General features: G+C 38.1%; 5 protein-coding genes and 1 long non-coding RNA gene across 13 annotated transcripts; 4 read left to right on the forward strand and 2 right to left on the reverse strand.

The window, feature by feature from the left end:
- Positions 1 to 7,056: 7,056 nt before the first annotated feature.
- Positions 7,057 to 10,054, reverse strand: CCN1 (cellular communication network factor 1). Its single transcript, XM_007444711.3, has 5 exons — positions 9,722 to 10,054; positions 9,122 to 9,338; positions 8,412 to 8,759; positions 8,062 to 8,264; positions 7,057 to 7,959 (listed from the first exon to the last, which is right to left on the reverse strand). The coding sequence occupies exons 1-5, from the start codon at positions 9,782 to 9,784 to the stop codon at positions 7,660 to 7,662; spliced, it is 1,131 nt and encodes a 376-aa protein (XP_007444773.2). The 5' UTR covers positions 9,785 to 10,054; the 3' UTR covers positions 7,057 to 7,659.
- A 1,793-nt stretch (positions 10,055 to 11,847) lies between these two features.
- On the forward strand, positions 11,848 to 164,864 carry DDAH1 (dimethylarginine dimethylaminohydrolase 1). Of its 2 annotated transcripts, XM_088153284.1 has the most exons (9): positions 11,848 to 12,270; positions 34,468 to 34,571; positions 58,990 to 59,044; positions 94,682 to 95,016; positions 138,930 to 139,029; positions 140,225 to 140,298; positions 141,382 to 141,501; positions 157,430 to 157,573; positions 159,721 to 164,864. In XM_088153284.1, the coding sequence occupies exons 3-9, from the start codon at positions 59,020 to 59,022 to the stop codon at positions 159,835 to 159,837; spliced, it is 915 nt and encodes a 304-aa protein (XP_088009410.1). In that variant the 5' UTR covers positions 11,848 to 12,270; positions 34,468 to 34,571; positions 58,990 to 59,019; the 3' UTR covers positions 159,838 to 164,864. The 2 variants fall into 2 exon arrangements, with proteins under 2 accessions (XP_088009410.1, XP_088009411.1); XM_088153285.1 differs by lacking the exon at positions 34,468 to 34,571.
- Positions 164,865 to 184,074: 19,210 nt separating this feature from the next.
- On the forward strand, positions 184,075 to 195,555 carry BCL10 (BCL10 immune signaling adaptor). 2 transcript variants are annotated; one of them, XM_088153714.1, is made up of 3 exons: positions 184,075 to 184,201; positions 190,048 to 190,336; positions 192,759 to 195,555. In XM_088153714.1, the coding sequence occupies exons 1-3, from the start codon at positions 184,142 to 184,144 to the stop codon at positions 193,109 to 193,111; spliced, it is 702 nt and encodes a 233-aa protein (XP_088009840.1). In that variant the 5' UTR covers positions 184,075 to 184,141; the 3' UTR covers positions 193,112 to 195,555. The 2 variants fall into 2 exon arrangements, with proteins under 2 accessions (XP_088009840.1, XP_088009839.1); XM_088153713.1 differs by having other exon boundaries at positions 184,081 to 184,213.
- Positions 195,556 to 198,558: 3,003 nt separating this feature from the next.
- Positions 198,559 to 203,076, forward strand: CUNH1orf52 (chromosome unknown C1orf52 homolog). Its single transcript, XM_007437563.3, has 3 exons — positions 198,559 to 198,909; positions 201,118 to 201,331; positions 202,478 to 203,076. The coding sequence occupies exons 1-3, from the start codon at positions 198,634 to 198,636 to the stop codon at positions 202,555 to 202,557; spliced, it is 570 nt and encodes a 189-aa protein (XP_007437625.1). The 5' UTR covers positions 198,559 to 198,633; the 3' UTR covers positions 202,558 to 203,076.
- A 12,080-nt stretch (positions 203,077 to 215,156) lies between these two features.
- On the reverse strand, positions 215,157 to 227,134 carry LOC112541793 (uncharacterized). 5 transcript variants are annotated; one of them, XR_015798351.1, is made up of 4 exons: positions 227,065 to 227,134; positions 220,092 to 220,243; positions 219,419 to 219,569; positions 215,157 to 215,604 (listed from the first exon to the last, which is right to left on the reverse strand). It is a non-coding gene; the product is annotated as an uncharacterized LOC112541793 (long non-coding RNA). The 5 variants fall into 5 exon arrangements; XR_003085737.2 differs by lacking the exon at positions 227,065 to 227,134 and adding an exon at positions 226,136 to 226,609; XR_003085736.2 differs by lacking the exon at positions 227,065 to 227,134 and adding an exon at positions 226,116 to 226,609 and having other exon boundaries at positions 215,158 to 215,604.
- SYDE2 (synapse defective Rho GTPase homolog 2) lies at positions 226,655 to 273,457 on the forward strand. 2 transcript variants are annotated; one of them, XM_088153328.1, is made up of 8 exons: positions 226,655 to 228,487; positions 236,481 to 237,185; positions 249,131 to 250,227; positions 252,931 to 253,057; positions 261,798 to 261,979; positions 265,154 to 265,385; positions 267,725 to 267,781; positions 268,195 to 268,328. In XM_088153328.1, exons 1-7 carry the CDS (start codon positions 226,897 to 226,899, stop codon positions 267,733 to 267,735), a joined length of 3,945 nt encoding a protein of 1,314 aa, XP_088009454.1. In that variant the 5' UTR covers positions 226,655 to 226,896; the 3' UTR covers positions 267,736 to 267,781; positions 268,195 to 268,328. The 2 variants fall into 2 exon arrangements, with proteins under 2 accessions (XP_088009454.1, XP_007437624.2); XM_007437562.3 differs by lacking the exon at positions 267,725 to 267,781 and having other exon boundaries at positions 268,195 to 273,457.
- Positions 273,458 to 275,273: the final 1,816 nt, after the last annotated feature.

Genomic DNA, 275,273 nt, shown 5'->3' on the forward strand with positions numbered 1-275,273 from the left:
CTCCATATCTGCTTTAATGTGTACAGGGGCATCTTGGTTCTAAATGAGAAATAGTTCTGTTGCTGGAACCCCATTCCCTTTTTCTCAATAAATCTTGCTAAAGAGAACTCTGTGTGAATCATGCTTGGAACAAATCACTTTCAGCTTTAGGCTGTGGCCAAGAAGCCTGACATCTTTTAACCTGTGTTTTACAAAGTGATCCCAACAAGATTTCTGCATTCCTCACAGATAAGCAGAGTGCCTAGTGTGAAGATATCATAGCCTTCCCTTCCCCAACCTTGGTATCCTGCAGATGTGTGAACTTAGAATTCTTATCCATAGCCATGCTGGCTAGGGGCTCCTGGGAGTTGTAGTATGCATGTCTGGTTGGCATCTGGATTGGGAAAGATAACCAAGGCAGCCATTTCATGACACTGTCCGTTACATGCCATGATATTTTCCTATGACAAGCTTTCTTACTGCCAGATTGAAGTAAGGTTTATCTACCAGTGCAGTTTCCTTTCTGTATGGATTAGGGGCAAGACTGCCTCTTATTCTTGGCCTCAGATGGCCAAATGATTTGGGGCAGCCTTGGATAACATTAGGCCATTGCTTCTAAATGGTTATACACTTAAATGATTGTGTGAATATATAATCCAGTTCAATTTCTATTTGTTAGATTTATATTCCACCTTCCCTTTAGTTGCTCAGAGTGGTTAATACAGGGATCTTTCCTCATTTATTTTATTCCCATAAAAACAACTTAGTGAAGTAGGCTGGACAGATAGAGATTAGCTCAAAGTTACCCAGTGAACTTCCCTGGTGAATTAAACCTAGGTCTCCTCCTTTGTAGTCTAACACCTGAACTACTACTGAGTTTAGGTCCTGGCTACGTAGAGTTATTGTTGCTGCCTTTGCCTCAACCTCAAGACAAAGATTCTGGAGATGAGCTTGGCCTGCGCAGACCCTCAGCTACCTCTTGCAGCTAGATCGTTTTAGCTCTTAGTTGTTCAAGGTGGGGAGGGGATATTGAATTGCCAAAAATTGTTCCTCACCAGCCTCTCCCTCTGAGACAATTTTACATAAATCAATACTCTTGCCCTATTAACTAATCTGAACAATTCAACCCTACCTGGTGTTTTATTTTCTTGAAAGCATGTCAAAAGGTGAAGTGTACCGCAGTGTTTTAATATGCTCACATTGAGAGATTTATTCTGTTGTGGCTAAAATGTTGGAGACAGTGCAAGCAACATGGATGGATATGATTGTTTTATTGAATGGATGAAACAACTGAGTGGGTGAAGGCTTGGGTGTTCTAATATTGTGTGTTTTTTCCTGTTTAGCCTCTACAATGACAGCATAAAATTCTTCATGTAATTTGTAATCTTGGGAGGAAAGAACGGAGGGAGGAGGGAAGTCCCTACTATTTAATGATATCACATTAACACCCAGTAGTAAATCACTGTGTTGCTTCAACTGACACGATCTAGCACATTGCCTTAATGAAGGCTTCTCTACTCGCTTGCTTTCTTGCAGAACAAGGGTGGCCCCTTGTGGCTCCCAGCCAACTCAATATATTGAATAGAAGCCCACAAGAAAACTGTTATTTCTCATTTAGCCTTACAGCCAAAATCCAGATCCACTCTTACTCCCAGTGTTTCAATCAGCCACACATATGGGAACTAAATAGGCCCCACCCAATGTTACAAGTTACATCAAATATTTAATAACTGAAATTGCTTTCCCTCTAAAGACTCTTGGGAATTGCAATTTGGTGAGGATAGTGATAATTTTATTACCTTAATCTCTCATAGAACTACAATTCCCAATCTTCTCTGAAGTTAGGAAGTGATGGTTAAAATATTTCCAAAGTAAATACATAAGAGAAAGAGCAAACCATGCTTGCTAAAATTCTGGGAGAGGTTAATCTATGGAGTCTATATAGAAACAGAAGAACACCTGAAATAAAAATAACTCTTGCCCAGCTAAAGCTAGCTGATATTAGCAAATGGCTCTTCGTGACCTGCCACCACCCAGTAGGATAATAAAGATAGTCATTTGGTATACCGCAGTTGAAGAGGCACTGGGTTATTTCTGAAAACTCAAGAGGATGGCCTCTGCCCTTGTGAACCTTGTCTCACATGGGTGTGGAAAAGGGATACTCTATACCTCCAGACTTTTTGGGCTGCAGCTTCTACTTCTTACATTCACTTTAGGGTAGACAAATGATGATCAACCCCCTTGGCCTAACTATTGCATGAAAGCATAGTTACATAGCTAAGAGAGGGAAGGAAAGTTAAAGCCTCTTTCCTCCATCCCTCCATCTCCCCACTGGGCGGTCCCTCCTGATTTACCAATGTTAGAACTGTATCTGATTTTTCTTGACGCCCTTGTTTCTTCAAGCGCCAGTAGCCTTAGGATCAATGCAGAGGCAAGAGGACTCTATGGGTATCAGCCTTTCAGGAAGAGCAGTTTTTTGAAAGATCATGGTCCTTGCAAACCCCAGTTATGTGCTCTCTCAGTATAGAAGCCAAGATGTTGGATCTTTGCATTCTGCACAAATACTGTTGCTTGGCATTGTATAAATTGTTTTTCAAGAAATGAGAAATGGCTGAAATGTTGGAGGGTCAGTTAAGTGTGGAAATAGTTGTAGATACACACGACAGTCTTCATCAAATGCTCTGGTGACTTCAGGTTACCTACTCCAATGCAGAGGAAGAGTTGCAAGTGTAAAAGTTCTCCAGTTCCTCATACAGTTGCTAATAAACAAAAGGATGGACAAGGGAAAGAGTCTGTAAAATATTTTTTTGACTAGGCCAGCAAGATAGCTTGAGCCAGCCTACTTTCAAACTTTATAATCTTGGAAAATCTGGCTGTAATATTAAACATTCAAGAAAAAGATGTAGTGTGTTTTTTTTAAATGATCATATTTTTTATCTTGTTCTTCTGCCACATTCCACAGTGTGTCATTATATTGTCACAATGCCTGCGAAAGCAGATTAAGTTGAGAAAATGTGGGAGTTTTCAGGAGTATGCAATGGGTTGGTTTTGGTTTTCTGTCCTATTCTCTGTGTTATGCTGGATCTTTTGTAAACTGATTTTGTGTATTTTGTTACAGGGCCTGGGAGGGTGTCATTACAATCCTGCATACTGTATACACTTAAGTATATACTACTGTATGCAAGATTAATTAGAGATATCAGAACAGAATTCTGCAAAATGCCAATGCTTATGATGAAACAGTCTGTGACCTCGGACAGGTCATTATTTTTCAGTCCCCCCAATAATATGGCAAAAATAATGTTGTTAAATGTAATGCATTTTTAAAGGTGCTGTTACAACTCAGGGTGGACTTTGTTGCTGTATTCTTTGCCAATTTAATGTGAGCAATAGGATTTTACAGTGGGTTCTCCCTGTTGGATGGAAAATTAATCGGGGCTGCTTTGCCCAGCAGAGAGCATTTCTTTCAGTTCTTTCTATCACGGGTTGCTTTGCTAGGATTGCAGAGATACTGTGATGTGACATGAATTTTATCGAAGCATGAAAGAAAGGAAAATGCATATTTTAACTGTGTTACTTGAGATTTGCAACCTACCTTTTTGCCTGTGGGAGGCACTGAGAGCACTGGAATTATTAGGACTTTGGCTTTGTCTAAAAGGACATCAAAAACAGTATAATAATTTTTCTGACAGAGTGGTTACAAAAGCCCAGCAAGGTTAAACAATCACATTCCAACAGAATGAATCTCTATACTGAAAATCCCGGCTTATCCCCAAGCATGCTGCCTTTTTTAATATATTGTTTTTAGAACAATCCCTATGGTGAGATCTGAAAAATGTATCATCCATACAGATCTTTCAGAAGACAGTCTCATCAAATGGGAGAATCCATAGTCCAGCAGAAGATCCGTGAATACTTTAGGTTTAGCCTCTCACACCTCAGGTTTAATAACCTTGCAGGTAGCAGATCCAGGAAATGCCTCTGCTGAAAACCTTGGGGAGCCATTTGCAGTCTAAATCAGCATATTGGGCTATAGACTATCTGATGGTCTAAATAAGCAGAAGATCACTGTGGCCCTTAAAATGTGCAGAAGGATTCCAAATCCAGCCTCCTGTACATAATAGTGTGCTCTTTATTAATGATACATTAACTGCCGATAACATTGTTATGGAACAGGAGGACAAAGATCATTGCTGCCAGGTATGCCTGAATGAGAAGATGTTTAATTTAATCTGAAATATGACTCGGGGATTAAGTGTGGACCAGAAATTCACAGTGAAGTTCTGTGAATTAACAAACCGAGCCAACAAATGCATCCATGCGGTCACAGGAAACCAACTCACAGATAGATCAAAATGCAGACAAGTTGTCTTCTCATTCTCAGGATTAAATGAAAACCCAGCATAATATGCTCCAGTGAATTTCATACTTACCTTGTTAACAAAATGTTGTATAGACAGTTTCGGATGCAATTAAGACTCAGGGCCAGATTATTTTAAACTTCAGAATTGCTCAAACTTTTAATGCCTTGCAACTTTTAACCTTGATAACAGAATTAAATTTCGTTGTGGAAGTGAGGTAACAGTTGACTTATGGGCACCTTGGTTTGTAGTTTGATTATAAGGTATCGTATCTATTAGGTTAGCATATACCAGGAATGCATACATCTTAAAAGAAAATCACTGTAAATATTATGTGCAGTATTACAAAAGATAGCTGATGTCTTATGACAATAACATTCTGAATCGGTAGCAATATATCATTCCCCTCCTACAGAAACCAATATGCAGATCATAACTGGTGCTATGCAGAATGTTAGATTGGATGAGTTTAAATACCTATTGAGCCATGCAGAGCATTGGGGAAAGGGGGCTTAAACAAGCTCTATTGTTCAGTCCAAGTTTGTCACACTGGGGTGGTTTTTTAAAAAGTGTATGCTGCACAAAGTTTCATGGGAATGCTTTTTTTTTTTTTTTAAGGTTGGAATGAATTATACTTACTTGCTTTCCTGTAAGAATTATTCCCACCATGGGAGGTGCATTCATTGTTTTTAAAAGAGGCATACTTTCAGTGATTATCCTAGGTTTGCGGATTCTTAGACAATATGTTGTCAGTGAGCCCCCTCTCTGAATGTGACTACATTCTCCTAATTCATGTTATTCCTGCTGCCCATATTGTATCTTACTCTGGGGATGAGCTTAATCCACTGCCCAGGAGAAAGAACAAGGCAAGCACAGTGATTGTAGCTCCTCCTCGCTCTTCTTGAGAGAAGGCAGTGAATAGGCAGCATCAACAAGAATGTAGAAGATGGAAAGGGCTGGGCAAGAGATCTATATTTTCAAATGCCCAATAAAACCTCCTGCTTCTCTTCAAACGTGTGTAGTTTGTTGCTTTTTGACTTAGTGGTATGACTGTACTGTCATTTACGCTTATTTAATAAACCAGGCTTAGCATAACCTTTCACTGTTCGTAGCCTGGCTTCCAACAGAGGCCAGTCAAAAGCAACTAAAGGCCATAAAGTAGGTATCCTTCTTGGTTGCCTTAAAAACTAATTATTCAGAAGTGCACTGCCACTAATCAGGGAGGATCCCCTTAACTAACATGGTGGTTAACCATAATAGATTTATTTCCATGGATTTGCCTAATCCTTCTTAAAAGCCATTAAAGCTTACCACTAAAGGTTATTGGCTCCCACATTTCCACTCCATGTTAACAATGGAATAATGGGCATTTGGTGGGTCCATCTCTTAATCTTAAACCTGGCTGCTTTCCCACAGGTGTCTTGGGAATCAACTTTATCTGTGTCCTCTGTAACAATATTTGTGGATAGAATCTGAAGAAAATACTGTAGGGTGAGGTAGAATTCTGCATTCCATTCAGCTAGCTATGTCAGATATTTTGTATTCCATTCCAGCTCTCATCTGGTTTTTCCCACTGGGCTACCAGCAATCTATTACCAGCAAGCATACCCAGTTTCCATTGGGTTGTGGGGAGAGAAGTACCTCCCAGGGTTCTTTTGAAATACTAAACTGTTTATATTTTCACTGATCTCCAACCTCCCTCGAGCTGACTGGTGCCAACGCTCTCTGCATGATTGGCCACACAAGCCTTTTTGTAAAATAAAACACTGATAATACCGCCATATCAGAATTAGAATAAATGAGGCAAGTAGCTAGTGTGCTCCAGTTTAGATTGGGTGGCTTCTAGATTTTGCGTAGCTTATTCAGCAAGCCATTAAACCCCATTAGATAATGGAGAAGAAATCCATCAATCCTAATCCTTCTCAAACTTAAATATTAATGAGATTTGCTGCTCAATTATTATGGAAATTAATGAGAGAAGAACAACTTTGCACAGCATAAATGGAACAGAAATGGTTAAAATTAATAGTTCCTTCTGCACCGTTTTGTCTGATCAAAGGTTCATATTTATGCAGGTAAAGGGAAAATCAAAGGCGAAAGGATAGGTTAGCTTTTTGCCTGCAGGAAAAAGTGTGATGAATTCCTGGCATTCTTTTCTTTAATAACATGTTTACTTTTAGTAAGACCAGTAATTGCTTCAACCTCATTTAAATTTGAATTTAGTGAAACCACCTCCTGCAGACTGTAGGAAAACACACAAAGAGCTCATTCACTTGCAGGAAGTAAGAGTAGAAATCATTTGAAACACTGTTCTGATTAGCTGCTGCCGTCTACTTCACTGAATCATGAGTAGAACACATTTTAAGTTAACAGTGTCTCTACTGAAAAGCATTAGTTGATCTTGATTGTTTTCTTGAGAAGGCATACCTGATTCAGGATCAAGAATTGATCTGGGCAACAAGAGTGGGGTACTTAAAGATTACAGGTAAAGGCAGTTTGTTATTATGAAGATTTCCTAACTCTTTCCCTCAACATTTCAGTTCTGAAAGAATAATTAGCTCCAGGACCCTGGTAAAATGGCAGAGCTTTTAAATTTATCATGAGCATGTTTATTTGAAAGCAAGACTCATTTATGTTTGTATGTTAAAAGTGCTACACAGTAGAGATACAGTTGTGGTCCTGCTACCCCAGTCAGTTTGAATCATATTAAATGAAATTAGGTAAATATTTCTTTATTAAATGATTAATTCTATAAATAAATTTCTTAATTCATTGAATATAAAATTAAATTATTTACAACTTATTCCAGTATTAAAGTTTTTTTCCTCAAAAAACAAAGCTACATTTTGATAAATAAAATATTCAGCTTTAAAAACAACCAATTTCTGTTTGTAAATATGAAATATGTAGCTGGTACTTATAGCTGCCATAGATGGGAACTCCAAAGTGCCCATCTTGGGAAGGAGCGTAACTTCCAACATGACTTTGAAATAACAAAAATATGACGTTACGTTGAATGGTAGAAATGGGTTTTCACTGCCGAAACAGACAAAACTTTGTATAAACAGATACAAACAGAAATCAGTAATCATGAGAGTGCTCCAAATTGAAGCAATAAGTTTGCTCCAGTACTATGAAGCTTTAAGTATGCTCAAACTGTTGCAATAGTATCCAGTCACACAGTGCATTCTTGTGTCTGTGTTGCCCTCCACTGGGTAAAGGCATCACTTCGATAAGAGTTCATTTTTTCCACTGGTACTTCAAAAACAAGCCATATATTAATTACAAGCTGCTTTCTCAAGCCTGCACACATCACAACTTAGTCCCTAAATTTGTGGATGTCATTGAATAGCTGGTAATTAGGATACACCTCGTTTCCATAGGGGCAAGTGTAGCTGCATCTGCAAGACTGGATCATCATGACGTTCTTAGTGAAGGTTTCTCCATCATCACAGTGGAACCGGACCTTGACAGTCCTGGTCTGTTGAGGAGTGCAGCATCGGCCATCCACACAGGAGCCACAGTACTTGGGGCGATACTTCTTCACACTAGAGCATCCTGCATAAGTGAACTTGACTGGAGTTTGGGACTTTTTGGTCTTTGTGCATTTCTTTCCCTTCTGGAAGAAAGAGATTATGTGGTTAGCCAAAACTATGACTAAAAGTACTATCCACCTAGAAATGACACAAGAACAGTGTGAAGATAAGGAAGTCTCATTTACCTTTAAGGAGTCGTAACTAGGCTGCCCACAGGGCCTCACTTCACATATCCTGGTCTCTTTAAGTAGTCTACAGTCTTGATTATCATTTGTGACTCGAGTTGAGACCCCAGTTCCACAGGTCTTTGAACATTGAGACCATGAAGTTGTCTGAACAATGCATTTTGGATTCTCAAATGAGTGGCTGCGAATCTCAGTTTCAAAGACTAAAAAAATAGAAGGAAGAAAATAATGTAAGTTTCTTATACTTATGAACTCTTTGTCTTATAAGCATGCATAGCAAAATCCTGTAGACAGCAACAGATAACCCCCCTTGCTAGCACAGGAAAATGCGACCAATATTTGTAACTCACCAGGTAACATTTTCAGCTTTCCTTTTACAATGGATATTAACTCATTGTTTCTGGTCAATTCTCTTTCAGAAGCATCCACATGAAACTCTTTGCCAAAGAATCCTTCCAGCTCTTCCAAGGTATCTTTGGAATCATCACAGACCCATTCCTCACAGCACTGGCCAGGGACTTTCACTAGTCTTGGGTTAGGACAGCCCAAATTTGGAAGGGAGAGTTCTTGAGGGCAGAGTGGGATACAGCCAACAGCTCCATCAATGCATGTACACTGGTGTTTGCAATTGGGCTGAAAACTTTCTCCATTCTGATAAATTTTGGAGTTGTATTCACAGGGTCTTCCTTCTGATTGTGCTGCAAAAGTTAGAAAAGAGGGAGAAAACTGTAAGTTGGGCTCAAGTCTACTCTAGCAGAGTAGTTTCCCCCCTTGCTCTGTTAAATCCAGTTTATGGTAAAGTGTCCTACAATCCCCCAGAGCTCTAGACTAGAACAATAAGTTAGTCAGGAATCACTTTTCCTTATGTGCTGTTACTGCAGTCCAGACATAGTGAATTGCATTCCAGACTGCTGAAGTAATATGCCCTTCTGCCAATCTACCAACAACAAAGCATAACCATACATGGACTGAAAATTGCTAAACTTCACCACTACGAGAACGGGTTAGTATGTATATACATGAATGAGACATTAAAAGAGCTAAGCTGCAAGCGTCTTACCTCTGCAGATCCCCTTCAGAGCTGTGGAACTGGCGCCAAAGTTGCATTCCAGCCCCTTAGTATGATCACAAGGCTGTGTCTTGCTGCAGTCCTCATTGAGCTGTTTAGCACAGACTTTACAGCATCCACAACCATCCAGAACCAGACCAACTCCTGGAGCACATCTGGGAACCTCCAGAGGACAATCACAAGTGGCTGGGCAGGAAGAAGAAAACACCTGAGGAGGAGAAACAAATGAACGCGTCTATGAGATATAACTGCTACTGTAAACAAGATAGCAAAACAGCAGCTTTCCTGCCACAGATTAAGCAAAACATTCAGGAAGTTTGCTCAGTTACAGCCATTCAACACATTCTTTATCTGGAAAGAAGTGCTAATTTACTGAATAGGCTTACTTTGGAGTTGTTTCTTAATTCTGTTTCCCTGTTCTTTCTAACACTCATTCACACAGGCTGTATGTTAAGTTTTCTTGCTTAACATATGCCACAAAACGTTATACAACATGCAACCTTATTTAAAAGAGAGGGGCATCTTTCTCACTGAAAACGAACAAGGGAAAAGAAAACACCATACCAATTTAAAATTAAAATCCACACATACCTTGCTTACTAACTGAAGGACAGCAAAAGCCAAGATCAAACAGCTGGTTGTCTGCGGGCTCATCTTCGCTTGTTTTCAGGCGCAGGATATACGGGTCCTTTTTCTTAGCTCAAACCGAAGGGGGGAAAAACCGAGCAAAATAGCAGGACTCGGGTTTGTTCTGCTCTGGCGGTGTTTTTCAAAGGCAGCTGAGTCTTGAAGGAATGCTAAGTGCCTCGCGGCTGCTCTAGTTCCTTTTTCTGAGAAAGCCAAAGAGAAGGCACCGGCTCTCTTCTCGGCTGTCTGCTCTTCCGCCTGACGTTTCTCAAAACCCTGTGCCTGTCTGAGCATACGCGGAGCGGGAGCAGCCTTATATATTGTGCCGCCGCCGCCGCGTGCTGCAGCTCCGCTGACGTCGGGCCAGAATTCTAAAGCATCAGGAATTCTAAAGCATTTCAGGAATGTTTCCTTGGCGCGGTTTGCATCCAAGCTCCTCCCTGTCTAAGTGCTTTATGCATTTGGGAGATGGGGGGGGCGGAGGGAGGAAGAATTTACAGCAAGCCTTTCTTTTCTTTCTTTTTTTCCTCCTTAGTTTCAACGTATTAAACAATCATATACATCAATTTGATTTTCCTCCCCTCCGCGTTATACTTCCGTCCGCTTGCAGCCTGGGAAACAGTGTCTTTAGCAGATTGTCCCGCTGGCGTGTTGGATAAATTGTTGATATGCTATGGAAGGTTTGAGGGAAAAAGTGCAGGCGGGGGGGGGGGGGACGGGAGATGGGAAGGGTACGGGGCAGAACAGGCATGCAAATCTGTTCGCCGTTCGGGTGTGATCCGGAGCTGGAACGAAAGCGTGTATCCAAACCCAGGTGGCGTAGTGTAAGCTTTATAAATGGGGTTGTGCGGGGAAACTCTCTGCTGGTCGGCCCGTTTTTCTTAGGCATTTGAAGAGAGGTGGGAAATATTTGTTTCCCTCCCCCGCATGTTTGTAGGTATAGTTACAATCCAGTCGCTCTCCTCGTGAAAGCTCTGTTCCCGCTATTCCGGGTCGTCTCAAGGAGCATGTAAACATTTATTCTCATCCTGTCTCCCCATTTTGGCGGGTTACCAAGCACACATTCTGAGGTGCTCTAACGGACTGAGTGTCTTCCGATATGAATGTATTTCATCTTTGCATTCGTGCCTAGAAAAGGTGAAAATGTTTTCAGTTAGCTTTCCCCTTTGATTATAATGCATTTTGGAAATAAAAGTTTAAAAAGACCGCTTTCTTGTTTCTTGATATGTTTGAAGGGTTCAAATTATTGGGGGGGGGGAGGAACGATAATATGCTTCAATAAAAGCAAATGTAAAAGATTAAAAGTTGTGCAAAGGGAACCTTTGAACTCGCAATGACCTTTTCTCCAACCCTAAGTAATTAAAATAAACAGCACCTAAACTGCATGCTCCAATTTAGACATTAGTAATCCAAAGCCATGGTTTTAAAATTATGACATAAATTGTTTAACTATACCTACTTTAAAAACTTGATATCTTGGTGCTTTAACACATGTCTATATTGCATTACATTCAAAATGCATAACACTCCAAAGCTGCTCTATTTAAAATTCTTCAGAATCCTACATTTTGTGGAGGGCATGAACAGTTTTTTAGGCCTGTCGGTAATGTAAAGCAAGAGTAGGTCTTCAGAATATTTATCCTCTTAATACTTAATAATATTAATATTTACTTATAATTAATGCTCTTTGCTAACAATTCTTGTTTGAGGTGGGGGTGGGGGGATGGAGGGGGTTCCTAGCTTTTGTTATTACCATTTGACTTCATGGCTGTAAGTATTTCCAGATGGTGATTCAGACACTAGACGTAACAATATTTCCATATTTGGTAGAGCAGTAGCCTGCATTTTGCACATTTTTCTACTCTGTTATCCAACCACAAAGCATTCCTGACAGCTTCAAATGCTGTTAAATATAGACTTCACTTTTGTTCCCAGGGCAGGAAATTCTTTGGAATTCCTGATGGGGTGTATTTCCACCTCCCACCCCCCTTCTTCAGCAGTCTGCCTATTATGGTTTAGGAGGAACAGCATTGGAAATAACCATTGTGGTTTGCTTATTTGGGGGCTGGGGGGACCTGGTCCTTCTTTTATGTGAAATATAGGAATCCCAATAGAGTTTGTAGCTATGTACAATTTTATTTCAATAGACTTCAAATGAAGAACCTACAGAGGTCTTATGAGATGTTTATTTTCAACAATTAACAGACCACAGCAACACGCAGAAAGCCGCCACTTGTAAAAAGCAAGTGATTAACGGGAGGGGGAAGAGGGAGGCGATGTGAAGGGGAAGCAATGGGATCGACCTGGCTGTCTAGCCTTGCCATACAGTCTGTATCTTACATGTGCTACTCAGTCACAGGGGGGTGGCCATTGAGGGGAGGGGAGCTCACCCCTCGCCAGCCCTGCTGCTGCTCTGGAGGAGGAAAACCCAAGTCGCCTGATCCTTCCCAGAGCTGAAGGAGGTATAGTGCATCGAAGGAGACATGCTACAGGGACGGTGAACGTGTATTGGGGTAAGTGTTGCTCCTGAGTCCTAATTCGAAGGGGTGGAAAGATACTGTACTGTATGTGTCTTTTAGATATTGTGGGGAAGGAAGGAGGGAGGGAGGGAAGGAAGGAAGGAGAGCAGTTTTGCTGAATGTTAGAATTGCTCGAATTTTCTTTGGGGAAAGGGTTGGATGCCTCTGCAGCAGGGAGGTAGGAGCAGTATAATAGAGCCAGTGTGTGGAGGCTTGGAGCCTATCTGAATTCAGTTTGACGCGAATCCAGTGGCGTTTCCACAAACAGACTAGGTTTGGTCTCAGACAGAAGCATATTTTCAAGTTGGTTCTAGTCATCTCTCTGTCCCCCGTCCCCCCTCCCCCCGCACACATCTCCTTTCCTCTGCCAAAGAGCAGACATGAGGCTGATGGATAAGGGTCCATCTTCGGGAGGAAATTCCCCACTCTCCACCTCTTTCTGCCCTCGCTGAAGGCAACATGAGGAAACCATCTGGTCCACGAGGCTGCCAAAAAAGGAGCGGGGCTCAGGATAAAATAACAGTTTTTGCCCACAATTCCTGCCCCCCCCCCCCGTTCCAGAACGAATACCCTCCCCAAGGGAAAAAGCTGTTTCAGCTCCCCCAGACATTAGCTGCGAAAAGACTTCCTAGCGCAGGCGCTGGCCGAGAAATGGCCGCTCTGCTAAGCCGCCCCTTCAGCTGCCCGCGTTGGTGCGGCTGCCCCCTGCCGATGGGGGGAGGGGAAGAGCGAATCTGCTTCCCCCTCCCTCCTCTCTGGTCTGGCTCCGGGAATCCGAGGAGAAGGTGGGGAGTGGGATGCAGAACGGAGGGCGACGCTGCGGCCAAAGTGATTTCCGGCTTCGGCTGAACAAACTCCAGAGGTTTCCAACCCCCAGCCATATTTGGTGAACGCTTAGAGGACCTCGTCATCGGCACTCGACTAAGATGATGTCGTAGATGAATGGAGTTCAGCCAGAAGAGCGCATAAGGGTCTTGGATTGCATACCAAAGATACATGTCACTTGAGAATCCCTAGGAACATGTTTAATCTCTCCCTGGAGCGTTAGGAACTGGAAGGGATTTTGCTTCCTTTCCTGGCGGAAGAGAATGCTCCGAGGCAGTCATTTCCTGCCTTGAATGGCCTAATGAATCCTATCTAGATTGTCTTAGGACTCGGGCATTAAACCAAGCCAAGAAGTGGGAAATGGGGGAAGTTTTGTGGGAGAAACAAGGTGGGTATTTGGCAGCACTGATCAGTTTATTTATTTGTTCGTTTGTTAGACTTTTATCCCATCTTCCCTTCAGGAGCTCAAGGCAGTTTACACAACACTCTTTCATCCATTTTCCTCACACAACAACAATCCTGGGTGCTATGTTGTCTGAAAGAAAGTGACTGGGCAAAGTCACCCAGCAAGCTTTCATGGCTCTGGGTGGGCTTGAGCTGGCTCCAGGTCCCCTCTGTGAAGCAGTGCCATTTGGTGGGGTCCAGAAAGTGTGCCTTCTCTGTCATGGCATCTGCCTTATGGAACACTCTCTTCCTGGAGATTCAGATGGTCCTGACCTTGTTGGCCTTCTGAAAGGCTGTGAGGACCTAGGTTTCCCCCCAAGTCCTGGGGCAAGGGTACTAATGGAACCCAGCAATAGGGTGTGAGATATGGGGATGAGGTGCCTTGACATGGTTTTTTAAATCTATTTTTGTATCATGCTTTTATTCTTTTGTTCACTACCCAGAGTTCCATTGGTAGATGGGCGGCCGTTTACATTTGCTGAATAAATAAACCAACAAACCTGGGCTGCTCTGTGCCAGTCCAACAGCTTAAGTTCTGAAGAATGTTGCATTTGACTATAGCCATCTCTGTCCTAGTTGACCAAGTAATCAGAGTTTGACTGGGAACATCACTGTAGAATCACCAGTCAAGCACTAAGAAATCTGAGAAGTGCACCTAAATTATTCCTGAAATAATGCAAAAACTTGACTCATTCTCTGTCTCTATGAAAATACTTCAGAGCCAGCTCCAAACCTCAGGAACATCTGACAGAAGCAATTCCTACATGAAGTATGGATGCATTTTGACACCCTGACACATTTATATAACTCATTACATACCTTTCTTAATGGTCCAGTTTATCATCCTCTCATCCTGGATGATACATGCTCTATATTGTATACGGACAATGCAGGCATCCTCTCTGTGACATGAGGGGGAATGAAAGCGCCATAGTTACTGCAAGGTTGATATCTAGATGTAAATTGTCAGAAGCAAAGTAATTCTTTTCCACAAAGAAAATCTATTAGGTGGCAATTATATTGTAATCTAATCAAACAAATAAGCTACTTTAGGTACTTGGGGGTATTCTTCAAGCATCAACCAAGTGGGAGAGTTAGATGCCATCTAATCAGCCCGGCTCCTGATGACTGTATGGGCAAATGCTCTCTTTCTTCAGTGACGAGCTGTAACTTTTCCAGGGCATTCCACAACCCTATCCATCAGTCTAATTCGTTGTCTTTTTCTTCTCCTTTCTTTAATCATGCCAAGCATAACCATTTTTTTTCTTAGTTCATCCACTCACATCATTTGTCCAAAATATGTAACTTTTTATTGCCTAAACATTGCTTCAAAGGAGCAGTCAGTGTTTACTTCCTTCAGGACTAATTGATTGGTTCTTTTTGTAACCCATATAATCTTAATACTTATCTCCAAATCAATAATTCAGAAGTGTTATTTTTCCCACTAATATTCTCAATAGTCAGTTTTCACATCTATACATTATGATTGGGGAAACCATTGCTTTAACTATTTTATATTTGTTGTCATAGACATTTCCTTAACATTTATGATTTTATCTAAGCTTGACATTGCCTTCTAGCCTTTTCATTGTTACCTATGCTTGACCCAATATGCACTGGGGGTGGTTAGTGGCTTGAGAATGTTCTCTCCACCTTTTAATTTTGTATATTTTGTAATGGTTTTATTGTTTTTATTTGTGAGCCGCCTAGAGTCAGTTATATAGTGAGATGGGCAACATATAAATCTGATTTATAAAATAAAATAAATAAAATAAATTTAAATACCATCTACATTTCTTTACCATCAATTCTCAGTGTCAAACATGCTGGTTTACATTACTGTATTTTTGTCTTTTAAAATTTTTAACATTTTCAGATTGTTCGTATTCTAGTTTTACTTTCTTGATGAGTTTTTCTAAGTCTTCTTTACTTCTAATTAATAGAGTGAAATCATGTAGTGTATTGAAACCTTTGAACTTTGGTATTGGAGAAGATTCCTGAGAATACCGTGGACAGCCGAGAAAACTAAAAAAATTGATCATTGAACAAATCAATCCAGAGTTCTCACTCAAGGAACACATGACCAGGCTCAAATTTCTGTATCCTACTTTGGACACATTATGCAAAGACCCAGCTCTCTGAAGAAGGCTCTAATGCTGGGAAAGGTGGAAGGAGAAAAGAAGAAGGAAGAAAAAAGAAGAACAGCTAGCAGCAAGGTGGATGAACTCAGTTACAGTGGCCACAGGTGCACCATTGGAAGACTTAAAAGACCAGGGTAGGGACAGATCATTATGGAGAAATCTATCTACTATATGTGGTTGCTAAGAGTCAACACTGTCTTGATATAACATAATCAGTCAATCAATCTGGTAATCTGCACATTCTCTTTTATCTTGTTTCTTTTATACAGGAACAAGCTGAATATACCTATGTCTTCCAAACTCTATGTTACATAGTTTCATTCCATATTTGTTGACATTGTGTTGTTAGCACTTTAACTACTTTTTCTGCATTTTGAAACATTTCAAAAGCTATTTCATTTTTTATGCTTTTACAGTTGATGTCTGGTTTATGTCTTCTCAAATAATGTTGTCCACAGCAAACTGCAATGATACCAAAATGATGACATGTAAGCAATGACATCATTGCACAAATGCTGGCATTACATACTTGCGTTCTGATGTCTGATGTAGTTGTATAAATTGTGGCCTTTGTGTAATGGTACTGTCTTGCACATGTTGTCATTTGATTCCCTTGCCCTTCCCTCCAGATGTCCATATGTCTCATGCCTTCCTTTCTAGTAAGTCAGTTTGTGAATGCATTATCTCTCTAGAAATATTTATATCATTTCATAATCCTTCATAATCTTCTTAAAACAACCTTATTTTCCTACTCTCTTTACAGTAATTTTCTACATTTAACACCTGTATTTCATATCAATAATTCATAGATTGTTCTACCATCTATACACAGGAGTGTCCTGGCTAACTAGATTTCACTTCTCTATATTCTTTCTCCTATTATATAGTCAATTTGATTGGATGTTGTCCACCTGATGTTGTTCAAATGTACAATCTGCATTTATGTTGCTTGAAACAGGTGTTAAGAAATAACAATGAATTTTCTTCACAAAATTCTACTGAGCAATCTCCAGCATTATTGCATTTACCCAATCCAAATCTGTTCTGTAATTTTAGGTTCCTTTATTTTTCCAAGTTTAGCATTCCAATAATCTATTAGTGGGACTGTTTCCTTTGTAGATGTCATATTTATCAGCTCTTGCAATTTGCCATACAATTTTTTCATTGTCTTACATCATTGAGTTTGTAGTAGGGGCAGAAACTTGTATAACCTTGATGTTTACTAGATAATCACTAATTCTAATAGATAGAATCATTTATTAGATTATAGCCAAGCACATACTTAGCTCTATCCATTTTCAGTATCTCTGCCACTCTGTTCTTTCATTTGATGTCATTTCTTGAATAGTATGTCACATAATCTGAATTAAAGTGGTCTATTCTGGTCCCTTTCAGTTCACTTATTCTTAAAATATCTAATTTATGGAGTTTCATTTCTACTTTGACAAGTTTTCCTTAGTTCATATTTCTTGTATTCCATGTTCCTGTTGTGTCTTTATAAAACAAGGAATTCATTGGTGACTAGATTCCCTTGTGGCTTTGGTTGACTATGTCGTCACTTTTAGATTTACTCATGGAACCAGCCTTCTAACCTGGGAAATCTCATGATCTGGCATTTCAAAATTGTCTAAATGTTTGAGGAATGTCCACATCTGAGCATCTCCAGTGTAGTGTGTCTACCATTACAAAAAACGTTAAACCAGCTGGGGTTGCTATATCTGTGCTTAAAGGCCTGTAAGGAAAAGATGCTTCTCCAGCTGCGGTATAGAGTCTAAATACACTCCTATAGAGAGCATGGGTGATTGGATATGGGGCAGCCTAACTTCCTGCATCCTATTTTGCAGTTTCCAGATATATGTCAAGTATAGTACTGTACTGCACTTAGTGATAGAATTAGTTTTGATAGAAGTATGGATTTTGAAATTTTCTTCCTCCTTCTATATCTGGCTGTGTTTTTTTCCCCATGTTGGCTGGCTTGGCTCCTTTAATTCTAGAAGACAAATTTAAAACTACAGTATATGGAACAGAACACTGAAGGGAAAATTCCAGCTTTACGATTTATCCCCAGAATTTGTTACTGTATTGGGTCCTGAAAATGTTAGAAAAATAATGAGTCCCATACCTGGGACTCTGATTTATAAAAGATTGTCTGTCTGTCTGTCTGTGTATCTATCTAATTTATATCTTATTTGTTTAACTGAATCTTATTTATATAAGATCTTATTTATCTTATTTATATAAGATTTAGTTATCAATCATTTATAATCAGAGTTAGATAATAACAGCTTTGGCTCTGCCATTACCACTGCTGAAGCAGCATAGGACTTTTATACTAGCTCAATTTAATGTCCCTTTCTCAGAACTGTATTTAGTCTTCCACCCTGCTATATCACCTGAGGTTCTTCTCTTTTCACTAATTCTGTGGAGTCTCTTTCAGAGCATATGTTTTATTCTGCATGAACATCCTGAAAGTATATCCAGAATACAGATGGCAAGCAACAGACAAACATGTTGTTAGAAAATATTTATTTAAAACAAAGAAACAAAAATGTTCTCAATGGCCTAATATTCTATTTTCTCCTTTTTCATTCCCCCTCCCCCCTTTTCAATTTTTCTGTACATAACTTTTTGCTTACCTTAGAATAGGCCTCTCCTTCTGCTTTTGCCAGACCACTGGTTCCTGCAGCCTTAAATCATTCCTTTAGTAAAAAATGTCTTGGTTCCATGACTCACTGGGGAGGTGAAAAGCTGGGAAGAAAGATGGTTAAACATGGAAATGCATAGGAAAGACAGTGGAACTAAAGTATGACCTCAGTGTTTAATGTTAAAGTGGTTTCAGGTTTTTACTTCTTTGATCTGCATAAAGCTAATACAGTATTCTTTTGGACCAAATATATAAATCTATATTCCCTGTACAACAACTGTATAAACAGAACTCATTAAGAACAGCTTAGAGGTTCTTTTTGGTTGTTCTTATAGGTCATCCCTACATTAAACTTCTATCCTTTGCAAAACTTTCTCTGCTGTTCTAGAATCATAAGAATGGAACTAGAGAATAATAATAATATAACAACAACAACAACAACAACACCCCAGATTTAACAATTGTTGATAACAAAGATAACAAAATCTGGATAGTGGACATTGCAATACCTGCAGACAGCAGAAGAGAAGAGAAAGAATTGGAGAAAATCACAAAATATAAAGACCTGCAAATAGAAGTAGAACGACTATGGCAAAAGAAAGCAAAGATAGTACTAATAGTTACAGGTGCCTTAGGTGCAATCCCAAAACATCTGGAGCACCACTTGAACACCATCAGGATTGACAAAATTACCATCAGTCAATTGTGAAAGGCAGCTTTACTTGGAAAAGCTTATATCCTGCAATGATACCTTTAACACCATCAAACCAGATCTGCCTATCACAGGTTCCTGGGAAGGACTTGATAGGTGGATAAAAATCCCAAATCCAGTCTAAATATCTGTCTGACTGTGTGACCAACCATCATAATAATAAGTTTTGACTGGACAAATGTGCCACCCTGACCATCAACAGGGGAAAATAGTGAAAAGTGAAGGAATCAAGATGCCCAATGGAAATAATATCAAGAGTCTGGATGAAGAAGATCACTACAAATACATGGGCATCCTTCAGGCTGACAACATCAAGTACACTGAAGTCAAGAAGAAGGTTAGTAGTGAATACATCAGAAGAGTGAAGAAGATCTTAAAATCCAAACTCAGTGGCAGAAATACCATCAAGGCAATTAACACCTGGGCAATTCCAGTCCATCATGAAGGCTTACTGAATGCCAAAGAAACCAGACTGGCCTATAAGAAAGACCAAATGAAGAATAGAAAAGAGACATGGCAAGGCAAAGTATTACATGCCAAAAAACATGCACAAAAAAACTAGCAGGCAAGGCAGATAACAAGACCTGGCAATGGTTAAGAGCAGGAAAGTGGAAGAAAGAGACGGGCTAATTCTGTGTGCACAAGACCAGATCTTAAGAACAAATGCATACAAAGCCAGAACTGAGAAGACAGCAACAGACAGCAAATGCCCCCTCTGCAAAGAAGCTGAAGAAACAGTGGACCACCTAGTTAGTTGCTGCAAGAAGATCACACAGACTGACTACAAATACAACATGACAAAGTAACAACAATGGTGCATTGGAATATCTGCAAGAAATACCAATTGCCTGCAAGGAAGTACTGGTGGGGCCACAAAACAGACAAAATAATAGAAAATGAAGAAGCTAAAGTGCTCTGGGACTTTAGAATTCAAACAGACAAGTACCTGCCACACAATACCTCAGACTTAACAATTGTTGATAAGAAAGACAAAAAAGTCTGGATACTGGACATTGCAATACTGGAGAAAGCAGAATAGAAGAGAAAGAACTGGAGAAAATCATAAAATACGAAGACCTGTAAATAAAAGTAGAACAATTGGTGAAAGAAAGCAAAGATAGTACCAATAGTAATAGGTGCCTTGGGTGCAATCCCAAAACATCTGGAGCACCACTTAAAGACCATTGGCATTGACAAAATCACCACCGGTCAATTGCAAAGGCAGCTTTACTTGGAACAGCTTACATCCTGCAGTGATACCTTTAACACCATCAAGCAACATCTGTCTATCCCAGTTAGGGGATAGGTGGGAAGGACTTGGGAAGGACTTGATAGGTGAATAAAAATGCCAATTCCATCTAAACATCTGGCTGCCTGTGTGACCAACAATAATAATAATTTATTAAACTTGTATGCCACCTGACTCTCAGCAACTCTGGGTGACTTACAACAATCAAAGAAATTACAATAAAATCAATAAAAAATAAAAATAAAAAGTGTTAAGTGTGATGAAGTGAAAGGTCTCCCTCTTCCTCTCCAAAGGCCTGGGCGAAGGGCCAGTCTTCAAAGCTCTTCTCAACAACAGCAGACTGGGGACATCCAGATCTTGGGAGGAACCACCGAGATCATTTAATAATTTAAATTTATTAAATATTTGAATGAAAAATTAATCATTTAATAATAATTACAGGATCTCTGAGCAATTACATTTGTTTTATTTTTCTAGAAAGCTCCACCATATTTCTTATTGGCATTTATTACTAATGGAACCTAGCAGTCAGTTCATTAGAGCTATTTTCTTTCCTCAAACTGTAGTTAAATTGTTATACAGAAAAAAGCAACAACAACCAAGCTGTTCCACACCAGCAATCTCTTTCATGCATACCTTGACTTGCTCTTTGCAATACTGACTTTGGTTATGAAGTAAACTTCATTCCCAGGTTTTGACTGCTGAATATACAAATTCCTCTTGTCATACCTCATGCCCACCAGCTATGCTGTTAATTCTCAGATTTACATCTACAACACATCTGGGAAGACCTCACATTAATAGAGACTATTTTGACTAATCAGTTTGTGTTGGGTTGTATATGTACTTATTTTCAGATTACAAAGTGACCTGGAAGTCCCTCAGTCATTTGAGATACACCTTGAGTCCTCCAGTTTGAGGGAGAGTGTAATTCTCCCCCTTCAGACTTTATGAGACATAAATGCATCTTGGACTATGTGAGTAAGAAATTTAGGACTTGAGGCAGGGGGGGAGGGATACTTGTAAAAATTTCAACAGCTCTGCAAGTGTGTGAGGTTTATTTAGTAGCATAGATTCAGATAGGTTCATCGTTAGATAGAAATATCATCATCAAAATGCCCTGGCAACCCAATATTCTCTCTACTTCCTTGAATCTTGCCTTGTCTCATCCTGAGCCTGTGGTTTATGTAGCCTTATCCTACTGTTCTTTGCTGCAAAACACCTGTTCTCGGCAAAATATATGGAACAATGGAAAGAGTTAGGACAATATGTCATTATGCCAATGGTTCTTTCTATTATCACAGTAAGGGTTGGGTTAGGGTAAAGATAGCTAGTGAGGAAAAGCTCAAAGTCTACATGGTACAAAAATAAATAAATTTTCCAGACTATTATGGAATTGAACACTCCTCAAATCGAAGTTTAAAGAAGCAACACAACCTCAAACCACAACTTTCCACTCTGCAACTTGGTTTCTGGCACATTGGCCTCTGTTTGCAGTTTGAGTTCATGCATTTTTTCCTTGGGGTTCTAATCATATGTGTTGTAAGTGTATATGTATGTGTGTGTGTGTGTGTGTGTGTGAGAGAGAGAGAGAGAGAGAGAAAGAGAGAGAGAGAGAACTTCAGCTCTCTTAGAGTCACATTAGCAATGTGGCGTATTCTCCAGACCCGCTTTCTAAGCTAACATTATAAAGTTCTCCATGTCAAACCTTCTGAGTTCCAACATTTCAGCTCTTCAGTTGTCAGTATCAACCATTTTGGAATGAACTTTCCATCCTGTACTTTCTATGACAGATACACAAATGTCCAGTTTTCAGATTATTCTAGGTTGGGAGTCTTTCAGACTGTAGGTATTCCAATGTCAAAGCTTATTGGAGATTGGAAATTTAATATCTCCATCAGACATTCAGTCAGGGAAGCCTAGAAATAAGCATTTGTGAGTTAGTCATAAGTATTAGTTGAGATAAGAATGGAGTGTAAGGAAAGGTAAACTAGACGCGGTATGAATATATATTATATTTATTAAATTTTAATAATGAACTTAGTACAATTTACTTTAAAATTAACTGCAGTGTTAAAATAGCAAGCTGCTATGAAGGAGATGGAGAGAGACATTGTATATTACTATGAGTAACAGATATTTCTGTAACAATTGCATTATCATAAGAGCTTATTCCCTTTTCTGCAAGCCATCTTCTATAACAGGGGTCCCCAAACTCTTCAGCTCATTTAGCCCTTCATGAAGTTTCAGATTGTTCAGAAACCCCCAAACATTTATTATATGAAAATAATGTAATAAATACTATTATACTATGACTAATAGTCCTATGAATAACAACAACAATAACAACAACAATGGATAGTCCCATTGACCCTTGAGGATTGATGTTGACCACTTTGGAAAACGTTGTTCTATAATCTAACTTCCATCCCTTTTGCCCAAATATGTCAATATACTTGAACATAGTTCTGTAATTTGGACCTGAGGCTGCTTTTGCCTGAGTCAAAGGCCTTCCTGTTCCCACAGTTTTTATTGATTGTCCTCTCTTACCACAATCCAATGTACCACATACCTATCCCAGTCCTTAAGAGAAACTTTTGGAAAGCTTGGCTGGGCATGTCCAATTATGCACACAGAGTTCTGGCTATGTTGTTTGGATGGAAGCCAGTATTTGCACAGCTTTAAGAGCAATATCTATAGTATGAGATATATTTTAATGGGAAGTGGTATACAAATGTTTTAAATAAATAAATAAATATTAGAAGAAATATGAACTTATGTCAATGCTTATTTTCCCAGTTTAATGTTCATACATCATTGAATATAGCAATTCTATAAACCTTTCCATGAATAAGGAAAGTGAAATCTTTAAATAAAAATTATAACATTTAGGCAGAATTATATAATTATTTTCTAGCTTTTGGTTTTAAAATATGGAAATTGTTTAAAATATGTAAATCATTCATATTCGCTATTAAGAATTTATTCAGCACAAGGAAATGTTATTATTACTTTGGGTGTGTATGTGAAGGAACAGTCACCTAAGTTACATGGTGATATTATGTGCTTTGAAAGGATGATTGAAGTTTACCTAATGTGCTCTATTTTGGTCCTTTTTCATTTTATCTCTCCTATTATTTGTCCTAGCCTTGTCATGTAGGGGTATAGCATTGCTAGAAAAGGCAAGTAATGGACTATGAATATGTTCATGACATTTTGAATTAATCCATGGCATTTTCTGTAGAAATCCACTATTTTGAACTGAAGGAAATACTCAGTTGCTATAGTCCGTTTAGTCTTTACTGACAAGCATTTATTTTACTAGTTTCAATTCTCTTTTGAGAGTATTTTTCCTTGAGGATTCCTTCATTGTAATATATTTAAATACCTTTTCTTCATTTCCTGTAGTATATAACATTTATGTTAATAATTTTCCTACATAATCCAGAATCATTTGAGGTCTTTTGAGAATAAAAGAAAAAGGTGCTGTTCTTTCTCCATGGAGCGGAGAATCTAATTTTACACATGACAGGATTGCAAGGCCAGGGCAAATAATAGGAGAGATAAAATGAAAAAGGACCAAAATAGAGCACATTAAGTAAACTTCAATCATCCTTTCAAAGCACATAATATCACCATGTAACTTAGGTGACTGTTCCTTCACATACACACCAAAAGTAATATTAACATTTCCTTGTGCTGAATAAATTCTTAATAGTGAATATGAACAATTTACATATTTTAAAACCGAAAGCTAGAAAATAATTATATAATTCTGCCTAAATTCTATAATTTTTATTTAAAGATTTCACTTTCCTTATTCATGGAAAGGTTTATAGAATCTACGAGTTATTGTTTATAATATAAATATAAAAATAATAGTAGTAATTATTTGTAGCATGTGTAAAATAGTGCATGTTCTAACATAAAACAGCCCATAAAACTTTTTTAAAAAATGGAGTAATATTATCATGTTTGCATTACAAAGTGTAATTAAATGAATATATAATGAAAGTATGCTAAACTATTACGGGTTCAGCTGTCAAGCTGGCCACTGCTCATGTCAAAACTATGTCTCAGACTGTATTATACTACTCAAAAAGTTGAAGAAAGTTCAAATTAGAACCAAGAAAATGTACAAGAGCCATAGCTAAATGACAACAATGTGTATGGATCCCCCTAAAATGTGAAGGACTAAGATTGTTGGTAATTCCACAATAAATACCTTTCTGGAAAGCAACACAATGGTTAACTTCCACAGAGTCTCTGGTAATGGAGTAGTATATAAGTTTAAGAAATAAATAAATCCATTACCCTTTTTCCTACAAAGATGGAAAGTGGAGCACTGAGGCCACAGTCTTCAACTGTTGTTGCTCTCCAGAATTTTCCAAGTCATGGTGCTTCTTAATATGGAGGGACATATATCTTTAGAGAAGATTTTTTTTACTAACCTCTGCTCTAGAATTTAGTTCCTAATCAAGCCCTGTGAGTTCCGTTGGGGAATAAAAAAAAAAAAATTCCACTGACACAGTTGTCACCTAAACAGCATAGCTTTCACTGTCATACTTTGACTATGAATAGAGTTTGGTCATACAGGGAGGGACTGAACAAACATAGTCTATGAGTAAGTTTCTTCTGTCAAACTTCAGAAAAAAATCTGCTAGCACCATAGGGCTTGGCCAATTTGTGAATAGGGCTTGAGTGAAGAGATGCGTCACTATTAACATATATGGAATAATTTCATTTCAGAAGCCATGGGCTTGTGCTTGTTGACAAGAGGCTTTTATAAATAGGTTTAAGAATACAAATAAATAAACTCTGGGCATTTCAACTCTGCCTTTTAATTTTATTTAACTGGAAATATTACCCATGTACACATAACCTATATAGGTCATTTTTGTTGCATTGTTGGATATAAGGACTGTAGTGCTGCACTTTGCTACATAATTGTAGTTTTTATGGCACTCTGGTATAGGGATAGGTGATGGTGTTGCATAAATAATAATAAGCATGTAGAACATTTAACAAAGCAATTCATCCTCATTTTTTAGTAAGCATGCTGCTGTTCAGACATCTAGGTAATAATCAACACTGTCCTCCTCCTAGATTCAATAATAAGGCTTAATCTGTAAAAAGCACAAGCAAAGCATTCAACATTCTCTCTCTTCTATCCCCTTTCTTTTTTCCAACTGATGCTCAACATTCCATAGCTTCTCAGTCCTTACTAAACTTTTTTTTAAATCTCCCCACCCCTTTTTCAGATTTGTTCTATCTCTTGTAAGTACGCCTTTATATTCTGCTTCTTTTTTACTAGCTCTTTTTCAACTACAATTTGCCACCCACCATCTGATTTCACTATTAGAAAGTGGTGCAGTAGCAATAAACAAGGTAGAGAAAAGGCTCCAAACAAATGACAATATATTTTTCAACATTTGTTAGTTTTCCTCTCTTAGTTTTTGTGCCCATTGCTATAAGCCAGTTAAATAGAATTTCTAGGAACTGGTTCATAGGACTCTGTGGTTTGTTCAATGGTAAATTCTTGAGTGAGAGGGAGAGAGAGAGAGAGAAGATCTTATTGCATGCATTAGGAAGAAAGGTATCTCTGTTTCTTTAGTTTTACAGCCTATTTTCTAGAGTTTGAAAGAATTCTTTCCACTGTTTCTTATTTCTAAGTCCCACTGAGATTAGTGGTACTTTTTCTGAAGTAAGTGTGCACAGTTCTTATGTTTTCCTTCCCAGAATGCATGAAATAATTTTCATATTCACTTCTACAAATATTTGCTTTATATGCCAGGGCAAGCAAGAATCTGTGTTTAACCACCTCTTCTATGCTTTGCTATTACTTGAAAGTTACACATGTTGTTGCTAGCATCTATGGTTGGATTTTAAAAGTTTCCTCCAAGCACTTCTGAATCTAATATTTACAGGGATGTATAATGCCAAGCTCTTGTACTTTGGTGTAAATTCAAGAGAAACAACAATAGAATATATAGAGGATAGTTTCATATTGTTTTATTTGCATATAGTGGTTTGTTTTAGATCAGGCATTTAAAAACTGGTTGAGATAATAAATATACACATTTAACGTAGGAGTGGGGAACCTTCCTTTGGCCTGAATACTGACTAGATTCTTAGCAAGTGTGCTGGGGATTGCATGCCGGCAGTGGCCATGGCCACAGACCAAAATGGACAGAAGCATCCCACAGTGGGCTGAGCAGACAGCCCCAACATTATTTTCTACACATACTGTTTTTTCACTGACAGACACACATGCATACCATTCATTCATATGTACATAATATTTTCCTGCATGGCAGTAGTGTTTTAAAATAGCCTCCTTTGATATCAATGAAAGCTATATTTAAGCCTCTTTGCAATATGGGGGTGGGGTGGGGTGGGGTGGGGGCAAGAAACTTCTTGTTTAAGAAGAAGTTAGTTTTAGAATAGGTCCCATGAACTGAAACTGAAGCTATTTTAAAGCTTGTGGGGTTAAGAACATGATTGGCACATATTAAGTAGAAGTGTAGACATGGTTTTGGTGTGAGATGAACGCTCTACAACCAGGCAACATCATGACTAGTGATCTGCAATTGTGCAAGATTTTGATATGCCCCTGTTATTTCTGTGGATGGGGAACTTCAGTTTTGCAGTTATTTGTACTAAGTTGACCAGTCTTTTTCTCTCTAGGCCATTCCAAAGAAATAGACATTTCTTGCTGTCTATTGCTAATTAACTGTGGTCAATTTTACTCCTGCTTGCTTCAGCTTAGCAGGCACAGGAAGAGATGGAAGGAAGTCTCTTTCGGTGCATGCTAAGGTGAAGATAATTCAGCTTTTATCAAGTCAGGTGCATTTTGCACTGCTGGAATTAGAAGGCTTGAGAGATAGAGAGGCTGGAAATGCTCATTATTTTTATCAGCTGCTGTTTATAGATAAGAGGTTTCCCTTCTTCTGAATAGGGCGTGAATGTTGGGGACCAGGTTTAGAGGGTCAGGGCCCTGGGGACTGCAGAAGAGAGGTCAGAGGTCTGTAAAATCTGGGCTGCATAGAACTATATGGGAAATTGAGGACTGCATGGGAAAAGGCCATGGCCAGAGGTTCTCCATGCTTGGTTAAGCATATTTCTTTTGATATGGTCAGTGATGCCAAAGATAGTTTAGAAGAGATAGTTACAGTGGTACCTCAGGTTACGAATGCCTCTGTTAACGAACTTTTCGGGTTACGACCAGCTCCGGCCGCAAAAATTTACCTCGGTTTGCGAACTCCGCCCCGGGGTACGAACAGGATACGCGGCCATTTTCCCTCCTGTGACACGGTCCGCGGCCATTTTTCTGCCCCTGACACGTGGTCCGCAGCCATTTTTCCGCCCCGACACGTGGTCCGCGGCCATTTTCCGCCCCGACACGTGGTCCGCGGCCATTTTTCCGCCCCTGACACGTGGTCCGCAGCCATTTTTCCGCCCCTGACACGTGGTCTGTGGCCATTTTCCACCCCTGACACGTGGTCCGCGGCCATTTTTCCGCCCCTGACATGTGGTCCGCAGCCATTTTTCCGCCCCTGACACGTGGTCTGCGGCCATTTTCCACCCCTGACACATGGTCGTAGGGAGGGGGACTCTCCCTCCAAGCAATAGCTGCCTCCCTGTCCTCCACGCCAGAACGGATTAACGGTAATTACATTGAACCTTATGGGAAAATTTGCTTTGGGTTGCGACCAATTCAGGGTGCGACCAGAGTCACAGAACGAATTAAGTTCGTAAACCGAGGTTCCACTGTATATCGCTACATTTTATTTTGGGTGACTGTATTTCAAAAAAGAGCATGATTTTTCCCTTATAGTGTCCAAAAGTTCTTTAGGTGCAGCTTCTTGTACCATGGATAGAGGAAAACATTTATTACTAAGAACATAAAAAGAAGCGAGCTAGATCAGACCAAGAGTTTTTTAGTCTTAGGATCTTGCTTCTTACCATGTTCAACCAAATTCATATCAGAATTCTACAAGCAATGACTGAATGGAATAACATCTTCTGGCTATTGTTTCCCAATAACTGATATTCAGTGGCAATATTCCTGAAGCTTCCAAAAACCCTTATAGCTAGACTTAATTTGCATGGATTTATTTAATCTGCTTTTAGGAATACAAAACCTAATCTGATTCTATTCTAAATTGATCTGATTATTTTATATTGTTCATGTAGTTTTTATAAGGAGGTAGAAAATGTACTCCTTGACTGTTGTTAAATACATTGCCAATAGTTGCAGCTGGTGATCAGTCTGTGTATTACATTGTGGGAGATAATGAAATGAAGATATGGATATTAGTTGCATATCAGCTTTTCTTTGTAGATAATAACATGCAAAGCAAACCTTGCACATACAACTGTTGATTTCTCCTCATGTATAAATTGCAGCTAAACTGAGACCACTGAAAAGCATGGAAAATTATCATTTATCCCACTGTTTTTATAATCTAAAAGTACTTTGGGTAGGGAAGTTTTCTATTTCCATTCACTGTACTTTTTCTTTGAGCAAAACCAGCAACTAGTCATGGGGCATCTTAAAGACTTATATTTTGCTATAGTAGAAGCTTTCATTTTATGCCTTAATATGTTTATTAGATTTTAAGGTGCCACAAAGCCTTTGGTTCTTTGCTGCATCAGATTTATTTTCTGGAAGTTGATTTGAGGAATCCTATCATGGTGTTCCCCTTGGAAATACTGTAAGGCCTTCTTGTGAAAGAATGAGTATTTGAAATGTCAATGGTCTTCAGCTTTAGATGGGTTTGTGTTCTTGGGAAGGAACTTGACAGTTTCTCAAGGGGAGAAATGTAAACTGACACCATCTTACCCCCTCCAGTAAGATAGGGAAGACATGCTGGCAGTCAAAAAATAATATGTGCTTTAAGAACAGGTGTTCTGTTCAGGAATGCACATACAACTGCTCTTTCTAGTATTATTTATCTATAATTTAAATGAGTGGTAACCTGTTAGGCTAACCTCTTAGCTTGACTCGTTTCCAAATCTCAATGATATTTCATACCTAAGGGAAGTCTTTTGGCTTAACTAAATATAGTTGAAATTAGAAAGTTGAGTTTTGGGGGGTTGGGGAGAAAGGAAATTTTATAATTTTCTTTGAGATTAAAACAGGGTATAGGAAAGAGATTGTCAAACTATGAAATGGTGTTTTATCTTTCAAATTAAAGTATCTGACTATACAGGGCAAAATCTTCACTTTGATACATTCATTTAATAATCTAATCCAGTTTGCTTTAATTGGTGTCCTTCAGATGTGTTGTGACTCTCAGAATTCCAAGCACACTGTAATTCCAATACATCTGGGGGGTGTCAGATTGGGAAAGACCACGGCCTAGTCAACTTCAGTAGAAAAATACGTGTGTGCAAAAGATGTCCCTTTGAATTAGCCAATATTTTAAAAGGCTGAATATATGTATTTTCTTTGCTTCTTGAAACATTAAATATAATATTAATTGTGGCAATTCTATTTTAGTGTATTATGGTAGTTATTTAGCAGTACATTCCAATATATTTATTCCAAAGGGAGTCCCACTAAGTTTAATAAACCTTCCATCCAGATAAATAGATATAGGATTGTCATGTACATAATTATTTTTATTTTATGGTAGTAAGTGATGCCTTTTTTTTTTCTTTGAAGATGTTCTATTCACAGCCGAGTTCCTACATGGTTCCCTAAAGCCTTAGGCATTCCCCAGAACCACAGCAAGGAGACTGAATGTTATGTATTTGAACAAGTCTAGACATTTTTATACCTGCTCCAAGAGCCACAGGCAGGAAATATGATTGTGGTTGAAATATTTGTAGATATATACACCATCATGGCTAGTAATTGGAAGAAAATATGGTAATACTCCACTGGCATTTTATACATAATGTATTATAAAATCATAGCCTTGTGGAATTGGAAGGGATGACAAGGATCATCTAGTTCAACTCTGCAATATGCAGGAAAACAAATAAAGCATACTTGAGAGGTAACTGTCCAGCCTCTTCTTAAAAACTTTCAGAAATGGAGAACCCGCTATCTCAGGTAGACTCTTCCACTATTGTACAGCTCTGGCAATCAGGAAATTTATCCTTACTTTTAAGCAAAATCTAAGTACAGTAGCTACAGCTTGTAACTATTATATCTAGTCCTGGTTTCTATGGCAATGAAATACTGACCATCTTCTCTATGGGATCCTTCTATGTACCGGAACACTGACATCACGTCTCCTTTCAATCTTCTTTTCTCCATACCGAACAACCTAATCTCTTGCAGCTCTTACTCACAGGGCATTCCTCATCTAGTTTGCCTTCCCCTAAACCTATTTTAACCTATCAATATACTTCTGGAAATGAGGTGCACAGATTTGTACACAGTGCAGAGTAGAATAAAGACTTCATGCAATGCTTCTAATACAGCCCGGAACTGCATTAGATCTAGCAGTTTTCTCACAAGCTGGCTCATGTATAATATCTTACATATCTTCTATTGAAAGACATTTTCTTCCTCATAGCCCAACTTGCCTAGACACATTCCAATTTTGTGTTATCCACAAATTTTACAAGCCATTAGCTGGGTCATTAATAAAAATATTGAACGTACAGCCATCAATACTGACTGAATGCAGTTAGCTAGCAAATTATGAACCACCTTACTGTAGTGCCATTCAAATGACACATTAACAGCTTGCCAATGAGAATGTCATGTGAAACCCTACCAGAAGCTTTCCTCTTCATTAATATTCCTCTGTTTTAAATAAGTGGTGAGCCACTCCCTCTTTTGTTTTCTTCTTGCTTTTGACGTATTTGAAGAAACCCTTGATGTATGTTGTCTTTTTTTGCAATCCTTAGCTCATTTTCCACCTTTGTCTTCCTGGTATTACATTTCTGAGCTGAAGCTTTATAGACTTCCTTGGTAATTATTCCTTCCATTTCCAGTAAGCATCTTTTTTGTTTGCTTGTTTCAACTTCCTATGTTAGAATAATGTTGTTTTATTAGAGATGTTGTGTTATTCCTATTTATTGTCAAAGCATAAAGAAAGAGTGTACCTGAAGCATTTTTCAATATTATATTTTCAATATAGTTAGCTCATACAGTTAGAGATGGGATCCTACATGAGTTATTAACATTGTGCTATAATATTAAATTACTATGGTGGCAATTTTTTCCAACAGATATGAAAGATGTGTCTCCTGCATATAAATAAAAACATTAATTGGCTCAAAGCTATCAGTCTTCAAAGCAATTCACTTTTATATGCCATTACACTTTTGACCTTTCTTTTTGCTAGGTAACAGTGTCCTTTCTATTTAGTACATAGGAGTATTGCTTTGACTGCTGGGAACCTATTTTACTCTTGATCTAGCAGCAGTCTGTATTCACGCACAGACTTTTTGATAATTCAGTAAGTAAGTATGGAGAACATAAAGTTTTCTGAAGAAAAAAAAGCAACTTTTGTGCCATTTGTATTTTAAGTTGATCAACATAGTTGCATGTTCAGTATATATGTGCATGTGTATATATATGTGTGTGTATAATAATAAGATAGGATAAGATAGGATAGGATAATATATTAACTTTGTACTGGAAAGGGAATAATCTCACATTTTAAAATGTAGTTTCCTTATTTTATTGGTAACATTTTTAAATTTTGAATCTGGGTATTTTTTTTAAAATTCTGAATGTAGAATATATACATTTATTTCTCCATATTTATGCTGATTTTTCTTTGCAATGAAGGTAGACAGTCTGTTTACAATCACCTCCATGTACTAGCACAATGCTATACTGTTGGCTTGTGGTCTCAAATGAGAATGTTCTAAAAATATTAAAAAGTTCCATTGACTTGTTCTTCTTTAGATCAGGAAAATGTGCTGTAAATATTAGCTGGTGGAAAAGCTTCCTTCTAAGAAAAACAACAACACAGAACTATATTTGAGTTGTGTCCTGTTGACATAAGAGAAGGGACTAGCATGTTTCTAGATTTGGTATCATAGTATTCATAGGAAAGGAAATATAAAAACAGAAAAAATGGCTCTACCAGGCTCTGTCCAGGAAGTAGTTAGATTAGTAACCCTTAAATAAGTAGACTACAAACATAAAGCATGCTTTAGGAGAACAGGAAAAAGGAGAAAGCAAGATAGTAACTTTGATTGATGTTTAGCTGTGTCTGGAAAACCCTGTGTGTTATCTGCTGCTCCCATACAATAGGGTTGTCTCTCCTTAAAGAGGAAGTATTAGCCTTTCATTGTTCCATTACTTTAAAGTTTCTGTTATTCTTCTCTAAATTAATTGAAAGCAACATCTACAAGTTAGATCCCTTGCGGTTTCTTTACACCAAGTAACCAACAAGGAGTATCACCTAAATTTGTTCTTTTTTATGATAACCAGACATATATTATTTTAGTTGTCACATTCAAATTACCCTGACCATACCCTGACCATTCTGACTTCTGAAAGTCTTGAATATTCTTCCATTTCCATCCTGTCATCATCATGACCATAATAATTTCATCGTCATTGTGTTTGCAAGCCGATTTTCCATGGCAAACTATGCTCAAAGTTGCTATATAATAAAGCAATACAAATAATAATGTTCAACAAAATCAAAGTAATAAATATACAGTTATGTTTAACAAGCTAGTAATGATTCATATGAACCTACATAATAAAAATACTCCAAACAGTAGCAAAAATGCAACTTAAGAAAAACTAAGTTACTTCCCACCATAATCCCCAGTAAGATTCCATTCTGTTAGCTCTAGCCACCTTGCTAAAGGCCAGGTATATATAAGTAGAGTACTGTTGGTAAGGGTACCAAAAGATCAGTTACGTTAAATACCTAGGTGTAGTATTTCATGCCTCATGAAGAAAGAAGATTCAGGTCAATCATGCTATCTTGTTGGCCTGAAGGACTGCAACAACTATTCTGAGTTTTCTTACTCTATACAAGGAGATTTTGTACCTACAGCTATGTGCATCAAAGTCACTGAGGCTCAGCTAGAGTCATATTTTAGTTTTATCACACTCAGAAGTATGGAATCTACATTTCTGAAATCCCTCTTTTAAGCCCCTAGATGGTGTCCAATATAACTCTTCTCTTGGTGGCTGGATTGCTGAAGGTTGGCAAACTTTGATTAAACTTAGCTACCAGTCTGGCTATTTAGTGACAATTTTCAGTTGTGCTAGAAACTGTCATATGAAAGCTGTCATATGAACTTTCACTAGTGCAATTCCTAACTTTGGGCTGTGACTGAGTTAGTGAGATTCTTTGGGCTTATCCACACTGTCTGGTTGGCCCTTCACCAGAAACAGACAACATCACTCTCTATTAATCCTTCAATCACTATCAAACTGACCTCAAGGTGTGTTTTTCTTCCGAAGTACACTTTTCCATCCTATGTTACCTCAGTTGTTCCTGTCAGTTTCAGAAAGCATGGTTCAGTTACTAGGCCAATCCCCTGTAGTTTATTGGCTACTTCACAGGGGTAGGAATGCCTAGTAAAGTCTCAAATACTTTTTAGAACTTCTTTTTCAAATGATGAAATAGACTGAATCAAAACTATTGGCAGGTTTGTTTTAACCCTCTCTCTGTTTTGTGACAGTTTGTTGCTTCTTCGTTACCTAATAAGGAAGATGTTACAATTAGAACATGCAAAAAGCTATAACAATTATATAAGGAATTTACTGAGTCTTCTGAATATCCTGTGCTATTTTTTTGGTTACATCTTGTGCTATTATCTTATCAATGACCCTCTGACTTCAGACTCCTCCTCCTCCTCCTCCTCCTCCTCCTCCTCCTCCTCCTCCTCCTCCTCCTCCTCCTCTTCTTCTTCTTCTTCTTCTTCTTCTTCTTCTTCTTCTTCTTCTTCTTCTTCTTCTTCTTCTTCTTCTTCTTCTTCTTCTTCTTCTTCTTCTTCTTCTTCTTCTTCTTCTTCTTCAGACATAGCTGCAGCTGCATTTTGTAGACACTGTATGATCTGTAACCAACTCACAAAGGTGGTATGCCCAGAGACCAGAACTTCATCCCTGCCTTCCATTTAGGAGCTTAAATAAATATTTAACTTGCTGCTACAAATAGGACTCATTCTTTTTCTTAGACAAATTGGAAGTCCCATGAGATAGCTAACAGCTTTTTTATTCAATCCTCTACCTCAGTTGAAAATTCTGCCTTCCCCTGGTGCCACTTCTATCACATTGAGGAACTGAGTTCTTAACCCTCACTAAGGGTTGGCAACATCTTGTCCGGTCCAGGAGCTGTGGTAAGTACACCTATGCTATCCTTGGTTTTGAATTTAAGCAGGATAAAATTTTATTATGTCAGAAAGAAACAGGTATCAATCCTCAAGACAGTATGAGGAATAAGTAGAAATCTGTGCTTCCATTTCTGGAATTTTGAACTGTTTTGTTTGTTGAAGTCACCTGTGACTATGCTAACCATCCAGGCCAATTAAATGGAACCAATTCTTGAGTTTGTGTTCCCCCCATGACAGCATTTCCTTGACTATTCAGGCCTGATCTATTTGATGACACTTCGTTAATTATACGGCTGACAATGTCTTTAATCAGATTGTATCTTACAATGCTGCTTCTAAAATTTCCAAGATTTGTTTCCTTTCTGAATATCTCTGATTATAATAGTTGCAGATCCAACTGGACCAGCATGAAACTTAGTTTCCTGACTCTTGCTTCAAACTCAGAATGTTTCCATCCATGTGACCTCACATTCTCAAAATTATGCTTTTTCCATTAATGGTAATTATGGGTATTATAAATATTCACACGACAGATGGCAAATGTCAAGGAGTCTCTAAATTAGTGTGCCTAGGAAATTACTAAGTTTCTTACTAAAAAACTGAACTAGCACTTGTTATCTAGGTCAAGTGTATCCTTGGGCTACCATTCACACTTGCCCCATTCAAGTAAAAAGAGTATGGTGGATTATTCTTTGACTGTCTAGTCCAAGGGTCCCAAAACTCATCAGCTTATCAACCCCTTCATGATGTTTCAGATTGTTTATCAACCCTCAAAGATTTATTATATGAAAATAATTTAATAAATATTACTTTAATAGTACTACAAATAATAATAATAGACAACTCAAGGCCACTTTTGCTGGCAGCTGACCATCCAACCCTGGCAGTTGACCATCGAACCCTATCTCACCACTAGCCATCTCATCTTCAAGACTAGGGACCCCAAAAGAGTAATTGACCCCAACTGATCTTCCATCATTTATCTACCATCTATTTTATCCCCAGACATTTACTGACCCCTTTTTGACCCCCAACAATTTATCGATTCCTTACATAGTCCCATCGATCTTGAGGATCGTTATTGACCACTTTGGGGAATCCTGTCTAGTCCAACAGGAGATTCTCTTTCTACTGCTCATGAAATCAATCAGCTTACTCATTTATTAGAACAGCTGGCCAACAAAACTAAATAAACAGGTCTTGGGAATGGATCCAGAGATCTCTGGTGTTTAGGCTCTAAGCTTTTCCAATGTTATTATTACGACTGGCTATTTTATGTGGACTCTTTGTCTTTATTGCATGTGTGCTCCTTATTTCCAAAGCTGCACTTGGATTATAAACACACACACTTGTATTGCTTTGTATGATATGTGATCATAGTCAATGTGCTTTGTAAACCATTATCATAGCTTAGTATGTTGTGCGATTATTACCCAATTGTGATTTATTTAATAACCCACGGTTAAACAAAATCATTGGTTCCCATGCACTCAGGCAAAAAAAAAAAAAAAGTCTTGCCTTTATTTTCCTTTTAAGAAACCTCTCTGTTTGTGGTAAGAATTAAAATAAACTGGGTGTATTTCTCCCTCTCTCTTGGTATACATGTGTATGTTCTTTTTTAATAGTAATTTTATTAAAAATTACAATTAAAAAAATAAAAACTAATAAACCTAAAAAAGAATAAAAAGAAAAAATAGAAAGTGCAGAAAGAAAAAATAGAAAAGAAAGAAAAAATATGAATATAGTAAAGAAAAAAAGAAAAAATATATAAAGAAACAACTTTCCCCTTCATCAAACAAGTATAAACAATTTTAGTAACTTATTACTTTCTCTTAAAATACAACAAATTATCTCTTCTTCTCATATCCCATCTCTTATCTGTAAACAAATCCTTAAAGCCTCATCGCTCAGTCCTGATCAGCAAAAGTCCATTAAGGGTTACTAGAGATAACAACATATTTATTTTAACCTTGATCAAATAAACCAACTTTATATTCCTTCCTTTTGCTTTTAACAATTTTGATCTGTAGTCCCTTCAAATAATGTCCTAGAATTTTATTTCTTTTCATTTTTTCTTTGTCCTCTCACAAAATTCTTCAAAACTTTAACAACTCTCTTTTGTAAATACAATATAGGAAAGTTATCCAGGTCACTCTCCTGGTTTGTTATTTGTATATCCTTTTAATTATTAAGACATCAGCCGGTTTCTTTTGTACATCCAGTGTAGCATCTTTTTCCATATCATTCTTGTAGCTTGTCATTTTTAAATCCACTTTCAGATCAGTCTCAGTCTTGTCCAGTAAAACTTGTTCCTCTTCCATAACGTCTTTTAAACACAGTCTATCTATAGAGGCAGACACTCATAAAATTAACTTCTGGTTCCATTGTTCAAAAAAACCCTTCAGTATGTTCAATGTTAAAATATTTTGCTCCATTCTGTATTAGGAAGTCAAATTTAAAAGTTCTTCTCCTTTAATTATAATTTTTTAGTTCCTTCTAGTTCCCTCTAGTGTCCAATGGGATGATAGTCCCATCCTATCATGTTTTTTTAAGAGAATTCAAAACAAAAGCATTTTCCCATGAGAAAGATTCTTATAATTAATTCCAAAGTCTTATTTCAAATCCATCTGGACCCTTAATCCATTTATAACTTTCTAAAATCAAAGTTCTAATCACTCTTTTGCTGTTTATTCTGAAAGAATTTTTTTAAAGTCTTTAAACTTGTATTTAAAACTTTTTTCACTAAGGATTGAAGGAAATTTACCCGGTGCTATAAAACTTCTCAATCCAAAGGTTCCTAATAGCTGAAAAGCAGTTAACAAGCAATTTCCAAAAGTGATTAGAAAAGGAAGAATGCAAACCCAGTGTCCTTTTTGAAGGCGCTGGCCACAGTTGGAGCAAAAAGATAGCTATTCCATCATCTCATAGAGCTCTAAATCCACCAAAGACTGCTGCCTTGCAGTCTCCTCACAAGGAGCAACTATGTGGAGCATTTGTGGGCGATCTCAAGTCCTCTCCTTGTCCAGAGAGGAATTACAAAGAGCTGGTCTCCTTGCCAACTCTTCATTCCACTGCAGTCGTCAGCTCTGTTTTGGCGAGCCATCTTCAGTTCACCATTTCTTCCCTGGAAGTCCATATATGTGTATGTTTGTGTGTGTGTAAAATGGATGGAGAGGAAATATGATAGTTGTATGGTAAGCATTGCATTGATGAAGACAGCAAGGATAGATATTAGGACATGGTCTACTGAAACAGCAAAACAAATTAAACATTGCTATCTCACATCATCTTCAATGCTAGCAATTTTCTCTTTCCTGAATCCTTGCTGTATTTTGAAAGCTCTGTACTTCACTGAAGTCAGAGACAGTTGGCACATTGACAGAAGATGTAAAAATGAGTGCTTTTTCAGCCTCTGTCTGGATGTTACCATGATTTTAATGGTAATGTGGTTTCTCTTCAGTCTTTTTCCTATCTGAATGTAGGGAACTAAAGCCTCCTGATATTTATGGGATTTTACTAGATTAACTAGAAACTTTTAAATCAAAGAGACAGTTAATCCAGGAGAGGGGGTGTGTTAAAAGTGCCACCTCGGATAAAAAACTATAGGAGTTAAATAAGTTTGAATAAGACCCTTGAGTATGAAATGGTTTCTTATGTGCACTTGGGAATAAGGCCAAGAGTATGTCTAGGTTTTAGGGAAATTATTAGTTGAGGTCAACTGTATTTCTAGGACTCGGAAGTTGGGATGGCAAAGAATTTGGCAGCTGGAGTCAGGCGCTTCCTCAATCCCCTGTTTTCCTTTTAGCTGAGAGTTCACACCTTTTCTCTTACTGCCAGAAATTGCATCTAAACAATTACACTATTGGCCATCTTATTTAACCCATAACACAGCATTTGCTTATTCATTTAATTTTATATTGAGTCAGGCCATGGTTTCTTTAAAAGAAGCAAAAGACTAGATACTTCTCCTCCAAACTGCTATTTGGTTTTGCATTGAATTTCTCATACATATTTTAATAGGATTTTAAACAAACCACAGGAAGGATTCTTATAATTAGTTTCAAAATCTTATTTCCAGTCAATTTAGCCCCTTGGTCTGTTTGTAACTTTCCAAAATCAACATACTTTTGCTGCTTATTTCCAAATAATGGAAACTTCCTATGTCTTCCTATGAGTTCTGCTAAAATCCAGTAAATCACAAATGTTAGGGTGGCAAGGGAAGGGCCAAGCTTTTAAAACCTCCCCCTATTAGATTGTACATAAAAGGAACAAAGAAATAGAAGTCATTATTGCTTTGGCTTTTCAGCAATTTGTACCATCCTGGCGCCACTGTACTATTCTCCATTTCCGAACTGTCAATCTTTTGCTTGAGATTTCCCAGTATTTGTCTTTCTCACTGTAATTCTCTTTCTTTCTGTCTGTTCATGTTTCTGATTTATTTCACTCACATTTTCCGGATATATCTTGTTGATGCCTTGCTCTGGGTGATTATATTCCTATTTAACAAAAGAGAACAAAATGTTTACAAGTGGATTTCTACTATGGGACATCAACAAATAACAAGATATTTAACATCTCATCAGGGAAACATGCCAGATGGGAAAGATACTTTTTTCTACTCTTTCTTCTTCTCTCTTCCAGAAAGTCTTAAGCCATAGTGCCACTCATTTTTGGAAAACACCTATTAAAGATCTTTACTGATCTACGATAAGCCTTAAGGTGCTGCCTAACAGTTCTGGGAAGGATGCTTTTAATTTTTAGCATGCCTTTTCCTCACTTCTGATCAGTTAATTAGGTATGGGTATTCTTCTCTGTTCAAAGCTAATTGACCTGCTATTTTTGCCACTTTTAAAATAGTGTCTGGAGCAATTGAGTAAAACTGGTTTAGCCTTACCAATTCTATCATATTTTCTGGGAAATTTATCTTAGTCCCTTCTATTTGTTTCCTGAACAGCCGACTGAGCTGTTAGGGTTAGTCTCAGTCTCTCTCGCTTGCTCGCTCGCTCACTTTTGGTTGTAAAGTTTTAAATTTACTTTTTAAAAAATCCTAGCCTACTTGAAAGTTTGTCTGAATTCTTTATAAGAGCCAGCCTGTTCTTCTGTACATTTATTACAGATATCTGCTAACTCTTCTTGTATAATTCTAGGAATAAATTTCATAAACTCCTCTTCTTGAACTTTCCATTCCTTGGCAGCCCTTCAAAATTATTCAGAAAACCATAGGAGTCCTCATGAGGAATATGTGAATTAAAGAGTTAAAGGAGTGACTTTAATATGTTGTTCCTTAATCAGAGCATTTCCTGCTCTTTATCCCAAACGTTTCAAATTCCAGCTGTCAGAATCTCTCCTCACTCTACAGTTTTTCTTTCAAATATTCTAAGTACTCCTTACTTGGTTGAATCTGTTCACCTGCCTCTTTCTCTATACTTTTCTGCCATATAAAGTAGTCTGTTCTGTGAGGAGAAGCCTCATCTACACTCATACTTTTATAAGCAAAATCTTTCTCCTCAGATTCATTTACTGTACTGGAGCTATCTTGTTCATTGACCAAAATTTGGCATACCTAGTTGCTGGTTTGTTAGCTTTTATAACAAAAACCTGTTCTGTACTCTTCCCTTTTGCACTTTCAGTTGCCAGTTAAGCACTTTCTGAGAACTTTAACCTCACATACTTTATGATATCGTTCTACCTGTCCACTGAACTATCCTTCTTGCTCACTAATGTCTAGTATATCAATTTGAATGCCAGCACTGCTAGGACATATCATGCATTGTTGTTGTTTGGTGGGGGGAGGGGGTCTTTTCCTTTATTATCTTTTTGCTTTGTTAATCTCCTTTTCTGCATTAGAAATTCTTTAGGTCTCTAAGGTAACATGGTTGGGTTAACATGGGGAAGATATGCAATACCACGAACACTTGGTTAACACAGAAACAAAGGACTAAATTGACTTTTGTTAAATTACTAAAATGTTTTTTAAACTGGTTCAACTTACTTCTATAATCTATATCTGGTCAATACTTACCCAAATCCCTCTTCCCAGTTCTGTCCTCCTGCTGGAATATAACCTGTGAGGAAGTGCCCAGTGTTGCCATGCATTGATTGGCAGTTCTACCATCCAATCATCACAGGGCATGCCATTTCCAATCCACTGATGTATGCATAGATAAAGGTTCATTGAGACTTCCTTGATGATGCACTAAGTATGGGAAAAGTCCTTTAAACTGAACATTTTTTTCTTACACTGAATCCTGAAATATTTCCTTTATTTGGACACAGCTCCCTTTTTTGTTCACAATTCTTTGCTCTAGCATGTGTCAAATGTATTTCATTAAAGTAATAGTTCATTTATAATTAAAAGGCAGACAGAACAAACAAAGAACATTAAGTGTCAGGCTCTGTAATTTCTTCATTTCAGTTCAGAGAAGCTGCAGAGATTTAGGGCTTTAGTTCGAATTGTGTGAGCATGAATAAGCTATTTTGATTTTTAATGAATTAGATAGCATTTGTAAGGCCGTGTTTTCTTCTGAGGATGAATTGATATTGGTGTTCATGTCTATGTGGCACACGCTACCACAGTGGAAACAAACATGGGTTTCCAAGTCAGAGGGTCTATATTTCAGTCTCAACTGACTGCTTCCAAATGCCATTACAATTACAGCTTATGTGAGGCAAGTGTTTTGCTTTTTTTCCCCCTAAGTCATGGATATCTTGAACATCAAATTTCAAAATCAAAACATTACATTTCAAGAACACATATTTTAGCCAGTCTTTAGGAATACAGTAATGTTATCAACATAACTGAATCACACATAATGTTTGCAGTTAAAGATCTGTCCCTTTTAAACGGGCATAAATCTATGTAATTGTTCTTAACAATTATCTGGCAGGTTGACAGTCAAGAGGTGATGTCTACAGAATAACCTCTGTTCATCTAAAGCAGAGAGATATAATTATTTTGGTCCTGGGGGAGACATTCTAAAGGCAAGAGCAGAACATAAAGTTTAATAAATAAATAGAGTTAATATTATTCCCTATGTATTTAATTATATTCTATCACATTAACATTACATATTTATATATTAGTACCAACTTTTGGAAAGACTCTGGAGGCTACACCCAAAGTTGTACAAGTGCCTGCCAAAATTTTTGGATTCTTAGTACCATAATCCCTAACCATCAGTGATGCTATCTAGGAATTAAGAAATTTGTAAACATTTAGAGGGTATCACCTTACCTACTGATGTATAAAGCTGATATGTGTATTTATAAGGATCTTGCTACCCAAGCTTTGGTACTACTGGCTCTATTTCATAATCAGAGCATAGATAATTATTTACACACAGAGGAACCAAACCACATAAAGAATGTATTACATAAGCAAGAAATTAAGCACCAAGAAAAGTGTATAGGAAATATTTGTACATTTTAGAGCTAGGGAATATGCCTTCAAGGGAAGACAACACATGTACAGTTATCTCTGTTTCTCAAATGCTCACTGACACAGCACATTTAACTACATACACACACTATAAACATGCATGCATAGAAACATCCCTCTTCCTCTGCAAGCACCAAATGCTACAAAGAAGGAATGCAAAATGCAGTTGTACATTTCCATAGTAATTTAGCTGGGTACTTTTGCAAATTGTACTGGACTAAGAAAGCATAACTGATGAGCCCCATGCTTTGGTGCTACAGCATTGACTACCTTGCCATGGCATAATTGCTAGTATAAGCTCAGATCCATTACTAACTTATTCCTTGTCTTCTAAAATTCAACAAATTTGCATCTTTTTGCCACGCGGACAGCCAGGGGGGTAAAACAGAGATACAATTCAATTACCTTCCGTATTAATTTCTTGGTAACTTTACTAATCACTAATATAGAAGTCATAAATACTTTTAACACTGAAATCAAATGAATAAATAAATAAATGCTAAGAACGTGCATCTAAATTGTGGTGAGCATTTCCCTAGCTTGCTGAGTTCAATCAACCATGGGAATAATATGTGGCTTCTTCATTTGCCAGCTGCATGCATTCTCATATTGGAAAACATCTAGGAAGACCTTCGTAGGAGATATGCAAGATGACCTCTGTAAGTTATTTATAAGAGTGAAACCTGAAGACCCCATTATTTGGAGAAAGCTCTGCTTTCCATTTCTCTTTCCTCTGCTTAAAGCTTTAATCTTCTCATAAACTATGCATGTATGAGAAGAGAAAATTACATATACTTAATAATATAACTTAATTAGGGTAAAAACAATCAGCATCTGATCTAATCTTCAGCTACTCTAGTAAAATGCTATAAATACATACACTCCTATATTAATATGGAAAGGGGCTGCGCGCCCAGAAAGTCTTTTGGCAGCTTCCGCTGTCTGGTTAGAAAAGGAAGCAAGCAACAACATTTGAACATTCAGTTCTGAGACTTGAAAAATCTCTGGATTTTATTATGGACTCAACAGGGTTTTCATTATGCATTCGCCCAAGTGGAGAAGGTTATGCAAGAGGCATACAGTGCCATTGAACATGTTTGTAATTTTACACATTGTTAAATAATTAAAATAAATAGATACTTTCAGATGGTACCCAGAAAACAAATGCCAAGTGGTCATGTTGGGATTAATTGACAGGAAGAACAATGTTGCATCCTGAAGTCAGATCTTAATCTGTTTAATTGTTCCAGCAAGCTTTATGGCAGGTTAGATATTTAAATAGATGTCAGGCCTTGTGGGCGTTGCAACCACTTCTCCAAGCAATTCCATCCTCTGCTCCTCTTACCCATATCATATTCTTAAGAGCCTTATAAACTGCTGATAGAGTAAGGTAGAAATGAAAGGTGGGGAAGCATTGTATACAATCCTTTCCAGATAGTGACTTATAATAGAATTCTGCTATATCAAAAAGCATCAAAATACGGTAATAACAATAATAAAAATATCTGCATTCAGTATCAAAATGGCTTCACTGGTAATAGCTCTGGAGGGTAAAATGCATAATCTTGTAGCCTTTCCCAACCTAATGAGTAATTATGGCTTGATATCATGAAAATGGTAAGCAATAATATCTGGAGGAAGGTTATATTACAATATCTATTATAACTTATTAAACAACTAGCTAATCCTACAGACCATTTAAAATGGTCAATGCTACGCTCAAACTTGTAACAGTATAAGGGAACTGCAATTTTATATGTTCCCAGAAATATAGTTGAAAATGAAATAACACCAACAATAATAGAATAAGCAGTGCCATGCCAGCTGTGTTATCATCTGCCAATCACTAAACTGCTCTGACAACATCTCCCCACCAGCTTTACAGAAGGCAGCAATAAGTTTAGGGCAATAGTGGTTTTGCACATAATAAAGTGTGTATATAAATCCATATACTGTGTATTACTCTGCAATCTTTCCTAGTAGAGCTAAACTCATCCTAAAGACCTCCCAATCTTTCAAAACTTTTAGTAGGAAAAAACGTTTGTGGTTTTTTTCCAGAAATATCATCAACTATTTGCTTCAGTCTTAGCCAATTCATATGAGGCTAAAGTGTATTGCATGATCTGGCTTGAAATAATTTTCAAGGGTTACAGGGTTTTCTGTTCATGTTGCTTGCAAATGGCTTGTCTTGCATCACCCTGGTCTTTAGTGTACTAATATATGCAAATGTAACCAATAATACACACTGGTGATGATGAAAAGAAAATGATATCAAATTGTAAATAGCACACTAAGATTTGTAAAAACATGATGCAATAACCATTCCTGCCTGCAAAAATAAAATCTAAACTGAAACTTTCAAATGATGAGACAAGCAGCTTGCAGAGTACCAATATAATTTTAAGGACTGCTGATAGCTTCTGGCATTCCTTCCTTCTGCCTAACTAGTTTCTCCGCTGACTGACAGCCTAAATGCTGTAGGCTCTCACATGCCAGTGCAGCCATGAACCCTGGGAGCTGAGGACAACTGAAATTCTATATCCCTGAGCAGCTGATACAAAGGCTTAAGGACTTAATTATTATTCAAGAAACATGGAAAGAGTTAATATTTTTGCAGCAGCATTAGTTATTTCCTGATGTTTAGCTGCAGGCGCATGTAATATCCTGCACAGTAGGTTCCTATTCTACAATCTTTCTACTCCACAACCTATTTTACCTATTTCCCCTCCTGGTGGTTTAGATCACTATTCTCATCCCCACTTCCGGCACACCCAGTTTCCATGCTGGCTGGAGTAAGATTGGCTCCAAAAATTTTGTGCTTGAGATGAAGAACAAGGTGGTATCATCTCCCATTCCAATAAAAAATGGGATTGGCAGTAATGTTGTCTTAGTCACTGGAGACCCCTTTCATTGCCCCTGAAGGGAATGAGCCATTATAGGGATGCAAGATAGGCCATGTAGTACTCAGTTCTTCTTTTCAATTCAATGCTGTTCCCTTCCAGAATCTGCTCTCTGTAGCAATATTCTCGCTTTTCCTAATGATAGGGCTAGTCCCTGGTGATTGCAGTGGGTGTCTCTTACCATATATTTTGAAAAACTGCAGCAGCCCAGGATGATTAGAAGCATGGGGGAGCAATTCTGTGTCGCTCATATTCTGTTCATATTCAAGTATACCTAATAGAAATGTATACATTCTTCCCATATTTGTATAATTTATTCCTAATATCCTTGTCATACAGTATAGAAATTCAGGTATATGTGCAAACATTTCCAGTTTCAGAGATCTTATCTAGCAATGCTGACTTATTTTCAAGCCAAGCTTTAAAAAGCAAGAATACAAGCAAAGCTTCCTAGGATTATGACACTGATGTCTTGTATCAAATTCTAAACTTTTTCTGTAATTTATGTGCCATCTTAAAATACACACAGAAGTGATCATATTATGCACATTTCCAAATAGTGCAATTACATAAGTAGTAAGCCATATTAGTGAGGCTTGATTTAAGTTATTCACTGCAGCAATCACAAGAAGGAATTTGACAACTCCCTAATGTTACAGACAGGATACTTTTGGCTTGAATCATTCTTTGAGTTTCTTCAGACAATCATGTTCAACCTGATTCCCACCTTCTGTTAACTACTAAGGAGTATCAGTGGAGCATTTTTCCCCCCTAAAGATCTTTATTGGATAGAGGGCCACTATAAAGTAGCCTTTTTAAAAATAAAACTTTGTCTTAAAATCTTTTTCAGTGGGGCTGAAAGCATGCTTAGTAAACAGGAACTTTCATAAGCAAACTGTTTTCAAAATCAGTTTTCATATCTCTGTAATGGAGTAGCATTCGTCTTTTCAAATGACAAAGCTTGGGAGCTTTTTATTTGTTTTTTGACAGGTACATTAATATTATACAATAAGAAATACCCTGAAATACCAATAGAAGAGGAAAATGAAAGACAAACAGAAAGGAAAAAGAACAAAAAAGGATGAAAAAGGCAGCAGTGTGAACTCAGTATTTGGAATTGGGCCAAATACAGATAAAGCAGTTTTTTTCCCATAGTTATTTTAACTGCTACATACCTGTGGCCTATATAGGTTAAGCAGTAAGTAAACAATGGCAATTAAACATATTTCTCAAGATGTAAAGAATGTAACCAAATCAATAACAGCTGGGAATACCTTTAGGCCATATTTTCCCGTATGAACTTGTTTGTCAGTTGCTGTGTCTGCATTCCTATCCTTGTCTTTTATAAAATTTAACTCCCAAAAAAGAAAAAAAGAGTTCATCAAATTTCATGAATTTGCCTCATTTTGAGCCATCTTGGGTTCCTGCTAAATCTTCCCCATAGTAATCATGCCCATGCTTTAAGTAGTCATTAGAATTTGCACATTACAAGAACAAGTAACTGTTCAAATGCTCTGATTTGGGGAAAAATTACAGATCTGGCAAGTCCTATATATGGATGGTAGCAGTGACAGACCTCACAAAGAGAAAATATTGGACCCAAACCAAATTGTGGCCTATTTCATGCAAAGAAATGATGCCATAGGATTAGTGAGGCCTTGGCTGGAATATAGGTCATGGATCGAACAATTCTGACATTTGGTTACTAGTAATATGTCTATGTATTTTTATTCCTGTCATCAAAAGGAAGCCAATTTGTTTCTAAAAAGAGAAATTTTGAGATTTGGTTCATCTCTAAACTACATATGACTTTAGAATCAGATTGGAACCATGGCTGGGGATTAGTTAGTGCTGAGTGTGAATTAGTGATGAAGCAAAGGTGTCCTTTATATGCTAGAACAATAAGATTTTTCAGGGATTACCTATATTTTATGTTGTGATCCTTAAACCCTCTTTCCTAGGCCTCAAAGCCCACTCTGATTCCTGCAACTTTGAGGTGGTAGTATTTAGAAGAGTGGGAAATTGCTCCAGTAAAAAAAAATTAAACAGGACAAAATCTTTAAAAAAGCCTAAAATTAAGGATACAGTCATTCATATCTGTATAAATGTTCCATATAGAAATATTGAATATAAATATATAGATCCTTAAAATCCAAGTGTGTTTTGTTTATTTACTTTCTTGCTTTTGTTCTTGCATCATTTTTCCCCAAGTGAATTATGTCTTCTACAATAAGCTAACAATTTTTGTACCAAAATAAGAGTAATGAGGTCAGCTTTATATCATTTCACTGATAGCTGGGTGAGGCTATAAAGATGCTTTAATACACTAATTTATTTTCCTTTCTGCTCTGTAGCTATAGTTTTGGTCTTTTTTATTATTCAGTTTTAAAAAGACACAGGGAGGGCAGTAGCTGGGAAAATGTGAACAATTGTAGTGTAAGCCCTCAGATAGGCAAACTGTGATTAGGAAAGCAAGGAAAACTTCAAAACTCTTCTTACAAACTCTGCTCTACTACCATATCTGACTGTACTTTACCCAATATGTGGCACTCAGCCTCTCCAAAAAAACCCCTAAAGGTTGTCTTTCTGTGCTTTATATATTATACAAGTTGCAGAGTTATAGTGAGACTCATTTGTTCTTATAACTGAGCCATAAACTCAGTAAGGGGGGCCGTATCTCAAAGTAAGTACTTCCATCTGCATTATGGGAGATAAAAATATTGACTTCCTTTATGGGATTATTGTAAAGATCATGGCTATATTTATGAATGTGAACTGCTTTCAGAATGTGAATGATGACGATGATGATGATGATGATGATGATGATGATGATGATGGTGGTAATAATAATAATAATAATAATAATAGCAGCAGCAGCAGCAGCAGCAGCAGTAAACACTTACAAAGAGAAGATTTAATTCTTTGTTTGACATTTCTGCCTCCAAATCCCTTTTCCCCACTTCATACATGTATTGTGAGGTTCAAAGTGTGCTTAGTCCTAAAACCCACAGGAGATTCTTTTGAACAGAGAAATGATGGCAAAAGAAATGTTGAACATCTCCTCTCATGTGCTAATTTTCCATTCAATATTATTTCTGCCTGAAGCGCACACACACAAATAGAAAAAGTGTTTAAACACATTACAGTAGTCTATAATATGTATTTAATCCCACTTTTTTTTTTTTTGGTATTCAGAAGGAATTCTGATACTAAGTATGATTCATATTTAGTTTCAGTGAACATAATGTTGGTGCAATCTGAGATGGTGGCCTCTTCAAAGTAGAAGAGCTGATATGATCTTTGTCTCAAAACTGTTCCTTTCTAATGATTTCATTTGTGTTTTTTAAACTTCTATCCTGACCATGCAGAACAAGTTACTCTTTGTCACCTGAGATGGACTAAGAGAAAAGGGTTAATTCCTCTTCTTCCAGCTCAAAGGCAGGCCTTAAGACTTCTTCCTATTCCACTGAAGACTCCCCTGCATTCCATCTTAGGGCATTATGCCTGAAATGTCTGTGGGAAATATCACTGGTCAGCCACAGTGCTTCTCCGTTCATGTGATCTCTTTGGAGATAAAAGAAACCCATATGTAATTGCAATTTTGAGAGGATGAGAACTGCAATAAAACAGTGTTGAAATTCCAAGTAGCAGCTGGAGGGTGCCAAAGAACAGATCAAATGGCTTGTTGTGCTGATTGCAGGCTTCTAAAAATGCTTGTCAAGGACAAAGCTGTAAACAAATATGAGATTTCTAGAACACTTTGGGTCAAACACTGATATCTGACAGGGAAAAAAAACAGTAACAGAGAGGTGTTTTTGTTTTTTAAAGGAAATACTTCTCATACCTTTGGGGAAAATGTTAGACATTTCTCATGTTTAGAACTCATAAATGTTCATAGCAGTTCCAATAGAAGAGAATATATATAGCTCAGGATTGAACTGTGGAGTCCTTGGTGTCCTCTGAGCTTGGTTCTTTGCTTGCTGACGTTTTATTACCTGACTGGGTGACATCATCCGTGCTAGTGGGTGTGGGGTTTGCCCCCTGTTTATATACAGGAGCTTATTATTATTAATATTATTAATAGGGTATTACCTATTCATACTAATGTTAATAATATATTAATAATATTAATCAAGGAACTACCAAGGAGAAAACCACGCCCCCACCAACACTGGCAGGGCAAGCTCCTGTATATAAACGGGCAAACCCCACACTCACTAGCACAGATGATATCACCCAGTCAGGTAATGAAACATCAGCAAGCAAAGAACCAAGCTCAGAGGACACCAAGGACTCCACAGTTCAAAACAGTGACAAGCAGAATAGTTTTTTCAGATAATACTCCAGGACTATTCCTGATTGATCATTCAGAAGCGTGTAAAGAGATGTTTTAGCAGCAACAATTAACATTAAAATTAATCAATGACATTAAGTCCCTTTTTTAAAAAAACTGAGTAGCCTTTGATGGTCAGCATTAAAAGAGTATCTGGGTGAAGGTATAGTATGCTTACTTTGGTTTGGGTTTGACTGAATAATTCATATGCTTATCCTGAGCCTGCAGGATAGTTAGACAAAATATAAGAGAAGGGGTGGACTTTTTGTCAGTACCAGGAATGTTTAAGAGTGCTACCACACCATACCTGTCCTATTCCTCAGCCTTTCATAAAGTAGTTTGAAGCCAGCTTGTTTCATATTCATTTCCACTAACCTTGAATATGAAGGGAACACCATGAGTGAATCAGTGTTTACCTCTAGCTAACCAATATGAAAGTGCAAAAAACATAATCCGACCAGCATCCTGCTCCCTGAGCTACTGCAGACACCAGAGCACAAAAATCTTTTTATTTTCACCGCATTTTCAGTTACACTGTGTATATTTCTCTTGGCCTACGCATACAGCTTGAGCATGCAATATAAGAAAGAGCTGCATAGCTGCCAAACTTCGTTTCATCTTGTATTTAAATCCTGTGGCAAACTGTGATCGTGAAATGATAGCATAGTTACATATTTGCAACCAGAGACTTTTCCCAGTAACTCCCAGTAACTCTAATCATGACTTCATGTTGCTGTGGTAGCTGGAGTCAAGGCGAAACAGTCTAAACAATGTATACGCACTGACATTGTGCAGGGCTAGGAGGTGGTGTAAGGCTAGGGTTCCTGAAATACCCACAGAGTCAACTTTAAGCTGAGACTGGTAGCTACTGGTCTAGGGTGCCAAAGCTTAGGAGGAGTCAACACCGCCTCTCCTTCTGAATCATTTTAAAAATGCAAATCTTTGCATTGGTGGGAGGTAGCACCATATACCCTTGAGCTGGCATTACCCACAAGCTTTGCAGGGCTCTGGTATTGAAAAATAAAAGGTCAGATTTGATCCAATTTCAAATAAACTGGAACAGAACCAGAAGAAAAAGACCAGTTCTTAAATATCAATGACCATTGAGGTTCCCACAGTGCACTTAAGACATTTAGGTTCTCCTCTCTAATATTCAAGATCATATGAGATTATTCCTTAGAAGTACTTTATTACTGTGTGGTTTGAAACTGTTCTTAAATACACACTATTTTACTCCCCAGTTAATCTCAAATAGATGATACGAGAAGTCTAAGAACAATACTGTCAGTCTTTGTTGATAGTTTCAGTCGTTTTGTGGATTCGATAAGTTATTTTTCCATCCTTTAGCATATTATATGAAAGCTAAAATAAAGCTTTCTCTTTCTTTAATTATGCATAAAATATGCAGACAAAAAACAACAACCCAGAATTGATAATGTCATGTTATCTAGAGAAGAAAATTGTCACCACAAATTGAGGCATGTTAAAGGAGGGGAAATAGTCCTGGCACATACTGACTCCATTTCTTCCTGTGGAACAGGAAATAAAACCCCTTTCGTTTACAGCTGAAGCTTTTCACATACTGAGCATTTCATGGCTAGAGCAAAAGTAGCTAACTTGTCTGCGATCTTTCCCCTTTACACCTTCACCTCCCATCCGATGAAATCAGCCAAGAACAGCATCTTTTCAAGTAACACAAGAACTTGACTCAATGTCTTGAAAGGAATTTTCACTATATCGGGTGTATCTCTTGGCTAAGGCCTTGGTTCAAGTACTGCAAGCTGTAATAATAAAACCTGGTTAAGAATGGTTACCCTGACCCACAGTTGCTGCTGTCACCATAAATTTTTAAATTGCTTAAAATACTGAAAAGATGAAGTGAGGCTTTATTAGTCATTTGTGTGTGTGTGACTATTAATAGAACATAACTGACTAAAATGTTCTGAATGCTTGTTCAGGGCTTCTGCTGGGGAACTCTGTGAGGAAGGTGATGAAATGCTCCAGTTAGATTCTGCTGCTACCAGTTGAAACCATACATCTCATAGCTTGCCTCTGGGAATCTTTTGGAAACTGGGCACTGAGCCCTTAGGCCCCTAAGCCCTCTTGAGTGTAGAATGGGATGGAAGATGTAACATTTGTCCTTGTGATAGGCTGGTAGTAGAAGGCCTCAGGATTGACAAAATCTTATATAAACGTTCTTGATATTAGGGGGAAAAAATGGTTTGCCTATGACTTTTGCATCATCTGCTGACTGTATCGCTTAATTTGAAAAGATATTTGCAAATTGCTAGTAATCTGCTCTGATCCCTGCATAGATCATTGCCTATGATCTTGTAGGACAAGAGCAGAAAGGGTAATTTCACTCTCACAGAGATTTCATTCTCACAGTAAGTTTGATGGGTAGCAATCATGGAGAAAGGTCAAAACAGGGAAGATACTGGATGTTGCATTGCAATCCAAGCCCCATGCTTCAGTTGTGACGCTCCATACACTCATCCCTGTGGATGCCACCTTGTTTAATATAAACTTCCTCTCCAATCTGCATTTTTTACTCCATCTTTTGTTCTCTTAACTCCATCTTCACTAAACTGTTCATAAATTTTATTAAAAATTGTTTACCATTCCATGTACCTGTGGTTTTGAAAACAGATTGTGGAGGTGGTAGGGTAATCTCACTAATATTAAATATGTTACATGCTAACTTGAATTTTTTGGGGGGGCTATCAACCAATGCAGGGGAACCAAGTAGGAAACTCAGAGCTGGCCTAATGTCTTGCATTTGTATTTTATTTTGAAATGTAGTGAAAAGTTCATGCTATCTGTAGATTGTAAATGTTATCTTTAAATACTGCTTGAACTTCGGACAGTTAATTTTTTATGAGTGATCGGAGATAATTTTTTCCAGTTATTCATTTCTACAAGCTAATGGTATTTTAATAAATAAGAGGAAATTGAAACAGCAGCCTGGTTCTTTCACAAGAATCTTCCTGGATCTTCAGTCAGAAAAGCTCTTCCCAGTAATGTCTTTTTGTGACAACTCAGAAAGTTAATTGGAGAAAGAAATGTTTATATGTATAAAGTAACATCTTAGGAATGTTTAGAAAGCCTTTGAAAGTTTTTTCTTGTTCCTTTCATTATGATTTTTTTTTTTTTTGTAGAAATGTTATCTCATCTCATATTTGGTTGAACTGCAAATATGGTTTGATTTTTTTTTTAAAACCGAAATACTGACTTTTTATGAAGAACATTTTTCATTGTAAAATTTAAAAAAAAAATCACTATCCATACTAATATCAAATCCAGAGTGCAGAGGTTAATTAAGCAGTGAAAAGGAGGGTGCTGTTGCCTTGATGTCTTCCTTGGGACTTCATGATAAGAATGTAGAGAAATTTCTCTTTGATTTTTCTCCCCAGCAGAAATAGTGTGATCTGCTAAAACAATCCATTGTGGCATTTTCAGGGTTCATTATGTCCATAATTTATGGAATCCACTGGTGTCAAACTGACATATCCTCATTAGCACAAGTGATGTATATTTTGTTTAGCAGCCATTTAACTTCTTATTGGTTTGGTCTATTGGGTTGTAATATTATATAAGAATTTTTGCCACCCCCTTTCCCCCTCTTAAGTAAATGAATCCCTCTCTTTTTGTTTTGTCATAAATACCTATTTTATTTATCTAAACCAATAGTAATTATATTAATCATGGCTTAAGTCCCATTGATTTCAAGGGGCTTTGAACCCTCTCTTGCTCTGTCATGATTAATGCTTCCTGAGGCTGCAGAGCTTCAACTTCAGAAATCACCGAAAGGAGGAATTACAGTGGCTGGGCAGGGGTGTGGAAGGGAGAACTCTCAGCCAAGTTCTCAGTGCAAGAAAGATTTAGACCAGGTGTTTGTATTGCAACAGACATTATTTTCAGCCTGTGTTGTGCAGGGTTTGAAGAAATCAGTATCAGAATGTTCTTATTTATAGGGAGCATTGTTTTATTCATATGCCTAAGTCTGGATCCAATTCATTGAAATATTTCAGTAGCATCTGAAAAATACATTGATATGGAACATATCAGATATATAGAAAAATATTATGACAGATACTTTTGAAAAACAACTGCAAATGGGATTAAGCAAATGTTGCTTAAAACTCAGGTATCATGGCAACATGTGGCATCCGTGGTAACAAGACACCCAGTATGTTTTCCTGATTAGGATTAATTTATTCATTACGGTATTGAGATTTACAGCTGACCAGAATCGGATTATGCTTGCAAAGATACCCAGATGACAAATGCTTGTTTAACAACATTACTGACCACTAACTCAAAATGCATGATGCAATGTTTTAATCTTTTCACTGTGGCTTATCCTGGCCTGTTACTTGTGTTCTTAAAATAGGAATCATCTCAGCAAGCAAAAGCACTGTGCATTAAAGTTTCCAAAAATAGGCACAATTGTTTCAGGAACTGATTTTTTTTTTTAAAGAACTTTAGCTTAAGGATATTTTCTGGCCTAGACTTACTTGTACTTCATTTCACTTGAACCACGGATTCAAAGCAGAGATCGCACCCTTCATAATTGGGTTTGAGAGGGAATACAAAGGGAGATGAAATTTAGGAGTTCTGGGTGCTAATTCTAAATACCAGGGGTAGTTAGGTTAAAAGGAGCAGAGGATCATAGGTACTGCTAATTATATCAGGTTCTGCCCCTTTCATACCCGCTCCCCAGTGGATTCCAATGCAGGGGGTAGTAGAATGAGAGAAGCTTATAGGGAGCAGTTTAACGAAAAAGCATTGCTAGAGAATCAGAGATGGTATCCCTCTCAATACCAGTGAAAGAATGGAGGGAAATGTATGGAATCCACTGGTGTCAACCTGACCTATTTTTCAGATCAAACATTGTGTTCAAAATGTGGATATTTGAAAAACGTTGAACAGAAATGCATATATTTAGGAAATAGTAAAAATTCATATGTTACAGGAAATTGTTTGAAAAAAAATACAGATTTTCTTACTAACTAATCTTTTGGCCTGGTCCAGCTGTTCTTAGAAAACCATCTCAGGAAAAACATGATATGACATTTATTTAATCATAGCTACTGTGTAGTTTCAACATTCTCTTACCACCGATTAATGCCAACTAAATATGATATCAAGCAAGTGAGGAAAAGAAATGCATGTCTTGAATACATTTCCAAACCAGGCATCAAGTTACAGCCACCTACCATTTCTTATTTCTTAGAATGCTTATGTGGGATCCAAAGATATTGTTGTAAATAAAGATTATGCATTATTTTCCACCGTACTAGTTTCTTGTTTTAGAATGTTTAATTAAAAAAATCTAATTAAAATTATGTAGGGAGTTTGGCGGCCGCAATGAAAGGCCTTGTAATGGGCCGTGAGAATAACCTTGGAAGGCAGGAGGAAGGGCCACAGCCTAGACAATGGTCTGATAAGAGGGATGGGGGTGGAGAAAACATCTCAGAAGGGACACTCCCTAGTTCTCTGGAAAGTAAAGGCAAGGGAGGCAGGAAGTGCTTTCAGATTTGCAAGATTCTGTTCCTATAGCCTTACAATAAAGGTAGTATTAGTAGTCATTTTTTTGGTTTCCTGTCTGGGCTACCTCAAAGGGCTGACAGGCCTCCACTGATTCCTTGGGATTCACAAGCACCAAATTGCCTATCCCTGGATTAGAGCAAAGAAAGTTCAGGTAATTGCGCACCAAATTATTAGATAATGTTATGATTAGGAATACAAGTACAATGATCAAGAACAAAAGATAAGTATATAAACAAACCAGATAACTATGTAATAAGTTTAGATTAGACTCATTGAAAAGACCTTGTTTACATTAAATATAGAAATAGATTTTTCAAGCTATTGTATGTGTGTCAAGTTTCAATTTTGATTTTTTTAGTTGAGCTATGCTAAAAGTTCATTGATGTTACATGCCTGGAAAAAGTTTACTTCTGGTACAATTTAGTTTATACTGTTTCACAATTTGCCTGCCATTTCTTGATTGAGACAATCTGTTCTTTTATAAAGTACACAAAAGTTCTTGTACAATTTTTTTGCTACTTTTGTACATAATATGTTTTCCTATAACACACCATTTCAGAACATAGTGTGCTGAAATGGTGTGTTATAGCATAATAACACACCAATAAAGGTTTATTAGCATATTTCATTGGTATTTTTAGCACTAATGCACTTTTAGATGCTGTCTCCCAGAATGGAATAGTAATTTTTCATCAGTTGTTATTTCCCATTTCTTTGTCACCATTACATTAATTATTGACCTCCAGAGTGATGCCTTCCTATTACAATTGGAGCATGAGGTATATACAGACATATGGATACTATAAACATGGTGGGAGAAGTCAGGATAATGCCCACTGGTCCCACCTTCTTGCTGTATCCACATTTGAATATGCATGCAATTTGAATCCTACAATTGATATCCTACAACTGAATATACATGCAATTTTGAATCCTACAAAAAGGGAAAATACAAATTGTTCATATGGAACCTACACATTTGTATTCATATAGGAGAGAATGGACCTCAAATGCATGTCAGTTGGGCATAAAGAATCATGGTCAGTTGGTATATCATATATGTCTTCACAGATCAAATATCTGAACAGGGCCTAGGGTGATATCTAATCTGTATTCTCAGAATCAAGGAATGTAGGCTGAAACCTAAACTTCAGAAGAGGAGGACCAGCAGTTTTTGGACACTTCTGGCCCTGTTCCTCCTTGTGCTAGTGTCTGATCACCTGCCCTCTTTAAGTAAGAGAGCTCTGAGAAAGGGGTGACAGTCTCCAGATATCTTGTCTTCCTGTACAACATTCTGCCCATTGATGTCAGAGAGAGAGGCAAGCAAATGGGCAATGGTAAGGAGAAGATGCACTCAAGAATAGGGCCCATTGTGAGCATCTTTTCCTAGGGTTTCACAAAACCTGAAATAAATACTTACGGTTTGATATTTATTTGTTTTGTCACAATCATTTAAAAATAGGTCTTCAACTCAGTAGCAGATACCATGATGTCTCAGGCATATTCTGCTGCTTCTGATATTAGTAATATTGACGAAATTAATATTAGAGGTATAAATCTGAAAAGATACTCTTTTTCATTTGCCTCCTAAGGTTTGTGGTTGTCAGCTATGTTATTGAGATGGAGAAGAATGGAATTCTTTAGATTTCAGAATCTATTTAATGGATTTCATTCATGACTCAGAAGCCACCTCTTGTTTCACTGTGCCTCTATGGCTCCATTACTTACAGCACTACCCTAGACTTCTTCAATCTGGTGCTCTCTGTTTAAGGTGGACTCTAATTCCCATAATTCCTAGGAAAAAAATGACTAAAGCTAAGTAGGAGTTATGTAAGTTACATTTTAACTGTTTCACAAATATATGGCCTGGACATATAGGCTATACTTGCAACAACCTGTCACAGTAAGTGCATGCTCTTTTTCCACTTAGCTTCTAGGACTGGAGAATATATGTAATGGATACTCATTGTATAGGTGCACATAGTGATAGCAGAAACAATGTGTGGTCCGTACATTAGCTCTCTCCTCTATAATGAAGACTGTAGAACTACAAATGTCTTCTAGATCTCCAGTTAAACAGGATCTCCAGCAATAAGGCTGCCTCAAACTTTGAAGAACCACTACTCGTCAGTGTGAAAACATTGGCTGAACCAATCTTCTGGCTCAATAAAAGGCTGATTCATTTCACTGTTTATACATACAGTGCTGTGCAATGGAGGAGAATATGTCAGTCCAAACATTCCGGTGGCCTGCCACACACATAACCAAAGTGCTCGTACTGTGCCTCTACATGAAATTCCGACAACTTCACTGCAAAGGAACTATATGCAGCTTGAAAGCAGAAGTACTCCTACCTTGAATTTGCTTTATGGTAAAGGGAAATGCCAAGGCTCATACAGAATAAGAGTTTACATAATAGAACTTCATTGGGATAGTTCACACTGATACTGAATTGGACCTTGTACAGATACTGAGATATTTAATGTAGTACTTGCTTATTTCTATTACATGTACAATATAGCATGTTGTGAAGCAGATACACACATAGTTTTGTACATATTCGCCTAATTCCTCTGATTGTTTCATCCCTGTACTGAAGTACTGCAGGAATGAATTGCAATTGCATGTGGATGTATTCATCTGCAGATGGGAGGGTCATTTGGCCTGGACTTCAGTGTCAAAGAGATTTTCAAATTTAGACACTTGGCTTTTTAACTTTAGAATCAGATACAAATTATTGTTCCTCACAGCCTAAATTCAAGGTGTATTTTGTTTTCAAGTGTCTCATTTTAATTTTTATTAGGGGCCGTAACAAAACAGCTGTCTTTGGGCCTCTAACATGTTTTTGTCATTGTGCAATGTGCATCTCTGATGTCACCATACAATAAAATTGATTTCCAAGTATGTGAAAGTCAGAGCTTATATGCCTGAGGACCATTCTGATGCCAATGTGTTATACCGCATAGCTGATCAGCCAGAAGTTACTGTATTTTCCCGTCAATAAGACGCCCCCATGTATAAGACGCCCCCCACTTTTCCAACCCAAAATTAAGAAATCAATATTTTAAAGATAGTGCAGAACACATTTTTATTTAGTAATTAGTTAACATTTACCTGATACACTCGGTGGGAGGAGGTCCAAACCGTCTCTCTGCAGCTCTATTTCTATGCTCTTTTGCATAACCGATTACATTCAATCACGAGTGAAACTGCCGATAGCTTGTCTCTGCAAACAGACTTCCTCTAATTGGTTTGTTCAGCATCAGCTGACATCAGTTACATAAGGCTCGTGATTGGAGGAAGTCTGTTTGCAGACTCAAGCTATTTCACTCGTGATTGGAGGCTAGCAATAGGAGGAAGCCTCTTTGCAGAGACAAAATATGGGCAGTTTTGCAACCGTGTGGTTCTCTCCTTGGCTGACTTCCTTGAATAAGACGCCCTTCAATTTTTAGCATAAGGATTTTAGAAAAAAATATTGTCTTATAGTCGGAAAAATACGGTACTTGCCATTTATGTTGTCTAATTCTAGTACTATAGGTTGTAACTAATTATTGGGAGAATAGTTAGCCAACACTGGGTGTTCTATGTGAAACTTTTATTGTTTAGCAGCCTGTCTCATTCTAGATGATATAATCTATTTGTAAGACTTTTGAATTTTATTATTTCTGCTTCTATATTTTTTTACATACCTATAATAATTGTTTAAGAAGGGAAAGACAGTATAGCTATGCAACATATTTTTGTTGGAAGAGGTAGAAAGCATTCATCTGGAAGCCCATACTTTTTTTAGTTTGACTCTTCTATCTTGTCCCAAAAAATGTTTGAAGAGCCAGAGAAAATAAACACTAAAAAGTAGACTACAGATATATCCTTAGATGGGGAAGTAGCAGACTGAAGGAAATGCCTCATTTTAAAAATGTATTTAGCAGAGGTAGTCTAAATATACAGATCCTTCCTTACCCATTCTAAATTTCTTTAAGACAAAATTTATTTTTGAGGTGTTGGCCTTGAAGGTAATTAGTGGAAAAAGAAGTCATGATGATCTGTTGGTTGGAAAAATACATTTCAAACTACTTAGAAATCAACATTTAGTCTTATGTGTGGCTTTTGTTAAATAAGTTGTCCATATGACATGGTAAGTGGTGGGATGTTATGGTAACTGGTAATGATCCTTGAATATTTTGGTTTACCACAATACAGAATACCAAATGCAGGAGCTTTTCCAGGAAGATGATACCCATCCTCAGGATTAACTGTAAGTATCTTGTTTCAGCAACTTTTCAATTATTTCAGTCCCAACTTTTGGAGTTTTCACTCTGGGGGGAAAAAAGCCTTTTTGACATTTGACTCTTTTTCAAGGGAGAGGGTGTTTTGTATGTTATATTCTTTGTAATGGATTATGAAATTATACAGTGAGATAGATTGGAGGGAAATCATTCACTTGTTCTAAAAAAAAATTCCCCTCTCACCCCTATGGATGAGACCCCTATGTGTCTTCCTCAATCTCAGGTCCTCTACCAGAGGCCTGGGAGTTTGAGGGTTCTGCGCAGTATCTTAGCTGTTCCTAGCACTGCACTCTTCTGCACAGAGAGCTCTGATGTTGTTCCTGGGATCTGTTGGAGCCACTCTCTCAGCTTAGGAGTCATGGCCCCGAGTGCTCCTACCACCACTGGGACCTCTTTGGCCTTTACTTTCCACATCCTCTCTAGTTCTTCCTTCAGGGCCTGGTGCTTCTCCAGCTTTTCATACTCCTTCTTCCTGATGTTGCTGTCACTTGGCACTGCTACATCTATCACCACTGCTGTCTTCTGGTCCTTTTCTACTACCACAATGTCTGATTAATTGGCCAGTACCTGCCTGTTGGTCTGGATCTGGAAGTCCCACAGGATCTTAGCCTTGTTATTCTCCATGACCTTCTGTGGAATCTCCCATCTGGACTTGGGAGGGTCTAGCCCATACACTGCACAGATGTTCCTGTACACAATGCCAGCTACCTGGTTGTGCTGTTCAGTATATGCTGTTCCTGCCTGCATCTTACACCCTGCCACTATGTGTTGGACTGTCTCTGAGGCCTCTTTGTACAACCTGCACCTTGGGTCCTGTCTAGTGTGGTAGACCCCTGCTTCTATGGATCTGGTGCTTAGTGCCTGTTCTTGTGCTGCTATGATTAGTGCCTCAGTGCTGTCTTTTAGTCCAGCCTTTTCCAGCCACTGATAGGATTTCCCAATGTCAGCCACCTCAGCTATCTGTCGATGGTACATCCCATGCAGGGGCTTGTCTTGCCATGGTTCTTCCTCCACTTGAACTTCCTCCCATGTCTGCTGCTGCCTGAGGCATTCTCTCAGCAGCTCATCTTTGGGTGCCATCTTACTGATGTACTCCTGGATACTCTGGGTTTCGTCCAGGACAGTGGCTTTGACACTCATCAGACCCTGCTCACCCTCTTTGCAGCTGGTGTACAATCTCTGGGTGATGGACTTGGCGTGGAAACCTCCGTACATTGTGAGGAGCTTCTGGGTCTTCACATCAGCAGTCTCCATATCCTCCTTTGGCCAGCTCACTATACCAGCAGGGTATCTGATGACTGGCAGGGCGTATGTGTTGATGGTGTGGATCTTGTTCTTCCCATTGAGCTGGCTCTTCAGGACCTGTCTTATCCTTTGGTGGTACTTGGATGTTGCTGTCTTCCTTGCCTCCTCATCGTGGTTCCCATGTGACTGTGGGATACCAAGGTACTTGTAGCTGGTCTCTATGTCTGCTATGTGGCCCACTGGTAGTTCCACTCCATCGGTCTTAACTACCTTCCCTCTCTTTACTATCATCCGGCCACACTTTTCCAGTCCGAATGACATTCCAATGTCCTCACTGTAGATCCATGTCAGGTGGATTAGCGAGTCAATGTCTTGTTCACTCTTAGCATACAGCTTGATGTCATCCATGTAGAGGAGGTGGCTGATGGTGATTCCACTCATGAACTTGTACCCGTATCCGGTTCTTGTGATTATCTGGCTGAGGGGGTTTAAGCCTATGTAGAACAGTGGGGATAGTGTGCGTGGCATTGAGTCGTAGGCTTTCCTGTAGTCAATTCAGGCTGTGCTCAGACTGGTCTGCCTAGACCTTGAGTCTCAGCCAACTGCTCTATCTATAAGCAACTGGTGTTTTGAGCCTCTGGTATTGTTCCCAATGCCCTTCTGAGCTGTGCTCATGTACTGGCCCATATGGTATTGTAGCTTGGCAGCTAGGATGCCACATAGGACTTTCCATGTACAATCTCTCACTGGGAATTCTTAGAATTGTAAAACCCATCTGGAGGGAAGTTGGTGAAGTCTGTTCTTGATTAATAACGGTGTGATTTTGTGTAAATTATCCAGTACATTTTGGTGGAGTAATTGGCAATCCTGAGCTACATGTCTATGAAAAACAAAGAGACTTTCCTGAAGTTATTCTATATCTAGTTAGAATATGGCTTTTTAAAAATTGTCAGGTGGCCTTCAGAAGAGGATTTTGGAAAAAAAATGTGGCTGCCTGCTGTATTCTCTTTATCCCTCAATAAGGGTATCTTCTGCTGATTTCTTGCCCAGGAGCCTTCAGAATCCAGTTTTGGTCCCATTGCTAAACTCTGCATTGTTCAGAAGAGGAATAAAAATCTATACCTCTGCTTTTATTCCTTTCATAAGGAAAGGCAAATCTGTAAGTGAAATAACACATATTACATTGCTTTTCAGATATAAATCATACCCAGTTTAAAATAAAGCCTTACCTCATCTATCCACAGTGGGAAGTTTAAGAAAATGCCAGTTGTAAATTTAGGCATTCTCTTCTGAAAAAAATGGAATCTGGATGTAGTTTTCTCAAAATGACTTGAATTACTAACAGAATATATAAGCCACTCAGGCCAGAAGCGGAAGTTATAACTAGCCTTGATGACATTTGCACTGTGGCACCTCCTCTCATGAACACAAAACAAAATGATTGAATTAACTCTGTTTCCTCCCATCTGGCATAGTAAAAAGAAAGCAGTGTAAATCGGCAAACACTTAAGAGATTTATTGTCATTTGTTTTCTTTGGAGCCCCATAATTATGATAATTATTCACCTGTAGTGCACTGCTCTTACATTCAATAAGGCTTTGGGAGTGGGACTGTGAGTCATCGAGTTGAAATGGCATATTATAGAATGTGCGCTAAGCAGCCAATAACAGTGATCAGTAATCCTCAGAAAAGCTATAATTTCTCCTCCATGTTCATAAACTTGTACGGTATTTTAAAAGTAGCACTGATTGTTATTTTTAAAACAACAAAAAGGGACAAACATAAATAAGGAAGATAAAACAGCAGCTTTGCTCTTTTCCCACCTGCCCTCTGCCAAATAACCCTGTCTTGCTGAGAGTTAAAACACATCACAGATCTGCACATCCCCAGCTCAGGAAAGCTGTCTGAAAGCTGGAATTTGGAATGACAGCCAAATCAATAGCAATCTGATGAGCAGAGAAGTAATACAATTTCAAATCATACATGAATTTATGCTTGATTATACTGCATATTTGATATTGCAGTCCTACACAGGTAATGCCATTGTGATGATCGTTTAGTGCTAACATTTTGTGGCAGGAGCAGAAATCAAAGTGGTCAACCATAAGCAAACTCTTAGTGGCCTCACCTGACATCTCTATAGAGATGACATTATTTCTATAGCTATATTGATTGTTAGTAAACAAGCCATCTGCTAGCTCACTTTCCTTTTCTTGCCCAGCAACCTAGCAGCATTGAGAAAAAGCAGCTAGAGAAAATCCTGTCCTTTCTGTGAAAGGGTAGGATGATAGTCATTCATGGGCACAGCAGTTGGCACAACATCTTAAGGATTTAGAAACCAAAGCCTCTTTCTTGCTTTCTGTTTGTTGCTTGGACCAGTCTAGCTTTTGAGTAACTTATAATAGATTTATTGCTGCTTTTTTTGTCTGATGTGCTAAGTGGAAAATATCCAAAAAGTACAAATCACCATCACAGTGGGCACCAAACTACTTCCTTCTGGAAAACTGCATAACCAAAACAGAAGCCTAAGGGGTTTGCAGGATATTTTTTTTTTCTTTTACAGACACCCTTTAGTGGAAAGAGCTACTGAGGTTATTTGTATAAAAGTGTGTTAAATTGTGTCCTGCACATTTTCAAGAACAAATCTGAGAATTAATGGAAATCTTCAGGTTCTTTAAATACACTTTTCACAAAGCACTTCAAAATGACCTAACTGCATAATGGAAATACAGGGATTTTATGTATGAAAATAGCAAAATATTGTGTTTTCAAGCAGTTACATTCTAAACAGGAACAAAATTGGCCCAATATTGTCTTATATTTATATTCTGAATGCTATCCATATACAGCCACCAGTTAAGTTTCATTTGTTGTCTTGATAAGTATATTTAGATAGATAAAACTTTACAACAGACTAAAATATGAGGAAGCAACTAAATGGCACTCCTAATTTATTGTCAATAAAAGGACATATAAGTATGAGGCTTTAATATGTGGTTATTAATTATGTATAATCTGCAACCAAAACCCTGCCTGACTGTTAATCTCTATCAGTCTGTGCTTTAGTGGCATGAAAACTATAATTCTGCTTGGGGCATTCTGAGCATCCTAGGTGATAAAGCTTTACATGTACCTAGTGAATAAAATCACTCAATATTTAAAGCTTGCACTGTTTATTAACTATCTAGGTAAGTTTTTTTTTAACCTTTTAGAGAACATTAAAATCTCCAGTTATTATTCTCTATATAAAGAATTAAAATCTGTTATGCCTTCCTTAGCCCTGCCAGTAACTGAGAAAGAGTTATTGCATCATCAACATCTAACTGTAACATTATGTGCCCAATGTGCAATTTTAGGTGAAGTTTCATTTTTGGTAAAACATTCAACCATCAAGTTAATATCAAAGTTAAACAGAGGTAGACTAAGGATACATCCTTGTTTAACCCATTTCATATAGGGCATGTTTAATGACACATGACTTGTGTGTAAATGAGAGTGAATAAATGGCAATCAATTGTTAATTTTATTCCATATTTTGTATCTGAGAATGAGATAAAAGTCATACTTAAAAGTAGCATATAGATCTGAGTTTGGCTTTTTGATATATTTCTCCATTATTTGAATTAAATATACTGGAACTGATTAGTATTGCAACAGGCTACAATTTTGATTTGTTCCTCTGCCAGTATGTTTACTGATGAGTCCAACCAGTCTCACAGCTTTAAATAGAGATGTCTACTACAGATATTATTGATTGTACTTAATAGCCTGATTGATTATACTTCATAGGGCAGTCTCAGTTACCTTCTTAAAAATAGAAATTATTGTTAATACCCAAAAATTTGGAATTCAGGCTGAACTTGTCAATGCAAAGCCAGAATTATAGTCCACCAATCAAGATAGCTTTTTTTAATCAACAAGAGTGTCAGAATCTGCTTTGGATACCTTAGTAAGTTTCAGCTGGCTGACCAGTTAAGCCATCTTGAAACTGGCTGGAGCTATAGACTCTTTACTGGGCAGGCAAAGTTTCTCTTACGCACATATAGATTATAGAAGTTCATCTCCCACATTACTGCTGGCACATGGCTTTCTAATAAGATGGTTCAGTGTCTAATGAGAAAGAAGAAGGTAGAATCATTGGATTTGGCAGCTAAAATTAATTGCTTCCTTGCTTCATTAAATGCACTCCTCTTTTTTTGTTGCTATCGGTTGTTTATATTGCTTTTTATTTTGTATGACCTTCTGATGGGGAAAGATTTAATGCACTCATGGTCAAAGCAGAGTTTTGAATTATAAAAGGGGGTGCAACTTGCAGTATAGTTATTTAAAGATTGCTTGTCAATACTCAGAGTAACCTAACTTGGCTGGTTTGCAATAATGGATGTTCTAAATTGCAAAACACAGTTGGAATTCACAGTTTCTATAAGAGAAAAATCGATTTTTTTCCTTGACCACTTTACAGAAGAGGATCTAATATCTGTGCCTAAACTGAACTGGAATAGATTCTCCACAAATAGCTCCCAAGACAAAAAAGATGAAGATTTAAAACTACTGGGAGATTATCACTATCAGAACAGTAATCAGTCTTGAAGCTGCCAAAGAACTGTAGCAAGCTAGAAGGGAATGCTCAGTGTTGATGGTACTCAGAGTAGCTTCCAACCAGTTTATAAATTCTCCAGGATAGCTCCTACTGATTGCCCCATTTAGAATATTTAAATCTGAATTACTGCAAGACTGCTAAATTATTACAGTGGTACCTCGGGTTATGAACTTAATCCGTTCCGTGACTCTGGTCGCAACCTGAATTGGTCGCAACCCGAAGCAAATTTCCCCGTAAGGTTCAATGTATGAACCTTATGACAAGCACACCAAAAACCTTCCAAAACGCCACAAAACACACCACAAGCCTCACCGAATGTCTCCTTGCTACTGCGATCTCGCCCACAGGAAGCCGCGACCGCGTGGCAGCAGGGAAAATGGCCGTGGATCCGGTTCGTAACCCGAGGTACCACTGTATGTGCATCCTTAGCTTGGTGCACAACTATAGAAGGTGGCTCTCTTTTCTCAGGTTGCTGCTAGAATTTAAGGGAAAAAGACATATTGTTGGGTCTTATTATGGTGTTAAAGTTACCTCTTGGAATCACCCTATGGTTCTGTGTTATTTTCTCACTGCAATAATTATTTCTTCTAGGGTAAAGCTGTATTGGAATCTCTTAATATCAGATAGAGCAAGCAGGCTGATTTCATTCTGTTTTGAAAATCAAGGTTGAAATTAGTGTTGAGAGTGGACTTACCTTGTTTTCTAATTTGTTTATCCTGGTTTCAAATAATTTAGGACAAGATATAATTGCTGGTCTTCTTTGCTAGCCTTTTGTCTTCAAAAGCAAAAGCAATCTCCTCCTCTTCCAGACAGGAACAATGTTTGCCTATTCTGTCTTGGTGAAGGTCACACAGTAGACTCTTGCAGATAATGTCAAAAGAGTATTGAATAAGCCAGTTGCAATTGTTTATCCTATTTCTGAAACACTTTTTGAAGTAAGCTCTTAGGGAGACAGATTCTGAACTACCCTAGTTTCTTTGTTTTCCTCCAATCCCCCCAATGTTCTGGGGACAAAAAGCATCAGAATATATAGGTTTAATGACTGACAGTGCAGAAGATGAGTAAGGGCCATGCAAGGCTGGAAATGGACCCCTCAGGTCAGATGCCGCTCAACATGGTTTTGAAGAAGAATTGAAGATCTCTCAGAGTATTAATAGTGTTTATGACATGGTTAGATTAAATTTGGTCATGTATTTGACCAGGGTTAAAATATATGTTGTGGTTTCTGTTAGTTATTAAAGGGACTTTTTTTGACCAGGACTGAATGATGAGGTTTTAAGGATCTGTTTAAAACCTTAAATTTCTTTGATTAAGGTTAAAATATATATGTTATCATTTCTGGTAGCTCTTAGTAGACTTTTGCTGATTAGGATTGAAAGATGAGTTTTTAGTTTGATTATGATAAGGGATGGGATATGGGAAGAAGATTTTTTTTTTAATTGAAATACTAGAGAAGGTGTTAAATTACTGAAATTATTTATACTTGTCTGGAGGGAGGGGGAGTAATATTTTATACATTTTCTTTTTTTTTTTCCTTTTTCCTATCTTTTTACCCTTCTCTTTATTTATTTATTTTTTATATTTTCCTTAGTTTGTATTAGTCTTTTATCTTTGTACTTGTAAACTCTAATAAAATTATATTAAAAAAAAAAAAAACATTCACACCACATGCTGAGCTTCACTGATTTTAAGCCTTCATGTGTTGTGGGGATGCATTTAGTCAGGAAAAAAAAGGATGTGAAAACTGATGAAAGAACAATGTTGCTTTTATAGTTAGGAAGGGTACAGCAAGAACAGTACCTGGCTACAATGCAATCAATGACTTTGATATCAGTTAGACTTTGTGGACAACCTTTTAATATAATGGTCATTCAAGTTTATCCTCCAACCACCGATGCAGAAGAAGAGGTTAATGAGTTTTATCATCAAGTTCAATTTGAAATTGACAGAACATGCAAGCAAGATGTGCTGCTTGTGACTGGAGACTGGAATGCCAAAGTTGGATGGTATGGCTTAGGACACAGAAATGAAATAGGAGAATCGCTTAGCAATTTCTTCCACTCCAACTGCTCATGCACAATCTCTAAGTTAAGCTAAAGAAGAAGATAGCCAATCAGTTTCTACAACATAATCTTGGGCATATACCTATTTTCAAAGAGAACATCAGGAATCACTTTGAAGCCCTGAACATCATTGACAGAGAACCAGAGGAACTGTGGAATGAACTTAAAGAAGTCATTAAGAATGAATGTGAAAAGAGACTGCCAAAGATGAAGAAAGAGAAGAAAGCAAGCTGGATGTCAGAGCAAATTGTGGAAATTGCCGAGAAGAGAAGAGAAGCCAAAGCCCAGAAAGACAAAAATGTCAGGAAGGAATTTAATGAGAGTTTCAGAGAGCTATAGAAGAGACAAGAAGCAGTATTGCAACAACATTTGTAAAGACACTGAAGATGGAAACAGACATAGAAAAACAAGGGAAATCTTTCAGAAGAACTCTGAACTCAGAAAGATTCCAGCTTTGAATTGATATGCTAAAGGGTGGACAGATAGTAACTTATATAGAAGATCAGACAAAGATGGAAGGAGTATACTTAAATACTATACGGTAGAAATGTCAACATCCAAGATACCTTAGAAGATGTTCCTTACTTACAAGAACATCTAATACTAGAATATGAAGTTAGAGCAGCTCTCTGGTCATTACCAAGTCAGAAGGCTATAGGAACCGATGAAATAGCCACAGAAATGTTGCAAGCAACAGAAGAAGAATTAGTAAAGGTTCTAATCAACCTATGCCAGCAAATCTGGAGAATGCCACAGTGGCCACCAGATTGGAAGAGGTCAATCTACATTCAAATACCAAAAAAAGAACATTTAACCAAGTATGCAAACTATCTTACAATATTATTAATTTCACATGCTAGCAAAATACTGCTTAAGATCATCCAATGGGATTAGAGCTCTATGTGGAAAAGGAGATTCCAGATGTTCAAGTGGGCTTTAGAAAAGGCTGAGGAATATGAGACATTATTGCTGATGCACGCTGGATAATTGAGAAAACCAAAGAATACCAAAAAGAAGTCAGTATGTGCTTCCTTGATTATAGAAAAACCTTTGATTATGTCAATCACATCAAGCTGTGGAATGTGCTTAGAAAAATGGGAATCCCAGAACATCTTATTCTCCTCATGCAAAACCCATATACAGGTCATGAAGCCACAGTACCAACAGAACATGTAACTTTTGGAATTAATTACAGATATATTTTTCAACTCCCTAAATATTTGAATCGCTTATATTTAAGTAAACACAGAATAGCCTTTTCAAAAGCCAGATTAAATGTATTGCCATCAAATATGCTATTTGGTAGATTTTAAAAATTTCCCATCTCTCAAAGATTTGTTCCTGTAATGGTACTGATCCTGAAAGAGTTGATCATATTTTATTGTATTGTGAATTTTATAAGAGTCTTTGGCAGGAAGTTATCTAGCCTATTTTAAAATCTAAAGCAGGAAGGAATACTTCTGAGTATGTAAAAATTTTACTTGCAGATGAAAATCCTTATTTATTCAACATATATGCTAAATATATATATAAAGGGAAGCTTGGTTGGAAGAAGACGAGTGTGGTTTTAAAATTAGAAAAAGATAACACCAATAACCTGTGCTCTGCTGATGACACTACTCTGATAGCTGAAAATGCAAAGAATCTGCAAGCTCTAGTAATAAAATCACAGTGAAAAAAATGGGACTAAAATTAAATATAAAGAAGATCATACTAATGGCAACAGGTAGAACAACCAGCTTTAGAATTGGCAGTGAAGATATTGAAGTGGTGAATAGCTTCTGCCTTTTAGGATCAATAATCAACAATAAAGGAACAAGTAGTCAAGAAATATGCCACAGACTAGCACTTGGTAGGTTGGAAGACCTGAAGGACCAGGTTAGGAAGAGATTGTCTATCTATGTGGCCACTAAGAGTTGAGGCTGACTTGATGGCACATAATCAATCAATCAATCAATCAATCGTTTTTACAGAAAGTTGCTTAGTTTTAAAGTTGAAGGACAGTCAATCATAAGTTTAGATTTATGAGTAATGAGTAAAATGAATAGTTTTCCTGTAATAAATTTTCTGTACCTCACACCAATTCAACCCAGTTATTTCATATTAGGCTTTCCTACTGCTGTAAGTTGTTTTATACAAGAGTTGATCTGTATTTGAATACCAATATCTTTATATTGACATTTTTTGCACTGGTAAATGTATACATAGATTTTCAATTTAGAATCTATCAACAAAGAATAAGATGAGGATCAGAACAGCTTTGAAAATTTGGGAATTGTAAGAATCTTTACTGTATAGGAAGTCCTAGAAACCTACTTTCCTCTGGCTCCTCAAGATGATAATTCTTTAACATTCCTACTATATCCTGCAAATAAATTGTTTGATCTGTTTTTTCTTTCAATAATATATTTAAAATTCTGGAAATTTCCTCAGCATTCTTAACTAAAGACTTAAATCTTGGATTTAGATAATTCAGTGTATGCTGCTTATTTGCAACAGCTCAACCAACACAGAATAAGAAGATGATGTCTTTATTTTCAGCTACTGTACATATACAACAAAATTAGGTGACAAGATTGGGACGCGGTGGCGCAGCGGCTTAATGACGCTGAAAGTTGCCGGCCAGAAATGGTCGACACTTCAGCGGTTCGAGTCCAGCCTTCGCGTTAGCAGGGTGAGCTCCTGTTTCCTCCCCAGTTCCTGTCAACCCAGCAGTTCGAAAACTCATGTGAGTAAATAAATGGGGACTCTCACTCCGGTGGGAGGAAAAATGCTGGTGGCGCCTTGCAAAAGGAGTCGGGAGCAGTTTCCAGTAAGCGCAAAAAAACGTGTGCGCCCAAAAAGGGCGCAAAGCAACCGAAGCCCCGCCTCCTGTGCTTGCCAGCTGGGCTCTGCTCTAGGAAGGAGGCTCTGGCAAACCACTTCCGAAACACCTTGCCTTGAAAACTGCAAGGACTCGTCCAAGCAGTCACTGCAGAGTCGGTAACGACTGAGCACAGATAAAAAAAAAAAAAAGAAAACAAATTCTGCCTTAACCTGCTTTTTATGATATTTAGTTTTCTATTTGCAGGGTGTATGGTGGGAAAATTTCCTGGCCCTAAGAGAACTTATGAGCTGCAGAAGTTTTTTTTTTTTTTTTTTTCCTAATATGAGTATAGAATTTGCACTGAACTGATGTTTATGTCCTGATTTAACAGGGCTTATCTGAGCAGTTATCTTTATGATGGTGCTGGGAAAATAGCAGTAAATCAAGCCAGAAACAAATGAACAAATATGCCTAAATAAATTTAGAGAATTTTTGTCTGTCCTTTAATACAATTATAAAACAGTATTATTTAATTCAATGTTCAGTAATATTTAATTCAGTTGTCTAGCAGCTATATTGTACTGTATAATTATATCTGTAGAATTCCAGTGATTCTAACTACCCAGTAGAAGCACTGAAAAATTTCATGGAATGGTGGGCTCCAATGTTAGCATCCCTCTTTACTTATGTTGATAAGACGGGACGAATCGCAGAGGATTGGGGCGTGGCCATTATAGTCCCAATCTTTAAAAAAGGCAGGAGGGATGACCCTACAAACTATAGGCCGATTAGCTTGCTAAATACAATCAGCAAATTATATGCTAGACACCTACAGGAAAAACTCAAGGACTGGATGGTCCAGAAGAACCTGATAGCAGATGAGCAAGCAGGATTCAGAGAGGGAAAAGATACCATCAAGCAATGCCAAGTCCTCCAACATCTGATAGAAAAATATTCCACCAATAAGATAACATGATTGTATGCTGCCTTTATAGACCTCAAGGCAGCCTTCGACTCTGTTTCTAGGACCAAGCTTTGGGAGAAGCTGGAAGCTGCATCAATAGACAGTAGGCTTCTCTATTTAATTCGGGCACTACATACTAACACAACCCTTAAGGTTAAATATAATAGGCAAGGGTTTCTTTCAAAACCAATTAAAGTACAAAAGGGGGTGAAACAGGGTTGTATCTTGGCCCCTTTACTTTTTAACTTTTACATCAATGATATGGTGAGATGCCTAAATCACCTGGACTTTCGCCCACCTAAATTAGGGGTTCGTAATATTGCCCTGCTGCTTTATGCAGATGATGCAGTTGTCCTTTCTAGGACACCGATAGGTCTAAAAAGAGCCCTGAGAACTTTGGTCCAATATTGTGCAGATAGAAATAAACTATCAGAAAACAAAGATTATGGCCTTTTCTAAAAGACCAAAACAGTACTCTTGGACTATTAACGGTCATAGAATAGAACAAGTGAATAGTTTTAAATATTTAGGTATAATCATGCATGCCTCCGGATCAAGGAGAGCTCATTGTGAATATGCGGCCGATTTAGGATTCCCTTCTTCCAAAGGCAATTTAAATTTTTTTTCGAAGTAAAGAGGGGTATTTTGTCCCAGCAGCTCTCAGACTTTTCCAGACACAGTCACTAGCCCAACTTCTCTATGGGTTTATTGTCGGCTCCCCAGCTTCAAGTATGATATACCTGGAAAGAGTACAAGCTAAATTCATAAGGGCGATTCTGCAAGTGCCCAGATGTGTCTCCAATGCGCAACTACGCTTGGAAACAGGCACGATAAAGGTTGAGTTGAAAGTGTGCCTAGCCTCGCTGAATTTCTGGCTAAAAATAAAATATTATCTACAGGGCCTAGCTCCACTTATTTTTCAAGATAAATTTCAATCCTCGTGGAAAAAGGACATTGAGCTCAACCTCTCTAAGTTAGGCTATTCTACAGCTGGGATTCTAGCGATGGAATATGAGCAGGCAAGAATGGCCATAAAGCAAAGGAGAGAGGATATAGAACGACAAGCAGATTTAGGGAAGGTTCCATCCTTTTTATCCCCGCCGTGCTGCAAGTTTACGGTCACCGCTGCCAGCTATCTAGCACAGCTCGAGCTCCCCAGTCATCGGAAAGCATTCTTAGCTTGTTGTCACGCTCTTCCTTCAGCGGTGCTGGACGGCAAATATAAAAAAATTCCATTAGCTGCAAGACTTTGTCTTTGTGATGCCAAGGAAGTAGAAGATATGGGTCATTTCCTCCTCCGTTGTATCTTCTACCAAGTTCCATGGAGTAAATTGCTTGCTCCCCTGATCAGTAAGCAGCCTGGCTGTCAAGAATCAGATCACCTTCAAATCTTCTCATGGATGATCGGCCTTATGTTACAGCGCAGGTAGCCAGGTTCTGCGTAGCAGCAATAAAGATCCGCCAACATTGGATAGGAAGCTAGCTGAAAGATTCTGCAGTAATGGATTATAGTCAATTAGTATTTTAGTTTGCATTATCAGGTACCTTCAGAATGTGTCTCAAAAGTATGATAAATTTTATCAGAATTTGTAATATTTTATTACTGTTATTTGACAGCTACCAGTTTAAATAAGGTCCTTATATAGATTTTTGTTTGTGTTGGTCACCGTATTAAATTCTACCATTGGATCTGCTAGTCCTTAATAGGGCAAGCTCCTGCTATATAGATGTATTTTATATAAGTCTAGATATTATTAAATTCCATTTAATTTTAGATATTATGATTACATTTTAGATGTCATCAAATTTTTAACTTTAGATGTTATTATAGTGTAGGTAAATTTCAGATACTACCTTACTTATATCTTAGAGACAGAGTGCTTCGTCTGAATTCTACTTATGGTTTTGTGCCAGGTTGCTTTATATATGTATTCTAAATATGCATTAGATGTTATCTAAAGATTTCTCAGTTTTATAAGTGATCACAGGTCACTTATGAACAGACTTCTTGTACTGGTCTAAGACTGTAATAAACTGAAACTGAACTGAACAGTGATTCTAACTGTATGGCATGAGGCCAGGTTATTTGAGCAACCAACTCTTCCTGAGGGTATCTGTCTGCACCACCAGGTCAGATAGAGTGGGCTTGCTCCAGGTCCTCTCTATGAAATGTTGTCATCTAGCAGGACCTAGGAAGCAAACATTTTCCATAGCTGCGCCTACCCAGTGGAGCAACCTTTTCCCTGAGTTACAGAGGACCCCTACTTTCCTTGTCTTCTGGAAGGCTGTTGAGACTGGCTCTTCCCTCATGAATTGGGTTGGGATGGGAGGTGAGCCCACCATTTTTAGTGTTTTTTGAGAGGCTGCTGTTACAGCACTGCTGGGGTGTTGGAGTTGTTATTGTGTTGTATATGCGTTGTTATTATTTGTGTGTTTGTTAGTTGCCTAGGATTGTTTTACATAATATAGGTAGCCATATACATTTTTCAAATAAATAAAACAAAATAAACTGCTATAGTCATAAACAGAACAGGTTTATACAAGCTTCCTATCTTATCTCAAATTCACAAAAATATAATGCAGAAAGGAATTTCACTGAAATCAAGATATTGTATAAACTCTTGAACTACCAAGTATACTCAGTATCTGTCAGTACATTGCATATGTCTTCTAGATGATGGGAATGTAGGCAAAAATACATCCACTTATAGGAGAAACTTAAAGTTGAATTCAGTGAGAACGGCTTACCTAAGAAGTATGTGGAGTAAAGCAAGAAAAGAAGGAATAGTTGATAAATGAATGTAGAGGAAAGTCTGAAAGAAGAAAGTTGGGGTGGCTTGGTCATATAGAGAGAATAAATAAATAAATGAAAACTGAATTGCAAAAGTAACATACAAAGTAAGAGGGAATGGCTTGAGAAGAAAGGAAAAATGCGAAAGCCATAGTTGGGTGGATTTGGGAGGATTCTGAAAAAGAGAGGTGCGAGACATTTAAAGAGCAAAAGACAATGTATGAATTAATGCACAGATGTGGTAGAATCAATGAAGTTTATAAGGGCAGAAAAGTACAGAAAGATACCGTAAGTTGTGTAAACCAGATTTAGTTATATTTTCTTTTAACTTACTTATACTTTTATTTTTGTACATTAGTTCATACTCCTTTCCTGCACTTTGCTTGACCCTGAAACAGAATAGTATGAAAGACATGTTTGTCCCACAGATTTTTTTGTGCAGAAAAAGAATATAAAGTATGGTATCTGTCAGTTGTTGTTAATCACTTCCACTATTATAATTATTTTGGCCAAACAGGAAATGCCATTTTGAATAGCTCTGTGCCTTTTGCAAAGTAGTTAATTTGCCAAACCTCTTTGAAGATGAAGACTACTGAAAGATCAGAATTATTTAAATATCATGGAGATTAGAATCATGGGGGAAAAAACACTATGTACAAAAAAAAAAAAAAAAAACATTTTTTAAAAAGGAAGACTTCAGATTTATATTTCAGAAAAGCACCCTTGCATTTAATATCACACTGCTCCAGGTGCCCTGTGATATACGATTTTAAAAAACTTAAAATTAATAAAAAATTAATCTTTACAAAAATTAAAATCATTTCCACATACCACTCAGCTGAAAATGTGTGGTATTACTATTCAAACAATTTCTGATATATACATTTCTAAAAGATAGATTTTAAGGAAGCCATTTCAAGAATATACTATATTAGTGCAGAATTTGTAGAATTGGGGATTTTAATAATTGATTTGGGCCATTTATATTTATATACTGCACACAAATATCATAAATATGCTGCTACTGTTTACATTTCATGACCTTTGAATTTCACTGTTTACATTTTTTCTATGGATGCATAAATGCATCCATACAATTTGATATACAATATACCAATTCAAGATGAAACTTAATCTATGGATAATAGCTTATGCTGCGACCCCCCCTTCCCCTGCAGCCTGCTTTTTCTTCAAGAGGACCCAGGAAAATTATATGTTTATTTAAGCTAGCTAAGAGCCCATTGTCATGTTAGTAGATGAAGAAGTTCATTTAGCTTCCTTTCTAGTAGAGAAACTATTTTATATAGGAATATATCATGAACAACCTGGGGTATATATCTTAATATTTCATTTTCCTAAAACAATGCATTTCTGCTTTGTAAGTTTTGCTAGAATAATATGCTTTTGGCTGCTTCTCAAGTATTGTATTTAGAGGGCACAGCACTCAATCTATTTCAGGGAATGTTGCCAAAATGAAAGCTTCACGTAATGGAATAAGCAATAGTCTGTGTATAAGAGGTCCAGATCCAGACTATAAAATGCAGAAGAGTTATTTTTTATGCTAAAAAATGGCCAATAAGTCTGCAAAGCAAAACACAACACATTTATTGATGAATAATTTAAAGCACACAGCCATGCAAATTTGATAGCTCATTACAATTCTAAAAACTCTTTATTTTCCTTTTCATGAATTGTCTGATTTTCAGACATAAGTTGTGATATGCATTAAGGAATATGAATATAATAGGAACAAAATGATCAGAAACAAGGAAGGTGAGGGAAAAAATCCAGCTAACAAAACTGCTTTTTCTAATTGCAGAAAGCCTCAGAGTGAGCCATTCTATCTGGTGGAACAAATCCAAACATAAAATATTCACAGAATATGTATAGCATGTCTGGCAACCTTGGCTTAGCTTTTACTTTATTTGTAAAACTATACAAATTATGGAAAGCACAGAAATAAAACACACATCTTAACTACATTGACAACCTATGTTTTCAGTTTAGTACAGATTGGATATGAGCAAGTACATATTTTAGAAGATTTCTATACTACTATTTAGCACAAACTACCCCAGTAGCTTTTAAGAGTATGTAAAATTCATTGATTAACACAAAAGCCAGCCTTGTATATAACAACGACCCTAGTACCCATAGGTATAATAGGAATGGTTGTTGTTGTTGTTTAGTCGTTAAGTCATGTCCGACTCTTCGTGACCCCATGAACCATATTGCGCCAGGCCTTCCTGTCCTTCACTGCCTCCCTGAGTTTGCTCAGTTTCATGCTCATTGCTTCAGTGATGCTATCTAACCATCTCATCCTCTGCCGTCCTCTTCTCCTTTTGCCTTCAATCTTTCCCAGCATCAGGGTCTTCTCCAAAGAGATCTCTCTTCGCATTAGGTGACCAAAATATCTGAGCTTGAGCTTCATTATCGATCCTTCCAATGAGCAATCAGGGTTGATTTCCTTTAAGATTGACTGGTTTGACCTCCTAGCAGTCCAGGGGACTCTCAAGAGTCTTCTCCAGCACCACAGTTCAAAGGCATCAATTCTTCGGCGCTCGGCCTTTTTTATGGTCCAGCTCTCACAGCCATACATTACTACTGGAAAAACCATAGCTTTGACTATGCGGATCTTTGTCGGCAAGGTGACGTCTCTGCTTTTTAATATGCTATCTAGGCTTGCCATAGCTTTCCTCCCAAGGAGCAAGCGTCTTTTAATTTCATGGCTGCAGTCTCCGTCTGCGGTGATCTTGGAGCCCAAATAAATGAAGTCTGTTACTGCTTCCATTTCTACCCCTTCTATTTGCCAGGAAATAGGAATGGTATGCTAGGCCAATAGGGGAGGAATGGAATTCTCTGTCCATCTTCTGCATCAGCATTGAAACCAGCTAGATGAAGGAACCTACATCTTTCTTATGGGGTATAAAAATGCAGCTCTCCAACCCTTATTTTCCAGTCCTCAGACAGTATTTATTTATTTATTTATTTGTCTGTCTGTCTGTCTGTCTAATCCGGGTCTTTGCTGAGGAGAAGCAACTGAGGCAACTGTCCCAACTTCTGCCCATGGAAGATGGGTCATTATTCAAATAGTCAGATTAGTACTTTTCATTCATGGAGATAAAACTAATCAGTAAAAATATAATCAAAGTATTAACTGATGTTTTAAAAATGGAAGAATATTGTACTGTGATATGGTACAGTAAGAAGAAACTGGATGTGGTCATAATGGAACACTACTCTCCTTGGTTCTTAGAGCCTTGAAAAGACCCCATGATGTGAGAAACTTTATTAAAGGAGATGACTGGAGAGATAAGGGATTCTCCTTAAGCAAGAGAAATGAGGAGACTATGAGGGAAAAAAAAGTGAATTCCACAAAATCCTGTTGTGGGGAATTAGCTAGTGAGTTGACTGGTTGCTGCTTCTATAGTTGAGTTAAATTATTAGAATGTCAACTGTGGCAAAAATCCTGTTTCTTGAAACTAATCAGAAGTTGAATAGAGCTGATAGATGCGTTAAAAACTATTAGTTTGGAATAACTTAACCATTTTTTTCTATGTCCTTTTTGATACTGGAAAGCAAAAATCTCTAGGGCTGGCATCTGAAGTTTTAAAATGTCAAAGGAAAAAAAATCAGGCTGAAAAAAAAAGAGATGATGACCTTCTGTACTAAATGTACAGTTTTGCTTTGAGTGCTAAGTAGGGAACCTAAGATAAGTACCTATTTTCCTGAACTGGAATTAAGCCTCTTTCCCCCCCTAAGTCTAGTAGGAATTCAAGAATATAAGAGTATTTGGTAACACATAGTTTTAAACCAAGCTTCCTTAGCCACCTTGTAATTATCTTTACAAGTTTTTCTATCATACAGTTTTTCCTCTTGATCTTGTTTCATGTGCAAGATCTTGATCCTATTTACAGTGGGTTTATGCAATCATACTCAAAACACAGTGCAAAGCCTTGCACAGGAGTTTATTTCACTTCATTCCTAGTGAATTAGGAAGCCTATATAAACTTTCCAGGCATCACCTCACTTCTTGGTTTTTTGAAGACTGGGAGACCGATACAAGTCACAGGTGCTTGCAGGGAATAAGGAATAATCAAAGAGGATCTGTTGAAACAAATGAGTGGTAACTTGAATGTTCAGACTATTTCCTTAAACTAAATTCTGATGATCTTTTAGGTAAATGTGCTAGACAAGCACTCAAAGTTCTCCAAATAGTGCTAAAAGGTTGTTACTTAAAATCAAGATATTTTTCTCAGGCCAAACAACTTTATGGACAATCAGATGATTATATTTTCTATCTATAAGACTAAGATGTTTAATCATACATGAAATATCTTCTTTCTGAAATATAGGGCAAAACATTCTAGAAAGGAACATGGAAATACTTCAGCAATCCCCCCAACCATGGTATATCTTTGTAACCAGAATTTCCTTTTGCATTTCCGATAACTGATGGGCATTTTCTTTATATCATCAGAACCCAAGGAGGTTAGAAATACCAGGTCTGAAGAAACTCTAACTTTTCATCTATGGAAGCATAACACCAAAACCCATAAAATGGGAAACATTTCCCTCTGTTTTATTTCCTATTCGTATGTTAATGTATGGCAGCCAGTATATTAATCCCCTACTTCCATATTCTCCAATACAGCTGATAATATATCATCCAGGAAACTGAGCCCAGACAAGTGCAGATCTCACCTGTGCAGTCTCAAATATCAAAACATACCTAAAGAATGGAAAAAGCAAAGGGCAGATAAAGATGGAGATACGGCAGTGAGAAGAACCAACAGCCCATAGACATAGAAAGAGGGCTCAAATTGGTTCATAAGTTGCTATTCAATCCAAAATCTAAAATGACCCCATTTCATATGATAGAAAAATAAACATTACTAAAGAGGATGTAACAAGGAGAAACATATAAGCTATCCTTTTCATTTTTATTCAGAACAAGTTTATTTTAGTGAAATAAATAATAACTTTGTATTATTTAAGTACCTGAACCTTAATCAGCTTGTCCACCTATGCAAGTTTTGCAAACCTGCAACAACTGGCATAATTTATTACAAGGATTTACTCTGCATTCTTCCCACAGTAGGAAATCACTTTTAACATAAGAGCCAAACTTACTTGCTTTTAACGCAAGAATATCCCCACCTACTTAAAGGCATTGGATCTGATCCAAACTTAATGGGTTATGATTCCATGCAGCTTTTAAACCTGATTTTTGATTGATTGCATACCATCAAGTCAGTGTCAACTCTTAGCAATTGCGTTTTTCTCCACAATGATCTGTCTTTAACTTGGTCCCTCAAGTCTTTCAATGGCACCCCCATTGCCACTGTAACTGAATCCGTCCACCTTGCTCTTGGTCATCCTCTAGCATACCAATTCAAGGTTAGAATCTCCTGAATTAAGAGATGTTTTGGAAGACTTTCTTTGTTTTTCCATGTCTGTTTACATCTTCAGTGTCTATAGATGTTGTTGTAATACTGTTTCTTTTCTCTTCTAACAGCTCCCTGAAACTCTTTCTTAAGTTTCTTCTTGACATTTTTGTCTTTCTTGGCTTTGACTTCTCTTCATGGTAATTTCCACAGTATGTTCTGACATCCAGTTTGATTCTGTCTGTTTCTTCATCTTTGGCAGTCTCTTTTCACATTCATCCTTAATGTGAAATCCTTCTTTAAGTTCATTCCACAGTTCTTCTGGTTCTCTTTCAATGAGGTTGAGGATTTCAGAGTGATTCCTGAGGCTCTCCCTGAATTGTCAAAACATACCAAGAGAACCTCAGCAGTGCTAGAGGGGAGATATAAAAAAACACCCTGTTCAGAAGGATTGTGTTGTCCTTGTGGGGATGGGGTGATACAGTAGAAACAACTGAGCAAGTGTTACTGGTTTGTTAATATTATAGCCAGGTCCGCAGCATTTATATTATACTCTTGGTAGTAGATTTTCCAGGTTGACCCAGACACTTCTAAGTGGTACTTCTATTGTCTTATAAGACTCCTACTATAACATACAACGTAGCAAAATTCCGTGTGGCAGCATTTAAGACCAAGAAGATTCTGGTGTCTATGACAAGTTAGCAAAATAGTTTCTCTCCTCAGTTTTTGTTCTTCATTTCCTTTTGTGTTTGCTTCCTTGCACCTTCAGCAACTTTTATACTTTCTTGTTTTATGTATTTATATTTCCTTGCCTTATGTACTACCTTTCCTATCTATCTATCTATCTATCTATCTATCTATCTATCTATCTATCTATCTATCTAGAATTTTTGTAAAAATGGAAATTTTAACTATATTTTATTCTTATTTGGGCCTGGATTCCCTACGATGGGTCCTGGGTGCCTGTTTCCCCCACATTTTACCATCCTTTGCTTTTCATATTATAGTTTTATAGTTCTATACCCATTTTATATTGCATTGTTTTATGCTGGTCTTTGGCCATTATAAAATTTTTGCTTGTTAACCAAAAGAAAAACATGGTGTCATTTTCACTAAAGAAGGGATTCAGTTGTAATAGGTTAATTGGTCCAATTAATAGAAACTAGGCTTTTTAAAAACTAATCAGAAAAAGTCATTTTCCTAATAAAGCAGAAACATTTTGTCTTTCAAAAAACTTATCCTGTAGGAATATGGAACCAAACACAGAAAATGCTATGTATCTCAAGCATGTCAGAAACATGGCAAAGTGTTCCACAATAGCAGAAAAACATGCTAATATGTCAGATGTTTCATACTGCAATTAAAGAACAAAGCTACTGTTACTGTTATCTTTAATTATCTCACAAACTATTAATTACATTTAAGGAGGTAAGACATTTTTCTCCTTTCTTTCCATAGAGACACAGAGGAACAGCTACTTTCACTCCAGATCTTTCAGAATTATTCTTATCCAATGATGTTTAATCACATGATGTTTGCAAAATATTATTCAAGGCTTTGATTAAAATACATGCCTACTTTTTGTTGTTGTTGTTGTTGTTAAACACTATTTTATAGAAGAACAGATAGGGCCAATAGAGTGATTTTAGAAAATTAATGAACTGATCCTCTTCTCAAATTTTGCATTCCCCTCTGACTTCTTGTTTGGTGTGGCACAAGGATAAGTTTGAACATTTTCACTTCTGCTTTTGGTTAATAACAATTTATTGCCTTCAATGGATAGGAAAAACTACATGATCTTGAAAAAGCTAAGCAGTATCAAACCTAGTTAATACTTGGATGGGAGATCACTTGAGAATTCCAGGATTGTTGGCTAGACTGGAAAAGGAAAAAAAAAACCCTCAGAAGAAGGGAGTGGCAAATCACTTCCATCATGCTGCCATAAAAACTGCATAGCGGAGTCCCAATAATCCTGAACAGCTGAGCTAAACCTGTATGGTTACACATCATCCAAGCCCATTAAGTCATGGCTAACATGAACTGAGTACGATGAATTTCAGAACAGCAAGCTTCAAACTGTAGTTTCTGAAACAGGCATATTTAAAGTAACCACAGCTGATTTTAACCAAACTTCTGAATACAGACATGTTATCAAATTTCAGTCAGAGGTTTGTTCACACCATTGCAGCCACCATCTTGACTTTATTGATCACACCCTGCTGACACTCCAGTTTGTTATTTTGTTTTTATTAATAGTAGTTGCTATGATTTTAATGACTAACTTCAAGCAGATAGATAGATAGATAGATAGATAGATAGATAGATAGATAGATAGATAGATAGACAGACAGACAGACAGACAGACAGACAGACAGACAGACAGACAGACAGAGCTTTGATTCTACATCTTACCTGGTAATCAAACCTGCTTATACCATTAGACATTCCTATTTGTCATGGCAGGCAAACAGACAAAGCAGTGTTCAGAACTGGCTGTCATACTGTAATCTAGTTAATTAGGGCTTTCCCACTTGTATCACTTGAAGAAAAGCTTAGTTTTACTGAGTAGTATATTTTGCTGGGATTAGTCATTGGAAAAGTACAGGAAATCAACTTTTTCCATGGTGAGCATTTCAAATAAGTAAATACTACTTTTTCCTCAAATATCAGTTGAACTATTTTAAAACAGTCATAGCAGAAAGCCCACCCATAGCACCAAGTCAGGCAAGTCAAATGGCAAATTCTAAGACACTGAAAATACAAGCTCGTATGTATGTATGTACATATGTATGTATTCATCTTGTAACTGTTGTGATTTGCTAGGACACCTGGTGGTTGACAAGCAAATGTACATCACATAAAATGTCCCTGGTAAATATAAATAGAATCCCAATAAATAAATAAGAATTCCCCAATCAAACCCCAAATCCAACAACAATACAAAAAACAGAAGAGCTGAGTGAATCCACCAAAACTCTTCAGACAAGCTCTGTCTTCAGCATCTTCTGAAGTCAGCAGATTGAGGGACCAGCTTGATTTCAACCAAGAGCAAGTGCTGCCAGAGAAAGGCAGTGCATCAAACCTCCCCCCTCCACTTCTATTAAGTGGGGTGCTATCAGCAACTTTTCTTAGGACAGCTGAGTTGATGGGGCAAATTATTGTGCCATTAAAGAAATGTCTGGAAATATTTACAAAGTTTTTGCCAAAATTACATTTACAACATTTGGAAATGTTGGAAGCAATACTGAAAACAAAATTACCAAAATTAAAAGAACTATCTTCTGAAGACAGATTTTGAAAGTAGAGAGGGAGCAGTTAAGCAGATATAAAAAGGTTGTTGTGAGATTGAATTAAACTTTTTAAAAAACTATGAACAGTGGAGAAGGAGTGAATAAAGATAAATTGTTTTATCTTTAAAACAGTAGAATTCTAGTTGTTAAATGAAGCTGAAATACTTTCTGGTAGCTTTGTGAACAACCACCTCCACTGAGGCACTATCTTGACATGGTTGTGGGGCTTGCGTGCTCCAAGGAGGATGAGAGGTATGCGAGAGGTTCAACCATACCGGACAGGTCTCATCAGAGGAGCCAGATGAAGAGTGTCTCTCCCATAAACACTATGGTGAGACATAATTTACAGAAACCCATACAGGATTGGTCGTGGCTCAGGTTAACAAAGACCGTGCTAGGGGTTCTAGTTTCTGGACATCTAGTGACAAGCAGAACTACTAGAAGAAAAGTTGTTTACTGGTTGCATGTATACAAAGACTGAAAACAAAGAAATAATGATCTGCTATTACAAATCAAGTCCAACAAGAAGAGATTATCTGAAAAGAATGCACCACTTCTGGAAAAAACAACATCCAGAATCAGAAATAAAACAGAGGCTAGCAGATCAACGTCGATTTATAACATGAAATAAAGTATCCACAGAAGTAGAATTGAAAGAAATGCAAAGGTCTACCCAAGGCAAAAAAATTGAAGCCTTGCCAGAAGCAGCTCAGATAGTAGAGCCTTCTCTTCAGAAAAAACAAAGCCCTCTAACTAAAAAACAAAAGGAATTGAAAAAAAAAGAGAAAAGAATAACTGAGCATCTAGAACAGCACAAAAACAACAGAATAAGGTTGCCTGCATTGCTTGTTACAAAGAAACAGCTAGCACAAATATTAAATGATTCCAATACGGTAATATCAAATATAAGCACCAGCTTACTGCAAGAAACAAACCAACTAATGTATAGCGCAGCTGCAGTTATAACCGAATACCTTGGATGCAAAATCAACAAACAAGAAAAAAAGCCAAATAGTGCACCACCAAAATGGAAGATCAAGTTGGAAAATAAGATCAGCATGCTAAGATCAGATGCAAGCAAGCTAGAACAGATGAAAGAAAAAAAGCTGAAGAACAAAAAGACCAAAGAATACCTGATCAAGAAATATCACTTAGAAACAAGGAAGATCAAGGAACCACTGGAAATAATAAAACAGCAAATAACAGCCATAGCCAAGAAGATCAGCAGATGTGAAGCTTAAATTGCACACTACAGGTAGAATCTCCAATTTCAGTCAAATCAGAAATGTTTCTACCAATCCATCAATGGAGAGACTTCAATGAAGCAGTCAACAACTGACAAAGTAGAAACAGTGCAGTTCTGGGCGCAGCTATGGGACAACCCAAAAAAATACAACAAAATGCAGCTTGGATAAAGGAAGTAGATAAGAATAAAAAAGAAGCTGAAATGAAAGAACTTGTAATAACAGCAGAAATGGTGGAGAAAAGGGCAAGGAAGATCAAGAATTGGTCAGCACCAGGTGAAGATGAACTGCATGGTTTTTGGTTGAAACATCTGACTGCTCTGCACCCACTCATTGCCAAGCAGTTTAACAGTATACTGCAAGGAGGTGAAACTGAAGATTGGTTAACATCTGACAAAACCTACCTGATAATGAAAAATCCAGCAAAAGGGGCAGGACCAGGCAACTACAGGCCAATTACCTGCTTGCCAACAATGTTCAAATTGCAAACCGATGTGGTAGCTGATGCAGTCCAATAGCATCTAGTTGAAAACAAGTTCTTTCCATCTGAGCAGAAAGGAAACCGCCCAAACAGCAAAGGGACAAAAGATCAGCTCCTAACTGACAAGATGATTTTGAAAAACTGTAAGAGAAGGAAGACCAACTTGAATTTAGCTTGGATTGATTACAAGAAGGCATTCAGCTGCAGAACTGCACTGTTTCTACCCTGCCACATGACTGGATAATCAAGTGCCTAGAAATAACAGGAGTCAGTAGAAACATCAGAAGCTTTGTGCAAAGATCAATGGCACAATGGAAGACACAGTTGCTGGTCGATGGTGATAGACTGGGAGAGGTTAACATCAAGAGAGGAATCTTTCAAGGACACTCACTATCAACACTACTATTAGTCATTGCATTGATTCCTCTGTCAACAATACTGAACAAGTCAGGACATGGCTATCAAACATCAAAAACATCTGCCAGACTATCCCACCTTCTTTACATGGACGATTTGAAGCTGTATGAAAAAACACCATCTAAAATGGAATCACTGCTCAATGTTGTCCAAATATACAGCCAAGTTATTGCAATGGAGTTTGGACTGGACAAATGTGCCACCCTGACCATCAACAGGGGAAAAATAGTGAAAACCGAAGGAATCAAGATGCCCAGTAGAAATGACATCAAGAGTCTGGGTGAAGAAGATCACTACAAATACATGGGCATCCTTCAGGCTGACAACATCAAGCACACTGAAGTCAAGAAGAAGGTTAGTAGTCATCATGAGAGTGAAGAAGATCTAAAAGTCAAAACTAAATGGCGGAAATACCTTCAAGGCAATTAACCCCTGGACAATTCCAGATATTAGATATACAGCTGGAATAGTGGACTGGACTCAAGCTGAACTAAAAGCCCTGAATAGGAAGACCAGAAAAATAATGACAATGAATCATGTCCTTCATCCCTGCAGCGACGTTGACAGACTCTACTTACCAAGGAGCAAAAGCAGACATGGAATGTTGCAAGTACATCAGACAGTTGAAGAAGTAAAAAGGGCATTGGAAGAATATCTGAAGGACAGTGAAGATGATGCACTGAAGCTAGTACACATGAAGGTTTACTGAATACCAAAGAAACCAAACTGGCCTATAAGAAAGACCAAATGAAGAATAGAAAAGAGACATGGCAGGGCAAAGTATTACATGGCCAGTACACAAAAAAACTAGCAGATAACAACAAGACCTGGCAATGGTTAAGAGCAGGAAAGTAGAAGAAGGAGACAGAGAAGTCAAGCCATATACACGAAAGAAGCATGACTCCACATTAGTCAAGCTGGTAGTGAAGGCTATACATATAAAGGACACTGCAGCTTGACTAGAACTTTATGATAATCAGCCTTTCACACACACACGTGCCTGTGACCCTATCTGTATTCTGTTTTCAAATTCTTGGATTACCTGGCTGAATTTTGGACTGAAACTTCACCAATATTGGATCATTTCTGAAGTGGTGTTTTGTCACTCTGGCTTATTGAAAAGTATGCTTTCATGTTTTCATTTCCTAAATAGAAATTTTGCAGTTTGCAATGTGTTGATGTTAAGGATTTATGACTGCAATAAATACCTTGAGTTTGTATCAGGAGCTGGCCACGTGTGTTTAATTGGCAGCACAAAACAGGTAGATGCTTCCAAGCCTCAAGTGGTTCAGCTTTCACAGAAATCAGCAACACACAATGAGAAACTGTACCTTTGTAAGAAAGAATTATGGGTACAATATACATTAACATTACACACACAAAAAGAAAAGAAATTGATATCTGATTGCTTCAATTAAAAACTGCTCATGCTTTCATCCTTCAAAGAAAAAGAATAAGGTGTATTGTAAAATATATTAGGCAAACACTAATATTAGATCCAGTTCAGTTACTGATTAATTTCATGATGACTTTTAGGCAGTTGCCTCTCTTTGTCCCACTCTGACCCTGTAGAAGTAATTGCTTATATAGTTAATTGAATGGTGAGTGATTTATGCTCAAACTTTCTCAGCTTGTCTTAAATAACTTGAATATAATGCTTTCTATGATATGCCTCATTGAATGAAGAAGTTGGCTCCTCTTCAGACATCTTGATCCAAGGAGAAAGGCTGGATGAACTTACTCTATTGAGATCCCGGACAGAGAGCAAGGAGCAACAGATTAGACAGAGCTCTATTAACTTCTGAGGTATTGCTATCTCAGCAAGACCAAACAACAAGAGTTGAATTAATGGTCAAACTTCAGTCCATTTCTAAGCAGTTGGATAATACATTTACAAGTATGAAAACTGGCATACATGGACTCCATGGAGAACTTTAAAAAGCATGGAAGTTCAAGTTCTTACATTTGGCAAAGATTTCAAATTTTTCAAAGATTATGGTGCATAAACATTGTTATTTTGCATGAAACTGGAACTGATAATCTCTTGATAAAACTCATAACAAATTTACATGCTGAATTACTTAAAGTACAGGGAGACTCACCAGGAATAATTTAAAAATAATTAACCTACATGGTATGCAGAAAGCAGAAGCATTTTTTAAAGTACATGAAATAATACATTCAGGAAATCTTCTCATTGCCAGCTGATTTTAAACTTGAAAAACGGATGCTTACAGATTAACAGCAAGAGGCAATCTCCCACAGAGATCTGCACCTATCATTGTTAAATTTCTGAAGTCTAGTATTAGAGATCATCTTTTACAACCTTCGAGACAAGCTACCTCATTGAAACTGTATGAACATAAAATTATGATCCACCCATATCTTCCTTTAGAAAAGCTTCATTCATGGGAAGATTTTGATTTGGCACCTATACTTGCAGAAATTAGACAAGTGTCTAGATATATCTTCTGCCTCACTCTTGAAGATAAGATCAAAAGATTTAGAAACCTTTCGCTGCTATGGAATTTTTACACGCTTTGTGCTTTTCTGAAGAATAACAGTGATGAGTTTAGAAGCTACTTTCATACACTTTCTTCCCAGGGTTTGAGAGGTGAGGGGTGAGTAGACAATAACCTAAGCCAAAAAGTAGTAGTAGTTCTCCTTCTCCTTCTTGTCAGCACAGTTGAGGTGGGTACATTTTCCATCTTATTTTTTGTGGTATGATTTTTTTCTCAACTTAGATCCATATTTACCCTTTATATTTTTCCCTTTATGTATTTGCCATTTAATATGCTTACCACAGTACAAGATGTCTCTCATGCTGGGAAACTGACCTTGAAATATTTTGTCTACACAAAAATCTGGTACTTCAGATAGTCAGTTGGAATGTAAATGGACTTAAATAAAAATAAAAGAAGGGACAAATTTGCAAAATTACAGATATCATTATGTTGCAAACAATATACATTCTATCTTTGAGGCCTAGAATAGAGGAAATCTATATTAGTGAATTCTCAAATACAGCATGTGGAATAGCCATTATGTGCATCAACAATTTTAAAATTGATGTGGAATTGTCAACCCTTTGAGGTAGACCAGACTAGGAAACGAAATTTATGAATACTAATACTACTTTTATTATAAGATTACAGAAACAGAATCTTGCATGTCTGAAAGTGCTCCCCCCCCCTTTATTGTCAAGAGAACAAGGGAGGGTGAAGCCTGAGGCGCTTTCTCAAATTACATTTCTGCCTCAGACTCAATTTTTTTTTTATCTGACTGTTGTCTTGGTTGTGATTCTTTCTCCTGCTCCTCAAGGTTATTCCTACAGCCCATTACAAGAATATGAATACTGCAACAAGGAAGGACATACTATTTTTTTGATAATAAAGATAGCTACTGTCACTATAGTGCTAATTAACTTTTATGGCCTCATTAAGAACATTCCTGAAATATTTCATAGCTGTTTCCCTAAACTATATTCTGCAGACCATCAACACATAATCTGTACTAGAAATTTTAACTTAATTCAAGATTTTCAATTAGATAGGAGTGCTTCAAAAAACTGTTTTACTTTTTCTAAAAAATGGAAGGAACTACAATTATATATACTGGACACCAACTATTAAATGTTACAAGGAATTAAAAGGAAAAGGAAAGTTGGTATTAGTTATATATCTCAATTTTGGAATGAAGAATTAGAATATCCAGTTTTGGGGAGTCAATAGGTCCTTCTAATTTGAAAATAAAATTCATCCATCAGAAAATACCACTTGTTAACTGGACCCCTCAAGGAATGTTTTAAAAAGGATGGACATTATATTTTTTTAATGTTGGCATCATAATAAGTAGGTTATTTAACTCATATGATCTGGCCTTGTCCAGTTATAGCTTGTTTTGGTTTCAAATCACTACATACAGTATCAATACAACTTTTGAAGAAATATTATAGTTAAGAAGAAGGAGAAGGAGAAGGAGAAGATTATTATTATGGTCACAGAATTACAGATAAAAGCACATTAAAAATAAATAAATAAAAACAGGATAAAAATATATATTATAATTGGTGGTGGGTTCATCAATGAGCAATCAAAGTCTGTCTGATTTTACAAGCAGTATAACAAAATTTGTCTGTGTTCAAGAAGACTGAATCATACTGATCTGATAACAATAATATATATAACAACTATATACAAAGCAGATCAGAATTTCCCAGGTGTTTTACCAGGTAAGGAGTTACAGGGTCCTACGATCCTTATAGAGGGTACAGCATAACGGAACATGAGCTGTAGTTGCAATAGCCCCTTGTCCACAGGGGCATGGTCTTAGTTGATAAGGGACTTTTTTGTATTAGCTGTCCAAAACTGCTCTGGGAAGAGCATTGAAGTGTGCTAAAGTTAGTGCTCTTTGGAATCTGGCAACAGTTATATGACATAAGTATCTTGCTAGTTTGTAAAGGGGGCTTGACTGCTCAGAAAAATGTTCTTAGGTAGAACAGACTGATCCTTTTGAGCTAATGCAATACTGAGCTTTTTCTAAAACGTGAAATTTGTCATTACTTGAAAAGCGTTAGTTCTATTGAGCCTGGAGCACAGCAAAGATGATGACTTTATGTAATTGGAAAGAAACTTAATCTCCTGATTTTAAGGAATGGATGCAGAAATTGGGTTTGTTATCTATTTTTGAAAAGTTTTTGTATTCTAAAAATAAGATAATATAATATGCTTCTATGTGGTCTAGATAATTTCTGTTAATTAGGGTTTTTTGTCATCTTCAATTTCTCTTAATCACTATAATGTATTTAGGTTTTCTTTCATCATTGCATAAATACTATACTTTTTTGGTATTATTGTTTTTTGTATTGTACTATATTAATTTTAAAAACTTATTGTTTTGTAACAATATGAAATTGCAAAGTGATATAACTCTAGCAAAAAGCACATTAAAGCAAGATTTCTTACAAAAAAGGTTGAAATAATACTTTTGTTCAACCTAACCTTATCAAAATTACTTAATCAAATTTCTTTGAACTTGGAACCAAGTTGTAAAATATAACAATTAGTAATTTATATATTTCTCCATGCTAATTCAAAAGTTTGCTAATCCACCCAATTTGATTAGACAGCCAGTAATACATTGTTCAGAAGACCAGCATTAGTTGTAGAATGGTATTTCGGCATCGAAGAAGAAATACATCACCAAACCCAACCACCAAATAAAAGATGCATATTTGCATAAAATGTGCATATTCTTATTTTTTTGTTTAGATTCACATTTATAAATAATTATAATTTCAAAGAGAAATTATATTTTCTCTTATAAGTTAAACATGTTCCTGAATAGGAATCTTATTTGTGCTATTTTATGTGCTATTTTATTTATTTATTTATTTATTTACTATTTATTTATTTGTCAAATTTATACGCTGCCCATCTCACTACACCAGTGACTCTAGGTGGCTTACACATAAAAAATGATAAAAACAATAAAAAATCTTTACAAAAATATATAAATATGGGGTTAAAAGACAAGGGAAGCGACATCAAACCACCAACCACCCCCAGTGCTGTGAGCCCCCATTAGATCCCCATGCTAGGTAGTAGAGCCAGGTCTTCATGCTCTTCTGGAAAGCCAGGAGAGTGGGGGCCAGCCTCACCTCAAGGGGCAAGATGTTCCACGGGGTGGGGGCAACGGCAGAGAAGGCTCTCCTCATTGACCCTGCCAGTCAGAATTCTTTAGCTGATGGAGTCTGCAACATGTCCTTCCTGCCAGATTGGGTGGGACAGGCGGATTTAACCAGGATGAGACGGTTCCTCAGGTATCCTGGGCCCATGCCATGCAAGGCTTTATTCTATCCTAGAATGTTACTATCACTTCTGATCTAATATCATCTGTGTTGTAATTTCAGTATTGGTTGGGAAAGCTGGAAGAGGAAAATAACGGTGTTTACTGAAAAACTGCCAGGTACAAGGCTGAGTACTATAATGGGCAAATCTCTTCTGGGCCCAGGTACTGCTAATTGCCTTAATCTTACAAGATCACTGTCTTAAGGTTTAACTAAGCCTTGTCTCCTCTACCCTCAAGTATCCATGTTCTGGGGAGTGGGGAGGAAAGACCAGGCAGCATCCAGCAGGCCCATATAAATTTGAGGGGGGATAGGAACAATGTTATATTATACTTGTTCAAGTATAATAGATACAATTTTTTGGTAGAATGATTGCTTTTAAAATTTGCTAAGTTTGAAAGGAAAGCCAACAATGACACTATTTTGAACCTGTTGGTCTGATGAAGTGGACAGGGTCCTTAGGACTGTGAGCTCAGCTGCTGCTCTTTAGACTCATGCCCCTCCTGGGTGGTTAAGGTGTTGTGTGAGTAGGTTCCAGCAGTGGTAAATTCTTCTTTGAGTGAGGAGGTTGTTCCATTGCCTCTTAAGGAGGTTTTGGTTTGGCCCCTCCTCAAGAAGCCATCTCTGGACCCCACTATACAGGACAATTTTCATCCAGTATTGAGCCTCCTCTTTATGGGGAAGGTGACTTGAGAAGGTGGTTGTGCAACAGCTTCAGAGGACCCTAGATGAAGCGGATTATCTAAATCCTTTTCAGTTGGGATTCAGACCCACATATGGGATAGAATCAGTATCAGTCATGCTTTCAGATGATCTCAGGTGTGGACGGGATGGGGTTTGTGCATCCATCCTCACCCTGCTTGACCTCTTGGTGGCTTTCAATATCATCAGCCATGGTATCCTTCTGGACTGACTCAGAGGATTGGGAGTGGGCAGCATGGTGATGTGCTGGTTCGCCCCCTTTCTTAGGGGTCCATTCCAGCCAGCAGTGATTGGGGGAGGAGAGATCCTGCCCTCGGCCCCTAGTGTGTGGGGTGCTACAGGGGTCGGTGCTGTCTGCGCTCCTATTTAACATCTACATGAGGCCACTGGGTGAGCTCATCTGTTGCCATGGGGTGAGGTATCAGTGCAATTATATCTCTGCCCCTGGTGAACTAAGCGATGCTATGGGCATCTTACCCTGGTGCCTGGAGGTTGTGAGGGTCTGGATGGAGAACAACAGGCTTCAACTGAACCCTGACAAGACTGAGTGGCTTTGGGTTTTGGGGTCTGCTGGTTCTAGGACTATACCATCTTTGGTTCTGGATGGGGTTGCACTGCCCCAAACAGAGCCCGTGCACAATCTGGGGGTTCTCCTAGACTCACAACTCCTGCTCAACAAGCAGGTGGCAGTCATGGCTAGGAGGGCCTTTGCTCAACTTCATATTATGCCTCAGTTGTGCCTATTCCTAGATCAGGAGGCTCTAATCATAGCTTCTCATGTCTTAGTCACCTCCTGGTTGGACTACTATAATGCCCTCTACATGGGGCTGTCCTGTATCTGGAAGCTTCAGCTGGTGCTTAATGTAGCAGCCCAGGCAGTTATGTGTACTGTATATCTAGCAGAACACACGGGACACCTGTTCCGTGGGTTGTGTTGGTTACCAGTCTGTTTCTGGGTCCAATTCAAGGTGCTGTTTTTGACCTTTAAAGCCCTATATGGCACAGGATTAGGTTACTGAGGGACCACCTCTCCCTGATTACATCTACCGGTCCCACCAGATCCAGCAAAGAGGGCATGCTGTGGGTCCCATCAGCTAGGGAGCTTCATTTGGTGGGTCCTAGGCAGTGGGCCTTTTCTGCTGTGGCCCCCACTTTATGGAACATCCTTCCCCTGAAAGTGAGGCTGGCCTGACCCCTTTTAACTTTCTGGAGGTCCCTCAAGACTGGTTGTGTCCCCAGAGGACTGGCCAAATATTGAGATGCCTCATGTATAATTAACATCTGCTCTTCACCCAATCTCTTTTTGTATTCTGTTTTAGTTTTGTGCTTTTTATAATTTTAAAGTTTTTAATATTAATAATATTAATATTAATTTATATGTATTGTTTTTAACTTTGTTGTATGCCACCCAGAGTCACTTGATTGTGAGATCAGCAACTATATAAATATGATGGATTAATAAATAAATAAATATTTTAGAAATAAGAATGCATCAATAAGTGTTTTTACTACCATTTGAGGTGGATATGTATTGCTTAAAATAGATGTGATGTGCTCCTTTATAGACTCTTGCCTCTGTATTTCTTACCACAACACAAAACCTTCTCAATTTCTATTTGTGGAGCCAAGATAAATTTAGCAGCTATGTATCTTTGCAGTCAATGAAGCTGAACAACATTGCTGACTGTGCTGTTGTACCTCAGAACTCACCCAGAAAGAAAGAAATTACAATTCCTTCTTAGTTCTGTCCTTGTCTTAGGCCAGGTGACAATCTAAGTTCTGTAACTTAAGTCCTTTATATCTAACCTTGCAATGAAAGAATGCATGTTCCTCCTTAGTCTTTTCTTGAGAAGATCAAAATCATGCGGCTTTCATGCATCACATTTGTTATAAACAAGGAATGGTCAATCTTTTGATGGGAGGACGGCAATTAATGTGGGGTGTGTGTGTGTTGAAGAACATGGTTTGAGTGGTAACATAGTCTGTAGAGCTGCATCATCTTGTGGGTGAGACCCATATTTTCTCTCCTTCTTTCTTGTGACAGGAATGTTTAAACCATGTTACATCTATTTTAGGGTTTACACTCCACTTTTTATGTGTTTCCTGACATTGTTAAGGAATCTGCCATATGGAGACATCTTTATTTGCTAGCTAAGTGATTCTTCTCCAACTGCTGCAATTACAGATAAGTAATAGGAGGCTGTGATAGGATAGATTTTTCAATATCTGTCCTTTGAAAATAGTTTGGTTTTATGTTAATTAGGTTTGCATTATACAAGAAAAGCAACTCAATTCAATTACTAGTTGAAACACACTAATACAATGGCCTAATCCCCAACATGTCATCCAGAGATATACCCCTTGGTGCCCTGCAGGCTAACTGACTACTTGATTTCATTCATTTTTAGATTTCTTCCAACATTAAGCATCAGTTTTACTTCCATGTATTATTCTGGGCTTCACTTTTACTGTGGAGACATTCCAAGAAATCCAAATAATTATGGGGTGTGGGTGGGGAGTTAACCTCATGTTTTCTTTTGAAGTATGTCCAAGTGTCCCCGGAAAAGACAGAATTAACTTGAAGAGGTAGAGAGTATTCTGGCAATAAGAAATAACCTGACCATTTCACCTTCCAGTAAATGGAAGCAGGGAAGGGCAAAACTCTATGGTCTATTTTTCTCTAGGACATACTGATCTAGAAGTGAACATGTTCTATATTCATTTCCATAAAACTATAGAATAACAAACCTGTTTGGAATGGCAGTTTTCAACTTTCAAAATTTAAATCTAAAATCCAGAATTTCCAAACCCAGATTAAAGCTAAAATTCTACACTTAATTATTTGGAAATTGAACTATTGAATTTAATGGGTCTTATGTGTGAATATATATATGTACAAGACTGAATTGTTACAGTGCTAGGAAAGGAAAGAAAATCTTTAAACAACATTCTATTGACTTATAAGTGACTTCAGTGCAGAACAGTGTATAACAATATATTAATAAAAAATAAAATGAAAACCTAGCATGTGCCCCAGGCTTAAATATCTGCAGCATTGGTTAAGTTGATTAAAAGGCTGCTTTCACCCATTCTATACCCAAATGTACCAGATGTTAAATTATTTTTATTCTTCACAAGTTCTTAAGACAACCTGTACAAATTTAGGTTCACTTTTAGCACCTTTTAGCAAGTTTTTTTTTCCAGTTAAAAAAAAATCCACAAACCACAATCTGTAAAGTGTGATTACCAAAAGGAAAAGTGTGATATTTGTACACCAGCTCTCCTTCAAACTGTCCTCAGTGCTAGGGAGGAAGGAGAGTAAGCAATCTCTTTTTAGCCTAAAATGTTATTCTGATGAAGAACTTAAATGTATTTGAAAGCTATACTTCGTGTATATCCATCAGGTTCAGCCCCCATCGCACCTGCCATTGAGGTGCAGATGGACTACTGAACGGGATGCAGTTAGCGCGTTTTCCAAAGGTTTCCCAAGGCTAAAACTCGGTGCAAGGCAATTTCGGCCAGTTTGAACCAACCCGGTATCTTAACCCAAACAACCGGCCAATGGGCACTTCTTTGAATAGGGAGCATGATGTAGATAGTGTAGCGAGGCGTGGCCAATCCACAGCTGCTCCGGCTTCTAGCGCGCTGGCGTCCACCTCCTATTGGGAGGGAAGGAGGCCATTTCAGCTGGCTCTGGGAGGAGGGGGGAAAGCTTGGCAGCAGCTGCGCAACCAGACACGAAGGCGGGCTGTGGTTTCTCCTCTTCGGCTCCTGTTCCTCGCTACCCTTGTGTGAACATGGCAGGGCTGAGCGGCGGCACCTTCAGCTTCGGGCGGTGCAGCCACGCCGTGGTGCGGGCGCTACCGGAGTCGCTGTGCCAGCAGGCGCTGAGACGGGAGAAGGCGAAAGAGGTGGACTTCGCGCGCGCCGAACGGGAGCACCAGCTCTACGTGGGGGTGCTAAAGAACAAGCTGGGGCTGCAGGTGTTAGAGCTGCCCGGCGACGAGAGCTTGCCCGACTCTGTCTTTGTGGAAGATGTGGTCGTCGTGTGCGAAGAGACCGCTCTCCTCACGCGCCCGGGGGCGCCCAGCAGGAGGAAAGAGGTAGCGCCGGGCAGGCGGTGGTATGGAGCGGGTGGGCGCCTCTGAGGAGGTTGGTTGACGGGAGGAGGGGTCCTCCCTTCTGCCTGCCTGCCGCCCTCCCTCACGCAATTGGGGAAGGTGTACTGAGCAACTTCCCGCCGTAGCAGAAGGGTATGCGGGGGGCGAAGGGGGGGCCGGGTGCAGGTTGGATGGGGGAACGCCGCGGTAGCAGCACCTCCTGCTGCATCTTGGGACGGGTCGGTGACCTGGCAGAACAAGCCCGCCTGCTCTATTTCCTCCACTGAGACGGGTGGTTTGGATGGAAGGCTGGAACTGCGAAAACACGCGAAGGTAGGAATTGAAAGCACGGCACGCCCAACATTGTGGGGATGCGTAGCCTTGAGGCCACTGTCTCTTGAAAGCCGACTTCGCTGGGTGTGGAGTGCGGTACTGTAAGGCGTGGCAGCCTGTGCTAGAAGGCGGTGGAAGGAGGCGCGAGAGGAGAGCAGACGGAGAAGATGATGGGGAGCGAAGATGCTCAGAGAAAATGCAATCTCTCCGCCTTGAACTCGGCAGCAGCCCCCCATTACCCATCCTTCATCAAGTTAGCACACTCTGGGCAAATTGGGATCAATAGAAAAAGTCTGTCTGCATTAGCCTTTTCTTTACCTGAACCAGATTTCAACCGTGGAGAGAATGCTGAGCCTAGATGAATTGAGTCTGTTTTAGAAATTTTCTGCCTAGTCGGTCTAACTCCTCTCTTGTTTACATCCTATTATCCGTATTAATTTGCAGGCTCAGTTATGCGTTTAGAAAGAAGTTAATTCAAATTAAAGTCCAGTAAATTCTTTTTTTAATGAAGCGGGATCAGACATTATAAACTCTAGGAATCTTTACAAGAATAGTAAGCAAATACACTAAATGCACACAATGAGAAAACTAGGCATGGATATTGTTGAAATCATATTTCAAATTCTGAGTATGTCCTTTAAAATACACGTGCATATGCCTTTGAAAGAATAGTGGATACTACACAGGCATGGTCTTCATGAAGGAATAAATTGTAGACCAAATACCTTTGAAAAAAGTATCTGCATTCAGGTAGATGATTCTTATGAGGCATGGATGTATATTTATTATATAAAAGTTATAAGTTTTAATGGTGCTTAGCCTAACAATATTCAGACTTACAGATTTCCTTTTAGGATTTTGTCAAACAATTTGTAGCATATTAAACTGCTTTTACATTACTGCAATTAAAGAGACTTAGGTCAAATTAATGTATGAATGCTCAGACGTTATGCTCAAGGGAGTTATTCTCAGGTAAGTGTTTGTAGAATTGCAAACCTAACATGTCAAGCCTTGCACAATTTCAAAAGCTTTTGCAAACCTTTTTTGTTACAACAGAAGTAGATTTTACCCATCATGATCAACTGTGCATTCCAAATGTAAACATTAATAATGGTTGATTTACTTAATTGAATCATAATTAGCTGTGCATAGTTGATGTCCTTGCTTTACTGCGTATACAGGAGGTTCTTTCATTTCTTATTCCATTGATTATCTTACATAAATTGAGACTTCTGTTGATTTATTTTTGTAAGCAGGAAGATACACGGTGAGAATTCACTCCTTCCCATTCAGTATTTTTGTAGAAATCATGTATATTTTCCTTTATCGCTGTTTGTGATACATTGAAATGGGCGACAACGTGAGCACTTCAATCTTCATGTGTGTTGTAATACATGTTTCAAAATTTACTTTTGCAGTCAATAGTATTTTGTTAATATTTTATTTCTAAATACAAGTTTCATTTTGTTTCACCTATTTCAGCTTGCTGATATACTGAATGGGCTATAACTGCTTTTAAGACAAAAGATGGCCATGTCAGAACCCACTCTATAATTGGTTGAGACATACAAGGATAAGCTCAGTGAGCTGGAAAATGAAATAAAAGCAGTCAGCACTGTCTGATTTTTGGACATAGCTAAAACAAATTAATAGTTAAGTAAAAATAAGCTGCCTAATAATTCAACAGCAAATATAAATGAAATACAATTGGACATCAGAACAAGAAAAACAAGCTTATAAATACAACTTAGAAAAGTTAAATGGACTTAAGTCTCACTGAATTGTCATGATTTCAAATATTAGTTGAAATGACTTTGAATTCTTTATGGTATGCTGCTTCTGTTGGTTGCTTTGAATGTGATAGTGTGTTACAAGAGGCTTGGATGCTAAAAGAAACGTATTAAAGACTCTTGAGTCCGAAATGTGCTTGTGTGTAGACATATATACATACTCAACTTATTCATTTTCACATGCATAGTAAATTCAGTTAGCTTCAAGATCTCTAATCAATATCCATGGTGAGAATTTTGTCATTTTTTAAAATAAAAATTGGGTTAATTTTTGGTCATAATTTTGGCAATTATAGCAAATGCTGTAATTTATCCATTCATTCACTTCAGATACAGAGTTGGGGCTGCATCTTGAACAGAACTAATGTTCTGATTTGGCTTCCACTCAGGTATACATAGAACAATGTTTCAGTGTCTGTACTCAGAATGGGAAATGTTTACTTACAATGATGCTAAAAGTAAACAGTTTCTGCTTCAAGAATGAATTAAATGCATCTATTTTAGGCCAGAATGTTGGTCTCAGTTATAAAAACAGAAAACTTGGGGTAAATACCTGTTATACTTCTAGATCGGATCTAATTTCTAAAACTGGAAAAGCCCAACCTGAGATCATGGGCAAAATCTTCCGAAGTGGCCACCGAATTGCATTTTTATTGAAATAAAAAGGGGAGAAGATTGTTCTTGATATTTTTTTTCTTCATATTACTTGTATTTAAAAAGAGTTAAGTAGCAACCCAGTTTTGTGATTTAGAGTCTTCCCAGGTAGCACATAAAGCACCTGTCGGGATCACTTAAAGCAGCTGTATCTTTTCTTGGGTTTGCTGTATAATCCTGAAAAAAACATATATTTGATTTAAAGTGTTCCCAGCAAGTGCTACATTTGTACCTATACAAACTCTGAATCATATTTTGCCCTTTGAACCTAGATCTCTGCACAATGTTATAATTTAATTTCAAAGCAGATGTGACTTTCTATCAGTTTTTGGCAGTGCCTGTCTTCAAAGCTGGTGGAGATTCATAGCACAGAGCTTGTCAGTGGGTTCTGTCAGCAGCCTCAGCTACTAGTTCCCTTGGCTAGATATCAGAGTGGCATAGCATTTCTTTCACAGCATCTTTGTAGCGTTTGCGTGGTTGACCTCGTCCTTCCTGGACTCCATTACATTACAAATCAACTGGCGAGGCATACGGTGACCATCCAGTCTGATGACGTGTCCCACCCACTGCATCTGGGCTCTGATAATCAGGGACTTAATGCTAGTGGGCTCTGTGCAATCCAAGATTTCCACGTTGGAGACATGGTCTTGCCAATGCATGCCAAGGACGGAGTGGAGAGCACGTATATAAAATTTCTCCCTTTGATTGATGTGCCTTTGGTACAGAATCCAGGACTAACATCCATATAGGAGAGAAGGGATAACCACAGCTCTGTAGACTTTCAGCTTTGTGAAGATATGGATGCTGTGTTGATTGAGCAGTCTGTATGCAGCCACCCCAGTGCCTGGCTGGCCTGGCTGGCCTGGCTGATCCTGGAGTCAGTTTCTTTGTCGAAAGACCCTTTGCTCAAGATTATGCTTTCCAAGTATTTGAAGCTGTTTACATTTGTCAGCTAGGGGCATTGATAGTGATATTTGGTTCTACAGGGTTGGTATTTGGCATGGGCTGGTAAAGTACTTCAGTCTTGTTCAGGCTGATAATCAGGCCAAAGAGCATAGTAGTATCTGAGAATTTGTTCAGCATCAACTGTAGATCACTGTCGTTGTGTGCCAGGAGCACACAGTCATCAGGAAAGAGGGTTTCTTGGATGGCTGTATGGAGGCATTTCGTCCATGCATTCAAGCAGTGAAGATCAACGAGACAGTCTTCCAATCGGTACTAATGTACACTCCCTCCTTCAGACCCTGGGTAGCATATGACAACATGCAAGCAAAGAATAGATTGAACAGGACTGGGGATAGTGCATAACCCTGCTTTACCCCATTTGGGGTAATTGCATTTGGAAATCGCAAATGCAACTGATATATAACCGTTGTAAAGAACCTGTCCTGTTATTTCATCATGGAGTAGCTGAATCAACTTCACAAATTTCCTTGGGTATCCATAATGATCCAGAGAGCCTCCCTGTTTACAGTGTCAAATTCCTTTGTCAGATCGATGAAGACATTATAAAGAGACTTGCACTGCTCAATGCACTTCTTCTGGACTTGCCTCACAGCAAATATCATGTCTGCTGAACTCCATTCTGGCTGAAAGCCACATTGTACCTCTGGGAGGTTTCTTTCTGAGACAATGACAAGTCTGTTCAGGAGAATGCGGGCAAAAATCTTGCCTGCAATGGACAGCAGTGAGATACCCCTATAGTCATCAGAACTAATTAGAACATATACAAATATCATCTTATAAACTCCAAGCATAAGCCTAAATATCTGTAGTTGACATTCTATGCTTTTTGCACATGTCAAATTGTTGCACAATGTAACCTACCAAGATTTTTTCAAATGCCTAAGGAATGTAGACCAGTAGTTAATAAATAGTTATAAGTGACTACAGTAGTTTATTTCTAGAAATCCACATGTTCAGAATGTGCTGGGTTTTGCTGAAACTCTAAATAATGCAAGATCTTTCACGAAACGTGCTGCGCAGTAACTTATCTCTGATCTTTCATATGCCACTTGAATGTTTCCATTTGCTCTTCTCGATGCCAGAGGTGAGATGGAGAAAGAGATGGTGAGGAATTAGCATAAATTACATAGTTACAATGTGCAGTACAGCCTTATTCAAAGTGTTTTTTTTTTAAAGACTAACTTTGGGTAATGCATTAATGGAATAATACTGCTGACTAAGTATTCATTGGAAAAAGAGATGGACCTAGAAGGACTTTGCTCCAATTCCTGTTAAGATTTGTTTTGAAACAAGGAAACTTGGCAAAATCATTATCTCCTTTTTGCTTTCTTTTCTGTAAAATGCATAATAACAATTTGCTGTATAAGAAGTTGTTGAATTTCAATTTGTGCTTGTATTACAATTGAGCTTAGCCAGCAGCCAAGATACATGTAGTGCAATAATAACAACTTTGTCATATATTCAAAGAAAAAGGAAGATCCCAACTTTATTCCTTTAGGCTACTTAAACAATTTATTATATCATGTGGTACTATGCAGAGTGATTCAGATGTAACTAGATTACATCCAGTTGACTGGTGAAACCTACTTTGGAAAGGTTTAGAACAGTATGTGTGGAGAATACAGGGTTGGTAATAGGACTTTTTCTCATTCAGCTCAGTAATTCAGTTGGATGGAGATGTTGCTCCACTGGATTGTTACAAGATAAAATGCATTCCTTGGTATTCACTCTTACCTTTAAGAAGAAGAGTGGAATATAAACATTGTCAGTAAAATACTTGAATGTTGTGTATTATATTTAGGGATTCAGGAGTGAAGTACTCAGAAACGTTAATCTCTGTGGCAGTTCTAGGAAAGCTAGATACTGAATGAGTCAGACCATTTATTTATGAAGCCATATTGAATGTAAGGATGTGTAAGCATGCATGAAATTGTATGAGAAATATTTGTCTCTGGCTGAAGTAAACCAGATTTTTTTTTTTTTTTTGCAATTTAGTACTGGCATAACAATGACAGTGTAATTGGTCACTCGGCTGTAAAAATAAATATCCAGCTATACTTCTGTTCCCTTATTATATGCATATCTAGAGATGTAATTCATTTGAGCAGTGGATGTACAGAAAATTAAAGCAGCCTTAAGGAAAATAAATAGTTACATCAGGTCATGGAAGCAAAAGGTACACCATTTAGACCTTACATGATGATAATCTGCTCCTAGGCTCCTAGGCAATGTAAATTAAATGGTTGGATTATATATTTAAAATACTGTTTCCCATTAAACTTATTTCTTTTCATTTGTCGCCATCTTGGTTGATCAAAAGGCAGGATGTAGATATTTAAAATAAATAAGTAATGAGGAATAATTCTTGTGTTACATCAGATAATTGTTTGATTAGATTTGAATAGCAATGAACCCCAATTCAGATTAATTTTATGTAGCTCTAATGATCATATCAGTAGATTCAGTAAGTGATCAATTAATTTTAAATACATTTCAATCTTTTAAGAAATTGGTGAACTCTTAATGAATTATGTCTCTGTCAGTCTTAGGGTATGTATAAGGCGCTGTCAGTTCAATATCACATAAGTCCAGTAAAATGTAGGATAAATTACTGACATCATGCACATGTATGTCAGTCTTATGAGGTAGACCAGACAGGAAACATGACCAGATGAGCTAATTCTACTTTATTGTAAGGTTACATTAACAGAATCTTGCAAGTCTGAAAGTACTTCTCTCCCCTCTCTCCCCTCTCCTTTATAGACAAAGAAACTAGGGAGGGTCTCTTCTGAGCCTCTTGCCCCACCCACATTCCTGCTGAGGGCTAAACTGCCTTTTATCTGACTGTTCTCTTGGCTGTGTCTTGGTGCCCTCTCTCCCAAGGTAATTCCCACATAACATTACAACATACCACAAAAAATATCAGATTCCCCTCCATTGTTGTTGTTGTTTAGTCGTTAAGTCGTGTCCGACTCTTCGTGACCCCATGAACCATATTGCGCCAGGCCTTCCTGTCCTTCACTGCCTCCCTGAGTTTGCTCAGTTTCATGCTCATTGCTTCAGTGATGCTATCTAACCATCTCATCCTCTGCCGTCCTCTTCTCCTTTTGCCTTCAATCTTTCCCAGCATCAGGGTCTTCTCCAAAGAGATCTCTCTTCCCCTCCATAATTACCTGTAATTGGGAGAAAAGAGGAGTCATCTTACATTCCCCGAGAAAAATAGAAGACATGATAGAAATGGGTAGTCATCACCGATGGATAAATTTGAAGATTAGCCTTTTAATTTAAACCTTTCTGTAACATTAAAGGTGCCTCCTGCCAAATGCTAAGTGATGCAGTCTCGTGATGTCATGCTTTATGACCACATTGCTTAGTGATGGTAATTCTGGTCCCAGTTGTCATTGTAACTTGAGGACTAGCTGTAGTTAAACTGTAGCTGTTCATGAGTTAAACAGTTAAAGCAGTTACTATATTGTTTGTTGCAAGTGTATTTATTTAGCTGTCCTAGACTTCTTAAAAAATGTAGTTTTTTGCCCCTCTACTTATTTATTTTAAAATTTTATTTGTCCACCCATCTCAAAGCAAAGATTCTGCACAGTGTACAAGAATTAAACAATAAAAATTAAACCAATGATCCAGATAACATATATCCAAGCCCCCCCCCTCTCCAACTTACAACAGAAAAACAACAACAATAAAGCCAATGAACCAGCAAAACTTGCTTAACCTCCCAGCCCAAATGCCTAGGGGAACAGCCAGATCTTTATTGCCTTGCAAAAGACTTAACAGGGTTATCATGGCCTGGGTTATTTGAAATGCCAGAGGAAGGAGTTCATTATATTCCCTAAAAGCTCCATGCTAAAAGCTGATTAATAATATAGTTAATAAGAAAAACTAATGAAAATGTTGACCATATGCTATTTCCCTGTCATTAATGAAAATAATGGCCTTTTAAAGTATTACATTATGTCTCTCATTACACTTGCTGATGATTTGAAATAGACTTTCTGTGTACTATGCATTTCAATGGAGAATTATAACTTGGATTAGGAAAGTAGAGATGCAAAATAAGGTTGAAGATTATTGTTTTACTGTTATTATATATAGGTAGTCCTCATTTAGCAATCACAATTGGAGCCAGCAATTTGGTTGTTAAACAAACCAGTTGCTAAGTGAAACTGCCACTGTGCTTACGATCTTACTTCAGCTTTCCTTTGCTTTGCCAACATATGAAGGTTGTAAATGTGAGGACTGATTCCAAAGTTACCCTTTCATCACCATCATAACTGCGAACAGTTACAATCTGAAGCAGTTGCAAAATGAGGACTACCTATAGTACTATCAGTACTAAATTCATCTTCAGAATGAAGCTATAAACAATGTTTTTCCATTCTCAGAAGTTAATTTTAAAAATAGTTACTAGTACATTTTCACATTCACATTTTCTGTGAAAAGAAAAACAAGAAAAAAAAGGAAAACAACTCAGTTCCAAGTCTAATATGAATCTTGTTGAACTTTTACTAATATCATCAGACTGCAGTGGTTCTTTTTTTTTTTTTACATCTAATTCACCACATTATTTACATAAAATGCAGATTTGGATAGCACCTACTCAGAAGTTGTCTCCTCCTCTCTCCATTGAACTCCATATTCAACGCCCCCCATCACCCACTTCTATCTTGCTTTCTGGTTTAGTAGCAGCAGAATGGAGAAAATGTAGCATGTATCCATTTTTTGATTTTCGGAAACACTTGGGGTGGGTGAGAATGGGGAGGCAAGAAGTGGGTGTTCAGATTTTTCTTCTTAACAGAGTCACCTTGGAAATGACTTTTCCAAATAATTCTGAAATTGAAACTCAACTTTGAAACTGAAAAATTATTGAGTTAGAGTAAATCAGCCCCGAGATTTATTTTCAGAGTTATGTACAGGTAGTCCTCGGTTAAGAACCACTTATTCAGTGACTGAAGTTACAGTGGTGCTGAACGAGTGGTGGTTATGACTGATCCTTGAAATTCTGGCTGTCCCAGCTCCCCTGCAATCACGTGATCATGTTCTGGGTGCTTGGCAACTGGCTCACATTTACGATGGTTGCAGCATCCCACTGTCACATGATCATCATTTGCAACCTTCCCTGCTGGCTTCCCACAAGCAAAGTCAAGGGGGAAGCTGCCAGGGAAGGTTGCAAATTGCTTGGGTAAGTCCCCCCCACCTGTGCACCCTCCCCCAGGCCCTCTGTGCTTGCATCTCGCTGACCACCTCCAGACCCTTGCGTACCTTCTCCGGCCACCCGCACACCCCCTTGCTCCCTCTCCCACCTGGCAGCAGCCACTTACCTGCCTGTCAGCCTGCTTGCAAGCTGCCTGGGATTTGCAACTTCCTGTCAGCTTCCCCACTGACTTTGGTTGTGGGAAGCTGGCAGGAAGTTGTGAGGAGGTGCTTGCTTAATGACCCATGATCGTCACTTAATGATGGCAACAGGGACTGCAGGGATTGCCATTGCTAAGTAATGCAGTCTCATGACATCATGCTTTACGACCACATCACTTAGCGATGGTAACTCCAGTCCCAGTTGTCATTGTAACTCAAGGACTAGCTGTAGTTAAACTGTAGCTGTTCATGAATTAGACAATTAAAGCAGTTGTTGCAGTGTATTTATTTAGCTGTCCTTAGACTTCTTAGAAATGCAGGATATAATATTTTACACTCCCTACAAATGCCCCTTGCATTCATATCTAAGCAAATAACATTAGGTGGTTCTGCCCTGAACAATTTTTAGTTTTGTTACCTCCTTTCAGTGGGCTTATGAGGGCCATTCATTATGTACAGTATGTGTGGATTGGAGTGGCATTCATTTATGTCAAGGGAGAGAAAGATAAAACATTAAAATTGTAGCATCCTTTACATATATTACAATGTCTAATTCATATCTTCAGCCCCCTTGAAATGTTATCTTCAAGCTGTAGTGTATTAGGTTATTGTTGTTGTTGTTGTTGTTGTTCAGTCGTTAAGTCGTGTCCGACTCTTCGTGACCCCATGAACCATATTGCGCCAGGCCTTCCTGTCCTTCACTGCCTCCCTGAGTTTGCTCAGTTTCATGCTCATTGCTTCAGTGATGCTATCTAACCATCTCATCCTCTGCCGTCCTCTTCTCCTTTTGCCTTCAATCTTTCCCAGCATCAGGGTCTTCTCCAAAGAGATCTCTCTTCGCATTAGGTGACCAAAGTATCTGAGCTTGAGCTTCATTATCGATTTATATATTATAAATAATATATTTATTATTTATTATTTTATTATTTTATTTATTCATTATCGATATTGTTGTTACTGATTGATTAATCATGCCTGTGATCTTGTATTGTTACTCAGCTTGGCAGGCCAATATACACTGTAATTCTTGCAGAGTCAATGGAGTTAGTTCTTCTGGAAATTTCAGTAAAGCAAGTAGCAGAAAAATCTACTCCTGACTCCAGGTTTACCTGCTGGATGAGTAGAGAAGACACAACAATGGTGACAAAGGCAGGATTGTGTTAAAAAAAAAAAAAAGAGGGCCTTGCCTTATCTCTCAATGGGAAGGAAAGGCAATAAAGCAAATCAAAAGAAGAAGAATAAATAATTGGTCATGGTGAGTAAGGGCAATGTGAGAAAGAGCACAACAGGGTAGCTGCTTTTATTGGAAAGATTAATACTAATCTAAAGCCATCAGAAATACAGTTAAAAACTAACATAGGAAAAAGCATTCCTATTGGAGTGATATCTTTAACTGTAAAACTACAATAACTAGCGAGATATGTTGGACTTACATGTAGTAAACACAGGCGTGTCTGCACTTTGGATTCATGATTGACTGAAGAAGTTGCCATTAGATTGCAATTCCATCAACATCAGCAGAAGCTGAACTAGATGTGATGAATGCTGAATTTTTTTTTTCCAAAAGTATATTGGACCCCATAGGCTAAACCTGTGGTACCTTTTGCTAAAAAGAATGAGCTATCAGGGTTGTGTGGTGATTTTAACATTATCCTTAATCCAGTATTACAGGCTGAGCAATACCTTTTGCCTAGATTCAAGGATATTTTTGTATCCTCTCCTAGGCAGAGGCTTGCTTATGGGTGGAAATTCCAAAATGTTCCATACCAAAATTCATTAAAAGGGTTATATCTTTATAACTTGTTTCTGGAGTAGTTTCTGCACCAGTGCTTGGCAGAGAGCTATGGACCAAGTGCTGTAAAGTTGTCTAAGCACCCAGTACTGTTTGGATAACATCCTTGGCAGTGAAGAAAATGAGGTGCATCTACAAAACCTCAAGAAAGTGTGGCAGAGATTGCTGGATTACATATTGTAGTAACAGTGCCTACAGTGGGGCAAAAAAGTATTTAGTCAGCCACCAATTGTGCAAGTTCTCCCACTTAAAAAGATGAGAGAGGCCTGTAATTTTCATCATAGGTATACCTCAACTATGAGAGACAAAATGAGAAAAAAAATCCAGAAAATCACATTGTCTGATTTTTAAAGAATTTATTTGCAAATCATGGTGGAAAATAAGTATTTGGTCAATATCAAAAGTTCATCTCAATACTTTGTTATATATCCTTTGTTGGCAATGACAGAGGTCAAACGTGTTCTGTAAGTCTTCACAAGGTTTTCACACACTGTTGCTGGTATTTTGGCCCATTCCTCCATGCAGATCTCCTCTAGAGCAGTGATGTTTTGGGGCTGTCGCTGGGCAACACGGACTTTCAACTCCCTCCAAAGGTTTTCCATGGGGTTGAGATCTGGAGACTGGCTAGGCCACTCCAGGACCTTGAAATGCTTCTTACGAAGCCACTCCCTCGTTGCCCGGGCGGTGTGTTTGGGATCATTGTCATGCTGAAAGACCCAGCCACGTTTCATCTTCAATGCCCTTGCTGATGGAAGGAAGTGTTCACTCAAAATCTCACGATACATGGCCCCATTCATTCTTTCCTTTACACGGATCAGTCGTCCTGGTCCCTTTGCAGAAAAACAGCCCCAAAGCATGATGTTTCCACCCCCATGCTTCACAGTAGGTATGGTGTTCTTTGGATACAACTCAGCATTCTCTCTCCTCCAAACACCACGAGTTGAATTTAGACCAAAACGTTCTACTTTGGTTTCATCTGACCATATGACATTCTCCCAATCCTCTTCTGGATCATCCAAATGCTCTCTAGCAAACTTCAGACAGGCCCGGGCATGTACTGGCTTAAGCAGAGGGACACATCTGGCACTGCAGGATTTGAGTCCCTGGCAGCATAGTGTGTTACTGATGGTAGCCTTTGTTACTTTGGTCCCAGCTCTCTGCAGGTCATTCACTAAGTCCCCCCATGTGGTTCTGGGATTTTTGCTCACCGTTCTTGTGATCATTTTGACCCCACGGGGTGAGATCTTGCATGGAGCCCCAGATTGAGGGAGATTATCAGTGGTCTTGTATGTCTTCCATTTTCTAATTCTTGCTCCCACAGTTGATTTCTTCACACCAAGCTGCTTGCCTATTGCAGATTCAGTCTTCCCAGCCTGGTGCAGGTCTACAATTTTGTTTCTGGTGTCCTTCAACAGCTCTTTGGTCTTGGCCATAGTGGAGTTTGGAGTGTGACTGTTTGAGGTTGTGGACAGGTGTCTTTTATACTGATAACAAGGTCAAACAGGTGCCATTACTACAGGTAATGAGTGGAGGACAGAGGAGCCTCTTAAAGAGGTAGTTACAGGTCTGTGAGAGCCAGACATCTTGCTTGTTTGTAGGTGACCAAATACTTATTTTCCACCATGATTTGCAAATAAATTCTTTAAAAATCAGACAATGTGATTTTCTGGATTTTTTTTCTCATTTTGTCTCTCATAGTTGAGGTATACCTATGATGAAAATTACAGGCCTCTCTCATCTTTTTAAGTGGGAGAACTTGCACAATTGGTGGGTGACTAAATACTTTTTTGCCCCACTGTACATAAGTGTGCAGAATATTCAAGCAATTGTAGATGTCTCAAGATCAAAAGACATGTCACAATTAAATACCGTTTTTTGGATTTGTTAATAACTATACAAGACTCCTGCCAAATTTAGCCTCTGTGCTGTACTCCTTGAGCACTTTATTATAAGTGAAGAGAGTGTAGCAGTCACAGAAACAGAATGGTGACATCCAGCATAGCATTCACCCATCATAACCGGTACTTTCCATTGAAATTGGCACGTGATGCTTCACAGTAGAGTATCAGCAGGGTTATGTCAAAGATGAAAGACAGCCGTGAACTCACTATAGCTTTTGCATCACAGTCTCACAGTAGCATAAAAGAATCATGCACAAATGGATAGGGGAACATTGAGTTTGGTTTAGGGAGCCAAACATTTCAACCAGTATTTGTACAGAAGGGAGTTTACACTCGTTCCTGATCATCAGATATTGCTGTCAGTGGGATTTAGTAACAGTAGCTGCTGGAATGCAGCATTGAAATTTGTTCCTTCAAGGGCACAGATGCGAAATAGATTTTATTTTGGGTTTATTTACTTGCTTTAACAAAGTTTATAGAAACAAAGTTTATAGAAACAGATACAAAAAGAAAAGAAAAACCAAAAAATGAACTATATGGAAAAGAACCAAAAAACAACCAGTTTAACAAAAACAACAAAAAAGGAGAGAACTATCCAAATAAATATCACATATTCATCAAATATTAAGCCAGCTTCTAAATCTATATTTTTTTAAAAGATGGCTTTCCAACAACGCAAAATGTCACAAAATCTGTACCAAAGAACATACTGAGTCATTTTTTTATTTGTGGATAAAGTTGCCTTTTTGAAAACAGATAAGTTATACATCTCTTGAATTTAATCCTTAATGTCGGGAATACTACTACTTTTCCAATTTCTCAAAATAATTCTCTTGGTAACACCCCAGGCCCAATATAACCATAACTCCTAAAAACCAGTCAGATTCTAAAATTTTGGGACACATTTTTACATAACATTAACATCTTCAACATTAAAAAAATTCTCCATAAACCTGCTTATTTACATTGAAATATTATTTCAAAAAGGTGTCAGTGATTCACAAGACCAAATCATATGAGTCAAGGAGCCTTCAAATTTCTTACATTGTCCTCATCAACATCCTTTGAAATACATTCTTTGGGGTGTCTAGTAGACTCAATATAAGATGTTTGGATGAATCAGTTTTATTTTTAAAGCAAATATAACATTTTTTAAAGACCTATGTCCAGTAATGTTCTCTTATCAGGTGTTCCAATTCTTTACTCCATGAATCATAAATGTCCTTAATGCCAACTTTAAAATTATTCTTTAATTTTTGATACAAAAATAATGTGGGTTTAGTTTCAGAGGCTGACTCCATCACATGTTTAGGTTTCTCAGATATAGCCAAATTATCCAGTTCCTACCGAGCTGTTAAAATCTGCTTGATTATATTGCCACAGTTGTCTATTATGGAGACAACATTCTATTTGAAGTCAAGAAAAAAATCTTTAAAATAATAATTACAAAATAATTGATTTAAAGTATGTATTCCAGATTCTGCCCACAGTTTCCAATAGTATAACTTTTTTTTTTTTTTGGTAACATGGTTGTTACAAAGTTCAAACAGCTAGCTACTTTGTATTTCATTAATTGCCAGGGTTGGTAAAATCAAGCTTCTGAGATTGCACATAATTAACAGAAGTTTGCAAGATGCAGGACAGTGATTTCACATTTGCAATAACAATAAAAAACAAGCACCAGTAAGCAATAAAACGATCATGTTTGTATAATTACTATTATTAAGTTCTATGGCAACACTAGTGCAGATGGTATCTTTCAAAGTTATATTCTGTAGTCAACAAAAAGATAGAATAATACATGTAAGAAAATAATTCATTATAATTAGATCAAAACTTCTGGAAAAAAAAATAGAACCCCACCCCCATAAAACTGTTGTAATCACTTTGTACAAATCCATGATGCAACCATATTTGGAAGGCTTCTGATTGCCGCACCTCAAGAAATAATGCTATACAGCTGGAAATAATGCTGGAAGGAAAAGTCAAAAGATCAAATAGTTGGAACAAATCCTAAAAAGGCCTTTGGTTTGTCACAGTAAAGCTCTTTTGTTCTCCTAATGAAATTCTATCCTTCCTATCTAAATAATTAGATCTGCATAGATGCCACACCCTAAATATTGTTGCTGATTATATTTAGCTGCATTATTTCAATTTAACAAATCATGAGCAAATTTAGTCTTTTTTTGTCACAGCTTTGTGTTGGCTTCAAATTTATATGTATGTTAATATAATTTAGGGAAGAAATAGAAGAGCCAGTCTGGTGTAGTAATTACGGTGCTGGACTGGAAACCAGGAGACCAGAAGTTCTAGTTCTTCCTTAGGCAAGGAAACTGGCTGAGTGACTTGGAATCAGTCTGTCTGTCAGCCCAATCCACCTTGCATGGTTATTGCTATGCAAATAGTAGAAGAAAGATTATGTACACCATCTAGAGTTGTACAATATAAAGGCAAGATATAAATCAAAGAAATACATTATTTAAAGATCTAAATGTGATGTTGAATTCTATTCCTAAAATAAAGAATAAGGAGCGTTGACTTTATTGAGCTTGAGGTATAGCAAAGAAGATAATTTTATATAACTGGAAAGAGTCATTCTCCTGATTTTTAGGAATGGATCCAGGATATGAATTCATTATCTATTTTTGAAAAGTCTCTGTGCTCTAAAAATGAGAAGATGACATATTAGATTTTTATATGGTCCACATTTAATAAGTTTAACAATTGAATTAATTTTATATAAATATTTATACTTATTCTATGGATTTTTACTCTGTTTTTGTTATGTTTAGTTTATTTAACATTACAATATATTTAGTTTTTTTTCTTTTTTAAATTATCACTGTTCAATGTACATTTTTCTTTTGTATTTCACATTTTTAACAAGAGAAATAGTTTAAAAAATCCTCTAAATTAAACAAATGTTTTTGCTTCAAATTTCTATTCTAGCTCTACCAACACTTCCTGTGTGAGAGTTTCCCTCTCTTAAAACAAAAGAGCCTAAAACATTACTAAATAGGAGGGTCAGTTCTCTTCCTCTTCCTGAAATGGTAAACAACTTATTGAGAACATATCTCGTACAGCCCTCTTACCTGGAACAAAAATGGTGAAATCTCTGATTGTATTGCATCCAAAATTATCTGCAGGCTTTGCTTCATCCTAATGATTAATGGATGTATGGCTTTCTCTATGAATAAATCAGTAGCTGATTAACAAAATCAACTGGATGATTTTGAGATATCAAAGTATAATCTCACAGTGCCTCATCTGGCTTTGTAGCAATATTTTAAGCAAGGGGGTTGTTTTAAGTAGCACATAATTATATACAGAATTTGTTATAGAAAATGCTGCTACATAAATGTGCTAGAGAAACTTGTCTGCCATTGCCCCTACCCTCTGGGTTTTCCAGAAAGGACTTAAGACCTGGCTCTGCCAGCTTGCATGGGGTGATAGGAATTGTAATCAATCCTGGGGGTGGCTGACACCCTGATGACACTCCTTGAGTTATTCACCAATTCCATTGTTTCTTAGAATTTATTTATTATTTATTTAAGACTGTTTTTATATTGTATTTTAATTGATTTTATCTCCTCTGTAAACCGCCCAGAGTCGCTTTTTAATGAGATGGGCAGTGACAAATTTGATATATAAATAAATAAAATAAATAAATATTGTTTTTATCCAGTTCATATTATTTCCTGCTAGACTGTTGGATTCAAATATAGTAATGCAAGTGATGATAACTTCACTACTGCATTTGAAATAGGCAACACTTTTTATAGCTTGATACTAGCAGAGTGTTTTCAAATATTACAGACCATAAAATATCAGATTGCTGAGTCTGTGGCTTGAGCAGAAGCCCAGCATGTGAAAGGAATGGAACATAATGTTGCTTTTCTGTTGACAAGTCTCCCTTCCCCTAAGCTGCTTCAGTGCCTGCAAATGAAAACATAAATTAATGTTCTTTGGCATTGTATAAAAACAAGAATCAGAAGAAAGGATTGAGAAGCTACACATTTTGTAGAATTCTGCCACAGCTAAGACCTGTAATTATACAAGTTCTATTATGAAGCATGATCAGGACTTAAGGCCAGATCTCTGAAGCCCTGTGACCCTGTATCTTGGCCTAAGGAGAAGTCAGATAAATTCCAGTTGTGGTAAACAAGTGGAATCATGGAGCCAGGTTGCCAGAATTACCTGAGCCAGTCAATATGAACTTAAAAACAGGGTTGGAGGGAGACATGAACAAAGGGACTCTGCCCCCCACCCACCATTTGTGTCCAGCTGATACTAGAACTAGAAGCCTCCCTGGCAATAATTCAGGGACACAACTCTTTAATGTATGTTTGTTGCAAGAACTAGAAAAGCCATTAAAGAAGAAATCCAGCAACTACCATGCGTAAGAGATAAGCCCTATTTAGCAGAAGCAAAGTTCAATTTTTGTGTCTCTCTTTCTGACCAAGATGGCATAACAGGTTGAGTGTCATGCTTTTGGATGGGAGGAGCTGTGAAGGTCTGCATTGTTATTATCACAAAATAGTTTGATTTCAAGCTGTTTGCTTGCCGTATGTCACAATTAAATTGGTGGATCTGCCCAAGATTATTTGGCAGGAGTGGCTGTAGCAGCATTACTAGGTGGGCTTGGAATTGCCATGATTAATTAGGTAGATGCCATCAAGTATGGCTTGACTCTTGATGGTTGCCCATGTCTACCAATATCTTGTACTCTAATCTCTTCAGTCACATCCATCTGCCACTATGATTTCCTACAGTCCTCTGCAATACTTAATTCAGAGACATGAGACAAATTAAAATGAACTACAGTACAGCTTCTATCCTCACTAGCCAGCAGGGATTATCAGAGCTATCCAACCAGTCTGGAGTATATTATGATGTCTTTATTTAACGCATTTATGTCCTACTTTTTTTTTTTTTTTTTTAGAACAAAGGAGTTTACATGGGGGCAGGGGGCTTCCCTAATTTTATTCCCAAAAGTTTGCAAGCAGAGCCCACTTTTGAAACTAATGAAAACCCTATGGAAAAATATTTGATTAATGTATATTTACTTTAACTTTTCTTCCCCTTCTTGGTGATGTTTTTTGCACTGATTCCTATATTGTAAGGCTCTGGGACATAGCTTCTGTAAAGATTGATATATACAGATCATGAGTGGGCAAATCATGGCCCAAAAAAGTCCCCTTACTGTTTTGCTTCCAGATAGGAGACAAATCATTGCCAATGGTCTCAGACTGCCTCTTTCTCCCCTTCTTTTTCACATTTAAGACTAATTATTCAAAAAAGAGTAGGGTTAAGAGAGAAAAGCCAACAAGTAAAAATAATCAACAATGGATGAATTGAAAGTACAGTGGTGTCTTGGGTCACAAACGCTTCTGTTCACGACCAATTCGGGTCACGAACAGCTCCGGTCGCAAAATTTTGCCTCCGTTTGCGAATGCCAGATCAGGTCACGAACAGGATCCACGGCCATTTTCCCTCCCGTGACACGGTCTGCAGCCATTATCCTGCCCGTGACACGTGGTCCGCGGCCATTTTTCCGCCCCTGACACGTGGTCCGTGGCCATTTTTCCGCCCCTGACACGTGGTCCGTGGCCATTTTTCCGCCCCTGACACGTGGTCCGTGGCCATTTTCCGCCCCTGACACGTGGTCGTAGGGAGGGGGACTCTCCCTCCAAGCAATAGCCGCCTCCCTGTCCTCCATGCCAGAATGGATTAACGGTAATTACATTGAACCTTATGGGAAAATTTGCTTCGGATCGCGACCAATTCGGGTCGCGACCAGAGTCGCAGAACGAAGTAAGTTCATGAACCGAGGTTCCACTGTATATAGGTTAAAGTTAAACTTTAGAAATACTTTTCAGTTAATTTGCTTATGTTTTATGTTGCAGTTTTTAATCTTCGCAAATGCTTGACTTAATTACAAAATAGATTGTGTGCCTCTCATGCCTTTAATTTATTTTGCTTGCTAATTTTTACTTTTTTTTCTGCACTTTTCATAGTCTGCTTACCTGAAAGGGAATAGTGTGATGGATTTGTATGAATGATGGGGCCATTAGTTGTTGGCTGGAAGTGGGGTAAGCAATGAAGGTATGCATGTTACAGATTCAAAGGCACAAAGGTACAAAGGCACAAAGGTACATACCTTTCAGTATGAGGGAAAGCATACACTTACCACCTGTCTGCAACTTTTTAAACCAGATGCATCTTTTTTCAGGGTTGTGCTGAACCTGTGAAGGGCAGATTTTTTGAGCCTGGGAAAAGCTGTTTTAAGGAGACACAGACAGATGCGAAATGAGTACCCGGTGAACTCTGAAGCTTCTTTTTGCCTTCAAATCCAAAGTGCTGGACAGCCTTAATATGTGTATAGTATATTTTGAAATAATCTAATATTTAGATGTGCTGAACTTTATTAGTCTATTGGATAGGTCAATAACTCAAAGGTTAAGCTAGTCTCCAAGGATGATTGGTGAATGCTTGCCACAGAACTCTAATGTAATAAACTACTTTAATAACAGATTACATATTAAATCACAATACGCAGTATATAGTTTAGGAACCAAATACCTTGAAGGAAAATAATCACATATGTATTTTCCTGTTCATCCAAATGTGCAGAGAAATGCTCTTTTTTAACCTTTCATGCACACATATGACCCCATGCTTGAAGCTCTAAAAGGATCCAATTTGTGGTGCGCTGCATTGTATCTGTTTTAGAGGAAGGTAGTTATGGCATTGGGGACGCAGTGGCGCAGCGGCTTAATGACACTGAAAGTTGCCGGCCAGAAATGGTCGACGCTTCAGCGGTTCAAGTCCAGCCTTCGCGCTAAACAGGGTGAGCTCCTGTTTCCTCCCCAGTTCCTGTCAACCCAACAGTTTGAAAACTCACATGAGTAGATAAATGGGGACTCTCACTCCGGTGGGAGGAAAAATGCTGGCGGCGCCTTGCAAAAAGGAGTCGGGAGCAGTTGCCGGTAGCGTGGAAGCCACGCTCGCCCGAAAAGGGCACGAAGCAATGGAAACCCCGCCTTCTGCGTTCGCCAGCTGGGCTCTGCTCTAGGAAGAACGCACTGGCAAACCACTTCTGAAAAAAAAACACCTTGCCTTGAAAACTGCAAGGACTCATCCAAAGCAGTCACTGCAGAGTCAGTAACAACTGAGTGCAGATTAAAAAAAAAAAAGTTATGGCATTGCTTTCACACATCCATGGGTATGAAAGGTTCTGAATGCATGCTGTCCCTTGTCCAGGAAGAGTTGTAGGCATTGTAAATAAATGTGTTAGTAACTGTGGTTTTGGTTGTTAACTAATGTCCTGGTTGCCTCCAAAAATATAAATATGTACAGAGCCTCTTTCTTGCCTGTAAAAAGTACGTTGCGCTTTTCTGAAACAATCTCATTATCCATTCTATGTATGATACTAATACATTAGTCTCTGTCTAATTAAAAATAGTCACTGTTCCATTGAAGATGATGGGAGTTAACTCTGTAATGGCTAAATAATTGAAATGGGATATAAGTTTAACTTAAGCTGCATGCTAAGGAATCTAGAATTTAAAGATCATAGTGCTAGAGAAGCTTCATTGTGAATAAGGGTTATGAAACACACTGTTGAACTCCTTTCTGGATGACACACCCCCTTAGTCTTTAATAATAAACAGAAACCATAAATTTCACAACACAGCTTCACAACACAGTAGCTTTTAATAAAATTGTAAACCAATAAATAGGGCAAAAAGGAAATTCTAATATCATAAATTAAGTTATTTAATTTTCCATTGAAAAGCTTTGGCGTGAACAAATAAGGGCAGAACAAGCTTTGGCCTGAACAAATAAGGGCAGAACAAAAGTGCCAAAATACCACAAGAGTGTCTGCTGTTGTCTGGCCCAACCAGAAGCAGGAAATTCTTGTGAGATCCTGTCTTTCTGATATTGCCAGCTAGCTCTGAGGCTTGCCTGTTATTGGTTATTAGAGAGCAAAGAATGTGGTTGAATGCAGCATTTCTGGAAATGTAAAAAGCAGTGGGTAACAGGGCATTGTATTATTTTTGCATTTTTAAGGAAATGGCCCTTGTGCTTTTGCTTTGCCATATAGCATGTGCCACAGCTTGCTCATGTTGAGCCATCTACTTTGCTTCGCTAAGCTTGCCTCTACTTATCTTCTGAGTACTTTATTCCTGTTGCATTATGATTCTTCCTGCTCTGTTCTCTTTTAGCACATTCTAATCTGGATGGTCTGTGTAATAAAGTACTACTCAAAAGCAGTGGTGATTAAAATCCCAATGGGATGGGCGGTGACCTAATTTGAAAAATAAATAAATAAATAAATAAATAAATAAATAAAATCTTATTTCTGGCTTCAGAAGGATTAGATTACTATTGTCAACAATTATACATAGATATGTAAGACTGTGATAGTATTGTCCAAGGAGACAAATTAAGTTATCACTGTATCATAACTACAAGGAAAGGAAAACTTCCTAGACTTTCCATCAAAGGAAAGGAAGATTATGATTTGTGACACACATCCCCCTTCAGTGATGTGTAGAAAATGTTAGTGGAGCTCAGGCAGTTACATGATTTCTTCAGGAATATATGGGAAAGAATTTGTTAATAGCCACCTGCTTTGGCATCAAAAGAAAATAACATTTAATGCCTTGCAGCTGGGGCTATGTGAAAGAGTGAGATTATGTATGCAACTTCTATAGTGATGGAGAATTCTGCACATTTTCAACATGTGTATAGATCCTGTTATGTAAACCACACATTGTTACTGTATGCATGCTCCTGACTAAATCACACTCTCCCCTCTCTTTTCATTAAATCAATAACATGTGAACATGAATTTATGCACATTCCCTATATTTGTACTTTCATTTGTCAGATGGAGGTTTTGTGCAAATAAGAAAATACTCTGTAGTTCATGTAAATCTAAACATTTATCCAGGTCTCAGTTTTCAAAACTTATCTTACATTTCTCTATATTGGTTCATTCTACATATTAACTTGGAGTATGTACTGAATTTGGATGAATTCCAGGTTGAATTGACCTGCTTCAGTTTTATTAAAACCAGGAGCAGTATATAAATTCCTTTGAAATTAATGAGACTCATTAATCACAATTAACTGTATTGATCCAAGAGAATGTTTTTTAGATCAGTTTATATTCAAGCCCTATTTGTTACGGTAATTCAGACAGAGCTCAGTAAGGAAATATCTATCTTGTACTATGCTTGCAGCAATGAATTCTAGTTGACACTAGTTGTATTGGCCTAAAAGGCTCATCAACATATTAACTAGCCAATCATTTGAATGCCAACTTCTAGTATAAAAGAAATGTCTGAAGAAATGAGATTGAGCTATGCATGCAGAAAATAAGATTTCCATTGGTGACTATGATTCAGATTATTAAACAGGACTTGAACTCCCATGTTGCATAGTTTATTTTAATTGAAACATTTCAACATCTGTATATATACAGCTCTGGTTTTCTCCTTCAAAATTAATTATATTAATTAGACTAGAAGTTACTGCAGGAGAAAATGTTCTGTGCTTTTCAAGCCTCAGCTTCCATGAAATATGTTGATTCCAGATGTTAAACTTGGGGGTTTTTTTGCAGAAGCTTTGTTATAGAATGCCAGACTATTTTGAATTTGTTGAAGGATTTTCCAAACCCCAGCTGATCATCACAGTATGTTGCAATTCGTATTCAGAATTTAGTTATGAAGTAATCTCTATAGCTGCAAAAAATAGAGAGGAAGAGACTGGTTCATAAAATTATCCTCCAGTGCTTCTTAAAAGGAAGGAAGGAGAGCTGCTTTTTCAGGCCCCATTTCTGCTTTTCCATCAGAATTTATGTGAACCATTTTGACAGAATAAGTAAAAAGGTCAGTATATCAGCAGCATGAAAATTGTAATTGTTAAGAATGTTTCAACTTCTTTCTTACTTTCTGTCTTAAGTATGACTTGTTCATATTGTAGATGATCTGTGAAAAGTTGAGTTTTGGTCAAGAGTGCAGTTTAGATGTAATGTTGCTATTTACCATGGTTTATGAAGTCAGAAACAAATAATGCATACTGTTTATCTCTTCTGTGACTGTCTTATGTGTTGATATAGATGCAGAGATCCAGAGTTGTTTTTAAACCTGATTTTAAAAAAAAAAATTAATTTGGGAGTTCAGCTGTAGCATTGGGTTTTAGGTTCCTTGTCATCAGGGGCACTCTGTTGTCAAACTCTGATTTAGTAATTTGAGTAATCCCAGCCAATTTGTGGGTGGTTCAGTAAATTGTGGTTCAACACACCAAGATTACCACAATGTATGAACTAAGTTACATACACACATGTAAACTCTATTCTGCTAGATTTTCTCATTTTCTCTTCTGCTCTCTGTTCTCCTTTCTCTTTATGCTTTTATTTCTCTATCTTTCCTGCATCTTCTTTTTTCCTGCAATGCATGTGACAAAGCAGAGTAGGCATTCCTTTTCTTTTAATATTTGGACAGAAATAATATTCCTTCTTTTATTCACTTTTCCTTTCCCCCCAGGCAGGTATGAAGCTGCTTGCCAGAGCCAAAAATGCAGTCACATACTATCTATCTATCTATCTATCTATCTATCTATCTATCTATCTATCTATCTATCTATCTATGCTCCACCTTCCATTCAGGAGTCAAGGCAGAATATGTTGTGTGGTAGGTTGAACTAAAAGAGAATGAGTGGCCCAAGTCACTTAGTGAGTTTCTGTGGCTGAGTATGGACTAGAACAGGCCTGCACAACTTGTCAAGGGGGAAGGACCACATTGATAAATTAAAAATTCTAGTGGTCCACAAATATTTGGAGAGCTGATCAGCTGTTCTGCAGTTAGCAGAGCAGGGGAAGCACTGGAGCTGGCAGTGGTGGCTCTAAATTTACTAATTTTTAAAAAAACATTGGTGGGCTGCATGTTGCACAGGGAATCTGGGTCTCCCCACTCCTAGTTCAACACATTAAGCACTACACAACTCTGAACAAGCAGTACACTCAGTAAGTTGAGTAGTACCTTTTGAGACGCATGGTCACTGGAGCACTGAGAGGATAGGTGATGGGGACATCCAGTCCTCTCATTGGTCATAAAATACAAAGGCTGGTTTCTGAGGTTGTAATGTCATTCTCACTCTTGGGAAAATTATGTTGCACAGTATTTCTCCTTTTAATACACTGTGGCACATTATTTGGCAGGTCTCCAGATTATCACCAAGCAGTGAGGTCCCAGACTTCATTGAGAAGAGTGCGCACACTATTCAGCTTTTACTTATTTCTTAAGCTTTCTGTGATACTTCAGTCAAATACAACTTTTTCACTCCATTCATACAAAAATAATAAACTACAATCATGTAACAGTCCAAACAATTACCAAGTGCCACTTCCTCAGGAGCAAATAAAATTCACATCATCCCCCAAATCAGTCCAGAACATCCAGATTTGAATCACCATCCAGAATGCTAGCAAGGTAGAGACTGCCCTTATTTCCAGGTGTATGAAGATGAGCGGATGTCTATGCAAAAGACTTATCCATGGGGTTCTGGTAGCAATACTCCTTAGTGTTGGGACCCACAGCAAGCCTTCTCTCCTAGATCTTATTGGATAGGCAAATTCTGCTCTGGGTAGACTGTCTCAAAGGTACCCAGATCCTAAGCCACACAGGGCTTTAACAAGCACATTGAATTGCACCCAGAAGCTTTCTGGTTACCAGCACAGCTCTTGAAACAAAGGTGTCACATGGACAAATTGAATTAAGTCTATTGTTATTCATGTGGTTGCATTCTGGACCTGTGGTAGCTTCTCAGTGGCTGTCAAGGGCAGGCCCATGTAGAGTGAATTGTAGCCTAGACAAACTCATGAATGACCATCAACAAGGACTCCCAATCCAGAAACAGCCACAACTGATGCATAAAAGCTTTCCCAGCTACAACCTCTACCTGTACTTGCAGCAGGAGCTATGAGTCCAAAAGGACCCCCAATTGAAAGCCTGCTGTGCTTAGGAAGTGTGGTCCCCTCTAGAAGCAAAGATGGAACTCTACTAGTATTGGCTGGCTTTTATACCTGCTAGCTGTTTGGTTTTGTAGGCGTTAGCCTGTTTCTCTCTATTCAGTTCCTGTTGGCCTGCAGACATTGGGAAAGAGCCTCAGCTACCTTTCCTGTTTTCACAGGATTGAAACTTATAGCTGGGTATAATCAGCATATGAATGTTACCCAACACCATGCTGGTGGGCTTCTCCCAGTGACTTTATGTAGATATGGAATAGGAGAGAGCGAGAGTAGCATCCCACAATGGGAGAGTGTGAAGAATCAACCTCTCCCCATCATCTCCAGACCAACTAAAACCACTCAATTAAGAAGGAAGATGGCTACTGCAGGACAGTGCCACACACTTTCAATCCTCAAGAAATGGTCCAGAATGATACCGTGATTGATGGAATTGATGGTAGCCAAGAGGTCACTATGAATGATTTTATCCTCCATATTCCTAGCAATCCAAAATATTATTTAAAAACAATTTTAACAGTAAGATTTCTCCCTAGAACTAGACCCATTCTATATGTGCATTGCAGTGGCTTGAGTTTGGCACCATGCTGATGTGTCCCACCACACTGTGAGGCTTCTTCTTTAGCTCTACAGTTCTGCATCATTTAGTCCAGAGCTGGAGGGTAGGTGGTTTTCTCCTTGCAAAAACTTCTGCTTCATTTTGCCTTCCATGTCCTGAGATTTTCCAATCTCTTCTCTGCCAGAAGCATCATGATTTTTACCACCATTGCTGCTATCTAGCCCAATAACTCCAGAAGTCAGTGGCCACTTCTCAAATATAGCACCTGATTCCCTCCCTCCCCCCCCCATCTCTCCACAATGAGACCCAGTGAGGAAAGTATGAGGGAGGGCGATGGACTGACTTTGTGCCCTTCTGTTGGACAGCTGGAGGAGCCATTGACTAGTCCCATGGGAAAATAAAGTACACGGATAGTGACACAACAGCTGAAAATACTGCAAAGGGTTTGAAGAGCAAGGCTTATGGCTATGTGGAAACATCAATGGAAGGGAAAATCTACCCAAAGGAGACTTGGGTAAAGAAGGAAAGGAAGAGCTAGTTAAACATTGCCCCCAATCAAAACAGGTGGTCAAATAGTTCACTTCATTTTAGATCTTTTATGATCTTGTTACAAAATGCTTTAGTTTCCTCTTAGACTACTAAGTATGGAGTTGTGAGAAACTGCTCACAAATCTGTAAGTGTTCCACAAGATTTAATCCCCCAGCCTACATTTCCTCTGTTAATATTTAGACAAGATCAACTGCATTTTCCACAAATGGTATAAACTGCAGATATTTCAACAATATCTAGTACGCCATAAATTCCCTGTCTCTGTTTTATCAATACATGAACAATGACTTGTTACTGACTTGAAAATATGCATCTTCCACGAATTCCAGGAAGATCATATGTATTTAGGGAGAATTCATCCTGAGATCTGATGTGATAGCCCGTTTGCGAAATACGTTGGGGACCCTTTTATACTTGCAGCCCTCTTAAAATGTACCAGCCCATTTTAAGTGCTTGTAGATTCAGATGCCAAGCATGGAGGTTCTCATGTTCATGCTGGTGCCGTTGACAAAGCAAGGCAAGCTTCAGCTTTCTAAATGCTTCTTCAAGAACTCTTTTTACACACGCTCACCATGGCATGCAGAAAAGAAAAGAAAAGAATTGTTGAGTTTACATTTGGTATCAGCATTGACCTGGCAATCTCATTGTATGTTTGCTGTAGTTTTGTCTTCCTCATGATTCAGTGTTATGTAAGCAGGGCCATAGAACTGCCTCTCTGGAATTTCTCTACTTTTAATCTATTTTCAAAACTTTTCCTTTCTCTACAGTTTGCAGAGAGTAGTTCAGAGATATTCTGAGATAGAAATGCAGTTATTCAAAGGAATAGAAATTTATTATCACCAAAAACAGTACTTTTCATAAAATCAAGATTTAGAGATGAATTGCATTTTCTGGCATTGACTGAGGTGCTGAAGTGTTTTCACATAAGACATAAGTGAGTTCAGCTTTTTTCTATTGCATAAGAGTTTAAAGGAATTAAGGGCACATTTTACCATTAAGTGTAGCAATATGAGTTCATCAAGATCATTTGGCCCAGAATTCTGCGCATTTTAAGCTAAAATTATAAATCATCCATTGTCATTTGACTCCATTCTAATGGCTAATTGCTAAGACATTATAAAATACTCACAGAAGTTTTAATTCTGCCCTCCTTTGGGAAGAAAAAAAAAATTAATTTGAAACAACATGTTATCTATTTTCTAAGTGAAGAATGACATTTTGGTTGTGAGGTAAACTTCTGAGAAAGGAATTAATGATTGAAATAGATAAATTGGCGTGATGGCTTATTTTATTGTGTTAATTTCCTAGGGAGAATTTAGCAACATTTTACCTGCACACAAACAGCCTGGAACTGTCCTTGGACATGCATCAGTAGGGACAAATCACTGCAAATCATGTTTGCCGAAATGCAACTAAAAACAAATATTCCATTTAGGACAGCACTTTTTTCTAGTTTTCTATTGGAATAGGTAAGGATGCCTATGGATATATAATTTAAAAAAATGAAGTTGACATGTGGCAAAAACACCATCTGCTAGCACTTTTTTATAAGAAATGTCTCCAAGAATTATAATAAATAAAATGGGGTGGCTTTAACCCAGTCCCTTGTATGAGAGTTTCTCTACCCACCCAGAAAAAGACAAACTGTGATGATAAAGAGCATCCTGTGGGGGATAGGGAAGAGATGGAGAGAGTACAACTTTATCAGTTTGCCTTCTGGAGAATCAGTGTTTTCTGCCTGGCTAGGCCCAGCATTGCAGCTTTTCTTTAGATTGATAGACATTTCCTCCCTACCTTCAAAGCCAGTTTGTAGATTGAAAATGACATTTTATTAATAATTGCAAATGCGCATATTGGCTTAGAAAATCTGCACCTGAATTAGGTTTTCCTTAGAAAGATGGCTCGATGCTGTTCTTCTATAGGAAAACATTTGGGTATTAAGTTTATCATAGAAGAAAAGAAATAGAAAATCTGGTTTTTAATCTAATTTTTAAAGTTTCTTTTAGTGCTACTAAAAACACCTTAAAATAATTACCTCCTTAAAACCAACAAACCAATAGGCTTGTTCTTTTTTCCTTTCATTGAGCCCTCTTTGTTTGACTGATTCTGATCCAGGAGAATCCTTCTCTCAGGGGCTGGTTTCATTTACCTCCATTTATTGTGAGCAGTTTCATGGCTCTTCCGCACACAGCATTTACCCCATCTGGCCTGAGTGTGTATTGCTCTGTTCCCATGATGTCATTTACCTTGGGCACCTAAGCCTGTTCCTGTTTTGCTGCAACACATCTCCCATCCCATCACTTTGATGCTTCAGTCTGGGATGCTGGAGGTCCATATGACTTGGGGGTAGGCTGCTTCCCCTTTCACGAATGCTTTTACCTCACTGCATTTTCCGCCACCTGAACTTGGAGATTTCACAGGCAACCTTGTCTTTGAATCCAATCTTAATTCTTCTAGTCAATTTTACTCAATTTTACAATCCCTGTTAAAAAATTAAAATAGCTGAACTTGATTCTTCTGCTTATATAAGCAGCATGCATGAAATCTTGCTTCACCATTTCTCCCAGGCTGTAACCTTAAGGAAACCATCAGTGTGCTTCCCTTGCTGCATACTTCATATATAGAGATTCTACACCACAATTACAAAGATTGTTACGATGCAATAGTATCCTTCCATTTGCATAGCTTTCAGTGGAAACTTAAATATAGAAGTAGGACCAGGTAGTTTGTTTTTATTTTTTTATTTTTAGGAAAAAGGCAAGAGTATATGCTGGAGGTGGGGGCTAGTATGCAGTAAAATGAGAGATTATTGTGATTCCAAGAGGGAGTGTACTGACTGAATGCTTATTTATTCACTTTCTGCTGGTTGGCTGTGCATAGTTACAGGGCAGGCAACAAAGATATGTATTGTTGATGTCATGATTTGACCAACTGTAACAAATGGCTATGAAATGTAGGTCATCAAAAAGTCTGAATGAAGACAAACTGATGCCTTTGTGTTATACTGTGAAAACTGTTGAGAATATATTGGATTGAAAAAAAAAAGAAGAAGAAATAGTAGATAAAGAAGAATTAGATAGCTCACTAAAAATACTAATAATGAAACTAAAGCTTTAATATTTTGAATAGATAATGCAAAGACAAGAGTCATTGGAGAAGATTCTGATGATTGGAAAAATTGGATACAGTTGAAAAAGAGTCCACTAGAAGAAAAGGTGGCAAGATACTTTGATTACACAAGCCTGTGCTTAAAAGAACTTAGTTCTGGTGAAATTACCTTCATTGGGTTACAAAGAATTAGAAACAGCTAACAATATTGGTTAGGGTTATATTACATTATTATTATACTGTCACCCTGCTTATTTAACCTATAGGCAGAGTACATCATGAGAAATGCCAGGCTGGAAGAATCACAAGCCGGAATTAGGATTGCAGGGAGAAACATCAACAACCTCAGATATGCAGATGATACCACCCTAATGGCAGAAAATGAAGAAGAACTAAAGAGCCTCTTGATGAGGGTGAAAGAGGGGAGTGCGAAAGCTGGCTTGAAACTCAACATTAAAAAAACTAAGATCATGACATCTGGACCCATCAATTCCTGGCAAATAGAAGGGGTAGAAATGGAAGCAGTAACAGACTTCATTTATTTGGGCTCCAAGATCACCGCAGACGGAGACTGCAGCCATGAAATTAAAAGTCGCTTGCTCCTTGGGAGGAAAGCTATGGCAAGCCTAGATAGCATATTAAAAAGCAGAGACATCACCTTGCCGACAAAGATCTGCATAGTCAAAGCTATGGTTTTTCCAGTAGTATGGCTGTGAGAGTTGGACCATAAAGAAGGCTGAGCGCCAAAAAATTGATGCCTTTGAACTGTGGTGCTGGAGAAGACTCTTAAGAGTCCCCTGGACTGCTAGGAGGTCAAACCAGTCAATCCTAAAGGAAATCAACCCTGACTGCTCATTGGAAGGATTGATAATGAAGCTCAAGCTCAGATACTTTGGTCACCTAATGCGAAGAGACGACTCCTTGGAAAAGACCCTGATGCTGGGAAAGATTGAAGGCAAAAGGAGAAGAGGATGGCAGAGGATGAGATGGTTAGATAGCATCACTGAAGCAATGAGCATGAAACTGAGTAAACTCAGGGAGGCAGTGAAGGACAGGAAGGCCTGGCGTGGTATGGTTCATGGGGTCACGAAAAGTTGGACACGACTTAGCGACTGAACAACAACAACAATATTGGTTGGCTGGATTTGATTCATAGTCTTCACTACCTATTTTTAAACCTTGGAATGAGCTGAAGATTATTATATAGCCAGTTTCAAAGTACTTAGGAGGGATTGAGGATTTGAAAACAGTGGTGTAGTTGAAGTACCCATAGACAAAGGAGGCATGTATTCCATAAATATATAGTGGGAATCATGGCAGCATTTATCCTAACTTGTTCCAAATACCCCTTCCACCCTGTTATTTAAAAAAGAAAGAAAGAAACATTGAAGAATAAATAAAAGCATGTACAAATTTTACAATAATTAGGAAAATCCTCTGTAGCAACACATACACATAGAAAATTAATTTGTAATTCTAATCACACTACCAGACAAGTTTCACTTAATTCAGTAAGATTTACTGTTGAATAAATGTGTAGAATTGCACTGTTAAAACCTCTAGCCCATAATAGACACAAATTCTTTCTACAGTCTATATAATGTGCCCTATATTCTTTAATAAGGATTAAAAGAAATATACTGCTTTGCACTTATATCGCTTGGAAAGAAAAAGTGCTCGATTTTATGCTGTTTTTCCTTCCTTCCTGTCTTGAGCCACATTTTGGCAGTTGGTGCTCTTACATATTTAAACTAGCAAGAAGCTATTTGAGCCTGAACTTGGCTTTCATTAATTAAAATCAAGACGGTCGCCACAATCCCAGAGAAAAATCTACTAAGGCTTACTATATGAGATTTACACATGGTAGCAAGAGCTACTTTCTAATATGTTTTGTTTTGGGGGTGAGTGGGATCAAATTCTGCTCCTAAACAAGTGGTTGAAATATATTAATAGGAAATATATCCACCATAATACTAATTCATTACACTTGTATGCCGCCCTACTCCCAGTGACTCTCTCTGTCTCTCTCTGTCTCTCTGTCTCTCTGTATGTATATATGTATATATGTATATATGTATATATATGTGTGTGTGTGTGTATGCGCATGCGCATACAGTATGTTGGATTTTGCACTGGCTTTTATCTGTGCTGAATTAAGGATGCTGTTCATTCAACATTCCAAGTAAACTTCAGAATATTTTGTTCTACTAATATGCAGAATTCAGTGAACCTAAGGATTCTGTGGAAATACTGTCCTTGTTAATATTAAATAATATTAATCCTAAGTACTGTACTTACTAATCTTCTGATAATCTTATTCTTGGCTAGTCATTAATTTTATAGAAAATCTTCTACATTATTTTTATTTTTTATTTTGCCTTCAGAGTCAGAGAAGGAGAATGATAGGAACAATCAGAATTTCAAAGGTCAAAGAAGGGGGGAAAACACCAGAGAAAGAAATCCACCATAGCCTCTTAATTAGCTCTAATATTCTATTGTCATCCCCCACTCCCCTAATCTGAGAGGCCTGCAGCTGATCCACTGGGTACGGGAGCTATACAATAAAGTAGAAGGGGCTTTCTGTTTTGTTGACAGTTCACATCACACCCCATAAATCAGGTACTGGGCAGGCAATAGGAAGGTAAGTTCAGATGACTCAGCCTGTGTTGCTCTGTGCAAGCAAAGGGAAGACAAGATTTGAAAGATAAGTAAATCCATGTTTGCCCAGGCAAAGGGGAAAGATGGTTTTAATCATTTGCAGTACTGCCCTTTGGATCCATTGGCAAAGGGAGGGCCAAACCTCCTCTCCCCCTGTAATGGTATGTGAGAATGACCTTGGGAGACAGGGGCAAGAACCGTAGCCAGGGCAATGGTCGGATAAGAGGCAGCTTAGCCTGCAGAAGGAATGAAGGTGTGGCAAATGTCTCAGAAGGGACCCTCCCTAGTTTCTTGGATTGTAAAGGTGAGGAGAGGGGGGAGAAATGTACTTTCAGACTTGCAAGATTCTGTTAATGTAACCTTACAATAAAGTAGAGCTAGTACTTCTGGATGTGCTTCTTTTCTGGACTACCTCACAAGGTTGACACCTCCAGGCAGACAGGATGGCTACACTTGCACTTCTCCAGACAGTGGTGAAACACAGATTTAGCATTTAAACTTAGCTTCCTTTGTCTGAGTAAGGGAGAAGTGAGTTTGACAGATGTTTAAGCCTGCAGGTCTAGTTATATATCAAAAACAGTCACAACACTGTTTTGATTGGTAGATTGTTCCTCACTAGCTGGTGACTCCAGAAAGGGGAAGGGTAACAAGGCCAGAGAACTTAATAAATGGTCTGCATAACATGCCCTGCGTGCATACCCCAGATCAGGACTCCTTTATTTGGCGGCAAGCCAGAACAGAGGCTATAGAGGCAAAACAGGGGGATTGTCAGTGGGAACCCCAAATGTTATGCCAGTATAGTTTTCTGCTGGCTTAAGAATGGGTGGATAGCACTTCAACTGAGACATGGGAAAGGCGCTCAAATAAGGTATGTTTCATACTATAATTGTCCCTCATTTGTCTAGATACTCATAAAATTCCTTTCTACTATTTTCATCTATTTCCCCCTGCTAAAAATCCATTGAATACAGTACACTATAAGCCCTTTGTATAGAAAAAACATATCATTCAGTCAGTATTACGCATGTTCAAGATTCCTATTTAAAAGTCAGATAGCTGGGAAAGTAAGGCAAATATGGATAAGGTCAGAACCATGTTTCTTTTAATCAGACCAGTATCATACGTCATGCTGTTACACTGATGCTACAGAAATGTTTTAGTAGATTTAGTTCAGGCCCATTTAGATAGACAACCAGATGATACAGTAAATGTATGCTGATGCTGGAAAAGCAAGCCCAGCACAGACCGGACCTTCCATGTACATATATTCTGAAGTCATTGGGAACTATAGTCCAATGTGCATCTGGAAGACAGCTAATTAGGAAAGGCTGTCTGAGTACATTTTCCATAGTATTTGCATATATCCAGTTCAAATATACAGGTGAAACTCGAAAAATTAGAATATCGTGCAAATGTTCATTTATGTCAGTAAGGCAACTCAAAAGGTGAAACCAATATATGAGATAGACGCATTACATGCAAAGTGAGATATGTCAAGCCTTACTTTGGTATAATTGTGATGATTATGGTGTACAGCTTATGAAAACCCCAAATTCACAATCTCAGAAAATTAGAATAGTGTGAAAAGGTTCAATATTCTAGGTTCAAAGTGTCCCACTCTAATCAGCTAATGAATCCATAACACCTGCAAAGGGTTCCTGAGCCTTTAAATGGTCTCTCAGGCTGGTTCAGTAGGAATCACAAGCATGGGAAAGACTGCTGACTTGACAGTTGTTCAGAAAACCATCTTTGACACCCTCCATAAGGAGGGAAAGCCCCAAAAGGTAATTGCAAAAGAAGTTGGATGTTCCCAAAGTGCTGTATCAAAGCACATCACTAGAAGGTTATGTGGAAGGGAAAAGTGTGGTAGAAAAAGGTGCACAAGCAGCAGGGATGACCGCAGCCTGGAGAGGATTGTCAGGAAAAGGCCATTCAAAAGTGTGTTGGGGACTTTCACAAGGAGTGGACTGAGGCTGGAGTTAGTGCATCAAGAGCCACCACACACAGACGGATCCTGGACATGGGCTTCAAATGTCGTATTCCTCTTGTCAAGCTGTTCCTGAACAACAAACAACGTCAGAAGCGTCTTACCTGGGCTACAGAAAAAAGAACTGGTCTGTTGCCCAGTGGATCCAAAGTCCTCTTTTCTGATGAGAGCAACTTTTGCATCTCATTTGGGAACCAAGGACCCAGAGTCTGGAGGAAGAATGGAGAGGCACACAATGCACGATGCTTGAAGTCCAGTGTGAAGTTTCCACAGTCTGTTGATTTGGGGAGCCATGTCATCTGCTGGTGTTGGTCCACTGTGCTTCATTAAGTCCAGGGTCAACGCAGCCATCTACCAGGAGATTTTGGAGCACTTCATGCTTCCTTCCGCAGACGAGCTTTATGGGGATGCTGACTTCATTTTCCAGCAGGACTTGGCACCTGCCCACACTGCCAAAAGTACCAAAACCTGGTTCAATGACCATGGGATTACTGTGCTTGATTGGCCAGCAAACTCGCCTGACCTGAACCCCATAGAGAATCTATGGGGCATTGCCAAGAGAAAGATGAGGGACATGAGACCGAACAATGCAGCGGAGCTGAAGGCCGCTATTGAAGCATCCTGGTCTTCCATAACACCTCAGCAGTGCCACAGGCTGATAGCATCCATGCCACGCCGCACTGCGGCAGTCATTGCTGCAAAAGGGGCCCAAACCAAGTACTGAGTACATATGCATGCTTATACTTTGCAGAGGTCCGATATTGTTCTATTTCCAATCCTTGTGTTATTGATGCAATGTAATATTCTAATTTTCTGAGATTGTGAATTTGGGGTTTTCATAAGCTGTATGCCATAATCATCACAATTATACCAAAGTAAGGCTTGACATATCTCGCTTTGCATGTAATGCGTCTATCTCATATATTGGTTTCACCTTTTGAGTTGCCTTACTGACATAAATGAACATTTGCATGATATTCTAATTTTTCAAGTTTCACCTGTATGTAACTGCCAACTTGGTAGTTTTTGATACCAAAAGTTAATTCTGTTCAACTTTCATCAGAGTAGAAGAGTTATTTAACATAGATTTTCCTTTTCTGTCTTTGACAACTATTAATTATCATTTGGTCAGTCAACATGAATCGTTCTCATGACCTCAGGCAGTAATCCAGTGGTAAGAGTTAAATCACCGTTTAATTAACGTAGGGAATTTATTCAATTTTACACAGTTATGCATTTCTATGAATCATAACTTGGACATGAAATACAGATCACAGAAGTAGCCCTTTGAAACCTTTAAGATGTGAGGAATATTTTTGGACCATATTCTCCCATTTTAACCCCAGATTCAGGCAATACATTGATTTTGTTGTTGTTGTTGTTGTTAAATTGTTAAAAAAAGTTTTCCTTTTGATAAATGTCCGTACTAGATGCCTACTGTTTGGCTTTACATATAAGAATTCTTATTTATTATTTATTTTATAAAGGTTCTTTTATAAATAAGAATGATAATTAAAAGGGAAGACTCAACACTAAAGAGTTACTAGCAGGAATAGCAAACAGTTCAGCCCGTTTATAATAGAGTCGCTAGTGCTCTCTGAAATGGAGTAAGTTTTCTGAATACTTTATGTCAAGCTCTGAACAAATAACACAGAAATGACAGAACCGTAGAACATCTTGATGTTAGGAAAAGGAATGTTCTTACATGGCTTGATTGTTATCAACATCTTCAAGCGGGTCTATTAGCAATTTAATGGAATATTGGTTATTCATGGACAATAATAGCTCCAGTTGAAATGTCCATTATGCTTTCTCTTTCCCATGCACTTTGGAATGAGTAGAATGTGATAGCTGAGCTTTCAGCAAGCTTCATGAATTTTAAATACTTTTCAGTGCCCAAAAAGGGGGAGACGCATGGCATGTGGTCAATGGTGGACTTGGAACTAGCAGTCACTCTAGTCTTATGGGATATTAGGTGTCTCAAAGATAATGAATGCTTGGCTTATGCAGGTGCATTCTTGGCCTGCCGTGCATGTCCAGGCAAAATAGATTATGCCTCTCTAGTTCGACATCCTACAAAATAGCCAATTGTTACTGTGGGCAGAGAAAGGTATTCAAATACTGCTTTATCAGCATACACACATCTCCATTATTTTTATCCAATCAATTTTTTTACTGGTGTTTTTGCAGCATGATAATTAACTCTCATGAATTGTTTCTATACTTCCATTATTTATCTCCATAACTTATCTTGATTCTCTTTGACTAGAGTTTTAACTTTCTTATTCTTCTACATCATTCGTTTTTAAAAAGAATTTTCTCTCTCACTGCAAACACACATATATGGCTACAGACTTAGGCACATCACACACAAAAAAGAAGAAAATATGCATAAAATATCTATATGCTAAATTATATGTTAAGATGTAAATTTTAAAATAAACACTATAATTTAAATAGAAATGGAGTATAATTCACCATAAGAGAGCCAGTTTGGTGTAGTGGTTAAGGTGCTAGCCTAGAAATCAGGACACTGTGAGTTCTAGGTCTCCCTTAGGCATGAAAGGCAGCTGGGTGACTTTGGACCAGTCACTCTTTCTCAACCCAACCCATCTCACAGGGTTGTTGTGGTGGGGAAAATAGAAGGCAGGGGTATTAGGTATGTCTGCCATCTTGAGTTATATATATAAAAGGTGGGATAAAATGAGGATGATGATGATCATGATGATGATCATGAAGGAAATATTATTACTAGTTTATCTGCATGCCTAACTCAAATTGCTGCCTTAACTAACAGCTTCAAGGCTCTGGTTGTCCTCTTTTTAGCTTCTTTTTCTTCAAATTGGATTTGGAAGATCAGTCCTTCAAATAGAGAACCTCTTCAGACAGAGCAATGCCTTCTGACAGTCATTCAAATACAGGCTAGGCCTATACATGTTTACGCCTGCAGTCCATCACTGCAGTATGCGCTCAAATTAATGACAGCATGTAATGCAATTGAGTGCTCTTTTTTAAAGATCAGATCACTGTTTTACAACTCTTGTAACAATACTTTGTAGTTTGGAAGAAATTTAGGAATGACTAAAGAAGAAGTAAATAAAACAGTTGAAAATAAAATGACATTACTTGCTTAGCTATGATCTGTGGACCCTTTGACTTCATTCTCATTACTTGGATAGTGTCTTCTTTGAGGTATGTCAAGGCTATGGCAGTATTTGTTCCAAATTCAACTGCTGCTCAAGGACATATGACAAGAAACACAGTGCAATATCACACATTAGTGTGTTAGGAATATGTTATAACTGCATATACAATATAGCATTGCAGGTCACAATTGTTAGCATTTTATGTGGCTTTGAAAAATGCCTTTGTTAATTGCACCTGTGTCTCTGTGTCTCTAGTTCACAACTTTGGCTCTTTACAAGCTTTTTTTTTTTTTTAAAGGTACTAATTTATAGTATCCTGGACCCTTTCAAAGAGCCTTTTAGCAACCTTTATGTTAGATATTAACTCATTACTGGCACTATTGCTAAATGAAAAAAATATTTCCTTTTCTTTTTGTTTTTTTTCCCTCTTAGTAATGATGCATTCTTCTTTGATGCTGCTTCATCCCTTCAAACAGAGAGGCAGACTTTCTTTTTTCACTTTTCTGTACTGCTGGACCTTGAAATTATTCCCATCAGTAAGAATGATAATACAGGTAGTCCTCACTTAATGACCATTCGTTTAGCGACTGTTTGAAATTACAGTGGTGCTGAAAAAAGTGACTTATGATCGGTCCTCACACTTATGACTGTCATAGCATCCCCACAGTCATGTGATTGCGATTCAGGCACTTGGCAACAATCACGCATTTATGACGGTCACAGCATATCACAGTCATGAGTTCGCCATTTGCGACTTTCCCAGCCGGTTTCTGGCAAGCAAAGTCAATGGAGAAGCCTGCAGGAAGTTGGAGTTGTGTTCACATGATGTCTTGCTTAATGACTCTAGGTGATTCACTTAATGACTGCAACTGGGACTGCTGGGACTACTGGAACTGCCATTGCTAGGCAGAGTGGTCATGTGATGTTTCACTTAACAACTGCTCTGCTTAGTGATGGAGTTGTCAGTCCCAGTTAGGGTCATGGATTACTGAAGAAATGTAGCTCCAGGAGGACTGATTTGGCACGTGTTATGTGCCTTCTGAATGAGTCAGATGGCACAGTTCCACCTGTCTATATTGGTTTCTTGGAAAAGCGAGTGTGTAATAGTGCAGCACTTTAGATTTTATTCCAGAAAGTTGTTTCAGTACACACAGCTGTTCAAGGATTTATGGACAGATGGCTATGTTGTGTGCATACATGCTCTGAAACATCTTTTTGTAACTGAGTCCAGAGTGCTGCATTGTATACTGTGTGATACTTTAAATTAGATGGCATATCTGGGTAATATTCAGACCCATGTTTATGCATGGATATATATGCATAAATACCGAAAATGAATTAATTATAAATGAGAAGATTCAGAACACCAAAAATATAGAGAGCTTAAATTCATAACCTATAGATCTGTTCTGATATCCATTTGAATAAGAGCACTGAGGAAGGAGCATACTTGGGGGTAGTGATAAAATTTTAGAATATAATGATAAAATAAATAGAGATACTGTCTTTTAAAACTTGTATGTCTGTTTGCTTTATCAGTCATCTCAGATTTTTTTGTTTTTAACTTGTTAATAGGCTAGCTTGCATTGTCACTTGTTGGAAAAGGGTTTGGGGGTTTAGGGTGATTTTTACATACTTTGCCCAAGTCTGCAGTGCATCAGTATCTATCAGACAAAGGATTTATGTGCTGAAAAATTCAGTCCCCATTGCATGGCATCTCAGATTTTTTATGAGTTTAGGTTATTGTGCTTACCATTTCAAAGAATGCCTATAACGTAAAGTAGAATATCTCGATTATAGATCCAGATTTTCATAAATATATTTATAGTCATTACTAGCTACAAGCCTGTTTTGTAAATTGTTGCATTCTATTTGCAATGAAGAGCTACCTCTGTATTAGTTCTTCTCTCCTTTTGCTTATCAACCTGTCATATTTCCAGTTGAAAAACATTTGTTTAGTTGCCAGAGCTGTGATAAGTGAGCACCGGGGAATAACTTCTAAGAAATGTATTGCATTTAAAGTATGTTGGCACAAAAATAGAGGAGATAGGTATTTTACATGCAGCAGTTGAAGTAATCAGTGAACTGCATCAGTGTAATGACTAATGAGCTCCATTTTTAAAGTACAGGGGTTGAGGAAACCAGATTCTTATACATGCCATCAAATACATTTAATATTCTTTCCCTTCAAACAGAGTTCAGCTGGCTTAAACCCAGAGTCTCTCAACCAGATTCATTATGGATTAGATACATTCCATCTCACAACAGGAATGTGCTTATTAGAAAGGGGGGAAAAATAGGGAACAAAGCAATAAAGGCTTAACCATTCAAGTGCTTGGTATATCAGTGGATAATGTTTATAATAAAATATTTGTATTTTTTGTACTAAAACTAAAGTTGAGACTATATACAGCTTTCATATAAAGGATAAGTATATATGTGTGTGTGTGTGTGTGTATATCTGTGTGTGTGTGTGTGTGTGTGTGTGTGTGTAGATACACTTAGAGAATGGTAGACACAGTTTCTCTGCTCTTATAAATGTGCATTTTTGTTTCCAAGGGAGGACTCTAAAAAGATGGGAGGGAGTTTGACATGGTGATATTTCAGTGGGAAAAGTCCACCAAGTGAAAATCATCTGTTTTTTGAAATGCAATGTTATAGACCTATCCATACTTAATGAAACATAGAGTCAAGCTATTGGTGTCAATGGAACAAGCAATTCACAACTAACTTAAGTTTCAATGATTTCATTTAATCAATGGCAGAGTTTGCATCCAAACCGTAATGTTTATCTTATCTGTGTGTGTGTCAAATATAGACATAGGTAGCTTATATTTTGCAAGACAAAAGCCTAATTGTACTCTAACCAAGGATGATTTTTAAACACAAGAAAATGAGATGAACAGTAAAGAATGCATTTTTATCTAGGATGCCTACAATGTATATAGAGGTCATAATATGGGCACTGAATCCATTGATAACAGACCAAACAGTACTTTCCACTGAAACATCATTCCGTTGTCTTGCACGTGTAAAGCTTTAATTGTCAAAACTAAAAAAGGAATTTGTTTTCTTAACATTTCATTGTTCAGCATTTCCTGACATGAAGTATGGATAAGAATTAATCAAAAATTTCAACTGCGATTCTCATAATATTGTTTAGAAGCCTAATCAAATGAATAGCAATCCATTTTTGTGCAAGGACATCTGAGAAGGAAAAGTTTCAAAGTTAGATTTGGAGATACATAATCAGGTTTCCTTAAAAATTCCTTATTCCTTAAATAAATATGTTTTTATTTTAAAAAATAAAACTTGGAATAGGATTGATTGAATTGAGGATGTTGGAAGTGATGAGCTAACCTATCCTACCATCCCTGTTTCCTACACAGTCTTGCCAGGGCACACTCCACCATTAGATGCCAGCATCACAAGACAGAGAGGAGGTAAATTCAATCACTTATTGAGATTCCAAGAAATAAAGACATGCCCCAACTACAGCACACTTACAACTTTAACTTCCCCAACCTCTACAGAGTAACTTTTCAGTTTAGCCATTTTATATTTCCTGGGCCTGATTACTCCTTTCAGACTCTACCAGTTTGCTGACAAGGCACTGCATTAAAAGGGTAGCCCTATGGTATGAAACCTGGCATATAATCACTCCTCATGATTTCTGAGCAGATATAGTGATTGTGCTGGTGATGGATGGGTGCAATTAGGCTTGAGGATTTCAGTCTTGAAGGGGTAGTAGTTTGTTATGTATCACCAATAAAGATTTTTGAAAACTTATGCCATGTGTTCAATGCTCATATCTATGTTTCTAGGATTACATAGCCATTTAATTTCCTTCTCCTGGGACTGGGAGTGGAAAAATATATTTACACTATCCTTCTATTTACATTGAAAATCCTAGACCTTAGGATTTTCCATCTATACTCTTGAGTGGGGTAGCACTACCCCATTTAAGAATGAGGGGCACTCTGTGGGTCGTCTTGGACTCACACTTCCTGCTTGAAGAGCAGGTGGCAGCTGTGACCAAGGGGTTCTTTAAACAGCTCCATCTGGTGCAGCAGTTATATCCCTCCCTGGATCAGGAGGCCCTTCATACTCAAGGCTTGACTATTGCAATGCACTCTATATTGGGTTGCCCATGAAAACCTCTCAGAAGCTTCAATTGGTCCAGAATGCACTGGAGTAGGCAGTGATGGCATGCCTTGGTATGCCAATAGACACCAAGGTTTCATGAGCTACACTGACTGCCAGTATTTTTCTGGGTGTAATTCAAGGTGCTGATCATGTCAGGCCTAGCCCAAGGAACTCCAAGAGACAATGCCAATTCAGTCCAGCTATGTTTATTAGCTACAACCTCTAGCAAGAATCTTCCCAGACTAAAACCCCATCTCCCAAAGTCATCCAGCCACAACAGTGTGAATTCCTCAGGGAGGTGCCAGTTTCATCCTCTTGTTCCTCCCATGCTGTTCTGGCGAGCTAAGAAAATGTTTATCTCTCTGAGCCTGGCTTTCATAATTCCATTCCATCACAGATCATCACCTATAAAGCCCTAAATGACATAGGGCCAGGTTATTTGAGGGACCACCTATCTCCCATGGTTTCTGCTCATCTGGTAGGAGCTGACACATTTAGCATGCTCCAGATTCCCTTGATTAAACAATGCCATCTGTCAGGACCCAGGAAATTTGCTTTCTTTGTGGCAGCACCTGCCTTCTGGAATGAGATCCCTTTCCTAAATCTATGTGATTGCTACCCTGTTGTCATTCTTGAAGGCCTTGAAGGTTGTTGTCCCAGGCCTTAGGTTAAGATGAGTGAAGCTGTGATGGAATGGACTTATGAAGGCCAGGCTCAGGAAGATAAGCATGTTCTTAGCCCCCAGCAGGAGCATGGGAAGTTCAAGAAGATGAGGCTGGCACCTCCCTAAGGAATTCACGGTGTTGTGGCTAGCTGACTTGGGAACTAGGGTTCAGTCTGGGGAGATTGATGTCAGGTTCAGCCCAAAGAACTCCAAGAGACAATGCAAACACAGTTCGGTTGCGTTTATTAGCTTCAACCTCCAGACAGAAATCTCCCCAGACTGAACCCTAGTTCCCAAGCCAGCCAGCCACAACACCGTGAATTGCTTAGGGAGGTGCAAGCCTCATCTTCTTGAACTTCCCACGCTCCTGCTGGGGGCTAAGAACATCCTTATTTCCCTGAACATGGCCTTCATAAGTCCATTCCATCACAGAAGCCCCTTGCTGGAAATCTTTGGACTATGTCTTTGTATAGGCCAACCAAATCCCATCTTGCTTTGTTTTGTATTGTGGTTTTGTGGTTTATTATATTGTGAGCTGCCCAGAGTGGGTTTGGAATCAGGCAAACACCTACATTGAAACAAACAAACAAATAAACAAGTTTTAATGGAGCTGATTATTTTGATCAGGAAACAGTGTCGGTGGGGGAAGGTTTAATCCTTTTTACCAAGGCTGTATTCATGGCTTCCCACTATTGCTACTGAGTTTTAGGAAAAGGTTACTAGATCTGATATCAAATCAAATCAAAACCTTTATTATGGCCTTTAGGCCAGAGAACATTGCAATAAAAATACATAAGCCTATAATTAATAAAACTAAAAGGTAGACATAAAATACAATAAAATTACATAAATTAATAAAGTAACATATCTGTTTGATAATACATCTAGTTTAGCCCAGGAAAAGATAGAAAAAGGCTTGAAATGTGTACAGTACATCTATGATATTGTTGATAGACATCAAACTGATATCTGATCATTGTTTTTAATATAAATTTAATGCTTTTTACCCTGTTTGCTTAACATATTGGTTAATATAGTAACATCCATCCATCCATACAGATAGGCGGACAGACAGACATAAAGCATTAATTTAAAATGTTAGCAATGACTCCATATTTGAGCTTTGATAGCATTAGGAAATTATTTTTTTAAAAAAATGCCATCCATCTTCTTATTCCTTCTCTCTTCTTTTTTCTGTACCAAGAGAATAAACTAACCTGCTCTCAGCCTTGGCCAGTTCTCTTGGCATTGCTTTCCACCAGAAGACATTGCAGTCTTTGTACCAGCATAAGTGTTGATATTTCCAAGCATTTGTCTCTAACTTTGCTTTCATCCATTTTATGTTAGTCCTATTTCCTAAGCTTATGAGTTTAGTATGCTGGATGCAATCCAGAGAAAGAAACAGAATTTGGATACCATTTCTCATGTTACCTTTCAGTTCGTATGAACCGTGAAATCTATATAATACAGCTGCAACAACATCCATGATCACTGAAGAATATTGCACAGTTGAAAAACATTTAATCTTTGTCAAGTGAATTGATACTATTTTACAGTCCTAGGCAATCACACCAAAGCATCTAATAATTGGCTTGATGTGATACAAAAATTATAGCAAAGCAGTTCTGTGTTTATTGATGAGTGGGCAGGTTGAAATACTTTAGTTACTTATTGCATGTACTGCTCTTGTTTATATCTCCATACATTAACATAGCTGGCATTTTTTAACAGCAAGTTCAAAGATGACTTGGCATAGAAATATTCTAGTTTAAAACTGGGGTAAAGGTATAACTGAGTAAGAATATCTGCTGTGCTTTAATGTGGATACCAAGGATATTGTGCTGGATATGTTTTACATTTTCTCTGGAAACTTAAATTGTCAAGCTACATATGACAGATATGCAGGGAAAGTATTGTCATCAAAATATGTTATGATCATTTTTCTTCAAGACACTATTCTAATTCAGACAAAGTCATTGTAAGTTTTACTGTGAATCCTGTTTTTTTTTTTTTAATTAGTTTTCCTAAACAATGTATTAGACTTGTCTTTCCAATGAATCTACCGTAACCAAAATAAATGAAGTAGAATTTTGGATTAGCAGCAGTGGCAAGACTCATTTTAAAGTTTAATAAAGCTGCCTTATGGAAGAGGTCTGGTTCAGTTAGAGTAGAAGTCCAGCAGTGTGCAGATATTCTAGGTTTGCATCATTAAATCAAATTCTAAGTTTTGTTTTATTTTGTTTTGTTTTTCCAAACAGGTTGAAGCAATGAAGACAGCACTTGACAGTCTTAGCCTGAATATTGTAGAGATGACAGATGAGCAGGCAACCTTAGATGGAGGAGATGTTTTATTTACAGGTATAGTAAGTAGTATTTATTATACATAAATCTTTTTAATGTTTGAATTCCACAGACAGGTTGCTTACAGCATACTGATGACTAACTACAGTATGTGCAAATTCTCCTAATATGACATTAGTAAAGTTGCTTTACTATTAGTGATATTAGACTTTCAATATAGGAAATCTTTTTCTAAGGTAAAATTCTTCATGTTATAATAACAAGCAAAGGAGAACAAATATAGTATTACTGGTATTATGTTATGTTAAGTATTAAAAATTTTCCTCTGACATTAACTTTCTTAGTTGTAACATACATTGTAATTACAGTCACTTTTCTTTGTACAGTATAGATAAATTTTAGGCCTTATGTAGTTTACAGTGTAACCGCATGATGTATCCTGAGAGAGCAAGCATGGAAATGACAAAATCAATTGCATTTTAAATAATTGTAAAATGTTTAAAAAGTGTTAAAATCATAGCTTGAACGGGAAAGTGGTGGTAAAAGCATAGCTTGAGCAGGATAGTGGTGGTGATAAAGTATCATGAAAGAATGTTTGCCAATAGCCCCATTATACATTATTTATATGTGAATTGAGTTTAACATCACATCATTAATACATATAAAGGCTAAGTTATGAATTTCCCAGTTGACTGGTATTTCCAACAATAGCATCAGAAACTCCCCAAAACTGGAAGTAATCTTAGGTGTTACATATGCTAACATATCTGTGTAAATGAAAATAAAGTTAAGGACATATGTCAAAAACTGTCAGATTTACCATATACAGTAGTTGCTAGCAAGAATATTTTAGGTAATGTTAGAAGCTGTATTGTTGAGCAACTACCAAGATTTACTACTTAGTGGAAAACTTGATAATTCTTGGATCTTCCAGTCCATGCTGCTTTTTCTCTTTACTGTTGCTGTAATCTATTTAAGTGGAGGCTGCTATAGAATTTTGAAAGAAAATCATCACTGTTGTTCTATTTATAAGATATTCTAAAAATCTGAAGATATCTATGAAACTCGATTTGTGTATATGAATCTGAGTTTCAAGTGACATCTCTTAATTATTCTAGGTTTATTATCTTCAGCTAAGTTGAAAAGAATTGATAGATAGATAGATAGATAGATAGATAGATAGATAGATAGATAGATAGATAGATAGATATCATATGAGCATAAACATGAATGCATCTTTTCTGCTTTTAAGGTCGGGAATTTTTTGTGGGTCTTTCAAAACGGACCAACCATCGTGGTGCAGAAATTCTGGCAGACACCTTTAAGGTTAGTAGATTACACATGTACTCTCTGAGGATGGAAATGCAAATACAAGGCATGAAATTTGTACAAATGCAAATAAAGAGCCCCAAATAAGCTAGCAATTAGAGGTGTTTTGCAGTAATGTCAAGACAGCAACACATTGCACAGAACTGAGACAAATGAAAGTTCTTATTATAATAATGGGTGCTTATCAGACTTAATCTGTTGTGGTATCATCATTTTGAAAACAAGAAAGATCTAGGGTGAGATGGGGAGGAAGAGTTGATCACTTGTAATTATGAATCTATAGAGGACTGATTCACACATGACAATAAGCATATACCATGGTTACAAACCATAGTGACTGGGGTCCCATTAAGCCAAAGCCAGCAAAACACATTAGGAATTACGGTGATGTGTGAACCAGGCCAGTGTTCCATCCTAAGACTTATCAGGAGGATAAAAGATGAGGAAAGTGATATATGATAACTTAAGCTAGTATGATTTTTGCATAAGATACCATTACAGATGTAGATATAGATATCTGGGAGCCATACTGTATGCTAAGCACTCTTTTAAAAATAAGTGTAATAAATAATAATCCAAAATTACCAAAGAATCTTTAGCATATTATCATTCTAAATTCATTCTAACAATATAACTTACTGAATTTAGCATAGCTTATTTTCACAGGATGTTCATAGGATGAAGAGTGTACCAAAAAAAAAAAAAAGGTTTTAACTTACAGAGAATCAATAAGTTTATTTTACATATCATGCTGATTTCTATATTTTCCAGTCCCTGTCCATAAGAATAGTTGCTTCCAATGCTTCCCAATATTGTGCTGTACTTATTTTAGCTGATTGTTGGTAAAATTAACATAAATTGTACAGTTTCTTTCTTTGAAAAACTGTTCATTTTGTACTTGTTTTCTGAAATAATGATAGTATACAAAGGGAAATCAAAACTGTCCAGTGAAATGTGCTGTGTTTATCTCCAAAAGATATGCAGATAATTCAGACACTGAAAAATATAATTTATAATTGGCTTAATTTATAAAATGATTAATCTAAATAATTCCTTTGCAAATACCTCATTTATATACAGGATTATGCTGTTTCTACCGTCCCTGTTGCTGACTCCTTGCATTTGAAAAGTTTTTGCAGCATGGCTGGACCAAACCTCATTGCTATTGGTTCAAGTGAAGTTGCGCAGAAAGCCCTCAAGGTAAACATGATGAACATTGAGTGTGGCTTTTAGAGATAGTATTTTCCATTTAAAAAAAATCAGTCTACACAGGCTGCAAGTATAAACAATCTGGTCTCCCCAAACTGAAATGAAGGGCCAAATTCAGCCTAATGTGATATGGTTAAATGCCTGCTTATATTAACATGCAGGTTTCTAAAGATATAAATAAAGTCATCAAAATGGGGGTAGAGAGTTGTTCGTTATTAGAATAGCAGCAGACATAGAGAGTGAATCTAATCTCCCTGGTTGCAGTTATGAGGAAAAAAATTTCCTCTGACACTACAGTATTGCTTTGTGGTGAAATCAATGGAATGCTGATTTACTTACTTACAAAATTTATATAACTGCCGAAATTGAACATTGCAACTCCAGGTGGTGTACAATAAATAAAAAAACAAAGCAAAATAAAGAAGTTCAGTTAAAATCCAAAGCATCAATAGGTGACCAGAAAATCACATTCATATCCCTCTACAGTCGGGGAGGTCCACTAATCCCAGCCCCAAAGCCTAAGGAAACAGCCAGGGCTTTACTGCCTTTCTGAAGGCCATCAGGATTGGACCAGGCAGGCTCCACAACAGAAAAGATACACCTCCCAAATCCCATCAAATGGCATTATTTCAGGGAAGAGATCCCAGATGTGTCTACCGTATTATGTTCTGGCATGCAGTAGAAAAAGCATGAGAAGGGAATAACATAGTTGGCTTCTCATTGCAACAAAATATTGTATATCCCATGTTTGTTAGTAGTGGAGCAGAAATTAGGTATAGGAAGTGATAACTGAAAAATTACATTTTGTACTGTACATAGTTTTGCTCAACTTCTTATTTGAACTGCAGAATCTCTGTTCATCTGCCTGTTCTGCACATTCTGATAGGGTTAGGGATTAATGGAGACGTACCTAGAACTTGGATGAACTATAAGATGTACCCATTAGGAAATCCCCCTAAGTATCTGTCAGGATGTTGTTATCACTTTTGAAGGTCAACAAAAAGGATATTAGCCTCCTTGTCAGGAATCTTTGGAATGTTACTGTTGTTCAAATGAATTAGCTTTTTCCTGTTTTATGAAGTCATGCAGTATATTCCATGGACTAAGGCCAACAATATGAACATATTGGTTACAAAAGCATCCTTTCCTACTTTTTTTTCCCCAGAGAATAGGCCCCCTCCATGTTCAGGGATGGTGCTGATTTGAGATTGATGCCACCCTCCTATCCACCTATGGTGCCATATGACTTGGTGTTGGAAAGCTGAGTCAGTTAACTCCAGAGGAAGCAATATACAGGCACTGTTGTAACATTTCCTCTGGAGCTGCAGTGTTGTTTCTCATTGTCAAGAACTCTTGTTTGTCACCTATTAGAATTTCTGCCAAGTGTCAAAGCACTGTAGCTGGTACCTTGCCACCAACTCCCTATTTTGCATACACAATTGCAAGGTGGCTTTCTGTCCCACAGTCACCATTTTTTTTTTCTTTTGCTATAAAAGGAAATACAGTGAGGGGGGTTGAAGTACTTGTTGGAGTGCCAATATTCTTACTCCCATTTTGGCTGTCTGGGTAGCTCTTTGTCCTTCCCTCCTAAGTCTGATGAATTCCTGGGGTATAATTTCAGTCCCTAATCTCAGTGCATCTTCTTCAGAAGACTAGTTCAATAAAGAGATTGTGACAGTGTAGAGAAGGTTGCTTTCTATTCTTTGGATGCTTTTCATGTTTTTATCAATCTTGCCTCAGACTTTTAGTGACAGAGGGCAATACTGGTGAAGGAGCAAGAGAGTTTATATTAAAACATGAACACATCTTAGTGCTTGAATAGCCATGACTCAAGTTCAGTCACCACCAAGAATCCCTAGAGAAATTCCCAGTCCTCTGATACTGGCCTGTGAACTTGAAGGAGGGTAAGGCTGATTATGACCAAAGCTTCTATTGATGTTGGGAGACCACAGACTAATCCAACCTTTTTGAAAATGGATGTTCTCAGAACTGCTGGTTTGATGTATAGATCCCCACTGTGAATATTATGTTTATTTATGTGTTCTAAAATATAAATTGTTTAAAAGTTCAGCTACTCTGTGAAAAGTCTTTGAAAGAATTGTAAACATTGGGCTTGGTCCATTGTTTTATGTTGCTGCTATAAAAATTGGAGTTTGCTCACAATGCACCTGCTGGTGGAAAGGGAAAGCAATGATCTTCACAAATGTCCCACCTTTCTTTCTCATTGTTCTCTCATTGTTCTGGGGTCTTTCAGCTAGGTTTCTGTGCACATCAAAATTTATTTGGAAGAAGTGTTCTGGGCCTTATGGAAGGTCAAGCGCACTATGTCTCTTCTGTTCTTCATTAAGGTAGCATTTTTTTCAGGCTTAGATTTGTATGCTGTAATGAATAGCAGAGAGGTGCTGTACTTGCATGAGGTCTGAAAAATGTCTTCTGAATAATTTTCGAAGCATGCACAATCTACTCCCATCAGACCAACATATGCAACATATGAGACTGCAAAAGGAAGAATCGACAAAAACAGTTCTTTAAACAGTATCTACAGATTTGACTGCAGAAACGATTGCCTTAATTAAATATGTTCTTAAACGTCTTGTAATTCAGTATGAGCACACTAGGCTAGACAATTCTCAAAAGAATGTTGATGAACTGTTTCCTGGCTATACTTCTCTTTGTTGCTTATCAAGACTGACATTTAAAGACATTTGGAGTTAATACAATAGCTTGTTTTACTGAAATAACAGTGATGCCTATAGGATTACATATGTACAAGTGCAAAAACTATTATTATTATTATTATTATTATTATTATTATTATTATTATTATTAATGGTCGCATAGTCAGTCAGTTGTTTAGACTGGGTTTGCTATTTTTGTCCTCCTCTCGAATCCCTGGGATAGGCAGATGTTGTTGTTTACTAATATGAAAGGTATCATTGCAGGATGTAAGCTGTTCAAGTAAAGCTACCTTTTGCAATTGACTGATGGTGATTTTGTCAGTGCCGATGGTGTTCAAGTGGTGCTCCAGATGTTGTTGTTGTTATTTTTTTTCCTTCCTGCAGAATTAGTTTCATAAACTAGTGTTGAGAGATTTCTCCCTCCCTTATGGCATCTGAGTTTATGGAATCTCACAAGCTTCTGTGTTATCTCCCATGGTTTTTTAATTTACATATGAAGCTGCTGTGTGAAACCCTCTTGGAGTCTGGAGTCAAATGACATCCAGCTTTATATTTCATCATCATCATCAGAGTGTAGAGCTGCCTGGATTCAATAATAAGTTGGATGAAATCCCATTAAATCAACACTGCATCCTGGCAGATGCACAGGTACAAGATAGGTGGTACTTGGCTTAGCAATAGTACTTGCACCCACAACTTCAGGAACATTTGCAGAGTGGTTTACTCCTCGATCCTGCATCATCACTAGAACTTCAAACAGCCTTAGTGCCATTAGGTACTCAGCATCAGTCTTTCCTGGAAAAATCTCCAAATTGGATTACCATAATGCATTTCATGCAAGATGTCTTAAAATTGTTTAGAAAGTACATCAAATACAGGAATTAACTAGCCTATTACAGTTGGAGTCATGTCTTACCAGTTCTGAAGGAATTTCATTGGCTGCCAGTTCACCACTGAGGCCATTTCAAAGTATGATGCTTATTTTTAGAGCTCTAAATGACTTGAAATTGAAATATTTGAAATAATGCATCCTCTATCATCAGTCTGCATTTATCCGGATATGAGATGAAAGCCTTCTCCATATTACAGATGGAACAGAAGTAATCTTTTCATCAACAGAAAGAAGAGGACTGTTCCCTGAAGCAACATCTCAACTTGAAATACCTTCCTAAGGAAAGCATGCCTGGCATCAACATTTTATTGTTTGTTAGGGGCATACTATTAAATATACTGCCCTGTGGTGGTGGTGGTGGTGGTGGTGGTGGTGGTAGTGATGATTTTTGGATGAAAGTGCCATCTACAAAATGTGGAAACAAATTGTGTGGCAGGAATAGTGCCTTAAGGGTCTGAATAATGCCTCATTTGACTGAAAAGAATTTAGATCTAAGAATGCAAAGACTGCATTCAGACTTCACAAGACTAAGAACTAATATGTATGGCTCCATCTAGTGACTTAAAGTGTTTTTCTGTTAAGTTGAACAAATGGTCCTAAACATGAAGGACTGAATAAAGTTATTCTGAATAGTGACTCTTACCCTGATGCACACATACACACAAGCATTTTCTTTGCCTTTTCCTTCTGTTTATAATCAATGAAATGTTCCATAATTCATATGTTTATTCCTTGATATGGTACTCTAGAACAGGCTTACTGTGTAGCAAGGCAGAGCATTAAAATATGACATTCACCTGCAATTCAAAGTTGTAATGTTCAGAATTCTCTGTAAGGCACCCTTTCCCCAACTTGAACTCCTCCAAATAGGTTGGCTTTTAGTGGGCAGTACTGGGAGCTGTGGGTCCAACCATATACAGGGAGTGCTAGGTTAGGGAAGGATGTAGAAGAATTCTTTAAAATGTTTTAGCCTCATTTAATGTTCAGCCTTCATGGTGCTATTTCTGCTCAGTTGTGAACTGAGACAATTGCCCATACTATTTTTAGTTAAGGAAGAAGGATGGAATGGAGAGAGAAAGGATATCCAGTCTATATCTGCCGAGACTATAAAGGAGAGATTTTGATTCCAGATCAATTATAGTTCCCTGACTGCTTGTGTTCTATTGGCATTGTGGGGAAAAAAATGAAGTAACGTGCATTCTTTTATTTGAGTATAAAATAATCTTTTTACTCCTGAAGACCCTGTGTTATAGTGGGACTAATAATCTCTTCACACTGCTCTCTCTTTTGCACACAAGCACTGAGTCGTCTTCACTCTAATTTACAATTCCCTCAACCTCTCCCCCCACCAAAGTAAGGGGGGAGGTTTTTATGCTCGTCAGTAGATCTCTGCATCAGCCTTATGTTTTAACAGGGTCACACTATCCTCTCTTTTGCTCCTAGAGCAGCTTGTAGAGCCTGCTGAGGCAATAGTTGAAATTCTGCCTATTTCTGATATCATTCAGTTTAATTAGTCCTGGGGACACTGGCTAGACGAAATCACCACCAACAATAACTGAAAGAACAAAACTCCACTTTATTTCCTTTATGCGTTCCTTCTCATCTCTTCCTTCCCTTGTAAATCCTTCCCTTGTAAAGATTTTCTTGCTTACTTGGTTGGCTGGACACACACAAATGTAAACCTGCTAGGTTCAGTATAATCCTGAAGAGCTTGTATCAATATTAGGCAACATATGTCTGTGCTGCTTGTTACAGGCTTATTCAACACTGAGTCCATCAGCTAAAGAATCAACTCTTATCTATACTGCAAGCTGTCATTTTCAGATGCTTAGGGTTTTACGTATGGCAATCTATGTTTCCAATAAGGCTTACTGTAAGTACTATTGTATATATGCCAGCAAATAAAATTAACATCTTCATGTCTCTTTGTTAGAATACTTTCTAGCAGACATGTTTAAGTACAGTGGCACCTTTTACACCTGAAATGTTTGGCTGGTGTGGATCGTTAGGTTTTCTGCTATTGAACAGTTCTTCTGTGTTTACTTACTTTCCATATTTTTGCCACCTCATCAAACATCTCTAGGCAGCCCACAACAAAATAAATACATATAATACATATAATAAAACTATTGTAACAGAGAATATATTATATTGGGCACAACTTGAGTATTATTCCACAGAAGTGTTCATTACCTCCTTTATAGACCTTTATGCAGGATTCAGATACTGTAACATTGTCTTCCATTTATCATCAGTCTTGTGTTTAGGTATTTGGCAGGAGAGATGGAATAGAATTTAAGTACAGACTTGTTAATGGGTAGAAATTGAGCCAATATAAGAAGTGTTTTGAACAGTAGAGGTAGGACAGGATAAAGATGGATATGATCTGGAAACATCTGAATAGATTGTATAATAGCCGTCCTTGGGGCTGCTTAAACATGGTTAAGGTGTTGGCCTGGCACAAGGGAGACCAGGTTCAAGACCTCCTTAACTATGAAGCACATGGGCAACTTTGTGCTAGTCGCTATCTCTCAGACCAATCTGCCTGATACATTTGTTGTTGGGATAAAATGAGACTCCATGTAAGATGGGATATTAATATAATAAAAAATAATAAATGGGGTTAGCTAAATGGGCTTGACAAGTTTTTTATTATGGGAGTATGTAAGATGTTTATCCATAGTGTGGTGAGTGTTGATCACTGCTATTTTGATATGTCTTAAACAGACTGTTGCCAAGGGATGCTACTAATTTCAGTAATACTGTTTCTAAATTTGTAGGACCCATAATTTTCCACAGGGTGTATTTACAATAGAAGAATAAGGTGGCCATGTAGAATGGAACATAAATAAGAGATGCAAGAACCAAATAAACAAAAAGTATCATGGACAATTCCTTCCATGACTAGGGTTAAACTGGTAATGAGGCAGAGTTGCAAATCTTGGAACTAGAGTTAAAATGTGTCACTTCTTTAAAATGTATGACTCCAGGCAGACCTGAATCAATTTAAACTCATACAGGCACAATATATGTAAGTGACTATTTAAAAAAATGTATACACTGTACACACAAAGTCTATACTGCTACCATAGAGGTATCCATATCATAGAGTCATTCAAGAGTGAGAATAATCCATTGTCTATTTATCTATTTGATAGTGCTTTTCCCTCTTCTTCTCTCTTATACTCACAACTGAATGTTTGTCTAACTGGTAATAGGAATTCATAATCCTTAATAAATTATTGTGATTCTTCTCACTCCTTGCCTAAAGTTCTGACGTTTAATTTAAAACGTCATGATAGCTTGTTGTGGCATTGTATAGGTACTATATTATCAAGGTAAAAGGAAAAATAAACAGGAAATAAACAGAAAGTGCAGGAAATTACTAATGTCTCCTAAAACCTAATTATGAAGAATGAGGTAAAAGTGTAAAATACATGACTAATTGCTTTTGAATAGGAGTTTTCCATGAAGCAGCTGTTTCTTTCTCCCCTTCCTGAACTTTTTCTCAGAACTGTTGTTTTTGTCCAACACATTAATTGCTCTATACAATTGTTCTTTAACTGGACTCAGTCTTGGTTGTAACTGACTTTATTTATATAATAAAGCTTGATAAAAGTAAACAATGCACGGGGAACAAGGGATATGGCCTTGATGACTCAGGGTTACCTCTGAGCTGCGGATAGCACACTTTCAACTACGAATTGCACAGGGACAATAGTGGGAGAAGTGTATGTCTACATTGCCTACTTGTGAGCATTCTGGAACAACTTGGATGGCTACTGTGGAAACCAAAATCTTGGACTAAGATAAGCCTTGGCCTGATCCAACAGTGCTATTTTTACGATTTTGATGCAAGGTTGTTAAATTCTGGGGATATGTACACAATTTAGGTTTCAGACTTGCAAAGAAACATTTGGCCAGCTACACATATGAGTTATCTGAAGTGAAAATTACTGTGATTAAGCTTATATCTGATGTTGTGAAAGTTCTGGAAGGGTTGACACCCATCATGCTATAATTTATGAATGCTGAATATTTTTTATTACTATGTAGCACAATCAAAATATGTACTGTATATTTTTGGACATATCTGTTATTATGGGTATTGGGATTGAGGTGCTCTGTCTTAAGCAGCCATTTAAAATTCTAATAGACTCAAATAATGAGTAAGAGAAGTAATGGTTGTGTTTGCACAACGTATTTAATTCAGTCATTGAGTTAACCCATTTTCTTTGCACATATAAGCTATAGAATTGTAAACCAACACCCCAAATATGGTAATTAATATAGGCATTCCATTCATTGGATGATGACCTGTGTTTGGGGCTCAATTTTATAAACTAGAGTTAATGAGCATCCAGTTTGCCATAGTATATTATAGTGTTTTGTAACTTGATATAGTTTTCCACATACTAACTTTTTATGCTCCCCTACACCCATCTAGTGCTCTTGTCCCTTCTTTTAGATTCCTTTAGATTCTCACTTTTTATATATACTTGTAGTTTTTAATTTATCTTTTATATCATTCATATAGATATATAATATATTATTGATGTATCCTTTATGCTTTTTTAATAAATTCATCCCACCCTCCTTATGCTGATCTATGACCATAATAAAGATTTGATCTGATATAGGCATTCCCTCCTCCAAAGTAAAACTATTGTGGGAATGTAAAGAATTTGGGAACCCTTTTAATTATGCAATTTTAAGCATCTAGAGCAAGAGAGGAGGAAGCTTTCAGCTTGACTTACGTAAATAGGAATTTTGTTTCTCTTGTTCTTGTTCGCTTTCCTTTGCTTTTCTGAGGATCAGTTTCCTATTTCTTCCCTTGTGCATGTTCCAAGAGACAGGATGTTCATTCTCAAAAATTTTGCTGGCACACAACAGTTTTAGCCATTTCCTCGAGCCTTTTCCTGGATAGGCTTTTTCTCTTTGCAGGACTTCTAAAGAAGTGGGTAATGCTGAGTTATCACTGTGACCTTGGCTCAAGGTTATTTAAATGAGGTAGAACAGCTCAGCGCACATTAAGAACTATTTAATGTGCCACCAGAAAAATGGCTATTTCTGCAAATCTAAGGAAAGTAGGAAGGAGATAAGGGGTTTATACTTTTAAAAAAATATAGTATCCTTGTTAACACCCTGTCTGAAGAGATGCTCTGGGCAAAAGAGAACAAAAGCATATTTCCTGGAGAACTCTTCATTTTGGAATACATATTTTCAGCTTCAGAGTGTGAAAATGGGCAGCAGTTTATCTATTACTCTGGTAGAAGTCAAACCCAGCAATCCTGATGTATGTTTTGAAGAAGAAACTCTTCCTATATATAGAACTTAATGAAAAGTATTTAAATATTATGCACAGGGGTCCAATATAAAGAAAGGACTATGGGCTAAAGGGTCACCAGCTAGTTTTGACTGTGGAGCAGGGTGCCATCCATCATGTGAAGCTGCCTTTGTTCCTACTCTATCTTCTACCATTTAAACAAAAGTCAGAAAGTGAAGATGGTGCTTTGCAGATCCCAAATTTAAGATACCCAGGATTGAATAGTAATCTCCCTCCTTCATGTTCTGGAATTGGCTATTCCAGTAAAGGGAGATTGCCAATCTCCCTACAGATGAGTTGGGAAAGCATATCAGAAATATAGTTAATGCTGTTGAAAATCATTGGAAAGACCCAAAGGAATCGGCAGGAATGCAGTTTTCTGGCTTCTCCCAGAATCTTGTTCCCCATTTTCTTCCTGGAGTCAGGAGTCTCTTTCAATGCTCCAGACTGTTCTGTTTCTGAGTGCTGAGGGGGGAAACCCCTCAGTGTTCAAAAACTCAGCCATCCCAAGTCCTAAGAGGGAAGATGCTATGAGAGAGAGCTGGCAGGAAAGAGGGTCAGGTTGATGCTGGCTTATAGGCTAAAACTTCATTAACCTGCCTTAATGCATCAGGATCTTTGCCTTAACAGATTCTTTTTGGTCCAGACTGTCATTCATTTGAATATCCAGTTTTCTTTTTCTTCTTTTCCTCTCTCATAGGATGTGGATAGTGCTTAGTGATTGCATCCCATCCTGGTTTATTTGGTGCTTGGTGCCTGAGATTGAATAGTAACAAAAACAGCAGACAAACAAGGCTTTTTGAGCACCAGACCAAATCTTTTGGTTTTCTCTGGTTTCATAAGATTTGCATTTTAATGCACCTAGTTTGTTATGTCAGCTTTTCATTCTTTGTATTCTGTGATGCAATTTGTTTTATGCTGATTTAGATCTGCCAATTTTTAAAAACAGTGATGATTTTGAATTTTTGGTGTAGTTAGCTAAGTCCAAATTGTCATTTAGTGATTCATATCCATTTTTAATTTTTTTTTTATAATACAGACATGTCCCAAGCAATACATCCTTGATTCTACCTTTCATATTAATGAAAAGATGATTTAATTGATCTGTCCAAGCTTGGAGCCTTATCAAGTTGTAAAATTGCCCCATATTTTTCATATGGCAAATTGGTCATATGCATTGCTCCTTTTGTTGGAAAAAAAGTAGTTTAAATAAGATTTTTTGTGGTTGTATTTCATTTCTCAATTAAAATATTGCACAGTAATCTTACTGATATGGGTCTCAATTCATAATGGAAGCTGGGATGACAAACAATCTGATATGCTTGTTTGAGGGACTTTCCTAATCCCATTTTAATGCATTCACTTGTTACCCAAGACCTTTGCTGGCAAAATATACTACATAAAACACAATAGGAAAAATTAGATTGGGGAGTTTGCAGATTAATTTACTTGACATCAGAAAAGTATGACTCGGGCTTTAGGGAATGTAAAGCAAAATTATTCTTTATAGAAAGATAGAATTCCCAGAAAGAATCGGTTTGCAGGAAATGCCAGGCTGCTAGTATAACCAGTCATGCAAAGATTTTTCTGGCCAGGAAACCAGACTCACATAAAATGAATTTGTTATTCTTATAATCTTTACAAACAAGGAAGTTCTCCCCATAGCACTGCTTACAAACAGCATGATCTGGCAAAATGAATGTTCATTGTTTCTGTTCTGTTGACATTTGCATTGAATTAAGCACTTGTGATCAACATTTTCTATCCCAAGGCATTTCTGTAACAAGATTCCAATCTGTCACAACTATTCTTTACTTGGTGGTTGAAAGAAAGATTTGGGGAGAGATGGATTACGTTTCCTGTTGGAATTTGGTATTATAAGGAAAATTGGTTTGTCCCCACAATGGCAAAAGAAGACCTTATGGACCATAATAGCTCTAGAAAGAAATCTTACTTGTTTGCAGTTTTAGGGCATTACAGGACTACGTTTTCACCCAATAGCTCCCATAATTACTTGCATAAGTGTGTGCAAGTGCATTTGCACTTTTGATAATATAAACTTTATATGCCAAGTTTGTATGTCATCTTTATGCATTTGAGTATGCCAGGTATTCAAAATCTGCAGTGTTGTTGTACATGCTTGAAATTTACATAGTCTTATAGACTCATATTTCTGATGTGTTGCTACAGTATTTGGTCATTCTAATCCCTTCCTTCCTTCCTTCCTTCCTTCCTTCCTTCCTTCCTTCCTTCCTTCCTTCCTTCGACCCCAGTAGATACTTTTGTCTTCCATCGCCAACTGAATAGCTTTTGCAGACACAGAATGTACTCTCCCAAAAGGATGTATAGAGAAATCCCTTTACCCACATCACATGGCCATTATAATTACATAATATTATAGATACCATATTATTACATAGTATTATAAATAGCATGTAATAATTAAAAGATGCATGTCTCATCAAAGATGAGGCATTGAAACAACCACAGTTAGATATGAGATCTTGAAGGAGTATAAGGGATGGGTATTTTATTTGAGAAAGTTTTGCCTTCATGCTTAAGACTAATTTAAACCTTTGCCTAAAGAGATTCTTCCATAGCCCTAATGAAAAAAGGAAATGTGAATGTGAAACCTCACCAAAACATGTGATGCAACTTGATTTTCATAGTATTTCCCACTCATGTTTAGCTCCTGTGCAGTCACAGGTGTGTCAAAGGCAAATCTGTAGTCAGTACTAGCAGAATTTGTCAGTTTTGAAATGGGTGGGTAGATTTGGCCTAGAAACTCATATAACTGTTAGCTTGTATTACTTATCTACTGTACTGTATATAAGGAAGCTTTCTTGAATACTGAGTCCTATTTTTTTCAGTAGCTATTTCCTTTGTCGAGATCTAAGTGGTGCTACTGATGCTAAACATCTGCTCAGCAATGATAGAGGATGTTTCCATACAGAAAGTTCTGTGGTCAATTACTGCCATGCATCTCAGTTAAAATGACCAACTAGCAGATGAAGGAAAAGAGCTCTGGCTTAAATTTTGTACAACAGGACTGCTTATCTACATTACAGGATTAGAACAAAAAAAAAAACAACAACAACAAAACTGCCTTGGGCTCATACTAATAATTTGTGTCAGGTTTAATTTTTTTAAAAAACTGAAATAATTCGAGATAGATCAGAACAGCCTTCTCCTTGATTTAAAAAAATGCATGAAATATCCTGTTGGCAATTATTATTCCATTGCCCAATCTTGATTTAATTTGCTGCTGCCCTTAAGAAGGCTTATATATCAGCTGCAAAAAGTATTGTCAACATAAGATGACATTTTCTAAAGAAGGACTGTATACTATAAACAAAAGCAAAATGCACTTTATTTTTATGCCTTCTGTTTAAGCAATCAAGTTATAGCTGAATCAAAACACATTCCTCAAAGATGTCATGAAGCTTTCATAAAAGAAATCAATTGTGAGTTAGTTATTTACTGTATTTATTTATTACTTAATAATAAATTTATTATAAATTTAATTTCATTCATTCATTTGCAACAAAGACAACCTATTGGTTCAGATCAAATCCAGTCTTATTTTTTCTGCATTGATACATCAGTATGATGCTACCATAAATTATAAGTAAATAGCTGGAGTTATGGACAGAGCTAACAGTCCTGTATGAATTCTTAAGCAAGCCAGTTCAGATTCCAAGAATAAAAATTTGGAATATTTGTATATATTATGTGAAGAAATTACATTTCTGTATATTTGCAAGCCTTGCATAATTTATCCTCCTAGTTGCATCATTCTTGGATTTATCTACTTCACTGGTGTAAATGTTAGTATATATAAGGGCATGAAACTGGCGTAATGATCATTTATGTATTTGACTTGTTTTTTTATCCAAAAAGATGTTCAAAATGGTCACTAATACGATATAATACAAACCACATTAAGAACAATTAAAACCTAATTGTAATTATTACAAATATGCATCCTAAATTTAATGATATCACAAAATATTAAACATAATTCAAATGTTTAAAAAAGGAGGGTGGTAAACCATAGTGGTCAGCCACATTCCATTTTCCCTGTAGTTTGTCCTTATCATTAAATAATTAGAACATATTTAGAAGTTATATTAGTATAATTGAAGAATATATATTTTCAGGACCTGCAACTTGATCTTATATATACATATTCAGATGCAAATCCCAGTGAGTTCAATTGAATTTATTCCAAATTTATCATTATACATAGTATCACATTTATCATTTTGTATTTGAATTATTTCTTCATTGCTAAGAAACCAAAGTGCACAGCAGGCCAAAGACCGCAATATGCAATGCCTTTGTTCTTCTTCAGTACTGAAAATCAACTTTACCACCAACCTCAAGACTAGGAAACTTAACTATTGCTTCTCTAATGCAGAGAATTAGAGGCAACATTGAAGCAATAAATCCTTCGCTTGCGTGCCAGTTTTTTGCTTGGATAGCCTTCTTGCTCTGTTCCCTATCTCAAAGATCAAATATGTTTAAAGCTGAGGAGTAGAATTGCAAGAGGAAAATCTGAAAAAAGATTATGCTGGTTTGCTTTCTCTAAATTTGAAAAGGAGCACAGTGCTATTGAGACTGAAAGCCTGCTCTGTTTTAATGATAGTCATTGTACCAGTAGTTATCTATCTACAGCATTGGCACAATGTAAAGGAATGTGTGAATGTTACATTGGAAAAATTATCTCTTACAATTTTTCTGCCTGGGAATAAAATGGGTTGTTTATATGTTTAAGGTTAACACATATGAACAATCTGAGGTTTCCAGGACATGCCATTTGGGGAAGTCAGTGTAAAAGAGAGGTTTATAATTTTTATGTTTATATTACTTAAGATAGATATTACCAAAATGCAATGGTAGGACAATCACACATTAGCATTTTTGCTAGTGAAGAAACATGAAATTCTATTACAATGATGACATTTCCTTAGGAATGTAAGACATTGCTTAAGATTCACCACAGGATATTTATGAATCAGCCTGCAATGTGGCTAATGAGAGTCTTGTATTTAGAAATGTCATGGAACTGTCAAAAGAGGTATGTCCTATTTTTCATTCTGTTACAGATATTTCCAGTGTCCTATTGTGTGATATATACACATATACACCCACACAGACATGTACACACAAATATACACACAGTATGCAAAAGGCATACATATTAAACAGTCTCATCCAGTGAATTAAGCTGCACATCATTATCATATATTTGTTATTAAATTTGTATATGGCCTTTATGCAAAAAAATACAAACAGAATTAGCCTTACCATTCGGCAGAGTGAGGCACCTACTTCAGATAGCAAATGTTGAGTGTCATTAAAGGCAGCAAATTATTATTTGTGATAGTCCTCTCTGAAAATATTTCCTGCACTTAAATACCCCTTCCCTATAAATGGAATATGAAATACGAGGGTTTTCTTGGCGCAGGATTAGTTGCACCAAGCCTCTTGCACCTAAGGATCTGTCCATGGTACTGCAAATTTTCTTTCTGGCATTTTTTGTCTTTTGCCTGAATTCTTGACATGTATTGTTAGTTTGTCTCTCCCTTTAAATATTGCACTGGAGGTTTAGGCTTTTTTTTTCTTTTTTAGTTTTATTGATTTATGGTTAAAAATAAAAAAACAAACCAACAAAAACAAACACTTAACCAAAATGCTGTATACTGAGAGAATGCACTAAAAATACAAATCTTTTAGTACAATTAACAGAATTACTACACTATTACATTTTGAATAACAATGGAAATTGAGCAATAATTAAGCTTGATATCTCAGATAACCTGTCAGCTGAGAGAAGAAAGTGCATTCTCCACCTCACCAAACTATATACAAAAGGCAACGGGCAAGCATGCAGGAAGCTGATTTTGTTTCTCCCAGTGGGCAGTGTAAATTTACTGTTGCATGAGAATGTTGTTAAATCTTCCAACAGCAAGGACAGAGAAATATTAAATTATGTGTAAGGGCTCTCCTGTGAGTTGGACAAAGAATATTAGCTAGATATTTGGTGTGGGAGATGTGCCTTCCAAACAGGCCCAACCTATACAAGATGGAGGATTGTACTGAATATCATTATCAAGGGCCTGTTGCTTTAGCTTTAACCAAGCTGCCTCAGGATCAAGTGAAATCAAGTGTTGAGATGATAAGCCACAGAATTTTAAATCTAGGTCAGTGCCTGCCTTCCATGAGGACAGAGTTTTTCTGTAAGGTCAAGGCAGCTAATTAGCTGTAGTATTTAGTTTTAATGAAAACTAACCTGAGCCAAAATTTCAACCTGATAGGTATTTTGTTTCAGTACTATATTCTTTAAAACTTCAATTAGGAAGTAAAGCTAGAAAGAAATTGTATGGATTCCTTTATTTCATATCAGACTTTTTCCTGAGGGGATATATTCCTGAAATCTCAGGCATGACAAATGTAGTATATCTTAAAATGTTTAAAAGTAACTTTATGACCTCCCCAAAGAACAAATTAGGACAAAACAAAAACATTTGTTAGGGACAGATATGATGTCCTTCATAAATGAAGAAAAATGGAATTTATTAGTAGCATTGCTATTTGGTTGTGTTAGCAACTGGGGCTACATAAAGCAGAATACTGCGAATTATTCACAATGACTGATGTTATGTACCTTAATTTTATAGATAAATATTTCAAAGAAAGCACAAATTTATATTAGTTGCAACAACTAATGAATTTGAATACATGCTTAATATATTCCAGATAGTTACATGTTTGCCTTTCAGAAATGTTGAGCATCCTGGAATTTGTGTTAAGAAGCCCTTCTGTATATATCACTGGTTTCTTTTTATCATCCAACAAAACTCTTTTAAACTTGTATAAACTGAATTTCTTACTGGGAACTGTCAGGCTATACTGTAACATTTTGTGATTATTTAAATGATTTTTTAAATAATTTCTCTCCCCCATTTCTGAAGAGTAATGAATGCTTTTATATGATCCTGACTTATCTTTTTATAACAGACTATGCAGCAGATGAGTGACCATCGCTATGACAAACTTACAGTCCCTGATGATGCAGCAGCAAACTGTGTATATTTAAACATTCCTGGCAAAGGTCATATTTTGTTGCATCGAGCCCCTGAGGAGTATCCAGAAAGCGCAAAGGTAATGGCAAAAAGAATAGACCTGTTCTTATAAAATGCTGATCAGTTGTAAGTTAAGATTGCTTGAGAGAGAAGCAATTGAATCTTTAGTTTGGTCTCCAAGGACTTTTTTTTCCCCAAACACTGCTTTCACCAATAAAAGGGAAAGAGCAAAAAATACTGGTGGACTTTGAGGATGCATAGTACTAAATAGAATTTGATAAGTAGAAACCAGCAGTGTCAGGTGCTGGCAATGTCAAAAAAGGTAAGGTGGTCGAAGTATTGCACTTAAAAAATGGGTGGGGCTTCCACCATCTTACCTTTTTTTTTTTTTTTTTTTGCTGCCTCACCCCTCCCCTTTGTTCACTGTGGGCACTGCTGTTAGGAACGTATGCTGCAAATCCAGACTTTTATATAGTCTGGATAAAGATACAAAAATAGCTATTCTCAATAAGGTTGTGGTACAAAATATATTTGTATATTTTATTTCTTTTCACACACAGGGGTGCAGGAGAACTGAACAAGTCCTTGCTCCTTGCTAGACCACTTGCAATTATTTAAGCCATCTATCACTTTGGTCTTTTACCTGGGATAAGGGATTCATATTGGAAATTGCAACTCTTCATTGCTCATATCAGATTCTGGATTGATCTACAATTAAGAACAATTCCATTTCTCCTACCCAGATTTTTGTTAGTTATTTATTTGCAACCTGGCCCCTCACTCTTTGGCTTCCCAAATTATTTCTCATTTTGCTGTTTTGATTTTGAGTGTCTTGAGATGAAAAAGACTTTTCTGGACATTCAACAAATTATTCCAAGGAGACATCTGTGTGGGCATGCATGGTATTCTTAGCACAGGAATGCCATGCACCCCAGTAGTCGGTTGGTCTGGATGTGATGCTGTGGCATATCAGAGGAATCACTCTCTCTGAGTTTTAGGTATATTATTTGAAACAGACCAGAACATAGTTTTAAGCTGAACATGCTCTTGTTCCTTATTCATTATTAATCCATTGAGTATTATTGAAATGAAGGTAATGTCAGTTTCTAGGGGGCATTTCTTTGGGTATCTGGATAAATTGTACAGATAGCCAAAATCTTACTACAAGGTCTCATATCAAGTTATATATTTATATCTCTCTCTACTCCATATGTATAGATAGCATTGACTTAGTTGTATTTTACTGACACTCTTTAGGACCCCAACAAACATTATGATAAATGTGAATCTGTGACTTCTCTTCTGAGCTTTGGCTTTATAATTTGGGCTGACTCACAACTTACTTTGAGGTGCATATCCACAGGTCTTTATTGATTTGTACTTAATCTGGCTATTACTGAAAATGCAACTTTATGCTTGACAATATTTATTGCCCAACATGTTGGGTCTGAAGCAATGCTGCAGCTCATAGAATACACAGTTGTGGAGTGACCACATAAAGCACTCTGTTCCCCATCTCCACTAATAATACCTTAAGCAGGTAAGCACTGGATGAACTTTATGCAGACTGTTATTACACATTAAATCATGAAACTAGTTTGTCACACATTTCCCATCACTTGGGGCATAATTTTATTAAAAATCAAAATCAGCATTACTCATTGCATATGACATATCCATGGCTCATGAACTAAAATATGGCATAATAGCACATTTATCAGTCTTTTGCTCCCTTTCCCCTAAAGGATGTTACTTCCTGGGATCCATATCAAAAATGTTATGGGTCAGTGCATTAACATGCTAACTTGACTGCCAAGTGTTATAATTTCGATCCAGAGTATCCAATTTGAGGCTGAGCTGTTCTACTAAGGTAAAAAAGTAAAGTTTCTTTCAACTTGAGTTTGACTCCTACTGATTGCATGGACACATTCATATAGTCGTCTTAGCAATAGAACGGGAGTGGTTTCCCGTTGCCTTCTTCCAAGATGTTTTTCTAGCTTCTTAGTCTGACGGCCCTGGGATTCCCTGGTGCTATTACATCCAAAGACTGTTCAAGCCTAGTCTTGTTTAGTTTCCAAGCCCAAAGAAGGTCAGCCAGATGCCACCACTTGCTGAGGGGTTTTCTACTAAGAAATAAAAAATTCTGATTGAAATTTTTTAAACCAGTGATAAAGATTCAGAAAAGAGGTATAAATGTAACAACTTCTTATTTTTTTTTCCTAATAGGTGTTTGAAAAACTGAAGGACCACATGTTGATCCCTATAGCTAACACCGAGCTAGAAAAAGTAGATGGGGCACTCACTTGTTGTTCTGTCCTTATTAATAAATCTTCACAATTATGAATTTACAGACTTCCTTCCTTGTATCTGGCAATAATGTACAAGCAAGGCAGATGAATCTGTATTTCACTTGTATTGATTTTTCTTGACAATCTACTGTACCACTGTGCTACTGACCTTTGTTTACAATGGTGCCCCTTCACTCGTAATTAAGGTGTGTGTATATGCTTTTTTCTGACATATAAAGACTTTGCAGCATGTTTGTCTGGATTATCCCAAAAAATGTTATGAAAATTAATGGTTTATGTAGTTGATGTAAAATGATCTCAGAAGCAGAAGTAGGGGTCACTTCTAGCATCACTTTTGACTGAGGCAAAATAACAACAATTAGATGCATTGAACTACTTTGTTGAACTTTCCTATAACTTACCTTAAGTTCCTAGGACTGGAGTCTGAAAGCAGGTCATTGAAGACATATGGCCGAATGCCATATGAAATGTAACACTGGGCCTCCTCACAGCCAGTTTTGTGAATTTGTCATCAACAAATACTTTCCACCCCAATGTAAAGAGTAAAACACTTGTTTTTCTGTTCGTAGTGGTTTTGTCACAGGAACTTTATAATGCTCTCAGGAGGGTTTATCCACTCTTTTTCCACTGATCTACCTACCTTCCAGGACTGATATTGATAAGTCATCAAATATTTACCATCTGCAAGAGGCATAAAAGTGGAAAATTACAAGTGGTTACAATAACAAAGTAGTTAGCCTTCAAATATGGACTGTTAGGAAGATAAGGGCTCAGATACATACATTTATTCTTGTCATCTCAAGTCATTTCTTTTCTTTGTCTTGAGGAAATTCACTATAATTAGATTGTAACATGAGAGGCAAATCTGCACTGGACAGAATAATGCCTGTATTTTATATATTTTTCTTTAATAACAATTAGGCTTCTATTTAAATAGAACAGCCTCGTATATGAAAATGTTGTTGAAATTAGCTTGAGTAGTTAACATTGACCCAAAATATGTCTTACTAAATACTGAAGGATTTTAGAAATAATTCTGGAATTGGCCCAGTTTTAATCCAGTCTGCCTTTTTGTCACCTTTCTCTTTAGTTATGCAATCTGCTTTTTGGGGAGGGAGCAGAGGGCTCTCTCCCAGAGTTCCAAGTTATGGATAACCAAAAGGAAATTCAGTAGGCTTTCCTTCAGTACCAGCTGTGGTGTAAAACAAATTCTGCTTATTATCCTAGAAAATCATTTTCCTGTTTGTGCCTTGGAAGATATATTTGAAGAAAACTGTGAATGAAATTCATTACAAACTGTAGGTGGATTACTGTGAGGGTTCGAAGCACTTGTGTGTCCAAAAAGCTGGTTTGTTTATTTGCACATTTTTATTTCAGTAGATATTCCGGTGTTCACAAGTTAAAACTTTTACATATTCTAAAATTTTGATTCACAAAGTTTTAACAAATGAATAAAACATTTTATTTTAACTGACACCTCTCATACTTTACTTTCAGGCAAGTATTTTTTATTGTTATGGTTTTAAATACTAATTTGATTAGCAGAGTTCTTTTCAAACTCAATGCCGAACTTTCTGAAAAACATAAATAGTGAACAAGACATGGCAGGGGATCTTAGATTCTCCCAGATAAAGATTTTATTGTGCAATGCTCTGTCTCATTCATAACATTTAATGTGGGGCAGGAGGATCCTGATGATTTTGCCTTTTACTTGTAATTCTCCTATGTTTTCCTGCTGCTAATTTCATTTATTTTGTTTCTCGGAAAAAATAAGAAAAGATAGAAAAACTACAAAATGTATTTTGTCTGGTAGCATTCTTGGTCCTGTTATTGTTTCCTGTAATATATACAGTATTCCTGTCTTCCAAGAGACTCCCATTGCTATTATGGTATTTAGGTTGTGCCTGGAAATGGATATCTTTATTTAGATTGTAAGTCAGTTGAAAGAAATGATTGTTTTAGCAAATTCTGCAACATACTTAAGCATTCAGCTGTAGTTTTTTCACAATATATATATAATATATATATATATATATAATATAAAGTAGTATTCTTGGGAAACCTGTTGAGTCATTTGAAACAATGATGAGGTTAAATATAGTAAATTTTCTTCAAGGCTTGCCATTGCCTTTATCAGCTTCCTGTTTATGCCACGTTTTTGGGTACAGTAGTCCCTGGGTTAAGATACCCGGTTTAAGGATGACCCATAGTTAAGAACGGAGCCTATTGTAGCAAGATTCAAGTTAAGTACACAATTATTCGAGTTAAATACACAGTTATTCAAGTTAATTACACAATACTACTTATACAGTATCATACAATAATACTGTTCCAACTTACATACAAATTCGACTTAAAGACAGATCTTGGAATGGAACTCGTTCTTAAAGTGGGGACTACCTGTACTAATTCTGGTAACTGGTTAATATACAATATCACAAAGTTCAACTACACAACTAAATTAAAAGTATGGCTGAAATTATTTATATGTAACAAATATGGGGAAACATATATGGAATCCAGGAAATGCAGCATATGGAATGCCATATGTAACATTTGATTATCTTTTAGCTGGATTAATTATACTTAAAAACTCCCTGATTAATTATTCTTCTGACCCTTCCTGCCTTTAATAAGAATATTTTCTCCTGATATGAAAGATTACTTATTTTCTTGTCATATTCTGATTTTATTCCACTAACTCAAAAACTGCTTAATCAATTTACATAAAATTTGCATAGTGAAATAAGAAAACATTAATAGAAGAAGCGCTACTGATTCTTACTGGGTAGTTTGGGAATTTTTAAAAAATGCAGTAGGGATTTAATTGGAAAATGAGGGTTTTGTTTCAACATGTGGAATTCAATTCGTAACAGTAAATAATAGAAATATTTTAGAGATGTTTGAAAAGACTTGCAAAATAACAATAATGGTTGTGTTAACTCACTTGTTAAATCTTCAGTAGTTGCTCATTTCTTTTAGCTAACTTCACAGCCCAAAGAATACAGGTTCTGTTTTGTTTTTACATCATTAATATCAGCCATCAGGAATATTAAACAAATTTCAGTTAGCCACCTTTTCATGAAATAAAGCCAGAAAATACTTGATAAAAATGGTTTACATTTTGCTTCTTTTTGTGTCTGCTGCGACAACTGCATTGTCAGTAGACTTAAACCAAGCATATCTTTCTAACTGGAATATTGTAAATTGTGTCATCTGTTAGTGCATAGTACGGTTTGCTATGTCAGACAAGAATCTTTTCATTAACTAATTTTATGTGCTAATGGATTCTATACCATTCCAAATATCCAGGATAGCTTATAGTTTATATTTATGCATAAAATATATGCAATGTCTATTAAGTTTCTAGTTTTCCTGATGTTTGTCACAGTGGTCTGGAAAAATCACGGTTATTGTACTGATGTACATAATACAAGTCTGTATAACATGTCTACAGCTGGTGAATCTTTATTAGGCTTGAATTTTGTGCCCCTTTCTGATCTGTTCTCATGCAGTCTATACTTTTGAATTAATATTTACAATTCAACTTCAGCATACCAAAATTCTGTATTGTGTTTGAACGATACAGTTGATAATGCAGAATTGTTTTAAAGCCAGAAGTCCTGTTCTTGTCTGGAAGACCTTAAAATTACCAGGAAATATCATCAGGTTAAGTATCCTTAGATGTTTTGGTGTGGTTGGGGCATGAAAAAAAGCTACGAGTAATGCCCCAAATTCTATCAGATTTCAGGCTTAGACACTAAGCCTCTGCCTAAACAATTATGTTTACATTTGTGTTGGCATAGACACCAAAGGCAAGTTATATGATCAGTTCAATGAAGTTGTAAAGCCTTTTCTAAATCACACTACCTCAGTAGCGCAGCGACTCTGCATTTAAAAAACAGCATGTTATCAGAAGGGATCAGCTTGTTCTTCTTGCATAATATAATATGTTCTTCAGTGTGCAGAGAATTTGGGAGTGAGGAGTAAAGAAATATTCAAAAACAGTAATTCACAACAATTCAGTGATTGCATAGACTGGTCCTGAATTTACTGACATATTAAAATTGTTTCCTTCATATTACCCAGTTCCATATTTAAAATAATAAAGAGAAAAGTTGGCAAAGCTTTCACTGATGTATTCTACAATCTGCATTGTCCCACTTCTTTTGGTCCTGAATCTTAAAAGTTGGAAGCCTGAGGTTGATTCCCCTATTTGATCCCTAGCTGTTTAGATTGTTTTGACTTTTATGGGGGGGGGGGGTGTGAACAAAGTGATGCAATATGTGGGTTTCCTTGTTGGACAAAATGTAATCAGTGTCAGCTAAAGTTCCTTTCCATGTGCCAGTGAGAAGTATTTATACATGCTGTACCTTATATTGCTACACTTGGCATTCTTCCACTCCCACCCACACAACGAAGAATACACTCAGTTCAGTCTTTCACAGATGCCATGTTTTAGAAGTATAGTGTGGATTTTAAGGACATATGGAACATACCAGTCTCTGTGAGATTTGATCATAATTCATGTAGAACACCATGTTCAGCTTGGCACAGAACTGTCCCAAATGCCCCTCTCTTCTCCCTTAACAGCAACAACAAAATATGTTAACTCTTGTTTATTGAAACATAAGAGCAGAATTAATCTGAGTAAGAATCAAATGTTTCTAAGGAGCTGGTACATATCCATAATGACGAAAGGCAGTTCTTAAAGAGTATTTTTAATCTGTAGTGTGGCTGGGAACAAAATATCAGGCACCTCACTTGAACTCCCAGAAAGATTTCTTGTGGATGTGTGATCATGTAATTTCAAGTCACATGTGAAATATGTCTAGCCTTGTTTTGCAACATGCAACTACTAACCACAGAATTCAAATGTGTTATCTTTAAAATACCCATATCACAATACAGTGTGTGGTTGTCTACTTTTTTGTGTGCCAAAAATTTTGATAAATTCCATAATCTGTTAACACTGGAACATGTGCTGTTTTTATTTAATTTTGTCTTTTGCATTTTCAACATTATGTACACCCATCACTATTGAATAAAGTGTCAGCTGAAGCTAAACTGTATGAATTTTATTTAGCATAAGATTTGAAGCAACTTATCCCTCTTTTTCATAAAATGTTGCTTTTTGATCCAAGTTCATTTTCCTTACTGTAGCATATTTTTAGAAATGAGATTTTATTACTACTGCTGCTGCTTTTAAAAGAAGTGAATTTAGACTAAGGGCTCTTCTACATGGCAACCCTAAACTACTTGTCTCACATGCTGAAACTGCTGTCCACATTTCAATCCATTCTTCAGATTTGACAACAATGCCAATCAGGTGTTCTGTCCATACAGTGGTTACTGTGGCCTCTGATGGGGGAAGTCCTACTTCTTTACCCTCCACTTCCTCCTGTGCCGAGAAAGCAAGCACTGGACATTTTCCATGAGCAGGTCTTGGCGGATATGGTAGCCACTGATAGACCTTTTGTAGCCCTCTGTTGACTCTCCCTTGAACTAGACCCCTTCCTATCTAGCACATTCACCAGTGGACTGGTGAAAAAAAATCCCTTAGTGTTAATCTTCTTTCATTAGGGCTAGAAGTGGAAACTGGCAGAACTCTTGTCAATTTCATTTGTTAAAAACAAAAAGCACTGTTTCACTGATTCTCTGATCAACCTTTAAAAAACCTAGTGATAGCTGGTCCTCTTTAACCAGCTATCACTTGCCCTAGATGTTGGTTCACAGGTTGCATATGCAGATAGGTACAGGTGACTTGGTGTTTCAGAGCACTACTTATCAGAGCTACAAAAAGAGCCCATATGCCTGAAACCTGCTTCAAAGCAGAGCAGGGTTTCAAGCTTTACAATGGCACATTGCTATCCTTGGATGCAGACATGCCAAAAAATGGCTGTGGAAAGTACACCCAGTGACCAGAAGGGAAGGGGGGGCATGCTGGCAGCTTTGTACAATGTCCAATAGAAGCACAGATATTTAGATCAAATTAAAGCACAGCAGAGAAACCAACATGTCAGAAAACACTGTTTTTAATCAGGAAGCATGACTGCAAGCTGTCTCCATGCCAGGATGGGGTGAACCGAAGGTTTTGTCCATTCAAGCCCTCTCAGTGTTATTGTTGAAGCATTGCCTGCCCACAGTTATCTGGCTGGTGACATGTACTTAGGTCCCAAAGAAATCAGTTGGGGGATGGGAAGTAGAAGCTGCTAATTTACTGAACCACCTAAAGAGATGGGGAGTGAAGTGCTAGAAAAGCCATCACTACCAAAGGGGCACTGGCTATTTCAGGGACTTTTTAAAATTGCTCTCTATGATTTTCTTAGTACTGAATCAATTTATCAGCTTTAGATCACCACCTGAGATCCACTACCCTCTTCTCTCTCTCTCATCGCCTCTCTGGGGATAGCAGTTCTTCAGTAGCCATAGAGTTTTCCATAAATCTACTGGAGGTATCCTGCTCAAATGGTAGGAATCCTCTCTGCTGGCCCAAGGACACTTCCACCCTGTCTTCACTTCCCTCTAATAGCTATCCAAGACAGGTAAGACTGCTCTGCCCATCTGGATTCAATCCATGATTAAAAGAATCAATGTAGCTTAATAGTTCCAAGTCTCAAACTATTTTAAATAATTCAAGTTAATATGAATAATATGTATATAACATGTGGAAATGTTCATAATGATTTATATTTATTATATTAGTACACTCCTTACAAACTTCCTGTCAAAATAGGGGTCATTATTTCCATATTCCTACAACAACTTATTTTATTACAGCCATTGGCCAATCTACAGATACAATAAAATCTATTATCCCCATATTGTCTTAGGATGGTGGTGACCGAGGCTAAGAGCTTCCCAAAGATCATTTAGTAAATGCCAAAGATGAATTTCAAATCAGAAATTTACTGATGAGCCATCCAGAAGTGATAAAAGTATAAATGCATTTCATATACATGGCAGGTAGGAAACAAGCTGGGCTGGAATTGCAACAGCAGGAATTTTCTCATGTAATCAGTCAAACAAAAATTGGAACTCCATCCCAACCCCCAAGACACATATGACACTCCCCGGCTGGAAACCTGCTATTGAAGCTAAGAACAAAGCTAGCATTGCTTGTAGAGCAAAAGGTCTACAAGCAAAACTCTCCTCAAGGAATACTCTGGTTTTGAATCTAATCAGGCTCCATAGTTGTTATTTCAAAGACACATGAAATACCTTCATTCATATCTATTGCAATTTATGCTTTATTTATATTTATAAATATGTGTGTGTGTGTATGTGTATGTTAGATAATTATGGCTTGTTCATCAAACTCAAGATTAAACCTAATACCATAATGTAATGTATGAACCAGGCATTGCTTCATTTGACCCTCCATCTCCAAATGATGAGTGCCAAACTATCATCTTAGTACCTAAAGATGTTTACTCATAATTCACTCCCATTGCTAACACAGAGGCTTACTGCCTGCAGCCTACTTCAGTGCTTTACAGACTTCTTACTTCAATAGGGAAAGACTGAATTAGGAGGACTTAACTGAAGATGCACAACGTATGAAGAATTTCACTATGGTTTCATGTCTGGATCTTCCTTTTAGTCCACATTCGTTGCTAATTTTTGTGACCCAAAGGAAGGTTAAAACAACAACAAAGCCCACCACCACTTTTCTGTGATAAGTATGGATAGAATCAGGCCAATTATAAGATCGTGATGAGCTGCAATTTCCCTTACATACAAGGAAGCTGCCCCTTTGATGGTAAGTTTGCATCCATATTCTCAGCAGTGATCAAACATTTTCCAGTGCAAATGGAGCTTTTGAGAAACACAGGAAGTTAGAATAGAAAGAAAGATTGTTATTTGGGATTGTTGAGAAAAAAATTCTATGTACAAAAAGAACCAAAGGACTTACTGTGTATATCAGTGTTGTCCAAACTTGGCCACTTTAAGATGAGTGGACTTCAACTCCCAGAATTCCCCAGCCAGCCATGCTGGCTGGGGAATTCTGGGAGTTGAAGTCCACTCTAAGATGAGTGGCCACTCTAAGATGAGTGGCCAAGTTTGGACAACACTGGTGTATATAATGTATTTATTTACATAAGAATCTTCACTGCTATCTTTCAAAAATAAGCTTTTTCAAGGCAGTTTATGGTCAGGTTCATAAAATATATTTAAATGAAAACATAGATAACATTTAAAAACATGTTAGGAGCATCTGCTTTTGCATATGCAACTCTGATATACTTGGAAGAGAGAATTTGCATTTACTTAAAAGTAAGCATACATGCCATGCAGCTTTTCAGTCAAGTCCTATAAATGTGTACTTGCAGTGAAATTCCACAAAGTCCTGTGAGATTTACTCAAGTTTGTGGTAGGAGCACAAAAAGAGCAATAATAATTGCTGTCAAAATATGAAAAATAACACAATATGTTTGAAAGGGATGTTTCTGGTAACAGTCTGTTGCCATCTAGTGATCACTGATATAAACATTATTAATATTACAAGCTATATGAGTATAAAACATTGCTGGCATTTTTATTGTGTGTTCTTGTACCTGTGCCACATGCAGCATTCCATATGCAAGGACAATACCAGTTTTGACACATTTTGGCTAGTTTTAATTTGTGGATTAAAACATAGATAACATTTAAAAACATGTTATGAGGATCTGCTTTTGCATATGCAACTCTGTATGATATACTTGGAAGAGAAAATTTGCATTTACCTAAAAGTAAAGTGTACAGCCCACCTTTACCCCAGCATACTCACGCTCTTGTATGCAAGTTAGAATCTCTAATCCAGAGCCTACCTTGCAAACTGTACTATTGGCTGCAACTCACCAAATAAGAAGAACATGAGGTGCACTGATAGAGGAAGTGTGTATCAGTGCATAGACATTTCTTTAAAGATCACTGTATTGGCAAACAAGATGACTTCTGTGTGCCTGCTGAATCAGATAATTGTTGATGAGCAATGGCCAACTTTAAGGTTCTCACGCTCTCTTCTTATGGTTCTTTAAGCTGGAATTGGACTAATCATTCAGTCCTTCAAAAAGAGAACTATCCCTTGTAAATTAGGACTTTTGGTTTATATTGAGAGCTACAAAAGACAGCAAAGGCAGGTGGCTAATTCTTTTTTCCTTTTTCAATGTGGAGTCTAAATAAACCATACAAGAGCAAAAGAAAATTGAATTACCAAGGAATTATGTTTTTCCACATTGTTGAGGTTTGTAACCTGCTCTATATCTTCTCTATATTACTAAAAAGTGTTATATTAAATCTCAGTTGACCAAGGCCATGAGCAGAAGTCAATATCTATGGGTCCATATGGTGATGAACATGGTATCTGGAAGAGTGTGACTTTTAATGTTGGAGGAATAAATAATCAAAACATGAATAAACAAAGGAAGAAGATATATTTTGGGTCTGTAAAATTAAGAGAAAAAGGACAAATGTGATCTGAATGAAAATGGCCTGATCTTGTGGAGTAAAACTGACAAATTCAAGGAACTTTAATTAGGTTTAGTTACAAATGAAAGACTTAAATGTACATCAGAAAGTATGACCTGCTGTTATGTGATTGTGGGTACATACATTTAGGCAGGTTGTGGGAACCTATAAGTTGGTGGTAGTTGCATGTTACTCTCCAATGAATGATGAGAATGGAAGAGCTAGAGGTGAGTTTTGAGAAGAAATGTGTGACATTTTGAATGAATGCAATCCAGGGGACAAAATTATTCTCTTACGTAACATTAATGGATAGGTGGGAAACAAGACAAGAAAGTACAGGAAAAAAAATGACTGGGCCATGTGGAGACCAAAGAGTAAATAAGAATGGTGACTGTTGAGTATTTAGAAAAAGGGTTTGAAAACATGGTTTAAGCATAAATCCATACAAAGCTGATGACAGTTCTCATTCTGAGACATTATTTTTTGGTAAGAGTGGAATACTGTAGACTTGAATTATGGAATGTTTTGTGTGAATACAGAGTTGAAATTTGAGTGTGGTTAAGAGTACATGATAGAAATATAGCACTCATGAGAATAAATTTAATTCTTAATAAATGGTTCAGTAATGAGCAGGGAATAAGACAAGTGTGATGTTCCCTTGGTTATTTAAGGTATTATGCATATATGTCTAAGGAATGCTTGTGGTGATTACAGAAGAGTATTGACTGGAAATATGAACATTCCTGTTCAATTACATGCAGATGAAACTGTGTTATTAGCTGAGAACCTAAGTGATCTGCAGCAAAAGTTAGATAGACGGTATGATACATCAAGGAGATGTAAAGAACTGAAAATGAATGAATCAAAGACCAAGTAGCTGTGCTTGACAGGAGGAATTGCATGTTATATAATTGTAAGTTACGTACAAAAGACAAAAAACCAGATGAATTTGTGTGCCTTGATAAAATGTGTACTGAAGATGGGAAAATTGAGAAGTTTTAAGATATGAAAATGCTGGTGAAAAGGTAGTGGGTAGTACGAGGCTGGTGGTGAGGAACGCATGGTTGTCAAAAGCAGTGAAAATGGCTGTGTATTAGAGTGTGCTTCTGCCTGCTTTGCTATACACTGAGAAAGGTGCAAGAATGTGTATTAAACAAGAGATAGTGTCAAGAGTGAATGAATATGAATGAATATGATTTGAATACAAAAGTGAGCAACCTGTATAGGAAATATGTTGAATTAGTTTAGTCATATATAGAAAATGAATTAGGATTAAGTTTCAAAACTAGTATTTGAAGGAAGAGTGAATGGGTTGACAGGAAGGGAAAGACGGATAAAATTGTGATTGGATGGAGCTGATGAGATCCTGAAGAAAAGTGAAAAGTTTAAAGGATAAAAAGGCTATTAACTGGGATATGGACATGGTGAAAGCAAGGATGGTTTGCAAGGACAGAAATGTATGGAGAGCCATAGCAAATGCTGTTGGTATAAACTTGTTTCAGCTGTTTCCTTTTCTTTTTCTTAGGTCATTAATTTATTTGGCATACTAATTCTTACTCCCAATATGAACCTTGCTTATTCCAGAAGGAAAGCAAGATTGATATGTATGTACTCCCCTTCCATGCATTAGCATATACATATCTTTTGCAAAGCTGTACTCTCTTTTGCTCTTTGAATGGGAAAAGATCAATAGCCAGCCTAAACATGTATTTTTAGAAGGTTTAGAATGAAGGGATTAAAAACAGCTACATAATGGTGAAAAATTTAAGAAAAGGAGGATTCTTTTCTGAGTACCAAATTAAGATTGCACAATAAATTATAAGATAATGGGATACGGCTGGTAAAAATAATTGGCTTCCAACAAATATGCCAGTAAAAATGTGTTTGGCTAGAAAAAATTAAATATTACACAAATATGCTGGGAAAGCAGTGCTCTAAGTACCTTTCTTCTAAGAATTGCAAAATGGGCAATACTGGGCCATGAGAGGCATACTCGAGTCTTCCTGGACATGCATGGTAAGGAAAGAATGCATCTGCCTAAGCCAAGTATTTATTATCTTTTATAGTAAATGCTTAAAAAGCTTTGCTCACTTTCAGGGCAATGCATCACACTGGCAAGAATCTGTCACTCAACTTTTGGGTGGCTTTTCTGACTGATTTGCTTTGTACAGAAAGTGACAAGTTCTGGACTGACTCTCCTGAAGAGTGCCAGTGACACCCAGATCTATTTTCAGTTTTACTCTCTGCAGTGTCAGTTCTGCATATGATCCTGGATATGAAGGACTGGGCAACAGCATATAAACTGAAGGGAAAGCTGGAGCTATTGATGGTTGCCCTTTGCCTAGTCCTGATTCCATGGGCGGTGTGGGGGGGGGGGGAGATGCAGGGGGATACAAATGGTGCTCACTTTGAAGGGCTGTTTGTAGGGAGAAAAGTCTTAGAAACTTCAGCTCAGGTTCTCTGAATCTTGTAATAGACATCTGGATGGCAAGTTAAAGAGCGCTTCTTTAACTGGCCCAGAATGTGTCTTTCTTGTTAATGATGCCCATTATGGATAGGAATCATATTATAGTATTTAAGTCTGGCCCCTTTACCTTGGCTTCTAATGTACTCCTGGGACTGTATTAAGGTACTGTTTCATACTTTAGTCTTTATAACTAAGCACCATATACACTGGAGAATGCACACTCCCAAGGAAATGTCTGACTATTAAGGTCTGCACAGGAACGCCTGTTATGAATATATGAAATTTTGATCAACGGGCACCATAAATACTTATTTGCCATGGGTTCACCATTACAGAAATTGCATTCAAGAGACACTCATAAGGCTAGCTGTCTTAGACACCTAGGGAAGATTACCCAATGTGTGGTAATATGTTTTCCCACACATATTAAATGTGCTTCCTTGGCTACCAAGAAAGTGTAGTTATTCTAGCTGTTCTTTTGCTGGCACTCCACATTCTGATGTGTCCACTTGGCTGCTGCGTTGGGCTTAATTGGTTGCACGTGATCTCTTTTACTGATGTGCGTTTTCTGTGGTCACATTTCTGTTTTATAATTTTTGTATTTTTGAGTGCTACTATTTGGCAAAAAGATGGAATCTATATTAAAAATAATGCTAATTATCTGTTTTCAGAAGGTTAGTTTTAAGCACTTTGTGTATGGGAGTTTCTAAGAAGATAATAACATTTAAATACCAAAAAGGAAGCTACGGTCACTGCAGCATATACGCTCTTGGACCTTTCCTGTTCTGTGTCATCCATTCTGCCACACACTAAACTTAGTGCTCTGCAGTTCATTCCTTTGAACTATACTTAAACTGGGCTTAATACAGTAGTTAGGTTGTAACTTACAGAAGATCGCCACTGAACATTCGGCAACACCTCAAAAGAAAAATGGGATGCCAAGAACCTCCAGATTTGGTGAGCTAGCTGTGGTCTGATGGAAGCAGCAAATAAAGAGTTGGGGAAGGTTGCTCTTATGGATACACTTTCTGCATGTCCATTTTTGATATATGACTGTAAAAGAGTATATTACTGAATTGGTCATATTGTACAAATATGAGTTTTGCATCAGAGAGGAAATAAAAAACAGATGGTTTATTTATGATGCAGAGTCAAATTTAATGTGGCAGAAATGACATTCACAGAGATGAAAGATGTTACCACTGTTACCACATTTCCAAGAAAATATCTTTGGAAGAACAGTCAAAGGTCAAAAATGTGACATATATTTAGACAGATATTTGCATGCACAATGTGATTTTCCTTAAAACTCTTGCCTATATTCAAAAATGACATGATGAACTGAAAGTACAGCTTGTCCAGAAGCAATCAAGTTACTGTAATGCAATGGAGTGGTAATAAACCTTGAACTTCCAGTGAAAATGTGAAGAAAGTTACAACAAAGAGTGGTTCATGGATATGGCATGTACTGTATATAATACTCACGATGAACAATTCAGTTTAAGAGGTACTCTCAGCATTAATGTTAGTGGAAAATACAAACCATTCTTCTGGGAATGAAAACTGTTTGACCAGCAATGGCTTCTAGAAGAAAAGTAAATGGACCTAAGTTTAGACAAGGGGTGGGGGAGAGTCAGGACTCCTTCAGGCACTCTGAGAATAACCAGTTGTGCAGGATGCTGAATGATATAGATCAGCATCCGAAGAACCAGTTTCTCTGATATTTCAGTACTACATGGTCTTATAAAGTGCAGAAGAGTCTCAGAAACAATGTGTTTGCATACACTTTATTTATCTAAACAATTTATATAGCCACTCACGTCACTGAGGTGATTCTGGTGGCGTACAAAAGTTAAACCAGAAAAATTGCCATTATGCCCATGAACAAGAAACTCAGATTTTGTACTCCTAAATAAAATTAGGCTCATCTTCCTTGAAATTCTGATTTGCACAGAAGCATAGCTATAACCCAGTGTTTCTCAACCTCAGTAACTTTAAGATGTGTGGACTTCAACTCCCAGAATGCTGGTGCTGATGCTGGCTGCCACATGCTGGCTGGGGAATTCTGGGAGTTGAAATCCACACATCTTAAAGTTGCTGAGGTTGAGAAACACTGTTATAACCAAACACAATACTAGGGCATCTTATGTGGACAATCTACTGACTGCTTGAAGTTTGGTGTAGTCCAACACATTTTCTTCAGTGCAAAAGCCATTGGCTCCTTATTCTTTTTTTTTTTTTATAAATTTTTTATTTTTTACAACAAACACAAACAAACAATAACATAAAAAGCATAAAAAAACCATCTTCCATTTTAAACCGTGTGTCAGCCAGTTACCAATCATTTGTGCCATCCTTTCATAATCTTCACTCATCATTTATATAAAATCTCATGTCATCTATCTAACACATATTTATATATTTATCAATTATCAATTATTATTCATTTGTTACTAGTCTATAACACCAGCTTTCATAATAGGATTTATATCATTTTTATCCATTGATTATATATATATATATATATATATATATATAGTAATTTATATCAGTTTGTCAAGTTTCTATTATATAATTTGCTGATCTATTACATTACTATATCTTTTCATCCAACCATTGATAAAACAAATCCCATATCATATAGAATTGTTTATCTTCTTGCTCTCTAATTTCAAATGTTAATTTACTCATCTCTGCACATTCCATAATTTTCTTAATGACTTCCTCCTGCATAGGTACTTTTTCATTTTTCCAATTTTTAGCAAATACAATTCTAGCCGCTGTCAGAACATTTACAATCAAATATTTCAGTTCTTTACTATATGTTTCAGGTATAATTCCTAATAGGAATATCTCTGGTTTAAAGTCTATATGTTGTTTTATCATTTTTTCCAACCATGTGTGGATTTTAATCCAATATCTTTTAGCTTCTGGGCATGTCCACCACATATGGTAATATGTACCGGGCTTCTGATGACACTTCCAACATTTATCAGACTTGTTCTTGTACATTCTCGCAATCCTTGCTGGAGGTAAATGCCACCTATAAAACATCTTATACAGATTTTCTTTATATGCAGTTGACATTGTCATTTTATAGTTTTGAGACCATAATTTTTGCCACTTCTCTAAATCAATTCCGTATCCAAAATTTTTCCCCCATGCGATCATTGTATCTTTAACCTGTTCTTCCTCCATCTTAAATTCTAGTAAATGTCCATAAAGTTTTTTAATCACCTTTTCATCAGTACCCATCAAAATTTTGTCTAAAACAGTCAGCTCATCATAAATACCTTCTGCTTTAAAATCTTTATCGAATCTAGATTGTATTTGCAAATATGAGAACCAGTTCATTTTTATACCTTGTTCTTCCAACGCTTGCATAGTTTTAAGTTCACCCTTTTCATTCAATATCTCAGTATATCTAACTGTTTGTTCCTTTTTATATGTTATTGAATAAGAAAAGGCTTCAATAGTGGATATCCATCGTGGAACTTTTAAATAATATTGTCTTCTTGTCTTCTCCCAGTTTAAAAACAATGCCTCTCGAATATAATGCCTTCTAAAGTAGCCCTGTGTTTTCGTTCCCTTATACCATAAGAAAGCATGCCAGCCCAACAACAGGTCATGTCCCTCTAAGGTCAATAGTCTATTATTTCTTAAAGTTATCCAGTCCTTTACCCACATCAGATTTGTCGCCTGATAGTATAATTCCCAGTTAGGCAAGGCAAACCCACCTCTTACTCTTGCATCTTGTAGTAATTTAAGCTTTATTCTTGCCTTTTTACCCTGCCAGATGTATTTCAATACAATTTTATTTAAATCATCAAAAAACTCTTTCCCTAAACGAATTGGAATTGTCTGGAATAGATATAAGATCCTAGGCAATATATTCATCTTAATAGTGGATATTCTCCCAATCATTGATAATTGTAAATTCTCCCATTTTGTCAGATCTATTGCAATCTGTCGTTTAAGTTTAACATAATTATCCTCCTTCAATGTACTACATCTTGGTGTAATATATATCCCTAGGTATTTAACCCTGTTTGTGACCTGTATTTCCAAGACTTCTTCCAATTCTTTCTTTTGCCTTGCTAACATATTCTTTGTTAATATCTTTGTTTTATCTTTGTTTATTTTTAATCCTGCTACTTTTCCATATTCTTCTATCTTTTCAATTAATTTAGGTGCTGTTTCCAGTGGGTCCTCTAGTATAAATACTAGGTCATCTGCGAAGGCTTACAATTTGTACTCTTCCTTTTTGATCTTCATTCCTTTTATTTCTTTCTCTTCTCTTATATTCCTGTTCAACACTTCTAATGTTAAGACAAACAACAAGGGCGATAGTGGACAACCTTGTCTCGTCCCTTTTGTTATGACTATCTGTTCTGTTAAATCTCCATTTATCATAATTTTTGCAGTCTGCTTGTGATATATTGTTTCAATGGCTTGGGTAAATTTTCTACCAAAGCCCATTTGTTCCAATTGCAGTAGCATAAATCGCCAATTCACGTTGTCAAAGGCTTTTTGTGCATCTAAAAATATCAAGGCCATTTGCTTTTCAGGATGTGCCTCATAGTATTCCAATGTGTCGAGAATTACTCTCATGTTGTCTTTAATTTGTCTCTTTGGCAAAAATCCGTTTTGATCAACATGGATAAAGTTATTCAAATATCTTTTTAGTCTTTCTGCCAATATTGAAGCAAAAATTTTATAATCTGAATTTAATAAGGATATAGGTCTATAATTTTTAACCTGTTGTGGGTCAGTGTCCTCCTTTGGTATAAGTGTAATATATGCTTCAGTCCATGTTTGGGGTATCCTCTTCTTTGTCATAACCTCATTCATAACTTCCAATAGTTGAAGGCTCAATATGTCCTGGAAGGTTTTGTAAAATTCCACTGGCAGTCCATCTGGACCCGGGGCTTTCCCGACATTCTGCTTTTTTAGAGCTTCTGTTAATTCCATCATAGTTATATTCCCCTCTAACATTATTTCAATGTCTTTAGGTATCTGAGGCAATTTCGCTTTCTGTAAATATTGTCTTACTTCTTCTTCTTGTACATTCTCTTGATAATACAATTTTCTATAGTAGTCTTGTATAATTTTTTCTTGTCCTCATTACCAAAGCAGATCTGTCCTTCTTCATTTATCAATTGATTAATCCTTTTGATTCTCTCTCTTTTCTCAGTTTATAGGCTAGCCATCTACCTGGTTTATTTGCATCTTCAAAGTAATTCTGTTTAGCACTTCTAATTTTTTGTGCCAGTTCCTCCTTTTCCATTAATCCCATTTTATGTTTAATTAGATCCATTTTCGCTTTAATATCTTTTTTTTGCGGGGATTTCTGTAACTCTTCTTCCAATTTTTTATGATCATTCTCCAGTAGTTTAAAAGTCTTTTTCTGCGTTATGTTTCTTTTCCTTGTATAATCAATTATTAAACCTCTTGTATAAGCCTTCATTGTATCCCAAAGATTCTGTAATGATGTATCCTCTTTTTTATTTTCATTAAAAAAGAAGGTAAGTTCTTTCTCTATTTTTTGTTTGAAATCTTTTTCTTTTAGTATCCTATTATTTAAAGTCCATCTAAATCTCTTCCGTTGTCCTTTCCAAATAACTACCATTGGGTTGTGGTCGGCCCAAGTACTTGTTTGTATTTCAAGCTCCTTATTCTTAAGTATATTAACAATTACAGTGGTACCTTGGGATACGAACTTAATCCGTTCCGTGACTCTGGGCATATCCCGAGTTGGTCGTAACCCGAAGGAAATTTCCCCATAGGGTTCAATGTAAATCTGGTTAATCTGTTCTGCCCTCTGAATTTGGTCGCACCCCAAAGCAAATTTTCCCATAAGGTTCAATGTAATTACCGTTAATCCGTTCTGGCGTCCGCGGACCACGCGTCAGGGGCGGGAAAATGGCCGGGCGCGGCACGGCGTGGCAACGGCCAGGCGCGGCACAGCAATGGCCGGGCGTGGTGTGGCGCGAAAACGGCCGGGCACGGCACGGCGCAAAAACGGCCGGGCGTGGCGTGGCGGAAAAATGGCCGCGGACCACGTGTCAGGGGCGGAAAAATGGCCGCGGATCACGTGTCAGGGCGGAAAAATGACCGTACCCCGAGGCGGAGTTCGCACATCGAGGTAAATTTTTGCGGCCGGAGCTGGTCGTAACCCGAAAAGTAAGTTAGTAGAGGCGTTCGTATCCCGAGGTACCACTGTACTATAGAAAAGTGTCATGTTTAAGAGTGCACAGATGAAGCTTTGGGAGAGATTCAAATGTAGAACATCTCATAGATAGTGGGATTGTATTAATCTGTTATTATAAAAACAATTATTCTGTCTTTGCATCCTATAGAAACCAATACATAATGAAGATGAAGTATTGCTTCATTTATAAAACTGTTCCAGCTCCATTTGACTTCCTTTAAGTCAAAGGAAAGTTTTTAAGGTTCCTTTAAAAACCGACCCTTTTGATTTTAAAAATGGAAAATTGGCATGCTGGAAAGCAGTGCATCAGCCTCCAGCATCATTTTTTACCTTCCAAGTATGCCTCTGGGTCCCACCCCATGAGCTTTCTTAGAAAACAAAAAGAATAGGTAACTACAGCTAGTACTTTGCTTGGAAGCATGCTCACAGGGTAGTACGAGATGTCCTACAGGAGGGTGACTAGAGGGGATAGTAGGTAGCATTCTGTTAAATCAATGCTTTGTAACTGGTTATGCGCCACACAGAATTTTGTGAATGGCCAACACACTCCCCGCCCAAGACCTTTGAGAAACTGCAGAGTGCCTACAACATATTCTCAAAACTCTCAATGTGCAACCAATCTCCAACGGTTGGGAACTCCTGGCATAAGTGGGGAAAAAAGCTTATTGGATCTTTGGGGTTTTTTTCCCAAGAACCCCCAAATCTACCAGCCAGTGCCAGGAATTAAGAAGTAAGATACCCCTGAATCTAAAAATTTGTTTTCAGTAGCAGAACTTACCTAAACTAACAATCTTTTCACACAGAAGTCTATTCTTGGTTATTCTAAACTTTCTTCATTTTGCCAGGCTAATTTAGATAGAAAAGGTAATTTGTTCTCACTATCTTTGAATAATGAGGACATTAGATTATAGATCATAATCTGCTTTCTACCTATTTCTGATCTGGACATGTGTTTGGATTTCCATTTGGATAGCAAATACTAGTAAGCAAAAGTGATTAAGGATACGTTGGAACCAGAAGTGAAAACCCTGAAGGAGTGACTTCAGATACAATGGGCATTTTCCCAAACTTGAAACCTTCTAAGCTGTCCATGTAATGGCCACTCTGTCTTCATCCCAGCCATTGTGGGAATGGCCACAGTCAAGCTGCATTCCCTCCAATAAAACACTTTTTTTTTTTAGTGTAAGAATCAGCCTTCCGCTAAAATTGCATTCCATCAATGGCAACCTCTCTAGACTGTGTTAGTGGGAATATAAACAAACTTGTGGAACAGAGACCATCTTTGGTGGCAATGCTCACCTGGCTGCCAGCTTTGGTTGAAAGTTTTAGAAGTTGAAAGAAAAAAAATCTTACAATAATCTTTCACAATGAATCCTGAAATTGGCATAGGGTCTGTTTCCTGATGCATACAAATTGTTGCTGCATAAGAAATTGATTTAGGTCTTTTTGTTAGCTGCTAAGTTGTTAAAACTTGCAAAACACTGCAAAGCCAAATTATAAGATCATTGATCAATGGCATCTAAAAGCACAAGAAACTGCTTTGGCTGAAAACTTAACAAGAAGAAACTATTAAAAATGCTACAAAGGGGAATAGAGTTCATCAAATTTGATCACAACCTCTTAGCTACATTAACAATATTTTTCCTAATAGATTGCTGTTGTGTAAATATCTGTTTTGCATCGAAATATTAAATATAGATGTTTAAAATATTAATCTCTCTCATGTAAGCTTTTTCTTTTGCTTTGGATTTTCCCCCCCAAGTCTTCCTCCTCCTCTTTTTCTTAATATTATATTGTTGTAGTTGTTTAATCATTTAATAATTAAATTTAATACATTGATGTAAATCATTAAATTATTTTTATTATTATTTAAAATGGGAGATGTTTGCAAAAATAATAAAATGCAAAATAGCCAATGTTCCCCTCTCCCATTTGTGCCTCATTGGATTAAAAAAAAAAAATCTGGTTGGCTGCAAAAAGCACCAAAGTTTGCTCTTTTAAAGTAAAAAGCAGGAGCACTCCTGTTTGAGGTTTTCAGCACCTTAGTGGGAAGATGATCAGGTCAGCTCAGCTGCCCAGGGAACAAAACATCATGTAAATGCTGCAATCTGGCAGTGCCAACTTCTGCGTAGAATGGCCAAAGTCTAGTGTTTAAAAACACAGACAGCTATGCTTAAATAAACAAATACATTGTGGCAAATAATCATGGAGTGTCATGCATCTACCATTTGCACATTACTTGTATATTACTTTTGTCCAAAAATGAAACACCAACCTAGAGTTTCAGTGATTATGTCTCTTGTATCTAGTATCGCTTGCATATGAGAATTATAGGCTAGCTGGGAGGTCAATAATCATCCCAGAAATGACAACAGGAAATCACTTCCATCCTGCTGCCAAGAAAACTGTGTGGCTGTACCGGGAGTTGAGGTGAATATACCTTTTAAGTTGCAAAACACACCCTAAGCGAAGCATCTTTCTCACAAATTCTTTCCCCTTATGTTCCCCCTTATTTGTATCTCACAAATTATTTAACCTTCTGTTAAAATTCAATAATTAAAAGTAGTATAATACAATATACTACAATTAGCATAATACAGGAAGAGGAACACATTACTATTATCATTGCCAATGCACATTATTTTAATCTGGATCACTGCAGAGTCCTACTACTATAGAAATAACATGAAAAAAAGGGACTGAAGAGGGGAAAAATTCTTCATATACACAACTGCAGAGACCTCTAGTGGCAAGCCAACATTTAGCAGTGATTTAAAGAGAAAGATACAGTACTTCTAAATAACAGCATAATTGTCAGCACTTCAAAACAACATTGCCATTATTTTAATACTAGTTACTTTAATATTGCCCTTCTCTAGACCTTATGCCCTAATACAAGAGTTAATCTTTAAGGCAAGGCACCTGTATAATCTTTGAGCTTTGAGTGACATATGTGGAATCACAATTCAAAAAGTAGATGAAGTCAGGACAGAAACTAAATTTGGTTTCATTACAATTCCAAGATACAGGATACAAATTAGAAGCATCACAGTTACACAGAATGATATTTTTAAAAAGCATGAATGTAAGCCAACACAGTCTTCTCCAAAATAGACTGAGTCATCCGATTCCAGAATGGCTCTCTGGAACATCCCTGGTTTAAGGATGTTTTTGAAATCTTAGCTTCATTGGGCCCATTTTGAACTCTGGGAGTATGTTGTCAAAAGGAAAAGAACAGCAAGAACCATATTTACTTTCTCAGGACCAACAGGCTCAAACTCCTTCCAGATTACCTCACAAGATATATCTCTGCCACCTTCGCAAATAGCCCCAATTGTCTCCACCAAACCCTGCTCTCACCTGGATCTACTAGGAGTTCCTGGTCTCTCACCCCAGGAACTCTGTTCAGACGTTCCATCTTCTTGCTGGAGAGGGATGTCACTCTTCCTCCTTATCATCACCACATATATTCATCTCAAAACTCTATTTCAACTCTTCTGTTTCCTCCAAAGCACAACTTTTCTTCCCACTGTCCTCAGACAGTTCAGTTCCCATCAACAGTCCTTGGAACACTCTCCAGCTGGCTTCCAATATCACTCCTTAATTGGATGGAGTTCTTTTTCCCAGGGTATATCCCAGAGTGGCTATCTTCTTGCTCTCCCCTTCTTCCTGGAAAGTCACAGGCAATCAAATGGCAGCTATGGCAGCCATGAGGCTCACTCAAGTGGCAAAACTCAGTCTAATATATGTGACTCCAGTCCCACTGCCCATACTGTCCTGCTGTGGCACAACATTGCCAAAAGCATCCAATGCTCTCTTAACTAGCCTTCCAGCTCACCAGTTCTCTCACAGCCATTGTTCTTTCACTCTACAAATCTGCTGATTGGACACCTCCAAATCTGCTGATCACACACTTCCTACTGGCATTCCCATTCATTTTTCCTCCACTGGACACTCTCTGTTCTTCCTCTGTCCTTTTCCACTTTCCCTCCCAACAGCTTCTCCACTCTTCACCAAAAGAGCATACAGTATTAAATTTAACGTTCCCAAATTCTACCAGTGACAAAACTCCATTTCCTTCATTTTCACTTTTCCCTCCCAAACAACTACCATCTCCCAGTGCCAGCTTACCAAAAAGGAATTACTCCCCATGTATTTAAACAAATTCCCGATCACATTAACAGTTACAAGGTGTTGGATTAGCACAGGGAAGATCTGGGTTCTAGTCCACCCTCAGCCATGGATACTCACTAGGTCCCTTTGAGCAAGTTATTCTTTTTCAATCTACCTCAAAAAGTTTTTGTTGTGGGAAAAAATGGGAGGAGGGAGCACTGTATATGCTGCATTGAGCTCCTGAACAAAAGTAAGGATATAAATGTAACTAATTAATTAATTAAATTGCAACTTTTGGGGGTTTTTTTTGAATCCTTGGGGACAAACTCAATCCAAGAACAGTGATCTGTTCACCCCTTCTTAATATGCCAAAAGACTCTTAATTCTTTCGAAGACTCTTTCTCTATCTACAAACTGACAAACGTGGGGAAATCCTTATCAGAATTATTCTACCTAATACTGAGCCAAGATTTACATATAAGCCATAATCATTTTCTTAGGTTGTTCTTATTTCCCATATTTGTAGGGTTAGTAACTAAAACACTCATTTCATTTAAGGGCCTTTATATTGGAAACAGGAGCCTATGACACAAGATAGGTTGGTTGCCAATATCCACAAGTACAGTAGTATGGCCAATAGTGAATAAACAGAGAGTACAGTTTCCCCTATCCCTGCTTTAATTATTTTTTGGAACTAATCTTCCCATCCATTGATAGATTGATGCATCAAAAAATAAAACATGCCACTTGTAAAAACAGTTGTAGGCTTGCAAACAAGTCTTAACAGGTGGCAGCAACTAACCCCCCTGTCTCTGTTTGGAAGCTAAGCAGGACTGGGATGCTGAAAGAGTAACTTTTCATCTTGTGAAAGTAGCAACATAATAAGACATTACAGCTGCTCCAGAACATGCTAGGCAAGCAGTTATGGGAGCACATCAGTACATCCATGTGACACCTCCGCTCTGCAGGGTCCACTGGTTATAAGTGAGGATCCAGGTACAATTCAAATTGATGGTTGTCATCCAGAAAGTTCAACGTGGTTTGAAGTCTAGTTATCTACAACATTGCAATTGCCTCTGCCCATCCTATAAGATCTGACAGGGTCCCTTCAGCTAATGCCACCTTGTGGGGTCCCAGAGATGTGCCTTCTCTGTTGCCATTCCTGGAATATTATTTCCCCACAGGTCCACTTGGACTCATCCCTCTCTGCTTTAGAAAGACATCAACACTCAGCTTTTCAAACAGGCCATGAACTGAAGTGTTTTCTGATACTGATGAGTGAGGAAAGATGGCTGAAACTTTTTCTTTATGTACTTCCTCATAGCATCATTTAATTTTTATACCTTTTGCATTCTGATTGTTTTTGTAGTGTTTTTAAATGTACACTGCCTTGAGTCTCTGATTGGCAGCCATATAAATCTAACAGATGAACAAATAAATCTTGTTTCCGAGAAAACTAGATGGACACATTCACCCGGTCACCCCAAATCAAATCCAAAGGTGTCATCTTTTTGCAGAACAAAGGAGACAAAAAAGTAGATGCTAGAGCAAACTGCGCAGAAGCTATTTTAAAAAAAGAGAGACAGAAAAAGTGCTCCTAAGCTATCTTTCTGGTATATCCCCTATTACTTTTTCTCCTATGAACACAATTTACACGCAGCTAACTAAAATCAATTCTCTCCCAGCCACGCTATTATAAAGCGAACAAGCGAGCTAACACCAAAGTTATGAACGGTAATAATAATCCCCATGTCCTCAGCCTCCGAGACCCGACAGAGAGACCCACTGTGACACTAAGCACCGAAATAATCTTAAACTTAGCAGGATTAAGCGTGCCAAACGCCAAACCGGGACGGAAACCAACACCCACAACTAAATGAGGAAGTCTTAGCCCGAGCAAGGCGCATGCGCGATGCCAGGCGCGCCGCCTCCGCGCTGGCCTGCCAATAGGGGTGTGGCGTAGCTCACCGCCGGGACGCGAAGTTGAGTTCCTCCCGAGGGAGTCACCCTCCGGCCAAGCATTTCTCGCCTCGCGGAAGGGTCGCTTTTCCCTCGTGGCCTTTTTACCCGCGACCGCGCGCTGCTATTTCCGCCATGGCGGACGCTGAGCTGACGGCGGCCGAGCGGCCGCTCACCGAAGATGAAATGGCGGAGGTGAAAAAGGAAGTAAGAGAGTGAGGCGCGGTGCTGCCGTGACGGCGGCGGGCGCGGGACTAGGGCGGGCGCACGCACGCTTGGCGTGAGGGTCCGGAGCTTCGTGTTTGGGGGGAAAGGGGGCGCCTCCGTGATGATAGGGGGCGGTATAAACATGGGGGCCCAAAGAGTGTCCTTAAAACATCGGGATCGAAGGGGTGGAAGCGCAGCAGTTGCCATGGCGTCGGCACGTCAAGTTTCCGTGTCGCGGCGGATTGGCAATTGCTCTCCGAGTGTCGTCGGCGCGGAAATTCCGCCAGGTGTGGCTTTTCCTGCCGCTGCGACGTCAGTCCTGCTTTGCGTGGGGCTCCCTTCAGGCAGCCTCCGTTCCGCTGAGCCAGAAAGCTTCAAGCATCGCGAGGCGGGTTGCTGGGTTTGTCTCCATCTGTCAGCAGCGGAGAGGTGAAATTTGTACAATTTGGGGAGGGAAGGTTTTTGTCCCCTTCCTCCTCAAGGGGCAAAGAGCGCACGTTTTGGATGCCTAAAGCCCCCAGTTTAAATTCCCAGCATCTTTAATTGAAAGCATCAGCTAACAGCCAAAGAGAACATCCAAAAGTTGCTGGATGGATTTGTTGGGTTTCCATCCTTCTGTTTCCCTAGAATGCCTAACCTTTTTGCCCTCACACCTCCCTTTAGTGCAGTCTTAATGTACACACCTTCCATAAAAATCTGAACACCAAAATGAACAAAAAGGAACAATGAAAACAATACAATGAAGCTTTGTTTTTGATAAAGGCATAAAAAACAAAAAAGCAAAGATTGTGCCTCCTCTACCACCATGTTACTCACTTGAAGCTAGTATTTTGAGAAAGGTGGATTTATTATAACAATGTAGAACTAAAATGTTCTTCACACCACCCCTGGATTCTGTCTGCACCTCCCCAAGGGAGGTACACCTCACAATTTGGGAAACCCTGTCCTAGAAACCCTGTATATCGCACTTTCTCCTCTGTTTTTCATCCAATAATCAGGTCCTTCTGAGATGGTTGGATAAAGAGGTAACAGTTAGCCCAAACTCATTCAGGGAACTTCTGTGGCAAAGGATGGATTTGACTCTTGGTCTCCTCAGTCTGTAACATCTTAACTGCTACACCATATTGGTTTTCCTTTTCATATTCTGTTCATCCTCTTTGTTCTTCCAGGCCCCTTTGTTTTCCTCAATTCCCTTCATGGATAGGCGTCTACACCAAATTGTACTTTCCCCATAGCAGTTTCTCCTGGAGTGTTTATAGGAATTCCCCTTCCTGATATCTGAATGTTGTACATAAATGAGTCAGTGGATGTTGGTTTTGCCTTTCTTCTATTTTTCCAGCTATAAAGTACAGTGGGGCAAAAAAGTATTTAGTCAGCCACCAATTGTGCAAGTTCTCCCACTTAAAAAGATGAGAGAGGCCTGTAATTTTCATCATAGGTATACCTCAACTATGAGAGACAAAATGGGGAAAAAAATCCAGAAAATCACATTGTCTGATTTTTAAAGAATTTATTTGCAAATCATGGTGGGAAATAAGTATTTGGTCACCTACAAACAAGCAAGATGTCTGGCTCTCACAGACCTGTAACTACTTCTTTAAGAGGCTCCTCTGTCCTCCACTTGTTACCTGTAGTAATGGCACCTGTTTGACCTTGTTATCAGTATAAAAGACACCTGTCCACAACCTCAAACAGTCACACACCAAGCTCCACTATAGCCAAGACCAAAGAGCTGTTGAAGGACACCAGAAACAAAATTGTAGACCTGCACCAGGCTGGGAAGACTGAATCTGCAATAGGCAAGCAGCTTGGTGTGAAGAAATCAATTGTGGGAGCAATAATTAGAAAATGGAAGACATACAAGACCACTGATAATCTCCCTCGATCTGGGGCTCTACGCAAGATCTCACCCTGTGGGGTCAAAATGATCACAAGAATGGTGAGCAAAAATCCTAGAACCACACGGGGGGACCTAGTGAATGACCTGCAGAGAGCTGGGACCAAAGTAACAAAGGCTACCATCAGTAACACACTATGCCGCCAGGGACTCAAATCCTGCAACGCCAGACGTGTCCCCCTGCTTAAGCCAGTACATGTCTGGGCCTGTCTGAAGTTTGCTAGAGAGCATTTGGATGATCCAGAAGAGGATTGGGAGAATGTCATATGGTCAAATGAAACCAAAGTAGAATGTTTTGGTCTAAACTTGTCGTGTTTGGAGGAGAGAGAATGTTGAGTTGCATCCAAAGAACACCATACCTACTGTGAAGCATGGGGGTGGAAACATCATGCTTTGGGGCTGTTTTTCTGCAAAGGGACCAGGACGACTGATCCGTGTAGAGGAAAGAATGAATGGGGCCATGTATCGTGAGATTTTGAGTGAACACCTCCTTCCATCAGCAAGGGCATTGAAGATGAAACGTGGCTGGGTCTTTCAGCATGACAATGATCCCAAACACACCACCTGGGCAACGAAGGAGTGGCTTCGTAAGAAGCATTTCAAGGTCCTGGAGTGGCCTAGCCAGTCTCCAGATCTCAACCCCATGGAAAACCTTTGGAGGGAGTTGAAAGTCCGTGTTGCCCAGCGACAGCCCCAAAACATCACTGCTCTAGAGGAGATCTGCATGGAGGAATGGGCCAAAATACCAGCAACAGTGTGTGAAAACCTTGTGAAGACTTACAGAAAACGTTTGACCTCTCTCATTGCCAACAAAGGATATATAACAAAGTATTGAGATGAACTTTTGATATTGACCAAATACTTATTTTCCACCATGTTTTGCAAATAAATTCTTTAAAAATCAGACAATGTGATTTTCTGGATTTTTTTCCCCATTTTGTCTCTCATAGTTGAGGTATACCTATGATGAAAATTATTCTCTCATCTTTTTAAGTGGGAGAACTTGCACAATTGGTGGCTGACTAAATACTTTTTTGCCCCACTGTATATATCTACAATATATAGAATATTCACTTTTTGTTCAAGATCATAAGTCAATTTCTCTTGTGATCTTTTAGATTGTATTTATTATTTTATGTTGGAACAGTAGTCAAAGAATAATACATTAAATTTTAAATAAACATTAAATACATTATTGTCGAAGGCTTTCACGGCCGGCATACGATGGCTGGTGTGGGTCTTCCGGGCTGTGTGGCCGTGGTCTTGAAGTTTTGTTTCCTAACGTTTCCCCAGCACCTGTGACCGGCATCTTCAGAGTGCAGGATCTCCCCCCCCTTCCTTCCCCCCCCCCCCCTCAGATCTCTATAAATACCCACAAAAAGGGTCACATCACCCTGGGCACAGAGAGAACTGCTCCTGTCTGTGCTCCTGCACTCTGAAGATGCCGGTCACAGGTGCTGGCGAAACGTTAGGAAACAAAACTTCAAGACCACAGCCACACAGCCCGGAAGACACACACCAGCCATTAAATACATTAAATAATATATTAAACACCAGCACACTCTGCCCCTTCTGATAGCAGCCACCCCCACCATGCTTGTGCCCAGCCTTGACAGCCACAGGCACATGGTTGCATGCCCAGCAGCAGCCACTTGCGCTGCGCCTCGATGACCACCTGTGCACCCTTCCACAGCCGGTAGCAGCTGGCCCCCACCATGCTTGTGCTGCGCCTTAATGGTCACCCTTGCATCCTCACGTACTCTCCCCCACCCAGCAGCAGCCATCACCAGCCCTGCCACACCAGACTGCGCTGCCCACCTGCACCATCGTGCACACACACCCACCTGGCAGCAGCCATCCCCACCTCATTCTCACCACGCCTCAAGACACCTGTGCACCCTGCAGCAGCCACCCCCAGCCCTGCCACACACATGCCATCCACCTGCACACCCTTGCACACCCTCCCCCAGCCGGCAGCAGCTACTACCAGCCCTACTATGCTCATGCCTTGCTGGCCACTCACGTACCCTCCTCCACCTGGCAGTAGCCACTTACCTGCCCACCAGCCAGCTTCCCCATTGACTCTGTTTGTTGGAAGCCAGCAAGAAGTTGAGAGGAGGTCCTTGGTTAACAACCTGCGATTCTCGGTTAACAGATGGCAATGGGGAGTGCCAGGATTGCTGTCATTAAGCGACGTAGTCACATGATGTTGCACTTTATGACACATCACAAAGCTCTAGTAATAAAAGTCAAAAGCACAGTGAAAAAATGGGATTAAAATTAAACATAAAGAAGACCAAACTAGTGACAACAGATACTACTACAACCAGCTTTAGAATTCAGAATGAAGATTTTGAAGTTATAGATAGCTTCTGCCTTTCAGGATCAACCATCAGAAGTAAAAGGAACAAGCAGTCAAGAAATACACTGCAGACTAGCACTTGGCACAGCAGCCATGAAGGCCTTGGAAAAGATATTCAGATGCCATGATTTCTCTGTATCTACAGAATAGTGCAAGCAATGGTACTCCCTGTAATATTCTATGGAAGCAAAAGTTGGACTTTGAAGAAGGATAGGAAGAGTATTGATGCTTTTGAACTTTGGTGTTGGAGAAAGTTCTTGAGAAGACAATGGACAGCCAAGAAAGCAAATGTACAGTGGTACCTCGGGTTACGAACGCCTCTGTTAACAAACTTTTCGGGTTACGACCAGCTCTGGCCGCAAAAATTTACCTCGGTTTGCGAACTCTGCCTCGGGGTACGAACAGGATGTGTGGCCATTTTCCCTCCTGTGACACGGTCCGCGGCCATTTTTCCGCCCCTGACACGTGGTCCGCGGCCATTTTTCCGCCCCTGACACGTGGTCCGTGGCCATTTTTCCGCCCCTGACACGTGGTCTGCGGCCATTTTCCGCCCCTGACACGTGGTCGTAGGGAGGGGGACTCTCCCTCCAAGCAATAGCCGCCTCCCTGTCCTCCATGCCAGAACGGATTAACGGTAATTACATTGAACCTTATGGGGAAATTTCGGGGTGCGACCAATTCGGGGTGCGACCAGAGTCACGGAACGAATTAAGTTCGTAAACCGAGGTTCCACTGTAAATATCTTCTCTGATTTCTTTCTTGAGCAAATTCACATGGTAAAGAAGGCATGTTTCTAAAGCTGTTTTACTGTCATTGTACATAGGAAGACTGTATGAGGGTATAATTGAAAAGTCACAGCCTGTCAGGTTCAGCGGAAAGAACTCCATGAGACAGTGCAATACAGTTCTGTTGCGTTTATTAGCTTCCACCTCAAGACAGAAATCTCTCAGACTGAACCTACGTTCCCAAGCCAGCAAGCCACAACACCGTGAATTCCTTAGCGTGGTTCCAGTCTCATCTTCTTAAACTTCCCACGCTCCTGTTGAGGGCTAAGGAAATGCTTACCTCCCTAAGCGTGGCCTTCATAACACCATTCCCTCACACAGCCATCCAGTTGAATATCCTCTCCCTTTTCCATGTTTAATAAATTAATATCTTATGCATTGCAGTTGTTATTGCTTCATTTTCTCTTCCTCCTTCACCTATAACTGAAGCGATAGATCACTATAATGACAATAGTAAAGTTTAATATAAAGTCTTTTACCAAAGATTGTGAACTTCCATTCCTTTTTATTATTAAATACTTCTAACTAATGCTTAGTACTTCATGATATTTGATTGCTAATTCAGTAATCCTTAGATCAGTACCATGAAAAAGATGATCTCATGAACAGGAGTTGAGTCCAAGACTTGACTTACTCCTTGTTCTTGATAACGTACAGTACTGAAAATTCTAACTTAAACTTATTTGTCAGGTATTATTTATGATTCATTGCTCCTTCATAGTAGCACATAGAATAATTTATATATTAATAAAGTTAAACTTTTATTAACATGGTCTTATTTTTATGCTAGGTTTTAGAACGATTACGTCGGTATCTGTGTGACAAAATAATTGCAGAAAGACATTTTGACTATCTACGTTCAAAGAAAATACTGAGTAGAGAGGACACTGAAGAAATCTCTTGTCGAACGTCAAGTAGGAAGAAGGCTGGGAAACTGCTGGATTATTTAGCAGAACATCCAAAAGGACTAGATGCACTGATAGAATCTATCAAATGTGAAAAAACACAAAACTTCCTGTTAGAAAAAATAACTGATGCTGTCTTGAAAGCAAAAAATGAAAAACTTGAAAGCCTTAAAGGTACTGTTTAATAACTGAATATTATGTGTGCTAGTGTATTACAAAAGGGCTTATAAAAATAGCTACATAACCTGCTCTTATGCATATTTACTTTTAAGTACAGGTAGTCCTCACTTAGTGACCGTTCATTTGATGACAGTCTGGAGTTATGACAGCCTTGGGGAAAGTGCTTTATGACCCCTGCGGTCACTTGATTGCAATTTGTGACCTTTTTACGACAATCGTTAAGTGAACCATTTGGCCGTTAAGAGAATTCCGGCAAAAAACATCCATTGGGGAAGCTGGACTCACTTAGTGACCACAGTGATTTGCTTAACAACTGTCGTAAAAAAGGTCTCATCAACTTAATGACCAAATCGCTTAGCAACCTAAATTCCGGTCCCTATTGTGATTGGACATTGAGGACTACCTGTATGTTCCTATGAATTCTGTAAGAGATACACAAGGTATGTCAAAATAATCTGCCTTCCTTTGTGTCATTGAAGGCACAAAAATTTAGAAATAATGACATATATTCAAGCATAAGAGCCACACAATGATTTTTTTTAAATCAGGTTTTGGTTGACAACCTAGCTTAATTCCCTTGAGTCCTTTATTGTGTATTGGAGTGGTATGATGTATCATGATAATTTCTATATGTCTTCCAACCTTATAGAATATTTCATTCTGATTCTCAGGGACACTGAGGATGTTGAACTAGGCTAGACAAATGAGCACTTGTCATATGTTGTTATGCCTATTGTATGACAATAGGGTAGCAAAATCAGAAGTCTTATTTTGTTGCCTCTATTGCATTTACTAGTAGCTTATCCTGTAGCTTTAGTTTGAGTGGTTCAAAGGTTACTAACATTCAGGGATGATATATATAAGAGAGTTATAAGAAGTCTGCTGAGCTCTTCAAAGATAAAAGTATTTGTATCCATGGTGACTTAGTGGGTAGATTTCAGAAATCAGATTTTAGGTATAAGATTGTAAGATTGACCATCTGTCCTTTCAGTCCCTCTCCTTAATGGATAATTGTAATTAATTGGGGACTATAGATTGCATAGGTCTAGATTATGATAAATGTGTCATTGAATAATGGGTAATACTTAGTGTCTTTAAAGGGATAGTCATAGAGCCCCTCTTGAAAAAAACTGCTCTGGATCCAGAAAATTGAGTAAGAATTTCTTAGTTGCTTATACCATTTTTGGGAAGAAAATATTAAAAGGATGGTAGCAGTCGAGTTTCAGACACTCTTAGAGGGAACTGGTTATCTACATCTATTTCAGCATGAGTTCAAATCTGATTTTGACTGTGATTTCCCTAACAGACAATATAGTATTAGGAGAGTGCAATCCTATTTGCTTGCTTGATGTTTTGGAAGCTTTCAATACAATTGACTATTGCATCTCTTTAGATTTTCTCTGCATGTTGGGGATAGTGTTGTACATTGTATTGTATTGGTTCATTCAAAGTCAGTCACAAGAAGCATTGGGTTAACTTTTAGCTTTCTGGCAGTTGTGCCCAGAAATATCAGAAGGAACCGTTTTCTCTCCAGTCTTAAGAAGTCAGTTGGGGCAGTCACCAGGAGATTTGGAGCATGGTATCACCACTTTGTTGATGATGTGCAGTACAGTTTTCTATAAAAGAAGCTGTAAAGACATAGCGATGATGTCTGTAGCTGGAGGTAATAGGCTAGATAGGAGCGATAGATCTGAATTTTGTCAATAGAAGTTTCATGGGTGGGTAGTTCCAAGTCCCTGAAAATATCATTTTCCTGACATAGGGGGGATTGCTCTCTGTTCAGCAGATAAAAAGTTTAAGGGAGTTTATAAGATCATAATTGTCTCTAAGATGCCAGGGACACAGAGCTCATTACTAGCTTTGGTTAGTATGTCAGCTACTGCTGTTCATGGACAAGAATAGCTTAGTTTTTGTACCCTGTGCATTGGTAACTTCCTGTTTTGATTAATGCTGTATGTGGCGCTTCTCTTATGCATCATCCAGAACTGTTGTGTGGTATACCATGCTGCTGCCATATAACACTATAGTTGAAAGAGCTGCATTGGTTGCCCATTTGCTACTTGGACAAGATTAAGATTTCATATTAATAACCTCTAGGTGGCAAAGAAGTGTTTTATAAATAAATAGCTTCTTGGCCTGATCCATAGGGCTGTATAGACAGTCTGGATCACAGCTAGGGTTTCTAGACATTTTCTTTCCAAACCGTCTTCTTTCTTCAAGAAACAACAATACAGGGTATTTCTTAAGTTGAATTTTGGAATAAAAGTTCTATATAAATCTAAGATTTCACAAAAAAGAATAAAGTTGAACAGATAAAATTGTGGCAAAATAATCCAAGTTATGGCAATAGTTAGCAATAGTTAATATACCTTTTACACATACCATATCTGTAAGTAATCTAATATCTTTTTTACAGGAACAAGTTGTAACAACTGCATGGCTTCAGTATGTGAGCAACCAAACAATCTCTCTAGATCACAGTCAAATGAATCTAATCTGTTTGAAAAACAAAGAGACAGAGAAAACACCTACCTACATTCAGAAGAATACAGTACAGCTGCTTTTGCATCTGCCTCTTCTCTTTGTTCAATGAATTTCCCTATTACAGAGGTTGGAAATATGGAAAATTCAGTTTTCTCTACTCTTCCAGGACCTGGAGATCCTGGAGCACCTCCTATTCCAACAGAATTGCAGAATGAACAAGAGGAAATATCTACTTCTAGTGAAAATCCCTTTCTACCATTACGATCCCGCTCACTTCTTCCATAGTGGTTGCCTTTCTTGATTAATTTTAAAAGGGTAATATTATGCTGGATGTTGCCTTAAAAAAATGTTTCTAAACAGTCAGTTCACTAAGAGAACAGAGTAATTCATCTTAAAAATTGCTTACTGTACATGATTGTATTACTTTTTAAAACTGAAAGTAGGTGTTTTCCGTAAATGTTCATATTTAACTAATCATCAAGCTGCTTGTATTGAGTTGTGCAAATTATAATCCTGTACTTGTGTATTCAGAAGTAAGCCCCACTGATTTCAATGGGACTTACAGGTAAGTGAATAGAGGCATTTAAAACAATTCTTGCTCTATTGAAAAATAATATAGGAAAATGAATAATTAAAAAGATTTAGTATTTATACATTTTTGTAAAAATGTACTGTGTTTGGGGTTATAATCTCTCACAGTTGTCGTATTGGAATAAAGCTTCAACTGAGCAATTCTGGTTAATATCTGGAAAATGTTGCATTCTGCTTGAACAGTATAATCAGGAAGTAATGAAGACCTCAGTAAAGAGGGAAAAATACCTTCTGAATTAAAGTATTATGACTATATCTTTGAAGATTGATCAGTCCCGTCTTATACAGGTGGTCCTCGTTTAATGATCGCTTGTACAGCAGCTGCACTGAACAAGTGGTACTTACAACTGGTCCTCGAAGTTCCAGCCATTGCAGCACCCCAGTGGTCACATGATCGCAATCCAGGCACTCAGCAACTGGACTGGATTTCCGACCATCGCGGTGTCCCGCAGTGTTGTGATTGCGATTTGCAACCTTCCCTGCCTGCTTCCCCCAAGCAAAGTCAGTGGGGAAGCCAGCAGGAAGTTGGAAGTCACAATCACATGAGATCCTCACTTAATGACTCGTGTGGTCCTTACTTAACAATGGTAACCAGGAATTTTACCGGAATTGCTGTAGCTAAGCGTGGTCACATGACGTCGTACTTTATGATCTCTTCACTTAGCGATGGAAATTCTGGTCCCAATCACCATCATTAAGCAATGACTACCTGTAGGTGACTTCTTTTGTTCTGAATGATTGATTCTCCAAGTTAACTTTTTAAAAATTATAGCGATAAGTCTCTTTTAAATTAAGTATATATTAGGCATTAAATGTATACAGTTCCTTAAGAATTGGAGCTTAAAATACCTGTAGCATGCTTACTTGACAGTAAGTTTGGTTGAGCTCAGTGGAGCTTATTTCTGAGTGGATATATTTAAGTTTGCACTTTACAACATTGAGTATATTTCTAAAACAAAAATCCTCAGTTTCAGTGCTTATTTCTCAAGGTGAAACAATGTTGTATTGGACACATATTTTCTACTATGCCATCTCAGGGAGTGTAAGATCATCTCATATTTCAAAAGTTTTTCTCATGGCTTCATCAAGATGCAACACTGTAAAGGAAAGATTAGTTTTCTGGGCATTTAAAAGGCATATTTATTTTTTGGGTAGCATAAAAGTGGTTTTTTTTCTTCATCTTTAGCTTTTGCCATTTTTGTTTCTTGAACATTAGAAAACAATACGTTAGATTAAATTCAAATTTTACTTAGCCAAAAGCAAAATGAGTTTCAGTAAGGCTTCTGAGATAACAAAAGTTTATAAATAACTTTGTTCTTTTACAATATCTTGGATAAAATTGCAGCCAGTTACCTAGTTTAAATAAACAGATAGCTTTGTGTTTCACGTGTTATTCAGAAATATGTCTGAGTTCAGTAGAACTTGTTCCCATATAGACATCCATAAGATTACAGTCCAGTATTTTAAGAAGAGTTTATATGAACTCAAGTTGGTACTAGGTTATGTTATACAATGCACTGGTTCCCTGCTTCAGAATACATCTGTCTTGAGCCTCAATCTAATCTAATCATATTTTGGGTCTCCTGATAATCTGACCATTTCTGTTAACAGCTTTTTGATGCAAATGCTACCTCAGCTCAAACTTCCATGATGTTGTTTTATGGAGCATGAATTTCCTTGTTTGGCTACCAACTGCAGATGTTGCCAAATTTATAAAAAAAAACACTGTATTTGCATATTAATGGACTGATCCCTATTACTCTCATATTTTCTTTTAAAAGTTTTATAGCTTCCTTAGTGTTGAAATTAAATCGGGTTTTTCTCTCTATTGTGCTTCATTTCATATATGCCAAAACCTGTGTGAATTACTATAGGTAATACAGCTACATAGGCCAATTTTGATTATGATGTGTACTACAATAGAGAAAAATAACAAATACTGCTCTAATAAATAATATGTTTGGAAATTATTGTATTCTTAAGTCATACTTTTTAAAAATGTGTGCTTTTGTATAAAGCAATATTGAACTGAAAAATATTTAGAGGTATGTGCTTTCTGTTTAATGCTTTACAAATATTTCCCATAGGCAGTCTATGAAGCATTTGTATAATAAATGTAACCAATTTGTTTGTATAATAAAGTGATTTTTTTAAAAATAGTTTTCTCAGTGTATTTCATGTCCTAATCTTGGCTTCTCTTCACTGATAGTTGTGTACTTAGGCTATTAGGGGAAGCAAATGTTTTCTCAAGAATCCATACTTTACAGATATATTCAGAACAGGTCCTGTGTTATAGGTTGTACCTTGTAATTTGAAACTCAATGATCTGCAGCCTAGGAAACCTCTATCTGGCTCATTACAATTAAATTCTATGTCAGATGCAGTGTACTCATATGCTGGCACCCTCCAAAATTGAATTGCCTTCTGTAACAGTTACAGGCTTCTTGAAAAATATCTTATTGACTATTAGTTGGAAGCAGGATGCTCAACTGTGTGATATGTGATATCATTCAATAAAAAAGGAATATTTTGGTGCCTAAGCAAGAAAATCTCCCTCCCCTTAGGAAAAACAAAAAATGGATGCCTTGATTCCATTTAATGGCTCCCATAATTATTATTTTCTGATATCTCTTTTCATTTTAGAAATGGCTTTGCATATTCACAAATATCTATGAAGATGCAGTATCTAAGAATTGAAGTCACTGATAAGGTAGAGTGTTAATAACAAATGCCAGTGGTACAAATACGTTGTTGACTTTAAATGTATTGTGAAATAGATGTCAATACGAAATTTTGCCCCTGATTTGTTCTAACTAGTAGTCATTGTTAATAAAACTTTCTGTAGTAGGAAATGGTGTGGGAAACACCTCCCAGTTTATCAATGTACTGAAGTTTCTGATAGAAAATAATATTAGGAAAAAATAGAAAATTAGGTGTCAAAGTTTGCATCTATTATTATATGATGACCAAGAGGTAGTGAACAGAACAGGGGCTATGAGATAACAGCCAGTTCATAAACCTTGCATAATAAATGCTGCTGCATTTTTTTTTCCTTTTTGTTACGTGACTTTGAGCAGCCTGCAGTCCTTTTCAGCAAAGCCAAACTGGCAGGAGGGGGCAGTTGGAGAAAATGAACAGGTCTAAAATGAAATGGTAAAACTAAATAAGAAAAAGGCATACTGATAAAGGAAGTACTGTAAAAGGAATGGATTAAAAAAAATGTTACCATATGTCTAGACTATGGCTATAATTTATAGGACACTCCCTTATTCTAAACTCTCTTAAAGATACTTTCCCTCTCAAAAGGTGTTTATATTAACTAGGCTCCATGTTCTACTCTTGAACCTGCTGAGGGGATGGGTCAATAGATCATCACTGCATATGCCCAGAATCAACCATCAAAACAATAGTCCATGGCCTATTGCGCTGCCCACTATATCAGGACTGGCAATCTACATTCCCACACCCATTCCTTGCTAGGTTCAGGGGACCAAGTTCATTAATTTTTACTAGCAGATATTTTCCATAGAAAAGTCTACATAGATAACAAGGTTCTGTCAATGGACTTAAACTCATCCCAGCCTGCACTGGTCAGCTATCATTTAGGAGACTGTGATGGTAGTTTTCTAAGATCAGCTACTGCCTTATTGCTTATCACTTTTTTTAAACTGGTTTATGCATATATGCCTTACTCAATTCTATGTGTTTCTGACTTATTCCACTTGTTCTGTATGAAACAAATGATCAGGGTCAAATTACCATATTTTGGACACATTATGCAAATACCTAGTGCTCTAGAGAAGTCTAACATGCTGGGAAAGATGGAAGGAAAGAGATGAGGATGACCAGCAGCAAGGTGGATGAATTCAATTACAGCAGCAATGGGTGTCCTGTTGGAAGATCTGGAGGACCAGGTTGGGGACAGATCGTTCTAGAGAAAATCAACCTATGGGGTTGCAAAGGCAAGGTATTGGGGGAAAAATTTAATTAGTAATAGTTGTGCTCAGAAAAAACCTCATTGGCTATGACTTTGTCACTGTGTGAAGCTGCGGTCACCAAGAGTTGGCACTGACTTGATGGCACTTAAGCAGGCAGGCAAGCAAGCAACAAAATAAAAATAGTTTGTTCTAGAATTATACCTTTCCTGGAAGTTTCTGAAGTTCCCTTTGATATTGCTGTACCCACATAAAATGGCAAATGATTATTCCTTGCTTGTTCTGCATAGTGCAATACATTCAGCCCCACAGACTTATCCTAAATGTGTGGATATGCTTTCTTTTCTTATTGCTTGCTGTCCAATTTCATCTTCCGCAACAATGGATTATTTATTTACCATCCCCTGCTGCTTCCACATTCCTTTGTATTTGTTCATCAGCTTTACCGTAAGATTGATCAAAACAATATTATGCTGTAATTCTATAGATAGTCTTGAAAGTATTACACTTATATTCTGCCTTCCGATCAGGTTATGGAGATCGAATACTGTATATTTCTGTATTTTCTGTATTTTATCGTAACAACCACGCAAGGTAAAGTTTAGGCACTTCCTACTTTAATCCCAACACAACTTCTGAGTAAATATGCACGGAAGGATCGCACTGGTAAATATTGTAAAGAAGTAAGGGCGTGAAGGGGACTTCTCCAGCTCTATTCAAACGAAAGGCTATATAGCAAGAACTTTTAATTCCACTGTTTACAGATACGTATAGAAAAATGTAACTGGCTGCATACCTTTTAATTAGGGCTGTAATCTGGATTGCAAAAATACAGACGACCACAAGGAATGACGGAGAACTTTAATTCTTTGCTTCCATTTATAACTGTCCGGATTTTTGACGCCTATATACAGGCAGCCCTGTTTTAACGCATTGCGTTTAGAATTGGTAAACTCACGTTCCGAATTATCAGAACCGAGGCTTGAGGAAAGGGGATGAAATGTTGCTCATTATCTTTCTTTAGAATTAAAATAGAAATGGATTAGAAAGAGCTACTGCACCTCAAAGTTTAATAAAACTAAGCCCGCGCTAACCCATTGCTGAGAAGATGGGAATTCTTCTGAGCCGAGGAACGAATCCGGCCGGGCTACCCCCCTACAGCGCCTAGTCCAAGCTGAAAAGACTCAGAGAGACTTTCCGCATAAGCCACTAGCGCGGAACTTTCCTCTTCGCGTGCGCCGGTTCCCGAGGACGGGTGTTTCGGTTGCACGAGTCCCTGCCATGGCAGCAGCGGAGGGGAAGGACCCGCTAGGTTTCTTTGCGGCGTACGGCAGCGACAACAGCTCGAGTGCCGGCTCGGATGCTGAGGACGAGGAAGGCTCGGGTCGAGAGGCCAAGGCGTCTTCACAGCAGCCCCAGAACGGCATCCCCGAGGCGAAATCGCGCTTGCCTGGGCCCGAGGAGCTCTTCCGCAGCGTCAATCGACCAGCTTTCCTCTATAACCCGCTGCATAAGGAGATCGATTGGGAGAGTCGGGTCGTGCGAGCTCCCGAAGAGGTTAGCGAAGGTTCTTCTATTGCTCTGGGCGTACTTCTCCGGGCAGGGAAGGCGTGTAGCTCCTCCGTGGTTAGGAAGCCGTAGGATTCAGAGGGGTGGCCGTTCTAGTCAATTGTAGCAGAAACGCCAAAGGCTTCGATTTGGCTTAATGGGCTAGGCTAATCCATATAATATGGGATGGGTTTTCGTACACCTTCGATGAGTGCATAAATGAAACACACAGTGGTGTATTTTACGCCCATTGTGTATATTTGCTCAGACTTAACTTCTGTCTCTGCCCTCTGCACCGAACAGCCTTCTTTTCTGGGTTATATGGGGTATGGTAGGAGCTGCAATACCTGAAAGGCTGTCTAGCCTTTTCAATCCATTTATGTTATGGATTTCTCTCTCTCTCTCCCTTCAACATTGCAGTGATGGTTCAATGTTTGATTTTAGCATGCCTCGGTTTTGAAGGATTTTGTGTGTGTGTGTGTGTGTGCCTTCAAGTCAGTCTTGACTCCTGGCAACTGCCTGGACAAGTCCCTACAGTTTTCTTGGCAACGTTTTTGGAAGTGGTTTGCCCTGGCCTCCTTCCGAGGGCTGAGGGAGAGTGACTGGCCCAAGGTCACCCAGCTGGCTTTGTGCCTAAGGCAGGACTAGAACTCAGTCTCCCGGTTTCTAGCCTGGTGCCTTAACCACTAGACCAAACTGGCTCTCTTTTGAAGGCCCAGCCCATGTTAAAAAAAAAAAAAATGGCCCCTGTGGTACTCAATTTTTAAATGGCTCAAAATGTTAAACAATTTGGAATGATTTTTCCATTCAAATAATATTACCTTGTGTGGAATATGGGCCAAGAGTAGACAGACTTTAAGTTTCTAAGATCTGCTTAATATGTTTTTATTAAGCCTGCTAAACACAATGCTGTAGGGTTATGGCTCTGTGTGTGTGTGTGTGTAATTGAAGAACAAGGTATCTTCCATAATCTTTTGCTAATGAAATTTGTATTCTGGAAGTGAAACATGCTGTTCGTATATAGGATGTGTAGTGAACATTCTCTGCTTGCCAGATTATAGGTGCAGGCTCAATCACAATACACATTCATAGTGAAACATGGCTCTTGATCATATATAGAGTCAGGTTACCTCACCTCCCCCACCCCCCCCTTTGTTGGAGACATAAAAGGTCTCTGATATTTTCTTTAGAACCTTCTTGGGACAGGTGAGATATTGAACTCTCTGCTTGGAGAGAGAACTCTCTATTTTTAGCTTGCCAACACTATCATGTGTTTTGTCCAAAGCAGGGTTCCCCAAAGTGGTCAATATCAACCCCTAAGGGTTGTTATTGTTGTTGTTATTGTTATTTGTAGTACTATTACTTAAAGTAGTATTTATTAAATTATTTTCATATAGTAAACATGTGGGAGTCGATGAACAGTCTGAAACTTCATGAAGGATAAATGAGCTGGTCCAGGGCATTGTATTTTTTCTTTTTTTTTAATTAAATTGTCAGCAATTTAATTTTAAAAATTGCAATTTATCTACTTCTATATTGCCTGTTTGCATGTTAATATTTAAAGTTAAAAAAGGGTTTTTTTAATTTTTATCTTTTCTTTTTTTAAAATCAAGCTTGATTTTACTTATCTCTTTTGAGAGTGATTTATCACTCAAAGGGGTCAGGAAGGCCTAATATACTTTAGTTACCAACCTCCATGCAACATAATGAGAATGTGGCGCTAGTGAAATTAGTTCTTTTTTTTTTTTGCATGTTGACACTTTAAATTGGTAGAAAAGTAGCACATTTTTGTGTTCTTTGTGCCATCTCTCTCTCAGACACTAGGGATAGGAGGTGGATGTCAAGTGAGGTACCCCCAGGAAGAAAGGTGGTCAACACAGGAGCTACAAACCACACTGCATGTGGCAGGTCCAGGCTTCTAGGAAAGGAAGCTTGGCACCATCAGCTTTTCATTCTGCTGGCCTTAATCAGCTGCTGCATGATCAGAATTTATTATTTTCTTGACATTAATATTTCTTATTGTTTTCACTTTTACCTTTTCTTACAGCGAGGAGTTTGGTTAAGCTATTTGTATGTCTAAATGGCCATAGCATTCATGCTAAATGTTTATTACAACTTGGCTAGATTTTCAGATATAAGATGAATTTCTATCTGTTATAGCCAGGCCTTTCAAATATAGTATTCCCAGTACTGGTCTTTTCATATTTCTTTCAACAGCCTCCTAAGGAATTCAAGGCATGGACCACAAATGCTGTGCCTCCCCCTGAGACTTACATTGTCAAGGAAAAAAAGCCTCCGCCTCCTCCTGAGCGTGATATGGCAATCAAATGGTCAAATATCTACGAAGATAATGGTGATGATGCTCCAAGGCATGTAAACAATGTACATTTCAGTGTACATACAGAAGAAGAGCAAGAACACGTTGAATCAGGTAATAGTGTTCAATTTCATTCAAAAGAAACCATGTTGGCTTTTTTTGTATATGAGTGCTATAATGGGAAAATATTTCTCTGTTTGAAGATTGGCATTTCTTACATGAATTATGCAGAGGAGTTTTGAATCCAGTCATAATATTAGTAATATTAAAGACAACTTAATCCTAGACTTGAGAGCAGCTTTTCGTTGTTTCCTGTGAAATGTAGATGAATATAAAGTGCATAGTCTTACCAAGGCTGCATGTTTTGATTAGGATAATTAATACATTCAACTTTATACATCCACACTTACATTAAATTCCTGTATTTCTGGGGAATTTTTACTAACAGCTAATAATATTGCTGGCCACAGAGTCATGCTGGCTTAATGTCTAATCTACCTGTGTCTAAAGTTGACTAATGATTTGAAATTGAACAATTCCTTTAATAAACAGGAACAGAATTTAAAGACCAAATTAAACAAAATTCATAGAGAAGGAGGAGGCTCAGTGGCTAATGCCTCCTCAGTGCTGGGTTTCTAGAATAGTGTTCCCCACTCTCAGCCCCTGGCTGTGGTTAAAGTCTAACACAGTGTTTCTCAAACTTGGCAACTGTAAGACATGTGGACCTCAACTCCCAGAATTCCCCAGCCAGCTGTCTTAAAGTTGCCAAGTTTGAGAAACACTGGTCTAATACATCTGGAAAGCACCAGGTTTTAAGCCAGGTTATAGAGGGCTGAGCTAGAGCATCCACAAGAGAGTTTGTTTAGCCTTTTTTCAAACATCACTGGTGATGGAAAGCCCTAAGTCATTGAATTCATCATTGGATTGCTTTTATGGTTTTATGGTTAAGGGAGTTTCCCTTAATCTCCCTTCCTGTAACTTCTTAACCATAACAGCAATTCAGTGATGAAAAGGCTAAGCAGGATTGGACCTGATTAGTATTTGGATGGTTGATTATTAGAAAATTCCAAGGCTATAGTCCAGATTCAGTAATTGGGGAAAAAAATCCAGGAAATGGCAACTTCATACTGCCTTTGTATTAATGCCAATAAGGCTGCATGAATAGATCCATGTCCATGTAGAAAAGTTGATACAACTGACCGTTTTTTCACATGCGGCTTTTGAAATCTTTAACTTACACACACTGTCTCTTATTTGAAGATGGTGAAAAAGATGAACCCAGCTCATTTAAGAAACGCAAACTAAACCCTGATGAGCAGACAAAGAAGAAAAAGCAATGATGAATTGGACAAAGACTGATAAATTTATCAATGTCAGAGTTCTGATTTGATTGATGTTTGTTGTAAATGTCAAGCCTATTAATGGAAATGTTTCTAGTGGAAACCTTTTAATTACAACACAACTTTTTAAACATGTTGTGGTAAATATTTGTGTTCATATAGACTTTGGAAGTTCATGTTCTTTTCACACTTAAGAAAGAATCTTGTGACACTGTAAACTTTAACACACGTGGTATAAATTTATTGGCCTTTACAATGCCACAGGAGTTTAATTTTTGGAATAAGTTTTAATTTTGCAATAAGCAAATATTACAAAAAATGCTACATATGAACAATGATGATATGTGAAACATAAATGTAATAATTGTTTACTGAACTATTGTGATAGATTTTTTTTTCTTAATAAAAATGCTATTTTGGGGGGAAGGGAGAGTTTTTAACTGCATTGTGGTGAAAATGAGATTGTTTTGAAATGTTTATAAATAGTTTACTAAAATAAAGCTGTATGTTTCAAAGATACCTTTATTACAAATTTCACTGAAATCTAATAATTGAAAATTATATTTACTTCTCTGTAGTATTAGACAAACAAACATTAGTCTATATAAGTTGAATTTATTGATAACTTTGAGACAAATCATAAATACTTTGCTTCATAGTTTCCAAGGGAGCTCACTCAACCCACTTAATCTAGAAACAGTCTAGCAGCTGTACAAATAAAAGTATGATTTTAGGAAGATAGAAAATATTTTCACGATATTAAGCTGATGAGGATTTGAGTAGAACTTCCTCTACAGCACCTGCTTTTTCTCTTGAGACCTGTCTTGGCCAGCAAACATGGATCAAATCTTTGATATTTACACAGAATTTCTGACTGTAAGCCTATTTGTTTTATATATTGTTCCTTTTGTTTTATATTAACAAATTGACTTGGTGTGAAATATTATCAAATAGTATCCCAAGATTGTTTAGGCAGTTTTGATAAAGTGCTAAAATAGTGTTTCTTTGTATATCTATAAAGAAATAAAAGTGCCCCTTATTTATTTCTTAGTAACTTCAGGGCTACTTCCCATAGTATGAGTTAATTCTATGGGATATGGTGTACTCAGAGCTTTCTAAATGATTTTTTTTTTTCAGTTCATATTTAGATTGCTTGCTCTGCAAAACATTTCCAAGCTCTGATTTTGAAATTGCAGTTTGTCTTGTTTTATTTCCAACTCTGTTCTTATTATGTCAGGTCTTAAAAGCTTTGTGTTTCTGTTTAAATTGTATTAAGGACAAATTAAGCAATTAGCAACAGTGTTCATGGGCACAATTCAAGTAATTAGAAAAAAATGTGTTGGGTTTTCCCTCTTTTTATACTCCAATATAACTTTGCTCCCATTTTGGTGGTATATGAAATAGAATTAGATATAGAAGTGGTATTAAAGTGCTATAATTGTTGATTGACAAAAGAAAAGTACATGGATATATAGCATTACCAGGAGACTAATTTTTCTACAGTTTTGGTGTGTGTTTTAGATATATAGTACCTCTATGCTTTCTGAACTGAATTGTTTTTAAACAGGTTAAAAATTATCTAGCTGGATCTTCACATGAGATTGTAGCTTGTTTGTTTGTTCATTTATTTAATAAACTGCCTCAGTTTCAAGGATTGTAGATGGTATACAAGAGCATGGCAGTGTTCAGTGTTAATGTTAATTCAAGTGCTTTCAGATAATTTAATAGACTTTTTAAAATGATGTTTTGTATTTTTAAAGAAAAAAATGTAACTGCAGAAGAATGGCTAAGGTCTGGGAGTATGCCTTGATGTCTAAAATAATATCATATTTCAAAAGTAAATCTGAATTTAACTCAACTTGGAAACCTTTTTTGGATTATAACTCTATACATGGCTTATACCACATGTGAAATTTGGGGTTCTCTTAACATAAAGTCTTTATATAGCTTGGACAGAAATTGCTGTAATTCTTAATCTCGTTATGATTTATACTGTGTTCATTATTGTTGCTGATATTCATATATTACATGGAATTTAATAATGTTTGTTAATTATTAAAATGACGTATATTCAATTACTTTAATTAATGAATAGTGAAAATTTTAACCTAATTTTACAGTGCTTGTAAATTCCCTGTTTATCAGCTTTGTGATTTCTTTCTCCTTTTTTCTTATTGTTTCTTTATTGTGTGTCCTTTCTTCTTTCCCTTTCTTCTTTCTCCTGTTCTTAAGTATACTTGATTTTTTTTAAAAAAGAATAATGTGACTATATTCACACACATTTAACCCCACATGCTATCTCACATATTCTGCTGCTTTTTAATTTGTATCCTAAAAATGCCTTAGTGAATTCTGATTCTGCTTACAAGTAGGTGTGCTAGTAAGCCATCCATGAGTTGGTTAAACAAGCTTAGTGTGATTGATTAATGTGGGTTTTATCTTTTTAGAAGAAACCAAAGAATGAAATCATTGATGAAACTAAAAGTGAACCATGGCTTTAGTCTGTGGACTCTTCCAAGAGAACCAAGCCAGAGATTCACAATCCCATGTTACAGCACTACCATTGGTAGACAAAAAATCAGTGGGAGCGCATGAGACTTTTCACGTCTGTTAGCATGATACAGCAATGCAATCGCTGTTAGGAATAAAGTCCAAATAACACTTCCATGCTGATCTCTCTCTCTCTCTCTCTCTCTCTCTCTCTCTCTCTCTCTGTAGGCACAGTAGATTAGATAGATCTACTAAAAGGAAAACACTTGTAATTTTTTTTATGGACAAGTGGCTATCTTTTGGTGGAGTCCCCAAATGATAGCCTCCCTCTGCTAGTGGTAATCTATTCCTGTCTTACTAATGTTATTTGATTGAAAACTAACTAGTTAAATGTGTTAATAGTTTAAAAAATGATCCAGATTTCTGACAGACAATTGGGTATTTTCTGAGATACAATCTAAAAATGAGGAAGGTAAGGTAAATTATCTTTAATAATAATAGGATATTTATATGTTGGACTGCAGTACAAAAAAAAGTTAGAATGAGATTTCTCTAAAGTTTATTTTAAAAACACAAAAATTTAATTGCATGTTTCTCTTAGATAGCTGTTAACTTTGCTTCATTCATATTTTGCGGATGAAATGTTTAAGGTAGCTATTTCAGAGTTTCCTACATCTGGGACTATATACGGATGTAATTGCTGGGAGGAAAATAAACCTTTAAACACATCCATGGTATATTATTGTGGCATTGATTTAAATAGAAGGTAGGGAAGGAGATGTACCACGTGTTTGCTTTTTTAAAAGACTGCAGCAACTGTTCTAAATACACTTGAAATTTGTACCTGTGTCACTATCACTTTACAGTGCTGGATATGAGCAACAATTCCTTCTTTCCTACTGCAGGCACATCTTCCTGCATGAATGCCCAATTCCTTCTCCATCTGGAGCTGATAAACAAGAGTAAATAGAAATGCTAATATGCCTGTAAAAGTGGTGCTCATTCATGTAGCATATGCCTTTGCTGAAAAAAGAAGCTAGATGAAAGCATTCTAGCTTTGGGAACCTGGCTTACACCAAAATGCCAACTGCTTCCATTTGGTCCATTTGTAAGTGACAGATGTTCTCCTAGAGCAGTCTGTGTTCTTAGAGAACAATAAATGTAGTAAATAACCTGGATTGCTGTGTTCTTTCAGGCATCAATAAGAATCTACCAGTCATCTTGGAAAATGGACTCCTCACCACTCCCCTCCCAAAACACAAAAATTAAGTTCCGGATAACTTTGTTGAGCTAAGAATTGGTCAGTAGTCCAAATCGTTTGCATGTAAAAGATTTCAAGTTCAATTCTCTGCATCTCTAGGTAAGACTGGGAAAGATTTGTATCTTAAAGCCTGGAGTTAGATGACCAGCTGAGCTAGACGGGCTATCAACTATATAACCTAGCAGAAAATGAATGTCTTAAATTCCTCTTCCCTGTTCAGCAACAGCACACTCGCCCTTGGCTTCTGAAGCTACAGCCACTTTGAGGACTGTTGCAGACAACAGCCTGAATCACTACATAAAAATACAGTATGATAAATGAATAAGTACATTAAAGATGATAAATGAATAAATATATTAAATATTAATGCCAAACCTGTTAGGAGCAGGATAGGAGGAAATTTTCATTCCAAGCTCTGAAATTCCACTAGAGGGTGCTGATTACTGTATTAGTACTTTCTCATTTGGTAGAAAATCTTAATAATTGCCTTTTGCTGGACAGTCTTCTGCTAAGTGCTGCATTGTCTTGAATGCAAGTATGACCCAGAACTTTTGTTTCTGCTTAACAGTCTTTGCTAAGTTATTTTATTTGTTCTAGCCAGATATCTGAAGTATCGTTTGTGTATTTCAAATAGCCATGTTTGCATTTCTTAACAGAAGAAATATGTGTAGATAGTGATCTAAGTCTTAGGTTTCAGTGATTTGGGGAGATAAAAAGAGGTGTTGGGGGTTCAGGCCTGTTCAAACCTTAGTTCTTTATTTACATTTTCTTTTCAGTATGAAGTACAAGGATCATTTATATATACAACATCTTTTTATAATCGCTTTCCAAGGAGAAACCTTATCAAGACAGTCTACAAAGTTGAAAGCATAATACACAAAAAATGTAATGAACTAAAGAAGCATAAGCTTTTTGTTTATATATTTGTATAGTATAGGTTTAAATTAAAAACCAATCAAAATGTTCAGATCTTTAATGTCCAGTCTTGGATTGAAGTTTATTCTGAAAATCTGGAAAAATCCTTTGCTTTCATATCCCACCACTGAAGAGGAAATATCTATCCATTAAGAACTCAAGCCTATTCATATGGGTGTGGACAGTCCATCAAATAATCTGGTCACAATTTAAAAGACAAGTACCAAACACTTACTAAATCAATACTAATAATGACAACCGAGAATGATCCATGATGCACCATTTTTCTTCCACAGAGCACCGAACCTTTGAACATGTAATTATTTGGAGAATACATACCATCTACCTCTGTCAAATTTGCAAGTGGCTTTGAATTACATTTTCTTTGTTGCATCAAAACATTTTATTCAAACTTTGTTTGCTGGGGATATTTATTTTATATTTTATTTTATATTTAAAAATTTGTCACTGCCCATCTCACTACAGAGCGACTCTGGGCGGTTTACAGTAAAAAAGCATAAATATTAATTAAAATAAAATAAATATGAATGAATTAAAATACACTACAAAAAGAAGATTCCTATATAATATGCTCCTTCTTTGGTTTTGTAGGCCATGCACTTAGCATAATTCTTTGGGTTTTTTCACCTAAGGAAACCTGGAGAAAGACACTCTTCTTCCATGTGTGAGAGAAACTTCTTCAGTGATGAAACTGCCAAAGCTAAACGTAACATAAGCAGCAAATATACACATATTCTGGGAAAATATGCTGATACCCAAGAAGAGGGCAGCTGTATCAAGAAAGAGTGAGGTATGGTTTCAGGTGGTAGATGCTAAAAGACATGGATAATTGCCTCCTGGACCTTGGGCTTTTCTTCTATGGTAAGATAAAGCTGCACGAGTTACAGAATCTGTTCAGGGTTTCTAAAAGTAGCTCACTGGTGAATAATATCACCAGTGTTTAAGGAAGAATCAGCTGCCATTCAGCTGGAATGGGAAGCGTGTGCCATGTTGTCCTTCACCTCAGGAAGCAAAATATCTTCTGCTAGCATTTGCTAATAAGCTGAAGTTTGGATAAAGATCTCTTTGCTTCACTCATGAGCCAGATTTAAATGTAAGCCAATCTGGTTCCCTTAAAGCAGTTCTAGAGGTTACTTGGGTCAGGTTGTTTGGCTTGTGGGCTATATATTCAATGATCAACTGTGGCATACACACACAAACAAGTTCCTAGTGTAATTTCCTTGAAGGAGGAAAGGCATTTCCCATCTTTACCTGACCCATCTGCTATGTGCTACCCTCATCCCTTTCCCCAAGAGAAGAGAAGGGATGTTAAGGGGTTGGGAGGCTGGTATTAATTGTCCCTGTCAAACATTTCTTTGATAGCAATTATGTTCCTTTTACTTCCGTTCTGCAGGTGAACATGTGAGCAAAACATCTCTTCCCCCCTTTTACTGGTTTATCAGTTGGATGTATGCTTATAGTCCTTGCAAAGAATTCATTATTTGGCTGTTTGGGCAGCCTTGAAACAAGGTAAACATAACAGCAAGCAGCTCAACCCTCTTCTCTGGTTGGAGATCTGTAGGAAAGGAATGTGGGAAAAGAACCAAAAAATGGAGAGAATTGGAACATGATGGGAGGAGACAACTCCTACTCCTTTCACTTGACTAATATTCCAAACTGAAGCAGCAGATGTGGGACTCAAACCATTGAAACACAATAAGCATAATGTACAAACATCTGTCTCTAGTATAGTGAAATCCCTCCCATTGCAGGTCTCATTTCCCTTCTTCTGGTTGTTCTTGTATATTCTAAGCATTGCCAAGTATGGACAACCTGTAGCCCTCCAGATCTGTTGGACTAGAGCTCCTACCATCCTTGAATATTGTCAATGCTTGCAGGAGATGACACTTTTGGAGCCTTGTCTCTTAAATGGAGGATCAACTGAGTCTTTATGAAAAATCCAAGAATAAGCAGTAAGGTAGTTACAGACATCCCAGTGGTGTCATCCATCTTGATGGAATAGAACCCTCAAGTTGGGAGAAATGTTCAGCAGAAATTATAGCTGGGAGTGTGAAAGAGACTTGCTAGTGTACTACTGGAAATTGTAGTTATGAATTGTTCAACGGATTCATAACTTAAGTCTATAACGACAGATCATGTGGCTTAAACTCCTAGAGCAATCTTCAGAATAAATAAATGGTTGGGATGGATTCAAATTACATTAGTTGTACTTGGTTCATATTGAAGTCAGCGGAATTTAAACACCAGTGGGAGCTTTTCTCTCATTACAGATAATAAGGCCCCTGATTGAGATTGGGGCATGTGGGCGTTAAGGCATCCATATTACAGTCTGTCTCAATCTTTTCACATTAACTTTTTTAAAAGTATGATTACAAATGTGAATAATAATGTGTCTAATTTAGCCCTTAAAATTAATGAGTGCATTTCAGTTGATTTTAACTGATTCAGAGATTGTATAAAGAGGCATAAAGAAAATAATTTCTGTCTTTGATGTAATTCATTGCAGGAGCCATTACACACCTACTGTACAAAACATGGTATGAATTTTGGCTTAAGTCATTCTATGAGCAAGAGTTTGTAAGTATCAATTTTTCAGAGTCTGGAATATTCTCTGGTGATTTGAAAGTCACGCCATGGAACATGGCTGCCTATTCCTGAGAAAAAAATGAATTACATGGAACAAATGGACTTACTTAGAAGAAGCAAAATAAAAATACTGGTTTACTTAATAAAGGAAATATTTGGGTAGATATTTGTATGAATTAAAAACGCTACTAGCCATTTTGTTCAATGCAAACAAACCATAATCCATAGCTGATTAAATACCTTTGTTCTAAAACTGCCTTACTAGAATATTCAGATGTTCACATGTAGAATTCTTCAACGATCAAAATGTTACAAAAAGCACGGAAGCGGGAAGAAGTGAGAAATTCCAAAAATTGGGCTAGATTTCTGAGACAGTTCAAAATCAGGGACAAGATGGACATTGTAGACTGAATTCAGTACTGTGCAAAGCATCTGAAAGCAATGCTTTGCAAAGCGCACGTGTGTGTACAAGGCATCTTCCTCCAGTGCATTAAAGCAGCCACATCCTTTGAAAGGTTTGTGAAGCTGCTCTGAAAGTTTTCCAAGTGTGTGTCTGTGTGTGCCACAGTGAATTTGTGGATGGCGCAAGAATAGGTTTTTTTCCAAGCATGCATCTGGAGCCTTACAAATGTCATATTTCAATATTCTGAATGGTAATATTTTAACAATTTAATTCTTAGCATACCTTGTTCTATTTATAAAGCTTTATTAAGAAAGGTATTGTAGGGATTTAATTAATACAGCTTCCCCCTTTTTGGTGCCCTTAGAAGTTCTAATCCAATGTTCCTCAAACTTGGCAACTTTAAGATGTATGGACTTCAACGCCCAGAATTCCCCAGCCAGCATGATGATGCCATTGCTTTTGTACTGCAACATTATTTGCAGGGCTAAATGGGGAACCAATTTGCAGCCACAGAAATGCCTACATTTCACTTCAGTTGTTTGTACAGGATGGTCAAGAGGGCTAATGGAGCAGCTACCTGACTGGCCCACCTCCCAGCTCATTATTCTCTCAGTATGATGTCAGGTTGGCAGGGATGGAGAAAGGGTCAGAAATACAGGAAACACCCTCTGCCCCAATTGCTTCCAATTTATACTCTTTTCCTGCTTGATTGAGGAGAGGGGAGGCATTTATTTTTATATGCAAAACTAAACAGGTGAGGTGAAACACTCAGTTACTGGCTATAGCTGAGCACTGAGTGGCTGAGACTTCTAGGAAAGGCATATTCTGATTGGCTGTTGAGGCAGTACTATAGACATATAGTACAGAAATGTCTGTTGCATCCTGTTAGTTAAAATGATGTGAAGAGCCCATTCTATCTCCGCTGCATTTTAATTGTGAAATTAGACTTGGCCAATCAAATGGCTGGGTATATGGAAGAGTCCTGAGTCTTCTCACTTGGAGTTTTACCTGCCTGCTTTAACAGCGAGTAGTAGCTACAGAACAGGTTGAACGGGTTTACGCTGCCTAAGACAGAGTATGCGTTTGTGTGTGTCTGTCTCCAGGATTCTTCCTTTCAAGACCTGCAGGCTTTGACCTGCTAAGAGGTGCCCAAACAGGGGCCCATCAGTCACACAGGTATGCAACCGTATCAGATCAGAAAAACTGCAGTGCAGTGTTTGTCCCTTATCACACAGTTCTGCCTACAAGTAAAACAGAGCATTATATGTGTGAAACTGAATGGAAGGAAGGCTAGCCAGGGTGAAGCAGTGAGAGGCATGTCTTTCTTACTGGTCTTTGGATGGCAGGGAATTCTCACACTTCTTAAGCCACTTGCATAGGTATTTGCAATCCATCTGAACCTGCCGTTGCTTTGAAGAGGGTGGCACCTGCATGCTTGGAGTGCAATCAAGGTCTTTCCTTCATGGGGTTGTGTTCTTAAAGCCAGCTCTTCCTGAGGCCAAATTACTTTCAAATTGCAAAGATGGAGGGTGAAGGTTGTGTCACCTTCTCGGCTAACCTGCACAATGCGAAACCCCCCAAACCAAACAGAAATAGATGCCTGCCTAGCCTCTTTTCAAAGATGACCAGTGGAATTCTCTATATAGGGCTATGAAGAAAAATCCTGGCCCCAGCCAATTTCTCTCCTGGATCAAAACTGGTTGTATCTGACATGCGCTTAAGTTAAGCATTTGAGACCACTGTATTCCTACTGTACTTAAATGTGTAAGGTTAGTCCCCCTGGAGAACTAGATCGCTGGATGTTCCTTTTGAGAGTGGGATTATGGATGAAATTCCAAAGCATCCCCCTTGCTACAGATCTTTCTGTTGAGACTACCTTCTGTAGCTCTCCCTCCCAATCACATTATGGAAAATAGCTTTCTCATGTCCATGTCCCATGATCAAATTTAGAAGTCAATTTTGCCAACCAGACATCTCTTGCTATCCTTTCCCACCCAAGGTCTGTTATAGCAAACATACAGATGATCATATGAAGATAACTGTTCAAACAGAAAGAGGAAAGGGAGCTTCTGGGAGATGTATTCCAAGGAATCTAGTAAGTCTCAGACTGAATTACAGGAATATCATGCAAGGCAATAAATGAATATGTTGTGGGGCCAAGTTTTCTTTAGAGATCCTGAACAGTGCTCCTCTTCAAATCTGCAGTGGCTCCTGCAACTTTTTAGCAGTTGGACGTTATTTTTTTTTCTGCAGGACAGGGGAAATAAACAACCTATAGCTGCCCCTTTCTTGGCCAATGGTAGATTCAGACTTTATTTCTGTTGTGCTGATGCATTGAGTGTTCTGCATCTTGCTTCTACAGTCCCACCATATTCAGTTAGAGAACACCCTCCATTTTGAATTCTGATTCTCTTTTTTACAGTGTCTTTGGTTTTACAGTTTGTTTCTAAGTAAGCAGTTCCTTTTATTTAACCCCTTCCCTCCCAAAGTGGCCGTATAATACATCTTTTATTATAATCAGAATATGACTGTATTCTAAGTCAAATGAAAAAAAAAAAATCAAAAGTGTATTACACATTCTGTGCATCCTAACAACACCCCAGGATGACATATGTCCGTGTTGTCCAAACTTGGCCACTTTAAGATGAGTGGACTTCAACTCTCATGCTGGCTGGGGAATTCTGGGAGTTGAAGTCCACTCATCTTAAAGTGGCCAAGTTTGGACAACACGGACATATGTCATCCGAAGCCTTGGGTATGGTTACCAACTACCTCTAAAAGTTACTGTACAATAAGTATTATTGATGCCGCAGAAGGAAAAACATTAAATATATGGGGAGTACATCAAATGAACTGTGTCTGCATACTGGCCTTTTTGCTCTAATTTAAAGTAAATTAAATCGAGTTTTTGACTAATCCCTACCTATTTCTTTGTCTTGGCCCCATCCATTTACTGGAATGCAAGCCCCAGCATGTTGCTCAGATCAAATTTATGATATATTAGAAAACAATTTCAACCCATTTCAGATATATAGTATTGAGCCATTCCTAGACATCTCTGTACATTTTGCTTATGAAACAGGTTTTAATTATTAGGCTTAACAGCAGTTCTACAAATATGCAAGTTTGAAACAAGCTATTCACCAGTGAAGCCATCTGGATTATTTGTAGTTAGTGGTTTCTGGATTGCAGCCACAAACCTTAAAATGGCACATGAGTTATAAACAACAAATTGCTACATAGCCCCAGCTACCCAGCACAGCCTTTTTAAAAATGACACTGAAATGCTGCAGTTTCTTTAGGAATGAATAGGAAAGATTATGCTGAAAGAGGGCTGTGAAATCAAACTCTGCTAGAAACATTAGAATAAACCACTGTTTCTATCCATTGGGGAAATAAAAATATTCTGAATATCCTTGACCTTTAAAACCTGAATCCTCATTGGAAGAGCAGGTTTACTGTGATTATCCTAGGGAGTGGCAAGTAGGGAATTCTTCACACACTTGATTTTCTGTATATGCCTCTGTCTGTGTGAATACATGTTGGGGCTAAAATAATAACAATCCATGTGACATCCCCCCCATGTAAATGTTTTACAAGGGCTGAGTGAAAAGTAATGCCTCCGATGTTGCAAATTGCCAACAGATGGCAGTACTGATGTGCTAACAACTCTGACATGTTCTTTGGTATCTGTTCTTTCATTTGAGTTGATGAGAAGTTGTGAGAAACAATTGTATTGCTATTGTTTGTGAAATGGAAGCCTGCAATAACTTGTCATTATGCTTTAAGGAACATGCCATGATTTAATCTTTGACTGTCAGAGTCTTTCTAATTGAAATTTACCACAGAATGCAAGTTATTTATGATGATGATGTTGGCATGTGTACTGTGTGTCGCTGGGCCAAAAAATATATAAAGATAAACCAGGAAGAGCTGATTTGTGTGAACAAGAATGAAGTAGACAATCTGTGATAGCAACTGATGAATTTGCCCCAAGGAAGGTTGATGAACTGATTAAGGACAATTAGTGGATCATTCAAAAGGAAATTGCTAGGAAGCTTGATATTTCACAGGAACATGTGGATCACATTGATGTTCTTCCCTATCAGAAGGTTTGTGCAAGATTGGTTTGTTGCAAACTGACGACATGAAAGTTTCAGAGGTTGAAATTTGCCAGTAATTGTTGTTGTGCTATGAGAATGAAGGTAAGGATTGTGACAGCTAATGAAGCATAGGCTCATCATTATGACCCAGAAATGAAGTGTCAGTCCATGGAATATTATCACAAAGCTTCTCTTGCAAAACAAAATTCAAAACCCCAGGCTTCAGCAGGAAAACTCATGGTTAAGTTTTTGAGACCTAGGTAGCTATTCACATGGATTTCCTTGAATCTGGCACCACCACCATGGCTACACTGCAACTTTTAAAACTTTGAAAAAACAATTAAGCAGCATTAAGAAGCGCAAGAAGAAAATGTTGCTGCAACATGACAAAGTTAAGCCTTGTACCTCACAATCCACCCAGAAGGCAATTGCAAAGTTGAATCTCATTATCTTACCCCATCCACCTTACAGTGCAGACTTGGTGGCCTGTGACTTCCACCTTCCCAAAATTGAAGGAATCGTGGGCATCTGTCTGTGACTCAAATGAAAGGGTGGGAAGAACTGCTATGATTTGGTTGAAGAGACATAATGTAGAGTTCTTTCATGATAGCTTTAAGAAGCTTATCCATTCATTGGCAGAAATGTGTAGCAAAAGGTGGTGATTATGAGGAAAAGTAAATAAAAGTAACAAAAGAGCTCATTTCTAGGATGATTTCCTGTTTCATTTATTAAAATATAAATTGGAAATCATCTTGCACAGTCTATGTAGAAATGAACAGCTCGAAGTTATTGAGTCTTTCATATTACTACGCTTGAGCGGAAGGAAAAAATAAAAGGTAAACTTTCTATTCTTTATTTTTATATCTATATAACTTTTATTAAAAGTTTTACAAAAAACATAAAACACAAACTAATAAATAATAGAAGCAAAGAAGGAAAGAGAGAAGAAGAAAAACTGCAGAGAAAAAGAATACAAATAGAAGCTTCCCATTTTCTTTGCAGCAAACGTAAATACAATTACAAAATTATTTCTTACTCTATGATTACAAAAAATGCCCACTTCTTTCTATTATCCAATTTTTTTCTATTCGTCAAAACCACAAATCATAAGTGCATTTTTTCCATTTCATGCCAAAAGTCTATAAGGGGTTTCCAGTCAGCCATAAATATAGATATTGTTTTTTCTCTGTTCAAAGAAGTCAATTTAGTCATCTCCGCATGTTCCATCATCTTCGCCAACCATTCCTTCACTGTGGGTAGTATCGAACCTGGAAAAAATAAAAGGTAAACTTCCATGACTTCCAGAAGACATCCATACAATTTTGTTGGCAACAAGATGGAAGTCACTTGCCATTCCCTTCTGGGATATTTTTTGTCTTCCCAGCCTAGCTTACAGCAGTAGTATTTCCTGGTGATTTCCAAGTATTAATCATTCCACTAAACTCACCTAGCTTACTAATGGTCATCATCATTGTCGTTGTCGTCGTCATCATCATCATCATCATCATCATCATCATCATCATCATCGCACATCCTTATTACTAACCTTCTAACCATATCCTAGTTGCCCTTGAGAGATCCATTGTTGAACACACAGAAGACATTTGACACAATCGTACGGTATCTTGGTGGCCAGAATTTTTTTAGCTTTTAATTCTTTCCTTTTGCACAGAAGCAGCAATGCCTAAATTCAAGGAATGAATTAGGTTTTCTCCTGGTTTCGATGAAAGAATAGCCTTTAAAAAAAAAAGAAACTGTGTGTGTGTCTAACTTAGGGGTGACTCACATGTAAAATATTTCATTTGTTTAATTGCACAGCAGAGTAAACAGACCTAGAATTCCACATGCCTCCAGGCAGACTAAGTTGAAGCTTTGGACTTTGCTAGCTGGCTTTTACTTCTCTGTCTGGTTTACCATCCTTACGTGTGGATTGCTGAAATTGCCTCTGTATCGGCCTTGAGTGAAAACATTCCCTACTTTGAAAAATGGTAAAATATAGAAACAGAAACATTGTGAAGGAGGCACTAGATTCTTCAGGTGTCACCTTAATCCGAGCTGTTTGGCCATTTTAAAAATCCCAGCTAACCACCGTTAACACAAACAAGGGTGGGGAGAAGGAAAAGAAAGGAGCACGCTATTATAACATCACATTGATCCCTAAATTGGCCTCACTTCCAAAAGACTTCCCAGGGCAATTACATATTAAACATAACAAGGTGCCTGACCTATGTCACCTCTCAACCACAGAGGAGATTTCTTGTTTTTATGAATAAGGCCCTTTGAAGGGCCACTTACAAAGTGTCTCTCTCCTATCCCGAACAGCAGCACTTTTGTTGGATCAAGCTCAGATTACAGCATTAATACTTCGAGGTCCTGTCTTTTGAAAATTTAGAACACTAGAACTTTCTAGACCAGATCTTTGTTCTAGGCCTCTTCTGGTAAAATTAGATTTGGGTTTGGGTTTGGGTTTTTGTTTTGTTTTTGTTTTGTTTGCAATTCATTTATTGTCTAGGAAACTCTAGGATCACTTTTGGGTCCAGTGAAAAGGGTCAACGTTCAATATCCCATAGAATCCCCAACAGAAATTATTGCCTTATTTACTAATAAGAAGCTCATTCCCCAAGTGCTAATCTTTATATACCAAGAATACCACCATCCACATAAACAGAAGATCAGTATTTTATTTTATTTTAGTTTATTTTAAAAGACGTGTATAGCCACCTATATTATAACCACCACCCTGGGCAGCACACAAAATAGTAAAAACAACAGAACAAAACAACAGGGTGGGAGTCCCCGAAATTAGGGCTGAATATGCTTAGTACTTGAGGAACACTGAACACTTGTTAGGCATGGGGAACAGAGTCCAACAGGAGGCCTGGTAGTTTGGCTGGCATACTAATGGGGAGGGAGGGTAATCCTTGCTGCAATATTTTGTGGCAATTGTTAATGGTCGGTCTATCACTATTTATTAAGGAACCTACACTATTAAACTCATCTATGTTGGAATGAATTTCATTGAATGAGCATTTGGGCTGAACATGTATGGGTTTGCTTGGTAAGCAAGGAAGAACATTAATTTTGGTAATGGAGTTACAAATGCTGAATAACTGTTTTAAGATTTGGACAAGAGAGAATAAAAGAAGTCATCAAAGGTCAACAGATCAAGTTATCAACTGCATCTTTTTGTTAAAGAAATACAAACAAAGAGCCTATGGCAGTGCTAAGATGTGACTAACTGGTTTACTGAATTAATCCAATTGTCTGTATTTGTGCATAACCTGACTCAGATGAAACACAGTGCCTAAGTTCATACAACACATTGGGCCAATCACATTTAGCCTAGAATTGGGCAAACTCAGCTACAGAATAGGAAAACTGGGCCCTGCTAGAAGGTGAGAACTACTTTGGTATATCTTCCCCTGCTCACCCCACTCCCAAAATTCCTAAGGATGATGTATGCCACAAGAGGAGAAGCCATGAAATGCTAAACCAGAATTTAGCACTGAGTGGATGAGTTTCTGCAATGATGAATAAACTTTTATTTATTTATTTATTTATTGTATTTATATAGCTGCCCATCTCACACAAAGTGACTCTGGGCAGTGTACAACAATTAAGTTGCAGGTATGGAAGAAATATTTCACTAGGATTCAGTTTTGATATTGCCAGGCTTACATCAGGAATTATGGGTAAAACAAGCTCTGGTTAATTAAGCAAACCTAAGAAATAGTCGAAGGTTTGTAGCTGGATTATTTCACAATTTATTTTAATTCACAGTTCCAGGTTTCTACATATTGACATTCAGAGTCAATCATTCTTGTACACTCTATCTTGGCACAACAGAAAATAAATAAGAGTGGACTAAACCACAATACAATCTGTTGGCTTGTGGCTTAGCATGTTTTAGGAATCCAGCCATTATTTTTATCAACCATAGTTTAAAATTTGATGTGTTGAACCCAGCCAGTTGTAGCTGATTCTACCAGCCATCATTAACCCAATGATTAGTTAGCACAATTGGTTAGCACAATATGTGAAGTAGATGTATGTTGAGTATATGTTGAGCTCTGGTGCATCCATATTTGAGGATATAGAAGCAACTCTCTGTAAATCTGCTGCACATCAGCCTATTTGCTTTCTTGGAGTGTAAAGCTGAAGGCATCCATCTCTATGGTCAACAGAGGAGACTTCCACTCAAGCCTTCAGAGCTCCAAAATCAGTCCTGAACCTCTTTGTTCTTTTAGTAAGGTCTGTATTCAGCAACTGTCCTCATTTCTAGCTCTGCTGCACTATATCCAGGATCAATCCCAAAGCAATCTTTCCCCTTGCAACAATGAAACTCTGCAGGGCTTTGGGTCTGTTTTATGTTCTCATTGGTGGGAAGCTTCCTCAGTTTCTGCCTCTGAAGCATTCCCTTCCCAGGTCTTTAGAGAACCTTTGAGAGCTTCTCGGTCCATCCCCCATTTCCCCCCACCCCACACACAATCACTTAGAGTAGTTTTCACATGCAGTCAAACAAATGCATTCCACCACATGCTAATTCTACTACAAAATACCGGTACGGATTGATCTGGCTTGTTTCCATTTTGCAGATCCACACAACTATTCTCAAGAGGGGCTAGGGTGAAATTGATCAGAATTCTATCTCCCCTCTCTGCAGGGGCCATCTGGCTGCAAAACACCAGGCTCCTGCTTGGGTTTAACTCAATGACAGTGTGAAGTTGAGAAGGTTAGCAGTATCTTTTTCTTCTCTCTCTCTCCTGTGTGTGGCAGGGAAGAATGAAGGGACGTTTCCTGCTTTGGGACTGTCTTCCCCAGAAAAACAGTAGCTTTCTGGCTTTTAAATGCGAGAGAGAAATGGTGACTTGTGGACTTTGTAGCTACCTTTTTATAGCAAATGCTTTTGTTTGTTTTTTGCAAAAGGTCAGACAAATGCAGACAATATGTTCTGGAAATGTACCATATATTTGTTTGTTTGTTTGTTTTGCATGGGAGGGGGCGTGAGCAGATTTTTGTTGCTCCAAGGACCTACAGTGCCTTTGGAGAGAGTACTGATTGAATGGGTTTTTTTGCACTTACCTATTGAACAGCTAGAAGGGGAACTCCGACTGGCTAATGGCATTGCCTGCCTGTCCTCTCCATTCTGAGGCTTCAGGATGAAGATGCTTATATAGCCAGCTTCAAAAGAGCTTGCAGAAACCAGGGTGGAAAAGATGTCACACGAAAAAGCCTAGAAACAAAGGAAATTCCTATTAACCAATCCTTCTAAAAAACTGAACTCATTGCATGCTGTCCCTGAAATTTCTCACTGCTTAAAGTAGCTGGGAGTGTGTAACACTATCACCCTTCTACTCTAAATTAATGTTTATAGTGCTCAACTGCAATCTGAACTTAGTTTGCAGGATTGAAGTATCTGGTGTTTTTAGATGAAACTTAATTTAATAGAATTAGGCAGTTCTATGGCATTTAACCTCACGTCTCAAAAGTGAACCCTGGGTCTGGTGGCTTTCCTTCTTTTTTTAAATCCCAAACAGCCTTATTACAGTCTGAGTAACCATTCTTTAGTTGCCTTAAACTGCAGCATATCAACCTATTTTACAGTCTGAATCAGATGATATTATGTGTGAGAATATTGTTCAGCACTAAAACAGTAGAGACCCTGCTTTGGGCATTTGTAAAATAGCTGCATGGGTACTGAGTCCTAACATTTGGTCCTCCCATTTGCTAATCAGTCAAGGTTCAAGGGCATTACCATGTATCTTGGGCGATCAACTGTGGAGCAGTTCTCTGATGTTCCATTAGGGAATCCTCATTCAGTCTTATTCTTTTCTTTGGGCTTCATGTCAGCAATTATATATAGATACCTCCTGATTCCAAAAGGCATAGAATGGTAGAAATACCCAACTGCAGAGAGATTATGAGAAAGAAAGCATGTTAGAAATCAAAGATGTCCAGTAAAAGCCATGTTGCCACATATATCAAACATTCATTAAATTATTGCAAGATTAAGTCGTGTCAATTGCCCTCTTGTCCCCCATGTGGATGCCCATATTAACATTGGAACCAAGCAATCAGAAATGCCCATGGTAGTGTTTTTCCCCAGTCTGTACTTCAGCCATCAGTTGTGGTTGCATTACCCTTTGTATTTATGAGACTGCTCAAGAGTTAGGTGCAACAAATTTTGAATGGGAGATATACTAGCAATTATGTCATTAGAAACCCCTTAAGACATAACAATAGGCATTATTTTCCTTTTGCTGCATCTTCATGTAGGTTAAAATTACACTTTGCACCCCAGCCTTCACTTCCTCACTAGCCCAGGAAGAAATGTTAGTCTGATTACAACCACCACCACCACCACCACACTTTGAGACACTTTGATTTTAAAGTTCAACCTGACTTTTACTGGATTAGTAGCACAATGGGACACATGTGCATTGAGAAAGATCTCCTTTTCAGTCCTTAGCATTTTTGAAAAAACTGGTAAAGATTCCTATCTGAGACTGGAAATTTGGTGCCAATTCATGAAAGGCTTTCTACAAAACTGAAGTCTGCCCACATATGAAATGGACAATACAGATTTAGATGAGTCAGAAGGTTGACATGATGTAAGGCTGCTACCTAAATTTCCAAATCCAAACTGATTAACTGAATTTATGTCTTGCTGCAATTTCACAACTTTCAGTGGTCGAGAGAGAATAGGAGATTCTTTAATGCATGTAATAGGCTGATGGAAGCTAAATAAAGCACAATTGCAAATTTAAACAATTAAAAAAAAATCAATGTAATTGAAATGTTGGAGCTTCAAGAAATATGAGCCTGAAATGTCTCAATTAGCATAAAATGATAAGCTGACATAAACTGTCCTGGGAGCAGAAACAAGTCACTCGGAGTTATTTGTCAGTGTTTCTTAACAAACCACTAATTTTTTTCCATACTTCAGTTTAATTTTTGCTGATACAGGTGGTTTTGATTCCTTTGCCTTTGGTTTGTCACAAATTCTGCCTTCTCTTAATTGAAATCCTTCGACTAATATTCTCAGGATGCTGAATACTGGCTGCAGGCCTGAAAAAATAGTTACTGTAGAATAATTCCAAAGAATTGTTCCAAAGTGATTGAGCTGAAACTACAGACTACAATCTGCATGCAGAGTTTTGGGTTGTTCCTGTGCCACTAGAGTTTTGCTTTAGCAGAGAATTTTATCACTCACATGCCTTGAATTTCTTGCCTATGGGCAGTCATTAGTATTCCCACTTGATAGTGCTATATCTGATAGCTGAGACACCCAAAAAATGCAAGTAGAGAATCTGGTTGAATCTGGCAAAGCTCCATCTGCAACTTATTAGAAAAGTATGTGACTAAATATGCATTTAGATTTTTAGCATTGCTATGTTAATGTATGAATGAATTCAGTCCAAGCTCCTGCAGTGTCTTTCAGCATCCAAACGTTCTTCCCGGTGTGCCTTTTGAGGATACTAAGGTTTTTTTTTTTTGCATAAACTCTATCAAATATGTACCAATAAGATTCTGGATTATTTGGCTCAATCAATTTAAGACTAGTTTTCAGTATGATCTGATATTTGTAAAACTTATTTGCAAAAAAAAACAAACCAAACCAAAATAGCAACTAATTATGTTTTACATATTGTTTTTGCTATTCGCAATCTACTGAAAGAATTATCTAAAGTTAATTTTTTTTAAGGTGATAGATAGATATTATGGTCACAGATGAGAGATTTTTCTTAAGGCTGAGTAGAAATAATTTGAACATGTGCTGAACTTTCTCATTGGAATCAAGCAAAAATGTTTAACTTTATCTGTGTTCTTATTAGGGTTTTTTTTTTTTTTTTACATACAGCAATTCCTTCTCAAGTTGTACTCTGTCAATGTAAAAAATCTAGCTTTCTATTTAGTTGAGGCAACCTAGAGTCATTTTTAATTATTCCAATTTGGCAAGAATGTTTTCTTCTTCTAATAAGCCTTGAGGATAAGCTTGGGATGCACCTTTTCTGTGGCTGCCCCAACCCTTTGGAACAGCCTCTACCCATGAGATTCAGAGTCCCCCCACCTCCCTGCATTAGCCTTTCAGAGGGCTGTGAAGACCTGGCTATTCACCCAGGTTTTGGGCTAGGATAGAAGTGAGCCCAGCAAATGTAAGAACTTGGCTATGTGATGTTGCCGTGCTGGGCTTTGGGATATGCGGGGTTGTTGTAGGGTTGGTTCCTATTCTTTATTTAATGTTATTGTGAGCTGCCTAGAATTATCTTTTATATGATAGGCAGCTATATAAGTTTCTAAATAAGTAAATGATATGGTCAGGGACAGCAATCTGCTGAGCTCCAGTTGGCCCAGCAAGCCTTTGTGGAAATGCCCCTCCATGGCCATTTTGACTTTGGTTGCAAGACAGACCAGTCACCTGGTCTTTTTCTCTTTAAACTGGACTATCAAAATCCCAGAAGACTGATAGATCTGTCAGCTATAATCCTACCATTTGGTATGTTGTATGTATTGGATGCGTGGGTGTGTGTTTGTGTTGAGAAGACTGTAAAGTATGGAAAGCACATAAGACACACACTCACATGCACACACAAATGTGGAGAGTAGATCAAAGGAGAAAAAAGAGGCTCTTTGCTTGAGCAAAAATGAGCCACAGGGAAATTGACTTCAAGAGGGAGAAGGGGAAAGAAAAGAAAGAGCTGTAGAACAGAATAGTACTGAGAAATCTCTAGCTTGGGGTTCTCTGCTTTCTTGTAGAATTGGATTTTCTGATAATTCAGGCAGATTTATTTCTGGAGGGGGCTTGTTTGATATAGGTTTATCAATCTTCTATTTATTTAAGAGGACTATCGATCTCCCAGGTCCTGCAATAATCCTGATAACCTCTAGATGGCAGCATCCATAAAGTAATTTCACAGGACTATCAGTCTCCTGGGAGATCAATAGTTGTGCCAAAATAAGCATACAATAGTAAAAGTTAAGGCTTGGAGCCCCAATTCTGCCACAGCACACGTCCAGAAAAGCAAATTCCTGTGTTAGGTGACATCGGTGAGGAAATAAAAATTGGCAGAGAATCCATTAATTGCAATCCTGAACTTGTCCCACATTAAAGTGGGTGAGAGCAGCCACACTGCCTGGTTTCATTATGGAGGCATGGTAAAGACAGGCTCTCGGGGGCAGCACAATTTATATTGATACATTTCCTTTCAATCAAATGACAGAAGAAAACACATTCATGTGGCCATCAAAAACAGTCCATCATCTTCACCCTAACACTTCAGCTGGCAAGTCTCCATGACAGATTGCTACTCAAATGATTATTCCTATACATATACATATACAGTAGAGTCTCGTTTAACCAACCTTCACTTATCCGACATTCCGTCTTATCCAACACCCCTAAAAAAAACACAACACCCATAAATCGGCAACGAGAAAAGTGTGCCGCTTGTTTGCGAGCGTGAGTGTACTCTTTCTTGTTGCTCCTGACGGTGCGGTGCCGCAACGCAAAAATCGATTGCAACAGGCGCAGCGGATCGGGTTTTTTTTTTTTTTTACCGCACTCAATCGTTACTGTGTGTTATCCGACATTTTCGCTTATCCGACGTTCTGCCAGCCCGTTTATGTCGGATAAGCAAGACTCTACTGTATGCCTATTTTTCCATGTGTAAGGATTAAAAAAAAAAGTACACCCAATCTCATGATTCCTCAGTTGCAATTTGAAGTGATTCATTTTCTCATCTGCTGAAAATTGCACCAAAAATTAAAGATGGTAAATCATTTCTATGTTTTTTAAAGGTTCCCATTCAAGGAGCGTTCAATGAATTCAGGCACATGAGTTGGTCTTTGTAGCTAGCACTTTGGCTTATATTAAAAGTTCCAATCGGATGAAGATAAATCAGCAGGCTACAGAATGTTCCATGAAGTTGCCGTGTTTATAAATGGCTTCTATAAAGACCATCCATTTTAAATAGGGGACATCTGGTACCCTGTTTCAAAGTTGCTTTCAACCAAATGATCTCCCATGATGAAGTTGTGTCAGTGGGAGACAACTGACAGAATTTTAAAGATCAGTTTGTGAAGCCTGTTCAAAAGGTTTTTCCTCCAAAGCACATTATGATCAATTCCACGGCACATTTGCTGTTATACAAGGCCAGCTGTTGCATCTGTTTGTCTTCTCCCTTAGTATCCTCACACAAAAGCAAATAAGGAAAACACACACACTTTCTGAAACTCCACCATCATCTGATGCTTTTTTCTTTTGTGTATGTGTGGGAGGGAAAGGATCTGGTTTGAAAGTTAAATACCAGATACAAGAAGAAAAAACGGTTACCTCATGTTTATAGTACGCCATGTACTTAATGATTAAGTCTAATTCATGTTACATTACATTGTAATAGATTTAACAGCATTTAGGGATATTTATGCATAGTGCATTGATTCTTTGTGGATGTTAAAACCCATGTATAAGATTAGTCATTATATTTTTCTGGATAATATTAGATAATATGTTGTTTCCTCGCCAAAAGCAACTTTCCAAAATAGCAGGAGGGGGAAAAAAGCAAAAATATGTTTGTTTGTATATAATTTTATAGCTCTGACAATTGCCAGAACTGTTTCCTTCTAATCTTTTCATAATTTTTGAAGTCAACTGGGAAACAGTAATTCAGCGTTAGACCACTCGCAGCTCCTGAACCTCTTTTTTGTAGCTCTGGACTGTTCGAAGACCATGCAACCAGAATTTGACAGTGATCTGTCAACTGTTGGGAGTAATAATATTCTGCTAATTTGGGGTAGGAAAATGACAAAACTCTAACAATTATAGCAAAATAAGAATTTTTTTAAACAGCTTTCCATTCCAACCATACATGCACACACATCACACAAACGAGGAAACCAGAAAACAGTGGAAAAGCCTCATCCTGCTCACTCCTACTACTGTATAATTCAGACCTTACCTTGCAGTTTCCTCTGGCTCAAGGATTCCCGCCTTTTGAGATGCTGTCTAATCATACAGTGTCCTTACTTAACCTTGGAAGGGCCAAGAGACAGTAACTGCCCCAGCCAACTCCTCTGGTTGGCCAGCTGCCTTGTCAATATGAAAAAGGCTTTCTGGCAGAACGGGCTTTTCCTGATGACAATTAATGAGAAGGGGATATTGCAGATCCACAGTGGATTCCAAAGTATGAGACAGAATAGACTGCCCTATTCTGTTTAGGAGCAAAGGAAGTGACTTCAAAAGCTGCCTGATGTTCTTAATTTTGAAATGTAAGGACTCCCATTCTAGTCTGATGTGAGCAGTTGGGTGATAGGGAAAAATTTAGCTTCCTCTTTCTCTGTAGTTACTATCCTACTTCAGACACATTATGTGAAGACCCAGCTTTCTGGTTCTAACGCTGGGAAAGGTGGAAGGAAAAAGAAAAGGAGGACAACCAGCAGCAAGGTGGATGGACTCAGTTACAGTGGCGATGAGTGCACTGTTGGGAGACTTGAAAGAACATCTAAGAGAAAATCTAAATATGGAGTTGAAAACGACTTGATGGTACATTATTAATCACTGGTCTGTAGTTAGAAGAAGCCATCCCCACTTTCTGAACCTCATCTCTTAGTCTCTGCATAATGCTGGCCTAGTTGCAAGCCCAGAAATCTTCTGGGTCGCGCCAAGCAAACCTAATAAAATGGTTGGAAAACAAATGATCCATTTCATAATTGCATTAGTTTGAGTCTCATTGGAGCACGTACATATGGAGTCGGGTGGGGGGCACATGTAAGGTCTTACCTATCAAAACGGTAAGTTACCTGGCTGCCCTTCTCCAAAACACTTGGGCGTTTTTAAAGTAAGTATTGATCTCTATCTTGCAATGACCCTGTAACGCTCATTCCCTGCGGGTAAGAGGCAGGTGTTTCGTCAGCTCCACATTTCAACTTTGAGATTCAGTGCCGGGAGGGGTGTATTTCTTCTGACCAAGCAGCTATCGAAGGCAGGAGAGCTTTTCCCGAAAAGACCCGGGTTTAATCCAACTGGATACTCTCTGGGTTCAGCACCCGCGGATTTACTCGAGGGCCGAGGAAAGGGTTAATTTTAAAGAGGGAGGAGAGGGGCGAAGGCTTGGAAGAGTTGTCTCAGCGCCCCGCCCCCGCGCGTGTGGAGGTGGCGCAGGGTGGGGGGAGCCGGGCAAACCTGGCTTCTCCTGTTGTTCTCCGACGTCCTAGCCCAGCCTGTGCAGCCTCGGGGCTGGAACGAGAAGAAGGCAAGGCCGCGTGTTGCTCCCGTAAGAGCGCTTAGCCCAGCTGCTGGCAGCAAGACATGCGCATTGCAGAGCGCCCTCTCACCCCGCTCAGTTATGCCAAGTATGTGAGCGCGAGCAGCAGCAGCGGCAGCAGCAGCAGCAGCGGAGAGCGAGAGGCGCCCAAGGACCAACTAGATCATGGCGTGCTCTAGCCAGCCGCGCTCCAAGCTGCTGCGCTTGTCCTTGCCGCCGCCTCCGCCTTGTTCGAGGCGCCGCCAAGCAGCAGCACCCTTGCACTCGACGGCAGTGAACTGAGGGAGGCGACCAGGCATGGCTGACCCTCTGCGCAGGACTTTCTCCAAGCTGCGAGGTAGGAGGTCGCAGCGAGTGGCGACAGGCGCCGGGGAAGCTGCCGGGGACCCGAGCGAAGGCGGCAGTAGGGGCGTCGGAGTCTTTCGAGGGAAAACCCAGCAGAACCTGCACCACCATCACCCCTACCAAGGAAACGACGCGGCGACTGGACAGTGCGCTGGGCTGGGAAGCCAGGTGGGCGGCTGTGAGGTCCTCCTCGTGTCCCCGCTGGAGGAGCCGGGGCTGCGGGAGTCGGCTGCTTGGCCCCGGTGGGGAAAGGCGGAGATGCCTGGAGAAAGGTTGCCTGGAGCCGCCGTCGCCCGTGCTTGCCCCCCGAGAAAGCGCGCGGAAGGCGCTGCGCTGCCGCAGCCGCAGCAGCAGCAGCAGCAGCAGCTGAGCCCTCCGGAGCTCCGCGCGCCTCCGCTGGCTGCCGAGCTCTGCTTCTCCTCTTCCTCCTTCTTCCCGAGGGGCGCGGAGCCTGGACCGGCCCTGGAGTGCGGTGGCGAGAGCGAAGAAGACGATTACTACGATAACCAAAGGCTGCCTGGCTGGGGCTGCCCAGGAACGTCCAGAGCGCCCGAAGAAGGAGCGCGGGGAAACAAGGAAGGCAGCGCGGCCGCCGTTCCGGGCGCAGGCGGCGGCAACAGGGCCAGAGCAAGAGAAAGCACCGGCAAACTGCGAAGCCAGCTCCAGGAGGCCTATTACCTGTTGATCCATGCCATGCATGACCTGCCTCCGGCCAGTCCCACCATTGGAGGTCACTTGCCCCAGCCTGCTAGCCATCCGCCCTCCTCTGAGGCCGCAGGGAGTGATGTGCTGTGCTGGTCCTTCTCCTGCGGGGACAGATGCTCCCAGCTGCAAAGATCCAATCCCAGTGCCCAGGGCTCAGCCAAGAATCCCCCCTGGCGCCAGGGCATCAGCAAGAGTCTGGAGAGCCTGCGCGTTGCCCAGCCTTCCACCTCCAAGCTGCTGTCCCTGCCAAGATGCAGGAGCGATGGCGCGCTCCGATCTCTGCCTCAAGAGCCACCGGAGCCCCGCGGCCACCTGTTGCTCGAAACTCAGGAACTTGGCACCAGGCGGGAAGCCTGCTTCCTTGCAGCTGCCACACGCAGCTCTGGCGACAGCAGCTGTGAGAAGAGCCTCAGCAGCCAAGGCCTTTGTGAGGTGCATCCCTCAAGGCTCCAGGAAGACTTGGAGGAGCTGCTGGTCCCAGAACTGTGTGCTGCCCAGGGCAAAATGGTGGATCCAGCCACAGCAACAGGGTGTGGCCATGAGGGAAGTCCTCTGCACCCCCCGCAAGATGTCCTCCAAGGTCCCTTCAAGCCACCCGCTGTGACAGTTCGGAAGCTGCAGAAGTGGATGTACAAAGGACGTTTGCTCTCGCTGGGCATGAAAGGCCGGGGTGGGACAGCTGGGATGTCCTCCCCATCTTCCCCCACCAAGGTCACTGGGAGCTGCAGGCCGCTTCTTGGCAGAGGAGAGGGGATCACGCTTTCACCACCTGCCCACTTGAATGGCCCCGGGGGCAAGGCCCGGGGATCCCCTTCAGACCAAAGAATCTTGCTCACAGGTAATGTGGTCTCCTGGTTTCCTTTCAGGGGCCTTGTAAACCTGAGGGCTTTGTCCCATTTTTACTGTTAAGAGTTTCCCTCTTTCTTGCTTCTCTATGGTTGTGAAATACTCTGCTTGTTTGAATGACTGGTAGGCCTAGGAAACCAGCCATTTTGGAAACTGATAGCCATACCAAAGCCTCATGTAGTCTGTGGTCTTTTGCCAGTCGGCTTATCTGTTCAGTAGCCTCCAGAGGCAAAAGGTAGCCTCACTTTTCCAGTCTGGAATACATGATTTATGCACTGAAGTTGACTGAGCCTTGTATACACAATATTATACAACCCCCCTAAATTTTAATCTAGAAGGCATGCCAAGTCCTATGCCAAATCCTAAAATGCAGATAGCATGCTAAATTTGCAGAAAAGAAGCCTCCGGGCATGTTGGTAGAGCACAGGTAGACATTTTCTTTAGGGAATGTACCACAGTTGAGTTACTTCTGACATAACTCGCTGCATGATACCATCTGGTTAAAAGTTAATACTTGCTCCTGTTCAATTTTGGCAGTTTAAATATGTTTTTCTTTGGCTGCATTATTATAGATTTTTTAAAAAGCATATGGTATCATGCTTCTGGAACTCTTATTGCTCAGAGTGCAAGAGGATGAGAAACCAGCATATTTGAGAATCCTTATGCAGTTAATATTACCTGTGAAAAATTGCCACGACAGCACTGTATATATGTATCATGTGCAGAAGTCGCTGTTGTTTTAGGAATTTGGATACAAGGTGGAGGGAGTTAGTCTTTCCACACAGTATTTGTTACACAGCTCATACAGTGTGCCTTCTTAATTCCCTCAATTAATATGAGTTCACAAATGATTTCTCCATATGGATACTTCAACCTTCCCTAATTAAATGACCTCTAGATTAAACATACTGCGATTAAATGTGACCAGTGGCCATGCTGGCTAGGAATCTGAGCTGCCACGGTGGGGACAGCAGATTGGAAAGGGATGATGCTAACAGAAAGTTGCTTTACCTTGTGTATTCTTCACAAGTGGCAGAAGAAAAAAAAAGCAGCTGTGGTAACAGGTTATCCTGTATTGGACTACAATTTACATCACTCCCATGGAAACTGGGGATAATGAGCATTATAGTCCAAAACAGCTAGAGTCTATCTTTCATTGGGGGAAGATGGGTGGGGATAAATTTGATAAATAAATAAATAAAATAAAATTAGAGAAGTAGTTTCAGAAGTTGAAATAAAGGCTGCACAAATGTTTGAATTGCAGGTTCAGTTCAAAACACTGATTTGGTCAAACTGATTTGATTTGGTTTTGATTATTTTGGATATTCTGCACATCCACACAGGAACTTGTCAAGTATTATTTTAACTATATTTCATAACCAATATTGAATATAGCAATATCCTTCATATACAATTAGGCAAGTAGTTTCAGAAATTGAAATAAAGCACAATGTTTGTGCTTTTGATTTGCAGGTTCATTTCAAAAAGCTGATTTGGATCAAACTGATTTGATTTGAATTGGTTTTGATTATTTTGGACATTCTGCACATCCACACAGGAATTTTTTTAAAACTGAACTGACTATTTGATTTTCATAGACTCCTGGAAGTATCAGTGGCATATAAATAAAGACGCTTCTCATCTCCTCCTTTGCAAAACCTCTGCTTCAAGTAGCAGTGGAGATTTTAAAAAACTGTCTGGTGAAGTCCTGTGACCTCATTTTATTCTATTTGTCCTGAGGGGTGAGACGTTCCAGGAGGAGTTGCCAACTCAGCATGGCCATTTCTAGAAAATGGCTCCCTTTATATATTAATTGTGGATGTGTGGCTAAAGTGAGTTAATAACTCACTTATTCAAGTACCCATATGTGAAGCAATCTTTCTAAGTCTCATTGCATTTATTTCTTTTAACCTAACATTATTGCAGTAGTTCAGTGTAAACCTGTAGTGGATGGGACAAAGTAGGAGGAATTTTATCTCTTCTTTTAATGACAAAATTACAATGCAGAAAAAAAATTGGGGGAAAGCCTTCTCAACCATCCCTTGGCTCCAGGCCTGGTTCACTATTATGTGCATAAATTAGAACTTGCAGGGGGTTTTTTAATGGCAATCTGCTTCATTATTTGTCGGATAATGATTTTTTTTAATTGTGCATGCCTATATTATTATCATCATCATCCTGAATCAGTCCACTGCAGTATGAAGGTGTCTTCATTGAACATTATGGACCATAATCTATCAAAGCAGTTCAGTGCACGTTGTTAGACAGATTTTTTGATTTTATAGGCTAGAACTGAGAGAGAGAGACTGGTCCAAAGTCACCCAGTCAGCTTCTGTGTCTAAAGGAGGGCCAGAATCTAAATCTCCTTGCTCCAAGTCCAACACCTTAACCACTACACCACATTGCTCTTGCATGCCTATGTAGTAGGCAAGAAGGGTTATTTCAGAAATGTGTAGCTTTACTTGAACCTCTAATTTGGCCATTTGCATTATAGAATGAATTCTGGATCAGCCAAATTATTTGTTTTTGTCTTTTAAGAACAGACATAGTCTTAGATCTATCTTTTACATGCATGGTTAATGTGAGTGGTTATGGAAACGAGTTATGTGTTCAGAATCCACTCTTTAGAAACACAAGTGTCTATAATGTAGGAATAAACATCTTCTATTTTAATATATTCTGATATGTAGATTATTTCTATGTTATATTAGCCTTCAAATACAGAGATATTTATCTTATTATAGAAGTAGGCAGTTTGGTGGCTTCCAGATATTTTGAGCTAACAAAATATTAATGAGTTAGCACGGGTAATAGTCAAGGATTAGTGGAGTTGTTTATGTATTTGTGAGATTTATATCCCATCTTTCATTCAGGAGCTCAAAGTGGTAGGTGTAGTGTTCTCTTCTCACCTTTTTTTCTATAGCAATCAATCTTTGACATAGGTTGGGCTGAGCAGGAATGACTGGCCCAAAGTCATCTAGGAAGTTTCCGTAGCTAAGGTAGACTTGAATCTGGGTCTCCCCAGGGCCACTCCAACAGTTTAACTGCAACATCATAGCAGCTTTTACATTGGAGTTCAAATTCAAAATATCTGGAGGACACGAGATTGATTATCCACATCTCAGAAGTATTCAAATTACATTTGCTTAATACATCATGCTTAATCATAAAAACGGTTAAGTAATAGATGTACTGAATGGATGTCCCATATCCACACTCTGATTCCTTCTGTGATTGAGTGGAGAAATATAACTTCCAAGCTACCTTAGCTTGGCAATGATTAAGTGCATTTTCTAAATGGGGTGGTGGTGGTGATACTACAATACTTCTGGCCAATTTACTTAGCCTGCCCAAATTATGGTTACTTTCTTCATAGACTAATTGGAAGCAGTACTCCATGGTTTCAGTGATGTCTTCGAAATAAATGTGCTTAGAGTTGTTGCTATAGGGTTGTTGCACTGACTTTAGCCTGGAAAACTGCATAAAATTAATAATTTTATTTAAGTGAGCAGCTAGAAAAAGAGACTACAGAAAGGAAATGTAGCTAGTGCACCTGCCTACAAAACTTATTGAGCTTCCAGGAATTGTATTCACCTTTGTACAGATTCTCCCAGGGTGTTGCTGGAAAATCCAAGTGCTTAAGAGAACCTGCCATATTATTCAGAGCCCTTCCCCCAACATTACTGTGTTCAGGTGAACAGGCTCCTTAGCAGGTGTTTATGCCTTTCATAATGTTTGAAGAAAGACTAAATTACATTAATAGGCATTCCTTATCTTGCCCTTTTAGCAGTGTGTGGTCTCTCGTTAACTGTAGAAGCAGTTACATTTTAGTATGGTTTCTTTTTCTTTCATGTTACAACTTTTCCATGTAAGGACATACTAAATTACTGTAGTAGAAAATGCTTTTCAAGCATGCACCCACGTTTTAAGTTCTGTTTTAGGATTATATCAGGTTTAAAGTTTCATTGCTTTAAATCCTCCTAGATTTATTACAAAACACTCCTTCAGAAAAATATAATTAGCAAAAGCATTCTAAGTGTTGGTTGCAAAATATTATTATATTCTAGGTATTGTTTTACAGGCATGGGGAGGTTACAGTGCATATAATTATAATGTATCTTAATTGTACAGACTTGAATAGGCACAGTAAAAGAAGCAGGCATGTTCGAGAAGTAAGGGTTGCTGTGTTGTGAACAGTTCTTCTTGCTATGTAGAGTTGTAGCATCTTGCTTAGAATTACTATGTAAAGCAAAATATAAAAACTAGCACAGTGAATAATTAAATGATAAAAAACATAAATACATTTTTAAAAATTACTCTGGATTATATTTAAACAAGGAATTCTCTACCTTTAAAGAAGACTTAGAACAGCTTATTATGAAAATAAAAATGGAAAGTGAAAAATCTGTGTTAATGTTAAATAGAAAGAAGGCAAAGGTAATATCAGCATGCACAAGCTTACTGTTGACAGCGAAGACTGAAGATGAAAAGTGTTTTCTTAAGCTGAAGAATAGATAAAGATGGGCATTGTGCTTGAGAAGTAAAGAAGAGCTTAATCCTAAGGAAGAATGGACTACAAATATAGGCAAAATCATAAAGGATAAGGACATTTTAGTAAGAATAAAGATTAGACTGGTTAAAGCAGGGGTCTTACAGTGGTAATCTATAATTGTGAAACCTGTTCACTATTTACCCCAAATTATGGGTTTGGAGATGACTGCTACAAGTATCATGGTGAACAAGAAGGACCAATCAGTCAGTCCCAGACCTAATGATGTCAAACTGCTTTCTTGAAATCAGCAAGCAGAAACTTATACACATTGGGTATATAATTCTGCCTGTATCATATGCCCAAAATTATCCTGTTAAAGGGAATTTGGAGAAGGGGACAGTTCTATAAGTTATTACTAGACATAGTTCATGACAATGAGCATTAGTCTATACATTCATCAGGAGTCGAACAAGAATCAGTGGCATCTAACAACCAATGCAACCATTAATATATTGGAATGGATTGAATTTAAATTCTGTTGCTGGTGTGGGTCTTCCGGGCTGTGTGGCCGTGTTCTTGCAGTTTTGTTTCCTAATGTTTTGCCAGCACCTGTGACCGGCATCTAGACCCACACCAGCCATCATATGCCGGCCGTGAAAGCCTTTGACAATACATTAAATTCTATTGTTAATTAATACCTTAGCTTTGATTGAATGGTGAAAACTATTACTTGAATTTTCCTCTTAGGTAAATGTAATACCATGAAACCTTAAACTTTGCAGTTAACTTAAAGGAGCTCACTGAATTGAATATCTAAACAGTGGTGAACTCTCAGTTTAGTGGTTAAGATACTGAACTTGAAAGATCCAGATTCAAGTCCTCGATAAACCATGGAACTCACTGGATAACATTGAGCCAGTCATTCTCTCTCTGCCTATCCTGTCATGGAGATAAAATTACAGAAGATCCATCATGTATGCCACCTTACCCTTCCAGAGGTTATGCATTCTATTCAGTCAGACATGATTCTTGGTGATTTCATGGACATATTCAGATAGTATTCTTGGCAATAAGGTGGAAGGGATTTGACATGACATTTTTTTTTTCTTTCTGATCTAACCCAAGTCCTTGAGATTTTTTCATGGTCTCCCATCAGAGTCCTAATCAGGTTTGAACCTGCTTGGTTTTAAGATCAGCCAAGGTCATCTAGGTGCTACCTAACTGAGCCCACAAATGTGTACACTGGCTCAAAAAGGGTGGTCTAATACTGCTGTACATGGTTATACCATTTTCTTCCTCTTTCTATGTTTTGCATGAATAACAAAGTAGATTTTTAAATGTTTCTAAAAGTTATCTGTTCCTCTATTTGTTTGATTAGAAGCAGGAGGAATCCATCTTAAATAGGTCTAGTTTGGTAGGAATATCTTTCTCCCAGAAAAGTGAGAGCCACTCCAGTCAAGAATCTTGCTGTTTTGTGGGCAATGGTGGCCGAAGCAAAGCATCCTTATTAAGTGAGCATTTACTGAGCATTTATTAAAGGATGTAAAGGACTTCTGATATGCATTGTTGTTAGTAGAGGGGGAGGGGGGTAGATTTCCCCCCTTTTGAATTATCACTGTTCTTGGGAAATGATTACAAGTTCTGAAACTACCATTGTATTATTTGTAGTTATATCATGTCTTACTGCTATCAGTGTATCAAATGACATAGCTTCCTTCCTATCCTCCTCTCTTTTTACTGCCACCCCTGACTGATAGTGAAACTGCATGATGGAGTCCCTGTACTGTGAAATATATAGCCTGTGTGTGTGTGTGTGTGTGTGTGTGTGTGTAGGGTTGTTCTTTGATAAGAAAGAGATGGAAAGTCATAAGAGATGGCTTGTCTCTTGAGTTAAGCTTGTCCTTTCTCAACTTGGCCCCTTCCGTAAGTATTGGGATTAGAATTTCCAGCCAGTTTGGATTTAGTCTTTTATATGTGAAACCGGTATTTTTAGACTTTCTAGATAGATGTGTGCTATTTTTCTTATCGCTGTGGGTTGATTTCACCCTCCCCCTCATTTTTTTTAAATCCAGCCTGTATAATTAATTTAGTGGCATTTATTTTAAATCTTGAAGTGGATCACAAGTAAACTCACATACACTAATAAACTATAATGTATCCATAGTGACCTCAGTGGTAACTAGATATAATGCATGAAAAACATGCCGAACACAATGCACAGGTTGAATATATTGATTCAACTATTCATTGGCTTCTAATGTACTTCCTTCCCTGCTTTACTTTACATAGTTGTTTTCAGTTTACTCTAAAATTTAGATGTCTTTAAAAATTCAGTGTTGTAAGTTTATGAATAGTCTGCCTGAAAGAAAACGTTGTTGGGCACTTTTGATTAAACATGTTTAGCATTAAGCTGTCATTTGATATAAACCTCACATACGGTATATCTAACTAAAATCAGGTTGGCTTCCAACTAAACATAGAGTGGTTTGGGCAATCTGTGCTCTAGATACTTTTGAAATACACTTCCCAGTAGCTTCAGCCAACATATGCAATGGTGAATATGTGGGGATATTTGTAGTTATACAATGTTATTCACGCCGCAGATTTTTCTCTCTTGGATTGCAGATGTACGTATCCAGATCTTATTCAACATTTCTTTGCATTTGAAGGACTATTAATGCTTTTAAAGGACACTGAATTGCCCTCAGATATAAATGTATTTTGCAATTGCTCACAATAGTATCGCACAATGTTTAAATAACTTTAGATAGGGAGAAATAGAAATAAATCTACATAATCAGCCTGTGATGTATATTATTGGGCAGTTAATACTTAGGGTTTTAGCTAGACTTAATCAGATTTGCCATAGACTCATTAAAATGGATAGGTATAAAGGTAGTCATGGTTAAGACAGGATTCGATGTGTTGTGTTGACCATATCCTGAAAAAAAATGCAAATCTATACCAAATATGTAATTTTTTTGTGTAGGATTCCATAATATGTGAATGAAAAAATACAGTGAATCCACCAACCATGCATAATGGAGCACCTCAGAGTTAATAACTGGTCTTTCTGGCACTACAAAGTTGCATGGATGGCAGTAGAGAAAGCATTTTATCAAGATCTTGGTGACAATTTGGCCATTGATGGGCAGCTAGCTTTGCAAGATCTTCTGTGGTAGTTTACATTTGGTAGGTGTCTGTGGTTCATTTCGACTTCATCTTTGAAACAGCCTGGTGTATTTCCTTTAGCACATTTTATCATGCAATATTTATTCACATCACACTTGATCCTGTTACACAGGCAGAATAAGTTTGGTCATTTTGCAACTGGACTATTGTTGTCTTCATGGATGAAAACTGATCGCATTGTGTCATGTTATGGCTCTTTTTTGTGTTACAATATTTTATGTACATTTAATATCAATAATGAATGCTTGAAATCTGGAATAATGCTCTCTCTCTCTCTTTTCTTCCCTCCTCCACTTTACAGATCTGATCGAAAATGTTTACATACCTTCTGAGAGCAGAAGAGAACTTAAGAACTTGAAATCCAGTGAAGTTTCTGAGTGCAGGCCTCGGATTGCTAGCATTACTGTGTCCAAGAAGCGGAATTGGTTACAACAAAGTTCTCTGAGAGTACCTAATTTGGAAAAAGGAAACTCTTACAAGAAAATTTCAGGAGAAAATTATCAGGTACTGAAATCTCCCAATCCTTTCTTTGAGCCAAAAATGCCTCAGACTTTTTCCAAATTTCTAGGGCAAGAAAGCCCTAAAGGAAGAGTCAGTTCTGTACATGCTGCTGAGAATGGAACGAGATCTTTGGTACTACAAAACTGTACTTTAGATTTTGGTGAAGATAATGATGCAGATGATGAAGGAGAAATATGGTACAATCCTATCCCTGAAGATGATGAGCCTGAGTTCCCTTGTTTTTTAAGTGGCAATACTAATCATTTGGACTCCCAAGCCCTGAATTACAAAATAGCACCTGGGAATGATTTAATTAAAGTCATAGGGCATAATGAAGGTCTTCCTCAATTCTTCGACTGTTCTGGAAATGGTCAGCCTAGGGAAATGAATCAAATAGATAACGTGCATTCAATGGAATATTTGCAAACACGCAAGCCAAAGCCTGTATGCAATACTCTGACTGGGTCTGCAATGGAGGAAGGTCCACTTAAAGCTACTACAGGAGGTAAGAGCAATGTAAACATTTAACTTACAGTTATGTTTGGCATCCGTACCAATGTGATACTAGTCATGTTTTGGAGAGCCGAAAATTCAAATCTTAAGGTGGAATTAGTTATGCTTAAATAGTTGATGTGAGTAATATATTCAGTTTAAATAATTATTTGTGCATCTGATAATATATGCATCTGCTAATAATGTGTGTGCATCAGGGTACACATTTATAAGATTCCACTGTATCCCAGATCTGTGGGAAATCTTGATGTCCTACTCTGGACAGGTAGCAACTCTGTGAATCACAACTGGTTTCCTAAGCTTCACATTAACTCCTGGCTTAATTTTTTTTGTTTAAATTGCATATATACTAAGGTGCCAAATTATTGTTTAATTTGTTAAGATTACAAAAATCATTAAAATGTAAATGTTCTGAGAGCTGGAAGGTAGTTTATTTGGTGCCATTACTGAACTGGTCCATTAAGAATCAATAACTGCTGCAAATATGCTGATCTTTTTTTCTCCTGTGGAAAGGTCAGTTGCGTTTCTAAAATAGGTTCTGCAGTTTAGAAATATTATACCTACCTTTAACCTCTACAGGTAGTCCTCATTTACCGACGGTAACTGGGACCGGGAACTCCATCGCTAAGCAACACAGTCGTAAGGCATATGACTGCACCAACTTACGACAGCAGTTTCGGCAGTCCCAGTTGCTGTTGTTAGGTGAATCCCACATGGTTACAGCATCTCCTAGTCACGTGATCACCATATGCGACCTCCTGCCAGCTTCCCTATTGATTTACTTGTTGGAGGCCGGCAGTGAAGGTCACAAATGGGCATCAGGTGACTGTGGGACACTGCGATGTTGCAATTGTGAGCTGATTGCCAAACACTCGAAATCATGATCATGTGACCATGGGGACGCTGCGACGACCACAACTATGGGGACCCATCGTAAGTCCCCCTTGTTCATCATCACTGTAACTTCAAACGGTTGCTGAACAAGTGGACATTAAGCGAGGACTACCTGTATTCGTTACTTACAACAGAGTTGTACAACTTGGTATATTGACAGCTTCCCTCCAAAATTAAACTGGGTTTCATTTTACCTACATTTTATTTATTTATATGATTATTCTCTAGTCATTTAATCATTTCCCCTTTCTGTAATACTACAGATTATAATTTTAGGGATCTGTACCCAAAACTTTCTGGGCCTACATGGAGCAGTCTTGAGGCCTCAGGAAGTGCAGTGCTGACGTTACAGTGTAAGTCTGAACCCCAGTAGAATGGGAGGCATTTCTCCTTTGGATTCATAAATCATAGAAATGGGAATATTTACAGCTCAGCACCATAAATAATGCTATTAACATGCTAGTCACTTCAAAAGGATCTGATGCTCTTTAAGAGGGCAATTCTGTACTTGTTTAATCAAAGGTGTGTCCCATGAATTAAATGGAGCCTACTCTCAGGTCACCGGCCATAAGACTGCAAGTCTAATTTTCTATCATGATGAATCGGACATGCTCATGGAGAACAATATTTAATTATTTTGAATTAGGATTTTACTGCCGCTGGTAAGTAGAAAGGTAAAAAATTCCTGAAATTTTGAAGCAACAAGGAAAACATTCACTAAAATTTTCCCTCCTAAAGAAAATGGATATTTGGGAGCAAATGTGGCATTCTTATTTTTTTAGCGCTCTTTACAAATAGAAAACATGTTGGAATTTAAAATGTTTTACTGAAAATGTAGCTGCCAGCTGCTAAAATCTAAAGAGTATACTATTTAGTAAATGTTATTTTTAAAGTAAAGCAAGAGACATAAGTCCTTGTTGAAAAGAGAAGAAACCATCAACATTGTCAGGAAACAAAATAAGTTAATATATATTGGCCCTTGTCCTCTGCAGTAAGAAACAGATACAGAAGTTTCTGAAAAAAGAAAAATCCCTAGCTCTAACCCTGAAAAGTGGTACGGGGAAAAGGCTTAGAGTATATATTTTACTGCATGAAATACCAACTAATCAGTCTCTCTTTTTGAATCCTAGGTACAGTTAGGAATAGTACTGATTTATTTTATCATCTTCATAGCTTGATAGTTTACCTGCTTTGAGATAAGTTTCTCTACCTTTTTACATGTTAATTTATCTTCATGCAGAGACCTGTTTTTTTTTTTTTACATCTTAACCAGCTGAGGTATAATTTTAAAATAATTAGGAAATATTTCTTAATCTGATTTTTCAGGAAACCCCCACACCCCCACACACAAAAGCCCTGGAAAAGAGTGGGGCTAAAATTACTCATTTTTATATTTATTTATTACTCAGGCTTGAACTTTATATGCTGTGTCAATCACAATTGACTTTAAACTGTGGCTTTGGGGGCAGAGTTTGAGGGAGATCACATCTCAGTTAGTAAAGATTCAATTGTGTGCTTAAATATTATTCCTGTAAGTTATATTAAGCCTGTAGGACTGGATATATCTGTGAACTTCTGGCTTCAAGTGTGAAAGTTCATGGGCCTTAAGTTTTACGATATTAAAGGGAGGATGTCCATGGAGGAAATATCAGGAAAATTTATATTATTTTCTACATGTTGTCCTCATTGTCAAATAAGTAATCAGAAAAAAAATGCTTGATACACTCTAGTACACATCACAATTGTATGAAGCACTAAACCACTCTGATCTATTTTATCTGACTTCTAAATGCTTCATATAATCTTGAACATTAGATCTCTGCAAATCTTCCAAAAAAGATGCTTTGGAATACATAGATACAGCTATTTCTTTTTCCAGGCTCATGACACTTTTGGAAATTGTTCCAGGCAGTCTGCATATGGGTGTGCATGAATTGCCACTTCATTTTTTTTTTTCCTTAGCAAAGTATCTCTACGTGCACTCATATGCACAGACAACCAGGACTGGTTTCCATGAGTTGGAAAAAGATGTGCACCTTGAATGAATCCAGAAGAGAAAAATCCTCCTCATTCCAAAATACCCCTTTCAGTACATTATTTAAATCAGTTATAATTTTGGTAAGATTGAACCAGTTTTGTGGGCATCATACTTCTACCCACATACTTATTCATTCTAAATTTTCATGTCATCTCTTTATAGTCACATAATGGTCTCTGAGCTTTATCTTTACATGTCTCCTCTTACGTAAAGGCAAATGCTTTTACTTGCATTTATTTGAAAAGAAATGTCTTCTAATCAGTCTTCGAATTGCTTTGGAGGAGATACTGGAACTGAACAAGGGTTAAAACAGAGATTTAGATTCAGTGTTATTACTAAAATATTTATTTCTTCATAAGCTGGAAAAAAGTATATCCAATACGTACATTTGTGTGTGTGTGTGTGTTTTTTCAGAAGTAGGTCTCATGAAGTTCAGAGAGACTTCACTCCTAAACAGTGAATATAGCACTATCGTCTCAGGGTTGGTATGTTTGAGGGAAGATGATTGATTTTAAGGGGACTCACATTTTCTGTGGCAAGCACTGTTACATTTTTCTTGGCATGTGGTCGTTTTTATGGCTTTTGCTAAAATGTTAATAATGGATTTTATTTGCTAACTGGGTTATGGTAAACGGCATGCATTTATATTGCACTGTACTTCAGTGAATAGTCACTAGTTTTAATTGAGGCTTGTAGAGCATCCCTGCCTTTACTAGAGAAAATTAAATAACAGCTTTCATATCATAGGTGAAAAGCAATTGCTTTATTGAATGTCTTGATTATGAGACTGGTTATGAACCCTGGTGACATTGTTTGGGAGTTTATCCTATACCATTCCTTGTGTATGGAGGCAATTAAGCTATTTTAAATGCAGCTTTGCCTCTTGTGTATGTTGAATAAGGATCACATTGAATGAAATAATTGATAAAGAGACTCCCTGCTGTTAAGTAATTGGCTTTATTGCTAAGGAGCACTTAAGATTTCTTTTAATCCTGTTAAAGTGTTTACTGTTAATTTTAGTTAAACTTAAAATGACAGCTCATTCAGGCAAAATGACTACATAGGGGACAGCAGGCCAAACAAGCTCACTTTGTATGAATCTGAAGCAGTGGCAAAATATGAAGCAGTATTAGACTTATATGGATTTAAGCTGTGGCTGATAAGTCTTTTGCTATAGTGATTTTTTAAATGCAATAAGGTAGAATCATTCTAAGCTAAGGAAAAAAAGTGCTAATATCTACAATTCGTATGCTATGATCTATAATGATTTTTCAATCCTGTTTCACCATTCTAGTAACATTTATATATGCGCACACATACACACACACATACGCTTGTGCCTTCGAGTCAGTGTTGACTCCTAGCAACTGCCTGAACAAGTCCCTGCAGTTTTCTTGGCAAGATTTTCAGAAATGGTTTGCCATTGCCTCCTGCCTAGGGCTGAGAAAGTGTGACAGGCCCAAGGTCACCCAGCAGGCTTCATGCCTAAGGTGGGACTAGAACTCATGGTCTCCCAGTTTCTAGCCTGCCGCCTTAACCACTACACCAAACTAGCTCCCTAAAGTAATATATACTGGTAACTATATTATTGAGACTATTTCTGTTTCTTCAAATTTAATCAACAACAGGAGTCTATGTCCTATGGTTGAAGAGAAGCCAGTAAATGTGTTTATAAGTACAGGTAGTCCTCGGCTTATGACGGCAATTGGGACTGGAATTGCTGTCGCTAAGCAATGTGGTCATGAAGCACGATGTCACATGACGACGCTGCTTAGTGACAGCAATTCTGGCAGTCCCAGTTGCCGTCATTAAGCAAGGATCATGAAGGTCATTAACAAGCACCTCACGTGACTGTGACTTCCAACTTCGTGCTGGCTTCCCCATTGACTCTGTTTGTGGGAAGCTGGCAGGGAACATTGGAAATTGTGATCATGTGACTGTGGAATGCTGTGACAGCCGGAACTCCAAGGACCCGTCTTAAGTCTCCCTTGTTCAGTGCTGTTGTAACTTTGAATGGTCACTGAACAAATGGTTGTAAGTCAAGGACTATCTGTATGTATGGATGCAGAAAAGAAGCAAGTGAGATAGACCTTAGGGCAACCATAAAAAATGATGTGCTGTATCTGGTTTTTCATCCTGTGCAGAAACTCACATGCATTGGGCATACAATTCTGCCTGCACTATATGCCCAAAGTCATCTTGATAAAGGGAAGTTGACGGATTGGAAAGAGCTTTGAGCTATTACTAAAAACAGTTGAGGACAATGAATATTTGTCCACAGTCATCAGGAAACAGCTCAGAGTTGGGCATCTAACAACTAATGGAAATGTTAATATATTGGAATGGATTGAATTTAAATTCCATGTTTATTATAACCTTAACCGATTGTGTGGTGAAAACTATTGCTTGAATAACTTCCTTAGGTAAACTGATAATATAATATAAAACTATGCTCTGTATCTGGTTTTTCATCCTATGCGATATACAAGGAAATGTATCCTAGTTTGCATATTGTACACTTGCCTGCCTTAACTGTTGGTAGAGAAGTAGAAAAAAATGCACTGTGGAGATGTTAGGGCACATGAAAAAAATGGTTAAATACAGGTTGTCCTTGTTTAGCCTCATTTAGTAACCATTCACAGTTACAACAGTGATAAAAAAGTAACTTTATGACCAATCCTCACATTTACAACCTTTGCAGGCTTGTAAAGCAAAGGAAAACTGAAGTAAGATCATAAGCATAGTCGTGGTTTCACTTAGTGACTGTTTTGTTTAATGACTGGTCCCAATTGTGGTCACTAAACAAGGACTACCTGTATGAACAGTGAACTCAGCATGAGAATGCTCTCATCATGCTTTCTCCATTTGCTCCATTCTACATACCCCTCCCTCTTGCCCTATTCCCCATCCACAGCCAACTATAATAATGACGAAATAACAAAAGGTGCAGTGGTGACATCATGATGCAAGCTCTGCCTTTTTTTATTTACATTGCAACATTATATACAAGTCCCGAAGGAGCAGTTTGCTTTGCAATGTCACAATGCAGGTTTCATCACTTGCTGTCCTTTGCCACTTCTCTGCTGATGCCCATTCTGTACAGCTCCAAAGTTCTGGATACTAAAGTGACTTACTGACTCCTCTTTATAAAGAAAGTAGATTTCTCTTTCAGTGCTGTGACACTGTGTGGATATCTAAATCTGGCACCAGAACTGTTCCTCTTGAAGGATTATTAAAAACAGGTCTTGTACTACGTAGCACAGAAGTACTTCATGAATTGCATTCCCAGAAGATGGCACAGTGCTTAAATTGCAGGCTCATAAGTCCATTAGAATTTATTGTTTTATTTTCCCTTAGCGCAGTGATTTCCCATACTCTCTGCCATTAAAAAAACGTTCTAGAGTGAAGGAGCAGCTTTTTCTTATCACAAAGTATAAGCACTGCTTGTCCTAGAAGAAACCCTTTTTTAGGCAATTGCAAGCCTTCTCAAAATAAGTTTGTCTTCTCATTGCAATTGCTATTTCCATCTTAACTATAGTGTTTAATGGAGAGGCTTTTGGAGATGATGTTTATAGAACTATGCCTAGTTCCTTTCAGACTTCCTTTAAAAAATAGAGAAGGTAGTATTTTAAGTTAAGGGAGAGACTGAAATGAACTAGAGTATGTCATGAACTTCCTGAAGTCTGGTAGTCCATATTTGGATAAATTGCCTGTGATTTTATCTTACTGTCTTATTTTTTCATGTAAACGTTGTGGCTCTCTTGAATTTTTAAGGCTTTTGTAGTGGGAGGAGAAGCCTGCAGCTTTGGCCTTCTGCAAACATTTGGGAAAACATTTTTGACCACATCACCTCACTGGAAACTTGTCAGGAGCTGCTTACTCACAGTGAGGACAGCCAGAGCCCATGTGCCTAGAACTCTTATGCACACATAAGTGGATGCACAAATAGCATTCACGTGTGATCTAGGTGTCTGGAGGTGAACACTCCTGATGGAGCTGACTCTTCTTACAGGAAAGGGAAAAAACCCTTTCTGGAAGCATTGCTCCAGTTGCCTGTGGACAGTTAGCACTGTGCAGTTTTTTGGATTCAAAGGTAAAAAGGTTACGCGGCACTTTGTGGGTGTGGGGGGGGGTGTAACGCCAGTCTGCAAATAGTGGTATCTTTTCCTGGGATTGTATGGCTGTCCTCTGCAATTGCAGCGCAATTCTGGGAAGAGACGTTTAGTTTAAGTAGCCGAAGACCGATGCTACGTGCACAGTCACGGGCACTGCAAAGCACCTCTTTACCTTTTGTGTGTGTGTGCAGTCAAAGGGCTGCACAATCGTATGCCAGTAACAGGGCCATGGGGCGAGACTTCAAAGAAAGGGAGGGACTGAGCTGATCAGACAAGACCTTTTAGTTCAGAGGTTTCTCAATGTGAGCTTATAGACTTCTTTTGAAAGGAGAAAAACCTGTTAATAACACTTTTTAAATGCCAGTTTAAGCGAGGCAAAATGAAAGTGTTCAATTCAGGGCAATAGATCTATTGATCTACTATTACAGAGGAAGATTCTTGAGGATAGTATTGATTTATGAGATGAATTTGCACCTGTCTGAGCAGCGTTGGATAATGTTAATTTAATTAGGATTGGCTTGCTATAGTAAATGAACTTTTATTTAGTAGATACAGGAGGAGATTATTTATTCATTTACTAGCTTCCAAGCCTGTGTGGAAAGTAGTCGGTCTAAGTGTATGAAATCCTTTATTCCTAAGCAACTGTGGCAAAAATAATGCACATGTGGATTATTGCAGTTATCCTATTGCAAAAGCCTTATATTTTTTTTTAACTATATAAAGCAAACATAATTATGCAACACAACATATATTCTTAAAAAAAGTATTAACATCTAAGAAAGCTTTAAAACTTAGAATATCAAACAGTGAATTTAAACTGATCACCAAAATAGTATTTTCTTTCTCCATTTTTGTGTATAAATAACTATATGTGTATTTATAAATGAAAAAGCTAGCAAAGCTGGTTTGTGAAGATAGTAGTAGCTGCTTTTCATGGCAGATACTTAATAACAGGCACAAACCCACTGAAAAAGTGAGAATAGATTAACTGCAGGCCATTTCCATTTGATTTAATGAAGATTGTGTAAAATAATTCTTACATGTACATAGGCACACATACACAGGCAAAATAGCCATACACTGCTTTAGAAATAATTTGGAAGAAGTGCTTCAGGTGCTTTCACAGCTGACTTCTGCAGCTTCCAGATGTTCCGGGGAAAAATGGCTGCTTAAAGAGTTGCAGACCAGTGCTACATTTGTCTTTTTGGAACTGATTCTGGAACATTGCATTAGGGATGGATGGATGGATGGATGGATGGATGGATGGATGGGCGGGCGGGCAGGGCAGGGCAGGGCAGGGCAGGGCAGGGCAGGGCAGGGCAGGGCAGGCGGGCAGATTATAGATATCACTTATAGAGACTTCTGTCTTAGAATCTATACATTGGGCAAATTTGGGCTTGTTTGATAATAAAATTATAGGACTATATGACAAATGGCTCTTCATAGTTTTTTTTTTCAGAGAAATTTTAATATCTGCTAATGCAAATGTGAATTATTACAACAAAGCAGTGCTAAGAATGAACCATTTCATAATTTTACACTCCATGATTAATGTAAACAGAACTCCAGATTATTTATTTATATTAATTATCACTTTTAGTCATGAAGACTTTTGGCCTTTAGAAGCTGTGGTGAATGTAAATCCTTATAAAAATAGGGCTTCTGTTGAATAAGTGCTATGAAAGTGCGTACAGAAGGAACAGGCACACTTGTTATATCATTTTTAATATACTGTGTCCAGGATATACTGCTGTAAGGACATTTTCTGAATTGATCAATAATGACCATATGACTTAAGAAAATACTTATTTTCTTTTTAGGAGGATTTAAAGATAATCTGTATAATGGAATACAGAGTTAGAAATATCAAATGCTCACAACCTATAGTGATAATATCACTTATAACTGTTGGTTGGTAAAACAGTTTTAGTGGATTACAAAATGTTGTCTGTACCATCTGTGTCTGTAATACAGTGTTTCTCAACCTTGACAACTTTAAGACCTGTGGACTTCAACTCCCAGAATTCCCCAGCCAGCCTGGCTGGGGAATTCTGGGAGTTGAAGTCCACAGGTCTTAAAGTTGCCAAGGTTGAGAAACACTGCTGTAATATACAGTTGCTATACTGCCAAGAAAGATTCCAATGTCCCTTTGACATCATTTATCATCTAACAATTAAAGAATAGGAAGACTTGCTGAAGCCACCGGAAGTTAGACGTAAAATGTCAGGAATGTTAGATTGACTTCGCAGTTTTTAATATTTTGGCTTGCTTTTCTAAGCCTTTGCCAGAGGCTTCTGACAGAAAAAGATTAATGTTAATTAATTAAAACTTTGCCCTGATTACTACGGAATGCTTCAGAACAACCCACCAGTGAGACTGTGCTGTGATTTGCAGTACAAGAGAAGCCTTTGTCCAGTTTTATCAAATACCACATTTTTTATGAGCTGCTTGGCAGAAAAGCACAGCGGGTGTGCTAGAAATAGTCTATTCCATGTAAGGAAATAGCCTCAACAGAAGCATAGCGGCTGAGCGAAACAAGAACTTTCACTGAGGGTCTGGAAAGCGTACTTTGTGCAGTATAATCATCATTTTTTAAAAACAAAACCTTATCGTGAATTTCTATCAAGGAAGAGAGTTACTTAGCTCCTGTTTAAGAAAGTAACAGGGTTATTTGGTTATTATTATGGATGGATGCTGTTTCTTTCAGCCTCAGTTTCTAATTGGGTGGGCTGCGAGAGAATGGAATGATTTGTGTGATTTTGTAGAAACACCGTGCTTGCTTAGTCACTGAGCAATAGGGCTCATGTTCGCAGTAGCATCCTAAAATATATGTATCTCAGTAGTAATAGTGGTATTTGATAGTGTTTTCATAAGCACTTGCTTAGATTTTGTTCGGGTTTTTCCCCCTTTGAGTTGGAATGTCTAAGCTAGGCAATCAGACCTGCTTGGTTGTTGGGTGGGTGAGACCCAGACTGGAAAATTAAAAAACCAAGATCCTAGAAGAAGGCAGTAGCAGATCACTACTGTGGAAACTCTAGAAGTGTCAACGCAGCTACCAGGAGTTGAGTCCCTTCCCCCACCCCACTCCTATACCATGAAGCCCAGGGAAAGAAAACTTGAAGCAAGGGGCAAGTGCGTGACTGCTTTAGTTTTTAGTGAATAAATGTGCTCATTGCAGTGTAGGGCACAGATGAGCAAAGGATGCTCTAGTCCCTTTGATGATTGATTATGCTAGGATCTGTGCTTTCTTTTTTTTTTTTAATACACTTTATTAAATTTCAGTAAAGAATAAAATATAAGAAAATTATGAAGAAGAAAAGAATAAAAAGAGAAGAGATCAGAAAGGAAATACAAGAAAAGAAAAAGTAGGAAAAGAAAAAGAGATAATTTCCAACTTTAGTACAGGAATAGACATATGATACGTTCACCTCTTGCTCTAATGTTTAAAATGATAGGATCTGTGCTTTCCAGATATTAATTCTTGTCCCTTTGGGTACATTTTAGAAGGCTAGAGGAAAAAGAATATGTTAAAGAATCATTTTTCCTTATTTTCTCCCAATTCTACAGGAACAATGGCTTCATATTTTGAGGTTTAAGGTGAAATGTGTCCATAAAACATTCCAAAGTCCTTTTATTTTTGACATACACACATAACATGCCTCCTAGAAAAATTGCACTGCTGAAAGTCTGCATTTTTGTTCTCCATATTGTGGTACTGTGGTCTGGTGATGTCCTGTTGTCTCAGAAGGGATGCTAAGGGATTGTCTCTGAGCTGTAGCCCCCCCCCCATTATACTAAATTACAGTTTACAGTCTGCACTGAACATCTGTTTTTAATACTTAGATATATGAAATTGCTGAATTTGTAACACAATAGAGACATTGTAGAATTTTTGAATATTTCTAATAGAATTAGAATTTCATAGACTTATTGGACAATAAACATGGATATGATGTGAAGATGTCTAGATGAGCCTTAGGTTTTGTATGTTTTCCACTTCTCCGAGGTAGGAACCAGTTTGTGGAGGCTCACCTTTCACTATGAAAGGCCGTGGTGTATAAAATGCTACTATTGTATGCTGTATTCCAGTTTTATATTTTTATTTTTTTCCTCCTATTAAACAGTTTTTTTAAAAAAAACCTTGAATAAGCAAATAACTAATTCTTTATGAATCTAATGTTGATTGTTTTATTTCCTTGGTGGTTGTTCATGATGTTCAGATTCCTTTGATAAATGTAACAAGCTTTGTGTAAGAAAGGAATTATTAGGGGGCTCAAAGAGATAAGTCATGTTGGAACTTTGGGGAGGATTGATTCCAGATATATTGTAAGCTCATTCTGCCATAATGGGAAGAGCCATACGTATTTGTTTGCCAAGAAAAAAAAAACAGAAAAAAGCAAATTACTGTGAAATAACATCCTGGACCACCTTTGAAATGATAGTAAAAGGCCAGGGCACAGCTGTTAAACACATAGATGCTAAAGCAAAGTGGTTCCATTTATTTTCCAATCTTTTCCAGAACTTGGGAGTGTAGATAAGACATAGAACTCCATTTTCAGAAGAGTTGCTGAAACAAAGCAGCTGCATTCAACATCTTCTTTGAAAGACATCAATTTAACATACGTGAGACCACAAAACTAGCAGAATGGTCCATGAGCAGCAGGGATGGGTCAGTGATTCCTAGGTAGCATCTGCCTCCTTTGTCTCTTAAGGAAAGGAAGAGACATGGTCTTAGTTGTTCTGGCTGGTGCACACAGGAAGGGGTGTTTATGGGAGTAGCGTAGCTGCTGTTCAGCACCTTTCTAAATAGAGCACTTTTTCAGATCATGACAAAGAAGCAGTTTCTTATTTCCAAGTATTCTTTTTGATATTTCTTTTCTTTTTTCAAAGGTCCTGGAATCATGTCTGCAAACAAGGCTGAGACAGGAATAGCAGAATATTCTCCTCCAAGCCCAAGCCCATTGAAAAAAGGTAGCTCAATAAACTGGCCTTTCCCTGATAAAATAAAATCCCCAAGAACCGTCCGGAAACTTTCCATGAAGATGAAAAAATTGCCAGAACTCAGCAGGAAGCTCAGTGTCAAAGGAAATTCAAGCCATAATAGCTCAGACAATTCTTTGTTGCTTAAAAATAATTGCCCAGAGGTAAGCCATGCACCATTGGCTTCTTCTGGAAATGTAACGGCAGCTGCTAGCAGGAATGTTATAAGCCGGTATCATCTTGATAGCAGTGTATCTTCTCAACACAGCTACAAAAAGAAAAACAGTGGGACTTCCAAATCTTCCAGCAAAGGGGGCTACCTCAGTGATGGGGACTCACCTGAGCTTATAACAAAATCAGGGAAATATGCAGCTGAAAGCAGGGCTGGGAAAGGAAAGGAAGTATTCCCAGGCAATATGGGTAATAAATCAGAAATAGACATTGATGCTTTTAGACACTACACTTTTGCTGACCAACCCAAATGTTCCCAGTATATATCTGGACTCATGAGCATTCACTTCTATGGTGCAGAAGATCTGAAACCACCAAGGATGGACTCAAAAGATGTCTTCTGTGCAATTCAGGTAGATTCAGTAAATAAAGCAAGGACCGCCTTGCTGACTTGCAGAACAACTTTTTTGGACATGGATCACACTTTCAACATAGAAATAGAAAATGCTCAGCATTTAAAATTAGTGGTTTTTAGCTGGGAGCCCATGCCAAGGAAGAATCGGGTCTGCTGCCATGGTACGGTAGTTCTTCCTGCTCTTTTTCGAGTGACGAGGACTCATCAGTTGGCAGTAAAACTGGAGCCTAGAGGTCTTATTTATGTCAAGCTAACCCTTCTGGAACAGTGGGAGAACTCTGTCTGTGGAACAGATGGAGAACGAGAACCGATACTCTTTGGAGTTGATGCTCGGAAAGTTGTTGAGAAGGAAAATGAAGGTTTGATGGTGCCTCTCTTGATGAAGAAGTGCATTACGGAGATTGAAAAAAGAGGTTGCCAGGTAAAGAAATAAAGTTTGCCTCTGTCAATATTACATTGTTGTTGTGCTATATAGTTATTTAAATACAAAGAATGCAACATCTTGTAGTCCTTCATTTTCTTTGTTTGGACAGCTGACCATCATTATGGGCTTCATAACATTAGAGTACAAGATGCAGATGAATAAAAAGAATCAGCAACTTTTGAGAAGCCTGCAATCCTATTGTATTTGCTACATTTTAGGTGGCTGGCCTAAAATTCCAAACCTATAGTGTAATGGTGGCTTTTGTGTTTATAAAGACAGAAAATCTCAAATGAACAGGATGTAGGATATGAAAGTTGTAGTTAAACAAAACTGAGGGTAGAGGGCTTTTCTTGTAGGGTAACTTTATATGTTGCTTCTGTGGGAATTGTAGGCATTCTCCAAAATGTTGCCGCTATCACAGCAGGCTGTTGCATCATTCAGTCATAATAGGATTATTTGCTTTCACTTCAGGCAGTTTTTATCTGATTTTTCCCCCATCTCAAAGGCTCAGAGTTGTTGAAACCATGAAGCCCATTAGAATGATTTAAACCAACTCTCTTCTCTCTGCCTTCCTGAAGCTCATGGAAGGCCAACTGATTTTAAAAAGATATCTAACATGGTTATAGAAAATGTTTGGCATGAGATGTAGGAAATCTATTTTTCAGTATAACAGGTAGCTTGTTAGCCACCATGCCTTTAGAATCCCAGTGTGGATGCTTGATAGGATTAAGAAGATGCTCCTGGGCAGCCTTAAGGATAAAGGATATATTCAGAATATGCACATGACGGTTAAAAATATAAGTGGGTAAGAAGGTCCAGGAACACCCACAAACCCTACCCCAGTATTCAGTACATGGATACCACTGAAAATCTTTATGCATTAAGAGCAAGATTCCCTATTATGGGAAAGTTAAATGCCTTGTGTGTAGACCTTTAGTACTCAGGTTGTAAGAACAGTCAGATTTTCAACATGCTTTACCTTGTCCCTTAACCCACGATAATGTAGTGCTTTTAAAGACCATTAATCTAGCAATTTCCAAAAGGGGATTGAAAAAATAACAAAAGACTAGCAAATACATTGTGGTGTGAGCTTTGTGGACTAGGTTCTGGGGGAAAATGTAATAAATGAGTTAATATTTAAAGTACCATAATACTCTTTGGTATTTAATGTTGATAACTAAAGCTTTTTTGTACTGCTTTAGTTTAGATTACAAAAGAATTGTTTATCCATTTCTCCATTTGTTAGAGAAAATGTAATCCTGAAGTTCAAGTAGCATGTAAACATATAGTTCTGGTTTGGATTCTACCACTCTAACAGGATGCTTTTAGATGAGAAATATTTGGATTTTAAAAAAATTAATACCAGATATATTCAGCATCTGACTCCTATACATTGCATCATGCAGTAATGATGCTTTGTCCTATAACTGAAATAACATTCATTTGTATTAATGGTGCGTCCAAAAGAGTGTTACATATAGTTTACACATGAGGTGCTATTGTTATTAAATTTCTATTCTACCTTTCCATTAAAAGTGCTAAGACAATACAGCTTTTGAAATTGCCTTCTGAAAAAACTCTTAGGGATTAATTCTACGTTTGCTATGAAAGAAGCAATGACACTCTTTCACAGTATGATTTACAATTTTGTTTCTTTTCGTCTGAAAGTATGTTGGTCCATTCCTTAAGGCATATTTATTAAACTTTGTGGGTTTCTAATCAGAAGAGCCTTTTAAATAAGTTTTACTGCTAGCAAATTGTCTGGCATAAGATTTCTTGAGGGCTACATGATATTTGGTTATACTCCGTGCAGAAGGAAATCTTTGCTTCTATAAAAACAGACAAATCATCTCTGTAAGTCCAAGTTGCAATAAATGCATCACCAAAATTGAATTAATATAATTAATTTATTATTAAGAAGACAATGTACACGGTGTTCCTTTTTCCATTTTGCCCCAACAATAACCATGTCAGGTGTGGTGGGTTGAGAGATAAAGACTGAGTTTGTATATTGTGGTAAGCCATGGCTTGTTTAAGCCATGGTTTGTTTAACCTCAGTTTATTAACCCACAAATGTCTAGTTTTGCACAGCACACTAATCCATAAACCTTGTTTTACAGCTCATAACACTTTAAGAATGGGGAAGGGACCATCCTCATTTCAGGAGGCAAGCTATTCCACAGTAAATGTCTGTCTCCAAGAAAGTCCCTCCAGGATCCTCTTCCTTGACTTCTTGGGGAGGAATTCTAATAGAGTAGGCAGGCAGACTCTACTAGGTTAGACAATGCTGAAGGTAAGGAGGACCTGAGCCATTAGGGTGATGAAAGGCATCTTGAACTGAATGTGAAGTCACTCAGTAAGCTTCTGTGGCTGAATGTGGGTGAACATGGGTTTCCCCTGTCCTGTTATAACACTGTATTCATTACAATTAAAATAGCTATCACCCCTCCATAAACCACATTTGTTTAGCACAGTCAATATACTTTATGCAACGTGGATAATCTTGCTTCCTTTTTCTGGTAAAAGACTTATTTCATACTAATGATACAGGTTGGCTTCCAGTCCTTTTAGAGTCTTTCATGGACACCTTGATACATTAAGCGTATTTAAAATTGTATTTCTGTTGGATATTTGGTTTATAGTTTAATACTCATTGAACTAAATGAGGTTGCTCTGGTAAGGTTTATATTTTGTTTCTAGGTTGTAGGGCTGTACCGTTTATGTGGGTCAGCAGCTGTGAAGAAAGAGCTCCGAGAGGCATTTGAGAAGGATAGCAAAGCAGTTACTCTCTGTGAAACTCAGTACCCAGATATAAATGTGATTACAGGTAAGAAATTTGCTTTTTACAGAAGGGATAAATCAATGCTCGGAATGTCATTAGGGTTTTTATTGTGTACTGTATTGTATAAGCAAATCCTGAAAGTAGTTTTTAACAAATAATGTCCTAAAAGTGAGCCTTTTGAACTGGCATCTGCCTGCTATGGTAAGCTTGTCACTAATGCAAGCTGAGGATATTTTTATCTTTGTAAGACCAATACTGTCATTTTTGTTCTAGATTCTAGAATCAGTTTTGTTCTAGATCAGTGCTGGCCAGGGAATTCTGGGAGTTGAAGTCTACATGTCTTTGAGTTGCCACGGTTGAGAAACACTGTTCTAGATTCTAGTCAATATATGAGTGGAACCTGAGCACGGGCAGAGTGACCTGAGCCTGGGAGGTGCTTTATTGTAGCATTATCTGCTTTTAGTATATTCACAGCTTAACAAAAAAGTGTGTAAAATTATTGTTTAACAGTTTCCGCATCTTGATGAAAAGGGTAAATCGGCTGTAAGATCCTTGTGAACACATTTTTTTAATGGAGAAAATTGGGATTTGTTCATTTTTTTAAATGAGAGCAGAAATTCTAAAGGCACGAACCAATGAATCTTCAGATTTCAACTGCTAACCCCCAGTACACAGATGAGAAGCTTGTCTGTACAGGTAGTTCTTAACTTTCTACCACAGTTGGGATGGGAATTTCTGTCACTAAGCAATGCAGTTGTAAAGCACAATGTCATGTGACCGCATCACTTAGCAATTGCAATTTCTGGGTTGTTGTAACCCCAAGACACGCGTGTCATTAAGTGGGAAGAGGTGGGAGCCCCAGGTAAGGAGCACAGGGGTGTTGTGTGGTGGGGGAGGCCTGGAAGGGCCGGCGCAGGCTGCACATGAGTTGGGGAAGGAGGGTGCTTCGGTGCAGCACAAGCTCAGGAAGGCCAAGGAAAGAATATGCTGCAGCTCACAGGCTGCTTAGCATGCTGCAGCTTTGGGGCCACAAGCTTTTTGCAGCCCCAGAGCCATGGCATGCCAGGAAGCCCCTTTGCGCTGTGCAAAGCCCAGCCCCAGCAAAAAGCCCCAGAGCCACAGCACATCAGGAAGCCCCTTTGTACTGCGTGAAGCCCACCTGGTGCAGCAGCACGGCGCAAAGGCACCACACCCCAGGAAGCTCCAACAGCGCAGCGCAAAGCCACCATGCCCCAGGAAGCCCCAGCTACCCCAGCCCAGTAACTGAGGCTATCTAAGCCAGGTTTCATGAGGAAACCACCGTGCGCAACCTGGGGAAGAAAGCCTTGTGTAGCCAGCAGCTGCCTCGCGAGGGCCAGGGCAGGCATGCCTCATCAGCAGTCAGAGCAAGAAGATAGGGAAGGTCAGCTGGGGCGGTGTAGCACAGAGCGGCAGGGGACCCAAAGGGCATAGATGGGAGAAGATAGGCAGGTGGGGGAAGTTGAAGCACCGCTGCAGTTGTAAGTACAGGTGGGCTGCCAAGCGCCTGAATTTTGATCACCGCGAGGGCACTGCAACAGGCATAACTTTGGGGACTAGTCATAAGTTCAGCGCCACTGTAACTTCGAACGGTCGCTGAACGAATGGTCGTAAGTTGAGGAGTACCTGTACATAGCTTACCTATTACATATGTATAGCCTTTGCTTTTTTCACCCAAGGCTCTAGCTTCAGACTGCTTAAAGTGCGCATGGTAGACTTAGCTGAAGAGGAGAAAAGGTGGCTGCTTTAGGGCTCCAATTAAGTGCTGTGGCTGTTTCCTCGGACTATTTCCCAGTGTCTCACAACGTGGAACCCAGTTCCAAACTGAAAAGTGACTGAGGGAGGTAGCTGCACACATAGGTTTGTTCAATTTTCTTTTTGCAGCTAGGAAATGAGCTTGCTCTAGTGAACAAAGAAACAATATAAATTCTCTTCCATTCTCTTCTGTTTGAAACCAATGTAAGCTTTGTGTAAATCCAGAACTATTTTGCTCAAGAAGTTCTTGGAGCTATGAATCAATGGGAATACTGGAAAAGCTCTGAGAACTTATTTCATATCTAGCAATAAGGATAGAATTTATTATTTCTCTGAGATGCTTAACATATAAGCTACATGCACACTGAAAAGTAATTCATGTTCATAGTACCTATTGCCTTATAAATCAGAAGGGGGAAATTTAAATAATCCTATTCCATATTATGACCCAAATAGCTTCCCTATCCTGTGCAATAAGTTTGCATAAATCTTATTTAAATATTTATTGTACCTGAATCTATGCAGTGGTACATTTGTTTCAAGAAAGTGTACATTCTTTGTTTCTTATGCAAGAAAGTTAATTATTTCTGCCATTTGAAATTTCAGATGGAGTACCATTGCTTATGTATCTCAGAAATTTTCAAGAGGTTTTAGAGAGCTCATAGGTGTGCAGAAGTTCAAAAGGTCTTGGTGGGGGAAACATCTCAGTAGGATTTTGCCTCCCAGAACAACTCAGTGAGGACTGAGTATGCACAGTAGTAATGAAAAGTGGATACATGTGCAGGCAAGAAACAGATGGAGGATCTGCAACCCTGAGCAGCAGAACTCTGCCCAGCAACATTTTGTTACACGTTCTAAGCATCATCTCCTATATAGATGAATAGAAATATCTTCCTTGGGATACCATCTTGAGTCATCTGCTAAATTTCCTTCATGTTTTTACATTGTCACGGAGTTGAATAAAATGTTCATAGCTTCCTTTTTATGGAAAATTCCTGTTTTACTCTTCTTGGGTGACAAGAAGATCTCAAGGGTGGAATTTCCTGTGGGATGGGCAGTTTCAAGCAACATTGTTTGAATTGCAGCTGTTTTGGAATTAGAAAGTCTCTTGTAATCTTGCCCCTTTTAGTTTGAGCTGTCGCAGCTGCTTTTACTTATATGCACAGACTTTGCATTGTAGTGCTCTCCATAATGAAAAGAGGAGTTTTGCTGACTTAGAACAAGCATTAATCCTTGGAACCAGTATCCTATTTCCACCAGTGGCCAGCCAATTGCTTGTGGGAAGTCTATACACAGCACTTCTAAGGAACAGACCATGCTCCTTGCACATCCTTAGCCTCTGTTCACCTCTGAACATGACAGAGTGGTTAGACATGTAGCTAATAACTCTTGGTATATAAGACTTTTTAAAAACCCCTGTAGTCTAATGGTCATAATGTAATCTGTGAGGGTTACTGCAGTTATTTTGGCCCTTTAAAACTGCAACATAAAAAGAAAAAAGAAAATTGGTCCAGTCCAATGTCAACATGTCCCTACAGCCTTCAGAAGTAAAACAAAGAAATCAACACTCATGGCAGATGGTTTTTCATCCTTATATCAAAATATGACTTTGTAGCTGAGAATGGGTGAAAATACCACATGTTTTCTGTCTGCCACACATATTGAAGTGCCTGAATGCTTAATACATAAGACTACTAAATTTTTAATCTTCAAAGCCCATTACCTATGATTTATTTTGGGCATGTAGCAATGCAAGGATAGTTTTCTGTCTTGTAATAGCAAGAATAGAGACTGGAATCAGCTGCAGAGTTTCATGTCCTAGAAACCTCAGCTTTCAAGTTTAAAAAGATACCTCTCAGTCATCATTAATCTTAGTTTCCAAACAGCACCTGTTGAAAGCTCAGAAACTGGAGGGAGTTGACTTTATTATTTATTTGTCATAGCGAGTGGAGTTCTGCTCTTTGGTGAGAATGCCAAGCAATCAGACTTTTCCCATCTTCAAAGCTGCAGAGATCCCCCCCCCCCAGTTTCCACCATTCCCTAATATCAGAGCTGGAAAAAAAAGGGGGGGCATGGATTGTTCAACAGCTGCTTGGCTAATGCACAAATGCCTCTGCCTTAGGGGCCAAACTGATAAACTCCCCATCCAACCTTTTCTGTTTTGGAATAGGATCATTAGTAATGGAATTTACTTGAGTACTGTAAATTCTGCTCTGTGGGTGGCAGAGTTTTTGTTGGCATTGCTCATGTGGGGCCCCTTCTCCTGACTGTTTCCAGTAGAAAATGCTCATGAGATGCTTGGTAGGAGGGAAGAGACGACACCTTGATTTTTTGGGTTGGTCTTTGAGGCTAATTTTAAAAATCCCTCTAATTTAAAAAAAAACAAACCTAAGCATTGAAACATACCAATTGTACTGGAAAAACGAGAAATCTAGATAAGGACTAATAGTCATGAAGATGACTAAGGCGTCACCCTACAATTCCTTCAAGATCCTGGTTACTTTTTGTTTAAGGTCTCAGCTTTCTAGACACTTTCTTGGAATTGCAGAGGTGTCTGTAGGGGTAACAAAAAAGTAAAGATGGTGGTCTTAGCAGCATGATCTAAAGCTTATCCCTTTCTACATGTATGTGTCGACCCACATTCAAAAGGGGTGGGGTTTCAATTGATATTTTGATTTTTTTTTTTTACTCCTGCAGATGCCACTAGAAGTGTAATAAAAAAGCTAGAAGTGTGCCTTGTAAAAACAAACATATGGCTCTTTGGGTGCCTAAGGTGGCACCAGATAATGAATCCTGTTCTTAGAATATGTCTCTAACTGACTTGGGCGAGTAAAAGGGAAGAAAATATCTCTGCTATCTAATTAGAACGAATTCTGCTGGGGAAGGGATATTTTAATGTCTACATTTGTAAAGGTTAGGCTGGATTAGGGTTTTTTTTTTGCCCGCTATCTTAGGAGGGCTTTGAAGCAGCAGATCAAGCAGTAGCTTCTGGGCATTGAGGAAGGTCTCTCAAGGGGCACTTTGCTGAAAGAGAAGCATCTTGTTAAGTGATTTGCACAACCCTTATAAATAAAGTAATGGCCATTGTTCTTGGTACCAGTCTTTTGCCAAAACTTCAGAATTCCTCTTCATTGAAACACCACTTTCCATTTTCCTTTTAAAGTCAAAGACCATGGAAGTTCATTGACCATTTTCCCAAGACTTTGTCTCAAAGCATTATTTTGTTGCTCTTTTGAAGAACTATTCTGTTGGTCAGGAAATGCACATTTAATTATCAAACCTTGACTCAGAAATGCTTCTGTGGCTGGCACTGGCTTACATACAGTGAAATGCACATGTCATTTAGAATAATGTGCCTTAGCAAATTTAGCAGCTGGCTGATTTCTGATATTTCTGCATCATGTCTGCTTCCAGCCATGTGAACTCTCTTGTAGTAAAGCATATCATATAGTTGACAGCTCAGTGGGTTAGAAAAATGAGAAATTAATGAGGTGGATTGGAGAAGTATGTGTTTTCTGGTTGCTGCCTATATTAGTTCTGTGCCAGCGATGGTTAGAACAAGAAAAATAGAGCTGTCAGGAGATGCCAGTCCATAAAAATAACTGCCCTCTCTTAAAGGCCTTGGTTAGTAAAAGGAGATGGTGGAAGGTCAGAGGGCTCGTAACTTACTTTGTAGAGGAATGAAACAAGAGAAAGTGTTTTGAAAAGACCAGGTGACTTGATTGCATAGCTCAGTGTTGATTCTGTTAAAAGACATTCTAAAAGTGCCTTCCTATTGAACACTTTTAAAAATATATAGCAGGCTCCTTTCCTCTTTCTTAGGTATTTTATGCTGTCTGCAAAGCAACTCCTTTGCTAGCAAGGTGGTAGAACTCTCCCTTGACTAGTTCCCCTCCAGTCTTCAAAATATCCCAGCCCAGATGTGTTATTTACATGCATCAGATTCTCTGCATTTGATTCTGCTCTTGATTTAGGACTTTCCTAAACTGGCATCATCTAAACCAGTGTTTCTCAACCTTGGCCACTTGAAGATGTGTGGACTTCAACTCTCAGAATTCCCCAGCCAGCCATGCTGGCTGAGGAATTCTGGGAGTTGAAGTCCACACATCTTCAAGTGACCAAGGTTGAGAAACACTGATCTAAACTTTTGAATTATGGTATGTCTGGGAATTATCAGGTTGAGGAAAGGCTGGTTTAGGGTGCTGCTTTGTGGACTACTTGACTTGAAATATTTATAGAAAAAAGCAGCCTTCTGGCCTGCAAGATTCTGAGGGTGACCCTGAAATTATTTGGTCCTTGGGGCTTTTTGAATCCCCCTTTCTATGAAGAGTAGAAATGGAGCCCCTTGCTTTACTCTTAAAAATTCTGTTTTTAACAAAGTCTTCAATTAACACAGTTCACATTACAGTTGGGTCATAGGGCAGGATTTGTGGTAGGCACACTGAGGCTTGCAACAAGTCTTGCTTTGTTAAGAAACATTCAGCAGTGATATTTCTGTCATGGTTTGGGGATTAACAAGGCCTTTATTTGGCAGATACTTAAATTGGTATCTCAGCTTCCTACTTTCAGCTCTTTGTTTTCATTCTCCGTTAAACGGTACTATTTATTAAGGCACAGCATATGTTCAATGGGTTGCATGAATAAAATGAAAGCAAAGCAATTAAAATCTGAGCTTAGGTTTTAATAGTTCATGAAAATGATGTATCTGTTTTTGTGCCTTGATATTTTATAGCACAAAATGTAGTATGGGATTGGAGAGATTCCTGAAATAAATAGAATGGTGTAGCTTAAGCTACACAGGCGTAGAGATTGTGTTGGTTTGCCTAGGATGGTGGTGAGCAATGTTGGAGAGGGTCAGAAGGTGCAAGTCAGCTGCTCAGCCCTTCAAGTAAGCATAGGATGCCATCTAGTAATATTGAAAAAGCAATCAATAAATTCAATTTATTTTGATCAAAAATCAGAAACAATTTTTTTTAAAGGATAAAGGGACATTTAGACATCAGACAGCTGTAAAAAGCAGCCTGAAGAGACCCAGGGGACCATATTGCTCAATAGAACCTAGGGCATTTGGTTAGTGATATTGACAGCTGTCTCAAAACTTGGCAACCTTTACATGTAATAAAAGTGTTCTTGTCAGATCAAAGAAAAGTAACATAACATTCATGGTGTGATAGCCAAGAAAAGATGAATTCTCCCCTAAATCAAGAACTCCTTTCAAACAACAGTAGGACAGTAGGCAAAGAGTTAGGCCAATATTTTATCTGACTGAAGTGTTTTCTGCTTCCACCAAGAACTATTTCTTAATGTAAGGGAACAATCAAAGTAATATGGTAAATTTTTAGCTTGATAAGATCTATTCTGCAATTTCCAACCTTTGGAGGAGGGAAGTAGTTGTGTGTATGTATGTATGTATTTACTCAATTTGTACATCTGCCCATCTCAAACACATGACTCTGGGTGGCTAGCAATGATTAAAAACAAAATAAAAACATTATAACAAATCAATAAATAACATGCACTGCAGCCAAGATAAAAAAACTAACCAACCACAATTAACATAAGCATGATATGGGCTCAGCTGTACTGTACCTCCTTTTACTTTCAGCTACTTTATTGTTTTACTTTCAGGAACTCTGCTGCTTGGGTTTGAGTGTCTCAGTATAACATAGGACAGTACTGTACTTTCATTTCTGTGCTACAAGTTCTGCTGATATGGTAAATGATGATTGAGACACAAGAATGAAATCCTTCTTGTACTGTCTTTTCATGACCTCCAGGTTTTGTTGCACTACAGTACTCATCATCTCCAAACAACATGGCCAGATATAAGATTTATAGTCCAACAACATCTGAATATTTAAATTGGGGGAAATGGAAATAGACTAGGGGTATAAAACCTCCTTCAGCTGAGGGTTACACATGGCATTTGAGTGCCCTCCTCCAAAGAAAACAAAATTTAATGGAAATTAGATTAACCAAATCCAGTACATATGACTACTCCACATGTAGTTAATAATTTCTAACTTCTGTTAAATTAAAAATTATAATTCGTTGCAATTTTTGAAGATCATGTCCATGGTTTGAGAGGGACTGCATCTAATGCAGGAATTGTTGGTTATGCACTAGAGCGGGCCTGCACGACTTGTAGAGAAGAAAGGGCCAGGCTGATAAATGAAAAATAATCATGGACTGCAAAGGAATAGCTGGTACACTGATCAGCTGTTTGGCAGTTAGCAGAGTGGCAGCGGTGCTGGAGCTGGTGGTGTTGGTGAGGCTTGGAGGTATTGGAGGCACTCAGCAGCAAGTCTTTTGAGATGGCAGTGGCAGATCTTTCCTAGGAGTAGTGACATTTGGCAGCAGTGAATGTATGGAGTTTTTAAAAAACATCAGTGAGCTGCCCAAGGCTGGTTGGTGGGCTGTGTATTGTGCAGTCCTGCACTAGAGGAACCAGAATAGATGGGGTGCATGTGAGGGGAGGGGAGTTAAGACTTTGCAACAAGGAGGGGGGCAAGCAGCTTTGTCCTGAATGTCCAGTTCTGAAGATACTAAAATTTTGTTTTAAATGGCATGACACAGTGGAATTAATATATGTAAATAACAATCAGTAGAATATTTGCAACAGTTCTGAGCTGGGGAAGAGGAAAACCTGTACTTGCTTGTAGTAGTGACTACTATGATGCATTATATTTAAAATACTTTGATAATAAAATGTTGTGTTATTAGAATAAAAAGTGATGTAATGCTATGACTGCTGTTCCTAATGAATTTATATTATATTGATGTCAGCATTTCCTTTAAGGAGCACACAATGTAGATAGAATAAAAGAAACAAGAGTTAACATTCATATTTGAAAATGATTTTCAGAATTGAGAATCATAATAATTTGCCATGTATATATCCAAGATCCCCAATTCTGAGATAATTTCTGCATGAGCACTACTAGTTGTCCTGCTGAAATGTGACTTTCTGATAAATTCATTACATTTTGTTTGCTCTGCATGTTTTATTAAGGTGTCCTCAAAGATTATTTAAGGGAGTTGCCTTCTCCATTGATAACCAAACAACTTTATGAAGCAGTGTTGGATGCCATGGTGAAAAAACCTTTGAAAATGACAGCAAATGGATGTGAAAATGATTCTAATGATTCAGAATATACAGTGGCTCTTTTGGATTGCCTGCCAGAAGTTGAGAAAGTAAGTATTGTTGGCCCATTGATCTAGTGCATGGCTTTAGGAGTATCACATCTCTTTCTCCCTCCTTCTTTCCCTCTTTGAGAATAAAACTTTGACGTGACTTTCGCCTGACTTCAATTAAGTAGGCTCAATGGATTGATTCACAAGATGTTAGACTACATCAGGGATTCTCAATGTTTGTGATACCATGATCTCCTAAAATGATAAATGCATTTGTGTAGCCCCACCCCCCATGAATAACACTAATGATTTCATTAGAGTTAGGGTTCAGCAAGAAATAAATATACCATTTATTTTTAATAATTAACATTTAATCTCTATGTCACATAAAATGACGATAGAACCTTAAACCTTTATAAATAAAAACTTTTCATTGAAATAATAAATGAATGACATGTAAAACCTTATTTTTTAATAGGAATGATGAATTTGGTTAATTTTGCATCATTAGTCACTCTCAGTTCGTGTTCTACATTTGTTTTGGATTGATTTTTGCTTTTTATAGCAGCAATTGTAGAAAATGAGGACTCTGCTGCCAGCTTGTTGAGGGAACAAATTCTGACAGTGATCTGGACTTGCATGCCCATTGCTGGAGCCCTGTCAGAATTTTCTTTGGCATTGCTTGTACAAACCAGCTGTTGACTTGCCAGGCAGAATGACAAGAAGAACTGCCAGTGATCCAGCCTTGCACGTGTAAGCCATCAAACTATATTCAAAGCTTTGCTTTATGCTTTGCTTGGGCAAGTTGTCTGCCAGCTTGTCCAGGCAGAATGTGGGAGCAAGTTCTGGTAGTAACTCAACTTTGTAAATGTAAGCCATTAGGTTTGCAAAGTCACTCTGTTAAGGAGATTTGTTGGAATTGTTCCATAACCAAGCTAGTCTATATGCTATAGCAGGATATGGGACATGTCCTTATAGACCCAGCGTGAAACTTGCATGCAGTTGCACTGAAAGAAGGAACATTCAGGCATTCCTTTAGAAAGATTCACCAGCCTGCCTAACCCTAATCCTTCTGAACCCTCAGTGTGTTGTTAAATTGTACTTGTTAAGGAGAAGGGAATTAAAGGAAGAGATATGAACAGTGAGATTTTGGGGTTTTCCCTTACTGCTGTTGTCTGATGCCAGCTAAAGGTAAACAGCTATATAACCATTCTTCTCCTTGAACTATTTGCTGCTGCAACTCCAGAAAAAACGGTACAGCATGCTGGCTGGGGAATTCCTGGAGCTGAAGTCCACACATCTTGAAGTTGCCAAGGTTGAGAAACACTGACCTAAAGCCATTTCCCCTCACTCCTTTAGGCTGATTGCAGCAGGTGATCCTGTTTGTGCAGCCTCTTTCAACTCTGTTGCTAAGCTTATTCATTGCCAAAAATCACAGCTTTTCTTTGTATTTCCATGCCTTCACCCAGCAGATCCCATGTAATAAGCAAAGGAAATCACATGAAAGGGACCATGTGCCTTTAAGGGCTCCTGCTTGGCATTTCTCATCAGGAGTCCAAAGTGGGGCAGGCCTTGTGAATTCAGATTGGAGGGCATTTATCCTGGACAGTGTGGGGAGGAAAGACTTGTTATGCATGTGCAAAGCAATCAAATGATCAGATCAGTTTGGAGGTAATAATTCGATCCAATGAGTTGCTTAAATCCAACCTCCAAATCACATCTTTGCACTGCCCTATAATACCAAAGGATATAATTCAAGCTTGTGGTAGAAACAAATGGTTTTAAAGCAAAGTAGAACACAGTGAATATTCAACAAATATTATTAAAAATAATGCTATTAATTTGGTAATAATAATAAATTTATTACATTTATGTGCTGCCTGACTCCCTTTGAGTCTGAGTGGTAAGTTACTATACACAAGCCTTTTCTCCTGGCAAGCTACCATTTTCAGGCACCCCTACCTTAAATATGCTGCTTAATTAATTTTATACGCTGTCATAATATGCCAAAGTACAATGTGGAAACTTAACCTTCTGTCAAGGAGAATTCAGTGAAGGGAACCAGCTGTACCCTTTTATGGGCAGACAGCTAGACAAAGGAAACATTTTTTTAGCAGAGTTGCTTCCCTCAAATCTCACAAAAAGGTGGTTTTATTTATCATCAGCATCTTTCCCATTCTTTTTGATGATGCTTTGACTTTAACCCTAGACATGGTTACTTGACAATACAGTCCTCTTTCTGAGTAATTTTGGTTATGATAGGGCAGTTCATAAACTCTTGCTTTCAGCTGATAAAGACTAAGGGGCTATCTTGCTTAATAAATAGCAAAAATACTCTGGAAGTTGATTAAATTTTCTTCCAGCTTTGCAGTGGAATGCCAACATAGATTTTATATCTGCTTTCACTAGGATAGTACCTTAAAAAAAAAGAGCGACAATTTATTCACCAGGCAGTCTTAAAGATCTGCAATAGCTGTTGCAAATAAAGAACTATATACTGTACAATAAAGCAAAAAAAAGAAAAAGAAAAAAATTATTGGGCCGGGAAAGATACTTTTCTGAAACTCCAGAGGGCCTAATCAGATAATAATTTTGAGCTGGATTGTTCGGTATTCTGATTTTGATAATGCAGCTTCCTGTGTTCTTAATTAAATGGTGGAAACCTCTTATGATGTTTGTTGGTTTTGGCACAGCAAAAATTATCTGATAATATCAGAGAAAGGGAAAGTTTGACTAGGAGCCCAAAAGGCAAACAGATTGGGGGAAAGGAATCTTTTTGCAGAAGAGATGAGTCCCAACCAAACATTGCCAGCCATTTAATTCAGTACCAGTGATGGGGCAGAATTTCTGTGTTATTTAATTTAATTTCAATGCTGTGCTATTACATTGGTCCCTGGGACCAGGGTGATTGTTAAAGCCTTTCCCCAGGGCTGAAGTGGTGTTTCATGTGGTTTACTCCCAGGTTAGTATGCAGAGAATTACAGTTCATTGGCCTTTGCAAAATATTTCCTTAGGGATATGTACAGAATGTTGAGCTATCTTATGTGCTCTTTTGCTTCACAAAGAGGTATTCGTGAAATGTTATCTTCTGTGGACACCACAACTGGGCATGAATTACGATGTTGTGTCTGCATTAAAGGGACAAGGCCTTCAATAATATTGCCCCCCCCTTAATTAAACATTTTTTCCTGCAGATAATTAACCAGTGCCCTTCCTCTTCTTTTTTTATTTTAGGCAACCCTAAAGATGCTCTTGGACCATCTGAAACTGGTGGCTTCATACCATGAAGTAAATAGAATGACTTGCCAGAATTTAGCTGTGTGTTTTGGGCCCGTGTTACTTAGTCAGTGGCAGGAAACTACCAGCCATAACAACAGAGTGTTCACTGATTCAGAAGAACTTGCCAGTGCCTTGGATTTCAAAAAACATATAGAGGTTTTGCATTACCTGCTCCAGTTGTGGCCAGGTAAAAAATCTTGGTGGAGTTGTAAATGGAGAACATTTAATTTCTTTCAAAGGGATCTGTTAATCTGTTGCAGTAAAAGCAGTGGAGTCTTTTGCATTGTTTAAACTTTTTTTGTAGCATAAGCTTACAAAGACAAATTTATTATGCCATATTATTTTTACCTATTATTATGGCAAATCTATTATATTATAACTATGCTACCGTAACCATTTTTCGCTTCATTAGATATATAAAGTATTGTCTTGCTAATGTATCCTTTCACTTTTGCACCCATTCCAGGCTTGTGTAGATTATCCTTAAGTTTCTCTGAAATATAGATGCGAAATTTTTTTTTGCACCCATGGCAAGAAGATAAGATCCACCCATCCAAAACATCTAGAACTGCGTGTTTATTACCAGTGCTCTGAAGTGTCCCTGTTGACTTAACTCATAGGCTATACTCCTTGCCACTGTGGCTCTGTATGTCCAAAGAGCATCTCCTGTTCATGAGCCTTGTTTTTCTTTTCTTTTTTCTTTTTTTGGCTTGGGGGCTTGGGGGCTTCTGCCATTCCCTTCTTTCCCTTTACTTCTTACTTAATAACCTTGTTTCTAGCAGCAGCTTCTCTCAGGCAGATGCTTAGGGGCTTAACTTTTGGCCTTGCATTAGCTTAAGCAGCTAATTTTCAAACAGATATGAGTAGGTTAGACTGAAAGGCCCAAAATGTTTTTGGAGCAGTGGATCTCTGCTTTAGCAACAGCATCTTCTGGTGGTCACATGTATAATGCCACCATTTGGAAAGACAAACTTATCTACAGCATTACTTTGAAGTCTTATTGCTATTATGATGGCCAGGTTGTCAGTTGAACAAAAGCCAAGATGTTTTTTTCCAGTGTATGGACAAATTATATTATCTGCTCAAGCAAAACATGGAAATAAGCAATATAACTGCTTGACTGGTGATTCAAAATAGAGTTATTAACAATCAGATCCTTAAAGAAGGTTTTTCTCTATAAAGGTATCTTCTGGATGACCAGGTGTATATTGTCAAAAAAATGAACTAGCATAAGCTTAAGAATTTCAGCCCCTTCTGTAACTGTAGGATATCATGCCAAGTCCTTTGGCTTTTCAAAGCTTTAATTAAACATTGTGGAGTGAGCTCTGTTCCTGTGAAGGAGTAAAGCCAAGCATGAGCTCTCAAATATTAATCCACTGATGAATTTGAAAAACTTGATAACTATGCTTGTGACCCACTTCAGCGTCTCTTATTTATTTATTTATTTATTTATTTATTTATTTATTTATTTATTTATTTATTTATTTATTTATGGAAAACTCATGGTCCTTGTTTATTCAGAAAACATAATAATGCTGGTACTTAAGGTTTAACACATGAGCCCTTTGTTTTAAGGAAAAAAGCCTAAACAGAAGAGCTTTTGTTGATGTGCATGTTTTCCAGAATTGTTAGACAAGTAAGATATACTCACTTCCAGGGAGATATTTGAGCCTGAGTGAAAGTTTACTCATGTGATTATCTAAGAAAGTGACAGGTTGCATATGTTGGCTCCTACCTTGTTATGTGTAGGAGTTACCTTTTTATATCACAGTATGCTCCCTTAAGCTTCTGAAGGAAAATCAGGGTTAAATATAATGAAGACATAAAATAAATAATATGATAACAACTGGCAGATACTATTAGAAATTGCACAGCCACTGCAGTCTATGATGGGGCTTTGAAGAGAGATCTCACACAAAGCTTGGCAAGATAGATATGCTAGCCCAGTAGTATAGATAGGTCTGGTGGACCAGATGTTTTCCATCTGTAATATAAGAGGCTGAATATATATGTTTAAGTCTTGAAAGTGCAATCTTCTTTTGCTAACTATCCACCCACTACAATGGCACTTACTCCTCAGTCATTTTTTCACCTTTTAGCCTCCATGTCATACAAGATCTTTACTTAGCCCCATTATCTTCCTTCTACATTCTTTACAACAAGCTTCCCCTGCACATTCATCAGTTTTTACATCTTCTGAAAAGACTAGCTAGGGAGATACAACTCCCTCCATCCAGTTCTGTGAGAGAGTTCAAAGGTCCCCCAGCTTCTTTTGGACCTTGAAAACTTTCCATTAGTCTGTGCTGCCGTTTTCTCTCCATTCCTTATCAAGTCTTACTGACAGAGTTAAGCCTTCTTGGTAGGAATGGAACCTCTTCCGTGCTCCACAAAGTAGCCAGAATATTGTTGTAAGGGAAAATAGTAAGAGAGAACCATTAGTACAGGGAGATGCATGAAACAGAAACTTTTACAGTTGAAATATGTAGCAGTTGTTGGTGAATAAAACATTTGTACTGTTTACCATAGGAAGACGATAACAAGAGGAGACTCTTAGTTTATAGAGCTGTAAAACCATGAGTTCAGGTAACAAAAGTACCAAATGTGTGTTTGTTTTGCCTGCTTTTTCTTACATAGATTGTAGATCGCATTTGGAAGCTCTTCTTTGAACTGTACTGTGATTTTGGTCTGTGATTAACTTGCAAAATTAACTTGCAAAGTTAATCAGGGAACTTCCAATTTTAATAAATTCCTCCAGTGGCAGTAGACAAAGGCATGGTAGTTTTAAGATGAAATGTTTACTAGTTGGCTTTTCCTTTTCAATATAACTTGACTGGCTGGTACCAAAATCAGTACAATAGAATTATTGGCTGTTCAGTGTGCATGCATAAATGCATGTTCCAAGTCATAGACCAGTGGGGAAAAAAAATGTCATATGACTGCTTTCTTTCAAGACTTACTGTTAAGCTAATACGAATTCCAATTATTCTTTATCATAGTGCAACATTCATCTGCCGAAGAGTCAGTGTTGCTGGAGCAGCAGTCCTCCGTGAACTATCTAAGGCCTAAGAAACAGCGGCCTCAAATGTTAAATTTAAACAGCACTGAAGTGTCAGGGATCTTGCGATCCAGGCCAGCCAGACTGGATAGCCCTTCGAGCAACCGCTATGCTGGAGACTGGACTGCTTGTGGAGAGAACTACTTTGTCAGTCCCAAAGAAACTCTGAATGAAGCAGACTATGATGATGTCCCTTCAGAGGAGGCAGAAAGTGGAGACGATGGCAGCAAAGTGGATGCTTCCAGAACACTGCTCCGGCAGCCCATTTGTGTGTCCAAAGAACATACTTTTCAGGCCTATCTGACAATGCAAACAATGGATTCTGCAGTGAACCATCAAGTTAACCTCAGAAACTTGCAAGAAAGCATTGATACTCTGATAGGAAACCTGGAACGGGAACTCAATAAAAACAAACTCAATATTAGTTATTGATCATTTTGCTCTGCCACAGTTCCTGTTTGGTATGTCCCTTCCCTTGTTTACCTCCAAGAGAGAATAAGGAAAGGGATGAGTTTTGGATGGGGGTCTGTATTGTAATTGCGCTTAGCAGTGTTGGAGTTCACTGTATAGGTTAGTGCATTCATGTTACAGTCTCTTGCTTTCTCCACCACTTGAAAGCATGTTACTTTTTACGAAATGATTCTACGATATTCAATTCCTTGTCAAGGTACTATGCACTTAGGAAATTTGAATGTGTGATGCATTATCTCTGTCTTTGTTACACTGGAACAGTACAGTTTGTTCCTGAAACCGTAGCCCTGGTACAGATGTTCTCCCAGAGGAGAGAAGATTAATGTTGCTACTTATGTGATAATATGGGGCACAAACTGTAGGTAGATCACGTTCTATTATATTGACACCTTTTCACTTGCAATGCAAAGGCTGCTATGAAAAAAAAGGCTTTTTGATAGTTAAGTTGTATGAATATATATATGTATTCCTATATTAACACTTTCAAGCAACTATTTAAAACTGCAAAAATATTTTTCTAACTTTCATTTTGTACATATTTATATGTGAAAAACATTAGGCATGATTTGGTCCATTCTAGTTGCAGCAAGTCTTGTGCAGTATAACAGAATTTCTTCTCTCTTCTCCAACCTGGTGCTCTGAAGTTATGTTAGGCTACAATTCTGTCATTTCCCAGACAGCATAGTGATGATGGGTTGTGTGTGTGTGTGTGAGTGAGAGAGGGAGAGATGGAGATTACAGTCCAATGGATAGGGGTGGATTAACATAGGAAATATCATTTCTTCCTAGAGGGCAGATGCCTGGAGGCAGGCCCTGGCACTGTATGAGATGGTTGTATAAAATGGAATGATTGTTCACCACTCCTATATCTTCCCCATCCTTCCCCCCATGCCAGTCAAGTAGAGCTGCTGAGGGGGGGGGTTAGTATTTTTTATGCCCTATGGGAGATGTTGAGAGCACTGTAGAAAAGAATATCTGTAGCTCGCGGTTGAGCTGTGGAGTCCTTGGTGCTCTCTGAGCTTGGTTGTTTGCTCGCAGACGCTTCATTACCCGACTAGGTAACATCAGCACTGTAACTGGGTAATGAAATGTCTGCAAGCAAACTGCCAAGCTCAGAGAGCACCAAGGACTCCACATGAGAGCACTGTGCCTGTTTGGGCCATTCTAGATTTGAGTAAGGATAGCTGAAAAGAGACTTGCCCATTGTGGTGTCAAACAATCACACATAAGCAGTTGTGTGATACACAGGACAAGAGAGTAGTTGCATATTGAGATACTTGAAGGCTGCAACTAAAAACATACAAATTTATTTAAGGTATCTAAAATCAAAAATTGTCCAGACAGTATGGCCTGTTTGTCACACCTTTCTGCAATTCCCATTGTGAAACTAAAAATACATGTTTCTAGAGATGCTTTGGAGACTGATTGCTTGGCAGAGTCCATAGTTAGCTATTCTACCAAATACAATCAAATTTTTATTATGGTCGTAGACCAACATAACTATTCTACCAAATTGTCCACAATGCGCACATTTTTTAAAAATGTAATGTCCTTAAATGCAGATCTGTAGCCTGATCAGCTTAATGTTAGCATTGTGCATGAGCAATAATTAATGCATGGTCAAGGGAGCTGACTTTCTTAAGGCCTCCCCAGACATGGTGAACCATGCTTGGGCATTATCATGTCAGTTGTCCCCTGCATAGGGCGTTTTGCCTTTTGCCATGCTAATGGGAAGCTATTATATACTTTAAGCCTGTGTCCTTGATACATTTCTACAAGTTTCTCCACTGTAGGGAGACCCCAAAGAGTTCACCTCTTTTTCAAAGGTTGATTTGAATGAAGAAAGTGCCTTTTAAAATAATGTGTTTCAAAGGGCCTGAAACATTTTGAAGGTCTTCCTTCCAATTGGTCTAGCTTCTTTAATCCCAAGAATGTTGTTAAGTGCTAAGACGATCGATTTATTGTTTATCTTGCCAGTTTCCTTAAATGAGTATTGGCAGTTCTTCAAGCCTGCTCTAAGAAGGGTGAATATAATAAATCCTGATTGGATTGGTCTGCAAATTTTTGATATCCACTGTGAACCAAAGTAAATACAGGCCTGATGCAGATTTAAGTTCTATCCGCAGTCAAGCAATAAGACCCAAGCAATAATAAATCACAACCAGGTGCCTCTTAAAATATAAACAGTGTTAGCAGTGTAGTAGAGTACGTCTTAAATGGCAGTCCTTTAAAAATATCAGTTAGCCAGTAGAGGAAGCCATTATCTTTTAAAGAGCATTTTGAATCATGTCTATTTGCTTTGCATCAGCCTTTACCAACTGATGCCTCCAGTTCTTTGGGGATCACAACTCCCTGAATTCCAGCTAGGAATTCTGGGAATTATAGTCTTAAAATAGCTGGAGGACAAGGAAAAGAGTACTCTATATTATAGGTCTGGTTTTTTCCTGTTTCTTTACATTATCAGTTCTCAGTCTTTTCTTATGGACCTGGTACAAGTGCTATTTAATTTGTTCCTTGATATTGTCTGTTATAATTATTTTAGCTATTTATTTACAATAGGATGACTGAATTTGGTGCATGATTTTTGCCACATTTTTCTCTAAAGAAATATTTCAACATTTTATACTGTCTTATTAATTTATTATGATGATTATTAGTGTGGCAGTACACAACTACAGTCATTTCAATATAGCAGTATAGTTTGAAAAACATATATTTTAACCTGAAGCATTTATTGATAAGCTGATGTATTTTTTTAAAAGCATATGTACAGGAAGTGAATTATTTTTTAACTATAAATGTTAATTCTGAATAAAACCCAAAATATGAAAAATAACTTGATTGTATTTTGTAAAATGTTAGCGTTGTTTTAAGAAATACATTTTAAAGATAAGTCTATTAACTTGTGTATATAATTTTGGTTTCAAATAATAGATTGAAAAATTTTGAAAAAGTTGCCACAGGTGTAAATAATTTATATTTTCAGGGTCATTACTCTGCTATACTATGAAATGGGAAGAACACAGACTTAATCTTATGCATAAGTTTGGCTAATGGCTTGGACAGGCAAAGCTTTCACAGTTGATAAAAACAGATGGGTCTTTTATATGGTCAGAGGTTCATCTTGTCCACAACCCTGTTTTCGTGGAGGTCAAGCAGATGCCAATGGGAAGATCACAACCACGACTTAAGTACATATTTTCCCTCACCTGATTTCTCCAGCAAATGGTATGAGGGATATAAAAAGTGGAGCCAAGTCTCCTTCAGGTCTCTTTGACTTGGGGACGCCCCTGTTGTCTTGTGGCAACAGTATGGAAGTAGTTTGTCATGGTATTCTTTGGAGGTCTTTCAGCTTCCCTGAGTGCTCAGGTCAGTGTGGTGTTTAGGATCTACTTCCCTCTGCGGTGATTGACAAGCTGCACCTTTTCTTGGAGAGGGCTGACTGGCCATGTGTTGTTAGCCATGTGTTGTTTACTTCCCAGTTAGTCTGTTAACAATGGGCTCTAGGTGAAAATGCCCTTGAAGGAGGTCCAGAAATAGCAGTGGGTCCAAAATGCAGCAGGAAGGGTTCTGCTGGGATATTCCAGCTGGAACATATAACATTGTCTTGGCTAAGTTGTGTTGGTTGCCATTTGTCGTCTTAGCCAAATTCAAGGAGCTTCTTATTTATATAAATCCACATGTGGCTCGGGCTCCTTCTAGTGAAGAGATCCCTCCATATGTTGCTCCCTATTGACAAGGACCTTTAGCATGTGCTACCTTAGATGATCCCAAAATGATGAGATGTGCATCGTGACATCACGCAAGCTTCTCCTTTTGATACTTGTGTTGCAAGTCAGTTTTCATGTGACGTTGCAACACATTTTGTCCTTTATGTCCTTTATCTCCTCCCTGTCAATGCCCGTGAGCCTTTTCAATGGTGATACTAACACTGGAATTTTAAACCATGTTTAATTTGCTGCCAATTTTTAATTACTGATACCTTGTAATTTTTATGTACTTTTAATTGTTTTTGGTTCATTGTTTTGATTTTCTAGCGTTGTAATAGATATGATGCTATAATGTCAGTATTTTATTTTGGCATGTTAATTTTTGGTAATTATTTATGGGTTCTATTGTTAACCGCCATGGATGGGCCTGTAGGTTGGGCGTTTGTGGGTGCGTAAATGAACTAAATACCTCCAGTATTGAACATTACAATACATGTACTCACACATGCACACACACACACACACACACATATATGTGCACCTCTGAGCCGCTCAGATGTAAGTTCCACTGAATTCAAAAGAATCTCAAGCATGCAGCCTATGTTCATCAATGTTATAGCACGTGGACAAAATATACTGAGTTCTAAAATAATGTAAAGGAGGAAAAGTCTCTCAAATGGGAATTTGTATAATCACACACAATGCAATGGTGTGTGTGTAAAAATGGAATTATTGGATCAACCTATATTTATTTACTTCAATAAATATTGAAGTTTTTAAAAAAAATGCTTGGTACAATCCTACTTCAGGACAGGCTGTGTCTGCATGATGTCAACTTAAGTAGGTGGGGAAATTAAATGTGTAATGACTCACTATGATGCCCTGATGCTTATTTGCTTTTTAGAATATTCTGTCCATATAAAATAGCATTATTAAGTCAAACACCTAACTTTTATACCAGATAAGCATGCGGCATTTTGCAAAGATATTGCTTGCTGGCAGTATAACCTTGAAAACAGACTGATTAAATATACTGTAGGAATATATAATGGAGTCTTATATTTCTGACTGTCCTATTTTCTAATCAATTGCATACTAATATTTTTAAAAAGTATGACTGTATAATTAATAATACTTTGTAATATTACAGTGTGGTGTGGTGATTAAGGTGTTGGCGTATGACTAGGAGATCCATATTCAATCATTTTGGCCTTTGGATAATCTGGTTGGAAATTGTGAGGATTGAAGTCAAGTGGAGGAGGCAAGGAAAAGTCAATGGGGCAGCCATGAGCATGTGACTGAAATCCCATCCCCTTTTTTCATGAATGTGATGCATTATGGATCTAAAAAGGAGTGGGGTTTTGATTGTGCAGCCATAGCCACCATCTTAACTTTTTTTGACACCCGCAGTGGATGCTTCTGCTTGAAGTCCAACCCATCTGGAAGGCTTCTGGTCTTTGGAGGTGTCCCAATGTGACAAGGTTCTTTTTTTGAACTGGAGATGCATTGTTTTGCAAGGGTGGCAATTGACACACACACAAAAAGGACAGAGGAGGCTTTTATGCTTTTTACTATATATAGTGACATCATTTACAGAAGTCATATATAACAGGTATATAGAACACAGTCCCGGTGTTTACCTGGTGTCAGATTTTCTCTTAAGTCTCCCTCCCAGAGACTATTTCCCTTTCTCTCTCCTGCTTCCTCCGCCTTCCTCTCTATCTCCCTTCCCTGTTTCTGGGCTTGCCAAGAGAGAGAGTGAAAAGAAAGAAATGGGCTGAAATTTACCGTAGTGTGCTCAGCGTGGTTTGACCTCCTGGAACTGCTCAGCTGAACACCCATCGCTTCTCCGTTGGGGGGAAAACCTCTCTCAGGGTCTTCTGCCCAGTCCTTCCCCAGAGACCAGGGCTTCTCCAAGGACAGCCAATCCCCTCATTTCCCTCTGGGGTTTTGGGTGAAACCACCGTCCACAGGCAGCCAACCAGCCATCCCTCTTTTTTATTCTTGGGTCTTGGGTGAAGCTCACATCCCTCTGAGTCTTCACTTTCCTCTACCAAGGAAGCCTTCCTTGGACCCTTCTTCTCCCTCCCCATTCAGGAACCGACAACTGCTCCACACACTTAACTTCTCTCTCCAACTTTTCTTTCTAGCCACTCCATCTTGTATAGACTTTTTTCCTCTCCTCTCTACTTTATAGTCAGACTGGCAGCATGTCCTCCAGCAACTGAGGAGATGGGTCTCCCACCCAGGGCTCTAGTCTCCAACATCTATATACCAGGCTGGACCAATGGGACTGCTGTCTCAATTTCTCACCACACCGGCCCTGGCTAGCAGCCATGTCAGTTCATCAGGCTTTCTGACAGCACAGCTGCCCTTCAAAATTGTGGCCAGAATTGTGCTGCTTTCCCCCCTTTCACTCATGCCAGCAGAACAGCAGCCAGGACAGGCCAGGCCACTAAAACCCATATGCCACAGGAGGCTAGCCTACATTAAACCTCTCTTCCTTTTGATATGATGGCTGTTCATCAGAGAGATTGTAAAAATAATGCTTCCCAGGATAATCATTTGTGCAACTACAGCTTCTACTGATCAAGCCCCTAAAATCTGGCCATTTCCCAAGGGAAGTCACTATTCCCTGCTTAAAAAAATAGCAGTGCAATTTTCTGTTTTTAGGCAGAAAATTTCACTACTTCCATTCAGAGTAGATGCCACTTTGCATCAATACCCCACCTGTTGCAGTCAGGTGCACCTGATGGCCTGAACAAAGTTGGCGAGTCTACTTTAAATTATCCCAACGTTACTGAATGTTCTTTAAAAAGGATGCTCTTAATTCATCCTG

Source organism: Python bivittatus, unplaced genomic scaffold (assembly GCF_059951505.1).
Source record: "Python bivittatus isolate LINGU-HERP-01145 unplaced genomic scaffold, Pbiv_v1 ctg000700_np1212, whole genome shotgun sequence".
NCBI lineage: Eukaryota > Metazoa > Chordata > Lepidosauria > Squamata > Pythonidae > Python > Python bivittatus.

Bases quoted from the DNA above. Each gene is read 5' to 3' on its own strand.
- CCN1 (XM_007444711.3), bottom strand. From the start codon at position 9,784: ATGAGCCCGCAGACAACCAGCTGTTTGATCTTGGCTTTTGCTGTCCTT. The intron at 9,339-9,721 runs GTATGTGTGGAT...TCTCCTCCTCAG, and splicing joins TCCTTCAGTTAGTAAGCAAG to GTGTTTTCTTCTTCCTGCCC. The intron at 7,960-8,061 runs GTAAATGAGACT...TCTTTCTTCCAG, and splicing joins CTAGTTACGACTCCTTAAAG to AAGGGAAAGAAATGCACAAA.
- DDAH1 (XM_088153284.1), top strand. From the start codon at position 59,020: ATGATACCCATCCTCAGGATTAACT. The intron at 95,017-138,929 runs GTAGCGCCGGGC...TTTTCCAAACAG, and splicing joins CGCCCAGCAGGAGGAAAGAG to GTTGAAGCAATGAAGACAGC. The intron at 157,574-159,720 runs GTAATGGCAAAA...TTTTCCTAATAG, and splicing joins AGTATCCAGAAAGCGCAAAG to GTGTTTGAAAAACTGAAGGA.
- BCL10 (XM_088153713.1), top strand. From the start codon at position 184,142: ATGGCGGACGCTGAGCTGACGGCGGCCGAGCGGCCGCTCACCGAAGAT. The intron at 184,214-190,047 runs GTAAGAGAGTGA...TTTTTATGCTAG, and splicing joins TGGCGGAGGTGAAAAAGGAA to GTTTTAGAACGATTACGTCG. The intron at 190,337-192,758 runs GTACTGTTTAAT...TCTTTTTTACAG, and splicing joins AAAACTTGAAAGCCTTAAAG to GAACAAGTTGTAACAACTGC.
- CUNH1orf52 (XM_007437563.3), top strand. From the start codon at position 198,634: ATGGCAGCAGCGGAGGGGAAGGACCCGCTAGGTTTCTTTGCGGCGTAC. The intron at 198,910-201,117 runs GTTAGCGAAGGT...TTCTTTCAACAG, and splicing joins TCGTGCGAGCTCCCGAAGAG to CCTCCTAAGGAATTCAAGGC. The intron at 201,332-202,477 runs GTAATAGTGTTC...TCTTATTTGAAG, and splicing joins GCAAGAACACGTTGAATCAG to ATGGTGAAAAAGATGAACCC.
- SYDE2 (XM_007437562.3), top strand. From the start codon at position 226,897: ATGGCTGACCCTCTGCGCAGGACTTTCTCCAAGCTGCGAGGTAGGAGG. The intron at 250,228-252,930 runs GTAAAGAAATAA...TTTTGTTTCTAG, and splicing joins TTGAAAAAAGAGGTTGCCAG to GTTGTAGGGCTGTACCGTTT. The intron at 253,058-261,797 runs GTAAGAAATTTG...TGTTTTATTAAG, and splicing joins AGATATAAATGTGATTACAG to GTGTCCTCAAAGATTATTTA.